The sequence below is a fragment of the Rhinoraja longicauda genome, chromosome 10 (genome assembly GCF_053455715.1).
Source record: "Rhinoraja longicauda isolate Sanriku21f chromosome 10, sRhiLon1.1, whole genome shotgun sequence".
NCBI lineage: Eukaryota > Metazoa > Chordata > Chondrichthyes > Rajiformes > Arhynchobatidae > Rhinoraja > Rhinoraja longicauda.
In genome coordinates this window covers 26,700,532-26,988,889 of record NC_135962.1, presented here as the reverse complement: position 1 = coordinate 26,988,889, position 288,358 = coordinate 26,700,532, and the positions used below count along the sequence as shown (strand labels likewise).

The 288,358-nt window shown below is 42.6% G+C and overlaps 3 protein-coding genes and 2 long non-coding RNA genes across 8 annotated transcripts in view; 3 read left to right on the top strand and 2 right to left on the bottom strand.

Moving 5' to 3' along the window:
* The window catches only part of LOC144597634 (uncharacterized), a 14,498-nt gene extending 6,347 nt beyond the window's left edge, over nt 1-8,151 (top strand). The window contains exons 2-3 of one of the 2 annotated variants that reach the window (XR_013547776.1): nt 4,719-4,824; nt 8,045-8,151. This is a non-coding gene — a long non-coding RNA (uncharacterized LOC144597634). Of the gene's footprint in view, nt 1-4,718; nt 4,825-7,142; nt 7,261-8,044 lie in introns of those variants that run through there. The other variant, XR_013547777.1, reaches the window with a different exon arrangement.
* Nucleotides 8,152-39,267: 31,116 nt separating this feature from the next.
* Nucleotides 39,268-52,328, bottom strand: LOC144597300 (transmembrane protein 179-like). 2 transcript variants are annotated; one of them, XM_078406477.1, is made up of 4 exons: nt 51,332-52,328; nt 49,339-49,476; nt 49,074-49,152; nt 39,268-41,246 (listed from the first exon to the last, which is right to left on the bottom strand). In XM_078406477.1, the coding sequence occupies exons 1-4, from the start codon at nt 51,634-51,636 to the stop codon at nt 41,076-41,078; spliced, it is 693 nt and encodes a 230-aa protein (XP_078262603.1). In that variant the 5' UTR covers nt 51,637-52,328; the 3' UTR covers nt 39,268-41,075. The 2 variants fall into 2 exon arrangements, with proteins under 2 accessions (XP_078262603.1, XP_078262604.1); XM_078406478.1 differs by lacking the exon at nt 49,339-49,476.
* Nucleotides 52,329-74,788: 22,460 nt separating this feature from the next.
* Nucleotides 74,789-237,200, bottom strand: LOC144597299 (uncharacterized). The gene is made up of 3 exons (XR_013547729.1): nt 237,130-237,200; nt 75,099-75,256; nt 74,789-74,869 (listed from the first exon to the last, which is right to left on the bottom strand). It is a non-coding gene; the product is annotated as an uncharacterized LOC144597299 (long non-coding RNA).
* LOC144597298 (inverted formin-2) lies at nt 155,993-232,139 on the top strand. Of its 2 annotated transcripts, none has more exons than XM_078406476.1 (23): nt 155,993-156,286; nt 185,135-185,548; nt 189,725-189,840; nt 195,075-195,234; nt 198,659-198,692; nt 198,972-199,113; nt 200,744-200,885; nt 204,223-205,008; nt 207,266-207,411; nt 207,549-207,610; nt 208,189-208,291; nt 208,377-208,462; nt 210,589-210,689; nt 212,136-212,206; nt 214,155-214,262; nt 214,348-214,418; nt 215,403-215,523; nt 215,827-215,991; nt 217,977-218,079; nt 223,734-223,910; nt 225,351-226,046; nt 229,391-229,450; nt 231,035-232,139. In XM_078406476.1, exons 2-22 carry the CDS (start codon nt 185,155-185,157, stop codon nt 229,444-229,446), a joined length of 3,840 nt encoding a protein of 1,279 aa, XP_078262602.1. In that variant the 5' UTR covers nt 155,993-156,286; nt 185,135-185,154; the 3' UTR covers nt 229,447-229,450; nt 231,035-232,139. The 2 variants fall into 2 exon arrangements, with proteins under 2 accessions (XP_078262602.1, XP_078262601.1); XM_078406475.1 differs by lacking the exon at nt 155,993-156,286 and adding an exon at nt 172,737-172,930.
* A 516-nt stretch (nt 237,201-237,716) lies between the features above and the next one.
* Nucleotides 237,717-274,854, top strand: adss1 (adenylosuccinate synthase 1). The gene is made up of 13 exons (XM_078406474.1): nt 237,717-237,995; nt 251,446-251,548; nt 252,689-252,751; nt 254,724-254,774; nt 254,899-254,965; nt 256,122-256,229; nt 257,371-257,452; nt 259,351-259,477; nt 263,280-263,434; nt 263,941-264,065; nt 265,239-265,336; nt 271,802-271,951; nt 273,730-274,854. Exons 1-13 carry the CDS (start codon nt 237,792-237,794, stop codon nt 273,780-273,782), a joined length of 1,386 nt encoding a protein of 461 aa, XP_078262600.1. The 5' UTR covers nt 237,717-237,791; the 3' UTR covers nt 273,783-274,854.
* The last annotated feature ends 13,504 nt before the right edge of the window (nt 274,855-288,358 follow it).

Here is a 288,358-nt window from a genome sequence, read left to right as displayed (position 1 = left end):
TAGCAAATTTGCAGATGATACTAAGCTGGGGGGTAGTGTGAATTGTGAGGAAGATGCAATAAGGCTGCAGGGTGACTTGGGCAGGTTGTGTGAGTGGGCGGATACATGGCAGATGCAGTTTAATGTAGATAAGTGTGAGGTTATTCACTTTGGAAGTAAGAATAGAAAGGCAGATTATTATCTGAATGGTGTCAAGTTAGGAAGAGGGGATGTTCAACGAGATCTGGGTGTCCTAGTGCATCAGTCACTGAAAGGAAGCATGCAGGTACAGCAGGCAGTGAAGAAAGCCAATGGAATGTTGGCCTTCGTAACAAGAGGAGTTGAGTATAGGAGCAAAGAGGTCCTTCTACAGTTGTACCGGGCCCTGGTGAGACCGCACCTGGAGTACTGTGTGCAGTTTTGGTCTCCAAATTTGAGGAAGGATATTATTGCTATTGAGGGCGTGCAGCGTAGGTTCACTAGGTTAATTCCCGGAATGGCGGGACTGTCGTATGTTGAAAGGCTGGAGCAATTAGGCTTGTATACACTGGAATTTAGAAGGATGAGGGGGGATCTTATTGAAACATATAAGATAATTAGGGGATTGGACACATTAGAGGCAGGAAACATGTTCCCAATGTTGGGGGAGTCCAGAACAAGGGGCCACAGTTTAAGAATAAAGGGTAGGCCATTTAGAACGGAGATGAGGAGGAACTTTTTCAGTCAGAGAGTGGTGAAGGTGTGGAATTCTCTGCCTCAGAAGGCAGTGGAGGCCAGTTCGTTGGATGCTTTCAAGAGAGAGCTGGATAGAGCTCTTAAGGATAGCGGAGTGAGGGGTTATGGGGAGAAGGCAGGAACGGGGTACTGATTGAGAGTGATCAGCCATGATCGCATTGAATGGCGGTGCTGGCTCGAAGGGCTGAATGGCCTACTCCTGCACCTATTGTCTATTGTCTATTGTCTATTGACCTTGGACCACCCACACACTGGTTCTAAGCTACACCCTGGGAACAATTTACAGAAGCCAATTAACCTACAAATCTGCACGTCTTTGGAGTGTGGGAGGAAACCACAGCACCCGGGGAAAACCCACGGGATCACAAGGAGAACGTATGAACTCTGTACAGACAGCATCCATAGTCTGGATCAAACCCAGGTCTCTGGCACTGTAAGGCAGCAATACTGTGCCGCCCATTCAATGCACACTCCAGGTCTCCCAGTGACTGCAGATTGCATTCGGGCAACCATTGTACACAGCTCCTCTTTGCACACCTCTCAGGTTTACTCATTCCCACATACCACACACACCTTCCATAGACTTGTGCCACATCACCACGTTCTTTGTCTGACGTTGTGGGTGAGGCTGTGAACAGAGTTAAGAGCTCAGCTGTTTATTCTAAGGGTGTGCCCAAGCGCATTCAGCAAGCTTCTACAGACAACTGCCATCACCAGAGAGCGGATAGTGGTGTGATTCTGTACTTAGGCTTAAAGTCACAGGCATGTTTTAACACCCATTACAAAATATATCATGCAGTCTTTCCTTATAAGTCCTGCCAAAATGCTTTATATTACACTCTTCTTCAATTAATCCCACCTCCTGTGTGAAGGGTCCTGACCTGAAACGTCACCTATCCATGTTCTCCAGAATGAGTCCAGAGTTTTCCGGATCGTATCTCCGGTCGCTATGCGGCCTAACATCATGGAGCTGGAGGCCTTGCTCGAGACTGACTTTGAGCCTCACCGTGGGGCGTGGACTTACCATCAGAGTGTACGATCCCTTGCCTGGGATTGACGCTCCGCCTGCGGACTTTAACATCAAGGAGCTATCAGTCTCGGGTTGAGACCGACATCGGGAAGTTCCAAAAGCCGCACAACGTTCGACTAGCCCCGACCCTGCGTCCGATCGCCCAGGGTGGGGGAGCTGAGATTCCCCCCCGATGCAGGAGCTTGATCGCCCTGACGAGGAAGGCCTGCCATCGGCTACAGGAGTAAGATCATCCCGTCAACGGAAGGTTAGAGGCCCCCGACCGCTGGAGGACAAAGAAGGGAGAGATTGAACTTTTTTTCGCCTTCCTTCACAGTGAGGAATGCGGAGAAGTCACTGTGGTGGATGTTCATGTTAAAATGGATTTTGTGTGTTCTGTTGCTTTTTATTGGTATGACTGTATGGCAAATGAAATTCCTCATATGTTGCAAAACATACTTGGCTAATAAAGTATGATTATGATTATGATTATAATTATTATGATTATCGTGATAACCACAAACACCAGCTACACAGTACCATTTCCAAACACCCTCTACATCTAAATAATTCATCTAATGTGCAATAAACGTAATCTAATCATCATTGAGACATCAGATATTCTGCCACAGGGTTAAATAGGAAACACTAGGCGTTGTATTTACTTATTTATCATGTTTTTGCTAATTGGCCTGGACCAATTTGAATCATTGATTTATATAAAATTTATAGCACAGGCGATTGCCATTCAGCCCATCAGGACTATGCCAATTACAAAACAGATCTACCCAATCTTACCATCTACCTCACTGCAGCACTTGCACTTTTCTTTTGTAACTGCATTTTCCCTGCTTTTACGTTCTGCTCTTTGTTTATTTTCAGTTTTACACTACCTGATGTACTCATGTATTTTATGACCTGCCTGGATGGTATGAAAAACAAAGCTTCTCACTGTCATTTGGCACACGTGATAATAATGAACTAATACCAGTACTAATACTACCTTCCAACACCAGGCCTGCAGGTCCCTGCTCTCGAAGTCCAATCTCCACACATGTGATAATGCTTTCTAGACTTTACCATCTTTCAGTCAGGGGTGAAAAGGGAAATGTGATCGTCAAAGGGGATATCATGGAAGCATGGAAGGACACAAAGTGCTGGAATAACTCAGTGGGTCAGGCAGCTTCTCTGGAGAAAAGGAATAGGGTCGAGACCCTTCTTCAGACTGAGAGTCAGGGGACAAGGAAGCGAGAGATATAAAAAGCATGTCTGGAGAACATGGGTAGGTGACGTCTCATTTTCTTAAGTCATAGAAGCAAAATTAGGTAATTCAGCCCACTGAGTCTATTCCGCCATTTGATCATGAATGATCATAAGGGCGGCACGGTGGCGCAGCGGTAGAGTTGCTGCCTTACAGCGAATGCAGCGCCGGAGACTCAGGTTCGATCCTGACTATGGCCGCCGTTTGTACGGAGTTTGTACGTTCTCCCCGTGACCTGCGTGGGTTTTCTCCGAGATCTTCGGTTTCCTCCCACACTCCAAAGACGTACAGGTATGTAGGTTAATTGGCTGGGCAAATGTAAAAATTGTCCCTAGTGGGTGTAGGATAGTGTTAGTGTGTGGGGATCGCTGGGCGGCACGGACCCGGTGGGCCGAAGGGCCTGTTTCTGCGCTGTATCTCTAAAAAAAAATTAATCTATGGTTCCCTCTCAACCCCATTCACCTGCCTTCTCCCCATAACCTTTGACACCCTTACTAATCAAGAAGCTGTCAACCTCCGCTTTAAAAATACCCAATGACTTGGCCTCCACCGCTGTCTGTGGCAATGAATTCCACAGATTCACTATCTTAACCTAAATTTAAACTAACTGGGCTGTAATTACTTTGTTCTCCAAGATTTTGGCACAAATCCTACAGCAATGAAGGATTGAAAAATTTGGTATGAATCTTCTCCAAATGAAATATAACTGAGCACCCAAAGAAAGTAATGTCAGCAGTTGCTTGCTAATGTTCTGGCTACATTATTTCTTTATTTCACATGTGAAATGGTTGCAACAAAGCAGGGACTGTTGCAGCCAGCGTGCAAAATGGGAAATTGAACTGTAGCTAGGACTTTCCTTGTTAAATGCGTCATCATCAGATGCTTCTCAGCTCTAGGCAGTAGCAGTTGCCTGCCCATCTATAGCCATTGCATTGATTCCTATCCAGGCCTGTGTAAAAGATAGCTGCAATCGCAGTGAAGAAGTGATCTCTGACCAGGCTGGGCTAACCCAGGGTAGGAACAATTCTCAAAGTACTCTGTAAACACTGTGCCCTCCTTGCATGTAAAACTGGCCTTGCTTCTGTTGTTTATACCCTGTGATAGAGCTCCACAATAACTTCACTATATATATTGTATATATCTGTTAAGTAAGATATTTTTCCTGAGATATGGATTTGTAACTGCAACATTTCAAAATCTAACATGGGCTTAGTGGGCAAATGGGCAAAGTTTCAGAATCTGAAATGGGTTTATAATTCCAAAGTTTTAGAATCTGTAATGGATTTGTAACTGCAGAGTTTTATAATCTGAAATGGGCTCATAAATGCAAAGTTTTATAATCTCAAATGGGTTTATGACTGCAGTTTTATAATCTGAAATGGGTTTATAACTGCATAGTTTCAGAATCTGATATAACAGTGACATTTTCTAAAATTATATTTGAACCTATTAAATAGGTCAGTTACAATGTTTCCTAAACTGCTCTCAAAACAGTTAGATGTTGAATGCTGATTGATGTATTTGAGAGTGTGGGAGGCCACTGGGATTTTGAACCAGTACTTTAATTGCCATCTGCCTGAAGGATCAGCAGGCTTTGAGTCATCTTGAAGGCCATGAATAGACCCAATGGACCCACCTGTGAAATGCTCTATCCTGGATTTCCTGATCATTGCCATCATTCAGCAAGAGTTGATATTCTTATGCCTGATGCTGTTTTGGAATTTCTCCCAGTAGGGTGTGAGTGAACATGGATTGAGAGGGACAGAAGGACACAAAGTGCTGGAGTAACTGGAGCGTGTCAGGCAGTATCTCTGGAGAACATGGATAGGTGACGTTTCAGGTAAGGACCCAGAAGGCTAAAGGGCCTGTTTCTGTGCTGTATACATCTATGACCTCTATCATGTCTCCCCTCAAACTCTTCCTGTCTCCTTCACTTTCACTGTGCCAAGTCACATGTGACAATAAGGTATTCCATTCCATTCCACCTTGGTCTTTTGATAGTCCCCTCATTCATACTACTTCCCCCCAACACCTCTGTTCCTTTTCGAAGATCGGAAGTTTATCCTTCCTTGGTCCCAAGAGACAATGAGGCAGGAGTTGGCAATATGAGGCACAAAGTCTTGGAATCAACCTCTGTGTTTCCTCTTCTCACTTAACCTCTTGCCTGGAGTGAACATGGAGTAACGTGTCTATGTTGGGAGCCTGGTGTTGGGCTTTGGAACAAAGTGGCCCTCCACGTCGTTTCTGGCTGTGTACTTCGAGCCTTGATGTTGGGGACACAAAGTGCTGGAGTAAGGTCTGGGTCTGAGTAAGTGCTGGAACACTTCTTCAGACTGGACTTGACACTGGGGATGTTGACTTGGAAGAAAAATGAGTTAACTTGGTCCGTCAGTGGATTTGGAGGACTTTGTCAGTGCCCTAAGGTGCTGATATAGGTACTCCATGTCTTTGAGGGATACAGGAGAGAGGGGGAGGGGGGGGGGGGGGGAGGGGGAGGGGGGGGGGGGTCACGGCTGCCAGTAGAAAATTAGCTCAGTGCCAGCTATGAGCTTTTGAAATTATTTTTGGTCTCATTCTATGTACCCACAATCCTCTGTGAAAAAGTCGCCCCTCGGGGAAAATCTTGCCCTTTCACCTTAAATCTATGTCCTTTGGTTGACATGACTTTAAAACAGTTGCCCCCTTTAGGACTGTGTCTTCCAAGGCTCTTCTGCAGTTTTAATGCTGTAGTTATCGGAGAAGACAGAGAGTGCTGGAGTAGCTTTGCGGGTTAGGCAGCATCTCGTGAGAAGATAAATAGGCGACTTTTCTGGTCAGGACCCTTCTTGGTTTCAACTAGCCCAGAATGCCAGGTCCACTTACCAAGCAAGCGTGCAAAATGACCCTCAAACCCAGGAAAACCCCAGTAAATATAAAATAATAACAAAAATATTCAATGTAGAAGCAAGCAAAAAAATATTGATAAAGAGCCAACTTGTTTCATAACGTGTTTGAGAAATAATTTGCTGGCCATTTATGGAAAGATTATTCGTTATAAAATCTGGTACTGGATTTGCGGAGAAAAGTATGCATATGTTTGGATTCAGAACAGATTTATAGTACAGTTATGTGATGCAACCTAACGTTAATAGCCTTGAAGCTACCTCAGCAGCTCAGTAGTATTACAGTTGTCATTTAAAGAGGATTTTCTAGGATATCATTGCAAGAGCAGAAATGTCACAGGGATTCCAGAAATCCTGAGTGCTGACAGACAATACATACACTTCAGAAAATTAATACTTTGGTAAGTCTACCTTTATAAATTAATCAGCAGGCATTATTTATAATTAATGCAAAGATGGGGACATAGATTTACGGTGAGAGGTGAAAGATTTGATAGGAACCTGAGAGGCAACATTTTCCACACATAATGTGGTGTGACTCTGTGAGGGTGAGGGGTAACCTTATAGACGTGTATAAAATTAAGTAAGGTGAATGCACAGTCCCATTTGCTTACATTAGGTCCATAGCCTTTTAAGCCATTAATGCACACTATCTTTTTTCCCAGGGAAGATAAATCAAATCCTAGAGGATATCTGGGAAAGATTTAATAAGAATTTTAGGGGTAACTTTTTCACATGAGCTGGCAGAGGAAGTAATAGTGGCAGGTACTATAACAACATTTATAAGATACTTGGAAAGGTGCATGGATAGGAAAAGTTTAAAGGGATATGGACCTAACACAGGCAAAAAAAGAGACTAGTCTAAATGGAGCATCTCTAAATCCAATCTAATTCTGATCAGAATAGAAAAGTTGGGCCAAATGGGCCTTTTTTGTGCTCTATGGCTGTATAAGTCTATATCATGAGAGGTTTTTTAATTTTTAATGAATGAATGCATGATACTTTATTGTCACATGTACCTAGGTGCAATGAAATTCTTTGCTTTGTATACGATACACAAGTATGCAACGAGTCGCCACCAAGTCAGCCATGATCGCATTGAATGGCGGTGCTGGCTCGAAGGGCTGAATGGCCTACTCCTGCACCTATTGTCTATTGTCTATTGTCTATTGTCTATAGGGCACTGACAAAGTTACCAAAGTATTCTTTATAGTTCTGATGGTCCCTCTTTGTTCTCTCACCTCAACCCCCCCCTCCCCCCCCCCCCCCACCCCAGCACCACGCCGGGCCCATCTTCCTTCTCTTGACGGCACGTCCTTGACCCACCGCTGGGACTCACGCTGCCCTGTCTACGACAAACCGCCAGGACTCACACGGTCTATGATTGTTTCCAGTTTACATCTGTCTTCAGAATGCAGGGGTGAGGTATATTTTCCATCACTTGAGAACATTTGTCAACCTCTGCTTTATAAACTAAACATAAGAGCTACACTTGTTTTACGTCCAGCAAAAAACAGTTAAGTTGGATTTGAGTGTTACTTGTTCCAGTTCATTGAAAGCTGGGAGATGGTGGCGACTGTATCAACAAGGCAGGGAATATCCTGGCTCATAGCCCAAGGCCATGGTTGTTGGATATATTTTATAGCAAGGACTCACAATGTTTAACGGTACAAGTCAAAACAAATTATTCTGACTTTGTAAAGGTTATTCATAACATATTTGGAATTTGTGTGCACTTCAGTATATAAATACAGCGTGGAAACAAGCACTTCGGCCCACCGAGTCCGTGACGTCCACCGATCACCCCGTACACTAATATTATCCCACACACTAGGGACAATTTACAAAGCCAATTAGCCTACAAACCTGTACGTCTTTGGAGGGTGGGGGGGAAACCGGAGCACCTGAAGAAAACCCACGTGGTCACAGGGAGAATGTACAAACTCTGTATAATCAACACTTATAGTCAGGATCAAACCCGGGCCTCTGTGACAAGGTGGGAGGCACAAATTACAAAGTGAGGCAGCAAGTGTACTGCCGCGCCACCATGCCACCCCTTTTTAGCATGCTGGATATATATTTATATATATACAAATCCTGAGTATTTTCAGCGTCTAATTTTCCCACAATATACTCTGTTTGAAACAACATTGTTCTGCATTGTACCACTTTGTGCAGATACATTGAGACCACGCCATTCTGAGTGTTGCTCAACCACATTACTGCTCTTCAGCTACTCGATAGAAAGCTTTACCGCAGACACTTGCAACGCCTCTAGATGCCAAGAAGCATAAAACAGATATGTTGCCAGCAAAAGTGAGCCCCAAAAAGGAGGTATGATGTCTTATCATGTGCTTGTTTATTGTGTGGGGAGCAGGGGTGACTATGCCTGTCCTTGAATTTACCGTTGTCATAGGAGAAAGAATAGTGAAGGCTAATAAGTACTAAATAGGGGTGTGGATTATACTGATGTGGTGAGAGGGAACCGTGGACAAAGCCTAAAGGAATGGAATGCAGCAGTGGCAACACCCAAGTTTCAGGAACTTCATGTTATAGCATGCACCCATCATTTTAGCAGAAAATTGGATCTATTGTCAACCAAGTTAGTGCGCAGAATCTCATGCCCAGAGTAGGTGAATCGAGGAACAGAGGACATACAGTAGGTTTAATGTGAAGGGGAAAAGATTTATTAGGAATCTGAGGGGTAACTTTCTCACACAAACGGTGGTGGGTGGCGGGAACAAGTTGCCGGAGGAGGTAGTTGAGGCAGGGACTATCCCAACATTCAAGAAGCAGTTACATAGGTACGTGGATAGGACAGGTTTGGAGGGATATGGACCAAATGCTGGCAGGTGGGACTAGTATAGCTGGGACATGTTGGCAGGTGGGGGCAAGTTGAGCCAAAGGGCCTGTTTCCACACTGTATCGCTTTATGATCTATAACTTGTTGATAGTCATTTTATTCTGTAATCAAGACCTAGTTGGTTAGCTAACTAAGTATTTCTGTAACCTCCATTCTGTGATCAAAATCTAGTTTTACTGCTAATCAAGTTTCTGTGTAATCTTGTCAGCTGAGAATGTAAAAGCTGTACCAAAGTCGTGCTCAGGAGATCAGCCTGGACTGGTCCCCTGGTGTGCACCAGTTTTAATAAATCGTCCGTTACTTCGATCACCATCTCCACGTGGCCTTTCCATTTGCTCCTACAACCATCAAGGAAGATTAATTATGAACTACAGATACCGTTAGTTGCTGTTTATATTGAAAGTCCATTAATGAAAATTCAATCCCGTCCAATACCTCTTGAACCACTTTTACACCAATCTGGCAGCGAGTCGGAGAAAACATTGATCCTTTAATCTTTCCAGATAATATGTTGGATCTTAATAGCTTCATCTTTAATTCTCATCAGGAGAATGGACAAAAGGAATTTAGTTTGCCATAATTTTTTGATATTCCAACAGAATTTTCTGCGATAGCATAGAAACATAGAAGTTAGAACAGTAAAGCTCAAGCACAGGCTCTTTGGCCCACACTGCTTGTGCTGAACATGATGCCAAGACCATCTCTTAACTACCTGCACATAATACACATCCATTCCCTGCATATCCATGTACCTATCCAAAAGCTTCTTAAAATGCCACTGTTGTATCTGCCTCAACCACCATCTCTGGCAGGCACTCACAACCCTCTGTGTAGCTGTACAAAACCTGTCAAATATCACCATGATATAGATCAAAATCTATTCCTGTTATTAAGCCTGAATCTCACCATCAATCACTTTGAATCTATGCTGCAGTTTATTTGATATCTCTGATGTAGGGATTGGAACATTTCTGTTTACCGTCTCTAGGTCCCTCATAATCTTATACAAGCTAATTAAGTATTCCCGAAGCCTCCTCTGTTCCAAAGAAACAACACCAATCTATCCAAATATTTCCTGTTCTGGCAACAACCTTGATCTGGACCTTCTCCAAGTCAATCACATCTTTCTCGTGATGTGCAAATCAGAACTGAGGCAGCACTCAAGATGCAGCTCGAGTCGTATTGTACAGAGTTGCAGCAGAGCCAACTGATCTTGTAGTCTTTTGCCTTTCCTCAGAAAGGAAAGCATTTCACAGACCTTCCTAACCTCATTGACCTGCCTTCTTCAAACACCTGCAGATGTGCACTCGAGTACACTGATACTCAATACTTGACTATCGAGTGCACTTGCCGTACATTCCCGTACATTGCTGCATTGACCCCAAATGCTGCTTTTGGTTAAATTCCATCTGTCATTTTTCTGCTGAACAGACCAGACTATCTGTATCCGTCTGGATTTGAAAGGTCACCTCTTTGTCCCAACCTCAAGCATTGGCTCAAGTTGTGTTTTATCAACAAATGTATTTTGCATGTCCTTTACATTTCCAGTTTAACTTATTAGTACATATTATAAAAAGCAAAGTGAGCATGTGCTGTGGCTTGTGGAACACCACTGGCTTCCAATCTTAAAAACACCCATCAATAATTATTTTTGCATTCTGCCATTGATCCCATTTTGGACCCAGTATTCATGAGCTGCATAAGTCGTCAGATCAAAATTAGGGCATTTGGCCCATCAAGTCTACTCCACCATTCATTTATTGGTGATCTATCTTTCCTTCTCAAAAACATTCTCCTGCCTTCTCCCCTTAACCATTGACACCCTTATTAATCAAGAACCTGTCAATATCCGCTTTAAAAATACTCAATGGCTTGGCCTCCACAGCTGCCTGTGGAAATGAATTCCTCAGATTCACCACCATCTGGCTAAAGAGATTCCTCCTCATCTCCATTCTGACAGTACGTCCTTTTATTCCGAGGCTGAACCATCTGGTTCGAGACTCTCTTATTACTGGAAACATCCAGAGAGAGATGCTTCCTCTCAGTGCCAGAGACACGGGTTCGATCCTGACTGTGGTGCTGCCTGTGTGGAGTTTGCATGGTCTACCTGTGACCATGTGGGTTCCCACTGGGTTCTCTGGTTTCCTCCCACATCCCAAAGACATGTGGGTTTGTAACTTAATCGACCTCTGTAAATTGGTCCTAGTGTGAAGGGGGTAGATGAGAAAGTGGGATAACATCGAGCTAGTTTGAACGGGTGTCTCGGTGGGGTGAAGGGCTTGTTTTCTATGCTGTATCTCTGAACTAAACTGCAATTGTTGATCATTTTAAAACCAGCAGGTGGTTACACTGAAATGGCCAACATCGATACTGAGGAAGAAGTCCAAAATGACAAGATATGAAGAATATGTTTCTCACAGAACAAGATCAGAAAGACGGGTCCGCTTTCGAGAATCAGATGAGATAATTTTTCTCAGTAGGTTTAATTTATATTTTAATTATTTCATATTTTATAAAAACTGAAGTGAATGTATTAATGCACAATTGAATTGTGCATTACTGCAACTGTAGTGAAAGGATGAAGTGCAAAGAGGTGGTGAAGCCACATGTGGAGTATTGTGTTCAGTTTTGGTCACACAGCTATCAGAAGGGAGACACAAAATGCTGGAGTAACTCAGCGGGTCAGGCAGCATCTCAGGAGAGAAGGAATGGGTGACGTTTCGGGTCAAGACCCTTCTTCAGACTGATGTCAGGGGAGGGGGCGGGACAAAGATAGGATGTAGTAGGAGACAGGAAGACAGTGGGAGAACTGTATCAGAAGGGTGTTACTAAGATGAAAAGGGAACAGAGAAGATTTCAGAGTGTGTTGCCAGGACACGAGGGCCTGAGCTACAAGGAGAATTTGGGAAAGCTAGGACTTTAGTCCTTGGAGCACAAGGGGTGATCTTATAGAAGTGTATAAAATTATGAGGGCAATAGATAGGGTAGATGCACAGAGTCTTTTACTCAGTCTTTTATGGGAAATCACGAACCAGGGGACAGATTGAAGGTGAATGGAGAAAGATTTAATAGAAACCTGAGGGGGAGCTTTCTCATGCTGAGGGTGGTGGGTTTATGGAAGGAGGTGGTTGAGGCAGGTACCATAACAACATTTAACAAGTACAAATAGAAAAGGTTGAGAGGGATCTGGGAAGAACACGGGCAGGTGGGACTAGATTAGATGGAGCATCTTGGTCGGCATGGATGAGTTGGGTTGAAGGCCCTGTTTCTGTGCTGTATGACTCTGATTCGCTAACACTACCTTTTTGTACACAAAGTTGTTTAGCTCCAATAATTTCCAGTCTGATAAGAGTTATTAGCCTGCTTCACAATAGATCATTGCCGGATGGTATGGTTTCCAATTCAATTCGTATTATAAGCACTTTCTGCATCTTTAATATTCAAATATGTGTCTTGAGCAGCTTTATTTTCTTTGTTAAAATGCGCATAATACATAATATATTAAATATACCAACATTAAAATAAAACACTGAATTTGCAAGAAATTGTATACATTCACAATCTCTTTCTTTCAAATGTTGGTTGGTATCAACTGTCTACAACATTGGCTTGTATTTCAAGCTTGTTTTACTTCAGTGCATTTAAGGTGATAGAATTGGCTATATACACAGACAATAATGGAAATTGATAAAATAATAAAATTGTACCACTACATTGACTTTAAGAATGGTAAGCCATTTTTGAAAGGGGTAACACGGTAAGTCCATAAAACACTGAGGCAGAATTTGGCCAATCGCCCCATCGAGTCTAGTCCGTCATCCGAACTTGGTTGATCTATTTTTCCCGCTCAACCCCATTCTCCTACCTTCTCCCCGTATCCTTTGACTCCCTTGATAATCAAGAACTTATCTACGTTCACTTTAAAAATACCCAATGATTTGGCCTCCACCGCCGTCTGTGGCAAAGAATTCTGCAGATTCACCACAAGTGAAGTTCATGGGTATCCTGTTAAAATATGAAACAATCCACCACACAATTCAATTAATGGCGCTGTGCCTTATAGCATCAGAGATCCACGTTTAATGCGGACCTTGAGTGCCGTTTGTACAGTTTGTACATTCTCCCTGTGACTGCCTGGGATTTTTCCAGGTGCTCTGGTTTCCTCCCACGTTCCAAAAACATGCAGGTTTTCAGGTAAATTGCCCTCTGAAATTGACCCCCTGGTGTGTAGGACATAGAACTAGTGTGAGCAGGTGATCGTTGGTCAGCGTAGACTCGGTGAGCCGAAGATCCCGTTTTCACGCTGCATCTCTAAAACTAAAAAGAAACTAAAAATATAATATCCTGCTGTCTATTGATTTTCATTTGCCGTTCGTTACTCCTTGGGATTGTTGTGCTCCATGCTAATCTATTTTGTGTTCTCAGGGGTAGTATCACTCTTTACTTAGTCAGTTTATTTCCGAGGTCTGGCTTTTTCCTTCTTTTCAAAGCCCTCTGGTGCTGCCACTTCAGACGGCAAATCTGTCTTCCTAGTGCTTGTTCAATCCAATTCTATCTGCAATTAATGTTTGGCCTTAACTGCGCTTGTGGCTCTACCTACCGTTTTTGAAAAAAAAAAGAAAACAACTTTCATTCATTATGGCAATCAGTCCAGATGGCCAAGAATCAGCATCAATCCAAGCTGTAATCTCGCAGTCCCTGCACTAAACTCAGTGTCATTATACATGCAAAATAAACTGCTGAGCATAGATTTTGCTTGTTCTGGCTTGGCTAAATTAGCAGTTTTCTTCTGCAAGTAATATTAACTGTTTAATTTCTGTAGAAGCTGATCTTTCTTTATAAAGCATTTTCTTCCTGACCCTCCATTGATTTTTTTTTAAATATCAAGAGTCCAGAGTGTTTTATTGTCATCTGTCCCAAAGTAGGACAATAAAATTCTTACTTGCAGCAGCACAACAGATATATAAACATAGTAGTCTATAGACTTTAGAGATACAGTGCGGAAACAGGCCCTTCACCTCACCAATTCCACGCCGACCAGCGATCACCCCATACACTAGCACTATCCTACACACTCAGTTCACAATTTTTTATACTGAAGCAAATTAACCTGCAAACCTGTACGTCTTTGGAGTGTGGGAGGAAACAAGAGCACCCAAAGAAAACCCACGCCGTCACAGGGAGAACGTACAAACTCTGTACAGACAGCACCCGCAGACAAATCTGGGACTCTGGCACTGTAAGGCAGCAACATCGTAATCAAAAACAAAAAAAGATCAGTATATAATATATATCCAATACAGATAACATTCTGGTAAATCTCCTCTGCACCTTCCCCAAAGCCTCCACATCGTTCCTTTAATGGATGACCAGAACTGCACGTAATACTCCTAATAATCATACTTTAGCTGAATCAGTCTTCCTGCTCAACATTGGCCACCATCAATTGGATTGTATGAAGTTTCCATAATGGACATTCTGAACATCAGTTACTTATGCAGTTGTAACTTTCTCTAACTTCAATTATACTGTAATTGTATTAAACTATTCAATGTTACTTCTCCCTGTCTTTTCTTTAAGCAGCGACTGAATGTGGCTCCCCCTTGCCGGCGATGTTTTGGAAATTATTGTTTGTCATTTTGCTGAGTCTGGTGATCATATTGCTCCATTATAACGAGAGAGCGTCAAACATGTATGAACAACTTCATTCAAAACTCATCGGTTATTACCTGGAAATGAAGCACACTACTTTCAACTGGTTGAATCGGAGTAGAACATAATAGGACATCTACAGATGCCAGCAACTTCAGACAATCTCAATTTAGCAAAAAAAAACCTCAAGCAAACGTGAAAACATTTTGCCTTAAACTTTTTTATTAAATCGAAAGTCGATGAAGAAATGAACTGAAAGAGGAAAGAGCTGTGAGAGTCTGCCTATCAACAGAAATCTTTAGAATTACTGTTATAATTTTTTGTTATGAATCATTTTATAACTCAAATAACAAATGATTTTACACCGATGTTTCAATTTAATGCAACTTGCATGAAAGAATCAACTCAATGTCTAGCATGCCTTGAGATAGATACAAAATGCTGGAGTAAATCAGCGGGTCGGGCAGCATCTCTGGAGAAAACAAGTGAGTGACGTTTCAAGTTGAGACCCTTCTTCAGACTGAGGACCCTTCTTCCATCTCAGTCTAAAGTAGGGTCTCGACCTGAAACATCACCTATTCTTTTTGTCCAGAGATGCTACCTGACTCGCTGAGTTACTTCAGCATTTTGTGTCTCTCTTCGGTGTAAACCAGCATCTGTATTTGGTTCCGGGCCCGGATTGGCCTCACCAGTCACTTCCGGACCCACAGTCACCAATCCTCCAACTGAAAGTGAAGTCATGGTCATCTTCGAACCCGAAGGACGAACAACAACATTTGCTTGCCCGTCTCCGTCCATGCCTCTCCTCCACAGCTGCAGAAACCCTCATCCACGCCTTCATCACCTCCCGTCTGGACTTCTGCAACAGCCTCCTCTATGGCGCACCCTCAAAAATCATCAGTAAACTTCAATACATTCAAAACTCCGCTGCCCGTCTACTCACCCACACCCCGATCCGTGACCATATCACCCCCGTCCTTTACAAACTCCACTGGCTCCCCATCCCCCAGAGAATCCAGTACAAAATCCTCCTCATGACCTACAAAGCCCTCCATAACCTGGCCCCATCCTACCTGACCGACCTCCTCCACAGTCACACTCCCACCTGCACCCTCCGCTCTGCTGCTGCCAATCTCCTATCCCCCCACATCCGGACCAAACTCAGATCCTGGGGGGACAGGGCTTTCTCCATCGCTGCTCCCACCCTATGGAACTCACTACCCCAAACCGTCAGAGACTCCTCCACACTCACCACATTCAAAACATCACTGAAGTCTCACCTGTTCAGTTCTGCCTTCAACCACTGAAGGTCACCTCACCTGCTGTCTCCTTTCTCTGTTCGTTTACTTATTTATCTATTTATTCACTTCCCTATGTTCTCTAAATCCCTGTAAAGCGTCTTTGAGTATATGAAAAGCGCTATATAAATGTAATGCATTATTATTATTATTATTATAGTATGCCATGGTATTGGTATGAAATAGTCTTGGCACTTCCATTCAGTACTTATGCAGATTCCCTATCCCATTCTAAATTAATCTTTTGTAGCTACAAATCTAAAAGTTATTTATATTGTCCTTTATGAAATAGAAAGGTGTCTGCAGTTTGCTGTATTGATCATGGGACTTTCTATCTATCTTAAGGATTTAGATTTTCAAGTATCCTGACAATTCCAAATTAGCTCATTGCAGAATTGTTGCATCCTGAATGTTAGTTTATTTTAGAGATACAACATGGAAACAGGCCCTTCAGCCCACCGAGCACGCCGACCATCAATCACTGTTAACACTAGTTTTATGTTATCCCACCTTCTCATCCACTCCCTGCACAATAGGGAGCAATTTACAAGCCAATTAACATTCTTGCACTAAGCTTTATTCCCTTTATCATGTATCTGTAGCTGTGGATGGCTCGGTCGTAATCGTGTGTTGTCTTTCTGACTGGATAGCACGCAACAAAAGCTTTTCACTGTACCTCAGTACACGTGATAATAAACTAAACTACACACCAGCACGTGGAAGAAAACTGGAGCACCCAGAGGAAATCCGTGTGGTCACAGGGAGAACATGCAAACTTCACACAGACAGCAGCCGAGGTCAGGATCAAACCTGGGTCTCTGGCACTTGAGGCAGCACTACTGTGCCACCCTAATGATGCCAGCTGTATCAAAACCAGCAACATAACCAACACAAAAGCGGCAAAATATTACTAATTCTGAACAACTGAATTTGAACCAACAATTATTTGAAATAATACCAGGAAAAGTGGCACCTGAAGAAAGAGCTGAGGCCCTTTTGTCAGAATTCAGTAACAGAGGAAGAGGTGAAGATAGTACAGGGGAGAGTGTGGATTTTGCTCTCTAGCCCTATGTTGAGTGGATGAGGACCATCCATACATTAATTTGAGGGACCAGATGGGGAGCGGGAGTAGCATCAAGGAGAGGAAAAGATCATCAATCGTGTTGGAAGGATCTGCAGATGCTAGTTTATACCGAAGATGGGCACAAAGTGCTGGAGTAACTCAGCCGATCAGGCATCATCTCTGGAGAAAAGGAATAGGTGATGTTTCGGGTCAGAACCCTTCTTCGGAAAAAATCATCAAGGTCTATAGAGCTGTGAAAAATCAGGTGGATTAAAAAACATTGGAAATTAAGGTGGATAGAAATAGAGTGGCACAGATCGGAGAGCTGCCGCTTCAGAGCGCTAGATACCCAGGTTAGATTCTGCAGAGTTTGTACGTTCTCCATGTGACCATGTGGGTTTACTCCGGGTGCTCCGGTTTCCTTCCACATTCCAAAGACATGCAGGTTTGTAGGCTAATTGGCCCACTGTAAAGTGCCCTTAATGTGTGGGGAGAGGATGTGAAACTGAGATAACATAGGACTAGTGTAGGAAGAAATTGCAGATGCTGGTTTAAACTGAAAATGGACACAAAATGTTGGAGTAACTCAGCAAGACAGGCAGCATCTCTGGAGAGAAGGAATGGGTGACGTTTCAGGTCGAGAAGAGGCTCGACTTGAAACGTCACCTATTTCTTCTCTCCAGAGATGCTGCCTGTCCCACTGAGTTACTCCACCATTTTGTGTCTAACGTAGAAAGAGTGTGAGCTGTTGATTGATGGACGGCATGGACTCAGTAGGCCGAAGGGCCTTGTCCCATGCTTTATCTCTGAACTAAACACAAGCTAAATAAGGGGTGGCAGTTGGACAAATAAAAGCAGCAGAAGGTATGCCCAAGGAAATAAGTACCAGTGTTAGTATTTATGAGGTGATCGTGCAATCAAATGAGGTCTTATTTCAATCAGTTGGATTAAAATTGAAACGTGTGCAGGAAAGGTGCAGAGTGCTTCAGAGGTCAGCCGTGTCAACTGCAGAAGATTGAGTTATTTTTTACTTTTCACTTCATTTCTATCTACTTACATCACGCAGAATCTGATTTTATAAAAGATATCACCAGACAAAATCCATAGCTTTGTGGTGGGGTGGGGTGGGGGGGCGGAAGGATTACTGTCATGATAAATATCAAATGTCTAAATGAAACAAATAACCAAATCACCAATTAAGCTTGGAGCAGTTTATCGTTTCTAACAAGCATTCAAAATATCGAACGGTTGCTAATTAGAAAAATATGTTGCCATAGATTTCTGCTGGAAGATATGGTTCTAAATTCTACCTACAGAAGAGCTAATTAAATTTTCAGCCATTACCTCTGCTTATATTTTGTAGATGATGTATCTTTCACTTTAATAAACAGTATTTTCTGCACTTGAGCAGTCTTGCTATTAAAAGGAAAAGGGAATTTTGAATGGAATTGGATTGAAAAATACAGCATGGAAACAGGCCCTTCGGCCCATCATGTCTATGCCACCGGCAAGCACCTAAGTGCACATGAAATATAAAAAGCATTAAAATAAAGCAGTCAGAAATAATATCATTTTATTGTGTAAAAATATTCAGAGTTTTTAAAATATTTGAATGTAATATAAGTCACGGGAAAATGTGGTTAATTTTGTTTGAATTCTTAATCCAGGTGTCATCTAAAAACAGCATTAGCACTTAACTAGTCCAATTCAATTTTTATGATTACTCCATCTGACTATTTTTCATTTAATTGTAGTTTCAAAGAGAGTGGTGCGCCAGAATTTCTACCATTGATTCTACAATAAGCTGATAATAATAAAATTATTATACAGGTCCACCATCGATTTTACGGCAACTGATTGTCCGCATCTTCTTTAATTCGGACAAAATTACGAGAGTGCACTTAAAATCCCCCCTGGAAAACTCCCGAAAATGTGGCACCTAGGCTGCGTGAGACAGCCAATCTCGACCTCTTTGGGACTTCATCGCTGATCAGTGGGTCGAATTTGCCCCCTGCGGCCGGGGCTCTGGAACTGTGACCTGGCTGGAGCTGGCAGATCCGGTCCCATTGCTGACTTCCACAGCCAACTTTGCAGACCGGAATTTCGACTCCCCCAAGGCTGTGATTTCTGTGGGTCCAGCAAAATGGATAATCCAGAAAAGCTCTGGAACCAAGGGTGCTGGAAAATTCATGGTGGACTTGTATTTATAGGACATTCTTTATTTTGCGTCACCTTGATTGGACTATCACAGTTTTTTTTATAGCCCTTGGAGATCTTTGATGTTCTGGCCCTTGCTCCAGCACTTTTAACTTCATTTGGAAGTCAGTTAAACCGTTGAACATCACTTGTTTAGATTTGGGATAAATTCAAGAATCAAGAGTCAAGATCACTAAATCAGAACAATAAAATTCTTGTAGCAGCTCCATGCCAGTTCCTCAAACTGAATTCTGACAAAAGGGCCTTGTAACAGCACAACAGGTTTGTAAACGCTGTAGTCAATAAATAATATAAACAAATATTTTTTTAAAGTTCAATAAATTAACCCAATCTGTGCAAAAAAACCTAAAAAAAGCCCAAAGCTAATGGAATGTTGGCCTTCATAACAAGGGGAGTTGAGTAGAGGAGCAAAGAGGTCCTTCTGCAGTTGTACAGGGCCCTAGTGAGACCGCACCTGGAGTATTGTGTGCAGTTTTGGTCTCCAAACTTGAGGAAGGAGATTATTGCTATTGAAGGAGTGCAGCGTAGGTTCACGAGGTTAATTCCCGGAATGGCGGGACTGATGTACTTTGAAAGACTGGAGCGACTGGGCTTGTATACTCTGGAATTTAGAAGGATGAGAGGGGATCTTATTGAAACATATTAGATTATTAAGGGATTGGACACATTAGAGGCAGGAAACATGTTCCCGATGTTGGGGGAGTCCCGAACCAGGGGCCACCGTTTAAGAATAAGGGGTAGGCCATTTAGAACGGAGATGAGGAAGAACTTTTTCAGTCAGAGAGTTGTGAATCTGTGGAATTCTATGCCACAGAAAGCAGAAGAGGCCAATTCTCTGGATGCTTTCAAGAGAGAGCTAGATAGAGCTCTTAATGATAGTGGAGTCAGGGGATATGGGGAGAAGGCGGGAACGGGGTACTGATTGTGCATGATCAGCCATGATGACGGTGAATGGCGGTGCTGGCTCGAAGGGCCGAATGGCCTACTCCTACACCTATTGTCTATTGTCCCTAGTGCAATCAAGGCAGTTCAGTTTAATTGGAGATTGTAGTTTTTCTAGTTTGTAAATTAGAGTCATAGGATCACAGAATTCATACAGCGTTGAAACAGACCTTTTAGCCCAACTTGCCTACGCCAACCAACATGCCCCAGCTGCACTAGTCCCACCTGCCTGTGCTTGGCCCATATCCCTCTAAATTTGTCCTCTCCATTTGGGGAGAAGGCAGGCACGGGTTACTGATTGTGGATGATCAGCCATGATCACAATGAATGGTGGTGCTGGCTAGAAGGGCCAAATGGCATCTTCCTGCACCTATTTTCTATGTTTCTATGTTTCATGTTCCTGTCCAAGCGCAATGTTTTTGTCACATAGTGGGTGGTGAGTGTCTGGAATGTGCTGCCAGAGTTGGTGGTTGAGGCAGATACAATAGTGGCATTTAAGAAGCTTTTGCATATTCATATGTATATGCAGGGAATGGAAGGACATGGATAATGCACAGGTAGATAAGAGATAGTCTTTACATCATGTTTGACATGGACATTGGTGGCCGAAGAGTCTGTTCTTGTGCTGCACTGTTGTATATTACAATGGAAGCCAGGAACTTCAGGCTGGGACCTGTATACGTATAGATTAGTTTAAAGGACCTGTCCCACTTAGGCGATTTTAAGGCGACTGCCGGTGACTAGGCTGTCGCCGACAGTTCGCCGGGGTGTCGCGGGCATGATCATGAGGAGTCTTCCAAGAATCGTAGTGGATCTCAGCGCGTCGCTGAGAAATCAAACGGAGTGAAATTTCTCGGCGACAGCTGGCTTGTCGCCAGGTATCGTTGCTTATTGCGGGCGCTGTCGCATGCTGTCCCCAGGTTTGCTAGTTTCTCTTAGATGCATTTAGAAGCACATTATATTAAAATAAGTAAAGTCATTTCAAGGTACCATAAAATACTTGTGTTTAACCAATTTATTTACCGTCAGGACATTTGACAGGTAGATTGGAGGCGACAGTTTGATGGTCAGGTAAGCGTGGAAATTTTCGCGATGTTTATGGCCATCAGTGATCACATTTAAAGTAGGCTCCCAACCCAGGTATGCAACCCAGAAACCAGATATGCATCGCCCGTACATTTTCAAAGAATGCCCACACACTTTTCACAAAAATCCATTTAACCACTTTTAAAATTAAATTTCTTCATACTGCCATTAGTAAACTGGAAGTCAATCCAGTTTATGCCTTGTTACCGTGAAGCTTGGTTTTCAAGTAACCCGGGCAAGATGTTATAGTTCAAAACTCTCAAGTACTTACCGACTTGTCAGTGATTTCAGCGAAAATTAGGATGCCGGAGAAGCATTGACAGCGTGGGAATTTCGCAATGTTTCCGAAGACGGTGTAATCTCGACCTGACTCGGCATTGTCGTGGTCATTGTCGTCGGGTAAAATAAAATGTTGGCGATCTGCTACGACTTTGACAGTCGCCGGCAGTCGCCTAAAAAATCGCCTAAGTGGGACAGGCCCTTAACTTGGAATCATTTTCGGCACAGACAACATGGGCCAAAGGGGCTGTTCTTGTGCTCTACTGCTCTATGTTCTATACCATGATACTTAATTTCACTGAATGGAACTAAAAATCACATTAGCTCTTATTAATTCTGAAGATATTTAACAGAAGGTAGTAGTAATTCAAACTGGTGAGGAATGCAAGCAGTTCAACTCCATTTAAATTTTTTCAAATAATAAACACGAAGTGGTTTATTACGTTTCTAACACTCCACTTGAAGTCTTTTCTGTTTATTTAATGTTAATGTTAAACTTGATGTAACCATTATGAATAGAAATTGCTATATTTAGAAAATACTATTTACTTCCTTGTGATGCAAAACGTATGCACACAATCCTTTGTACCTCTTTAAAACTTGTGCATCGCTTATTGTGTGCGGTATGTTAAATTGTAGAGATTACAACATTTTGATCTTATCTTGGATATCAATATGGTTAAGATTTGAGATTTGCAGAAATTAAAATGAAATTTGATTATAATTTTGCTCCAATTTGGCTCAGAGTAAATAGCTATATTGATAAAATATACCTGAATCTTGAAGTCCACAAATAAAATGATATCTATAAAGAAATCTACCACCATATAAGCAGCAAATATTATGTTTGTATTACGATTGACCTCTGTATATTGTTCTCATACAATGTGTTAAAATCTTTACCATGATTAATCCAATTAATTTTACACACATTCTTCATTCTGTGAAAGTATAGAGATTTCGCTAAACTTAGCTTTGGGCAACACATGGTATAGCTGCTGCCTCACAGCACCAGATAACTCCTTTTGATCCTGATCTCAGGTGCTGTCTATCTGTGCGGAGTTTGTACGTTCTCCCTGTGACCACGTGGGTATGCCCCAGATGCTCCGGTTTTCTCCCATTCTCAAAGACGTGCAGGTTTGTAGGTTAATCAGCCTTTGTAAATTGCCCCTAGTGTGTAGGGAGTGGATGAGAAAGTGGGATAACATGATGAACGGGTGATCAATGGTTGGCATGGACTCAGTGGGCCAAAGGGCCTGTTTTCGAGCTGTATTGCTAAAACTAAAAACTAAACTAATTACCTTAAAGGACACAAAGTGTTAGAGTAACTCAGTGGGTCAAGCAGCATCTCTGGAGAACATGGCCAGGTGACATTTTTAGGTCAGGACCGTTTTTCATTGTGTCCTTTTGTGTAAACTAGCATCTGCTTTTCCTTGTTTCGACAGACGAATTCTGCTACTGCAATATTAATTTACATCACAGGAATTTTAGCTTGCAAAGGGTCTTAAGAGGAAAACCTGCACAATATTAAAGTTATCGATTTTTATTTGAGGAACTGGCATGGAGCCTGTAGATCAGTGCATGTTCCTTTAACATAGTGACCTCACCACTACTAACCACTCCCCATTGTCTCTGGTATAATTGTAACTTCCCCACCTCCAGCTCGCTCTCTAGTGCCAGTGATGACCACGGACAGCTAGGGCATAATGTATGTGTAGTGTCATTAATAAACTTATATAGTAAAAGACTCTGCCTACGAGTGGCATCCTTTTACATGGTGTCAGAAGTGGGATTCGAACCCACGCCTCCAATTGGAGACCAGAGGACCTGAACCTGGCTATTAAACGCCCGCACTACCCCATGCGGACGGTGGAGGACGTCGCGGCACAGGTCGGTCCAGCCACGGTTTTCTCGGTCCTGGATGCCAAGAGCTCCTTTTGGCAGATACCGCTGGATGCACGTTCCTCCTTCCTGACCACCTTCAGCACACCGTTCGGCAGGTTCCGTTTCCTCCGCATGCCTTTTGGGATCAACTCGGCAAGCGAGGTTTTTCAGCGTACGATGGAGCAGCTGTTTGCTGGGTTGCCGTGCGCCATCATCGTGGATGACATCTTGGTGTACGGGAGGGACGTCGCTGAGCATGACCGACACCTCCGCCAGGTCCTGGACAAGGCTCGTGAGATCAACCTCAAGCTTAATCGAAGGAAGTGTCGGTTCCGCGTTGAGGAAGTCACCTACGTCGGCCACGTTTTCACGGCGGGTGGCCTGAAGCCAGACCCCGCGAAGACGGCGGCGATCACCGAAATGCCCGCTCCCACTGACGTGCCCGGCCTGCAGCGCTTCCTGGGCATGGTCAACTACTTGGGTAAGTTCATACCCGACCTCAGCGAACTGAGTGCCCCCCTGAGGGAGCTGACCAAGAAGGACAATGCCTGGGTCTGGCTCCCGCACCACCAATCGGCCTTCGTGGCCCTGAGGTCCAGACTCGCACGGACCCCGACTTTGCAGTTTTTCGACCTGAACAGGCCAATTGTCCTCACCTGCGATGCATCTCGGTTCGGCCTTGGTGCTGCCTGCCTGCAGCTCTACGACGACCGACAGCTGCCCGTCTCCTATGCCTCTCGCACAATGACCCCTGCTGAACAGCGCTACGCGCAGATTGAAAAGGAGCTCCTTGCCGTGGTGTTCGCGTGCTCCAAATTCAGAGACTACGTTCTGGGAAAAACTTTCACCATCGAAACAGACCACCAGCCGCTGGTCTCTATTTTAAACAAGCCCATCCACGCAGCCTCGTCCCGCTTGCAGCGAATGATGCTGCAGCTGCAGCGTTTTACATTCGAAATCGTGTACCGCAAAGGCAAGGAGATGTTCGTGGCAGACACTTTGTCCCGTGCCCCACTACCTTCCATTTCCCGCCATCCGTACGAATCGGCTGACCTGATGGTGTTGAACGTCAACATCGTTCCATCTTGGCAGATGCAGTCCCTGGTCACACACACTGCCGCTGATCCGAACCTTCAACAGCTTAAGGGCGTCATCCGCCGTGGCTGGCCTGAACGACGGTCTTCCCTGCCGGCTGGTGCCGTGCCCTACTTCCTGGTTCGGGATGAACTGGTGCTGCACGCGGGCGTGGTGGTGAAGGGTCACAAGGTTGTGGTGCCGGCTGCGCTGCGAGATCACTACTTCCACACTGCCCACAACGGACACCCAGGGGTGGAGGCCACGTTATCCCAGGCCCAAGCACAGTTTTACTGGCCTGGCATGGTCAAGGAGATCCGGGACAGGGTCTCCGCCTGCGCTGCCTGCAACAGCCTATTACCTCATCAGCAGCGCCAGCCTCTCCTGCAGCAGCCGGCTCCCGAGTTGCCATGGATGGCTGTTGCCGCCGATATTTTCGAGTGGCGTGGCAAACACTACCTGGTCTTGGTGGACTCCTACTCCAGCTGGTTCGAGGTGGACCTGCTGCCGTCCCTCACGTCTGCTGCCGTCATCGGGAAGCTTCGCCGCCACTTCTCTACCTTTGGTTCCCCGGCATCTCTCCAGTCCGACAACGGCAGCCAGTTTACCAGCGCCGAGTTTGCTGTTTTCGCAAATCGGTGGAACTTCCGCCACATCACCAGCAGCCCCGAGTACCCGCAAAGCAATGGACTTGCAGAGCGCGCTGTCCGCAGCGCTAAGGAACTGATGGAACGTTGCCGGCTTGACAGTTCGGACTTGTACCTTGCCCTCCTCAACCTCCGCAACATCTCCCGGGACCCCGCGCTCGGTTCCCCTGCCCATCGCCTCATGTCCCGCACCACTAGACCCCCTATCCCCGTCTCCCAGCAATCCCTGCAACCCACGGCTCGGAGCCCTGCCGCTGTCAGGGAGCGCATCACTGAAAAGCAGCTCATTCAGAAGCGCTCCTTTGACAGGTCGTCCCGTCCCCTTCCACCTTTGTTCGCTGGCCAGGTTGTCCGGATGGAGTCGACCTCCGGTCACCACCGGCTGGCCGTGGTCGTCGGCAATGCTGACTCTCCACGGTCGTACCTGGTCAACTACGAGGGCACCGTGTACCGTCGTACCCGCCAGCACCTGATGCTGGTAAACGAGCCTGCACCGCCTCCCGCGATGCCGTATTCACCTCCCGTCCAGTCCGCGGTGCCTGATGTGCCTCCTGCTCCGGTACATCCGCAGTCGCCCCAGCCACCTTCCCCTCCCTCGCCTGCGCGTGCATCGCTTCCCAGTCCTCCTCCTTCCCCTGGTTCCCCAGCCTCTGTACCCGCACCCGTTCATGCTGCTCCTTCGACCGGAGGGGATGGTGGGTTGCGCACCCGCTCTGGGAGAGTGGTCAGGCCGCCTGTCCGGTACGGTGTGTACGAGTAGTCTGCTTGTAGTTTGAGCCTAGCGCATGAGCCGTGGTCACTTTGTTTCCAAGAGGAAGGATGTAGATCAGTGCATGTTCCTTTAACATAGTGACCTCACCACTACTAACCACTCCCCATTGTCTCTGGTATAATTGTAACTTCCCCACCTCCAGCTCGCTCTCTAGTGCCAGTGATGACCACGGACAGCTAGGGCATAATGTATGTGTAGTGTCATTAATAAACTTATATAGTAAAAGACTCTGCCTACGAGTGGCATCCTTTTACAGAGCCCAAGTTCAGATCTTTGCATTCTACAGGGTTTAAAGGTTCACAGTTAAGAATTTGACACAAAATGTTGGAGTTACTCAGTGGCTCAGGCAGCATCCATAGAGAACATGAATAGGTGATTCTTCAGACTGAGAGTAGAGGGTGGGGGGGAGGGGTAGGTGAGGCAGTGGCTAGAAAGAAAGGGCCCCGACCCGAAACGTCATTGATCCTTTTTTCATCCAGAGATGCTGCCTGACCTGCTGAATTACTCCAGCATTGTGTGTCTATCTTTGGTATAAACAGTTCTTTGTTTCTACAGTTCAGAGTTGATTGTGACAAAGTAAGGGGTCACCGATCTAAGACAGAGATGAGACAAAAATAATATTCTTGGAGAGGGTTATGTATCTTCGGAGCTCAGCTTCCACCATTCTTTGAGGAGAAGAGCTTTTGATTATTTCTGAAATAAAGCGACATAAATTCTTGATAAACAAAGTGAATGACAGGTTTTCAGGATAGGTGAGTGGAGGTTGCAGTTAGATGAGACATAATCTCATTGAAATGCAGAGCAACCTCACAGGCTGAGTCGCCTACTCTTGCCCCTGAGAATTACTTGTCCTTCTAAGTCAGGACTTAATGAGTCAGTAATTCTAAGCAAGGGATTTAAATGTGTGCTGTTTGTAAAGCTGCTTTAAGTAGTTTACAAAAATAATACAAAAATAAACTGTATAAAATGTTTAGAACATGCACATTCTCTCTATGACCTCCGGTGTTCCAATTTCCTCCAACGTCTCAAAGACGTGCGAGTTTGTAGGTTAATTAGTGTCTGTAAATTGTCCGTAGAGTGCAGGGGGTGGATGAGAAAATGGTTAACATAGAACTAGTGAGAACAGGTGGTCGACGGCCGGCGTGGACTCAGTGGGCCTGTATCTCTAAACTAAACATGTAAAGACTTGTAAAAAGACACAAAGTGCTGGAGTAATTCAACAGGTCAGGCAGAACATGGATAGGTGCCTGATTTGAAACAATCTTAAGAAGGGTTCTGACCTAAACCTAATGCTCCCTGACCCACTGAGTTACTCCAGCACGTTGTGTGGTTTTTTTTTGTTGCAAACCAGCACCTGCAGTTCCTTGTTTCCACATGTAAAAACTTGTGCTTGACTATGTTGTACAATCTAAATAGAACGGGTTAGATTTTAACCAAAGTAACAGATATCTTATTTTACTCTCAACAAGTCAATAAAGATACTACTTAAATCTGAAATGTGAGATGTGTGAGTGACTTCATTGTATTAATGGATGCACAGCAAATCTCAAAACACCATTAACATGTAAAAACATTAAAAATGCTCCTATTTGCACATGAAATCCAAACAAGTTAAGCTGTTTATTTGTAGCTGAAGTTTACATTTTAAGCAGTTAAAGTGAGCTGGGTAACAATCGTTTATTTGGAATCTGTAAATGCACTGCTCCCAGCATTATGAATACTATAACATATACCATCTCTTCATCTATGGTTGTTGTCCAACAATCTGCTTATCAAGTAACCCCCTCGCCTGTGTGCACCCGTTTCCCGCTGTCCTATTTCCTACCCCTCCTCTCGCTTACCCCCCCATCATCAGTCTGAAGAAGTGTCCCAACCCAAAACACAAGCTCTCCATATTCTCCAGAGTAACTCACCTGACCTGCTGAGTTACTCCAGTACTCCATGTCCTTTTTAAAATTAATTATCATCTTCATTTCTTTGTTTCTGCGACATGCAATGATAATCCCTTACTTGGTTATAGTGGGCAATAACGGACACCATTCCTCCCTCTATGGTCTGTTCTGAGGGTTTACTGCATTGGACAGATGGCGGCCCATGATCAGGATGGCAACTGAACAAATATTACTGCCCAATTTGTCATCTAGGCAATATGCTAGTGTCTCAGGCTTGGCCACGTATGGTTATTCATGACCATAAATGTTTAAAACAACAAATAGACGTAGATTTTAGCTTCCTAACATTGCACTGCATTAATTTTTCATGCTTCAACCCAGTATCAATCATTGCATGAATTCATTTGCTAGTCCAATAAGACATGGCACTGTTAATAATGTTCCATAGCATCCAGTTTAAAAAAATCACACCAGCTGTGCAGTTTTGTTAAGATCAAGCATCGCAATTGTCTGCTATTTGTAAGGACCATGTCAGCACTGGCAATGTAGATTATTTCATAGATATTAGTTATTATTGTATAAATTTGTAACACAGGATGTGTGGAGTCATAGAAATTTAGAATAGTACAGGAGCACACATGATGCTAAGTTAAACTAATCTCCTCTATCTGCACATGATCCATACCCCTCCATTCCCTGCGTATAACATAACATAACATAACATAACAACACTTTATTGTCACTCGGCACAACACCGAGCGAAATTTCAGCAGTCACACAAAATACAGCAAAAAAGAAAAGAACACAGGACACCCGACCCCAACACAAACATCCATCACAGTGACTCCAAACACCCCCTCACTGTGATGGAGGCAACAAAACTTCCCCTCTCTTCCCCCCGCACCCACGGACAGGCAGCTCGACCCCTACCGAGGCAAACGACACGCACCCATATACCCATCTTAAAGCTTCATAAATGCCACTATTGTATCCACCTCCATCAATACTCCTGGCAACATGTTCCAGGCACTCACCACTCTCTCTGTGAAACACTTGGCCAACACATCATCTTTAAACCTTGCCCCTCTCATCTTAAAGCTATGCCCTCTAGTTTTTGCCATTTCCACCCTGGGAAAGAGTTTCTGACTGCCCTGTCTACACCACTCATAAATGTATATAGTTCCATCAGGTCTCCCCACAATCTCCAACGTTCCAAGTTTGTTCAACCTCTCCCTATAGCTAATACCCTCTAATCCAGGCAACATTCTGATAAGCCTCTTCTGCACCATCTCCAAAGCCTCCACATCCTTCCTGTAATGGCCCAACCACAACTGCACATAATACTCCAAATGTAGTCTAACCAAAGTTCTGTACGGTTGCAACATAACTTCCTGATCCTTACACTCAGTGCCCTGACTGATGAAGGCAAGCATGCCATTCACCTTCTTTACGACTCGATCTACTTGTGTTGCCACTTTCAGGGAGCTATGGACTTGGAGTCCAAGATCCCTCTGTACACCAATGCTGTTCAGGATCATGCCATTAATTATATTTGTTCCTTGCACTTGACCTTCCAAAGTGCAGCATCTCACACTTGCTCGGATTAAACTCCATCCATCACTTCTCAGTCTATTTCTACAGCTGATCCGTTTCCCACTGATTTATTTGACAGCCTTCCTCGTTGTCTGCAACTCCACCAATGTTGGTGTTGGCTTTAAAGTTATTTAACCAACCTATTTACATTTACATACATTATATCAATACATTTCTGGCTGCTCAATCCATATATTCACCACTTTGTATGAAAAAGATCCCCCCTCAGGTTCCTATTAAATCTCCCATCTCCGCCCCACCACCCTCACCTTCAACCCATATTCTCTGGTTCTTGGTTTCCCTGCTCTGGGTAAAAGGCTCTGTGCATTTATCGTATCTATTCCCTTCATGATCTTATGCACCTTCTATAAGATCACCCTTCATTCTCCTGTGCTCCAAGGAATAAAGTTCTAGCCTGTTCAACCTCTCCCTATAGTTCAGGCCCTAAAATCCTGGCAAAATCCTATAAATCTTCTTTACACCCTTTCCTCCTTAATAAATCTTTTCTATAACAGGGTGACCAAAACTGAACACAGTGCTCCAAATGTGGCCTCACCAATGTGTTGTACAGCTCTAACATAACATCCCAACTTCTCAGAGTCATGGAGCCATACAGCTTGGATATAGGCCGTTCAGCCCAACTTGCCCATACCGATCAACTACACTCATCCCACCAGCCTGTGTTTGGCCCATATCCCTCTAAACTTATCCTTCCTAGGTACCTGTCCAAATGTTTTTTTTAAATCTTGTGGTAGTCCCGATGCTTATACTCTAACTGATGAAAGCTAATCTGATGAAAGCCTTTTTGACTACACTATCAATCTGTGACACAACTTTCATGGAACTATGTACCTACACTCCTTGATCCCTCTGCTCCCCAGAGTCCTACCATTCCATCAAACGAGAAGAGCCTAAAACCTGTAACGTCCAAGTTCACGAGCAGCTACTTTCCTACAACCATCAGGCTATTAAACACTACCGTGTCCAATAGACAATAGGTGCAGGAGGAGGCCATTCGGCCCTTCGAGCCAGCACCACCATTCAATGTGATCATGGCTGATCATTCTCAATCAGTACCCCGTTCCTGCCTTCTCCCCATACCCCCTGACTCCGCTATCCTTAAGAGCTCTATCCAGCTCTCTCTTGAATGCATTAATAGGTTCTGAACTATATAGACTGCAAGTAAGAATTTCATTGTTGCGTTTCGGGACATATGACAATAAAACACTCTTGACTCTTCGCTATGTTGCTCGTGCTCTGGTTTGACTTCCCAAAATACAACACCCAGCACTTATCTGTATTCGATGAGTAAACCAGTTCTGAATCCAAATGATCAAGTCACCGTGGACCCCATGCATCTTAATTTTCTGAATCAGCTCTACCAGGAGGGGTCCTCCTTGCAGTCTTACCTGACTATCTTTATTCTTCCTGCTTACTGGAACATGCAGGCACTGAACTCTGAACAACTCGCCTTTAAGCCACTCCATGTCAGCTGTGGGCTTAGCCAGTTACAAGAGCTCGGCACACTGGTGCAGCAGTAGAGTTGCTGCATCACAGCACCAGAGACCTGGGTTTCGATCCTGACTATGGGTGCTGCCTGTATGGAGTTTCTATGTTCTCCCCGTGACCAGCGCAGGTTTTCTCTGGGGTTTCCGGTTTCCTCCCACACTCCAAAGGCATGCAGGTTTGTAGGCTAATTGGCTTGGTATAATTCTAACTTGTCCCTAGTGTGTGTAGGAAAGTGCAAGCGTACGGGGATCACTGGTCAACGCAGGCTCGGTGGGCCAAAGGACCTGTTTCCATGCTGTATCTCTAAACTAAACTAAGCTCCGAGTTTATTCCCCTGAGCTTCTGCCTAATAATGCTGTAATCTGCTTCGGCACAGTTTAGTACCTTCCCATCACTCCTTCCATCTGCAACCTTCTGGTCTGGTTCCCACCCCCCTGCCACTCACGTTTATGCCACCATGCTGACTGTCATTTAGTTCTACATGGAGGTTGAATTTTAATGCTTCGAGTTACAGAATTAGTATGTACATTTAGGCAGACTCTCATTTCATGTTGTCCATTCGAAGATTGCAGATGATTAAGCTGTCCATCAAGCCTAATGGTTACTCTTAAAGCTGGCCAGCGTGCAGTAAAACATGTTCAGAGCACCCAGCAGTGGGGAAGGATTTATGATGGAGAGACTGTGCTTAGTGGCAGCTTATGTTTCTCAAAAGGCCACAGTATTCCCAGTTTGTGGGATCTCATTTTCATTTAATCTTTAAATTGCCACCAAGAGAGAAAAAAATATAAATAATAAACTAGAATAAGTTAGCTAATCAGTTATTCTTTATCTTAGTGTTTGATTTTTTTTAAATTGCATAAATGTAATGTTTTGCCTGTGAACTGGTAATCCAAATTTAAAAATGTAAGCTAATTTATTATCAAATAATATCAATTAACCTTATAGTATTTTATACTGTGGCTTGACAAATGGCTAAATATATAACTAAACCAGTTTTCCTGCTAAGCAGATTATTTTCCTCGGATTATCTACTTTGTGGTTTTTATTAGTGTTTCCATCATCTTTGTCATTCTTACCATTTGGAAATTACATCCATGATTGAACTTTATCAAAGCACATCATCCATATTACATTGATTAGGCCACTACATATAGTCTTGGGTTTTAGTTTTAGTTTAAAGATATAGCATGGATACGGGCCCTTCAGCCCACCGAGTCCACGCCGACCATCAATCACCCATCGACACCAGCTCTATGTTATACCATTTTCTCATCCACTCCCTACAAACTAGGGGCAATTTTACGGAAAGTCAAGTGACCTACAAACCCGCACATCTTTGGGATGTGGGAAGAAACCGGAGCATCCAGAAAAAATCCACATGGTCACAGGGTCAAACTCCACACAGACAGCGTCCAAGTCAGGATCTATTTTCTAAATGGGGAGAAGATTTCAAAATCAGAGGTGCAAAGGGACTTGGGAGTGCTGGTGCAGGATTCCCAAAAGGTTAATTTGTCTGAAGAAGGTTCTCAACCTGAAACATCACTTATTCCTTTTTTCCAGAGATGCTGCGTAACCTGCTGTACTCCAGCATTTTGTGTCTATCTTGGGTTAATTTGCAAGTTGAATCGGTGGTAAGAAACGCAAAAGCAATATTAGCATCTATTTCATGAGGACTATAATATAAGAACAGGTATGTAATGCTTAGGTTTTATAAGGCATCGGTCAGACCGCATTTGGAGTATTGTGAACCAGACATCTCTCCCTGGTTAACCATAAGGCAGCCACCCATCCTTGCCTCATTCCCTGCTGTGCAAATCTCGTTAAAGAATATAAATTGTTCTCCTTTTGAACTTAAAGCAAAGATTCATCTTTTGAAAATGATGATGGGAAATATTGTGTAGAAAGGAACTACACATGTTGGTATGTACCAAAGATAGACACAAAGTGCTGAAGTAACACAGGCACTATCTCTGAAGAAAAAGGATGGGCGACCTTTCGGGTCGAGACCCTTCTTCAGACTGAAATATTATTTTGCACTCAGTTGTGAAACTTTTGGGCCTCATATCCAAGGAAGGACGTGTTGGCGTTGGAGAGGGTTCAGAGGAGGTTAATGAGAATGACCCCAGGAACCATTGGGTTATCATATAAGGAGCGTTTGATGAAACTGGGCCTGCACTCACTGGAGTTTAGAAGGATGAGGGGAGACCTCATTGAAACTTACCGGATAGTGAAAGGCCAGGATAGAGTGAATGAGGAGAGGATCTATTTTCAAAATGGTTCAATGGTGTTTCATTTATCACATGTGCAATTGCACAGTGGAATTCTTTTTGCATATTTACACATGCAGGTGCCTCCATGTTTTGGCACCATTTCCGAAGTCCAAATGGGGAGAGGATTCAGAAATCATTCTGACGGATAGGTCCGAGTCTGAAGAAAGGTTCTGACCCAAAATGTCACCATCCATGTACTCCAAGGATGCTGCCTGACCCGCTGAGTTACTTTGAGGCACTGTGTGCCTTTCTTTTTGTAAACCAGCATCTGCATCTGCAGTCTGAAGAAGGGTCTCGACCCGAAACGTCACCCATTCCTTCTCTCCCGAGATGCTGCCTGACCTGCTGAGTTACTCCAGCATTTTGTGAATAAATCGATTTGTACCAGCATCTGCAGTTATTTTCTTATATTATTCTGCAGTTCCTTGTTTCTCCATTCTTGTGAGAGAGTTTGTGTTACTCAACACCAGTGTTGGGATAGTATCTTACAACATTGATGTCTTTAAAAGCGAGGAGGGTGTGCAGAAAGTATTCAGTGCCAAAGCTTATTGTTTCATGTTCTTTATTAGGAGACATATCGTTTGAAACTCAAATGTTCCAACCCTCAGGCAGTGTCATTCCTTACCCTGACATCTCTCCCTGGTTAACCATAAGGCAGCCACCCATCCTTGCCTCATTCCCGGCTGTGCAACTCTCTTTAAAGAATATAAATTGTTCTCCTTTTGAACTTAAAGCAAAGATTGATCTTTTGAAAATGCTGATGGAAAACATTGTGGAGAAAGGAACTACACATGTTGGTATATACCGAAGATAGACACAAAGTGTTGGAATAACTCAGCAGGACAGGCACCATCTCTGAAGAAAAAGGATGGGCGACCTTTCGGGTCGAGACCCTTCTTCAGATTGAAATTTTATTTTCCACTTAGTTGTATAACTTTTGACTAGTTAGTAAAAAATAAATCTGTCTACAAACCTTAAGCGGCAGTAGCGAGTTTCTGTGTAAAAAGGAACTGCAGATGCTGGTTTACACCGAAGATAGACACAAAATGCTGGAGTAACTCAGCAAGTCAGGCAGCATCTCTGGAGAAAAGGAATAGTTGACATTCCAGGTCGGGACCCTTCTTCAGACTGAGAGTCAGGGGATAGAGAAACTAGAGCTACGAAAAAGTACAGAGGAGAATTTCTGACTGGCACAGTCATCTTAATGTGGCAAGAGGTAACACATTATAAAACTGCATACAGCCTGTTCTTTTTAACCTAAAAAGGCAAGTATTATTCCAAGCTGTAACTGACTGTTGAACCGATGCATCACTGGGGTTTTATTAGGTTTTACCACCGAATGGAGACATTGAATAATGTTGCTGCACAGGCAAAGTAAAGACAGCTCTATTTACTTCATTTCACTTAATGAACAGAATGTTAAATATATCTCTGATCTGTTGGGTTAGTAAATGTGCACTATATATAAAGGTTTTTTTACAAGCTTGCAATAAAATAGTTTTATGCACCGATATATATCAATTGTCCAAAATATGACTCTTGTAGATTGTCTCAGTGTACTATTCCTATACACTTGTACTTAACTAGGATTGTGCCTCTGTATGGTAATATTTTTACTGAACTGTATGCAAAAATGAATTTCACTGTCAAGAGAGTCAAAAGTGTTTTATTGTCAAAGGTCCTGAAATGGAGCAATGAAATTCTTACTTGCAGCAGCACAACAGATATGTAAACATATTACTTTACTTTAGACTTTAGAGATACAACGTGGAAACAGGCTCCTTGGCCCACCGAGTCCATACCAACCAGCTATCACCCCATATGCTGACACTATCCTATACACTTGGAACAATTTACAATTTTATCAAAGCCAATTAACCTGCACACCTTTGGAGTGTGGGAGGAAACGGGAGCTATGGGAACAGATCTGCCGGCTCCGGCTGGGCCGGAGTTCCAGAACCCCAGTTGCAGGGGGCAAATTCGACCCACCAATCGAAAGACCCAATGAAGTCAAGATCAGCCACCTCACCCGGCCCAGTGTGCTCTCGTAATTCTCTCTTGATTAAAGGAGGTGCCAAACCAACAGTTGCCTAAAAAATCAGTGGTGGACCTGCAGTGCCTTAAACATCCCACGTCAGTTTGGATAATTTTAATCAAAGGTTAACGCTACAGAACGAAGATCTCAGAAATGGTGACATTTCCCCCTCACCCCACTGTGTCCCATGAAATGAAACCCATTTCTCTCGCCTACTGTCTGAACACACATTCAATTACCTTGACTTAATGACCTATGTCAGATTATACACCACTCAGTTGGTCAACCAGCAATTGTTGTTTTTTTGTGGTTCTACTTTTTAATTTGGACCCTACAACTCCCCCTCCACTCCCCACATCTATTTGGCATCTGCAAGAAGCAAGGCTCCTGCCACAATAACCTCTGCACCATGCAATCTGCCTCGTGCAGTGCCCAAAGCTTAGTTTACAACTCAGAGCCACAGTTCCCTAACCTGCAATAGGGCAGCCATAAAATCCCAATGGTTTCCACCAAACTATAACTACAAACACATTATTCTGCCTGCCTTTTTATTTACCTTCTTTGTATTTACCTTTATTTCATTCTGTCATTGTTGTCATTACCTCAGTGAAAAGTTTATGCTCTGAGGACACAGTGTGTTGAAAATCAAACACGCCATACTTTCAGTCGGGTCAACAGAAATGATCCCAGCATCAGTTCTTTGGAGTCACCTGAATTTAATTAACCTGTATTAATTGTTATTTAATTTGGAGATTCAGGCTCACCAGATGTTTATCGTTGCAATTTACAAATGTTTTAAATTTCCCCTCTTAGTCAACAGTACTGCTGAAATTATTTCGTCTGATTTTAACTCCACTTCACATTCTCCCAGTTGCCAAACATTTTACCTCCCTTTCCCATTCCCACAATGACCTTTTTGTCCTGAGACTCCATCACTGTCAGAGTGAGTCTACACACAAATTGGAGGAACAGCACCTCATATTTCACTTGGGCAGCTTACAACCCAGCGGTATGTTGATTTCTCTAATTTCAAGTAACTCCTGCATGCCCTCCCCTCCCCTCCATTGAAGTACCCTCTTCTCCCCCCCCCCCTCCCCTCCCCGTCCATAATCATCCTACCAGTTCCATTGTTCGCATCCTTGTATGACCTTCCCCAGCCAACAATGGGCCATTATGGGCACTACCCTTCCTGAGGTCTTCTGTTGCCAGCCCTGATTTGTTCAGGCCTTTACCCACCAGTTTATATCACCCTCACCCCCCCAACCTCTACTTTCAGTCTCAGTCTGAAGAAGGATTCCGACCCGAAACATCACCCATGCACGTTCTCCAAGGATGCTGCCTGACCCGCTGAGTTACTCCAGCACTTTGTGTCTTCTTCTCTAATTTTTTAATCACTCCATGAAAAACAAACACTAACCCTTTTTTTTCACGCCCATGAACAGTGATCAGTGATCAGTGCCAGAATAGATATGGACAAAAATTAGCACCATCCATAGTCTCTAGCAAATAATAAAATGACCCTTTCCAGTTGTTGGAAACCACGGAACGGCGGGCGGCAGCCTGTAGAGGGAGCAGCTGAGCCCGGCCCCTGCTCGGCCACCGAGGACCGGAGAATCAGAGGGGAGGTTGGAGAGAGACGGCGGACGCAAGGACAAGGGCCGTGAGAGAGTGAACCGGGGTCTTACCTTCCACTTCCTCAAGGTCGGCTGAGGGTGGCGTCCTCAGCGCACAAATCTTTGTTTTATTAATTACATCTATTCAGTTATTTACAACAGTATTTACACAACAAACCATAACAAACCAAAATGATAAAAAATTATCAAGTATTCCTTTCTACTAAACATCAATTTACTATATTGCAATCCTGATCCAGGATACTGTCGATTCCCAGTGGTGAGGACCTCCTCCACAAAAGGCTGAAGGTGGCCGGGCGAGGAGCGGGACAACTGTTCGCTGGACGGAGGCGATGGCTGGAGGCCCTGCAGCAGCCTGGGGCTCGCCTGAATTAGGCACCGCTCCAGAACACCGAGCTCGCAGACCGGATTGCACTTTGAAAATGGCACCAAAACCTGGCGACTCTTGTATGCAGTCTCGGTGGACTATTTCCGTGCACTTTGTACTTAACCTGGGATTGTGCTTAGGCATAGTAATACTTCACTGAACTGTATGCGAAAATAAAGAACTTTACTGTATGTCTGTACATGTGATATTAATAAAGAACCATTGAACCATTGCTGTTCAATACAAGTGTAACGTTAAGCCTTTCATTGCATGGCCAAGAGAAATACAGCTTGTGTTGATGCATCAAAGCACCTCATTATGTGGAGGTTGAGAGTGGTGATCAATTATGCTGACATTGTGTGTACCATCTGGATTCTGATCGCTGTTGCACACACTGCCCTTAACTTAACAAGGCCTGAGATTTAATTTTTGTTAAGCCAATATCTTGCCTGAAGGCCAGGCGATTAACACAAGAGAAGTCAACAACGTGTGTAGGTTTAACATGTCCCAATCAGGCAAGAGGTATAGAAAGCCATGGTGGCGCAGCGGTAGAGTTGCTGCCTTGCAGCGCATGCAGCGCCAGGGTTCGATCCCAACTACAGGTGTTGTCTGTAAAGAGTTTGTACGTTCTCCCCATGACCGCATGGGTTTCCTCCCACACTCCAAAGACGTACAGGTATGTTGGTTAATTGGCTTGGTGTAGGTGTAAAATGGTCCCTAGCATGTGCAGGATAGTGTTAATGTGCGGGGATCACTGCTTGGCACGGAATCGGTGGGCCGATGGGCCTGTTTCCACGATGTATTTCTAAACTAAACTAAACAAAACTAAAATGCGAAACGCACACTTCCAGTTTCTTCCCAGCTGTTATTAGGCAACTGATAACCTACCATCCTATCACCAACTAGAGAGTGGTCCTGACCTGCCATCTACCTCATTGGAGACCCTCGGACTATCTTTAATCGGACTTTATCTTGCAGTAAATGTCACTCTATCCTCTTCACAATGCTCGATTGTAATCATGTATGGTCTTTCCGCTGACTGGATAGCACACATCAAAAATCTTTTCACTGTATCTCGGTATACATGGCAATAAACTAAACACAAAATATTAATCTGTTGCTAATATAAGCTAGAAATAGTTCTTTCCAAAAGCCAGAATGAATGTATTTCTGTGCAATATTTGAAATGTTAGCAACTAATTAATATATAGAACAGTATAGCACAGGAACAGACCCTTTGGCCGACAATGTCCATGTAATACATGATGCCAAGTTAAAATAATCTCCTGTACCTGGACATGATCCATTCCCTGCATATCCATGTGCCTATCTAAAAACCATTTAAATGCCACTATTGTATCTATCACTATCCATATCCATGTGTTAATCCAAAAGTCTCTTAAATATCACCATCCTATCTGCACCTTCCAGGCACTCACCACACTGTGTAAAATGTTTGCCACATACATCTCCTTTAAACCATGTTCCTCTCACCTTAAAATGCCCTCTAGTCTTTGGCAATTACACCCTGGGGAAAAAGGTTATGACTGTCTACCCTATCTATGCCTTTCATAATTTTACATACTTCTATCAGATCTCCCCTCAGCCTCCATAATTCCAACCACCCCCCCCCCCCCCCCCCGGTCCTCCCCTGAAAGTCCCCCCGAATATTTGGCACCCAGGCCGGGTGAGGCAGCTGATCTCTATCTCATCAGAACTTTTGCGCTGATCGGCGCGTCACATCTGCCCCCTGCGGCCGGGGCACTGGAATTCCAGCCCGGCCGGAGCCGGCAAATCCGTTCCCATAACCAACTTCCAAGGCCCTCCAAGGCTGTGATGTCTGTTGGTCCGGCAGAACGGATAATCCAGAAAGTCTCTGGAACCAAGTCTCTGGGACAGGCGGTTGTGATATATACATGCAACAATATGGTAAAGCTGCTATGTGATGTATACATGCAACAATATGGTAAAGCTGTGCCTGCGCATTTGCTAAAATACACAGAGAGTTAAAATGGCGATCTTGTGTCCAGACGTGTGTTGTTTTGGTCTCCCACTCAATGCGCGCTTTTGAGAATGATACTGAGTAGAACGTATCAGCGGTGGTGGACCTGTAGTTATATAATATACTGACATTTTGAGGAAACATGCCACGCGGCAAATGTGTGATTTCCTCCATCATAGGAAATCACAAGGAAAGGTAAAGGAGTTTGGCTGGCCACCCACCTATTGAAGGCTGCAGTTAGATAAATACTTTTTATGAAGTTGCAGCATAAATAATGATGTGCATGTGTTTCCACAAGGGAAAATAGACAACAGCACAGATGTAATCAACTGGATGAATTAATTTACTATTTTTACACATTTCTATGCACAGTACACTGTAAACATGGTAAAGAATTGACATTAGTAACAACACTTTTTTTATGAGTAACATATGGCACAATAAAGTTTGTCACTTTGTACTACTAAGCTTCAAATTGCTGTTGTTCATTTTATTAGCTATAGAGAAGATGTGGATTTAGATAGAACATTCAGTGTGGGGGGGGGGGGGGGTGTGAGATAGCAGCTGTTCCCTAAGAAACAATCACACTAATTTCCTAAACACTGCAGACATGCTTTTCAGTTTCAGGAATGAAGACAATGTGTGCTGCCACTAGCAAGAATATCCAGGTTATTCAGTTCAGATTTAAGCAACTTTGCTAAGCATGTTCAGCCTCTTTTTTGAGGAATGACACAATTTGTACATTTGTTTTCAGTAGAATATTTTACAGCACTTGTAATGTAATGGATTGTATAGGATACAATGAGCTCGAAGTTTCTTCAATGGGTTTAATGCGTTTTATGTTCATTTCTGTGACATTCAATGTATGCTGTGTAGCACGGTATTGTAAAGCAGGATATATTGTCCTGATTACTGCAGGCCCACCACAGATTTTCAGGCAACTTAAGCGTCTCCTTTAATCCGGACAAAGATCACAAGAGCGAACTTGAAATCATCCCCACCAGGAGGTCCCCTGAAAATGGGGCGCCTAGGTTAGGTGAGGCGGCCGATCTCGACCTCATCAGGATTTCTGCGGCCAATCGGTGGGTTGAATTAGCCCACTGCAGCCGGGGCTTTGGAACTCCAGCCCAGTCAGAGCCAGCTGATCCGTTCCCATAGCTGACGTCTGAAGCCGGCTGTGCGGGCCGGTCTCTTAGCCCCTCAGCCGTCTAGGCGGACCATTCCGGTACCGTTGGACTCCTCTCAGAGGCCGTGACCTCTGTTGGTCCGGCAAGATGGATAATCTGGCAAGGCTCTGTTGTTAAAGAATGTTGTCAAGCTTAAAAGGGTTCAGAGATCATTTACCAGGATGTTGCCAGGACTCGAGGGATTGAGCTACAAGGATAGAATGAGCAGGCTTGGGTTTTATTCCTTAGAGTGCAGGAGGATGAGGGGTGATCTTATAGAGGTGTACAAAATCATGAGCGAAATAGATCAATTAAATGCAGAGTCTTTTGCCCAGAATAGGGGAATCGAGATCCAGAGGACATAGGTTTAAGGTGAGGGGGAAAGATTTAATGGGAACCTGAGGGGCAACTTTATTTTTACACACAAAAGGTGGTGGGTGTATGGAACAAGCTGCAGGAGGAGGTAGTTGAGCAGATACTAACGAACGTTTAAGAAACGTTTGGATATGTACAGGGATAGGATGTGGACCACAAGCAGGCGGGAGGGATAAATGTAGATGGGGCACATTGGGCCGAAGAGCCTGTTTCCACACTGTATGACTCTTTGACTCTGGAACCAAGGGTGCTGAAACATTGGAGGTGGACCTGTACCTAATATTCTGATGCACAAGTATTATCAGTGATTTACATTTTGACTTCCCAATATAACAGTGGTTACATTTGGTACTGTGACATTTTAATAAAGCATTATCTTCAGAAACAAATGTTTACGAGGCACTGAAAAAAGCATCTACTGAAAGACACATTTGCTGTGACGTTGCCTGCCATTAAGCTGGAGGATGCTACAGAGTGAGTATCCTGCTTTACAGTAATTTGTCAGCATTTTCTTCCTTTACAAAAGACATGCAGCATTATTTTGTTTGGTTGTCTCGGCCAAAATACCACTTCCTATGACATGGTGGATTTAAATCAAGGCATTTCTCTCAACCATTGCTCTCCTGGATCTTGCCAGCAGCAGTTCCTTCTCGTGGAGCAGGCTGTCGAGGAGATCCTCCCGTCTATAGTTGTCGTACACCTGCAGGAATGCGAGGGTACTAATCGCCATCCAGGTCACCCATCCAGCCCACAGGCCAAACTGCAGATGAACAGCAAAGGCTTTAAGACAAGGTCTGCCAATGACCAATTTCAGGACTTGTAATTCTCTCGACTTTTGAATGGATGAGGCAGAATGTTTCCTTACAACATCAATAACAACAATTATACAGCGCCTTTAATGGTTAAATGCCACAAAGTCCCACTTGGGATTTCAAAATGACGCCAAATCTTTGTATACCGTCTCAATATAATACTGCTATATACTTGTACTCTATCTGAAGTGCTTATCTTAGAGTTATGTAAGTGCTTATGTATAGTGATACTCGTACTGAACTGTATACAAAAATGAATTTCATTGTACCACCTAAAGGTACACTGATGCAGCATGGTGGTGCAGCAGTTGCGTTGCTGCCGGAGACCCGGGTTCGATCCTAACTACTGGTGCTTGTCTCTACGGAGTTTGTACGTTCTCCCCATGATCTGCTTTGGTTTTCTCCAAGATCTCCGGTTTCCTCCCATATTCCAAAGACGTACAGGTTTGTAGGTTAATTTGCTTGGTATAATTGTACATTGTCCCAAGTGTGCAGGATAGTGTTGGTGTGCAGGGATCGCTGGTCAGCACGGATACGGTGGGCCAAAGGACTTGTTTCCATGCTGTATCTCTAAACTAAACTAAACAGTCCACCTCCTTCCAGAGACAGAAACAGGCCTTCGAGGTGAGACAGAGATTCACACGCACCTCTTCCAACCTCACCTTTTGCATTTGGTGCTTTCAATGCAACTTCCTCTACATCGATGAGGTCAAGTGCAGCTAGGTGACTAACTTGGCAAAGTGCTGGAGAAACTCAGCACGTCGGGCAGCAAATCTAAAGAACGTGGATAGGTGACGTATCGGGTGGGGCCCCTTCTTCAGAAAGCCAGGTGACCGTAGTGGACAGAGTGCAAAGTGCCCTAGGCTTAGTCTACACTCTGCCTCATCGATGTAGAGGAAGTTACATCGAGAGCACCAAATGCAAAAGGTGAGGTTGGAGGTGCGTGTGAATCGCTATCTCACCTGGAAGGCCTGTTTAGGTCTCTGGATGGAGGTGAGTGAAGAGGGTGCAGACTTGTGTTACCCTCCTACAGTTATAGGGGAAAGTTCCTGGGGAGGGGACGGTTGGAATGAGTGAGGTGGGGAAGCACAAAAAAGTGGTGGTGAGGGGAAGATGTGACTGGTGGTAGGATCACGTTGTAGCTTGGGGAAATGACGAATATTGATGTTCATAAGTCATAGGTGCAGAAATAGTCCATTTGGTCCATTGAGTCAACTCTGCCATTCAATCATGGCTGGTCTATCTTTTCCTCTCAACTTCATTCTCCTGCCTTCTCCCCATAACCCTTGACACCCTTATCAATCAAGTATCTGTCAATGCCCGCCTTAAAAGTACCCAATGACTTGGCCTCCACAATGAATTCCACAGATTCATCACCCACTGACCAAAGAAATCCTCATCTCCATTCTAAAGGCACATCATTTTATTCTGAGGCTGTTCCCATTGGTTCTAGACTCTGCCATTAATAGAAATATGCTCTTCACATCCACTCTATCCAGGCCTTTCACTATTGGGTAAGTTTCAATGAGATCCTCTCTCATCCAGCTCAACTCCAGGGAGTACAGGCCCAGAGCCGGATGCTGGATGTGGAGGTTGGTAGGGTGAAAGATAAGAATAGAGGGAACACTACTCTGGAAAGACACAAAGTGTTGGAGTAACTCAGCAGGTCAGGCTGCATCTCTGGAAAACATTGATAGGTGACATCTCGGGTCGAGACCCTTCTTCAGACTCTTAGTCGGGAACTGGGCCTGGAAACCAGGCGAATTGACGGCTCGGGCCTGGGGGAGGTGAGGATTGGCAGTCAAAGGTCACGGCCCGCTGGAGTGGAGGGATGGGTCAGCGGTGGTGCTGATGGTGGCAGGCACAGCTTGGAAGGGGCCGGGAAGCTGAGTTGGCTGGGAGTGGTGGCAGTAGGTCCGGCCTAGAAGGGGCATGAGGGCAGCCGGGGCTGTAAGCGGCCGGGAAGACAGCGCAAGCCGGGGGTGGCAGGGGCTGCCGTCGGTACGTCAGTCCGCTAGAACCAAAATCCGTTTTAAAGAGGTCGGTTAAAATGAAAATCTACTGTATATTTTTTTATCTCATCTACTTAATTATTTATATCCCATCATTGGTAATATGGAAATGTGAGGCTTAGGAAGAATTACTTTCATGGCAAAACTTATATGCAAACTTTATATGTGAATCTGACATTTATTAAGATATAAAGTATGACCTTGACACAGATCAGCTGTGATATATTTCCCCTCATGAAAGAAATGTTGAACCAAGCATCTGTTTGATTTTACTGCTTCACTCACTTGGAGCATAAAATCTAAATTACAGTGGTTTTGCAGTAAAAGCTCATTCATATAAATTGCGGATTGTTTTATATTAGCCATCAGTTAAGGAACAAACGTCCGTCCCACCCCAGTCCGTTTGTCTATGCAGCTGCCTGTCACATCAGCTTTTATTTTTAACGTTGTCAGGATTAAATTCCAAATTGACTTAATATTCAGGGTGGCACAGTGGCACAGCGGTACAGTTGCTGCCTCACAGCACCAGCGACCCGGGTTCAAACCTGACTATGGATGCTGTCCATGGAAGATGTAGGAGTTTGTATGTTCTACCTGTGACCAACTGGGTCTTCTCCGGGTGTCATAGTCACACAGCGTGGAAACAGGCCCTTCGGCCCAACTTGCCCTCATCGGCAAACATGTTGCATCTACACTAGTCCCGCCTGCCTGCATTTGGCCCAGATCACTTTAAACCTATCCATGTACCTATCTAAATATTTCTTAACTGTTGCGATAGTATCTGCCTTAACTATCTCCTCTGGCAACTCATTCCATACACCCACCGCCTTTGTGTAAACCAGGTGCTCTGGTTTGCTTCCCCACTCCAAAGATGTACCGATTTGTAGGTTTAATGGCTTCTGTAAATTGTAAATTGTCCCTCGTGTGTAGGATAGTGCTAATCAACGGGGTGATCGCTGCAAGGCGCTGACTCGATGGGCCGAAGGACCTGTTTCCGAACTGTAATTTCTAAAATCTAAAGTCATCAACAGAATATAAAAGTAGTGATAAATAGATTTTTTGTGTTTTCATTAAAAAGCGAGAGTTTATCCGTCAGGAATATTAAATATACTTTTGTAACAATTAACTATGTGTTCTGCAGAGAGGCAACGTATATGATGGCTAGAGAACGTTACAGTTACAGAGGACATCAAGTGCTGGAGTAACTCAGCGGGTCAGGCAGCATCTCTGGAGAGCATGGATCGGCAAAATTTCGGATCGGGGAGGGGTGAATATAAATTGGAGATGAGAAATGGCCAGAACAAATCAGGGCCGCCCTCAGTTGACTTCTGGAAGGGTGGAGCCCATAACGGCACATTGTAGGCTGGGGAAGATGTGACAATGAGAGGGATACAAGGATGCAAACAGTGGACCATGAGGGTGGGGGAGGGGTGGAGAGAATGGAAGGGAGGGAATGCAGGAGTTACATGAAACATACAGGCGATACATTTATAGGTAGATACAGATGAGGGGGTTTATTGATAGGCAGATGGTTGGACAAAGGCCAGAGATGAAAAGACAAAAGGTGTGAGATAAGAACAGAACATGTGTGAATTCTGTGGCTAGAGGAAGGAATATAGGTGGAAGGGGAGGGAGAGGGGACAAATGAGTGCAAGTCAAGGGTGACTGTAAGGGTTGATTAGTAATCAATAATAATCAAACACTTCATACACTTCACCTCCAATTTCCATCCTGCCCTTAAATATACCTGGACTATCTCTGACATCTCCCTCCCGTTTCTGGACCTCACCATCTCCATCACAGGAGACAGACTAGTGACGGACATTTACTACAAGCCCACCGACTCGCACAGCTATCTGGACTACACTTCTTCCCACCCGGTCCCTTGCAAAAAGTCTATCCCCTACTCCCAATTCCTCCGTCTACGCCGCATCTGCGCCCGGGATGAGGTGTTTCAAACTAGGGCTTCCGAGATGTCCTCGTTCTTCAGAAAACGGGGCTTCCCCTCCTCCATTATAGATGAGGCTCTCACTAGGGTCTCTTCTACATCCCGCAGCTCCGCTCTTGCTCCCCCTCCCCCCACTCGCAACAAGGACAGGAGCCCCCTCGTTCTCACCTTCCACCCCACCAGCCAGCGGATCCAACATATCATCCACCAACATTTCCGTCACCTACAACGGGACCCCACCACTGGCCATATCTTCCCATCCCCTCCCCTCTCTGCGTTCCGCAGAGACCGTTCCCTCCGTAACTCCCTGGTCCACTCGTCCCTTCCTACCCAAACCACCCTAACCCTGGGCACTTTCCCTTGCAACCGCACGAGATGCAACACCTGTCCCTTTACCTCCCCCCTCAACTCCATCAAAGGATCCAAACAGTCTTTCCAGGTGAGACAGCAGTTCACCTGCACCTCCTCCAACCTCATCTATTGCATCCGCTGCTCTAGATGTCAACTTATTTATATCGGCGAAACCAAGCGCAGGCTCGGCGATCGCTTCGCTGAACACCTGCGCTCGGTCCGCATTAACGCAACTGATCTCCCGGTGACCCAGCACTTTAACTCCCCCTCCCATTCCCAGTCTGACCTCTCTGTCATGGGCCTCCTCCAGTGCCATAGTGAGGCCCGCCGGAAATTGGAGGAGCAGCACCTCATATTTCGCCTGGGCAGTTTACAGCCCAGTGGTATGAACGTCGACTTCTCCAACTTCAGATAGCTCCTCTGTCCCTCCCTTCCCCTCCTCCTTCCCAGATCTCCCTCTATCTTCCTGTCTCCACCTATATCCTTCCTTTGTCCCACCCCCGACATCAGTCTGAAGAAGGGTCTCGACCCGAAAAGTCACCCATTCCTTCTCTCCCGAGATGCTGCCTGACCTGCTGAGTTACTCCAGCATTTTGTGAATAAATCGATTTGTACCAGCATCTGCAGTTATTTTCTTATAATCAAATACCAATTGATTAGTAAGGGTGTCAAAGGTTACACGGAGAAGGTAAGAGAATTGGGTTGAGAGGGAAAGTTAGATCAGCCATAATTGAACGGCAGAATAGACTCGATGGGCTGAATAGCCTATTTCTGCTCCAAGATGAACTTATTTCAGAAGAGATTTAATATGAACTTAACAACATGCTGGCAAACTCAGACTATTTCTCATCACAAAAACTATCTTGTGAAAATTGATGACAAAACTTTGTAAACTTAAAAAGAATTCTAGACAGTTCCAATCAACCTGTAAAGACAGTAAACCACTCCTTAATGGGGTGAGATACATCAGAATCATAATTAGATCAATGACATTTTGATGGAAGTTACAAATAAGATTTAACAGTTCTGTGAGATCATTAGCAGACATAGGATACAGTAGTGAATGGTACATTACGATCCTGACCTCCCATCCACCTAATTGCAGACACTCGGAATGTCTTAATCTGACTTTACTGGACTTTATCTCGCACTAAACATTAATCCCATTATTGACTATCTGTACACTGTGGACAGCTTGATTGTAATCATGTATAGTCTTTCCACTGACTGGATAGCACGTAACAGAAAAGCTTTTAACTGTACCTTGGTACACGTGACAATAAACAGAACTAAACTAATATCTCTATGTTATATTATCTATACTGTTTTCTATATTAGTTAAGTTCATTGTCACATGTACCGAGGTACTGTGAATAGCTTTTGTTGCCTGCTAACCAGTCAGCGGAAAGACTATACATGATTACAATCGAGCCGTCCACGGTGTACAGATACAGGATAAAGGGAATAGACGTAGCATCATTTAGTTTCAATAAACTTAAAAAAATAATTCTTGCTTTTCTGCTCTTAGGTGTGTTGGTTATTTTACCCCAGCCAGAGGGGGTTAGCGCAAGCACAGAAGAGCATGTATAAAGGAAGACTACTCCCAGTCATCACTGAGAGAGGAGTGATCTCAAAGGTATGATAAAAGGGTATTGATGGATTTAGAGTCAACATAGGTCAGTCAGCCCAGGAAGAATGGGACACTGCCTTTCAAACTGTGATCTCTTTCAATGACAGCACAGTGCAGGTGTTAGCTGAGTGACCTTACTGTGAATTGGCAATCTCCTTCGGTTCAGCATACGATCAAGAGCAAGAATCAACAATTAAAGTACTCCTGGAGGAGAGCGAAATGTTTTTGGCAACAGTTTAAGACGTGCCATCTGCTGATAAATCTGTTTCCATGTATCTGCCACACACCATCTATACAATTTGATTAGCAACCTACAACTCCTCCATTCTCCTAACTTCAATTGCTAATCGCTTTATGTAGATGGTTTGTTCTCTAGCTAGAAAGGTTGATCTGGCAATAACTGACTCAACTGCTAATTAAAATAATTCAGCAAAGCAAGAGCTGGGACTCTATTCCTTTGAGTGCAGGAGGAGGGAGTGAGGGGTGATCTTGTAGAGGTGTACAAAACCATGGAAGGAATAGATTGAGTAGACGCACAGAGTCTCTTGTCCAGAGTAGGGGAATCGAGAACCAGAGGGCATAAGGTTTAAGGTGAGAGGGGAAAAATGTAATCGGAATCCGAGGGATAACTTTTTCACACAAAAGGTGGTGGGTGTATGGAACGAGCTACCGGAGGAGGTCATCGAAGCAGGTACTATTGCAACGTTTGAAAATTTTAAATAGGTACACGGATGTATGGCACAATCTATCATTTGAAGACTTGAGGGGCCTTTACTGATAAACAAATATGATGTCTGGTGTAGATTTTGGACATAGAGTCTAATCTTTAAATGTTTCTTAAACATTGCAACAATCTCCTCTGACAATCCATTCCATATACCTACCATACATTGTGTAAAAAAAATTACCCCTCAGGTTCCTATTAAATCTTTCCCCCTCCTCAACTTAAACTCATGTCCTCCGGTTCTTGATTCCCCTACTCTGTATAAAAATATATGGTGAAGTTCATATCTCTAAATGTTTCGTTTAGTTCAGAGATACAGTAAGTACCCACCGACCATCGATCACCCGTGCATACTAGTTCTATGTTATCCCACTTTCTCATCCACTTCCTACACACAGAAGCCCATTATCCTACAAACCTGCACGTCTTTGGAATGCACTTGAAGAAAATGTGGTCACTGGGAGAACATGCAAACTCCACACAGACACCACCCGAGGTCCGGTTCAATGCCTGGTCTCTGGCGCTGGGAGGCCACGGGCTGCCCACGATGATGGCATCCAAACAAGTTACAGATTCATCCCAACTAAATTGACCATAAAATCCGAGATACATGGAGCACAAGATCCAATATCTGCAGAGGTTGCCACCATTATGGATATGGAGTCTATCATCTCTACTTTATCCTAAAAGGCAGTCTGTCATCAGAACATGCTATCAAACCTCCAAACCTTTGATGAATGTTATAAAATGGAATGAAAATCCACTAGGAGACTTGAGGTTTCCAGGTGTTGGAATGCCATGGATGCAGGCTTCAGCAGCTTACTATTAGTTTCATCAGTCATCTTTCATATTGATGTTTACTGAAATAGTTACTCCAGTGTCATTTGTTTTAAACTGCCAAAACAAGGTATTAAATCTACAAAAGTGACCTGGAGAAAGCATTAACAGAAAATCACCACCTTCAAATCCCAGCAGCGCAGAAGATGGAAGAAAATTAACAAATTAGTTTATACCAGCAGTATCACCAACATTGTTTCAGTTCAACTCGATGTAACTTGACAATTTGTGCCTTGTACTGTGTCTACACATGAAATATTTCCAAAGATTTACCTGGATAATTGAAAATTGGTTGTAGAAAGAAGAATTATCCAAATGCAGGTCCAGATCAATGTCCTGCAATTCTTTACAACTGTGGATAAAAACAGAATACACTTTAGGGAGCTCAACCAATCATGCAAACATTTACGAGTTAATTTTGAAAGTAAAATGTTTTTTCCATATTTTGTTTTCAGTAGGCAATTATATCTCGTGATTAAACGGTGGCTGTCTTTCATATTAAATTCAAAATGGGACAGAATTTGCTAAAATTGCATACCTGTTGGGCATCCTTCCATTTTCTGTGATGGCTTCACACCACAGATTGAAGCCAACAGTGACCAGAGTGCTTGCTACGAAGATAAGGAAGACCACAAAGATGTTGACCAACAGATTCAGGACCGTGGCAAAGAAAGTGCTGCGACAGGGCGGGGAACAAAAATATCAGTAAGACAGCAGAGAAGATGAATGTCCAATGAGCATTCTGTTATCAAAGGTCCCTCAAAATGTTGCACTAATTTGATATTTGGACAGGCACGTGGGTTGGAGAGGTTTAGAGGAATTTGCGGCATCTTGGTTGGCATGTGTAAATTGGGCCGAAGGGCCTGCTCCCATGCTGTATCCACACGTGACTAGTGATGAGTGCTTAATTTCTGGTCTACAATTGCAAAGGTCCAGCTGCAGAATAATTTCACATTTCAGGTACTTTACACAGCAGGGACAAAAATTTTGATATCAAAGAATAGAGATGCAATCGATATTTATCTCATCTCTGCAAAAGTGAGTGGCAAGGGTTCAGTGGTGATGGGGTGATGGCGGAATCCATGGGAGATGTGGTCCATCAAAGGTAGGGTGCAGTAGATGATGCTTTAAATGGAAATTGTTTCTCAGGACGGATGGGCAATGAGGTGCAGTGTGTGTGTGTATTGAGATTGACAAGGTGGTTGGGTTGGGTGGGAGATGAGTTTTGGCTTGACCAAAAAGGACATAATATGCTGGAATAACTCAGCAGGTCAGGCAGTATCAAAGAACATGGATATGTTCATCACCTATCCATGTTCTCCTGAGATGCTGCCTGACCCGCTGAGTTACTCCAGCACTTTGTGTCTTTGACTGTTCAGATACAGATACAGAGCCTTTATTTGTCATTCGGTACCGAGGTACCGAACAAAATTACGTTACCAGCAGTCACACAAAAAAAAGAAACACAAGACACATAACCCCAACATCGGCATTAAGTATTCCTATTCCTATTCTGGTTGAAGGCTAAATATTATCAAGAACTTTTTTTGTTGTACATCAGCAGTTCCTTAACAAGACGCAAACAGTTGGAGTAACTCAGTGGCCCAGGCAGCATTTCTGAAGAACATGGATAGTTAGGAGAACTTCTTCAAACTTGGCATATCAGGAGGAGATTTCACAGTGGAGCAGTAAAATGTAGAAACAAGGTACTGCTGGTGCTGGTACAAGCAACTGCAGGTGCTGGTTTACAAAAAAAAGACACAAATTGCTGAAGTAACAGTGGGTCAGGAAGCACCTCTGAAGAACATGGATAGATGAACCAAAAGGACTCCAATCCATGTTCTCCAGAGATGCTGTCGGACCTGCTGATTCACTCCAGCACTTTGTGCTATTTTTTGTATTAACCAGCATCAGCAGTTCCTTCTCTCTACATCTGCAGTTGTTTGCTCTACATCGAGGTATAGTGGGAAAGATCGGCACAAAGTGCTGGAGTAACTCTGCGGGTCACGCAGCATCTCTGGAGAAAAAGGATTGGGGAATATGAGTTACTCCAGCACTTTGTGTCTATCTTTGGGGTAAGCCAGTATCTGCAGTTCCTTGCTCCTAGATAATAGTGGGGGACAATAGATATAAAATGCTGGAGTAACTCAGCAGGTCAGGCAACATCGCTGGTGAACGTGTGTAGGTGACGTTCGGGGTCCAGGCCCTTCTTCAGACTGAGAGTCAGGTGAAGGCAACGAGAGATACAGAAGGTACATAGAACAAACGAATGAGAGATAATGCAAAAAATAACGATGATCAAGGAAAGGTGGACGCATAGTGGTCCACTGTTAGCAGCATCCAGACTCTGGAGAAAAAGGATGGGTGACATTTCGGGTCAAAAAGGTCCCCACCCGAAATGTCACCCATCCTTTTTCTCCAGAGACGCTGTCTGACCTGCTGAGTTACTCCAGCACTTTGTGAATAACCAGCTCTGTAGTTCCTTGTTGTTAGATGCAGGGGGGGAGGGAGGGGCGGATTGAGTGACTTACTCGCTGTGTCCCTTGCAGAGTTGTAGGAGCAGGCGGCCGGCCTGGGCTGTGGACAGGAGGAGGGCGAGGATGCCGGTGACGGCGGGGAAGCGGCAGGCGGACTCGGGCCCCCACTCGTCCACCACGAAGCGCTGCTCGTCCACCGTGATGTTCACGTCGCGCCACATGCCGCGGGCGAAGAGCAAACAGCGGCCGCCGAAGTCGCTACCGTTCTGCCACTGCGGCAGCAACGCGCTGGCGGCCAGTAGGGCCGTGGACAGGTAGAGCACACACTGGACGGACGGCCACCTGTCCACAGCACCCATGGTGGGGCCCGGCCCGGCCCGGCCCGGGGAAGGGGCGCCCGGCACTGACCCTGCACCCTGCTCACTGCACCCTGCACCCCGCACCCTGCTCACTGCACCCTGCACCCTGCTCACTGCACCCTGCACCCTGCTCACTGCACCCTGCACCCTGCTCACTGCACCCTGCACCCTGCTCACTGCACCCTGCACCCTGCTCCCTGCACCCTGCACCCTGCACCCTGCTCACTGCACCCTGCACCCCGCACCCTGCTCACTGCACCCTGCACCCTGCTCACTGCACCCTGCTCACTGCTCACTGCACACTGCACCCTGCACCCTGCACCGGCCCGGCACTGACCCCGCACCCTGCTCACTGCACCCTGCTCACTGCACCCTGCTCCCTGCACCGGCCCGGCGCTGACCCTGCACCCTGCTCTCTGCACCCCGCTCCCAGCACCCTGCACCCCGTACCCCGCTCCCAGCACCCCGCACCCTGCTCCCTGCACCGGCCCGGCGCAGTCCCTAGTCGCTGCTTTCTGCACCCCGCAGCGGCCCGGCGCTGGTGGTGATGCGGAGCTGGGAAGGAGTGGAGCAGGAGCGAAGCTGGACCGCAGCGATCCCGGAGTGGAGCCGGAGCTAGACCGCAGGAATCCCGGAGTGGAGCCGGAATCAGAGCAGGAGTCGGAGCAGAGCTGGACCACAGCAATCCCGGAGCGGAGCTGAAGCCAATCCCATAGTGGAGCTGGTCCCACACCTGGATCGAAGCTGGTTTCCAGAGTGAAACTGAACCCAGTCCTGGAGTGGAGCTGGTCCCAGCGACAGAGTGGAGTGAACCAGGGGTCATCCTCCACTGACCTCTGGTCCTCCTGAGACAAAGTGAAGACGAGTAGAAGGGTCTCAACCCGAAACTTCACCAAATCCTTTTCTCCAGAGATGCCTGCCTGCTTTCTTGTGTCTATCAACTCGACTATACAAAGAAGAACAATCTGGAACAATTTAGAATCAAACTAGCGACCATCCCATGGTGAACATGGAGCATAAATTGAAGCAGCACTGGCCACTTTAACCCTCAGTGTGGTCGTACCCGATCTGTTACCTCAGCACCACTCTCTGGCCCTTTTGCCATATTCCAGATATGTTTAATATCTAAACATCAATCGGCCTTGAAGATACCAAGACCAACACAGCAAATGAACCTCCACAACTCACATCCAATGGTTCATCACCCTCTGGGCAATAAAATGTCTTCTGAGATGAATAGCCACTTCCTTATTTTGAGAGTGATTTGTGTTTCTCAACATCCAAGCCAGGAAGGAGGGAAAAAGCGCTGCATCTGGGGTGATCAGAGGTTGGCGTGAACTTGGTGGGCCGAAGGGCCTGTTTCCACACTGTATCTCTAAAAGTTATCATGTCAAGCCCGGTAAAAATGTTGGACTTTTCAATAAGGTCTTCCCTCCTTCTGAACTCAACAGAGTATAGACCTGAGATAGACCCAAAATGCTGGAGTAACTCAGGGGGACAAGCAGCATCTCCGGAGAGAAGGAATGGGTAACGTTTTGGGTCGAGACTCTTCACCCATTCCTTCTCTCCAGAGATGCTGCCTGTCCCACTGAGTTACTCCAGCACTTTGTGTCTATCTTCGGTTTAAACCAGCATCTGCAGTTCCTTCCTACACAGAGTATAGATCTGATTGACTCATTGCCTTTTCATATGATGTCCACCAAGAATCAGCCTATAAAACATTTGTAGAGACCAAACTGGTCATTCAAGGGTCATGGCAGCGGGCAGCTGTGTACTCTACCGGGCCAACTGGCGGTCTCTCTTCTGGGCATACGTCTGTGCCCGTGTGTCCTTGGAGAGGAAGCATGCGGTGTCCACGGGCACCTTGGCTGCTTTCCATGACTGCAGGGGCTTAAGTGCTTCTTAGATGAAAGGAACGTTTTGATTTGATGCCATTATGTATAGCTTAAAATAATAATAGTATCACATAGTAACAGTATAAAAGCATTTTATCAGGATGCATTACAGCATGGTTTGGGAGCAGCTCCATCCAAGACTGCAAGGAATTGTGGCGAGTTGTGAACATACAGTAGCCCAGACAATCATGCAAACTAACCTCCCTTCCATTGACTCCATCTACACTTCATGCTGCCTCAGCAAGGCCACCAGCACAATCAAGGGTGAGTCGCACCGTGACTTCATGCTGCCTCGGCAAAACCACCAGCACAGTCAAGGGTAAATCTCACCATGGTCTCTCCCTCCTAGTTGGTGATAGGATGGTTCAGTTCCCTGATAACGGCTGGGAAGAAACTGTCTCCGAGTCTGTAGGTGTTCATTTTTCTGTACCTCTTGCCTGAAGGGAGAGGGGAGTAGAGGGAGTAACTGGGGTGAGACTAGCCCTTGATTATGCTGGTGGCCTTGCAGAGGCAGAGTGAAGTGTAGTGCGAGTTTGTAAGTTAATTGGCTTCTGTAAATTGTCCTCAGACTGTACAACAGAACTAGTGTGAACAGGTGATCGATGGTCAGTGCAGACTCGGTGGGCTGAAGGGCCTGTTTCCATGCTGTATCTCTAAAACTAAAATTAAAAAACTAAAGTCGGCAAAAAAAAATTTTTTCAATTCACGTTTATTGACGCAGATAACACTGCCTGGTGTTATAGAAGATTACAATATATTTTATAAAATATATGGAATTATACAAACTGAAATGTATGCATTGATACATTTTCTTGAACTGCTGAAATTCTCCAGGTTTGTTTTATTTCTCCTAAATTCCAGTCCTCTGTAAATGTCTTATCCATTTTTGATGCCCCTTGCTGTGAGATTTAATATTCCAATTCTCACTCTAACACTTTCTCCAGTACACTTCATTTACCTCGGCAATAGACTCCTGGTCCTCTACTTATGTTTTTTTGAAGTATTTCTGCTTGCCTTCTTTGCATGGATTCCTTTTAATCCCCTTGCTGAACTAAAAATCAAATAGGTTTTGCAGCATTTACATTTTCTAAATGGAAACCTCTATTAACTGAGCTGTGTACATCTGTAAATGCATATCACATGTTTCACTGAATATTCTAAGTTAGACACTTTTAGTTGCCCTATAAATAAATGGTGTTTGATGTATAATTGGTTCATATCCCTAAACCAAACTCTGAACCAGTATTTAACCCTGAAATCATTTGCTGTGCTTTAAAAGACACTTGGACAGGTACATGGATAGGAAAGATTTTTGAGCGATATGATCCAAATGCAGGCAATTGGGACTAGCTATTATCAAGCAACTGGATCATCCTACCACAACTAGACAGCAGTCCTCATTGGTGACCTTCGGACTATCTGTAATCAAACTTTACTGGCTTTACCTCGCACTAAATGTTATTTCCTTATCATATAGCTATACACTGTAAATGGCTCAATAGTAATTATGTATTACCTTTCCACTGACTGGATAGCATGCTTTTCACTCTACCTGGGTGCACATGACAATAAACTAGGCTTGGATGGGGCATCTTGGTCAGCATGGATGAGTTAGGCTGAAATGAATGTTACCGTGCGGTATGACAGTGATTTTATGAGTTTGGGTAAGTCTTTACATATGTACTCGTATTCCATGAGTAGAAGCATATGCAATTATTTCTGTCTGAAAAAGGGTCCCAACCCAAAACATCACTTAGCCTTGTCCTCCGGCTGCCTGTCCTGAGTCTTACCTTGGTAATCAGCATCTGCAGTTCCTTGTTTCTACGTTTATGTAACTATTTCCTGCTATTCTCGGGTTAGTTTTGAGGATGTGTGGGCTGATACAATATTCCCTTAAACAATTAAAATATATATTTTATGCAGTTTTCAAAACCGCAATACAATTTTCATATTTAATTGTGGCACTTTTATAATTCCATTATTTATTTTCCGCTGGCTGAAAATGACACCAGTGTTTAGTAGATTACAAGTCAATGAATGCATTTCAATACGTGTAAATTCAAACATTTTATGAAAATCACACAAATGCAACATTTGATGATATATTTATAGTCAATAACAAAATATCTGCACTATCTTGCTTACTCAGATTATGTAGAATCAATGTAGAATTCAGATCAATCAAAAATTCTTTTTTATAACTAGTGTCTGATTTTTGAATGTACTTAAATTTCTCTCATTTTTAAGGTAATTAAATTTATGGCAGTTTTAGTTCCACATCTCAGTCAAATGTGTTAGCAGAAAAATTGTGGATGCAGCCCAGACCATCACGCTAACCAACTTCTCTTCCACTGACTCCATCTACACTTCACGCTGCCTCGGCAAGGCCACCAGCATAATCGACGAGTCTCACTCTTCTCCCATCAAGCAAGAGGTACAGAAGTGTGAAAACACACGCCTCCAGATTCAGTGTCAGTTCCCAGCTGTTACCAGGCAATTGAACCATCCAATCACCAACTAGAGAGCGGTTCTGACCTACCATCTACCTCACTGGAGGTTCTTGGGCTATCTTTAATCAGACATTATTGGACTTTATCTTCCACTAAATGTTATACCTTTATCCTGTATCTGTACATTGTGGACAGCTTGATTGTAATCATGCATAGTCTTTCCACTAACTGAATAGCACGCAACTGAAAAGTTTTTCACCGTACATGTGACTTTAAACTTTAAAGAGACACAGTGCGGAAACAGGCCATTCAGCCCACAAGTCCGCGCTGACCAGCGATCACCACGTGTACTAACACTGTCCTACACACGAGGGACAATTTTACAATTATCGTATTACCAAAGCCAATTAACCTTTAAATCTAATATATTCCTTTATTCGTCCCACACCGGGGAAATTTACAATCTGCACATCTTTGAAGTTTGGAAGGAAGCTGGAGCATCTGGAGAAAATCCATGCGGTCACAGCAAGAACGTGCAAACTCCTTAGTCAGGATGAAACCCAGGTCTCTGGTGTTGTGAGGCAACAACTCTACTGCTGCACCACTCTGCCACTGTGGCAATAAAGTAAACTAAACTAAAGCAATTCAATTCTAATTGACACTCCAGTGAACTTGCCTACAGTGAACTTTATTTCAGAGAGAATGCAGGCAGATTGAATGCAGGCAATGTTATCAGTGCTGTAAAAAGTAAATTTTCTTGCTGCTATTCAAATTTCATTGGAAGGGCACCCTATATCCAATATCCATTTTATGGTAGCAACCATTCTAATGGAGAAAAAACGTAGTTATTTCAGCTTTCCTTTCTGACTAAATACATTACAGATTGAACCCGAATAAACAAAACATTTACAGCTCGGTTCATTTATTTTAATTTTATAGCATGTGGTGCTTGTATCAGTGTACATTATCCATGCTTATACAAAGTGTGATGGAATTAGCCTCCCTGGCGCCTGCTCCCCTATAACTGTCCAGTCTCCATTTCAGCTGATTTTGTTGCACTCAGTTTCAATGACTTATGTCCTTGTAACATGTATAAACAGTAAAAAGCAGCATGGAAAATGTCTACACCTCTGTCAACACATAACACTCAAATGCACATTATGGGAGAAAGTTCTCATTAGCAAGATTTTTTTCAGGATATAAGGCCAGTATTTATTGGCCATTTGCCTAATTCCCCTTAAGGGGTTTAGTTTTAGTTTTAAGAGTCAATAGTGTTTTATTGTCATATATCCCGAAACAGAACAATGAAATTCTTACTCGCAGCAGCACAGCAGATATATCAAAGAGTCATACAGCATGGAAACAGGCCCTTCGGCCCAACTCGCCCAAACCAACCAACATGTCCCATTTACACTAATCCCACCTGCCAGCGTTCGGCCCATATCCCTCTAAACCTATCCTATCCATGTACCTGGTTAAATATTTCTTAAACATTGCGACAGAACCTGCTTCACCTACCTCCTCTGGCAACTCATTCCATACAACCACCATCTTTGTGTAAAAAAGTTACCCTTCAGGTTCCTATTAAATCTTTCCCCCTTCACCTTAAACCTATGTCCTCTGGTTCTTGATTCCACTACTCTGTCAAAAGACTATGCATTTACCCGATCTATTCCTCTCATGATTTTGTACACCTTTATATGATCACCCCTCATCCTCCTGCACTCCAAGGAATAGAGTCCTAGGCCTGCTCAACCTCTCCCGATAGCTCAGTTGCTCGTGTCCTGGCAATATCCTCATAAATCTTCTCTGCACCCTTTCCAGCTTCACATCCTCTTTCCTATAACATGGTGCTCAAAACTGAACGCTATACTCAAGAGTCAAGAGTGTTTTATTATCATATGTCCCTGACAGAACAATGAAATTCCTACTTGCAGCAGAACAACAGAATATGTAAACATAGTACTTGGTAAACAACCTATTAAACAAGAAAAAAATAGTTATTTGCATATACACACACACACACACACACACACACTTATATATATATATAGTATATATACACACATATATATAGTATACACAAACACACACACACACATATATATATATATATATATAGTATTTACATATATATATATATATATATACAGTATATACATATACACTCTAAATATGGCCTCACCAACATCTTATATGACTGTAACATGACCTCCCAACTTTTAAACTCTGGCTGTTGAAGGGCATACAACATAGTTTAAAGATACAGCATGGAAGCAGGCCCTTTGGCCCACCAAATCCATGCCGACCATTGATCACCAGTTTACACTAGTTCTATGATGAACCACCTTCTCGACCTCTAAACGTAGCAATTATAATACAATTGACTGCTGCTGCGACTTTCCAGAGAGCAGTGAAGAGTCAACCATATTAATGAGGTTTCAGACTCACTTATTGGCTACACTCAGTAAGGATGGCAGAAATCCTTTCACAAAGGGCATGAGTAAAGCAGGTGGATTTATTCAACAATCCAGTAGTTTTATGAATACAGTGGTTTTATTATGAATACTAGTTTCCTTTAGAATTTCAGAGTGTGTATCTTAGTATAGTATATATACTATGTATACAATATATACTAGTTTTAGAATATGTATACTAGTATACAGAGTATGTATCAAGCTGTCCACTGCACAGACAAAGGAGAAAGGGTACAACATTTAGTGAAAAATTATCACATTCAAGTCTGATAAAGTCCAATTAAAGATAGTTCAAAGGTCTCCAACGAGAGTAATGTAGTGCGTCACTTGCTGAATGCGATCTATTAGCATACGTATTATGTGTCACTCTTTAAAATTCTGCTTTACAATTATATTTTACTTTTGTTGAACGTTAAAAGGGGTCAAAGACCTTCATGATTTTGTCGGAGACTTCAAGCGTTCCACTGTCGCATTAGGCAATGTCAATATAAAGCATATGCAAAGATAACTCTTCCCCTCACCAGTGGCCTGACCTGCTTCAAGCAGATCAGTCTTTCTCTCACTCCATTCAGGCTGAAGTAAAATGTCTTGAGTGCTTTTGCAAACTCAGCATCCACATTTGGAAATGGCGACCTTTGATGGGATCGATCGTCAGCGAAGTTTACCGAAACCACATCTGCAAACAGGCAAGTGTAAGGTCAAGAGTTAGTGAAATGGTGGGGGTAATTATCAGAATTCAGCAAAGCATAAGTGAGACTGATAATCATCGGTGCAACCATGTTTTGTGGAAACATTTCTGATCTTTTCTGCCTAATTTTGCGGTTTGATATTTTCATTTCTTGAGGCTCGGAGGTTTTTTTGCTTCTCGTCTCTTCATTCGCGGTTGCTGAAGTAGATTGAAGTTATGCTCTCTGTCATCCTGTATGATCACCCATCAAAGTAAGTTAAATATACAGGGTCACTGGAAATCTTTCCCTCTGTTTTAAAGAGGTTATTCTTTTATCAGATTAAAACTTCCAGAATAAATAAATATGTTAATAGCTCTTCCATTAATCAGAGCACAGGTACCCGTAGTATATGTTGGAAAATGAATGCAAGCAATCATGAATTAACTGCAATCTTAAATCTTTCTAATTCTGGATAATCTTACTAGTGGGAGAGCCAAGAACCAGAGGGCACAGCCTCAGAATAAAAGGACGTACCTTTAGAATGGAGATGAGGAGGAATTCCTTTAGGAAGAGGGTGGCAAATTTGTTGAATTCATTGCCACAGACTCCAGTGGAAGACAAGTCAGTGGGTATTTTTAAAGTGGAGACTGACAGGTTCATGGTTAGTAAGGGCATCAAAGGTTATGGGGAGATGACAGGAGAATGGGGTTGAGTGGGTGAAGTAGATCAGCCGTGATCAAATGGTGGAACAGACTCAATGGGCCGAATGACCTCATTCTGCTCCTTTATCTTATGGTCTTATAATAAACAGATTTATCGTTGCACTCAGACAGATGTCGATTGATTTCTGTAGCTGTGATCCAGCAGCACACTGCCAAGACCTGACTGTGGGATATTAGCAAGCACCCGCTTACATTTCTCGCCAATCTTCTGACAGAACATGATTTGAAATAATGTTCCATTTCTAGGCAATCGTACTTCTCCCCCGAGTTTGAGTATTCAGGTAGATCTCATTTCAATAAATAATACCAACATTGAACACTTGTCAAAAAGCGAAGCAAAGCAAAAATGCCAGTCCCGAAAGTCTGAAACAAAACACAAAGCACTGGAAAAACTCAGTCAGGTAGGTAACATCAGCAGAACTTGCAAAGGGTCATCAAATTGCAACTATTAATGTTTCTCCCTTTAGCTAATACCCTCCAATCCAGGCAGCATCCGAGTAAACCTCCTCTGCAGCCTCTCCACATCCTTCCTGTAACAGGGCGACCAGAACTGCACAACATACTCCAAATACGGCCTGATCAAAGTCCTATAAAGCTGCATCATGACTTCCAGACTCTTATACTCATTGCCCTGACCTATGACGACAACCATACCATATGCCTTCTTTACCACTCTGTCTACTTGTCTTGCCACTTTCAGGGAGTTATGAACCTGGACCCCAAGATCCCTCTGTACATCAATGCTGTTAAGGGTCATGCCATTAATCATATATTTACCCCTAAACTCCATCTGTCATTTCTCTGCCCATTTCTGTATCTGATCTATATAATGCTGTATACTTTGACAGCCTGCTTACAGTCTGCGACCCCAGCAATCTTGGTGACATCTTGGTCCCTGATGACTGGAGTAACTGCCCTTTAATTGGTCAAGCAGCATCACTGGAGAAAAAGGATGGGTAAACATGGTGAACTGGGAAAAGACATTGTTCAGTTGCTTTGTACTTCCTTGAAGTAAAACACCTTCTTATAAAAGATACTTGATAAATAGATGTTTTTCAGTGATGCCAAGGTTTTTTAGTTTAGTGTAGAGGTGCAGTGTGGAAACGGGCTCTTTGGCCCCTCAGACTCTGAAATAGGATCCCAACCCAAAACGTCACCCATCCTTTCCCTCCAGTGATGCTGCTTGACCAGCGCTTTATGTCTATCTTTGGTATAAATGAGCATTTGTAGTTTTTTGCTTCTACAAAAGGAGATAGGGGAAAGACAAACATTTACGGAAAATTAGAAATAAGGAGCTATAGATGCTGGTTTACAAAAAAAGACCAAAAAAAAGACAGCATCTCTGGAGAACATGGAGAGGTGACATTTCCTTCCCCTTTCACCAACATTCCTTTCTCTGGCTTCACAATTTGTAACTCTTTTGCCTGACACTTTCTGATTTTCCATCTCTGGCCTTTGTCCAACATCTGCCTATCTAAACCTTTCCCTCACCTGTGTCTCCATATTACCTGTCACATTGTCTTGCCCCTCCCTGCTTTCCATCCCCCCTCCCTCACCCTCAACCAATCTGAAGGAGGGACCCGACCTGAAACGTCACCTATCCATATTCTTCAAGGATGCTGACTGACCCACTGGGTTACTCCAGAGCTTTTTGTCCTTCTTTCAGGAAAAGTAAATATCTTCACAACTACAGGGCAGTCTGAAAGTACAGCAAAATATGAATGGATATAATTCACTATAAATGTAATCCATTTCTAAAGGTTAATATTGGAGAATAACTTAGTAAATAAAATAACTTGAACTAGAACATTGACTGTGGCAATTCAGAATTTCATTTTGCACAGCTTCATACTTTCCACATCACTACATGTGTCTTCAGATAACTCAGGAAATATGGGGTAATCTGTTGAATTGTAAAATGCATTGAGTAATCCAGGAGAGGATTAGTATTATTCCAGACAGACGGTGTATAAAACATTGTAGAGAAGCTGTACATCATATATCTGCAGCATACAAGGAACTATTTTTTATTTCAATGCATTTTTGATGAATGACAATGTGAAATAATACAATTCAAAACGTATACCAAATATCAATGAAATCTAATGCTAGGAGTTTGATGGTTTCATAATATTGATGTTAATTAATATTAGTATTTTCTCTAATTTTATGTAGGCGTAAGGCATGGACTTTTATTAATTCTAGTAGACAAGTTAAACAGTTTTGGAATGTGGAGAAACACTAAAGATGTTTTTAATAATTCATTCAAATATTCTTTCCAGTAGGATCAATATTTCTTCTTCATTTACTGTGCCCATAACTCAGGTTATACTTTCTTTCACTAACTCGTACTTGTACACATCTAATGCATTCATTGTAAATAAAATCAGTAAATTGCAATGCGATTAAGTTAACATAGTCGGTAGAAATATATTATTGATAATTAAAATGTCTGTGGTATTTATTCATTTAGGATATTGTAGTCATTTTATTTGGTGTTTACTAATCGAGTTTACAATGTCCATTCATGTGCAGATTTTAATATTTTCTTACACTAAAAAAGAAGGGTCTCGACCTGAAACATGACCCATCCTTTTTGTCCAGAGATGCTGCCTGACCCGCTGAGTTACTCCAGCACTTTGGGTCTCTCAGACGGAAACATTGACAGGTTTTCATCAAAGAGGGAATATCCTATCAGATATTTATATTTTTATTACTGTTTTCAGGAAGCCAATGGAAAACTTACAAAGAGGAAACATTTTGAGCTGCTTATTGGATTCAAACCTGAGGTATTTGATCTTCTCATGCATGTAGATGAAGGCTGGGATTTCTCACCCTGTTTGAACTCGTCTGTCCCTCTTTTCCTGGATCCATTTCACTCCTAAACACAGACTAATCTCCATTTGAAAGTCCGTGCTTTTTCCTAGATGATCAGAATTGACAATGGCTGATTGTTCTCCCAGTGGACTAAGCAAAAACCGCACACATCAAATTTGTTGCATTTTCTTTTGAAAAGTCAGCCTCTCTCAAGTATTCTTTTGTTAAAACATATCTCCGAAAGGAATGAATGGCGGGACAAGAAGGTTTTGTCTGTACCAATGTGTTTCCATTACAAATCCTGCTTTGGCTGCAGGAGAATTTTTATGAAGCTTATATCCTTGAAGAGAAATTAGGTTAACATTCGGGCGGCACAGTGGTGCAGCGGTAGAGCTGCTGTCTCACAGCACCAGAGACGCGGGTTCGATCCTGACTGCAAGTACTGTCTGTGTGAAGTTCATACGTTCCCCAGTGACCATGTGGGTTTTCTCTGGATGCTCCGGTTTCCTCCCACTTTCCAAAGACATGCGGCTATGTAGATTCATTGACTTCTGTAAATTGCCCCTAGTTTATAGGATTGGATAACATAGGACTAGTGTGAATTGGGTGATCGCTGGTCGGCGTGGACTCGGTGGGCCGAAGGGCCTGCTTCCATGGTGCATCTCTAAACTAAACATTTAATGTAGGGACAGATATTTACAAGTATGAATGGCAATTTTACACCCAACATAAAAGTTATTTAGAACTAGTGTTACACTAAACTACAGGAAAATAGAATTTGGGAATTACATGCAACAGAGAGCACAGAAATAAGCCTTTAGCCTGATAGATCTGTGCAGACCTTTATACGTCCACCCCTCTTATCAACATCCCCTTACTGAATTGATCATTAAATTTCTTGATGTTTTGCACTGGTTTCTTTCACCTGTAACTCCAGTGTAATGACTGAGATACATGTTTTAAGTTGCAAAGAGGAATAGGTGTGGCCCAGTGGCGCAGCAGTAGTTGTTTCCTCATGGCGCCAGAGACCCGGGTTCGATCCTATGTACAAGTGCTGCCTGTAAGAGTTTGTATATTCTCCCCGTGGTGACATGGATTTTCTCCCACACTCCAAAGACGTACAGGTTTGTAGGTTAATTGGCTTCAGTAAAGATTTTAGATAGTCCCTAATATGTAGGACAGTGCTAGTGTAAGGGTGAGTACTGGCCGGCACGGACGTGATGGGCCGAGGGGCCTGCTTCCGTGCTGTATCTCTAAACTGAACTCAATTGAACCAAACTAAAGGTGCAGAGAACAAAGTGAATGCTTATGATCGGATAGAGACCAAGAATAACTGAATGACATAAATGATGATGTACTGGTTGTGGGAAAATGGTTTGTTAATCATATATGATCTGCCTGGGGACGGACATACAGCATGGAATAGTACAGCACAGAAACAGGCCATTCAGCCCACAATGTTTGTGCCAAGTATGATGCCTAGTTAAACAGAAACGTGAGGTGCAAACTGAATGAGCTAAACACTGCAGATGATGGAAGTTTGAAATAATACCGATCATGCTGGATAAAAGCAGGAGGACAGGCTGGGTAAAGTATGCAAGTCTCTGCCATTTCTAAAGCCTTACAGATAGCCTGAACACCTCAGTATTCAAGCAAGGCACTGCTAATGTCACTGGGTCTGATATAATTTATCACCTGTATCCAATAACAAGTAGTTTGTGGTTCATTTAAAATACCAATCTAATTTCAGAACAAAGGTAAAAAATACACACTGCCAAGTCTTTCCTTTATTAGGTTATTGAGGGTAGTCATTATCCTCAAAACAGTCTATCATAGCAGATTTCTGACATTATTATTAAATAGAAATTACTAAATTAAATTCCCAAGTCATTTTTGATGAATTATTTTATAGTTCAGTATCAAAACACAATTACTGAGAGTAAGCGTGGGAGCACAAGATCAAGCAGTAAAGTTCAATAGTAAAATGAATCTTCCAGTTATAACCAAAGTGCTTGTGCACATTTGTGAAAAGTTTAATGGGCAAGGATTCTCATCAAGTGATTGGTTATTTTACTGTGAGTACAAATTTATTGCCTTAGTAGTATGACCATGTTATTCATTATTCCTGGATTGGTACAGTAATAAACATGTATTAATGTAGGTCTTATCTAATTCCATTCTCCAGCTAATTTTGAAATGTCAGACACTGAGGGCTGTCAGGACTGACAAAATTCAGGTTCATATATTTAGTTTAGTTTAACTTAAAGGTGCAGCATGGAAACAGATCCCTCAGCCCACCGAATCCATGCCGACCAGCGATCACCCCATACATTTGTTCTCTCCTACATACTAGGAACAATTTACAAAAGCCATTTAACCTGCAAACCCACAGGTCTTTGGGGTGTGGGAGGAAACGGGAATACCTGGAGAAAACCCAAGCGGTCAGAGGGAGAACGTACAAAGTCCAATCAGACAGCACCTGTACCGAACCCGGGTCTCTGGCGCTGTAAGGTAGCGACTCTACCATTACACCACTGTGCCGCCCATTCTGGCAATTATGTCCCAACTAACATCATAGATATGGCAGCACAGTAGTGTAGCAGGGTGGCACAGTGGTAGACTTGTTGCCTTACAGTGGTAGAGACCCAGATTCAATATTGACTACGGGTGCTGTCTATGGAATTTATACGTTCTCCCTGTGACCGTGTGTATTTTCCCCGGGTGCTTCAGTTTCCTCCAAAGGCATGCAGGTGTGTGGGTCAATGCATCCTGAAGAGGGTGGCCTGAAACGTCGCCCATCCTTTTTTCTCCAGAGATGCTGCCTAACCCGCTGGGTTACTCCAGCCATTTGTGTTTATCTTTGACCAACATTAACACATGCTAGTTAGTTAGTTTAGTTTATTGTCACTTGTACCGAGCGAGGTACAGTGAAAAGCTTTTGTTGCATGCCAACCTGTCGGTGGAAAGCCAACACATGATTACAATCAAGCTATCTACAGTGTACAGACACGATGAAAGGAATAACGTTTAGTGCAAGATAAAGTCCAGTAAAGTCTGATTAAATATAGTCTGAGGGTCTCCAATAAGATAGATAGCAACTCAGGAGTGCTCTCTGGTTGTTGATAGAATGGTTCAAATGCCTGATAACAGCTGGGAAGAAACTGCCCCTGAATCTGGAGGTATGTATTTTCACACTCTGTACCTCTTGACCGATGGGAGAAGGGAGAAGAGGGAGAGAAACATGGCTTTCTCTTTACAATTCTCTGCAATTTTTCACGGTTGGAGCTGTTCCCAAACCATGCTGTGATGCATCCCAATAAAATGCTTTCTATGGTGCATCTGTAGAAGTTGGCGAGGGTTGTTGGGGACATGCCAACCTTCCTAGGCCTTCTAAGGAAGTAGAGAGGTTAGTGTGCTTTCTTGGCCATTGCTTCGATATGGCTGGTCCAAGATAAGTTGCTGGTGATAGTTACACCTAGGAATTTGAAGCTTTCAACCATCTCTACTTTGGCGCCATCAATGCATTCCAAGGTATGTGCACCACTTCGCTTCCTGAAGTCGATCACTATCTGCTGGAATACATGTGGTATGTCTGAAAACATGCAAGCTGCCTTAAACCTTCCACGTGGGAGGCACTCTAAGACCTGGGCTTCAAAATGGTGGCTCCCTCTTCGCAAGTGGACCAGGCAACTAGTCTATGCACTCTTAACATCTGAGTCTCTCTAATCTTCTAAACTGTTCCAAGCCTTAAGTGTTGTGTTATCCACTGGGTGGCGCCATCAGCGATGGCAGCCTCGCCAACAGTCTGTGTGTCTTTTCGTCTTTTTTGCTATTTTTAGTGTGTTTTAAAAGTATATGTTAATGTTCTCTGGTTTGTTTATGTGGGGGGTGGGGGAGAGGAACATTTTCTTCAATCTCTTATCTTGCCGGAGATGCGATTGTTTTCCGGATCGTATCTCCGGTTGCTCTCCAGCCTAACATCATGGAGCTGGCGGCCTTGTTCGAGACTGACTTTGACCCCCACCGTAGGGCCGTGGACTTACCATTGGAGCTTGCGATCCCTTGCCTGGGATTGACGCTCTAACCAACGGATTTCAACATCGAGGAGCTCGCCGTCTCGGGCAGAGACTGATTTCGGGAAGCTCCAAGTCACAGAAGGTTTGACTAGCCCTGACCTGGAGTTCGATCGCCCGGCACGGGGGAAGATGAGATCCCCCCCGATGCAGGAGCTTGATCGCCCCGATGCGGAGGGCTCGACCACTGGCTGCGGGAGCCAAGATCGCCCCGACAATGGAAGGTTCCAGTGCCCCGACCGCGGGAGAACAAAGAAGGGAAGAAGTATGAACTTCCATCACAAGTGAGGAATGCGGGGAAGTCGCAGTGGTGGATGTTCATGTTAAACATTTATTTAGGTGTTTTGTTGCTCTTTATTGGTATGACTGTATGGCAAATCAAATTCCCCGTATGGTGCAAAACATACTAGGCTAATAAAGTACTATTATGATTATGATAAAGACAATCGAACAGTGGAAGATAATTCAATTCATACTTTCCAACTACCCAAGTCCTTTTAAAACAACGTCAGGCTCCAAACAGGAGGTTCGCAAACTTTCTCGGCCCACTGCCCCTTGTCTTCATAATCTTACCCCCAGTGCACCCCATCCCCATCCTCTGAAAAGCATCATTCAGAGTAGTGGTTTGCATGACCCTTGAAGGATGTTAATAACACAATAAATTTGAAAACAGCAACAACTGATTGCGCATTTATTCAAAACCCAATTGCAAGTTTATAGTTTAATTAATTTAACAAAATTGATGTACTTGATCCAGCGATACCAGCTTTTAAAATCTGATGGTAATTTAGCAAGAGTCTCAATGCGATAGCTTGGCATGATGAAGTGAGAAAAAGGAACTGTAGATGCTGGTTTATACCAAAGATAGACACAAATTGCTGGAGTAACTCAGCAGGTCAGCCAGCATCTCTGGGGCGAGTCAAAAGGGTTCCGACCCAAAACGTCACCCATCCTTTTTCTCCAGAGATGCTGCTTGAGCCGCTGAGTTACTCTAGTATCTTTGTGTCTATCTCTGGAGAGCATAGATAGGTGGTTTCAAGAAGGGTTCCAACCCGAAACGTCACCTCTCCATGGTCTCCAGAGATGGTGGAAAGACTTTGTGTCTATCTTCGATGAAGTGATACCAGTTTCCCAACTTTGAAAAGTTCAAAAGAAATACTATTTAGCGAAACAGTGCTAGACACAAGACAGAGCAACTGGCCATCAAGCATGTCATGTGCGTACTAATACCCCTCTTGCCCAATACCCTCTCATCTCGGCACCCACCCTCCCCCCGCCACCCCCTTCCCTCTAAGTAATCCCATAACACCCTTAGTAGCAGCACTGCCCACTTTGGGAACCACTGCCCCAAACCAACAATGTGCCCAATAGCAGAGTCATGGAGTGATCCAGTGTGGAAACAGGCCCTTCGGCCCAACTCGCCCGCACCGGCCAACATGTCCCAGCTCCACTAGTCCCACCTTCCCACGTTTGGTCCATATCCCTCCAAACCTGTCCTATCCATGTACCTGTCTAACTGTTTCTTAAGTGTCGGGATGTTCAATAAGATCACCCCTCATCCTCCTGCGCTCCAACGAAAGAGTCCCAGCCAATTCAACCTCTCCCTATAGCTTAGACCCTCTAGCCCAGGCAACATCCTTGTAAACCTTCTTGTAAATCAGAGGTGCCTGAAATGTTAAAATAAATGTCCGGCTTCAATGTTCTGTAGTTTTAATTATAGAACATTAACTCATTCTGGATTTCTGTTTAACACACAGCAAGAAGTCATCTTATCCTTTTCCACATAAGAGTCAGGGTTTATTCAGTGATGTTTGCCACAGGGAATACATACAGAATTCCCTCTGAATACTAAGTACTGTTTCAGGTTTAAATGAATGCAATTTTGTTCTCCCTGCTTTAACTCTTTCAGGTGTTTGAACATTGTTAAATACTTCAGTGGTCAAATGAAACAGATTGGGTCCTTTCAAACTGTAACAAGCTTGATTTACTGCCACAGCAACAATTCAATATAAATGCATAAGATTAAAAGGCTTGAAAACTGATTAGTGTTACTCTTGCGCCATTAGTTTTACATAATCGAGTCTTTCTCAAAGCTTCACCTACCATGATGAATAATGTGCTGACCCAACCCAGATAATTGGGGATCTTCATTTATGTTTAACAAACAGGGATCCTTTAAAAGACATTTGGACAGGTACATGGATAAAAAAACATTTGGAGGGACATGGGCCAAATGCGGGCAGGTGCGACTATGTTGGTCAGCATTGGCATGTTGGGCTGATGGGCCAGGTTCCACACTGTATGACTCAATGACTATAATTCTATAACTGCAGTTAACAACCTCCAGTAAATGGGTTCAACTCTTAACAAACACAGAGTGCAATAGGTATATGAAATGAGCTGCCAGAGGAGGTAGTTGAGGCAGGTAGTAACGCTTAAGAAACATTTGGACAGGTGCAGTGCCCACCATAATGTTTGGGACAAAGACCCATTATTTATTTACTTGCCTCTGTACTCCACAATTTGAGATTTGTAATAGAAAAAAAAATCACATGTGGTTAAAGTGCTCATGAAGTGTAGATGGAGTCATTTGTTAAGCTGTGCAACTTCTTGCATTCTTTGATAGAGCTGTTCCCAAACCAGGCTGTGATGCATCCTGATCATATCATATATATACAGCCGGAAACAGGCCCAGCGATCCCCGTACATTAACACTATCCTACACCCACTAGGGACAATTTTTACATTTACCTGCCAATTAACCTACATACCTGTACGTCTTTGGAGTGTGGGAGGAAACCGAAGATCTCGGAGAAAACCCACGCAGGTCACGGGGAGAACATACAAACTCCTTACAGTGCAGCACCCATAGTCAGGATCGAACCTGAGTCTCCGGCGCTGCATTCGCTGTAAAGCAGCAACTCTACCGCTGCGCTACCGTGCCGCATAAAATGCTTTCTAAGCTCATCTGTTGAAGTTGGTGAAGGTTGTTGGGGACATGCAGAACTTCCGAAGCTGTCAGCGTTTGTGTGCTTTCTCAGCCATGGCTCTGACGTGGCTAGTTCAGGACAAATTGTTGGTGATATTTATTCCTAAGAATCATCTCTACTTCGGTGCCATCAATGTATACCAGGGTATGTGTACCGCTTCACTTCCTAAAGTCAATCGCAATCTCCTTTGTCTTGCTGACATTGAGGAAGCCATCAATTCCCAAAGATTCGATCACACTATGGGCAATTTACTGTATTGAATGTCTTTGAGACACAAGAAGAAAGTAGAACACCCAGACGAAACCAATGCAGAACTTGCAAACTACACACAAATAGCACCAGTGATCAGGACTGAACTTGGGTCACTGGACCTGTGAGGCAGCAGCTCTTTCCAACGTGTCACTCTACTGTGCTGCCCCTTTCACATTTAACTTACACAGTGGGAGGCACAGTAGCGCAGTGGTAGAACTGCTATCTCACAGCGCCTGAGACCCGGGTTCGATCCTGACCTCGGGTGCTGTTGGCGTGTGGAGTGGGTTTCCACTTTTCCTCCCACTTTCCAAAGACGTGCAGATTTGCTATGGAAAGTTGATTTGGGAACAGTCTGGTTTGGGAACAGCTCTGCCCAGGACAGGATGGCCCTGCAGAAAGTAGTGCGTTCGGTAGAACGCACCATGGGAACTACACTCGTCCCCCTGCAGGACCTATACAACAGGAGGTGCAGATCCAGAGCAAGTAAGATTATGAGGAACCCCTGCCACCCCAGCAACGGACTGTTCCAGCTGCTACGATCAGGCAAACGCCTCCGCTGTCACGCTGTGAAAACAGAGAGGATGAGACGGAGTTTCTTCCCACAGGCCATCAGGACTGTCAACTTTTATAACTCCAGAGACTAAATTTGTCTACACTATAGTAACATATTAACTTTATTTATATGCTGTAACTGTAATTCTTTTTTGTGCACAATCCACAGGCATTGCCACTTTCATTTCACTGCACATCGTGTATGTGTATGTGACAAATAGACTTGACTTGATTGGCTTCTGTAAATTGCCCCTAACGTATAGGATAGAACTAGTGTACGGGGTGATCACTGGTCAGCGTGGACACGGTGGGCCAGAGTGCGTGCTTCCATGCTGTATCTCTAAACCAGACTACTATAAATATGGAATAAAAATGAACTGTAGATGCTAGTTTATACCAAAGATAGACACAAAATACTGAAGTAACTCAGCGGTTCAGGCAGCATCTGGATGAAAATGGATAGGTGAAGTTTCAGGTTCGGGACTCTTCTCCAGTCTGAAGAAGGATCACGACCCGAAATGTCACCTATCCAATATCACCAGAGATGCTGCCTGACCCACTGAGTTACTCCTACATTTTGTGTCTATCTTTACTATACATATGGCACTTCATTGGTAGAGATTGCAGTCTTAATGAATCTAAGATGGTCAAATAAATGCAGTATTGGGTGAGATAGATGGTCTGTCATCTACTTCAGCAAAATCCTCCTCACAAATATTTCAGCACAGGCACATCCAGATTGAAATGGCTGTCCCACAGAATGATCAAGTAACAACCTGACAGCGAAATAAAAACTGAAAATGCTGGAAACACTCAGCAGAAAGGAAAATCCATTAATATTTCAAGCCCAAGGCCATTTGTCAAAGCTGAGAATGAGATAAAATGTTAATTTTCAGTCACAAAGAAAGCGGTGGGACTAGTGGATGGGACAAAGGAATATCTATGAAAAGATGAGATTGGCTCAAGTGGATTAATAGGCGGTTATGGTCTGACCATGTTTCTTTCTCTCTGTTATGTTCAGATTCTCTTAGCACTTTGTGTCTATCGTTAGTTTAAAGCACCATCTGCAGTTCCTTCCAACTCAGGAGCCAAAGACCAGAGGTTGCCCTCAGGACTGCAGGCTGTTGCCAACAACGTTAGACAAGTGAGGAAGTGAGGAAAGTTTATGCCAGCCTCTTTTCATGAAAACAGTAAATATTTAAAGGATACTAAAACAGAAACCAATTGCACCATTACAAACCGGAATAAGATCAGCTTTATGAAATGGTATCCTATTTAATATCATAGTCCTTGAAATTACACAGCATATATAATGCACAGTTGAAAGTCTTTTACTCCTATTGTTAATCCATTTATTATACAAGGTTATAGCCCATGGTGAAACTATTATAAAAGAAATTTGAAATGAAAGCACTAAATGTTCACATCTATTAATCTATGTTACAATCTCAGGGCCATAATTTTTTGAAAGTATAAATTCAGCCCATTGACATTTACGTGCAGATTGGCTACGCTTCTTCCATCCCATAATTAATAGCTAGCCATTTCAGTTATTTAAACATTTGCAGAAATATGCTGGAAGCGTTCCGTTTGTGACGGTCTTGCACTTTGAGATGTTTTCCTCCTTTCCTGTGATTAATCACCCATCCTGTGGTACAGTTCTCAGATACCACTGGTCCTCTGACCACTACCACATGTGGCATTTGTAATACGCATAACTGCACAGCCAGAGCTGAGAATAAACCCTGCTGGAGTTCTCCTGGATAGCCACTTCTTCTTCTTCTTCTTGTGTTTGAGGCAGCAGAAGTTATGAAGCTGCTTCTGCTTCTGCTTCTGCTGTCTCTGTTTGTTGTCGTTCGCCTGACTGAGGTCAGTTGACAGGGAGGGAGGTCGACAACGTTAGCCCCGATAGCCACAAAGTGCTGGAGTAACTCATTGGGTCAAGCAGCATCTCTGGAGAAAATAGATAGGTGACGTTTCTGGTCGGGACGCTTCTTCAGATGTCTGAGTAATGACTGCAAAGAGTCTGAAGGGTTCCAACTCAAAATGTCACCTATCCATGTTCTCCAGAGATGCTGCCTGACCCGCTGAGGTACTCCAACACTTTGTGTCTATATTTGGTATAAACCAGCATTTGCAGTTCCTCGTTATTAGTTTTCCTGTTGTTTGGTAACTGGCAATCTCTGTAAGGCTTTGAGATAAATGTTCATTATGTCTTTATGTCTTTCAACTGATTTCCCCCAGCAATGTTTGGGGAATTCCTGCAGAAATTCAGGACCAGAATGTCCAAAACTCGTTGGATATTAACAGCAAGCACGTCAGGGTGAGTGTTCTTGCCAATACCCAAACCCACATATATGCCGGCATCAAGTTTAGTTTCATTTAGTTCAGTTTATTATGTCACGTACTGAGCTATAGTGAAAAGCTTTTGTTTGCATGTTGTTTAGTCAAGGAAAAGACTATACTTGAATACAATCAAGCCATCCACAGTGCATGCATAAAGAAAATAATGTTTGATGCAAGTTAAGTCCGGTAAAATCTACTTAAAGAAAGGGTAGAACGACATTTAGTACAAGATGTGGCATTGAAGTAACGGCTGCCTCGCCAACAGTCTGTCTTATCCTTTTCTTCCTTTGTTGTTTTTAGTATGTGTCAAATATATGTTTTAGTGTTCTTTAGCTTTGTTTTATGTGGGGGGTGGGGGAGACTTCTTTTAATCTCTTACCTCAATGGAGATGCGATTTGTTTCCGTATCGTATCTCCGTCTGCACTGCGGCCTAACATCGAGGAGCTAGCAGCCTCTTGCTGGGGATCGACCTCGGACAACTGTGGTTAGGGACCAACGTCGGAAGCTCCAGGCCGTAGGAACTTCGACCGCCCCCATCGCAGGAGCTTCGACCTCCCCGATGTGGGGGCTTCGACTGCCGGCTGTGGGAACTTCGATGGTTCGACTGCCCCGACCACCCGAGAATAAAGAGGGAAGTAGGTTAGACTTTATTGCCTTCCATCACAATGAGGAATGTGGGGAATCTGCTGTGGTGGATGCTTATGTTAACTTTTATGTAGTTGTGTGTCTTGTTGCTTTTTTTAATATCACTATGGTAAATCGAGTTTCACTGTACATTAATTGGTACATGTGACAATAAAATATATTTGAACCTTTGAATAAGGTCTCCAAACAGGTAGATGGGAGATCAGGACCACTCTCTAGTTGGTGAGAGGATGGTTCAGTTGCCTGATAACAGCTGGGAAGAAACTGCCCCCGAATCTGGAGGTGTGCATTTTCATTTCTGTACCTCTTGCCTGATGGGAGAGGGAAAAAGAAGGAGTGACTGGGGTGAGACTGGTCCTTGACTGTGCTGGTGGCCTTGCCAAGGCAGCATGAAGTGTAGATGGAGTCAATGGAAGGAAGGTTGGTTTGCTTGATGGACTGGGCTGCATCCACAATTCTTCTGCTAACACATTTGACGTTGAGATGTGATTCTTAAGTAGTTAATATTGGCCATGAGGTCTTCTTCAATTGCTAGCTCACTGCTCCTCAGATAGTTTCTGAATGAACTAAAGACTTGGGCATGGAGCGCAAGAAGAGGCAGTAAATGAGATACACTCAAAGAAGAAGCGTAGAAACAAGGAACGTTTACTAAAGAAGACACAAAGTGCTGGAGTAACTCAGCGGGTCAAGCAACCTCACAGGAGAGAATGGATAGATGATGTTTGGGGTCGGGACCCTTCTTCATACATAGTTCTTTATTAATGAGTAAATTAGGAACTCCTTGTTAGAAGTTCCTTGTTATCACTAATGGCTCCCTCAGTTGCGAAAAGTTAATAGACCTTTAGACTTTAGAGATACAGGCCCTGCGGCCCAAGCCAGTCCGCGCCGACCAGCGATCACCCCATAGGCTAGCACTGTCCTACATACTGGGGTCATTTACAATTTACAGAAGCCAGTTAACCTACAAACCTGCACGTCTTTGGAATGTGGAGGAAACGGGAGCACCCAGAGAAACCCAACTCCTTCACAGTGAGAAGATACAAACTCTGTGCAGACAGCACCAGTAGTCAGAATCAAACCCAGGTCTCTGGCACTGTGAGGAAGCAACTCTCCCGCTGCGCCACAGCGCCGTTCTGATTAATAGTTCTTTAATAATTAATAATTTAGCAACTGCCGTTCCTTGTTATCTTATTTCTGACTTTCTCAGTTGCGAAAAGTTAATAGATACTTCTAAATACCAGAGAAAACTCACCATAAATGTTCCCTCCGTGGATTTAGCTGAGTAATCTGGTAAGCGGTGAGTTCCACCAGGGAATGTACTGCACTCACTTGCCCAGAGCCATGGCTGATGAGAGAATTGTACAATGTGCAATGAATAGTTTGCAGTTTCTCATTTTAACAGCAGGTACATAAAGACATCAAGGCTCGGTCATACCGATTTTGTTTACTGTGCACAGTATAAAGAATTGCCAGTACGGGGATTAGACATAAATATTAAAACTGCAAGCTGGACTCCAGATGCAATATTGGTTTCATTTACTTTTTGAAGAAAGGTCAGGTTGGGTTAAGCTCACCTAATAACATTTCCAAGAATTGTTAGACTGAGATTGATTGCTCGTGCTTCATTGAATCTGTCAGAAGTGACTCCTGCACTTCGCTGCCTTCCATTGCCAGACAAACCCGCCAGGTCAATCTCCGACTGCCTCACACCATGTTGGTCTGCAAACACCTGCTGTGAATATGAAGCAGTTATTTATTTACTCATCAAACTATGATCAGAGTACCTGCCTAACTGAGTGAAATGCAACAATCAGCTTTAGATTAGTTTAGAGATTACAGCATGGAAACAGGCGTGGGGATGTGGATGTGGAGTGAGAACGAAGGGGGACCCAGTGGAGGGGAGACTGCTGCCATGTCTGGCGGCAGGCAGTGGATAGACTGTTCGGTGAACTTTTGTAACTTTGTCAGGGCCAGACGTGGCAACAATTGTGTACTGCCTAGGTGAGATCAGCTCCATGATTTTACTGGGATGTATGCAAAACACAGCATTTCACTGTATCTCAGTACATGTAACAATAAAGTATCATCATCATCATCAACGTGCTGGAGTAACTCAGCGGGTCAGTCAGCATCTCTGGAGAAAAGGAGTAGGAAACTTTCTGACCCAAAACGTCACCAATCCCTTTTCTCCAGAGTTGCTGCCTGACCTGCTGAGTTACTCCAACATTTCGTGCATATCTTTGGTATAGACCAACATCTACAGCTCTTACACATGGAAACAGGCCCTTTGGCCCAGTGATCGATCACCGGTTCTATACTATCCCACTTTCAGATCCTGCGCACTAAAGACAATTTACAGAAGGCAATTAACCTCTAAAACCCACAGGTCTTTGGAGTGTGGGAGGAAACGGAAGCACCCATGGTGCCAATAGTCAGAATCGAACGTGGGTCTCTGGCGCTGTGAGGCTGCAGCTCTACCGTTGAACAACTGTGTTAATAACTGAGCAGACATAAACGCTGAAAAATGAAATGCTAAACATAAAACATGAAAACCTGACGACGCTGAGCAACTGGTCGCAACTATCAGTTTGCCCTCAAAAGCAGAGAACATTGGGCTCATTAGTTAAAGAAAAAGGTTTATACAAATATTTTAGTGGTCGACATGCACTCAGTGGGTTGAAGGGTCTGTTTCCGTATTGATTGATTCTCTGACCAAGCAATCCCTCAACAAGCAAAGAGATACAGACTGGCTGCCAATTCAATTTCTTTCATGTCGATTATTTTGCAGAATTTTAAAAGACTGAGGGAATTAGAACAGGCAAAAAGCAGTGCATTCACTTGTAACATCACAGCTGTGTTAATGGCACTGGGCTTCTGTGATTCATTGATCCCTGACAATATATTACTTTTCAATAATGCCCAAGCATTGAATGACATGGCTCTAATTGAATGCACATATGGAATAAATTATGAACAGGAAAAATCCTTGCCGTTGACAGTCAATAGACAATAGACAATAGGTGCAGGAGTAGGCCATTCAGCCCTTCGAGCCAGCACCACCATTCAATGTGATCATGGCAAATCATTCTCAATCGGTACCCCGTTCCTGCCTTCTCCCCATACCCCCTGACTCCGCTATCCTTAAGAGCTCTATCTAGCTCTCTCTTGAATGCATTCAGAGAATTGACCTCCACTGCCTTCTGAGGCAGAGAATTCCACAGATTCACAACTCTGACTGAAAAAGCTTTTCCTCATCTCTGTTCTAAATGGCCTACCCCTTATTCTTAAACTGTGGTCCCTGGTTCTGGACTCCCCCAACATTGGGAACATGTTTCCTGCCTCTAACGTGTCCAATCCCTTAATAATCTTATATGTTTCGATAAGATCCCCTCTCATCCTTCTAAATTCCAGTGTATACAAGCCTAGCCGCTCCAGTCTTTCAACATATGACAGTCCCGCCATTCCGGGAATTAATCTAGTAAACCTACGCTGCACGCCCTCAATAGCAAGAATATCCTTCCTCAAATTTGGAGACCAAAACTGCACACAGTACTCCAGGTGCGGTCTCACTAGGGCCCTGTACTACTGCAGAAGGACCTCTTTGCTCCTATACTCAACTCCTCTTGTTATGAAGGCCAACATTCCATTGGCTTTCTTCACTGCCTGCTGTACCTGCATGCTCCCTTTCAGTGACTGATGCACTAGGACACCCAGATCTCATTGTACGTCCCCTTTTCCTAACTTGACACCATTCAGATAATAATCGGCCTTCCTATTCTTACCACCAAAGTGGATAACCTCACACTTATCCACATTTAACTGCATCTGCCATGCATCCGCCCACTCACACAACCAGTCCAAGTCACCCTGCAACCTCATAGCATCTTCCTCACAGTTCACACTGCCACCCAGCTTTGTATCATCTGCAAATTTACTAATGGTACTTTAAATCCCTTCATCCAAGTCATTAATGTATATTGTAAATAGCTGCAGTCCCAGCACCGAGCCTTGCGGTACCCCACTAGTCACTGCCTGCCATTCTGAAAGGGACCCATTTATCCCCACTCTTTGCTTTCTGTCTGCCAACCAATTTTCTATCCATGTCAGTGTAAATAATGGAGTCAATAGTGGACAATTCATTTGCTTTGTGGCACAGGACAATAATGTCTTAGCGCTAGACAGCTAAGGCCACTAACCTGATGGACAACCAAGACACAAGTATAAATCAGTGCTATTATGCCACATTTTCAAGACCACAAGATCATAAGACATAGGAGCAGAATTCCACCATTCGGCCCTTCGAGTCTACTCTGCCATGCGATCATGGCTGATCTATTTTTCATACTGAACCCCATTTTCCTGCCTTTTTCCCATAACCTTTGACGCCCTCACGAATCAAGAGTCTGAAGAAGGGTCTCAACCCAAAATGTCACCTATCCATGTTCTCCGGAGACGTTGCCTGACCCGTTGGTTACTCCAGCACTTTGTGTCCTTTTGTGCAAGAACTTATCGATCTCTGCTTTGAAAATACCCAATGACTTTGGCAATGAATTCCACAGATTCACCACCCTGTGGCTAAAGAAATTCCTCCTCACCTCCATTCTCGCACAGACCAAGAAGAGATGCAATCAAGTTCCACAGTTAAGACCCAGATCATCAGGCAAACCAACCTTCCTTCCATTGACTCCATTTACACTTCAGGCTGCCTCAGCAAGGCCAGCATAACCAAGGACCAGTCTCACACCAGTCCCCCTCTCTTCCCCCCTCTCAATGGTTCTTGATTAATAAGGGCATCAATGGTTACAGTGAGAATGCCGGGGAATGGGGTGAGAGGAAAAAATAGATCAGCCATGATTGAATGGCGGAGCAGCCTCGATGGGCCAAATGGCCTCATTCTACTCCTATGCCTAAGGTCTTATGGATCAAGAAATTGGTTATCAAACAGAAAGCAAAGAATGGAAATAAACAACCCTAGGATTAGCAGGTTATAACCAATGGCTACCAGGTATTAGTGCTTGGGACTCAACTATTTACAATCTATATCAGCAATTTGCTGAGGATACCAAATGCTATATTGTCATGTTTTCGGATGTAACTATACTAGATGAGATTATTTAATTGTGAAGAGGATGTGAAGAGGCTTCAACTGGAAATAAGCAAATTGAAGGAGTGGTCAAGAACATAAGCCATGGAATTTGATGTGAAAAAATGTGGTGATCCACTTTCAACAAGAAAGGTGAACTGTTTTTTCTAACATGCTGAGAGATGGAATAATGTTGATGTACAACATGATTTACATGCCCTTGGACATGTAGCTGAAGGATAAATACAAGTGAAGCAAGTGATTAGGGAAGTAAATGGTTTGTTGGTATTTAGTCAAGTGAGCAAGAGTGTTTCATTATCATATGTCGTGAACCGGAACAATGACATTCTTACTTGCAATAACATCACAAAAGATCTGTAAACACAGTAATCTATCGATTATATAATAAACAAACAAAAAACAAGAAGTTTAATAAATTTTAAGAAAACAATGTAATGCAAAATTAAACAAAGCGCAAAGTCCCCAGTGCAACTCTGGCAGTTTGGAGTTTAGTTGGAGTTCGTAGTGTTCAATAGCCTGATGGTTATAGGGAAGAAGCTTCCCGTGAACCTGGGCGCTACTGTTTTCAGACACCTATACCTTCTTCCGGATGGCAGAAGGGAAAAGAGAGCGTGGCCAGGTTGGTGTAGGTCTTTGATATTAGCTACCTTTTTGAAACAGCAACTCTTAAAGATCACTTCGATAGTAAGGAGGACAGGGGTATGTCATTAGGGTGGCACAGTGGTGCATTGGTAGAGTTGCTACCGGTGCCAGAGACCCGGGTTTGATCCTGACTATGGGTGCTGTTGGTACAGAGTTTGTATGTTCTCCCTTAGTTCGCCCTTGGGTTTTCTCCCAGTGCTCCAGTTTCCTCCCACATTCCAAAGACGTGTAGGTTTGTAGGCTAATTGGCTTCTGTAAATTGTCCCTAGTGTATAGGATAGAATTAGTGTACAGATGATCATTGGTCAGCGCTGATTCAGTGGGCCAAAGGGCCCGCTTCCACACTTTGTCTCTAAACTAAACTAAATTAAAGGAAGCCAAAGCCTGTGTTAGAATAACATCATAGAATTTCTCCCTCTCGTTGACCAGCTTTAATTCCATGTGACGAATGTGGACTTTGCGAAAGATGTAAAAAGGCAATTCACAGAGATTAACATTTGGAATTTCAAGCAGTTCAAGGATTAAAATGATATTTGTAAAATATTCGCAACTTTAATATTTCCAGTATAAATAATTTAAACCCAAGAATTTTGTTATCAAAAAACTGTTATCCCCATATCATGCACTTCTTACCAACTCTGATTAAAATAATGTTATATGCATTGCTGAACTGGTAGCAATTAATTATCCTTAAATTAAAACCTCACATATACTTACTCAAGAGATGCTATTTAATAGAAAATCCAATAAATAATATGAACATCCAATAAAGATTTTCACCTGTTGTCAAATAAATATAAAACACTGATACGTTCTACTCAGTATCATTCTCAAAAGCACGCATTAAGTGGGAGACCAAAACAACACAAGATCGCCATTTTAGCGCTGTGTATTTTTGCAATGCACAGGTGCAGCATTACCATATTGTTGCATATATACATCACATGTATCCCCCCTTAGAATTGTGATACTTTTCTTCCATCTAAAGCATACTAATACGTATAAAACAATCCAATATCAAAATGGTCTTTATATCCATTATGTTTCCAAAGTATTTTTCTATAACAAAACCCAATTTAAATAAGTCCAAAAATATGCATCATTTTGTATCCAATTACAATCCAAATCAAAGTTTACATATCCAATTCTTATTTTGAATGTGAGTATCATCTTCAATGTAATGTCGAAAGAGTATTCATGCTACAATCCTTTCCATTAATAATAACCACATTTTCGTGGCGTTTACATTATCCATTTAACAGAGTCAGCATAGTCAAGTCCGTTGTCAACATCCGTAGTAATCCGGTCGCTTTCTATTTTGCTTTGGGTCCTGCATTCTTCGTTGAACTCTGATGTCGCGTCCTCGACGGTGTCATCGTGGTTGCTTTCGTCGAAGTTTTCATGTGCAACACTTCTTTCTTTGACATCTTCATCGAACACTGTGGGCGTACCCATGTCAAAATCTATCGAATCTCCCGTTTCGTTGGTTGTGGGAGAGTCGATTTCGCGTTTCAGAATCTGGTCTGCGTGACGTTTCCAGATTTCTACACCGTTGACGTGAACCTCGACCTGGTACGAGACAGGACCTAGTTTCTTTGCCATACGTCCTGGTACCCATTTCTTCCCTCTCGCATAGTTGCGCACTAGCACACTCTCTCCCTCCTCAAATTCTCGAGCTGGGCGTGAATCGTGGTGCAACTTTTGCGAGAATTGTTTGTCACCAATGGTCGCATTTTTATCTGGCACCGCGATGTTGAAACGCGTGCGAATTTTCCTTTTCATCAGCATTTCAGCCGGCGTTTGCGTTGTAGAAGTTTGCGGCATTGAACGATACAAAATGAGGAATCGAGCGACACGCGTTTGCAGCGGTCCCAACATCTTGCGCAGCGCTGTCTTCACCATCGGCACAGTGCTCTCTGCGAGACCATTGGTTGCTGGATGGTATGGCACACTTTTGACATGACGAATGCCATTCGCTTTCATGAAGTTTGCGAACTTTTCGCTAGTGAAACATGGGCCGTTGTCAGAAACCAGTGTATGCGGAAGGCCATGTGTCGCGAACAAGAAGCGAAGCTTGTCGATAGTGACGTCACTGGTTGATTCACTTGTGATATGCATTTCAATCCACTTTGAATATGCATCGATGAGAACAAGCAACATCTTTCACTGTACCGGGCCGGCATATTCGGCATGAGCCCGCGACCACGGTAGACTAGGATGCGCCCATGAATACAATGGTGCTTTGGGCGGATCCCACTAATGCATTTGGCATTCTGAACACGCTCGGACTTTGTGCTCTAAGTCCTTATCGATTCCAGGCCACCACACACAACTGCTAGTGATCGCTTTCATCTTCACAATACCCGGATGGGCATCATGCACTTCCTCGATCATTTGCGAGTGACATTGGGGTGGTAGTACAACATGACTACCCCAGTGAAGACAACCCTCGTGAATGCTCAGCTCCACTTTGCGACTGAAGTAGGGCTTGAAATCATTATTTGGTGGTTTGTCTGGCCACCCGTTCATGATGTATTCGCGAACACGAGACAGAATCGGATCCCTCTGTGTCATGGTGCGAACACGCGATGGAGTGATGAGCGATTTCTCCAACTCGCTCATCAGAAGGACGATTTCTCCTGGTATTGGCGCTTGCGATACCGTCGCTCGTTGTGGGAGTCAGCTAAGCGCATCCACGTTGGCGTTGGCTAAGCCCGGTTTGTACGTGATGTCGTACTCGTACACTGCCAGTGTTAGCGACCAGCGAATCACTCACGGCGAAGCCATTAGCAGAATGGCCTTGTCGTTACTGAACAACCCAAGAAGCGGCTTGTGGTCGGTGTTGATTACGAATCGTCATCCGTACAAGTATGCGTGGAACTTCTTGACGCCGAAGACTATGGCTAGACCCTCCTTATCCAGCTGCAAGTAGTTGCGTTCGGCGTTATTCATACTGCGTGAAGCATAGCCTATTGGCATTTCCGTGCCATCTTCCATGACATGTGACAGCACTGCTCCTACTCCGTAAGGGCTGGCATCGCAGGAGAGAACGAGCGGCTTGTTGCTGTCGTAGTGCATCAGAACTTTGGACGATTTCAGGCTTTGCTTAGCTTGTGCGAACGCATTCCGTTGAGCTGGTCTCCAGTGCCATCAAACTGTTTTGCACAGCAGTTGATGAAGCGGTTCGAGCATGGTTGAGAGATTAGGCAGAAATTTGCCGTAATAGTTCAGCATCCCAAGGAACGCCTTCAGTTCTCTGACGTTCTTCGGTTCAGCCAGCTCATCGATGGCTTTGACTCGTTCATCCACTGGCTGCAGCCCTTCAGTGCTCACCTTATGGCCCAGGTATTGGACTTCATTGACAAGAAAGGAGCATTTTTCTCGTTTCAGTCGTAGGCCTGCATCTTGGAGGACTTGTTCGAGGTTGTTGAGGTGTTCTTCCTCGGAACTACCTGTGACGAGCAGATCGTCCAGATAAACAGCAACTCCAGAAATCACCGCCAGAAGATTGTCCATCGTACGCTGAAATACAGCCGGTGCTGTTGAAATGCCAAATGGCATTCTGGTGTATTGGAATAACCCGCAATGGGTATTTATCGTCACCAGTTCACGGGATCCTGACGACAAAACCAACTGCTGGTAAGCGTGTGACAGGTCAAGTTTGGTGAACTGCTTCCTCTTCACCAGCTTCGTAAACAACTCATCAAGCCGAGGTATCGGATATGTATCAGATCGAGCTGCTGTATTCACCATTAACCTGTAGTCTCCGCAGATTCTCACACTACCGTCTGCCTTGTCAATGGAGACAATCGGTGCCGCCCATTTCGAGTGTTGAACGGGTTCTATGATTTTCTCTTCCTGTAAAATCGCCATTTTAACTCTGTGTATTTTTGCAATGCATAGGTGCAGCATTATCATATTGTTGCATGTATACATCACACACTCAGAAATGTATTCACAATTGCCTTCACCGAATGTGGATGTCTAGAAGTTTATCCTCAGATGGAAAGCGCTAAATGGGGCAACAGTGAGTTCCACACTACTTTAAAAAATTGGAACGAAGTAGAACATGCAACTATAGTTCCACCACTGATTTTCCTTGCTGGATTATCTGTTTTGTCAGACCCACAGAGGTCACAGCCTCTGAGCAGAGTCTAACGGTACTGGAATGGTCCGCCTAGGCCGCCCATGGGTTGAGATACCGGGCCACAAAGTCGGCCTCGGAAGTCGGCTATGGGAATGGATTCAAAGTCTCCGGCCAGGCCACAGTTCCAGAGCCCCGGCCGCAGGGGGCAAATCAAACCCACCGATCAGAAGTCCAGCCACGGAAGTCCCAACGAGGTCGAGATCAGCCGCCTTACCCGGCGTAGGCGTCACATTTTTGGGGGGACTTCTTGTGGGGTGGGGGGGGGGGGGGGGGGGTGGATTTCACGTGCGCTCTCGTAATTTTGTCCCGATTAAAGGAAATGCCGGACCACCAGTTGCTGGAAAATTGAATGTGGAGCGACTACCTTGCAGCATATTTAGTGCTACCAACCACAAATGCATTTCCAAATTCAACTTTGAAGCAGTTTAATAGTCTACAAATAAAATATAATAAATTGTGTAGAGTGCTAGAAGACCAACATTGCCCGGGAAACTGTATCCTGGAAGGGATTATTCATAAAACATAAAACAATATAGCACAGAAATGGGCCCTTCGGCCCACAATGTTTGTGCCAAACATGATGGCAAGTCAAACTGATTTCAACTCCCTGTAATGGGCCATATCTATTCCCTGCATTTCCACGTGCCTATCCAAAACCTCTTCACCTATCGTGTCTGCCTCAACCCTGGCAGTGCGTTCCACGTCCCCACCATCTCTTTGTAAAAAGTTGCCCCACACAACTCTATTAAACCTTTCCCCTCTCACCTTAAAGATATGCCCTTTAGTGTTGGACATTTCCACCCTGGGATAAAAAGGTTCTGACTGTTCACCCTATCTATGCACTTCATCATTTTATATACTTCTATCAAGTATCCCCTTCAGGGAATAGGGTGGAAATGTGGTAGATATCTCTTGATATTAACCTATTCACAGATATAGAGGCTGGGAATGTTGAAATACAACGATACATTCCCAATGTGTAGGAAGGGTCTCCTCCACTGTCAAACTCTACTGTCAAACTCCACTGTCAAACTCCACTGCCAAACTCCACTGCCAAACTCCACTGCCAAACTCCACTGCCAAACTCCACTGCCAAACTCCACTGTCAAACTCCACTGCTAAACTCCACTGCCAAACTCCACTGCCAAACTCCACTGCCAAACTCCACTGTCAAACTCCACTGCCAAACTCCACTGCCAAACTCCACTGTCAAACTCCACTGTCAAACTCCACTGTCAAACTCCACTGTCAAACTCCACTGTCAAACTCCACTGCCAACCTCCACTGCCAAACTCCACTGCCAAACTCAATTTGGAGGAACAGCATCTCATATTTCGCTTGGGCAGCTGACAACCCAGTGGTATGATTTCTCTAACTTCAAGTAACCCTTCCAACCCTCTCTCCGTCCCTCCCCCACCCTAGTCATCATGCTAGTTTCATTGTCATCCTGCTAAGTTTCACTGTTCGTATCACTTGTTATCACCTTCTCCACAGCCACCAATGAACCATTGGGGGCTCCAGCTTTCCTTGATCATCGTTGCTGGCTTTGATTTGTCCTTTTGCATTCCTTTCATCCACTTGTTCTATGTTCCTTTTCATATCTCTCGTTTCCCTGTCCCCTGTCTCTCAGTCTGAAGAAGGGTCTTGACCTACAACATCACCTATTCCTTTTTTCCAGACATGCTGCTTGACTCGCTGAGTTACTCCAGCATTTTGTGCCTATACATTCCTAATGATGCGATAGAAGTTCAAATCATCCTTTTGATGAAAAATATTACTTTCGAGTTGAAGGAGTTGAAACTAAGCTTATCGTACCTCTGGCTTACTGACAGCACTACAGATTGTGTTTCTCATGTTCCATAAAGGTCATCCACATTCAATGACCCGCATTGTACTTCAGAAAAACAGTTTTAAAGTATAATAACATATAATAAATACAGAAGGGTTCAAAATACTAGAGGTTTGAGCCACATCTATCATGTGCTTTGTCGAGAAGGGAACTGATAATTCTTTCCAACTATTTTATTAGTTTAGTTTAGTTTAGAAACAAAGCGGAAACAGGCCCTTCAGCCCAGGCCGACCAGTGATGACCCCATACACTAGCATTATCCTACACACACAGGAGGGTTCTTCTGGCCGTTCTTTGTTTCTACATTTTACACTTTGTTTTGGTGCCTGTACAAGTGCTTGTGCTCATCAAGCTCAATGTTCTGTTCTGCTTTGAAATTTCAAATTATATCGTACAAATAAAGCATTTGAACTCTACCTGCCTTTCATTAGAATCTCTATAGATCCTAGTTGTGGATAATATCGAGGTAATATTTTACACTGTGAACAGAGAGATACAATTTCAATAAAATGCTCATGATGTATTTGTCTACGGCATCTATTATATCTCTTTTCAACCTCTTGCTGAGCCCACAGATATTAGGAATCAATTTTTACCTCTGTGGGGTACCTCAGCAATTGGCAACTCTCATCAAATAACGGAGTGCACGGCACACATTTTTTGCCATTAGTTCTGATGTCGAATGGAGTGGAAGTTCCCCCAGACAGGGTTCCCTGCAGGAGGCATGAGATTGGAAAATGACCTCTGTGGATGAAATATCAGATTGGATCAACAACCTCCATTTAAGAGAATGACTGGCTATTCACCTCACTGTTGATATGTGCAAAAGCACTACTAAATTTGTTTCTGTATCAAGATTCACCAATTTCAAAACCATCCAGTGTACTAAAAGTTCTTTGAGATATTTTTGAAAGGCCTGATTAGCTATCGCACAAGTGCAAAGTACTTAGTTTAGTTTAAAGATACAGCGTGGAAACAGCCCCTTCGGCCCACCGATTTCGTGCCGACCAGCGATCCCCACACACTAGCATTATCTTACACACAATAGGGACAATCTACAATTTTCCGTAGACAATTAGCCTACAACCCTGTACGTCTTTGAAATGTGGGAGGAAACCGGGGCACCGGTAGAAAACCCAGGCTGTCAGAGCGAGAACGTACAAACTCCATACCAACAGCATCCATAGTCAGGATCAAACCCGGGTCTCTGGCGCTGTGAGGCAGCAGCTCTACACTACTGCTGCTCCACTATGCCGCCCCTAATGGCAATATTTGGCAATTGATATCCTGTACACATCAAGGAAAAGATTCACCTCTATCTTGTCCAGAAACTCAATTAGATTTTTTTCTCGCAACACATTGCAAGACTAAACAAAGTCCGTCTCTCCACGATTCAATTAGATCGATTCAATTAGATCCAATAAATGTTCGTGGATAAAGTTTTTCTGGGCTGGAACAAACTTAGTTTAATTTGTTGTCATGTGTATTGAGGTACAGTGAAAAGATTTCTGTTGCTTGCTATCTAGTCAGCGGACAGATTGTACATGATTACAATCGAACCGTGCACAGTGTACAGACACAAAGTAATGGGAATAACGTTTAGTGCAAGATAAAATCCGATTAACTGTAAAGTCCGATTAAAGATGATGTACCAAGCTTTACAAGGAATTGTCACTGGGCGTGCAAGCTTTATTTTTTTTACTACTTTAAGGATAAACTCAAAGTTGAAGCAAGAAGCCTTCAGGAGGAAGGGGCAATGCTGTAATAGCAAAGTAGTCATATAATCCCTCATACAAGTATGACCTCCTACCAATATTTTAACAATAAAATAATATTTGACATCTAGGAAATCAGCTTACAAAACGAATTGCTTCAGATACTCTGTTTAACTGAAAGATTCATGTTTGACCTTGCTTCTCATCAAGATTATAAAAAGGATATTTGTCTTGCTTCAAATAGTCTTGGCTGTAACACTTCTCATACTGTGAAATGATTTTTAAAAACTTGTACAGTGCAATACTTGTTATTCTTAAGGATTTTTTTCTTTTTAAACAATATTTTGGACAGCACTGTGTCCTAATGCCTTCTCTCCGCTGCCTACCACATGGTAACAAACCTATGAACTATGAAGCTACAGTAGAAACACGTGTCCCCTTTCAAATCCTGTAACATGTCACGTGTTATTCTTTTTAAATATCCGGCCTAATTAATCACAACCTCTGTTCAGTGGTTGAGCCTCTCACTACTGGCAGTGATTTAATGGCCATAATAGATGCTATTAATTTAAATGACAGATGAAAAATTGTCAGATTTAATAATACTTTATTCATTTTTGTATTCTATTAAAATAAAACACATAGATATTTAGGCCAGCCGGGTCAACTATTTTGCACTGCTTATTGTGTCACATACATTAATCAAAGCCTACCGTTAAATGAACACGTTTTGCCATTGATCATAATTTTTCACCGTGGAGCATATGCAAGAGTACCAAAACACTAAGTAGTAGGTAAACCGTATATGCCCAATTGCAACCACACATTTTCTTTGAATAGTGTTGCTTTAATTTAGCATCAGCCATTTAAAGTATTGTGCTTTGCACCAATGCACTTTATGCTGTCTACAGCGCCAACTTGTGGTGACGGGCTCAACTGGCATGGAAAGATTACTCATCTGGGTTGACAGGAGCATGCATATTTTACAGTGTGCATCATATGTGCAATTGAATATAAATCTATTTAAGAGCTTGTTGTTTTAAGCAGTGAGGGATCATTGGCACCCCATTTTACTCTGGTTGAAGTGTTCTATGTTCTCCCTTATTTAGTTTCATTTAGTTTAGAGATACAAGGATGGGAAGGGTGCAATTTAAGCTGGAAAGGGTGCAGAAAAGATTTATGTTTGTAACTGGGACTAGAGGACATCAGTTTTAAGGAGAAGCTGGAGAGGCTGGGATTTTTTTTCCTAGCACGTCGGAAGTGAAAGGTTGGCTTGTAGAGCTTATAAAATGTTGAAGGGCGTGGATAAGGTGGATACCCACCATGTTTTCCCACAACTAGAGTCGACAACTAGAGGACTTAGATCTAAGGTGAGAGGTGAAAGTTACCTGAAATTTAATTTCATACCAAGAACGGTAAGTATATGGAATGAGCTGCTTGATGAAGCTGCCAGGGCAGATACAATTACAATGTTCAATTACAAGACTATTGGACAGGTATATGAATAGAAAAGGTTTAGAGGGATATGGGCCAAATCCAGGAAAATGCAACTTGCTTGACATCTTGGTTGGCATGGATGAGTTGGGTGAAAGAGCCTGTTCTGTGCTTTTTGACTCTGTTTTCTGTCTTGCCGTCATTTCACCAGTCCCTAACCAGGTCAGTTAATTGTCTTCACTGAAAGGAGCTTTAATTTTAGTTAAGTCTCCACATAGATCTCTGCTGAATGCCTTCCTGAACTCCATTTAATTACATTCCCCATCGACAAGTTCAATTACTTCCTCAAATAATTCAATTCCATTCATTAGGCACGATCTATCCTTTATGATTCCATGTTGGCTCTCTCTAATCAACTCAAATTTCTTTAAACATTAAGCGACTCTGTCCTTAATTATAGATTCTAATAACTTCCCCAAAACAGATGTTAGACTAAATGGTTTATAATTTCTTGTTTTTTCCTTCTTCCACACCTTCTTTATGAAGTAGTATTTTATGTGCAATTTACCATGGAGTCGACAACTCCTGAGTGGAAAAACGTTTGCATAGTAATTCAAGATGTCCATTTTTTTCTCTTGCTTCCTTTTAAAACCCTGTCTGGAAACTAACAGGTCTTTAAGGTGCTTTTTTTTGGTATATTTTCCTATCACTGTTTTCTGGTTTAAATTTACTTCAATGAGTTATAGTCCCAATTCAGTGGGAAGTTAGGTTGACCAGAAGGCAGAGTGCGATTTGCCAGCCTTCCACTGGGTGTGAGGTTTTCTGTGCACAGAGACGAACCAAAGACAATAGGTTTCATTCATTTTGTAGAAATACAAAGTTATTTGAAAGTCTTATTAAGTGTTGCTTAATTAGATTAGGTTTGACAACAATCAGATTAACAACCAAGGTAAATCACAGTGGAATGCAGTGCAGCAAAGTGTGGAGTCGTGCATTCTGGTAGTAGGAATGAAGGCATAGATTATTTTCTAAATAGGGAGAGGGTTCAGAAATCAGAGGTGCAAAGGGACTTGGGTGTCCTGGTGCAGGATTCCCATAAGGTTAATTTGCAATTGAATTGACAGTAAGGAAGGCAAATGCAATGTTAGCATTTATTTTGAGACAACTGGAGTTTAGAAGGATGAGGGGAAACCTCATTGAAAGTTACCAAATAGTGAAAGGCCTGGTTAGAGTGGATGTGGAGAGGATGTTTCCACTAGTGGGAGAGTCTAGGACCAGAGGGCATAACCTCAGAATAAGAGGACGTACCTTTAGAAAGGAGATGAGGCGGAATTTCTTTAGTCAGGGGATAGTAAATCTATGGAATTCATTGCCACAGAAGGTTGTGGAAGCCAAGCCACTTGATATTTTTAAGGTGGATATTGACAAATTGTTGATTAGTAAGGATGTTAAGGGTTATGGGGAGAAGGCAGAAGAATGGAGTTGAGAGGGAAAGATAGATCTGCCATTATCGAATGGTGGAGTAAACTCGATGGGCTGAATGGTCTAATTCTGTTCCTATGATTTATGAACTTATTGCTGCATATAAGCTACATTCAATCCCCATTTTCTTTTAGGGACATTCAAATTGAAAATGCCTTTATTGTATTAAACTGAAGCTTAACATTTCATCAATAATTTAAGGTTATCCATTGCAATCTTTCATTTCGCACATCAACATGCTCTGAAAATTTTAATTAAAAGAAATGGAACAATTTCTATTGTAAACCTAGTCAATCTGTTCACTCATGGGAGAGGCGGACATTAAGGAACATGTAAGAAAGATATAGATTTACTCTTATAATTATATCATGGTCGGTCAAAATAGCATTAAATAAGGCACACAATTCATACTGATCTTGTAAGGATATTAAACTTTTAAATACATGTGTAACCTATCTGTCTATCTCCTGTACCTGATCAAAATAGATTATTTCTGAACTGCATTGTGTTATTTTCTGATGTAAATTATGGCCTTTAAGTGGAGTAGTTTATTTGCATCACTGGGCTACACATTGCCCACAACTGTAAAAAAGATCCACATTGCATGTTTTGAATGTAAAAAGCAAAACAATTTATAAAGCCAGGAATCAGTGGAAATATCTTACAGAATGGACAGCATTTATTTTGTCAATCAACCATAAACATGTTAATCGGCAGCAGATGTGCCTAATTATTAGTCAATTATCTGACTGACTTCCTACATGGCGTGAAGCAGATAGAATGTGTTTTCAGGCTTTCTGTTACTCCTCTGTCATTAATCGTCACTGGTAGGGGGTTTTGATTCTGATAAGAAAGCAGACCCTGCTAATGACTGTGAGTAATTTCCATGAATATGGAGAGGATGGTGTGTCCTTCCCATTGATTCTGCAGTTCTTGCCTACCACAAAAGATACATTTTGGGTATCCACTAAATAGCAACAATAATCATGTGTAACACAGCAAATATTTAACGCTTTCAGTATGATTAATTTCACTCATAGTCATAGTCAAAGAGTCGTACAGCGTGGAAACAGGCCCAACTTGCCAATACCGACCAACATGCCCAATCTACACTGGACACACCTGCCTGTATTTGGCCCATATCTCTCGAAACCTATCCTATCTATGTCCCTGCCTCAACTACCTCCTCTGGCAGCTCATTCCATATACCCACAACCCTTTTAAAATCTTTCCCCCCTCACCTTAAATCTTTGTCCTCTGGTTCTCCATTCCCCTACTCTCGACAAAAGGCTGTGCATTTACCTGATCTATTCCTCTCATGATTTTGTACTCCTCTATAAGATCACCCCTCATTAACATCATTGGAATCAATGTGATCAAGAATCATTAAAATGAGTATGATTCTTTGGAGAATCTTTGGTACTAACAGAGATCTTAATTTTATTCTGCTGCTATGTCCAGTTGCTATTTTAATTCAAAACTCATTTTTCAGAAAAGGACACAAAGTGCTGGAGTAACTCAGCGGGTCAGGCAGCATCTCTGGAGAACATCGATAGGTGACATTTCAGGACAAGACCGTTCTTCAATCACATTTTCATAAGGCATAGGCAATTTTTTATTTTCATAAGGCAGAATTAGGCAATTCGGCCCATCGAGTCTACTCTACTATTCAACCTTGGCTGATCTATCTTTCCCACTCAACACAATTCTCCTGCCTTCACTCCATAACCTTTGACACCCTTACAAATAAAGAACCTATCAATCTCCACTTTAAAAATACCCAATGACTTGGCCTCCACGGCCATCTGTGGCAATGAATTCCACAGATTTACCACCCTCAAGAAATTCCTCCTCATCTTCTTTCTAAAGGTACATCCTTTTATTCTGAGGCTATGTCCTCTGGTCCTATACTCTCCCACTAATGGAAACATCATTCCACATCTATTCTATTCAGGCCTTTCTCTATTTGGTAAGTTTCAATGAGGTCTCATCCTTCAAAACACCAGTGAATACAGGCCCAGAGCCGTCAAACGAACATCATACCTTCCATTGCTCTGCTTATGAAAGTGGACCATTTGGCGATAATTACCCAGATTATATTTTTCATAGAGAGCACACATCTGGCTAATTGTGCAATTTTAACAGATAGAGACATAGATTAGAGTTTAAGAAAAAGCATAGGGCCATGTTGGAACAGCTGATAGAGCTGCTGCCTCACAACGCCAGAGACCTTGGTTCGATCCTGACCTCAGTTGCTCTCTGTGTGGAGTTTGCATGTTCTCCCTGTGACTGCGTGGGTTTCCGCTGGGTGCTCCGGTTTCCTTCAACATCCAAAAGACGTGCAGGGTTTGTAGGTTATTTGACCTCTGTAAATTGCCACGTGTGTAGGGAGTGGGTGTGAAAGTGAGATAACATAGAACTAGTGTGAGGAACGGGTTATTGATGGTTGGTGTGGACTCAGAGGCCTGACGGGCCTGTTTCCATGCTGCATTTCTAAAACTGAAACGGAAACATATTCACGCCCTGATTTTGTCTAAACCGATGGCAGAAAAATAAACTCCACCTCTTCTGAATGATCCAGAATTATTAACAGCGGCTCACTCTAATCCTAAGGGGTCAATTAGCTGGATATTTGATTTACTATGAAATGTTATGGTGTACACACAATGTTTTGGTTTGCAAGCCAGAAGGTGCCAATTGGCCAGTGTATGAGTTTGGCCGAATTGTTAAATGAGATGTGGTCATTAATGGATGTAATGTGACATATGTCACAGACTTTACATAGTGTGTAAATATGTGGTGCCCAATGAGTTACTTTCCAAATAAATATATTTTCTCCGTGTGCGAGAAGCATTACGAAAATATATGTAAAGGTTGACTTCATTCAGATACTTTTTACTAGTATCATATCCAGCTGCTGCGATAATCCAGGCAGACAGGCTCTCTGGACTCATAAAGCAGGGAGGGCCCACGTTTGTTGTGAGATTTGATGGTTCCTGATAAATGTAATTTTCCCCTCCAGCTGGGTCACTGCACAAGCACCTGGTGATGTAAGGCCTTGCATGTGGCTCACATTAGACACATCCAGCTGTGTTACTCCAGCAACTGCACTGACCTTCCTACTTCTAAGTTATTCACAAAGCAGTTCAAACGTTATATCCAAGAACCCTCATTCAGTATTGACTAGAACAACATCTTTCAAAAAGAGACGCACAGAATTTATCTTTGTTTACTAATTGTAAATTATACATTAAATGTTCATTTTACTAAAGCTGGCGTCAAAACCAGGCGACTCTTTGTGTGCTGATCCCAGAAGTGGATCTACAATCATTCATTACAATCGCTCCACTCTTTTAAACATCTACTTCAGACTTTTAATCAGTAAGGGTGTCAGGGGTTATGGGGAGAAATCAGGAGAATGAGGTCGAAAGGAAAAGATGGATCAGCCATGATTGAATGTTTGAGTGGATTTGATGGGCCGAATGGCCTAATTCTGTTCCTAGAACTTATGAACTTACTCCAACAGCAGCATTTCATACTCCAACGATACATAGAAAACATAGAAACATAGAAAATAGGTGCAGGAGTAGGCAATTCGGACCTTCGAGCCTGCACCGCCATTCAATATGATCATGGCTGATCATCCAGCTCAGTAACCTGTACCTGCCTTCTCTCCATACCCCCTGATCCCTTTAGCCACAGGGCCACATCTAACTCCCTCTTAAATATAGCCAATGAACTGGCCTCAACTACCTTCTGTGGCAGAGAATTCCACAGACTCACCACTCTCTGTGTGAAGAAATGTTTTCTCATCTCGGTCCTAAAAGACTTCCCCTTATCCTTAAGCTGTGACCCCTGGTTCTGGACTTCAATAGACAATAGACAATAGGTGCAGGAGTAGGCCATTCAGCCCTTCGAGCCAGCACCGCCATTCAATGTGATCATGGCTGATCACTCTCAATCAGTACCCCGTTCCTGCCTTCTCCCCATACCCCCTCACTCCGCTATCCTTAAGAGCTCTATCCAGCTCTCTCTTGAAAGCATCCAACGAACTGGCCTCCACTGCCTTCTGAGGCAGAGAATTCCACACCTTCACCACTCTCTGACTGAAAAAGTTCTTCCTCATCTCCGTTCTTCCCCAACATCGGGAACAATCTTCCCGCATCTAACCTCTCCAACCCCTTAAGAATGTGATATGTTTCTATAAGATCCCCCCTCAGTCTTCTAAATTCCAGCGAGTTTAAACTGCGATAATTCCAGCGATACTCCCTTTTATCCTGTATCTTTACACTGTGGACGGCTTGATTGTAACCATGTATAGTCTTTTCGCTGACTGGTTAGCATGCAATGAAAAAAGCTTTTCACTGTACCTCGGTACATGTGACAATAACAAACAATAATAATTTTAAAAATCAAATAGAGTTTATTCATAATTTTTAATGTGGAAAAAAGTTTGGAGAAAATAGCTTTCCGATTGAAAGAATCAAATTATTTGTTTATCATTACAAAAGGCTTAATATATGCCAATTCAGGGAGAGCGTTTGAGATATAAAAGCACCTTTCTAAATCTGGAAATGCATTCATTTCTGCAACACTATATACCAGTAGCAGCAATGCACACAGCACTACATGGACAGCGGCAGCGTCTTCGCCCGCCCCGAATCGCGGGGCTTGGGTCGGCCCGCCGCGGACCTTTCACCGTCCGGCGCGGCCTGGAATAGGCCGCGGGATTTTTCTCCGCCCGGTGGGGGCTTCAATGTCAGGAGCCCCGACCGCCCCGACGTGGCAACTCCAACAGCCTGATCGCTGGGGAAAACAGCAGGGAAGAGAAAAGACATTCTGGCCTTCCATCACAGTGAGGAGGGACTGGAGGAGACTCACTGTAATGGATGTTTCTTTTTGTTTGGTGTTAGTTTATGATTGTATGTGTTATTGCATTTTTATTGATTATTCTTATTGGCCTTATTGTTGAACTGCGGGTAATGTTTCATTTCACTACACATTTATGTGTATGTGACAAATAAACGACTATTGATTGACTATTGACTTCATAACTTCTCGGAGCAGAGTTATGCCATTTGGCTCATCAAGTCAACTCTGCCATTCAATCATGGCTAATCTATCTTTTCTTCTCAACCGCATTCTCCTGCCTTCCTTCCATAACCCCAGACACACTAACTAATTCAGAATCTGTCAATCACCACCTTAAAAATATCCGTTGGCTTAGCCTCCACAGACGTCTGTGGCAATGAATTCCAGATTCACCACCCTCTTTCTAAAGAAATTACTCCTCATCTCCTTTCTAAAGGTACATCCTTTTATTCTGAGGCTAGGGCCTCTTGTCCTGGACTCCCCCTCTCCACATTCACTCTATCCAGGCCTTTCACGATTCAAATTAAATTCAGAAAACACAGTATTAAATTCCAAAATGTAGATGTGCAGCCATTATATTATGTGCATGAAGTTAGTAACAGGAATTGCATTTTTAGTCACTAATCTCTTGTGAAACCTGGCTTTTAGCCCACATTTTGCAACTCATGATGAGTTAATTGCACCGACCTCACACAAAAACAGACTTTGCAAAGACCAAGTGACTTCAATGGTGTGAAATTCATAAATCCCAACTTTAATTTCACTCGGGGGATTTCATGCAGTCAGCATGTAAAATCATCGATTCAGCAGTCAATCGTCTTCATGAATTCCTACACTAGCAAACAAGGAAACAAGAAGCAAATTTTATATATAAGTAAATGTACTTGACTGATGTGAAAACTAAGAGCAAAGAAGCTGAAAAATATATATAAATATATATAAATTTAGTTGTGTAAATTGTGTAATGCCATGGAGGACAGCAGAAATTGTTCAGCAATAGTTATGACTTGATTTAGACTTTTGATATACAGCGCTGAAACAGGCCCTTCGGCTCGCCGAGTCAACGCCGCCCAGTGCTCAACCTGTACACTAACACCATCCTACATACTAGAATATGTAATGGATTAAAGAACAGAAAATGCAAGAAACATCCAGTATCCATGGAAATAAAAACCTGTCACAACTCGACAAATAATCTCTGACCTGAAGTATAAGAAAATAACTGCAGATGCTGGTACAAATCGATTTATGCACAAAATGCTGGAGTAACTCAGCAGGTCAGGCAGCATCTCGGGAGAGAAGGAATGGGTGACGTTTCGGGTCGAGACCCTTCTTCAGACTGAGTGAGGGGGTATGGGGAGAAGGCAGGAACGGGGTACTGATTGATAGTGATCAGCCATGATCGCATTGAATGGCGGTGCTGGCTCGAAGGGCTGAATGGCCTACTCCTGCACCTATTGTCTATTGTCTATTGTCTATTGTGTTCATTTCATCCATTGGCCTCGTGATCTTGGACACCTCAATAAGGGTCACGACTCAGTCTCCAACTTTCCAAAGAAAAAATTCACTGCGATTACTACAGTATTTGAATTTATTGGTAAAATCTTACATTTGTTTGAACAAATGAAAAGGATCCCACAGGTGCATTTAAAAGTTTATGAATAATATCAGAAAATTATTGTCTGGAACCAGAATTTCCATTCCAGGCTGTTTATTCCAGCAAATACTCAATTGCTAAATGAAACATGCTGGAAATCTGAAAGAAAAATTACTAAAACGTTCAGCGGGCCAAGCCTGCGTGGCCTTCAGCAGGCCAAGTAGACACTTCAGGTCAGAGATTTATTCACAAAATGCTGGAGTAACTCAGCAGGTCAGGCAGCATCTCGGGAGAGAAGGAATGGGTGACGTTTCGGGTCGAGACCCTTCTTCAGTCTGAAGAAGGGTCTCGACCCGAAACGTCACCCATTCCTTCTCTCCCGAGATGCTGCCTGACCTGCTGAGTTACTCCAGCATTTTGTGAATAAATCTCTGACCTGAAGTGTCTACTTGGCCTGCTGAAGGCCACGCAGGCTTGGCCCGCTGAACGTTTTAGTAATTTTTCTTTCAGATTTCCAGCATGTTTCATTTAGCAATTGAGTATTTGCTGGAATAAACAGCCTGGAATGGAAATTCTGGTTCCAGACAATAATTTTCTGATATTATTCATAAACTTTTAAATGCACCTGTGGGATCCTTTTCATTTGTTCAAACAAATGTAAGATTTTACCAATAAATTCAAATACTGTAGTAATCGCAGTGAATTTTTTCTTTGGAAAGTTGGAGACTGAGTCGTGACCCTTATTGAGGTGTCCAAGATCACGAGGCCAATGGATGAAATGAACACAATAGACAATAGACAATAGACAATAGGTGCAGGAGTAGGCCATTCAGCCCTTCGAGCCAGCACCGCCATTCAATGCGATCATGGCTGATCACTATCAATCAGTACCCCGTTCCTGCCTTCTCCCCATACCCCCTCACTCCGCTATCCTTAAGAGCTCTATCCAGCTCTCTCTTGAAAGCATCCAACGAACTGGCCTCCACTGCCTTCTGAGGCAGAGAATTCCACACCTTCACCACCCTCTGACTGAAAAAGTTCTTCCTCATCTCCGTTCTAAATGGCCTACCCCTTATTCTCAAACTGTGGCCCCTTGTTCTGGACTCCCCCAACATTGGGAACATGTTATCTGCCTCTAATGTGTCCAATCCCCTAATTATCTTATATGTTTCAATAAGATCCCCCCTCATCCTTCTAAATTCCAGTGTATACAAGCCCAATCGCTCCAGCCTTTCAACATACGACAGTCCCGCCATTCCGGGAATTAATCTAGTGAACCTACGCTGCACGCCCTCCATAGCAAGAATATCCTTCCTCAAATTTGGAGACCAAAACTGCACACAGTACTCCAGGTGCGGTCTCACCAGGGCCCGGTACAACTGTAGAAGGACCTCTTTGCTCCTATACTCAACTCCTCTTGTTACGAAGGCCAACATTCCATTGGCTTTCTTCACTGCCTGCTGAACCTGCATGCTTCCTTTCATTGACTGATGCACTAGGACACCCAGATCTCGTTGAACTCCCCCTCCTCCTAACTTGACACCATTCAGATAATAATCTGCCTTTCTATTCTTACTTCCAAAGTGAATAACCTCACACTTATCTACATTAAACTGCATCTGCCATGTATCCGCCCACTCACACAACCTGTCCAGGTCACCCTGCAGCCTTATTGCATCTTCCTCACAATTCACACTACCCCCCAACTTAGTATCATCTGCAAATTTGCTAATGGTACTTTTAATCCCTTCGTCTAAGTCATTAATGTATATCGTAAATAGCTGGGGTCCCAGCACCGAACCTTGCGGTACCCCACTGGTCACTGCCTGCCATTCCGAAAGGGACCCATTTATCCCCACTCTTTGCTTTCTGTCTGTTAACCAATTTTCTATCCATGTCAGTACCCTACCCCCAATACCATGTGCCCTAATTTTGCCCACTAATCTCCTATGTGGGACCTTGTCGAAGGCTTTCTGAAAGTCGAGGTACACCACATCCACTGACTCTCCCTTGTCAATTTTCCTAGTTACATCCTCAAAAAATTCCAGTAGATTTGTCAAGCATGATTTCCCCTTCGTAAATCCATGCTGACTCGGAACGATCCCGTTACTGCTATCCAAATGCTCAGCAATTTCGTCTTTTATAATTGACTCCAGCATTTTCCCCACCACTGATGTCAGACTAACTGGTCTATAATTACCCGTTTTCTCTCTCCCTCCTTTCTTAAAAAGTGGGATAACATTTGCTATTCTCCAATCCACAGGAACTGATCCTGAATCTATAGAACATTGAAAAATGATCTCCAATGCTTCCACTATTTCTAGAGCCACCTCCTTAAGTACTCTGGGATGCAGACCATCAGGCCCTGGGGATTTATCAGCCTTCAGTCCCATCAGTCTACCCAAAACCATTTCCTGCCTAATGTGGATTTCCTTCAGTTCCTCCATCACCCTAGGTTCTCCAGCCCCTAGAACATTTGGGAGATTGTGTGTATCTTCCTCAGTGAAGACAGATCCAAAGTAACGGTTTAACTCGTCTGCCATTTCTTTGTTCCCCATAATAAATTCCCCTGCTTCTGTCTTCAAGGGACCCACATTTGCCTTGACTATTTTTTTCCTCTTCACGTACCTAAAAAAACTTTTGCTATCCTCCTTTATATTATTGGCTAGTTTACCCTCGTACCTCATCTTTTCTCCTCGTATTGCCTTTTTAGTTAACTTTTGTTGCTCTTTAAAAGAGTCCCAATCCTCTGTCTTCCCACTCTTCTTTGCTATGTTATACTTCCTCTCCTTAATTTTTATGCTGTCCCTGACTTCCCTTGTCAGCCACAGGTGTCTCTTACTCCCCTTAGAGTCTTTCCACCTCTTTGGAATAAATTGATCCTGCAACCTCTGCATTATTCCCAGGAATACCTGCCATTGCTGTTCTACCGTCTTCCCTGCTAGGGCCTCCTTCCAATCAATTTTGGCCAGCTCCCGCCTCATGCCTCTGTAATCCCCTTTGCTATACTGTAATACCGACACTTCCGATTTTCCCTTCTGCCTTTCCATTTGCAGAGTAAAACTTATCATGTTGTGATCACTGCCTCCTAATGGCTCTTTTACCTCTAGTCCCCTTATCAGATCAGGATCATTACACAACACTAAATCCAGAATTGCCTTCTCCCTGGTAGGCTCCAGTACAAGCTGTTCTAAGAATCCATCTCGAAGGCACTCTACAAACTCTCTTTCCTGGGGTCCATTTCCAACCTGATTTTCCCAGTCTACCTGCATGTTGAAATCTCCCATAACCACCGTAGCATTACATTTTTGACACGCCAATTTTATCTCCTGATTTAACTTGCACCCTAAGTCGAGGCTACTGTTTGGGGGCCTATAGATAACTCCCATTAGGGTCTTTTTACCCTTACAATTTCTCATTTCTATCCATACTGATTCAACATCTCCTGATTCTATGTCACCCCTTGCAAGGGAATGAATATCATTCCTTACCATCAGAGCAACCCCACCCCCTCTGCCCACCTGTCTGTCTTTTCTATACGTTGTGTACCCCTGAATATTCAGTTCCCAGCCCTGGTCCTCTTGTAGCCATGTCTCAGTGATCCCTACAACATCATACTTGCCCATGACTAACTGAGCCTCAAGCTCATCCACTCACAAACCTTTTCCCCAGCTGGAGGATTCTAAAGTGAGAGGTCATGAGTTTAATTTGAGTGGGGAGAGAATTAAGAGGTACTTCAAGGACAACTTTTTAACTCAGAGGGTCGTCCATATCTAGAATGCGTTGCCAGAGAAATCAACGGAAGCAGATACAAATACAAAAGATATATAGAGAGGAAGGTTTTAGTGGCTACAGGCCAAATGCAGGCAAATGTGACCAACCCAGTATTCCATATTGGTCAGCATGAACATGGTGGCCTGAATGGTCTGTTTCTGTGCTGTACAGCTCAATGCCTCTCTGATCCTACATTAGCATTTGTTTTAGTAGATGGATTTGATGCACTTCTGATTATTTTTTGTAAACTTTCAACTTGTACAAAAAAAATTACAGTCAGTAGAAATAACTTTCTGATGCAATTATAAATATTCAATATGAAAAGTGAGACATTAAAAATGAATTTAAGATGTTTGCACTATTAGATTTTTCAATTAATTTATTTGTAACTAATCCATATATAAAGCTATAATCTTCAATTTCTTTTAAACTCACTGCCTTTAAAATTGTTGAAATATTATTTTGCAAAACTAACCTTCATATTTAGTTTAGTTTGGAGATATAGAGCGAAGACAGGCCCTTCGGCCCACTGAGTCTATGCCAACCATCAACTACCCGTACACTAGTTTCATGTCATCCCACTTTTACATCTTACACACCAGGGGTAATTTAAGAAGCCAATTAACCTGCATGTCTTGCAAATATGAGAGGAAACTGGAGTGCCCAGAGAAAATCCACACTGTCACAGGGAGAAGGTGCAAACTCTGCACAAACAGCACCCGAGGTCAGGATCAAACCTAGGTATCTGACGCTGTGAGACATCAGCTCAACCACTGTCCCCCGGTACTGCCCATCTCTCAGTTACTTTATGGTTCTTGGCTGGTATTCAACAGAACATTATAATAACATTATCCGTCGGTACATTTCCTGTAACTAAATATTCTTAAATGAATTTTGTACATGTTAATGCAAATGTTATGAAATAGAATCAATGAAACAATCTTTCTGGAATTTGATTTTAATCTAGTTAAACAGGATGTAAATCCCATTTATAAACTTAGGCCTGTAAACAGAGCCTGGATGATTCAATTTAAGCCACTTCCCTGCTCTCAATAAAGACATGCTTTACAGAGCAGGTTCAAATTGAAGCGCTGGCAATGTAAGTATTTGTTGCAGTAGCACTATCAAGCTGGTGTTTTAAGGGCATGCCTATGTTTGGACATGGGTTACACAGAGGAGCAGACCGTGCACTTTAGCGGGGTTTAACTTGATAAAAGTTTATTGGCTTATTTACATTCACTTCTCATTCTACAAGACATTGGTGAGGCCACACCTGGAGTATTGTGTTCAGTGTTTGTCACCCTGTTATGGAAAGATGTTGTCATGCTGGAAACGAGGCAGAAAAGGTTTATGAGGATGTTGCCAGGACTCGAGGGCCTGAGCTACAGGGAGGTTGGGCAGGCTAGGACTATATTCCTTGCAGCACAAGAGGATGAGGAGTGATCTTATGGATATGTACAAGATCATGAGAGGAATAGATTGGGTAAATGTACAGAGAAAAAGATCAGGTGAATTTACAAAGTATTTTACCCAGAGTAGGCAAATCAAGAACCAGAGGACAAAGGTGTAAAGTCAGGGAGAAAGATTTAATAGGAACTCTGAGGAGCAGCTTTTTTTTAATACAAAGGGTGGTAAGTGTTTGCAAAGAGCTGCCAGAGGAGGTATTTGAGGCAGGTGTTATCACAATGTTTATGAAACATTTCGTCAAGTACATGGCTAGGATAGGTTCAGAGGGATATGGGCCAAACACAGGATTGTGAGACTAGTGTGGATGGGACATGTTGGTCGATGTGGGAAAGTTGGGCTGAAGGGCCTGTTTTCATGCTGTATAACTCTGTCAACAAGCGTACTATTTGTAAATTTGTGAATTCATTAAATACAGGCATATTACGGTAATACGTTACGTTCCATGAACCCTTACGTAAGTCAGATTCTATGTAAATTGGAATCACCATCCATCCCCTGCCCCAAATAACTTACTGAGAGCATTAACTGTCTCAGTGGCGTCCGGGGCAATTTCTGCGGCACACAGCCTTCTGGGTAAGCTCCTCTGCTGCCATTGCCGGCTTGAGTTCCGTCTCACCGTTGGGGCACTTTCTGCAGGGTGTGGCCTTCTGGTAAGCACCAGCATCATTGCCGGCATGTTTCTGGTGTAAACCTGAGAGATCGTACAGTGTTCTGGAAATCACAAAATGCCTTGATTGCACGAGGGACTGAGTGCAGAATTGTTTATGTAAGTGCGAGTTTACACAAGTCACCTATTATGTAAGTCAGGGAGTGTCTGTATATGTTTAAAATGGTTGGATTGGTTACGCGAGCACAAGAGTTCTGCACATTGAGCTAGAAATGCAAAAGAAAAAGCTGACTACTGTGTTTGTTAACAGTACTTGCATCTGTGCCGAAAACACAAAGTCAGCAGAGTCACAGTCACTCGTAAAAAAATATCAACATTTACTGTTTTTTAAAGGCTTTTTATGGCGAATGGCCTACTCCTGCACCTATTGTCTATTGTCTATTAAAATCTCCATATGGAATGTTAGGTGCATTGAACAAGGAACAACACACTTTATTTCACATTGGAGACTTTTACGGATTCTCTTATTCAATTATTTTTTGAAGCTGTGTTCAAATGCTTGAAGCAATTGCTGAGTTGTGCCTCGGCTCCTGTGATGGGACGAGTAGTCTTGAGGTGGAGCAAACAGTTACTTTCATGCTGGTGCTTCAAGCAGCACCCGCCCTCATCAGTGGCCATTAGTCGATGCTCATCTCACTGGCCAGCTCTGTCACCACTGCACAGAGTTCTAAACACCCCGAGTTCCCTTATCCTTTTGACCTTCCCCTTTAACTTTGAGAGGAGCTGCCAATGGTTTGCAAGCATTGAACATTATTTTCCCTCTTTCTCCGCCAAAGATTGCTAAAAATGGGGAACACTGCCCAGTCCATCATGAGTACTGACCTCCTCACCATTGAAGGGATCTGCAGGAGTCAATGCCTCAAAAAGGCAGCCGGCATCATTAGGAACCCACACCAACTTGGCCACGCTCGCATTTCACGCCTGCCATCGGGAAGAAGGTCTGAAAACTGTAATGTCCAGGAGCAGCTTCTTCCCTACAACCATCAAGCTATTACACACTACAGCCTCTAAATAAACTCCAAACCACATAGACTTGGGAGCATCATTTTTGTCTTAGCACTACAATGGTTTATATCTTTCTATCCATCCATCCATTAATCCATCTATTGTCAAGAATCAAAAGTGTTTTATTCTCATGTCTCAAACAGAACAATGAAATTCTCACTTGCAGCAGCACAACAGAATATGTAAACATAGCACTCTGTAAACATTACGACAACCAAAAAATGTTTATACCACCATACCATACACACTATGCATTGCATTCAGAAAGTATTCAGATCTCTTCACTTTTTTCACAGTTTGTTATGTTACAACCTTATTTTAAAATGGATTAAAACATTTTTTTTATCATCGATCTACACACAATACCCCAGAATGAAGAAGCAAAAAAAAAACCAGGTGGTTAGAAATTTTTGCAAAGTAATTAAAAGGCAATAACTGAAATATCACATTCACATAAGTATTCAGACCATTTGCTATGATACTCAAAATTGGGCTTAGGTTCATCCTGTTTCCATTAATTATCCTTGAGATGTTTCTACAACTTGATTGGAATCCACCAGTGGTAAATTAAATTGATTGGACATGATTTGGAAAGGCACACACCTGTCGATATAAGGTCCCACAGTTGACAGTGCATGTCAGAGCAAAAACCAAGTCATGAAGAAGGAGGAATTGTCGGTAGACCTCCGAGACAGGATTGTGTTAAGACACAGATCTAGGGAAGGGTATAAAACAATTTCTGCAGCATTGCAGGTCCAGAAGAGCACAGTGGCCTTCGTCATTCTTAAATGGAAGAACTTTGGAACCACCAGGACTCTTCATAGAGCTGGCCGCCTGGCCAAACTGAGCAATCGGGGGAGAAAGGCCTTGGTTAGGGATGTGACCAAGAACCCGATGATCACTCTGACAAAGCTCCAGAGTTCCTCAGTGAAGGTGGGAGAAACTTCCAGAAGGACAACTATATCTGCAGCACTCCACCAATCAGTTCTTTATGGTAGAATGGCCAGACAGAAGCCACTCTTCAGTAAAAGGCACATGACAGCCAGCTTGAAGTTTGCCAAAAGGCACCTAAAGGACTCTCCGACCATGAGAAACAAGATTTTCTGGTCTGATGAAACTAAGATTGAACTCTTTGGCCTGAATGCCAAGCGTCACGTCTGGAGGAAACCAGGCACCGCTCATCACCTGGCCAATACCATACCTACGGTGAAGCATGGTGGTGGCAGCATCATGCTGTGGGGATGTTTTTCAGTGGCAAGAACTGGGATCGAGGAAAAGATGAACGGAGCAAAGTGCAGAGAGATCCTTGATGAAAACCTGCTGCAGAGCGTTCTGGACCTCAGACTGGGGTGGAGGTTCACCTTCCAACAGGACAGCGATCCTAAGCACACAGCCAAGACAATGCAGGAGTGGCTTCGTGACACGTCTGTGAATGTCCTTGAGTGGCCCAGCCTGAGCCCGGACTTGAACACAACCGAACATCTCTGGAGGGACCTGAAAATTGCTGTGCATCGATGCTCCCCATCCAACCTGACAGAGCTTGAGAGAATCTGCAGAGAAGAATGGGAGAAATTACCCAAATACAGGTGTGCCAAGCTTGTAGTGTCATACCCAAGAAGACCCGAGGCTGTAATCGCTGCCAAAGGCGCCTCAACAAAGGCGCCTGAGTAAAGGGTCTGAAAATACTTATGTAAATGTGATATTTCAGTTATTTCTTTTTAATTGCTTTGCAAAAATTTCTAGACACCTGTTTTCCCTTTTTTATTATGGGGTATTGTGTGGAGATTGATGAAAAAAAAAGAATTTAATCCATTTTAAAATAAGGCTGTAACGTAACAATGTGGAAAAAGTGAAGGGGTCTGAATACTTTCCAAATGCTCTGTACATACCATTATACACCATAACTACCAACTCTCAGCCCATCTCTTTAATGTATATTTATTTAAGCCGGTCCTATTCTCACCTTTATCCCCTCAGCTCCCTGCAACATGCTATTTATGGGGCTCATGGAATACACAGCCTGCCAACAGTTACAGGGCGGCACAGTGGCGCAGCGGTAGAGTTGCTTCCTTTCAGCGCCAGAGACCCTGGTTCGATCCTGACTACGGGTGCTGTCTGTACGGAGTTTGTATGTTCTCCCTGTCTCTGCCTGGGTTTTCTCTGGATGTTCCAGTTTCTTCCCACATTCAAAGAAGTACAGGTTTGTAGGTTAATTGGCTTCAGTAAAAATTGTAAATTGTCCCTCGTGCATAGCATAGTGCTCGTGTACAGAGTGATTGCTGGGCAATGCGGACTCGGTGGTCGAAGGGTCTGTTTCTGCGCTGTATCTCTAAAGTCCAAAGAAAAGAATGACGCAGTTTAATGTGAGCAGAGCAAAGCTCATTCACTGCTTAATTAAGGAGCTGACAGAATCAGACAGCTGGCCAGAATGTTTACTGTGACCATTGCCAGAGGCATAGCCCTTTTAAAATTTTAATGGACCTTGGGCAAGCTGCACTGGTGGGTTTACAGAGTATTCACACATTACACATTTTGCATGAAGATCTTTAACATTCCGCTCCCTGAACCTTATTTGCAAGATTAAATAATTTAGTTGATCTAAGGAGATTAGGAACAAATAAATAAGCCTGTTGTGGTAGCATGATTTGTAACACCCCAATCGCCTTGAAGGCTTAATTTCCAGATGTTGTGTATACTAGATGAATATATTTGGTGTATAGTGTTGTGCTAATACTCCTGGCTCTTGAACAAGTTCGCAGACAACATTTGGTATTCACTGTAATTGGGAAAAGTGATTTTGATTACTTACTGCTATGTAAGTAATTAAAAGTAATCATCAAAAATCAACATAATTTTATGTTACTTTGCACAAAATATTCACAATTAAAACTGCATTTTTTTCCACTGGGTCCACTTCTAGAAATCAGCATTGATATTTAAATGATGCCTGCCCTCTGATGTGAATGCTTTCTTACAATGAATGAACACTACAAGAAGAGTGAGCATTATGAGAAGATGGGTGTGGTGTTTCAAGGAATTGTAGGATAGGAGAAGGTTGTTGGTCCACTTTGTCCACGCAAGCACTTTGCTGGACCAATCCAAGCCCAATCTCATTCTCCGTATGTTTTACAATTTACTTTTTCACAATCTGGGCATCTCAGGCAACATCAGCTTTATTGCCCAATAACGCTACTTCGGCAAGACCATAATCAAGGACCAGTCTCACCCCGGTCACTCCCTCGTCCCCCCCTCTCCCATCAAGCAAGAGGTACAGAAGTTTGAAAACACATACCTCCAGATTCAGGGACAGTTTCTTCCCAGCTGTTATCAGGCAACTGAATCGTCCAACCGACGACTGGTGAGTGGCACTGACTATCTACCTCATTGGAGACCTTCAAACTATCTTTAATTGGACTTTATCTTGCATTAAACCTTTTATCCCTTATCTGTACACTATGGACGGCTTGATTGTAATCATGTATAGTTTATCCGCTGACTGGATAGTATGCAACAAAAACCTCTCACTGTCCATGGTAATAATAAACTGAACTAAACTAAACAGCCCTCATTGTCATCAATTGTGGTGGTGAGTCACCACTTAAACCATGACTCATTCTGGTGAAGGTCCTATTCATTAACACTGTGAGAGCGAGTTCCAGGTTTTAGAGCCAGCAATGATAAAGGACTGGTAGATAACATAGTTCCAAGATAAGATGGCGTGCAATTTGGAGAGGGATATTCCAGTGGTGGTTCCTTGGCACCGGCTGCATTTTTCCTCCTTGGATGGGATACCAGGAAATAGAGTCATAGAATCATACAGCATGGCATGTCTTCCTGACTCTAATACTCAATGCCTTGACCAATGAAGGCATGCATATATATGCCATTAACATTCTTTATCACGCTATCTACTTGTGTTGCCACTTTCAGGGAGCTATGGCCTTGAAACTCAAGATCACTCTGTACATCAATGCTGTTAAGGGTCTTGCCATTATCTGTATACTTCCCCCTTACATTCGACCTCCTAAAGTGCAATACCGCACATTTGCTCACATAAAACTCCGTCTACTATTTCTCTGCCCATTTCTGTAGCTGATCTAGATTCCAGTTCTCAAACATAGTTCTTTGACAGGATTATAATCCTGTAACTATATTTCTTAGAATGTACAATAAGTATAGAGCCACATTTGCAAGTATATACTCACACTTAGGACCCAAGGAGCCTGTGTTAATAGTTTTGATTTAACAGTCTACTAATTTTACATTTAATTTCTTAATAATATTAATTTAAGGTGGCACAGTGGTAAAGTTGTTGCCTAGCAGCGCCAGAGACCCAGGTTCGATCCTGACAACAGGTGCTGTCTGTATGGAGCTTGTACGTTCTCCCCGTGACCACATACTGTATGTTTTCTCGAGGTGCTCCGGTTTCCTCCCACACTCCAAAGACATATAGGTTTGTAGGTTAAATGGCTTCAATAAGTTCTAAAGTTGTCCCTAGTGTATAGGATAGTGTTAGTGTACGGGTGATCTTTGGTCAGCATGGATTCAGTGGAACGAAGGGCCTGTTTCCGCGCTTGTATCTCCAAAGTCTAAATATAATCTTATATCACGCTTTTGCAACAATCAAAATTGATTAAAATAGTATGTTGAATTAAATTTGTGATTCATAATATTTCTACAATAGCACAGAAAGTTCACAAATTCATCATAAAAGTATCCAATATACCCTTCCAAAATTAGCTTTTTTGCCTTTAGGAATTATGAATTCCTACATTATTATATTTCACATAAACATAAACTCTTTTTAGGGTAAAACAAATTGAACTCTCGGGCTTCTAGGCTTTTTGCAGGAAAGCACTGAAGCTCCACAAGTTTGAATTAATTAACAGCTAGGGACACTATGCAAATAACACCAAATGGGTCAGAGAGGCAGCAGAACAGGAGAAGAGAGAGATATCAGCTCGTGCCATGTTTAGTTTAGAGGTTATGCATGGAAACAGGCCCTTCCACCCACCAAGTCAACCAACAATCTCCCGTACACATTAAGGACAATATTTTACAGAAGCTAAATCAACCTACAAACGTGTACGTCTTTGGAATGTGGGAGGAACACCTGGAGAATGTACAAACTCCATATAAAAAGCACCAGTAGTCAGGATCAAACCCGGAGCTCTGGCACTGTAAGGCAACAACTCTACCACAGCGCATGGTGCTGCCTCTGCAGAAGTGAAACTGAAACAGGATATGTATCCAGAAGAAGCTTAGAAATGGAAATTTCTGATCGCCTGGCTTTCCTATAGAAAATACAAACATTGTTATATTCCCATGGATCGTGGGGGGAGGGTGGGGGGCAAATCCCAGTAGCCTAGATCATTTTAACTGCATTCAAAACTGTTCACAAACATTTGGCTCAATTACCTAGAAACCATGTGAGCATGAGAAAACTCCATGCTAAAAGTCTTGTCTTTTGTCAATATGACCATTCCTTTATCTTTGATGGATGTAACTCAATGGTCCAATGGTGCTTTATTTGTCACATATGCAACTGCATAGTGAAATTCTTTTTGTATATATTACACATGCAGGCACCATCATTTTTGACACCATTATTCAAAGTCCAGATGGCCTGCACGCTCGGGATATTGGAGCTATTCCCATGAATCGAAGTCCCTCTCCTCTCCTCACCCGGCCATCTTTGTGCCCCTCTTTACCTAATGACACTGTTGGAGTACTTTTGTCAGCAACCCAAGTGGATACCTATTCATTCTTTAGAGCTGTTAGCTATTAACAAATAAAATCCATCCTTGCCATTTGACATCCACATGCAAATATAAAAAAAGACCCAATTTAAGACTTGCAGATTTCTTAATAGATAAATAAAGTTTCTTTCTGGCATTGACCTTCTGATTTATTACTTCAATCTTTCCAGAGCTAAATCTTTTTTATAATTCAACAGAAGAATTGTTATAATATGGAAAGATTTAGAGTGAAATATGATCAACTTTCATTCCACAGTTACCTACTAATCTGCAAATATTTGGAAAAAATGTGCATATTACTAAGCAGCTATCGGTACCAGAGAAATATAATTTCCAATAAAAAATGTATTTATATTTCAGCGGTCTTTAATCAGTTTGACTGAAAGTATTGATATAGGTGACAAACCAATGATTGGAAACTAATCTTCCTTGCCTATGAAAGTTTTCAGCTATTTAATCTTATTTCACTTTTATTGGGTGCCAAGGTTCAGGTCATGAAAGCTTTACGTACAGCTGGACATTTGCAAGGTGCCCAATCTCTCCACATTGGTTAAGTATTCTGTACTTAATAATATTGAACTGGGGACCTCATTACTTTCAGATTGCTGAAAGAGCTGTGCGGCAAATTGCCGGTGGAGAGAGTCAATTACTTCAAATTCCTGGGGTGCATATATTTGAAGATCTGTCCTTGACCCAGCACGTTGATGCAATCATAAAGAAATCATAAAATCATTTAATAATCATCAACACCTCTACTTCCTTAGTAGATTGAGGAGATTTGGTATGTCAACAAACACTCTTGAACTTCCACAAGTATACAATAGAGAGCATTTAGACAGGTTGCATCACAGCCTGATGACTGCCCAGAAATGAAGGGGATTACAAAAAGTGGTGAACACAGCCCAGTCGAAGGGATCCAAAAGAGTCATTGCCCCAAAAAGGCAGCCAGCATCTTTGGAGATCCACACCACACTCTTACTTCACTCCTGCCCCGAAGGGATATGAGCCCCAAAACTGTAACATCCAGTTTCAGGAGCAGCTTCTTTCCTTCAACTATCAGGCTATTAGACACTAAAACCACCAAATAGACTCCGAACTATATGGTCTTGAAAACATAATCATAATTTTTGACTTTGCACACACACAAATATATATGTGTGTGTGTGTGTGTGTGTGTGTGTGTGTGTGTGTGTGTGTGTGTGTGTGTGTGTGTGTGTGTGTGTGTGTGTGTGTGTCGCATCTCACGCTTCGTTCAATTGTATCCATTTTTTGTTACGATCCAGTCTAACACATTCACAAAAATTCAGTACTACTTGAGACTTCTCAAAACAAGTTTTGTTTTAAACACTGAACTCACTACAAATGTGTCATTCGCAGTCATTTCCATTTTCTTCCCTCTCCCATCGGGCAGAAGATACAAAAACTTGAAAGTACCTTCCACCAGGTTACAGATGTTCCTTGCTGTTATCAGACTATTGAACACATCTCCCATAAGTTAGGATGTAGTCCCAATTTTTCACCTTTGACTTTTTCCTCTAACTATGGTGCTATAATGCAGTAACACTACATTCTGCACTCTACTTTTCTCATCACACCACCTGATGTGTTTGTGCATATCTTGATTGTACTCATAATATAATTTGATTTGACTGGATTTGACATTGGAGACCCTCACAGTTCATTGGAGACTCTCGAACTATCTTTAATCGGACTTTACCTTGCACTAAACGTTATTCCCTTTATCCTGTGTCTGTACATTGTGGATGGCTCAATTGTAATCATGTATAGTCTTTCCGCTGACTGGATAGCCCACGACAAAAAGCTTTTCACTGTACTTCAGTACATGTGACAATAAACAATAGGTAAACAACAATCTGCCTTTTAATTGCTCTTACTGAGTTAAATGACCTTGCACTTTCCCACATTAAACTCCACTCACACTTGCCCAAGATAAGTACTTTCTTTTGTGATGGTACAGGCCTCTAAAATGTTTTTAAAAAACAGGTTGATGTGCAGCAGCTAATAGCAACAAATGAACTGTTGACCAGCAACTTACCCTGGACTAGTCATATCGATGCAACGGCCAAGAAAGCACACCAACGCCTTGACCACCTAAGGAGGCTTAGGAAGTTTGGCATGTCTCTAACCACTCGCACCAACTTCTACAGATATGTAGAAAGCATTTTATCGGGATGCATCATAGCTTGGTTTGAGAACAGCTACATCCAAGACTGCAAGACATTGCAGAGAATTGTGGACACAGCCCAGACCATTGCACAAATCAACTTCCCTTCTATTGACTCCATCCACACTCCACGCAGCAACCAAATATTAGGAGACTGTACTAAAACTGTTCTCATGCTTAATTTAAGTTGGTTCTTTTCCACAATACAATGCACACACCTAAACAGCATTATTTCAGAATGACCATGAAAGAGATGGCCCAGTAAAATATTGCCACTTGCAAGGAAGGAAATCTCTAACCTCGTAACTGAGCCTCCATAGTCCAGTAATTGGAAGGCTGTGTTGAGGTTTCCACTTAACATGCAATAGGGCAAAGCTAGAGCAGTGTTTCTGAGAACAAGAGTAACTATAGGCATCGGAGACAGTCTCCACCAAACATTTACGTGGTCCATAGCTTTTTTTATTGTTTATTCCTTTCAATATTTGCCCATTATCTCAATATTGTATCAAACTATCCAGTTACTACATTTATACCTGTAAAATGTTTCAATCACAATAAAATCAAATCTTTAATTTTTCAACTGCAGTAAAAGAGGGATAACCTATGTTTGCCCTTGGCAATAAATGCCTCTTCTGCTTTGATTAAACACTTCATCCTGGATATCAAATCAACACAGGAGCTAAGTATTGCATTGTAAACATCTGATAAGTGAAAATTATGGATTAAATCCCCAAAGTAATTAATTTGGTTTATGTTCCACTTAACACTTTCCAAAATGTATTTCCTTCACAGTGTGATGATTGTCTCCCAATCTGTAGCCATGATACAATGGCTGCAGTGCGTGCCGTCTACAAAGTGCACTCCAGTTACTTGCCAAGGGGACCCTGACGGCATCTTCTCAGCCTGCAACCCTTTAGAGATATAAAGGGTAAGGGCTGCAAAGTTAGACACAGAGTCTTGGAGTAACTCAGCGGGCCAGGCAGCATCTCTGGAGAAAATGGATAGGTGACATTTGTCCAGACCACCACTTGCAGATTCCCCTCTCGGTCACTACCCCCCTGACTGGTTACGTGTGACCAGCTTTCCAGTCTTTAGCCTTTGGACTTTAGAGATGTAACATGGAAATATGCCCTTCGGCCCGCCGAGTGCATGGCAACCAGTGATTGCCACACACATTAACACTATCCTACACCAGGGACAATTCACAATTTTTTACAGAAGCCAATTAAACAAAACACCCGTGCGTCTTTGGAGTGCGCAAGAAAATGGGTGCACCCAGAGAAAATCCAAGCGGTCACAGGGAGAACGTACAAACTCCATACAGTCAGCACCTGTGGACAGGATCGGACCCAGGTAACTGGCGCTGTATGGCAGCAACTCAACCGCTGAGCCACTTTGCTGCCCCTAATCTTCACCATGAATTGAGGTGGGCAGAGGGAAAGGTAGGTGGTGAGTGTCATGAGCACAGAAGAACACAAGAAAATACCAGGACTAAGCCATAGAGTCATGACTTGCCCACGTCAACCGTGCTGACCCATCTACATTTGTCCCACTTGCCCACGTTTGGCTCATATCCCTCCAAGCCTTTCCTGTTAATGTACCTGTCCAAATGTCTTTTAAATGTTGTGACAGTATCCGCCTCAACTACCTCCTCCGGGAACTCATTCCATTTTCCCTCCACCCTCTGTGAAAAAGTTACCTCTCAGATTCCTATTAAATTTTTCTCCCCTCATCTTAAATTAATGTCCTCTCGTTCTTGATTACCCTACGCTGGGTAAAAGACTGTGCATTTTTCTTATCTATTCCCTATCATTATGCTACTGTTGCACACAGCAATTGGGAAGGGAATCGGCAAAGAAGGATTAACTCCAACAAATTGTGCTGTAACTAGCTCGGCAGAGCATTGATCTCCAATTCCCAATTCACTGGCTCAAACCCAGTGCAATTGGCCATCACATTAATTTGTGTTTGTACAACAAATAATATTTAACTGCGCCACAAGATATATTATTGCAGACTGAGTCAGGGATAGGTCAGAAGGAGCATTGTAAAAAGAAAAAAAAAGAGAAGGAATGGTATGGAGTCCACAAATAGCCCCACACCACCCTCCCCACCCCGCTGGGTAAGGTGATAAAATAAGAAAGTGGGCATGAATAGATTGGTACAGTGGCGCAGCAGCAGAGTTGCTGTCTTCCCTCTGCAGTTTGCATACTTGCATCCACCAATAGATCAGTGGATGATGCAGACAACCTAGGCCTGCACTTCATCCTCCAGCACCTAGAACACAAGGGAACCTATGCCAGGATTTTGTTTGTGGACTTTAGCTCTGCATTTAACACCATTCTGCCGGAGCAGCTACACTCCAAACACTCCCAGTTGACTGTGCCTGAACCCCTCTGTCAGTGGATCATCAACTTCCTGACAGACAGGAAGCAGCATGTGACCCTGGGAAAGCACATCTCGGACCCTCAGACCCTCAGCACCGCAAGGCTGCGTACTCTCCCCTCTCCTTTACTCTCTCTACACCAATGACTGCACCTCCACAGACTCCTCTGTAAAGCTTCTCAAGGTTGCAGATGACACAACCCTGATTGGACTGATCCAGGATGGGGACGAATCTGCCTACAGACAGGAAGTGACCCAGCTGGCATCCTGGTGCCATCGCAAAAACCTGGAGCTCAATGCTCTTAAAACAGTGGAACTGATTATAGACTTTAGGAGAGCTCCCCTTCCCCTCCTCCCACTCACCATCAACAACACCACAGTCACATCTGTGGAGTCATTTAAGTTCCTTGGAACCATCATCTCCAAGGACCTTAAATGGGAGGCGACCATCGACTCCACAGTCAAAAAGGCCCAACAGAGGATGTACTTCCTGCGGCAGCTGAGGAAACACAATCTGCCACAGACAATGAGGGTCCAATTCTATACTGCCATCGTTGAGTCTGTCCTCACCTTCTCCATCATGGTCTGGTTTGGCTCAGCCACCAAGCACGACATCTGGAAGCTGCAATGTATCGTTCGATCAGCTGAGAGGTTGTTGGCTGTAACCTTCCCCCCATTGAAGAACTGTACACTGCAAGGGCCAGGAAGCGAGCGGGCAAGATCATCTCTGACCACTCTCACCCTGGCCACAAACTCTTTGAAGCACTTCCCTCTGGAAGGCGACTCCAGACTGTAAAAGCAGCCACAGCCAGACATAAAAACAGCCTTTTTTCCATGAGTAGTAGCTCTACTCAATAACCAAAAGTCTGTAGTCTCTTTTTGCTGTGGTTTATTTCACTCACATGTTTAAACCGTAATGGTGTATTCTTAATGTCTTAATGATTTATGCTTATTCTTAATTGTTTACTGTGTGTCCGTGTTGTTACTTGCGAGCGGAGCACCAAGGTACATTCCTTGTATGTGTACATATTTGGCCAATAAACCTATTCATTCATTACAGGACCAGAGACCTGGGTTCAATCCTGACCTCAGATGTTGCCAGTGTGGAGTTTGCATGTCCTCCCTGTGACAATGTGGGTTTCCTCCCACATCCCAAAGACAAACGGGTTTGTAGGTTAATTGGCCTTGGTAAATTGTCCCTAGTGTGTAGGATAAAACAAGTGTACGGATAATCGTTGGTCAGTATGGATTCAGTAGGCTGAAGGGCCTGTTTCCACACTATATCTCTAAACTAAACTAAGAGGCCAGAGTTCATAAGTTATAGGAGCAGAATTAGGCCATTTGGCCCATCAATTCTACTCCACCATTCAATCATGGCTGATCTATTTTCCCTCTCAACTCCATTCTCCTACCTTTTCCTCATAACCCTTGACATTCTTACTAATCAAGAAAGCAGAGACAAAAAAGCAGAGGTCCCGTGGCTCATAGCACTGAAAGAATGCAGGGGGGGGTTGTAGGATGGCATTGGGGGAAAAGGCCTTGCAAGAATGTAAAAATAAGTATGCAAATTTTATGTCAAGGCTTTGTAGTACAATATTTTGATACTTTCTGCATTGGGGCCATTTCCTTGTGTATTTCTAACAGTCAGCTTTCCCAGACCCGATTATGATTATGATTCACAATAGCTATTATGAAAGGCACAACTACTCTGAATTCTCTATGCATGCATTCCTGTACAGATCTGCAATATTATTTCATATCAAAGAGCTTTGCCTGTGAAGCTTAATTTACAATTCAATTATGTCTGCAGGGAATAGTGATGCATTTTATATCTTATTTTAAATGGCTTGTATAAGGTGGTCTTGTTTGCTTCAAAAAAGAATTAAATTCAAATTTTAGCTATAGAATGTTTCAAGGTGTTAAGATATTATTGAAACAGCAATATCATTCTTAATGTTATTCTTTACGTTGATTTGAGAATTGCACAGAAGCAGTTGCCAATTTACCTATTTCATCCCCAGCTAATCTCAAATCCGACCAAATTTATTGTGCTCTGATGTATACTTGAAAACTAATTTCTTTTAGTGCTTTGAGTCAAACAAGTGGTATATTTTATCAGTGGGCTATCAGCTGCTCAGCCGTATTCAGTCAGCATATGAGCAGATTTGAAGTGTAAATCATGAACAGTTACTGCACTTTCCTGAAAGCCACCTTCACTGTGATGAAAATTTCCAAAAACCTTGTCTCACAAAAAGAGAATGGTCTGAAAACATACAACCTTCATATCATATCATATATATACAGCCGGAAACAGGCCTTTTCGGCCCACCAAGTCCGTGCCGCCCAGCGATCCCCGCACATTAACACTATCCTACACCCACTAGGGACAATTTTTACATTTACCCAGCCAATTAACCTACATACCTGTACGTCTTTGGAGTGTGGGAGGAAACCGAAGATCTCGGAGAAAACCCACGCAGGTCACGGGGAGAACGTACAAACTCCTTACAGTGCAGCACCCGTAGTCATTATTCTGGATCTTCAGAGATGAGGAAAATTCATTTCTGATTAGTCCCATTCAAAAACACAATACTGTTAGAGCCCCTCCTATCAACAACTAGAGAGTGGTCCTGAGCTACCATCTACCTCATTGGAGATCCTCGGAATATCTTTAATCCGACTTTACTGGACTTTATCTTGCACTAAACATTATTCCCTTTATCATGTACCTGTACATTGTGAACGGTTCGATTGTAATAATGTATAGCCTTTCTGCTGACTGGTTAGCACACAATTAAAAAAAGCTTTTCACTAGACATGCATGAGGAACTTAGAGATTAGTTTTGCACAAGGTTATTCGTAGAGTTAATGTGTAAGAAGCTAACTGCAGGTGCTGGTTTTACAACAAAGATAGACATAAAATGCTGAAGGAATAGAGGCAAAAAGCAGAGGTAAAAAAGCAGAGGTCCCGTGGCTCATAGCACTGATATAATTCAGGAGGGAGGGGGGTGTAGGATGGCACTGGGGGAAAAGGCCTTGCAAGAATATAAAAATAAGTATGCAAATTTTATGTCAAGGCTTTGTGGTACAATATTTTGATACTTTCTGCATAGGGGCCATTTCTTTCTGTATTTGTAACAGTCAGCTTTCCCATACCCGATTATGATTATGATTCACAATAACTATTGTGAAAGGCACAACTATAGAACCTATTCCTTGTCTCCTGAGATGCTGCCTGACCTGCTGAATTACTCCAGCATTTTGTGTCTATCTTGTTCATAGAATTAGTTCATCGTCTTTGCGAGAGCATACCTTGAGAATTATTTCAGCATCACAATATTTTGTACCTATATTTTTGATGCAATTGGTTTGGTGGTCCTTTTGAATATATTTTTTCCATGAATCCATTATAATGGTCTAGAAAAAGAGTAGACATCAGTAATGTCATAAAAAATTATTGCATTACAATTGCAGCATAGGTCATTTTTAAACATTCACAATGAATTGAACTCCATATTCATAACTAATGTTACACAGCCTCTATTATGTAGACAGATCTCAAGGTATAAATAGAATAAGGTAAGAGTTGTTGTTTGTACATTGGAAGCAGACTACCCTAATTTAAAAGCCAGGTGATCTGCCTTTATGTGGATAAAGGCCTAAATCTTATTTAAGAGCTCCTTTGAGAAATTAGTCACTAATGAGTTTTTAAAATAACCTGCATCAAAACGTTCAACTGGCAGACTCGGTGATTTACTTTCATTTTGTAATGAAGGAATAATTTTTTAAATGAATACGCTTCAGTTATCCTAGGGCTTTGTCAAACATAGTGAGTTAGTTAATGAATCTTCAAACACAATACCTGTTTACCTACCCTGAAGGACAAATTTGTCAGTTCTTTCAATATTCCCAGCTCCATTGCTTTCAAAGAAATATTGAATTATCTCATCATAATAGTCGTCATGCCCTCATCTCCCAGGTAAATAACGAGCATCTGCAATGGCCCTAAAGCAATTTAACAAACTTCATTCATTGGTGATAATGAATATGAATTTTATATTATGGTGTAGATTCATAGTGTGCTACAAGGACATTGTCACAATGCTGTTAATCAGGCATCAAAAATACTTGTTAGATGTTTCAAGCAACTAGCTCATTGTTCCGCGTATTCACTGTTGGTGACATATTGTGAATAATGTGTTACACCTTTTTCCCTTTTGGTTTCATCTTAAATTATTGTAATTGTAATTGTTATTAATTTATTAGCCAAGTATGTAAAAATATACAAAGAATTAGTTAGTGAGATCAAAGACTAAATAAACATGTTTTTCTTAAAAGTCTTTTCACATTTATTGATGAGAGATAACAAGAGTTGAACATGTCCAATTGAGTTAAAATAAATGTATTTTTTAATGATCAAATTTATGGTGAATGTAACATGTACATTGTGTAAGTTGTCTCGTCATTCTCAGTGCTTGCAGTGTTTAGTTTAGTTTAGAGATACAGCACGGAAACAGGCCCTTTGGCCCACCGAGTCTGCACCGACCAGTGATCCCCATACACTAGCACTATCCTACACACTAGGGACGATTTACAATTTTTATTTACGACAGCCAATTAACATACAAACCTGTACATCTTTGGAATGTGGGAGGAAACTGGAGCTACTGGAGGAAACCCACACGGTCATGGAGAGAACGTACAAACTCCATATAGACAGCACCCATAGTCAGGATTAAGCCCTGGTCTCCATCATTATAAGGCGGCAACTCTACCGCTGCACTTCCGAGCCTCCCCATAATAAAGTAGTTTTGCCAATATTAACAGACAGCCATTACATCAGCAGCATATCAGAACATATTTGAGGACAAGTTGCATCACCTTTAGATCATTGCTTCTGGGAAGCATTAGTATCTTTGTACTGTCCAAGATACTGACACTTTCTCACTTACTGGCAGCGTGTATTTGATGAAATAATACCATAGGACCATACGACATAGGAGCAGAATTAGGCCATTCAGCCCATTGACTCTACTCCATCATTCTATCATAGCTGATATATTTTTCCTTCTGAACCCCTTCTCCTGCCTTCTCCCCGTACCCTTTGATGCCCTCACTAATCAAGAACCTACCATTCTCCTCTTTTAAAGTAACCAATGCCTTGTTAGTCATGCAGAAAACTGCTGAAAGTAACTTGTTTTTAGCATAAATATTAATTATCTCACATAACTCACACAGATCGGGATTTCGGAGAGTTAACTTATCAGCTTTGGGCTCAATGTGAACTTGTATGCTTCCTCTGCAATTCAATTCCCAACTTCAGATGAAAAGCTGGCTGGCCGGAAATATGTTGGGCCATAGATAGACACAAAGTGCTGGAGTAACTAAGCAGGTCAGGCAGCATCTCTGGAGAAAACAAATATGTGACGTTTCGGGTTGGAAATTCTTCAGACTGAAAATAGAGGTGGAAGAGGGGGGGGGGAAATAAACCCTATTATCCCCCCCCCCCCTCCACTTTAGTTACTAGTTTAATACCCCCCCACCTACCCCGCCTCTACTATCAGTCTAAAGAAGGGTTCCGACCAAAAACGTTACCTATTCTTATTCTCCAGAGATACTCCAGCATTTTGTGTCCATCTTCAGTATAAACCAGCATCTGCAGTTCCTTCCTACACAATATGTTGGATCATGTTCTGCTGAAAAATAAAACAGTGAACTACAGCATTATTAATGTGCCAATTTGCTAGAAGCCCATGCCAATGGTGAGATGTTGTAGTTACAAATCACCATATGTAGTTGAACAATTGCTATGCTTCTTCCCGAGGAACATAAAATAAATATAGTTGCTGCATTTGCACATTATGTGCCCATTAAATGTACATTAATGGCATCATGAATAACTGCCAATCAACCTCTCAAAATGTGTGGAGTCTCATCCCATCAAAGCAATCATTGTTTTTAAAAAATCACAACTTTGCAAACTTTTTCTTGCTTTGTTGTTTTTTTACTATCCATCTTTCATTGTTTCTGTTTCGGTGTCTAATTTGATGTCTAGAGCTGATGTAGGATCTAACATGACAGGAAGGAGGTAGACCATTCAATCCATCAGGAACTATAGGGAGAGGTTGGGCAGGCTAGGACTTTATTCCTTGAAGCGCAGGAAGATGAGGGGTGATCTTATAGAGGTGTACAAAATCATGAGAGGACTAGAAAGGGTAAATGCACAGAGTCTTTTAGCCAGAATAGGGGAAACAAGAACCAAAAGGACATAGGTTTAAGATGAGAGGGGAAAGACATAAAGTGCCACAGACGGCTGTGGAGACCATTGGGTATTTTTAAGGTAGAGATTACCAGATACTTGATTATGGGGAGAAGGCAGGAGAATAGGTTTGAGAGGGATAGATCAGCCATGATTGAATGGTGGAGTTGGCGCGATGGGTAGAATGGCCTACCTCTGCTCATATAACTGATGAATTTAATAGGATCCCAAGAGGCAACTTTTTCACACAGAGGGTGATGAGTATATGGAACGAGCAGCCAGAGGATGTAATTGAGGTAGGTAATATCACAACATTTAAACGACGTCTGGACAGGTACATGGATCGGAACGGTTTAGAGGGATATGGGCCAAGCCCATGTTTCAATGCTGTATGACTCTATAAAACATATCCAGTGCACGCAGCAATTCCTGGAAGTAACCATATGGAACTTAAAATGGTCTTTAATATGAAATACAACAGGTAGCTCTGCAAAAGAAAGTTGAAACATACCATTCCAGAAATCTAGATGAAATGGTAGACGTCTGATAAATGAATATAAATCACACCACAGGTAAACAGACAAAAGCGTAATCAGAATAGAAACTACCATGTGTGACCATTTTTCTAATAAAGCGGAGTTGTTAGGAGCATTTTTCACACCTAATTTGTTCCCTCCAAAAATAGGTTCTTAAATGCACCAAAAATAATGCCTTTTATAGAAAATAATCAAGACGGACATTCTCATTCCATTGCTTAAATGATTTAATGGATTTTGCTCTTGAAATAGCATTGAAGCCGAGAGTGCTCACTTTTATTGAAGACTAAGTCGGACAACTCCTGCTGACTGAACACAGTTAAATGTGGAAACCAAGAAGTTGCAGTGGTGACTGCACTCCTCCTTCAGATGCGGTGCTGGATCAATAACCCTCCCAAATGCCTGACACTGAAAACTGCTGAGTGTTGCAAAACCGGTCGCCCAGAAAGAGTACGTGGAGAGACACATTGATTTGGTGGTGTGCGGCTGGCTGACAAACCTTTACTTGAAGTCTTGTCCCTGGAAAGGGTACGAGGCCTGAGCCACGAGCCCTTACTGTATATACCACAGGACAGGCTATGTATGTCGTGCACTTAAAAGATTTCCCAACTCTATCTCCATCGATGGGAAAAGCACAAAGAGAGACAGCTAGGTCACACATCCAGGACTCAAGGGATGATGATTGCAGGACACCTACCGTGGGCGGCACAGTAATGCAGCGGTAGAGTTGCTGCCTCACAACGCCAGAGACCTAGCTTCGATCCTGACTACAGGGGCTATCTGTACGGAGTTTGTATGTTTTTCTTGTGACCGTGTGGGTTTTCTCCTGGTGCTCTGGTTTCCTCCCACATTCCAAAGACGTGCGTGTTTCGTAGGTTAATTGGCTTCTGTAAATTGCCCCTAGTGTATACAATAGAACTAGTGTACAGGTGATCGCTGGTCAGTTCGGACTCGGTGGGCCGAAGGGCCAGTTTCCACGCTGTATCTCTAAACTAAACTAAGACATTGAGATATGGCTATCGGAGAGAAAATACAAAGAAAGTGCCTTAAGATTCGTGACACAAAGTGCTATAGTAACTCAGTGGGTCAGGCACCATCTCTGGAGAACAGGTGTCGTTTCAGGTAGGGACCCTTCTTCAGATATCGGGGCTGGTCGGAGGAGGGGTGGGGTCCTAATGAAGTGCTGAAGAGGTTGTTCTGTTAATCAGTTAACTGGGGTGGAGGGAAGGGGGTGTGGTGGCAGGAGTAGTCAGGCAAATTAATGACCTATGAATGGGATGCATTTGGAGTCATAGAGTCGTACAGCGTGGAAACAGGCCCTTCGGCCCATCTTGCCCGCACCCAACATGCCCCATCTACACTAGTCCCATCTGCCCTCAACTACCTTCTCTGGAAACTTGTTCCAAACACCCACCACCCTTTGTATAAAGATGTTGCCCGTCGGGATGTTATGAAATCTTTTCCCCCCTCACAATCCATGTCCTCTGATTCTTGATTCCCCTACTCTGAATTAAAGACTCTGCACATTTACCCTATGTATTCCTCTCATGATCTTATAAACCTCTATAAGATCACCCCACATTCTCCTGCGCTCCAAGGAATAAAATCCTAGCCTGCTCAACCTCTTCCCATAGCTCAGGCCCATGATTCCTGGCAGCATCCTCGTAAATCCTCCGTATCTTTCCAGCTTAATAACATTTTCCTATAACACGATGAACAAAACTGAACACAGTACTCCGAATGTGGCTTCACCGATGTCTTGTACAACTGTAACATGACATTCCAACTTCTTTACTGAATAGATATACACAGAGTGTTGGAGTAACTCAATGGGTCAGGCAGCATTTCTGGAGAAAAAGGATGGGTGACATTTCCGGTCAAAAGGGTCTCGACCCGAAACGTCACACATTTCTTCTTTCCAGAGATGCTGCCTGTCCCGCTGAGTTACTCCAGCATTTTGAGTCGATCTTCAGTTTAAACCAGCATCTGCAATTCCTTCCTACACCCATAATTTTTCTCCAGATATGCTGCCTGATCCGCTGAGTTACTCCAGCGCTTTGTGTCTTTCTTTGGTATAAACCAGCATTTGCAGTACTTTGTTTCTATACTCAATACTTTGACTGATGAAGCCCTATGTACCGAAAGCCATCTTGACTACTCTAATTACCTACGCCACCACTATCAAGGAACTATGTACGGGCACCCCCAGATCCCTCTAGTCTACAACACTCCCCAGAGCCCCGCGATTCACTGTGAAGGTCCTGCCCTGTATATTTGATCAAAAGAAAATGCAAGCTTTAATATTTGTAATTTCAAAGAAACTTAAAGCCACTACAGAAACTCACATCAAATATACATGGGAATCATTCCAGTATATGAAAGGTCAGCCTCATTTCTTCTCCACAGAAAGTTCCTTCAAAGACGACATCTATGTTTCTACATTCTACTCAAAACATGAGCTCAAATGGCAAAATGGAAAAAGTTTGATATGCATGGTGGAAACAATTGAAACTATCTTATATTGTATTCATTGCCATCACATATGATATTAGTCTAATCCACCACAAAACTCATGTAATAAATTTAAATTGATTTCCATTTTTTGAAAGTTAGCATTTTGATCAACAAGAAAGCCATTCACAAAAAAATTATACATTGCTTCTGATATTAATGAAAACACGATAATCAGCACACAGTTTGCTCGTTAAGAAGTTTGTTCCGTTGTAGCTTTGTTTACTAATCCTTTTTATAGAATCCCAGGTCAGGACATAAAACCTTCCCCATTGATTTACAATTGCAATGCTGAATATTGTCAGACCAACACATGTCAGGCAGCTTTATTACACTCTCAATACCTTGTAAAAGATTATAATTTGCATTAATTATATTTGATTTATTTGTAGCAGGAGTAAGTAATCTGTGGAATCCCTGATCCAAGCAGAAATTGTCAGGCATGTTGGTTCTGTATTTCTTAGAGTTGAGATATGGATATAACTGTTAGACAATAGACAATAGACAATAGGTGCAGGAGTAGGCCATTCAGCCCTTCGAGCCAGCACCGCCATTCAATGCGATCATGGCTGATCACTCTCAATCAGTACCCCGTTCCTGCCTTCTCCCCATACCCCCTCACTCTGCTATCCTTAAGAGCTCTATCCAGCTCTCTCTTGAAAGCATCCAATGAACTGGCCTCCACTGCCTTCTGAGGCAGAGAATTCCACACCTTCACCACTCTCTGACTGAAAAAGTTCTTCCTCATCTCAGTTCTAAATGGCCTACCCCTCATTCTTAAACTGTGGCCCCTTGTTCTGGACTCCCCCAACATTGGGAACATGTTTCCTGCCTCTAAGGTGTCCAATCCCCTAATTATCTTATATGTTTCAATAAGATCCCCCCTCATCCTTCTAAATTCCAGTGTATACAAGCCCAATCGCTCCAGCCTTTCAACATACGACAGTCCCGCCATTCCGGGAATTAACCTAGTGAACCTACGCTGCACGCCCTCCATAGCAAGAATATCCTTCCTCAAATTTGGAGACCAAAACTGCACACAGTACTCCAGGTGCGGTCTCACCAGGGCCCGGTACAACTGTAGAAGGACCTCTTTGCTCCTATACTCAACTCCTCTTGTTACGAAGGCCAACATTCCATTGGCTTTCTTCACTGCCTGCTGTACCTGCATGCTTCCTTTCATTGACTGATGCACTAGGACACCCAGATCTCGTTGAACTCCCCCTCCTCCTAACTTGACACCATTCAGATAATAATCTGCCTTTCTATTCTTACTTCCAAAGTGAATAACCTCACACTTATCTACATTAAACTGCATCTGCCATGTATCCGCCCACTCACACAACCTGTCCAAGTCACCCTGCAGCCTTATTGCATCTTCCTCACAATTCACACTACCCCCCAGCTTAGTATCATCTGCAAATTTGCTAATGGTACTTTTAATCCCTTCGTCTAAGTCATTAATGTATATTGTAAATAGCTGGGGTCCCAGCACCGAACCTTGCGGTACCCCACTGGTCACTGCCTGCCATTCCGAAAGGGCCCCATTTATCCCCACTCTTTGCTTTCTGTCTGTCAACCAATTTTCTATCCATGTCAGTACCCTACCCCCAATACCATGTGCCCTAATTTTGCCCACTAATCTCCTATGTGGGACCTTGTCGAAGGCTTTCTGAAAGTCGAGGTACACCACATCCACTGACTCTCCCCTGTCAATTTTCCTAGTTACATCCTCAAAAAATTCCAGTAGATTTGTCAAGCATGATTTCCCCTTCGTAAATCCATGCTGACTGGGAATGATCCCGTTACTGCTATCCAAATGCTCAGCAATTTCGTCTTTTATAATTGACTCGTCTGTTACCCCTACATCTGGAATTTACCCCCTTCATCTGGAATTTACCATCTGGGGTGGCACAGTGGTGCAACGGCCGAGCTGCTGCCATACAGCGCCAGAGGCCCGGGTTCGATCCTGACATCAGGAGCTTTCTGTGTGGAATTTGCAATTGATTCTTAATTTGAGTCTTGATTGGTACGAGTGTCAAGGGTTATGTGGAGAAGGCAGGAGAATGGGGTAGCGAGGGAAAGATAGATCAGCCACGATTGAATGGCAGAGTAGGCACAATGGGCCGAATGGCCTAATTCTGCTCCTATAACATGACCATTCTCCCTGTGACCTCATGGGTTTTTATCGGTTTCCTCCCCCATCCCAAAGACGTGCAAGTTTGTTGGTTAATTGGCCTCTTGTGTGTAGGTGGTGGATGCAAAATGGGATAACATAGAACTAGTGTGACTCGGTAATAGATGGTTGGCATTGACTTGATAGGCTGGAGGGCCTGCTTCCAGTTAGACTTTAGAGATACAGGCCGGAAACAGGCCCTTTGCCTCATCGAGTCCGTGCCATTTTGTGATCACACCGTACATTAGCTCAATACTACACAATAGGGACAATTTACAACTTTACCGTAACCAATTAATGCACAAATCTGCATGTCTTTGAAATGTGGGAAGAAACCAAAGCACCCGGAGAAAATCCAAGTGGTCACATTGAGAATGCACAAACTCTGTACAGACAGCACCCATAGTCAGGATTGAACCCGGGTCTCTGGCACTGTGAGGCAGCAACTCTACCACTGCGCCGCACATGCTGTATCTCGAACCCAACACAAGCTAAGATCTGCGTCAGAGGGCTTCTTGTCTCTGTTATTGATGCATCTCCACAATGGGGTCTTGGGCGCATAGTAACATCCGCATTTTCACTCGTAGAAATGGGCAACAAAGGCTCGGATGTTGGTGGGGTTGGATTCTCAGAGTCTTAAACTACCAGCTAACAATGAGCAGTGAGATATAATCTTCCAGTTTGCCTGTCAGATTCCAATAAGGCTTGAACACAGCACAAGGAAGCATGGCCCAAAATCCAATAAAAGCTCCAACGAAGAATTGGGGCCATAACTAAAAGTCATTATTGAAACCCTAAGGGTTAGTCATTACAGCTCTGCTGATATAATTCACATCTTCAATAAATCATCAAAGCCATTTACTCAACGATATCATCAACTTTCAAATAAATTTACTGAAGATCAACATATATAATAAATGGCCTTACATAATTTTTCAGAAGGGCTTTAGTAATTAAGTTGGGACTGCTGTAAAAACACAATGATCTCATATTTAATTAAAATCACTGTATGCATTTAACTTCAGAGTTAATTCAAGATATATGCATGTGCACAGAAACTGGGAACGGATTCATTTCAAAGGAGCTGCTGCAAACATTGATCTGTAAAGCGTAGAAGTTTTGTAAGTTTGAGCCAGTGGATAAAATACATTCTGATTGGCATTATTCTGACACATTGCCCAAAATCGAAATAGTTTATCAATAGAACATAGAAGAATACTGGAACAGGCCCACAATGCGAGTTGAGTTTAGTTTATTATTGTCATGTGTACTGAGGTACAGTGAGAAGCTTTTTTGTTGCTTGCTGTCTAGTCAGTGAAAAGAATACACACGAGTACAATCAAGCTGTCCACAGTGTACAGACACGGGATAAAGAGCATAACATTTCGTGCAAGAGAAAGTTCAATAAAGTCCGATTAAAGATAGTCCGAGGGTCTCCAATGAGATAGATGAGAGGTCAAAACCGCTCTCTAATTGGTGAAAGGATGGTTCAGTTGCCTGATGAGGCCCAAATATGATGCCAACTCAAAATGATCTTATCTGCCTGTACTTGATCTAAATCCCCTCTCGTCCCTGCATTTCCATGTGCCTATGTAAAACCCCTTTAAAACGGCACTATCATATCTGCCTCCAACACAACCTCTGCCAATGATTATTCGTTTTGGCTAGATAATGGAATTCATTAAAATAACTCAGTATGTTGAATTCAAACATAGGTTACAAGTAACTTCGAGACATACAGCATCATTATAAAAAAAGACAGAACATTGCTTGAAAAATATAACCGTGCTATGGATTTTCAGTGTCAAGTCTACGAAATGTCGAATCTTTCTTCATGCTGTCTAATCATGATTTTGTGAGGCATTAGAAGAACGGTGTATAACTGCACAAGAATTATGCACATAATGAAATGCATTAAGGGAAGTTTTAAAATTTGAATGTCATTCATTACAGCACAGTCCAACTCATAACTTACAAGCAATTTAATCCATTTATCAAGCAAAGTACCCAAAACGCAAGTGATGAAATGAGAATGTTCCTAATCCATTAGGAAATTGGAGATCACTGTTGGACGCAGAATTATACAGGCAATATTATGCAGATTAGAAGTCACCATCATTCTTGGTGTCCTCTTACAGAAATAATGGTTACACACAGTAGAATAATGTGGGACTATTAAAACTTCATCTAAAAGACAGGTAATAAAGCAAAAAACTCTGCATATGACTGCACTTATTCAAAGGACACCATAAAATATCCATTGGAGAACATTTATTTATTAATAACTGCTTTTCAGACAAGACCTTCCATGATAATTAAACTGGCAAGAAACCTGAAGATAACATGTCATTGGTTTCATAACAGTAGGCCAGGAGATACTTTAGCTTCATAACAAATAGCTTTTCATATCTTTTCTGGAGAGCTGTTAGCGACTTTATTAAAATCATTGTGAAAACAAAAGCAATCTGTGCTGCGATTTACTTGATAAACAATATCAGAAAAAAGTCTTGCTGTTGAAAGCCAAGCTGGGGGAAACTGAACCACAAAATTAAAAATGATTCATTTGAAATATTTAGTTGCAGAGGAAACCACAATCGTTATATTATATCAGTTATATTTCAATTTTGGTTTAATTTTTGGGTCATTAGACTTTAAATATTAGGGATACAGCAACAGAAACAGGCCTTCAGTCCACGGAGTCCATGCCGACTAGCGATCACTGCATACACTACCACTGTCCTACACACTAGGTACAATTTACAGAGGAAAATCACTCTACAAATCTGTACGTCTTTGGAGTGTGGGAGGAAACCGAAGCACCCGGAGAAAACCCCGTCACGGGGAGAATGTACAAACTCCCTATGAACAGTACCCATAGTCAGGATCGAACCCTGGTCTCTGGCGCGGTAACTCTACCGTTGTGCCACTGTACTGCTCTAAATTAGTACGTGATTTATACACTTTTGCAGTACTGTACAGCCGGATATCTTTGGCACACAGAAATGCTTCATCACAAATTGCCAATTCTGCTACTTAGAAAAGAATCAAAATATTTTACTCAACAAGAAGAAGACATACATCAAACAAACAAAAAATTATGTATAGTATAAAGGAGGAAGCCCCTTAACAACTGACATAAGCATAGACAAATTTGTCTCAGCTGTAATCTTATATAAGATCCATTGATATCCCAAAGCAGGCAAAGGCAGTAGATTTCCATCATATAATAGTTAATTAGTATCAGAATACACCTTAATCTAAGAAACAAGTGACGGTGATATTAGCAGACCAACTACCTTCTCACAACCTTTCATCAGCATCCACTTTAGAATCAGCTAAACATCAGAACTTTTCATCTTGTGGCAGGCACCATAATTTTAACAGAAACATAAGTGAAAGGGAATAAGACATATTGCGATGAAACATGAAGTGTGGAGATGGATTTGGGCATCAGATGCATATTCAACGCATCCACTCCTCCTCTCACCTGATCTACAGACAAACCAAAGCTCAGTGCATTTGGTAGAAGAGCAACACAGATCACACTGTCCAGAGTCATAGGGCACTCTCCCAGCTATTTTTTAATGATTTTTCATATTATTTGTCTCATATGTGTAATTAAATTGAGCACTGGTGAGACAGCACCAGGATTAGAGTCATAGAGACTAACAGTCATACAGCATGGATCTTCAGCCCAACTTGCCCATGCCAACCAAAATGCCTCACCTACACTAGTCCCACCTACCCACATTTGTTGCGTGTCATCCAGTCAGTGAAAAGACTATACATGATCAAAATCAAGCCGTCCACAGATTCAGGATAAAGGGAATAGCATTTAGTGCAAAATAAAGTCCGGTAAAGTCCGTTCAGGATAGTACGAGGGTCTCCAATGAGGTAGATGGTAGGTCAGTAACGCTCTGTAGTTGGTGAGAGGATGGGTCAGATGCCGGATGACTGCTGAAACACAATTCTAACCCGCTGAACTAAGAATATTTCCACTTCTCGCAGCATGTTCACCACCTGTACTCTCCTGTGAGGAAGAACCACCCTTGACAATGAAGTATTTGCAGGTGGTCTGCTGCTGGGAAAGATGTTGATGTGTCAAGTGTATCTCATACATCGTAACCCCACTGTATTTAATGAGACTTCATGTATTTTCACTGTATAAAAGAGGGGACAAAATGGCAGCGCGTGCAGACGCAGCGGCCCCACGCTCTCCCGATTTTTCGAGTGTTTTTAATGTTTTTTCAAGTTTTTTCAGTATAGTCGTGAGTTCTTGCTGGACAAGAAAACAACATCATCAACACTGGACGCTACGCTTGCAGAGGAACTTAGCGGCCTCAGAATACTCTGCCTGGCCTCGACCTCGGCCTCGAGTGCTGCCCCCCGGCTGGAAAGGAGACGCCGCAGGCGGTGTGAGAGGAAGCAGAAGAGGGGTAAGCGCGGAGGCATCCGGGCTAGGCTAGCGGCTAGCCCACACAGACCGGCTATTCCGAGCATGCTAATGGCTAATGTACGCTCACTGGACAATAAAATGGACACTATAAGACTTCTCCGGTCGACCCAGCGTGAGGTGAGGGAATGCTGTGTTTACGTTTTTACGGAAACATGGCTTAATGACAACATCCCGGACTCCGCTGTTCAGCTCGACCGGCTAACATGCTACCGATCGGACAGAGCTACGGTTAGCGGGGGGAAGACTCGCGGCGGCGGTGTGATTGTTTACATCAGTGATGCTTGGTGTCGGGACGCTGTGTTGGTCTACAAACACTGTTCACCGCTGGCGGAGTTTATGGTTGTGAAGTGCCGACCTTTCTACCTCCCGAGGGAGCTAACAGCTATCCTGTTAGTCGCTGTTTACATCCCTCCCAGTTCCAACAACAAGGACAGAGAGGAGGCACTCTGCGAACTGTACCGGGCCATCTCTGAGCAGCAGACAGCACACCCAGATGGCTTTCTCATCGTAGCTGGGGACTTCAACCATGCTAACCTAAAAACTGTCATGCCCAAAGTATACCAGCATGTTGATTTCCCAACACGAGAAAACAACACCTTGGACCTTGTCTACACGACCATCAAAGGAGCATACAAGGCTTCCCCCCTCCCCCACATCGGCCTCTCTGATCACCTCACCGTTCTGCTGAAACCGGCATACAGACCCCGGGTGAAAGTCACCAAACCGGTTTCAAAAGAGGTACGTGTGTGGTCAGAGGACAGCACAGCTGCACTCCAAAACTGCTTTGAGACTACAGACTGGGACATGTTCAAGCAGGCAGCAACATACAACAACACAACCAACATTCAGGAATACACAGAGACAGTTACAGGCTACATCACCAAATGAATTGACGATGTGACCCACACCAGAGCCATCACCATCCGGGCTAACCAGAAGCCATGGCTGACAGGGGAGGTCCATGGGCTGCTGAGGGTCCGCAACGCTGCCTTCAGAGAGGGCAATCCAGCCGGTCTCAGAGCAGCCAGGGCCAACCTTTCCAGTGGCATCAGGAAAGCCAAACAACACTACAACCGGTGCATCACAGCCCACTTCAGTGACAGCAGAGACACACGGAGCCTGTGGAAGGGTATTAGGACTATCACGGACTACAAACCCTTACCACAGACCTGTGACAGTGACACCTCTCTCTTGAACGACCTCAACGGCTTCTTCGCACGCTTTGAAGCACAGAGCAACACACCTGTGCAGAAAACAACTCCCCCCCCCAACGACCAGGCTATTTGTCTGTCTCCAGGCAGTGTGAGGAGCACACTGTTAAGGATTAACACCCGGAAAGCTTCTGGAGCTGACAACATTCCTGGTCGTGTGCTAAAAGACTGCGCAGCTGAGCTCACAGATGTCCTCACAGACATCTTCAACATCTCCCTGAGCCAGGCTGTTGTTCCCTTGTGCTTCAAAGAAACCACCATCATACCTGTGCCCAAGAAGTCTTCTCCATCCTGCTTCAACGACTACCGCCCTGTAGCGCTGACTTCAACCATCATGAAGTGCTTCGAGAGGCTGGTCATGAAGCAGATCAGATCCAACCTCCCCCCCTCCCTGGACCCGTTTCAGTTTGCATATCGAGCTAAGCGGTCCACTGAGGATGCCATCTCCTCTGCTCTACACCCAGCCCTCACCCACTTGGACACTAAAAACTCATATGTTAGGATGCTGTTCATAGACTTTAGCTCAGCATTCAACACCATCATCCCCCAGCAGCTGGTTTGTAAACTAACAAATCTGGGCCTCAGCCCCCTTCTCTGCAACTGGCTGCTGGACTTCCTCACTGCCAGACCCCAGTCCGTACGGGTCGGCAGCAACACATCGGACACCATCACGCTGAGTACGGGTGCCCTACAAGGATGTGTGCTAAGCCCCCTGCTCTTCACCTTGCTGACCCACGACTGCACACCCACCTACAGCTCCAACCACTTCGTCAAGTTTGCGGATGACACAACAGTGGTGGGTCTCATCAGCAACAACGACGAGACCCACTACAGGAAGGAGGTGGACCAGCTGGCCGCGTGGTGCACAGACAACAATCTCTTCCTGAATGTGGAGAAAACAAAGGAGATTGTTGTCGACTTCAGGAGAACGCACACCCAACACCCCCACCCACTGACCATCAATGGTGCTGCTGTGGAGCAGGTGAGCAGCACCAAATTCCTGGGGGTGAACATCACCGAGGATCTCTCCTGGAGCAACAACATCACGTCCATCGCCAAGAAAGCCCAGCAGCGCCTCTACTTCCTCCGCAAACTGAAGAGAGCGGGAGCCCCCACACCCATCATGTACACTTTTTACCGAGGCGCCATCGAGAGCATCCTCAGCAGCTGCATCACTGTGTGGTTCGGCAGCTGCACAGCCTCCAGCCGCAAGACCCTGCAGCGCATAGTGAACACTGCTGAGAGGATCACTGGCGCCTCACTCCCAACACTCCTGGTCCTTTACACCACCCGCCTCACCCGCAAAGCATTGAGCATTGTGGGTGACCCCTCCCACCCCTCCAACAGCCTCTTCACCCTCCTGCCTTCAGGGAGAAGGTTTCGCAGCCTGAGGTCAAGCACCACCCGACTAAAGAACAGCTTTTTCCACCAGGCTGTCAGGATGCTGAACTCTCTCCCCTCCCTTCCTCCTCTCTCCCCTGCCCCTATTGGACCTGGACTTTAACACCCCACACACACGCACATCCAGCACCAGACACTTTTTAAAAAATTTTTTAACGCATTTGAAGTGACTATATTTTATATTTTATGTTGATTGTTGTTTGCTGTGCCTTTTTAATTTTAACTTAGTTTTATGCACTTTGTTCCTCGGGATTGTGGGAAACGGTATTTCGATTTTCTGTCTGTGTAAACTGGCTGAGGATTGACAATAAAATTGACTTTGACTTTGACTTTGACTTTGAATTCAGATCTCTGCAACGTTTTGCAACAATGGTCTGGAAATATTCTTTGAAATCTCTTGTTCAATGTTATGTGCTTACTGTAACCTTATAATGAAAGGTGTGGAGACCTGAAGTACTCTCGGAAAAAGATAGGCTGCATAAAGGGCTTGGATTTGATTGAGCTTTCAAGTTTGACACATTATTGCAAGAAATAGAAAGGCACTTTTTTTCCCCACTCAAAGGTGAAGCAGAAATGAGGAATTCCATCCCGTAAACAATTATGAATGCCAAGTGAATTAACATTTTCAGGACAGAGATGGATAGGTTTTTCAAGTCTGAGATGCATAGGTTTTTATTAGGGTGTCAAAGGATATGGAGCAAATGTTTGTGTGGCATTGATGTACATATCAGCCGTGAACTAATTGAATCGCAGAACAGGCTCAAGGGGACGGACAGCCCACTTTTGTTCCTGTCTAACCAACTGCATTTCACAGCAGGCTCCAATGGGTCTTGCTGAGGTTGTGTTCAATGATTCAATGGTTCCTTTATTATCACATGTACCACAGTACAGTGAAATACCCTTTTGCAAACAGCTCAGCCAGACTATTACCATACATAGCACAATCTCTTGGTTAGTACAGAATGTACAGAACAGCCCACTGAATTCAATTGCAAGAGGCGCCATTTTCATTTTACAATCCCAGCTGCTGCTGGCCACAAAGGCCCATTGCAGCCGTCGCCTCCATTCTGGTCGCCCCGCGAACCATCGTCCCTCTCCTTGCACGGCCCTCTTCAGCCCCTGTTCCCCCTTGTTTCTCTCTTGAAAAAATCCAGTGAATTGGCCTCCACTGTTTTCTGTGGCAGAGAATTCCACAGACTCACAACTCTCTGGGTGAAAAAGGCTTTTCCTCATCTCAGTCCTATATGGCCGACCCCTTATTCTTAAACTGTGACCCCTGATTCTGGACTCCCCCAACATCGGGACCATTTTTCCTGCATCTAGCCTGTCCAATCCTTTAAGAATTGTAAATGTTTCTATAAGATCCCTCTCATCCTTTAAATTCCAGTGAATACATGCCCAGTCAACCCATTCTTTCATCATATGCCAGTCCCGCCATCCCTGGAATTAACCTGGTGAACCTCTACTGTACTTCTTCACTGCCTGCTGTACCTGCATGCTTACTTTCAGTGACTGATGTACAAGTACAACCAGGTCTCGTTGCACCCCCCCCTTTACCTAATCTTACACCACTCAGATAATAATCTGCCTTCCTGTTCTGGCCACCAAGAGCTCCATCAGCTATGGCAGCACAGTGGTGCAGCAGTAGAGTTGCTGCCTTACGGCGCTAGAGTCCCGGGTTCGATCCTAACTTCAGGTGCTATCTGTACGGAGTTTGTACATTTTCCCTTGACTGCATGGGTTACTTCAGGGTGCTGCGGTTCCTCTCCCACATTCGAAAAATATGTGGGTTTGTAGATTAATTGGCTTTTGTTAATTGTCCCTGATCTGTGGATAGAATTAGTGTATGGGGATCACTGGTCGGCTCAGACTCAGTGGGTTGCAGGGCCTGGTTTTGCACTATTTCTCCAAACTAAACTAGTGAATGGAATTCTTCAAAATGTTATGTAGGAAGGAACTGGTTAGATGCTGGTTTCCACCAAAGATAGACACAAAATTCTGGACTAACAGTGGGACAGGCAGCATTTCTGGAGAGAAGGAATGGGTAACGTTTCGGGTCGACACCCTTCTTCAGACTGAGAGTCAGTGGAGAGGGAGACAGAGATATGCAAGGGTGTGTGAAAACGACAGATAGACAATAGACAACAGACAATAGGTGCAGGAGGAGGCCATTCGGCCCTTCGAGCCAGCACCACCATTCAATGTGATCGTGGCTGATCATTCTCAATCAGTACCCCGTTCCTGCCTTCTCCCCATACCCCCTGACTCCGCTATCCTTAAGAGCTCTATCTAGCTCTCTCTTGAATGCATTCAGAGAATTGGCCTCCACTGCCTTCTGAGGCAGAGAATTCCACAGATTTACAACTCTGACTGAAAAAGTTTTTCCTCATCTCAGTTCTAAATGACCTACCCCTTATTCTTAAACTGTGGCCCCTTGTTCTGGACTCCCCCAACATTGAGAACATGTTTCCTGCCTCTAACGTGTCCAACCCCTTAATAATCTTATACGTTTCGATAAGATCTCTCATCCTTCTAAATTCCAGTGTATACAAGCCTAATCGATCCAGTCTTTCAACATACGACAGTCCCGCCCTCAATAGCAAGAATATCCTTCCTCAAATTTGGAGACCAAAACTGCACACAGTACTCCAGGTGTGGTCTCACTAGGGCCCTGTACAACTGCAGAAGGACCTCTTTGCTCCTATACTCAACTCCTCTTGTTATGAAGGCCAACATTCCATTGGCTTTCTTCACTGCCTGCTGTACCTGCATGCTTCCTTTCAGTGACTGATACATTAGGACACCCAGATCTCGTTGTACGTCCCCTGTTCCTAACTTGACACCATTCAGATAATACTCTGCCTTCCTATTCTTACCACCAAAGTGGATAACCTCACACTTATCCACATTAAACTGCATCTGCCATGCATCCGCCCACTCACACAACCTGTCCAAATCACCCTGCAACCTCATAGCATCTTCCTCACAGTTCACACTACCACCCAGCTTTTTATCATCTGCAAATTTGCTAATGGTACTTTTAATCCCTTCATCCAAGTCATTAATGTATATTGTAAATAGCTGCGGTCCCAGCACCGAGCCTTGCGGTACCGCACTAGTTACTGCCTGCCATTCTGAAAGGGACCCATTTATCCCCACTCTTTGCTTTCTGTCTGTCAACCAATTTTCTATCCATGTCAGTACCCTACCCCCAATACCATGTGCTCTAATTTTGCCCACTAATCTCCTATGTGGAACCTTGTCGAAGGCTTTCTGAAAGTCAAGGTACACCACATCCACCAGATCAAAGGGGACTATGGTCAAAACGTATAATGGTTCATTGTTAGCTGAGGTGAAGGTGACAATGAGGCATGTCATTGTTAGCTGTTCATTGTCACCCTCCCCTCAGCTAACAATGAACCATTCACTAGTCCCACCTGCCTTCATTCAGCCCATATCCTCTAAACCTACCTTATCCATGTTCCTTTCTGAATGTTTCTTAAATATTGCAATAGTACCTGGTCACTAGTGACTCTAATTAGCAGTGCCCTCAAACAAGATTGGTTAATTCTGCACAAATGTCGTTCTAACTCAGAGACCCATAGGTTTAATTTCAGCGCTAAATCATTGAGAAAACAAGTTTTAATAGTGCAACTGAAGCCATTAGCTGTAGTTTCAAAATATTCTCACATTGTCCTATCAGCCTTAATTCTTTGCATAGCCAGCAAGCATTAAAGTTATAAAATCCCAAACGCAGAAGACAAGCGGTCCTTAAAGATACGTAGCACCAGAGACAAAGCTTTTGTTATATGTCTGCTAAAAGTTAATCAAGAAGATAACACATTTAAAATCTTTTTCTACCAAGAGCTTAGACATTAAGTGCAAATGTGGCCACAAAACATAATCCCTAAAAGTCACCAACTGCAAAACAAGTGAGCAGGTTACTCAGCCCTGACATTTGTTGAAGGATTAGGGTGAATGTGATTTATCTCTCCCACATTCAACATTCCACGTATTGTAAGAACATGATTATCAAGCAGTGGAGTAAAAGGCACAACATTTGCAATGGCTGCAGGATCTTTAACTCAGTCACAATAAAATAATTGATATTCCCCTTCAATCAGCAGGCAAACTGACACTGCTCACAGTAACCCAAGGCTCTATTTTCCTTTCATTTCATTTTGAAATTTATACTGACTTTAAGCAAACACAATTGTTAAACAGCAGAATTTGCAAGGTTATAAATGTTTGCAAAAGGTTAGAGCAAATCAGCGCGAAAATCTCAACACATTTTGCTGGGACAGCAACTGGGACCTCAACGCCCGTCATCTTGTCACCCTTTCTCCCGTCATTCAGCGACCCTCTGTGGCTCCAGTTTCAACATACGAGGAGCATGGAGAACCAGCTAGGAACAGACATCGTGACCTCCTCAATTCACTGTTACACTGTTACACCAAACACCACAGCCCCACCCGGCTTGGACATGCCCCGCAAAGAGTGGGTCGCCCTGAACCAGTTCCGCACAGGGGTCGGCCGGTTCGATGCCAACATGCATCGTTGGGGGTTGTGTCCATCAGCAGCCTGCAGACCAGCAAACAGCGCAGCACGTCATTTTCAACTGCACTGTCCTCCGTCCCCCTGGTGGAGTGGTAGACATCACGGCCCTCGACAACAGCACATTGCATTGTCTACAGCACCTGGAGGGCGTTACATAATTTCTGCTGCCTCAAACGCAAGAAGAAGAAGTATGGCAGTGGTTGTGTTTTTCGATTTATATTTCTCATAAGAATCTTGGAAGTTACTGCAGCGCTCACAACTCATGGTCGCATTTGTAGTACCATGTTCAGTTTTGGTCACCCCACTATAGGAAGGACGTTTTGAGATACAGCATGAAAACAGGCCTTGTGACCCATCAAGTCCATGCTGACCATCAATCACCCATTCAAACTAGCTCTATGTTAGAACCACCTTCGTATGCTACCCATCTGGAGCAAATTACTAAAGCCAATTAACCTACAAACCCGCATGTCTGGAATGTGGGAGGAAATTCGAGCACCCGGAGAAAACCCATACGGTCACAGGGAAAACGTACAAACTCCACACACAGACAGCACCCGAGGAAGGATCGAACCCAGGTCTCTGACGCTATAAGGCAGCTGCTCTATCGCTGCGCCACCAAGCCTCACTGAAGGGATCAATCAATGTTTTTTTTGGAGGCAAACAGCAGGAAAATTACATGTTGCACGATCTCTTAAATAATAATTAAACAAACAATTGATTCATTTGTTTCAATGGTGTTGACTCAGGTCACAGAGCTACAGAGAAGTGGAAGAACAGGGCGGGCTTTGGGATGTTTTACCTGGCATCAAGACATTGCCTGCTTCCCTTCTGATAGAGTTGATTCGTCTCTGATGGATGACTGTTAACCAAAACACAGGCACAACTTCCCAACCGAGAAGATTCAACAAAATTCACATGCGGTACAACTCCTTTTATAAAAAATGTAATTTTTATCTGAAGGCGATTTTAAAATATTGCAAGTGACTAAAGTATTATTAGCACGAGTTAATAAAGACATTCTCTCATATTAAAGTTATGCCAGTCTGAATAACAACGTTTTCCATCTTCTTGGCTGTTCTAATGTCATGAGAATAAAGTTGCATTTTTGACATTTGCAATTTAAAGTCCTTTTTAAACATATTGAGAATAACCTCAGAGGTGCATTAATTTCCATGCATTAAACTCCACTTCAAGCAGCAGATTACAGTCAGTACAAATTTATTGTTATTCACCCATATAGTCTTAAACCCAGATTGAATCATGTTCGACTTGGGCTGTGGCAGACTTTACTTGATGTTAATGAGTAAATAGCATTAACAAAATTATATTAGCAGAATTTGCCAAGGTTTTGCCCTTATTCCATAATCAAATCTGACTCACTTTCAATTCTCAACTAATATGACAGACAATGATGTAGTAATGTAATTTTCCAAAAGGAGAGTTAATCTTTCATTTTGATGGGCTTTAGGGATGGAGTGATGTTTAATATATTGTTACATATGTTAATTAAAAACTTGCAGGCTTTGAGGATAGACTTAATTCTAAGCAGTAAAGCACATTATATCATAAAGCCATCAATGTTCACGCCAAGAATTATGTTTAGTATTCTGCACCAGTTAGAAATGACTGCTGTGTCATTATTATCTTCCTGTTGAACAAATTCTGCTTTTAACAACATTTCTTTTGCTTACATTTTTTTAAATCTAATGTTCATGAGGTGACAAAATATTGATGATGATATGTATCATTTTAAATCAGAGGGTAAAGATGTTATCTTACACGACTTTTCTGAATGAAATAACTAGGTTAAATAGTTATCAGTCATCACATTGAGATGTTACTGGTACAAGAGTGGCACTTAAAATGTCACAAGGTGACAATTCCCTGAAGAAATCATCTATCTGTCAGCAAATCTTCTCACCCTGCTCTATACATGACTGCCCTCTACTGGCCATCAATATTAGCATGAAGTCAGCATGTGGCTGTTCAATGATATTTTATTGTCACATGTACCTAGATTCAGTGAAATGCTTTGTGTAGGAAGGAAATGCAGATGCTGGTTTAAATCGAAGATAGACACAAAATGTTGGAGTATCTCAGCCAGCCAAGCAGCATCTCTGGAAAGAAAGAATGTGTGACATTGAGTCGGGACCCATCTTCAGGCTACAGTGAAATGCTTTGCCTTGCATACAACCTGGTAAAATCATGCAGCACACCTCACCTAAGCAGTACACAAGAGTCACCACGTTTCTGGCACCAACAAAGTTACCTAAAGTTCACCAAACGGACTGATCTTCTGCTTGCAAGGGCCTACCAGGTCAGTCGCTGCACGTGGCAGCAAGCGGCCCCCCGCTGGGTCCCCCCTTCGATCTCGGCGGCCCTCCTCGCTCTTGGCGACGCAGGTCCTCCTACACTCTCGACAGTCCACCTCACCCTCGAGTGGGCTAAAGTGACTAAAAGGCAACAAAAAGGAATAGTTCAATGGCACTTTATTGTCAGATGTTCCCAAGAACAGTGAAATTCCTTTTTTTTTGCCTACAGTTCAGTAATAACCTTCATTCTTAAGTATAAAAGTGCAAGATAGTAGATTACACTGAGGCAGTATACAATAGTCACCGGCAACTCTGTAGGATAAAGTAAAGATAGCAATATTACATATGGTAAGATACACCTATCAGCCAAAACATTATGACCTGATGAGCAAAAACATTATGACCACCTGCCTGATATGCTGTTGGTCCTCCTTGTGCAGCCCCATATGCAGCAGGGTGCGATGCACTGTGTATTGTGACACATTCCTCCTGTGACCACCATTAAAATTTTCTGTGACGTACCACAGTAGACCTTCTGTCAGTTCAGACCAGACGGGATAGCCTTCGTTGCCCTATCGCATCAATGAGCCTTGGGCGTCCAACACCCTGTCACCAGTTTGTGGTTTGTCCCTCTTCGGACCACTGTCAGTAGGTACTTACCACTGCTGACTGGGAGCACCCCACAAGCCTTGCCATTTCAGAGATGCTCTGACCCAGCCGTCTGGCCATGACTATTTGGCCCTTGTCATAGTCGTTCAGGTCTTTACTCCTACCCATTTGTCCTGCATCCAACACATCAACTTCAAGAACTGACTGTTCACTTGCTGCCTAATATATCCCACCCCTTGACAGGTGCCATTGTAACAAGATAATCAATGTTATTCACTTTACCTGTCAGTGGTCATAATGTTTTGGCTGATCGGGGTATACACAAAATGCTGGAGTAACTCAGCGAATCAGACAGCATCTCCAGAGAAAAGGAATAGGTGACGTTTCGGGTGATGTCACATTTGGTAAAACAGGAACCAAATCACATCAGCAAATTGGCCACAGCAGACGGCAGAGATGATAAATATAAACTCAGAGGAAAACATATTCTTAAACCTTTAAAGTTGCACAAATTTCTCTGTACCATAACCAACTTTATCCTTATTTCATTTTAGCTGCACTTAAACCAGAAGTTGCTGACTCTTAATGATCAAAGTTTGTTTTAACAACTGTAATTAGCTGTTTGCCAGATACTAATAAAAATTGAAAAACAACCCTAAACTGAACTAAAAATATAATTCAAAAGTTCAAGATCTATTTTGTCAATGCAGCAGCTGCATGCTGTAATCTGCTTCCAAAATTTGGTTATATTGAAGTCAATTTCAGAAATGGATTAAGACAGCCAGTCTCTATGGGCACTTCAAGTGTCTGGAGATATTTCTACTTCAGATTTTTTTAGTGATGTTAATCAGCAATGATCCAGATAAGGGCAAGAATAATTGGAACAATTTTTTGTCAGGCCCATGATTTATTCAGCTTGGGATATTGTGGATGAAGTCAAGCCTCTGCTACAGACTGACCATTCAGAATCAGAGAGAGGGAAGATCAGGACTGGACTGTGGGAACAGGGCATGGAACTGAAGGGACAGGCAGAGTCAGAGGAAAGTGAAGGAGGTAAAGAACACCAAGTAAGATGATAATTCATTTTCCAACAGGCTCAAAATTCATTTCGGTGGATGATCACCAGGAATAGGACAAGGCTAAGCTCTTCTTACTTCTGTGGATCCCTCTCTTTCAACTTTAGAGGTACAGCATGGAAACAGTCCCTTCGGCCCACCGAGTCCGCACCAACCAACAATCACACTAGCACTATCCTACACACTAGGGACAATATACAATTTACAGGTCAATTAACCTACAATTCTGTACGTCTTTGGAATGTAGGAGAAAACCGGACAAAACACACACGGTCACAGGGAGAATGTACAAACTCCATACAGACAGTAACCGTAGTCAGGATCGAACTAGGATCTCTGGCTCTGTGAGGTAGCAAGGCCACAGCTGCGCCACTGTGTTTCCCCCCTCATAACTCCTGGCGTTGGCATCCTCCACATTGAAGAATCAGACACTCTCCATTGTGTAGAATACTGCCATTGCTGTAGAAACAAGGAACTGCAGATGCTAGTTTGCAAAGAAGGACACAATGTGCTGGAGTAACTCAGTGGATCAGGCAACATCCCTTCCCAAATCTTATGTTTTTGGTTAAAAAATAAATAAATATATATATATCACCAATACTTTAAAACTGAATTCAAACCCCCATGTTCCCCAGATTTATTCTAGTTCCCCATAACCTTCAAATCCATTAGCATATCCAGCAGCTCATTTCTATTGAAAGATACAAAGAGCGGGAGTAACTCAGCGGGTCAGGCAGCATCTCGGGAGAACATGGATAGGTGACATTTCAGATCAGGTCCATTCTTCAGACTGTCTCCAGCCCATTTCTATTTGTCATTGTTGTTAGCACTGGGTGGTATTGCAATGCCAAAAATCAGCTAGTTTGGAATACTAAGTGGAATACAAGTAATTAATATTGCATAAGTGAATCTAATAACATGCAAAAATCAAGAGGACTGTCTTTTAATAGTAATACAGATAATCAGATTTATTGCTATGTAGGTGATCAAAATAGAATGAAGGGAGGGAGGATCAATCTCAGTCAAGCTTCAAATTTGTGCAAGAATAATCCTTTTTATCAAAAACAGTAAATTACGAAGAGGATGTTTTTTGGAAAAGAACTAGCTTGATGAGATAATTATCATGCAACTTCTTTTCCTGAAACATGTAGTTCGGAGAAATAATTGTAACCACGGGAATGATGATTTAAAATACAAGTGGATGAAAAATGAATTCTGAACTTCATTCTTCATCCTAAGTCATGAGGCTTGCATGTTGACAAATAAACAGTGCCACTACTAAATGCTTCTCTAATCCACTATATAAACCAGCACTTACAATAAACTACAAACCCCTCAGGTGAACCAATAAAAATTACACTGCTTTTTATTGGTTATAAATAAATAATGCAATTTTATACCCAGATCTTTATAGTTCCAAATCTCGCACAAACAAAAGAAAACTGTAAACATTGCAGAAACAAGGAACTATAGATGCTAGTTTACAAAGAAAGACACAAAATGCGGGTCAGGCAGCATCTCTGGAGAACATGGATCGGTGATATTTTGGGTTGGGACCCTTCTTCAGACTCAAAAATATGAACATTGTTGTTTTTAAATCTTCAGTGAAGTTCACCCAGTCACATTTTAATACACCAAAGGTGAATTAAGACTTAGATAAACAACAAGCAAAATAAAACCAAACTGACCGTAATGCCTTGGAATTAAATAATATTCAGTAAGTGCAAACTTCCACATGACACATTCTGTTACAGGGACAATTTCCTGCATATCTACCCAGCTTTGCTAAATCGACAATGGAATGACATGCAAGAGATTCTACTTAAAAACCATAAAATTCAGATCCTGCTAACAAAACTGCAAATGAGCTATAAAGTATTAATATTTTTTTTAAATCAAACTGCCAAAATAAGGTTTAATTTGGAAGAAAATTGCACAATGATCAATCCAGTCACATCTCCTCAGCAAATGATCCAGTCCATGCCTGCCCTGCATGCAACAAGAGTGAGACAACATTCAGGTGTGGGTGGTTAAGTGGCAAGTAACATTTGTACCACAAGCAAGTGGGAGTTAACACATGAACCAAAGAACTGCTGAGAAATGGCTTGTAACCAGAGACTTTAGACTTTACAGGTACAATGTGGAAACAGGCCCTTTGGCCCACTGAGTTCAAGCCGACCAGCTCTCACACTGATCACCAGCAATATCCTACACACTAGAGCCAATTTACAATTTACCAAAGCCAATGAACATGCAAACCTGTGCGTCTTTGGAGTGTGAGAAGAAATCAGAGGACCTAGAGAAAAGCCATGCATTTACAAGGAGAACATACACCTCCATCCAGACAGCACCCTGGGTCAAACCTGGGTCTCAGCCATGATGAGGCAGTAACTCTATTGCTGCGCCCCTAAGAGAATCCTCTAAGAGAATCTAACCACCTACACGTGACTTTCATTGACATTATCGTCAGGTCTCCCACCAGGAATATCACCGTTAACCAGAAATCGCCAATCCAGTCTCATAACTATTGCCACAACTAGAGCAAGTCAGAGGCTGGTATCTTGTAGTGAGTGACTCACATCCAGACACCCCAACGCCTTTCCGATATCTGTAAGACACAAAGTCAGGAATGTGATGGAATACTCCCCAATTGCAGCTCCGACAACTTAGAGTTAGAAATTAATCACGCACGGAAACATGCCCTTCAGCCCAATTTGTCCATGAGAACCAACGTACTCCATCTCAGTTAATCCCATTTGCCCATGTATGGCCCATATCCCTAAGCCTTTCCAACCCATGTACCTGTCCAACTGTGTTTTATATGCTGTTATACCTGGATTACTGCTGCTTATCTAGGCTTCAACAAAATCACCATCAAACCCAAGGTCTCTACCACCAAGAAGAAACAGAGCAGCATTTGCAGGGGAACACTATCACACACAAATCACACATCATCCGGATTTAGAAATATATCACCAGTCCGTTGTTCCTGGGTTTAAATGCTGAAACTCCCTACTCAACAGTGCTGCAGGAGTACCTTCACCAAAGGATGGTTGTACAACCAGAATAATCAAGGAGCAGTCTCACCATGGCCATTCCCTCATCTCTTTTCTCCCATCAGACAAGAGGTACTGAAGTTTAAAGATGCACACCTCCAGATTCAATGACAGTTTCTTGCTATTATCAGGCAATTGAAACGTCCTATCACCCACTAGAAAGTGGTCCTGACCTCCCATCTACCCCATTGGAGACCTCTGAATTATCTTTAATCAGACTTAATCTTGCACTAAACATTATTCCCTTTCTCCTGTATCTGTACACCAAGGGCAGCTTTATTGTAATCAAGTATAGTCTTTTCGCTAACTGTATAGCACCCAACAAAAGGTTTTCGGTGTACCTCTGTACACATGACAATAATAAAAAAAACTAACTCTAGTGCAAAAAAGAACTACAGCCAAGTACATTTAAGGATGGACGATAATCACTGACCTTGTCAGAATTCCAGAAAATGTTTTTTTTTTTAAATGCCACCAATTTATTCTTTTTTGTATTTCTAAAATAGAAATGTTAGTCTGGGATATACTGTTAATGTGATACCTTTCGAAAGGAAAATGAATTTCTCCATCAAACATGTTTTCTGCAATTTGCTGCATATTTACGGGTTCTCTAGAAGCTGCTTGACACCATCTTGGGACTCAGTGGGGCACTAATGGATAAAAGAGTGCTCGTCGTTCTCCAGCTGAACCCAAGTCTCCATTCTGATTTCAGCATGAAATCTCATTTGAAACAAACTATTGAAAATCAATGACAAGTCGACAATTCAAATCATTACTAAGATAGCACCTTGAACAATTCTAATGTGTACAAAATATACATGACCTCCTCACACTTGGACATAATGTGACATAAATTGGCAATCACAAATAAGGTCATACTTTGCATCAATTTATAAGCTACTATTTTTTACTATGAAGCATTTCAATTATGAAGCATTTTCTTATCCAAATCATCTGCAATGTGCATTGAGTATAAAGCACATTGACTCAAATCACCAAGGCAATTGCATGCTTACTCCATTTTATTTTGAGCCAATTTGTATTGTAGCTGATACACATCTAACGTTAGAATGAGCTCAAAATGCATAATGCTCCCAGGGTGAACACAAGGAGAAAGAGCTGGGAAATGTATAATTTATTTATTCATGGGGTTCCCATTTTCAACTTAGCCATTCAGCTATTTATCACTTTCTGAATAAGAATTCCCTATATTAAAAATAAGCGAGTGCTCATTTGAATGGTGCATTATCTTAGCCCAGATGTGAATGAAGATTATTAATAACCTTGTTTACAATTCCTGTATGTTCTTTGTGTTTTGCAGGCTTTGTGATAAATCACACTTGCATTAAACTCAGAACATCAGCATCACAGTGGATTAAGTGCTTCACATTTAATGGAGTACCCCATTCATTAACAGATTCATTGTGAACTATGCATCTTCTTACCATATACTTCCTGTCTACTAATTGAAATATTATTGATATTCACTTTTTCGGCATTGATCATTGTCTTAGATATTAGAGATATAGAGTTTAAACAAGCCATTCAGCCCACTGAGACCATGCCGAACATCGGCCAACCGATCCTACACTTTAGAGGCAATTTACAGAGGGCCAATTAACCTGCAATCTGAACATCTTTGGAATGTGGGAGGAAATCGGACCAGCCGGAGAAAACCCATGTGGTCACAAGAAGAACGTGCAAGCTCCGCACAGACAGCACCCACAGTCAGGATTAAACCCAGATGTGTGGTGAGGCAACAGATCATTTTGGGTCGAGACCTTTTTACAGAGACTGAAGAATGGTCCCGAACCGAGATGTCACTGGTCCATTGGTCTGTAGTGGAGTCCCAACCGGAAATGTCAACTATGCATGTTCTCCAGTGATGTTGCCTGACCCGCTGAGTTACACCAGCACTTTGTGTCTTGTTTTGCTATCTTTATTGTTATATCATAGTCGTACAGTGTGGAAACAGGTCATTCGGCCCAACTTGCCCACGCTAATCAACAGGTCCCATCTACACTAGTCCCACCTGCCTGCATTTGGGCCATATATGTGACCCATGCCTTTGAACCTTTTCATATCATTTACGTGGTTCCCTCCTATGCCTTCCCCAATCATAAGTATCATCCTCTTGCAACATGTCCTGCATCTCAACACCTACCTGCTGCCTGTACCCTTGACCACTCTCGTGCCCACCAGTCTGGTGCACAGGTGCAACCACCCTTAGCTTGTCCCACGGCATTCTGCTCCTCACTGTCTCTGCCCTGCACAAGACGAGCTCACTTTCCTTGCTTCTTTGTTGCTCTGGTTACCTCCCACATCCCAAAGACATGTGGGATTGTAGGTTAATTGGGCTCGGTAAATTGCCACTACTGTGTAGGGAGTGGATGGGAAAATCGGATTACATAGAAGTCATGTGAACGGGTGATCGATGGCATACGTGGACTCGGTGAGGCAAAGGGCCTGTTTCAACGCTGTATCTCTAAACTAAATGGAACTAAACTAAACTAAATAGTGACCTCGCTCCTCGTGGACTAAGTCGCAAGTCGCAACCTCTCAGGGACCTGGTCTACTCACTCAGTTTCCACCTTGTTGACCACCTTCCTTCATCCAGGGTCCAAATCCATAACAAGCATGCAGGATCGCAGATTGAAATCATTTCCTTCATGCACCTAGTGTGATGGCCTGCACCATCGAAGCTGCAAAGCAATTCTGCAGCCATGGACCCAAAAAGCTTCAGATTCCTGCCAGACTCTCAAACAAGGCATTCATTGGCCCACTACGTTCTGACACATTAACACATCAAGTCAATCTCCCCCACCACACACTCTACACTGACAAACTGCATCACTGAAATAAAATCTTGGCTTCAATCAAACTTCCTCAAACTCAATTGCAACAAATCTGAAATCATCATCATTGGTCCAAAAACGCTCACCAAATCCACCCAAAACTTCATCCTCAACATTGATGGTCTCCCAGTATCCACCTCACCTCACATCCGGAATCTTGGAATCATCCTTGATCAAACCCTCTCCTTCGACAAACACATCAAACACATCACAAAGACAGCCTTTTTCCACCTCAAAAACATTGCCCATCTCCGTCCATCCCTCTCCTCCACAGCTGCAGAAACCCTCATCCACGCCTTCATCACCTCCCGTCTGGACTACTGCAACAGCCTCCTCTATGGCGCACCCTCAAAAATCATCAATAAACTTCAATACATTCAAAACTCCGCTGCCCGTCTACTCACACACACCTCGATCCGTGACCATATCACCCCCGTCCTTTATAAACTCCACTGGCTCCCCATCCCCCAGAGAATCCAGTACAAAATCCTCCTCATAACATACAAAGCCCTCCATAACCTGGCCCCATCCTACCTGACCGACCTCCTCCACAGGCACACTCCCACCTGCACCCTCCGCTCTGCCGCTGCCAATCTCCTATCCCCCCACATCCGGACCAAACTCAGATCCTGGGGGGACAGGGCTTTCTCCATCGCTGCTCCCACCCTATGGAACTCGCTACCCCAAACCGTTAGAGACTCCTCCACACTCACCACATTCAAAACATCACTGAAGTCTCACCTGTTCAGTACTGCCTTCAACCACTGAAGGTCACCTCACCTTCTGTCTCCTTTCTCTGTTCATTTATTTATTTACTTATTTATCTATTTATTAATTTCCCTATGTTCTCAAAATCTCTGTAAAGCATCTTTGAGTATATGAAAAGCGCTATATAAATAAAATGCATTATTATTATTATTATTAAACAAGCAACGTTCATTTACTGAATGGCTTCTGTTTTGTTTTACAAACCTGCAGTTTTTGTCATTTATTTGAATTGCCAAAATTAAGTATGGTACAATTTTACAAACTTTCAATAACCTCAACGGAATTTCTACATTCCATGTTCTCTGGAGGTTGAGAGGAGACTTGATATGAGAGGCATAGATTGGGTAGACAGACACAACCTTTTTCCCAGGGTGGAAATGTCCAACACTAGAGGGCATGGCTATATGTGAGAGGGGGAAAGTTTAATGGAGATGTGTGGGCAAGGTTTCACACAGAGGGTGGTGGGGGCCTGGAACGCATTGCCAGGGGTAGTGGTGGAGACTGATACAATAATGGTGTTTAAGTGTCTTTTAGATAGGCACATTGAAGTGTGGGGAATAGAGAGATATGAGTCATGTGCAGGCAGATGAGTTCAGATTAGTTTAACGTGGCATCGAGTTCAGCATAAACATTGTTGGCCGAAGGGCCCGTGCCCGTGCTGATGTGTTCTATGTTCTACGAGCAGGTGTAAATAATTTGTGGGTGAATACAGGATGTTTGAATGGCAAGGTGATATTTTATTTAATTTATGGGTGTTTTCTAAATATTATACATCATACGTTACATTGATAGCTGAAATCTTAAGATTTTCATCTCCAATACATTCTATTAGCATGTTCCCCAAGTAAATATGTTCAGCCAGACCAACAAAGCAAATTATATCTTACAGGCAGCACAAACATTTGTATTATCATTGATATTCTACTTGCATTTGTAATGTTTGCAGTAGTAAACATGAAAAGGAAATTAAATAAATGGAGAATAAGTAGAATACAACATCTCAATTCACACAAGAGAAGTTCCTTCTTTCACTAACTAGAATAAAAATGATTAAAAACCTTGTTGCAAAAATGATCCATCCCACCTGGGATATATGAAGAGCCAGAAATCTGGAATCCATAATCATAAATCTAGTGTACAAGTCAACATAAAATGTCTACTTTTAGTGTACATCACAATATTTTCCGTTTGGGTTTTCAGGAGCAAGGACACAGATTGGAGATCAAATTTAATGTTATTCATAACTCAGAATGATAACATAACTAAAATTGTACTTCATGGCAATTCAGGAAGCCTTTACCATTTAAAATATTGTTGATTAATATTATATAACTTCTCTGAAGAAACAAACAGGGGGAACAATAAGGATATATTTTCACTTAATGGCAAAATGTGTAGTAAAAGGTAGCTCTCAATTCTGTTATTAAAGTTTCCTATCCACAAAATTTGCACAGTATAATTACATATAATTTATAAATTTTTGCATTCCTTGGTTTAAATCGTTTGACTTAGACAACAGGATTTCTAATAGGAATCCACATTCTTCTTTTCACCGTGACTCCAAGATTACTTAAACCAAATGTTTAAGACTTTATGTGTAGAAAGGAACTGCAGATGATGGTTTACACTGAAGATGGACACAAAATGCTGGAGTAACTCAGCAGATCAGGCAGCATCTCTGGAGAGAAGAAATGGGTGTTGTTTCGTGTCAAGAACCTTCTTCAGACTTTACTTTAGAGATACAGGATCGAATTAGGGTCTCTGGCACTGTAGGCCAGCAACTCTACCGCTGCGTCACTGTGCCGCAAAACTCCATTGGCATCTGATCCCTAATTTAAAGGCCACTGTGGGGGTCCTTGGTAGATCGGGGCAAAAAAAGTGCTTCCTTTGAAGAGCTTTCAGCCCTTGGCTTCTTTTACTTTCTCTTTCTTCCATTTTCCCTTCTCCTGAGCTAATCAGTTACAGAATTGTCTTGTAGAATTCACTGAAATCGTGTATATCAGAATAAACTTGACATAGAGTCACAGAGTTATAGAGCTATACAACACAAAACAGGCCCAAGTTGATATACTGGGATAGACCCTTTTGCCTGCATGTGGTGCACATCCCTTTAAATGCTTCCTATCCATATATCTGTCCAAATGCCTTTATAACTTCCTCTGGTAGCACATTCCAGATACGAATTACCTTCAGAAAGAAAAAGTTGCCTCCAAGTTGCCTCTTAAATCTCTCCTCTCTCACTTTAAATCTCTCCCCTCCAGTTTTCGATTCCTGTACCCTGGGAAAAATACTTTATCTATGCCCTTCATGATCTTGTACACCTCAATAAATCAACCCACAGCCTCCTACACTCCAAAGACAAAAGTCCGAGCTCATCCAACTTCTCCTGATGAACTCAAGTCCACAAGCCCAAGGAACATCCTGAAGAATCTTGTCTGCATCCTGTTCATCGATCCTATAACTTGATGAACAAAACTGCACACTGTGCCCAGGGCGATAGAGCTGCTGCCTCACAGCGCCAGAGTCCCAAGTTCAACCTTGATCTCGGGTGCTGTCTGTATTGAGTTTCATGTTCTCCCTGTGACCTTGAGGGTTTTCTCCAGGTGCTTCAGTTTCCTCCCACACTAGGGTGATTGCTGGTCTGCGTGGACTCGGTGGCCTGAAGGGCCTGTTTCCGCATTGAATTTCTACAGTAAAGTCTAAAGTGCGGCCTCGTCAACGATTTGTATAGCTACATCAGACATTTGCTGAAATAACACTGGGAATTTTGCTATTAAAAATGACAATAATCCAACTTATTCCTTTTCACCAGAGATGCTGTCTGACGCGCTTGAGTCACTGGCAGAGAGCAGCTGAAGCTGGGATGAAATGTGCTGTGTAAAGCTGCCTGAGGGTGTGGGGAAAGGGGTTCCAGGAAGGTATTGCAGGGAAAGAACTCAACAGAGATCATGCATAGTTCATTTAGAGGACCTGCGGGAACACCTCATTGAAGAGAACATTTGGAGATGCCTAAAAAGAGCTGGTTTCTTCAGAGAACAACTGTGGCCCTCTCAGCACACCCAGTCTTTGATGAGCCTGAATTGATGTGAATAAAGGTAGGTACAGGGGCTTAGACTATTTTTTGTGAGTCAATCAGCTGTGTTTGTGAAAGAAATGATGCTACCTGGGAGAGGTTATACATCAGGTTGGATGGTCCAGATGCTATCAGGAAACGGAATGGTCCTCTTACCAGCGAGAGAGCAGTCCTGACCTCCCATCAGTCTGAAGAAGGGTCTTGACCCAAAACGTCACCCATTCCTTCTCTCCAGAGATGCTGCCTGTCCTGCTGAGTTACTCCAGCTTTTTGTGTCTATCTTCAGTTTAAATCAGCATCTGCAGTTCCTTCCTACACACCTAACATCTACCTCATTGGAGAACCTCAAACTAAATTTAATTGGACTTTACCATACTTTTTCTTGCACTAAACGTTATACCCTAAACCCTGTATCTGTACACTGTCAACGGCCTGATTGTAATCATGTATAGTCTTTCTGCTGATTGGATAGCACGCAACAAAAATAGCTTTTCACTGTATCCTCGGTACACATGACACTAATAAACTAAAATGACTTAAAATAACTAAACTAAAGATGCATGGTCCAGTTGGGTGGCAATGAGTCCCATGCAGCTATAAGGATGGTCTGGAATCTGTTGCCATTTCCATTTTACCGTCAGCATTTATCATTCCGGCATCCACATCAACATTTCGGATAATTACTTGTGGTTATCAGGCACGCCCAGCAAGGGTTCTGCTCACTTAGTGATTCATACAGGAACCATGAAACTTGCCATGTAGTAGTCATGTGTAAAAGGATATGGGCAAGCCGAATGCATAATTATTTTCAAAAAAAGCCACAGCGTGCTTGTTACAGCAGGCACTCACTATCTATCTTGATCTATCCATACAATCCATAGGGTGGCAAGGTAGCGCAGCGGTAGAGTTGCTGCTTTACAGCGAATGCAGCGCCGGAGACTCAGGTTCGATCCTGACTACGGGTGCTGCACTGTAAGGAGTTTGTACGTTCTCCCCGTGACCTGCGTGGGTTTTCTCCGAGATCTTCGGTTTCCTCCCACACTCCAAAGACGTACAGGTATGTAGGTTAATTGGCTGGGTAAATGTAAAAAAAAAAAAAAAATTGTCCCTAGTGGGTGTAGGATAGTGTTAATGTACGGGGATCACTGGGCGGCACGGACTTGGAGGGCCGAAAAGGCCTGTTTCCAGCTGTATATATATGATATGATATGATATGATAATTCAACATTCTAAATTACTGCTATTAATTACGGCAATGGCACTAAACGTTGTGGCCTTTATCCAGTATCTGTGCACTGTGGACGGCTTGATTGTAATCATGTGTAGTCTTTTCGCTGACTGGACAGTACAAAACAAATGCTTTTCACTGTACCTCAGTAAACGTGACAATAATAAACTAAACTAAACTGTTAATCCAGCGCGCTCGAGCTTTAGTGATGCTGGACTAACAGATTTTTCAGTCTCTCAGATATTATTCCAACCGATATTAGTTGAGTTGAGTTTAGTTTAGTTTAGAAATACAGCATGGAAACCCTTACACTAGTTCTATCCTACACACCAGGGACAATTTACAGAAGTCAATTAATCTACACACCTGTACATCATTGGAGTGTGGGAGGAAACTGGAGCACCCGGAGAAAACCCACTCGGTCACAGCACCAGTAATCGGGATTGAACCCGGGTCTCTGGCATTGTGAGGCAGCAGCTCTACCAGCTGAGCCACCGTGCCACACTGCTGTGCCACTGTGCCACCCATAAATAAACCTACTTTTTATTCACTTTTAAAAAAAAGGTTATATAGGCAAATAAATAAATATTCAAATGGAGCATGTTAGTTTAAAGGACAGGGTGAATCAGAAGCAGGTGAATTTCAGGGGACACACAGAAACCTGGTTGTGGTGTGGACAAGATAGAGTAGGAACTAGGGTCCTCGTGCATTAAAGAAAGTCTTGGAACCAAGGCATGGTCTATTAAAGGGAGCGTAGGAACCAGTACATGTTGAGCCAGATGCCACAACGTTGGGTGATGCTACACCAAATTATCAGAAGGTGGATTATCAACATTTTTCTGTATAACACATTTTGAAATATTGTTGATAACCGGCAGTTGAATTTATGAGGTTTCCTTAGAATGCCAGGTATCCAAGCAGGCCAGATACTTAGCTCTCCTACAAAGGGGAGTTAAGTATCAGCTCTGCTTGGATACCTGGGTTTCCAAAGAAGCCTTGTAAATTCAAGGTTCCCAGGCTTCTTTATATTAAATATATATATATTTTTTTAATGAATTAAGAGTGGGATTGTGTACTAGTGGGAATAACATCTAATAGTCAGCAAAATCTGTTAGTCCAGCATCACTAAAGCCTCGTTTATGAACCCATTGGGAAGAGGGGAGGGGGGCAAAACTAGTTAAGGCTCACAAACTAGTGCAACTCACAGTTTTTTGTTGTTGTTTATTACATTTACAAATCTATTACTCACACACCAGCACAAGTATAACAATGCACGGCTCTTTTTTTTACTTCAGATAAAAACCCCTTTAACTCTGCTTGATTTTGAACAACGCATGGCTGGTGATCGTTTGGGGATGTATCTGCCCATGTGCACAGGAGATCATCAGTTTGATCCAATTTCCTTGCAAGTTGTTCTAGTTTGCCCTGAACACTCCTTGATAATACCGTAACCTGTGACAATTTGATTCATGCAACTCTTTTCATTGTACATTATACTTCAGAGATATAGCATGGATACAGGCACTTCAGCCCCTCAAGTGTAAGCCGACCATCAATCACCCCTTCACACACTAGTTCTATGTTATCCCATTTTCTCATCCACGCCCTGCACACCAGGGGCAATTTGCAGTAGCCAATTAACCTACAAACCAGCATGTCTTTGGGATGTGGGAGGAATCCGGTTCACACTGAGGAAACCCAAGTGGTCACAGGGAGAACGTACAAACTCCACACAGGCAGCACCCGAGTTCAGGATCGAACCTGGGTCTCTGGCACTGTGAGACAGCAGCTCTACCAGCAGCAAAAGCCACTGTGCTTCCCCTTTGTTTTAAGTCCATTAATTGTTTGATGTAGTGAAGTAGTCTATTTTCATCAAGGAAATATCATGCAGTTTGACGTTCAACCAAGATCGCAACAATAGGTGTCTTGAAGCTTCAAATTTATCATCATTCTGAAAGCTTCCCTCCGATCCACCTCCTCCCCACTCCACATCTGTACTGTTCACTTCTCCTCTATTCTTCCAGCCCATGTGAAGGGCATTGATCTGAAACCGACTGCCCATTTCCCTCCACAGGTGCTGCCCTATCTACCAGCTCCCTCCAACTGCTCTCCTTTTTTTCTCTTGCAGGAAAGGAGAAGTAAATAAATACATCCGACATGTCGCAACATTGAAATTTAAAATATTGGCAAAAGCATTCTTAAATTCCAGAGATCAGCATTATTCTGTTCATACAGGTCCATGGCTGTTCACAAGAGTGATCAGTCTATTGGATGATGTCACGTTGTTTAATCATTAAACTACACATTATTAAAGATGTTCATAATAAAGTAAGATGGATGAAGAAAATTAAACATATTCCATGTGTTAAACAAGAGTCAAGAGTGTAGGAAGGAACTGCAGATGCTGGTTTAAATCGAAGATAGACACAGAATGCTGGAGTAACTCAGCAGGACAGGCAGCATCTCTGGAAAGAAGAACGTCTTATTGTCATATGTCCTGAAACGGAACAATAAAATTCTTACTTGTTATAGCATAACAGATATGTAAATGTAGCACTCTGTAAAACCCATTATAAACAAAAAAAAAGTGTGTGCATGTGTGTGTGTATAAAACAAATAATAATAGTGCAAAGATAAAGTTAATGCCCCCAAGTCTATGTACTTCGGATCTTATTTGGAGGCTGTCTCAGAGTAATCTACTATTTCTGGACACTTGTAAGACCATATGACATGTAGAATTAGGCTATTCGACCCATCGAGTCTGCTCTGCCATTGATGCTCTTACTAATCAAGAACATATTAATCTCCGCTTTAAAAATACCCAATGACTTGGCATCCACAGCCGCCTGTGGCAATGAATTCCACAGATTCACTAGCCTCTGACTAAAGAAATTCCACCTCATCTCCATTCTAATGGTGTGTCCTTTAGAGGCTGTGCCCTCTGATCCTAGACTCTCTCACTACGGACACATCCTCTCCACATCCACTGTACCCAGGCCTTTCATTATTTGGTTGTTTTCATGAGCTCCCCTCCTCATCCTTCTAAACTCTAGTGAGTACAGGCCCACAGCCTTCAGATGCTCCTCATACATTAATCCAATCATTCTCGTAAAGATCCACAATATCTCCCTTCTAAAGGTACATCCTTTTAATTTGAGACTATGCCCTCTCTACTTGGGTATGGTTGACCGCGGGAGAAGACGGCAGGGGAAGAGAAAAGACATTCTGGCCTTCCATCACAGTGAGGAGGTGACTGGAGGAGAGTCACTGTGATGGATGTTTCTTTTTGTTTGGTGTAGGTTTATGATTGTGTGTTATTGCATATTTTTATTGCTTATTTTTATTGGTCTTATTGTTAGACTGTGGATAATCTTTCATTTCACTGCACATTTATGTGTATGTGACAAATAAATTGACTATGCTATTGAAATGTATGCAAAAAAAGCATTCCACTGTACCAAGGTACATATGACAATGAAGTCCCATTGAGCCACTGTAGCAATATGCTGAAAGCACTTTCTAAAAGTGTCAGCTGGGACATGGGTTTTAATTTGGTTTAAAATATTCCTAAATATACACAAAAATTGTTTGAATTCTAAACCAAACAAATAGAATTAGAAATAACACGAGGCACAGTGGTGCAGTAGAGTTGCAGCCATACAGCGTCAGAGGCCCGGGTTTGATCCCGATTACTGGTGCTGTCTATATGGAGTGTACATTCTCCTTGTGACCACGTGGGTTTTCTATGGGTCCTCCAATTTCTTCCCACATACCAAAGACGTATAAGTTTGTCGGTTAATTGGCCCTCTATAAATTGTCCCTAGTGTGTAGGGTAGAACGAGTATATGGATGATCGCTGGTCGGCGTGGACTCGGTGGACAGAAGGGCCTGTTTCCATGCTCTATCTCCAATCTAAACTAAACTAATTTAAATTAAAGCAGCGGAAATTTCTCTGTACTGAACAAATATTTTACGCAGCCACCAAAATGTTAAAGTTGCCTGAATGATTCTTGACATGCAGCAAATAAATGCAACGCGTCACATCTGACTGCACTCACATTTTTTTTTTTTAAATCAGGCTATTAAATGGGATTTTTCATTCCCAAGCCATTAATTGTAATAGTCATTAAAATGACTTTGCTTTATTCTGGACATTTCTGAAGTTGTAGTAGATTTCCACAAACTTTGAACAGAGGGGCCAGGTTATTATTGCGAAAAGAATGTCACATGACGAAAGCATGGAATGTGTGTTTCTCCCAGTCGTGAAACACGCCTCCGCAGCCTTGTTTCAGACAAGTTTTGGAGGAATTCAAAGCAGCATATACAGCAGACTTTCAGCAGTGGGGGAAAACTGTGCTAATGAATGTTCTGAGCACAGTGTGGAGAGGAGGAGTCCAGTGACTACACCCCTGATGATCAATGCTGATTGGGAAAGACTGGGGCTGTGGCCACGTTTGCTGCTCAGATTGTACATCAAGGCTGAAAAAGTAACAGACACACAGCTGATGGAAGAAAGCCACGTGAACCTTGGCTTTAACGACTGCTTAAAGAAGACCAAAAGCCACATCTGGACAACTGGAAGTTACTGGAAGTAAGTGGAAAACATTCAAATTCAGATGCAAAAATATTTTTTTAAGTAGTTTAATTAAGATTCTGATTTGAACCTCATCTATATTTAAATGAATCTGTTTAGATTTAGCAAACACTTTAAATAGTTCCACAGAATATCACAAATAAACTTTCCTTTGCGAAATCTTCCAATGTTTAAATCAATACTTTTTGTTGTTTGCAGAAGGGTCTTAATAGTTCACTGATTCAATACATATCAAACTCAGTAAATGACTTTACAAAGTGTAGACATTTCTGTTTGCTGGTCAAATACAGCATCCAGTTTGCAAACAACGCTGTCTACAGATGAACATTCAATTACAATAACAGTATTTTAATTGAAATAATTAATTTGCTGCTGTGTACTGTAAATAAAAGGTAGACATATTGGTCGAGGTATCAAAACTAGCTGTTCTTCTTTCAAATGTACCATTGCACAAACTAAGTTCGGAGCTGACAGGTTTAACATTCCAGATCTAAGCTGTCACACTCAATGGTGTACCACACCCTTGGTAACTATTAATGTGCTGAACTAGCATGTGTTTCAATTTTATGAATTAGAATTAAAAATGCTACAGAAACTAACCAAATTTACTCTGAATCATTTAAGTTGCTATGTAATAAAAAGGAACTGCAGATGCTGGTTTATATCAATAATGGACCACAAAATGCTGGAATAACTCAGTGGGTCAGGCAGCATCTGTGGAGAAAATGGAGTCTGAAGAATGGTCCCGACCCAAAACGTCACCTATCCATGTTCTCCAGAGATGTTGCTTGACCCACTGAGTTACCCCAGCATTTTGTGTCTATCTTTCATTTAAGTTTATTTTTCAAATTGCAGAAAAAGAACCAGAGTAAACTTGTGGGGTTAAGAATAAAACATTAAAAAGCTCAACACATAATGTAATGAACATTGTGGAGGTTATTATGTCTCCAGTCCAGACCAAGGAATGTTTAAGTGTTAAAGTTACCGTAGATCTGATGTAATTAAGTGGTGGCACAATTTCAGACTGCTTAACTGAGTGGAGGGAGACTCGTGTGATCCAAATTTCAGTTCAACATTGTTAATTGCTGACAATTTAGAATGACATTTATTTGTGTGGAGTCATTTCCTAGATTTGACAGGAAAGCCCTTACAGACTTAGTTATGAATAGATTTATATGCTTAATAATAACTAAGATCTTCTGAAGTAGCTTTCACATGACTTGCTAATCCTAAAGGAAGTATGGTTGTGAAACAAGATCTCTAACATACAATAACTTGTTGAGAGACCACAGGACAGTTTGAACAACCCTGACAGCAACAAAATGAATTTAGTTTTGTTTCATAATTTAGTTGAGAGATACAGCATGGAAACTGACCCTTCAGGCCTACTGAGTCCACGCCAACCATCGATCACTAGTTCTATAATAACCCAGCTTTGTATCCTACACCCTAGGGGCAATTTACAGAAAACAATTAACCTACAAACCTGCATGGCTTTGGAATGTGGGAGAAAACCCACCAATTGATGTTACAGTGTCGTTTGTCAAAATTCACAATGACATAGAAGGGAGTCATTTGACCCTTCGGGTCTGTGCTGGCTCACAGACTAATCCCATTCTCCCACTTATTTCCCTATAAGCCATGAGGCTGAGTGAACTACAAAGTTGGTAAGAAGGGAATGTTCTCCTGTGTACTCTAGTGGTCCATTGGTTTCATAAAGGATATCATGTTGGCAAGAGTTAAATTACTGAATACTTAATTTAGGTGCTCGGACTAATAAGAAGTTTTTTAAAAGATCTTTCACTGGGCAGCACAGTGACACAGCTGGTAGAGCCATTGCTTCACATTTCCAGTGCCCCAGGTTCAATCCTTGCCTCTGGTGCTATGTGTGAGAGGTTTGTACCATCTTTGTACGTTCTCCCTTTGTGACCACGTGGGTTTTCTCTGGGTGCTCCTGTTTACTCCCACATTCCAAAGTCGTCCAGGTTGGTGGTGCAATAACATAGAACTATTGTAAAGGTGATCGATGTTCGGCACGGATGTACTAACTCTACACAGACAGCACCCGTAGTCAGGATCAAACCAAGGTCTCTGGGACTGTGAGGCTCAGCTCCACGACTGTGCCACCAATCCACACTGACTGACTGAGGTCAGCTGATAAGAAAGTCAAGGATCCAATTTCACAGAGGCCCAGGTCTCGGAGTTCGGTGATGAGTTTGGATGAGAGTGTTGAAGACCAAGCTTCAGGTGATGAACAGCTTGTGTGTGCCTGCTATCCTGACAGTTATTAAAAGTGCACTCATACTTGTTATGTACTACAACCAATGTATTTGTTTACTGCATGAGTAACTCAGCTTGTTTGTTGACTTAGAACTTAGCCCAAAAATGGGAGTGTCCATCAGCAACAAAGTCTCTGCAGAATTGGATGAATTTCAGACATTTACTCTGTATTCTGGCACATGACCTTAATAAGTTGAGATCTGAAACTCACAACTCCTAGTTCAAAAAGCTCAAAGCTACAATTTTGTAGATGTTCTCAATAGCTGCTTCTGTAACACACATGCATTTTTAAAAATCTGCCTCTTCTTTTAAGACTTGCATCTGAATTAACAATACAATCAGAAAACCAACAATAATATAAACTTTGCATCGGAAAAGGTCTTAGCGTTGTTAAGACTCAAAATGAGCTGTTTAGTGGGCAAGTTTCCAAACACCTGGACTATTCAACTGAAGGCCTTAGTTACATTCCCACCATAGCAAATCGGGAATTTAATTTCAAGTAACGTGGAACTAAAAGCCAGCAGGAGTGAAACATAGGGATTGTTGCCAAAAACCAAACTCGGTCAGTGTTGTCCTTCAGGGAATAAAATCAACCATTGGGGAAGGTGTCATTTTCTTCATTTATTGTAGTTTAATCTTTCATAGTTTACATGGATTGGCCTGCAAAACCCACAGGATCACACAGCTCCCCAATATTCGCTATTATTTTATTTGTCTGCAGAAATTATGTGTTTTTAGATTTTTAGTTTTAGGTTTAGAGATACAACGTGGAAACAGGCCCTTCGGCCCACCGAGTCCGTGCCGAACGATCACCAGTTCTTGAGGCAGTTTAGAAAACCATCGTTGATAGGATTTGTCAATGTGAATCAGAGACTACCAGAGCAGCTTTTATACAACATTGCCGTTCCTGTCTGGCAAACAACAAAAATACCCCAAAGGCTGGCACAGTGGCACAGCAGTAAAGCTGCTGCCACACAGAGCCAGAGACCTGGGTTCAACCCTGAGCTTGGGTGCTATCTGTATGGAGTTCGTACTGTAACCACATGGGATTTCTCCGAGTGCTCCGGATTCCTCCCACACTCCAAAGACTTGTAGGTTTGTAGTTCAATTGGCTTCTGTAAATTGCCCCTAGTGTGTAGGATGCAAAAGTCGAATAACATAGAACTAGTATACAGGTGATCAATGGTCGGCACAGACTCAGTGGGCCGATGGCCTGTTTCCACTCAGTGTCTCTAAATTAAACTAAACTAAACCAGGCCATGGAAACATTGTTTCACAGTTCCTCATGCTTCCAGACAGCCAAATGAAAAGGAACATTCTGAAATAAATTTTCCAATTTGCAAGCAGCTGTTTGATCTAAATGGAGCAGAAAACTTTCTTTGAAGTCATGGAAAAAAAAAGTTCAATTTAAAATCCTTGTATGGAAAATCCCTGAAGCTGTTTTACATTTTTAGTTCATGGTGTATGATAAATTGGTTCAGCTATGGGGATTATTACTCAATGTAGCATTTCATAACTGGGTAGTAACAAATCTCAACGGCATAACTGATGCAGCCTTTGTCATTAGCAGCCTCTTCAATAAATTTGGACTTTATCATATCATATCATATCATATATATACAGCCGGAAACAGGCCTTTTCGGCCCACCAAGTCCGTGCCGCCCAGCGATCCCCGTACATCAACACTATCCTACACCCACTAGGGACAATTTTTACATTTTACCCAGCCAATTAACCTACATACCTGTACGTCTTTGGAGTGTGGGAGGAAACCGAAGATCTCGGAGAAAACCCACGCAGGTCACGGGGAGAACGTACAAACTCCTTACAGTGCAGCACCCGTAGTCAGGATCGAACCTGAGTCTCCGGCGCTGCATTCGCTGTAAAGCAGCAACTCTACCGCTGCGCTACCGTGCCGCCCAACTTTAGATAGAGGTACAGTGTTTAAACAGGCTCTTTGGCCCACTAAGTCCACGGAAACCAGCGATCACCACACTAGCACTATCCTACACACTAGAGACAATTTACAATTTTTACTTAAGCCAAATAACCTACAAACCTGCATGTCTTTGGAGCGTGGGAGGAAAGCGGAGCACCCGGTCACAAGGAGAAGCTCAGTACAGACAGCACCCATAGTCAGGATCAAACCAGAGTCCTTGGCAGCAATTCTACTGCTGCGCCACTGTACCACCCTATGGGCTGAATATTGATGGATCAAATGGCCTAATTCTGCCCTATCTCTTATGGCCTTTGATAATGTAATCTACATAAATGATCTGGATGTCAACGTACAGGGCATGATCAGCAAGTTTGCAGATGACACAAAGGTAGGGGGGGTGGTGAATAGCGAAGAAAGGATCTGCAAGCTGCAGGAAGATATAGATGAGATGGTCAGACGGGCGGAGCAGTGGCAGATGGAATTTAATCCTGAAAAGTGCGAGGTGATGCACTTTGGCAGAAATAACTTGGAGAGGGAGTACACCATGAATGGAAGGACCCTAGGGAAGACAGGGGTACAGAGGGACCTTGGAGTACAGGTACACAAGTCCTTGAAGGCAGCAGGACAGGTGGATAGGGTGGTTAAAAAGGCATATGGGTTACTGGCCTTCATTAGCCGGGGCATCGAATATAAAAGTAGGGGGGTAATAATGGAAATGTACAGAACACTGGTGAGGCCACAGCTGGAGTATTGTGTACAGTTCTGGTCACTACATTATAGAAAGGATGTGATAGCTTTGGAGAGGGTGCAGAGGAGATTCACCAGGATGCTGCCAGGGATGAAGGGCCTTGGCTATGAGGAGAGACTGGGCAGACTGGGGTTGTTTTCCCTGGAGCAGAAAAGGCTGAGAGGGGACATGATCGAGGTGTACAAGATCATGAGGGGCATGGATAAGGTAGATGGCGGGGAACTTCTTCCACTGGTGGAAGGTTCAACAACGAGGGGACATAGATACAGGGTAAGGGGAGGGAGGTTTCGGGGGGATGTGAGAAAGAACTTTTTCACCCAGAGGGTGGTTGGAGTCTGGAACTCACTGCCTGGGGTGGTGGTGGAGGCGGGAACACTCACAACGTTTAAGAGGCATTTGGATGGGCACTTGAAATGCTACAACATTCAGGGCTACGGTCCAAATGCGGGAAAATGGGATTAAAATTAGACTGTGTTTGGTAACGGGCGGCGCGGACACGATGGGCCGAAGGGCCTCTTTCTGTGCTGTAGGACTCTATGACTCTCTATGAATGCTCATACAGAGACACAGGGTCATACAGCGTGGAAACAGGCTCTTCAGCCCAACTTGCCCACACCGACCAACGTGCCCCATCTACACTAGTCCCACCTGCCTACTTTTGGCCCATATCCCTCTAAACCTATCCGATCCATGTACCTGTCTGAACGTTTTTTGAACATTGAGATAGTACCTGCCTCAACAACCTCCTCTGGCAGCTCGTTCCACACACCCACCACCCTTTGTGTAAAAAAGTGACCCCTCAGGTTCCTATTAAATCTTTTCCCCCTCCCACCTTAAAAGTACATTATCACTTTTATGATTTCACACTGATACTGACATTTAATCTTCACTGGATCACATATCGTTTTCAATAACCTGAAAACTACATTGCGAATTCAGGCAAAATGATCTTAATATATCTCCAATTTCCGGCAAATGTAGGAACAAGTAACTGCAGATACTGGTTTACAAAAAAAGACACAAAGTGCTGGAGTTACCTGAAGAAGGGTCCCAACCTGAAATGTCACCTATCCATGTTCTCCATAGATGCTGCCTGCCCTGCTGAGCTACTCCAGCACTTTGTGTTTTTATGTTTAAAATGCAGGCTGCGGGAAGTAAGCCCAAAGGCAGTATATTTTGGTTCAGCATATTACATTCACGCTAATGTCAACCAGCACTTTTTTGTAGGCACAAAACAGCAAAAAGCCTTTTATAAATCTAAACACGACCGCCTGGCAATTACTTTCAATGACAATTGATACCTTGTTCAATTAAACTGCTAAGGCTACAGTATTCAAGACCATGGCTGTTAAATCTCACCACTGTTTGCTAAAAATATAGTGAAAACTTGATAGGATTATTCAATCTGAATTCTGAAAGAGTTGTACCTGCGCACTACAAGACATATAATGCTGATTGGGGGGATAAAACAGCTGGATAATTTGGCATCTCCAACACAATCATGATACAATCACTGCACATCTTGTATATGTATGTGACAAATAAAGTGGACTTGACTTGACTTTCTTAGCCCAAGGTTGCACATTTTTATCTGCACTTCTCTGTAGCTGCAGCATTATATTCTGTAGTTACCATGATCTGCAGATGCTGGTTTACAAAAAAAATCACAAAGTTCTGGAGTAACACAGCGGGTCACACAGCATCTCCAGCATCTTTGTGTCTTTTTTTACATTATAATCTGTTTCAATCTATGGTATAATTGCACTCGGGTAGGGTATGATTTGCCTTCAAAGCATGAAAAATTAAAGTTTTTCACTGTATCTCAGTACCCATCACAATGACAAACCTATACTATACCTATACCTATATACCTATACCTATACTATACCTATACCGTCTACTCACCCACACCCCGATCCGTGACCATATCACCCCCGTCCTTTACAAACTCCACTGGCTCCCCATCCCCCAGAGAATCCAGTACAAAATCCTCCTCATGATCTACAAAGCCCTCCATAACTTGGTCCCATCCTACCTGACCGACCTCCTCCACAGGCACACTCCCACCTGCACCCTCCGATCTGCTGCTGCCAATCTCCTATCCACCCACATCCGGACCAAACTCAGATCCTGGGGGGACAGGGCTTTCTCCATCGCTGCTCCCACCCTATGGAACTCACTACCCCAAACCGTCAGAGACTCCTCCTCACTCACCACATTCAAAACATCACTGAAGTCTCACCTGTTCAGTACTGCCTTCAACCACTGAAGGTCACCTCACCTTCTGTCTCCTTTCTCTGTTCGTTTACTTATTTATCTATTTATTCACTTCCCTATGTTCTTTAAATCCCTGTAAAGCGTCTTTGAGTATATGAAAAGCGCTATATAAATGTAATGCATTATTATTATTATTATTATTATACCTTTTACATCATCTCCCTATAGCTCAGGCCCTCCAGTCCTGGCAACATCCTTGTAAATCTTCTCTGCACCATTTTTAGCTTAACAATATCTTTCCTATAACAGGGTGACCCAAACTAAACACAATACTCTAAATGTGGCATCACTGATGCCTTGTACAACTGGAACATAACCTCCCAACTTTTATACTCAATATTCTTGCCAATGAAGGCCAAAGTGCCAAAAGCCTTCTTAACTACCCTATTTACCTGTAACACAACTTTCAAGGTAAAACACATTCCTTGTTCTTATTTCGTATCATCCCGAACATAATATCCTGCCTCCGGATCTGACTGGAGAATTATTTTCTCTCAGGTTCTAACTTCAGCATAAATCATTGTAGCTCCTTCAAACTTGCAGCCAGTTCTCCCAAAGCCTTAATCGAGAACATAAACCAGTTTTTACATTTGGGCAGCATCATCGGAGACCCACGCCACTCTGGCCATGCTCTCATTCCACTCCTGCCATCGGGAAGAAGGTATAGGAGCCTGAAAACTGTAACATCCAGGTTCAGGAACAGCTTCTCCTTACAATCATCAGGCTATTAAACACTACAAACTCCACCTAAACTATGTACTATGAACTGCACTTGGGACCATGCTTTGCATTTGTTTTTGCACTATATTGTGTTTGGTGTTTTTTTTTAACTCCTTTTTGTTATATATTATGGTATCTACTGAGTACTATGTTTACATATCTGTTGTGTTGCTGCAAATAAGAATGTCATTGTTCCATTTAGGGCAGCACAGTGGCGCAGTAACGCAGAGACCCAGATTCGATTCTGACTATGGGTACTGTCTATAAGGAGTTTGTATGTTCTCTCTGCGACCGCATGGGCTTTTTCCGGGTGCTCCGGTTTCCTCCCACATCCCAAAGACGTGCAGGTTTGCAGGTTAATTGGTTTCTGTAAATTGTCCCTAGTGTGCAGGATAGAACTAATGTACAGGTGATCATTGGTCAGCGCGGACTCAGTGGGCCGAAGGGCCTGTTTCCACACTGAACCTAGTGTAATCAAGGCAGTTCGTAGTTCAATAGCCTGGTATTGCCGTTGGGAAGAAACTAAAACTAAAAACTATTTGACAATAAAACATTGTTGACTTGACAACTCGTATATCATGTGCCTGCATCTCAAAGGAGAATAGAAATTTAGGCTGGCCTGGATCTTGTGATCCTTGGAAATAAAGTGACAGTCCTCGCCACAGACCTCAAATAAAGCTGACCATAAAGATTGAGCAAGCTGCATGGAGTGGGCTTCCTGTTGCTGGTATCTTTTACTGTCAGGCATCCGCTCTCAAAGGTCATTGACATTTAGCTACAGGGATAGCATCAAGCAGGTTAGGCAGCCAGTCACAATAAAGCATTCCCGACAAATAGAAAGCCAGAAAATAAAATACAATTTTGTTAGATATGTATATGACAAAATGTCTGTGGTCTGATAAGTTGGCTGATGACACGGTTAATTGGCAGAGTGGTAGATAGCAAAGAAGGTTACGAAAGGATACAATAAGTCATAGATCAGATGGAAAGATGGGTGGAGAAGTGGCAGATGGAATTTAATCCAGACAAGTGTTTAGCAATGCACCTTGCATTGTGTAATACTGTCAAAACATGTACATTAAGTGGCAGGTACTTTGCAGCCCAAGAATCCTCTCTATAAAGTTGATATACAGAAGTACCATTGGGCGCAAGTTCAGGGTAAGGAATTTAAGAAATCGAGGACAGGGGTGTAAAACGATAGGAACAACATTTAATAGGAACCTGATGGGCAATGTTTTCACACAAAGGGAGGTGGGTATATGGAATGAGCTGCAATAGTAGGTAATAGAGGCAGGTACTATTACAGCACTTGAAAGGCACTTGGACAGGTACATGGAGAGGAATGATTTAGGGGATATGGGCCAAATGTGGGCTAGTGGGACTAATGAGCTTAGATGAGGCATCTTGGATGGCATGGGTGAGATGTTGTATGACTTTATGACTCTAAAACTGCTGAAATGAAAATATCAGAAACACTTCTTAACATCGATAAAAATAATTGAAATACTTTGAGCTGTAAATAATTTATCTGATGGAAGAACTGCCTGCACATGTAAAACGAGTTGATTAACACCACATTGGTTATTAAACAGTAATTGTGCAAAAAAATTATTTACACCTAATGTTGCATAACAATGTACTCAGGTTACTTTACAGCATGAGCAGGTCACAAATATATCAAGTTGTCCACAGATCAATGACTTGTGGATAAGAATGTGAAAGGGGATACTACGAGGAAGATGGGCAATTGTTGATCACATTTTCAGGATTTCCGTGTTTAAATATGCAGGTGGGAATTCCAGAAGTTGTAAAAGCGGCAACTGCTGACAGTGTCACCGTCAATAACAACTGCAAAATCCATGCCTTGGCCACACGCAATGAGATTACACACATCAGCAGAAACCTCACAGGTTACCAAGAAGACCTAATATCTGTGCCATTGATGAAACATCTGGGTGGACATAATAGGGTAGCATAGTGGAGCAGTGGTAGAGCTGCAATCTCACAGCGTCAGAGACCCGGGTTCAATCTTGACTGCGGGAGCTATTTGTGCCGAGTTTGTACGTTCTCCTTGTGACTGCGTGTGATTTCTCCGGGTGCTCCGGTTTCCTCCCACGTTACAAAGACGTGCAGTTTTGTAGGTTAATTGGCTCTGTAAATTGTCTCTAGGGTGTAAGATAGAACTAGTATATGGGTGATCATTGGTCAGCCTGGTCTTGGTGGGCTGAATGACCTGTTTCCACCGTGACTCTAAACTAAACTCAGCAGGGTTCCTGTGACAAACTCCACACTAAAGGAGAGAGGAGAATGGTCAGTTGAGCGTTTGGACAGCTGCAACAGAGATTGTGAGGGCCAAACACAGCCTTGCAAATGCAGAGAACAAGTTCTCAGTCAGGTATTGAAATTAGTTAGCTAGTTAGTTAATTTAATTTATTGTCATGTGAACCGAGGTACAGTGAAAAGCTTTATGTTGCGTGCTCTTCAGTCAGCTGAAAGATTATACATGATTACAATCAAGCTATCCACAGTGTACAGATATACATATTGACTCAACAAACAAAATGTTGAAGGTCATAGGATGGGTCATTTGCTGTTTTCTTGCCTTCCTGCCCACTGTTATAATGCTGGATGCCAGTTACATACTGATTACTCCTGACATCCTGTGTTACCATATCGATTTAATGAAAACAGTGCCAGATCATGTAATTGCCCAAATTGACTACAATGCCTAAAAAGGCTAGTGACACATGGTCAGTGGAACAGATTGATTTCCCACCACTGCCTGACTCACTGCCTGACCCACATGCCTGACCCACATGCACATGCCGGGGAGGGAGGGAATTGCATATTCAGAATAGAAAATGTTCTTGAGCCTTTAGTTTCAAATGGTATCCCAGTGATTATAAACCATTAGTAGGGTGATGGTGTCAGTTAGCACAGGAACAGACCCTTTGGCCCACCCTGCCCATGCCATCAAGACTCCATCTATACTGATCCCATTTATCAGCGCTTGGCCTGTATCATTGCCTTGGTGATTCAAGTGCTCATCAAAACACTTCTTAGATGTTGTGAGTGTCTCTGCCTTCAACACCAGCTCACTCAGTGTGCTCCAAAATACAGACATAGCTCCCTGCAAATTCCGCTCCAAAAATACCATTGAATATATTTTGGCTGTAAAAAGATTTTTTTTTAACGGATCTGACATGAACTTGTCTCCCTTCTTTTCCATTAATTTCCCTGCCTTTAATCAATTCCCTCAGATTTTGTCCTCTTTTTAAACTGGGAGAAAACACCACTGAAGGACAGAAGAGCAACGAACTAACATTATAACATAACTAGACCAAGTGGACCCGTTGAGTCCAAACCTCTCCTGCATTGGTGCAGCACCCTCTCCTCCCCTCTTCTCCCCCTCCCCTCCCCTCCTCCCTTTCTCCTCCCCCTCCCTCCCCCTCCCTCCCCCCCTTTCCCCTCCCCCTCCCTCCCACTCCCCTCCCCCTCCCCTCCCTCTCCCCTCCCCCTCCCTCCCATCCCCTCCCCCTCCCCTCCCTTTCACCCCCCCATTTCCCCTCCCCTCCCCTCCCCCTCCCCTCCCCCCCTCCCTCCCTCCCCCACCCCATCCCCTCCCCTTCACCTCCCCCCCATTCCCCTCCCCTCCCCCTTTCCCCTCCCCCTTTCCCCTCCCCCCCTCCCTTTATCTGTACACTGTGGACGGCTTGATTGTAATCATGTATAGCTCTTTTTTGACTTGATAACATGCAAACAAAGGTTTTTCACTGTACTTCACTGTACGTGACAATAATAAACTGAACTCCTGGAGTGTCCAAACATATGTCTTCATTAGGAGCACAGACATTGAAACATTTATTAAATGCCCTGGAGTGGTCCTCATCCTTGATAGTATTTGTGCTCATGGTTAGCACAGACAAGGTTTAGAGAGATAGACACAAAGTGCTAGAGTACCTCAGCAGGTCAGGCAGCATCCCTGGAGAAAATGGTGGTGAAAAATGCTGGGGCTGTTGTGGAAACCCTGTGGTAAGCAGTTCCAGGTATACTGTTGCCCTTTAAAAGTAAAGGCAAACTTCGTACTGGTCCTCCCGCCGCAGCGGAATGGACCAAAACCCATTTGAAATATCCAGCACCGTGAACGTGGTCGCGGATGCTGGGATACTTCCTATGAGGTCGGCAACTGCTGCCACCATGGGTGCGCAGGCGGGGATATTACTGTTGAGGACCCGGTAGTCCACCGTGGCCCTCCATGAGTTATCCGGTTTCCTAACCGGCCACAATGGAGAGTTTACGTGTGTGGCTATCAGCCTCAGCACACCCTGCTGCACCAGTGAAGATATGGCTATCTCCAAATCGGGTTCTGCCTCCTTGGGGAAATTGTACTGCCTTTGGGGTCTGGTCATGGGGTCCCCGTCTATGCTGACCTCGAACCCCACTACCCTACCACAATCGTGTTTGTGGGTCGCCAACGCGTTCAGGTTGCTCCCCACACACTCTTGTAGTTCGGCCGGGACCTCCGCCACCATGCACTCGAGGTCGTAACCCTCGGGCGGCTTCATGGTGCATAGAGTCCCTTTCCCCTCCTTTCCCCCTAATCACCATTATCTCACCCTTACCGCCCTTGTCCACCCAAAGGCAGTGGTTCCGTAAGTCCATAAGGATCCCATGGCTTACCAAAAAATCGGATCCAATGATCCCCTTTCCACCCCCTTCTGTCCACTTCATCAGGATACACTCCCATGTGGTATGGAATGCCCCCAAATGAACGGACAGCGGGATGGAACGCGCGCCAGCCTGTTCCTTCCCTGTGAACCCCGCCAGTGTGAAAGGGACCCCAGTGGACAGGGGAGAGTCAAAGGGTTCCTCTGTGTGGACCACGGTGCATGAAGCCCCCGTGTCCAACAGATAATTGCCCCTTTGCCTCTCCACTACCATCTCCACAAGCGGCCTCTTCCACGCATCGTAGCGGAGAGGACACAGATAGGCAGGCTGCGTGGGCTGATGTCATTGGGGAATGTCCAGTGCCCCCCCCCCCGCACCCGGGGAGCTGGTAGCGACTGCCACCTTCCCCTGTGCGGCCATGAGGGACCGCATCACCTCGATCATCGTTTCGATAATCTCGGGCTTAACTGGGACATCGGCGCGCAGGGTGGTGCCAACCCTATCTTCCTTGGTGTGGACCCTGCAATCCTTCCGCCAGTGCCCCACCTTACCGCACCTGAAACACTTGGACTGCGCGGTAGGGTTACCCTCCTGTCGCCACCACTTTTGGGCCAGTGCAGTAGCCTCCGCTACGTACACCTTCCCTTTTACTAGTCGGGTAGACGTACTCCGGGTGTTACTATACCTTACCGTGAGACGGTCCAAAACCGCCTCCTCTGTACTATTTGTGGGATCAAACCAGGCTTTCGCCTGCTCCCTGACGGCTGCCAGGCTGTTTGACACCAAACATCGGAGCCACTGGGCTCTCCCATTCCCGACCCGGACATCCCACGCGGGGACGTGCGAGCAGCTGCTCTGATACACTGTCCACAGTCGCGCCGCAAAAACCCTTGGGGGTTCTCCCTCCATCTGGAGGGTCTTCCCTAATCGGGCAAATGGACCCTCATCGCCCATCCCCAAGACTTCCAGGACCTCGTCCCGCAGGAGATCGTAGGTCCTGGTCCCTCTTTTACTCTCATCTGAGAGGCATTGGAGGATCGAGCTGTCCAGGGAGAACAGCAACAATTTTGCCCGTTCTCCCTCGTCGCAACCGTTGATTGCGGCAGTTTGCTCTATCTCCCTGAAATGCAATGAAGGGTCCCCTGATTCGGACAATTTTGCTACATGCCCGATCATGGCTCTTAACTGCTGGGAGCTGTGGGGCACCACGATCTCACTCTGAATAGGTCCGGCGTCCCCATTCTGCATGGTGGGTCCCCGTCTGGTTTCCAGGACCGGGCACATGGACGCCGGTGCCGAGTCCTCAACCGGGAGCTCCTCTCTCTCTCTCTCTCTCTCCCCTACACTACCCCTTTTCCAGGATGCCTCGTAGCTAGGAGGATCGCGGAGTCTGGGGGCTGAAGCCACCATGGTCTTTCTAGGGACCGGAACCGGGACCTTCGCACCCGCTAGTGACTGGCCCGCGGGGGGGTTCATCAAACAGACCAGCCCGCTTGCTTTATTTAAAGCACCCCGCAGACCCTCTATCTCCTGCAGGCAGGCCCCGTGGTCGGCCCCTTCCGACCTGTCCTCCAAAACCATCTTATAGGCTGCCCTAACTCCCTTAAGGTTCTCTTCCTGGGTCTCCAGCTGGTGGCTCAGGGAAGCGCACTGCTCCCGGAGCCTGCCCTCACTGAGCATAGCCTCAGTGATCTGACACTCCATCAGCTCTACCCTGGCTTCGTGGCGGTTGGTCACGACCCGGCGCTCCTTGTTTAAAGAGTCCAGCGCCTCAATCAATTGGTTCCCACCCGCAGCCTTCTCCTCTACCTCCTCCTGAAGGTCCCTGAACTGGGCTGCCTGTGCCACAATCACGCGGTCCAAAAGCCGGACCTGCTTTTTATAGCAGGTCAGCCAGACCGCCTTTTCTACAGCTTTCTTGTGGGCTTTACTGGCCGTCCACCAGATCGCTGCATCCAGTGGGCGCTTGTCCTCTAACAAACCACACATCCATTGTTTGGTGATATTCACCTTGCTAAAAACATAGTCCGCAATGCGCTCGTCCATTACATCCCTAGTTTTAAAATCTTTTTCTGGTACACTATCGTCCTGCTGCCAGTGTCCCATCTGGGTCGCCATTATCTGTAAGGGGTTTTCTGCGCCGAGCTTTCGCCCGACCTAAGGTCCCCGTGCCTTGCTCTGATCCCTTGACCAGGCCGCGCACACTGGTTCCCCGTGAGTGGTTCGACCCACTCACCCCCTACGGTTCTAGACACTGGACTTAGATGCAGGAGCGTTTATAGTGCAGAAAAATTCAACCAGACCAGATTTGAAGACCAGGGTTTAAATGGAAAAGGCTTTTATTGAGCGCTTGGGACTATTGTCCATGAATACTTATACAGTTCTATAAGACATATCTATAAGACACATACCGAATTACATGAATACTTTTGACTATGAATCATAAAACGCACAGTTCTACAAGACATATACATGAATACCTTTTACTCTGAATTCTAAAACGCACAGTTCTACAAGACATATACACGACTGTAAGATGGGGAACGTACGACACATCGCAAAATTGACCAACACATATTCCTTTACACACCCACGTTTATTCAAACCACCCTCCCCTCTACACTAAACTATGTCCAGTATATGCAGGATCGGGGTACATGCTCACCATGGGGCTATTACTGGGGTTACTGGCTGTTCGTGCTGCTTCTCCGCTGCTTTCCGTGAGGGTCGTGCTTGTCCCCTGAGTTTCTTCCTTCCGTTTCTTGCGTTCCTTGCAGGTTTTCTTGCAGTATTTCTTCTCGAGTTGCGTGCCGGTTCCTCTCTCTTGCACTTCGCTTCTTCTTGCCTGTCTTTTCGGCAGTGATCAAGACCCAAAGTGCTGGTGGAACTCAACGGGTCAGGCAGCAAAATCATGTGATGTTGACTTTACTGATTAATGTTGTTCGTTCCATTGACCCCCATTAAGAATGAAAGCTTTTCTGTTCAGCAATGCTTTTAATGCTTTTCTGCTCCTACAAGGCCTGCCTTTCTTGTGATTAGAATTAGATCCCATTTTGATTTTTTGACTAACCCGCTTCAAGCATAAGTGTCTGAATAAAGAAATTCCCCAAAAATTCAGATACACTGACACATATTACACATATCATGTACACGCACACACACACACGCACAAATATGGAGGAAGATTAATTGCTTAGATAAGTTTACCACAAAGTTTAAAAACTAAGTTTGCACCGAAATAAGATGTTGACTTGTATTTCATGTGATTACAAGTTCTATCATGATCTGTCACATCAGTTGAAGTGTGTGGGAAAGAACTGCAGATGCTGGTTTAAATCGAAGGTCTGAAGAAGTGTCTCGACCCGAAACGTCACCCATTCCTTCTCTCCAGAGATGCTGCCTGACCCTCTGAGTTATTCCAGCATTTTGTGTCTACATCAGTTGAAGTACCTGAATTACTTTGCCTGAACTTTTTAAGCAAAATGCTTAGGATTAATAAAATAAAAAGTTAGCACCTGTGACAAACTTGAAAAGTTTGTCTTTACATTGTCCAAGGCAATTGTAAATTCACTGCAAAATGATTGCCACGTTTTGCGTTATTTTATTATTTTCATTTGTCCCACTGTGTACACCATTCAACCAGCTTTCGAAAAGAACAACAGTCTATACATTAGTATAATAGAATCACTTGTGGGTTTTTGGCTGAAACTCCGTGACAGCAGAAAGGAATTAGTCATTGATGTTGGCAGCCACTGTGCTGTGATTTGCAATAAAATCTCTGAAATCTGCTTGCAGAGGCAGAGTGCAAGGGTTTTCAGTGCGTTAGTCACAATGGCTTAGTACAGATGCCTGTGTAGCTAATACACGCCATCTTTATGAAGAATTTCACTTTAGAGGCACAGGCAAGCAGGATACCTTTAAAAAGTTTGGTGCCATCAAGGGGATTCATTGTAAAAGCCGAGGATATTTGAAGAGAAGACAACAACAATTCTGCATATGCAACTCCTGGGTAAGATCTTTCATACTGCATTAGTATTCAACAATAAGGAACAGTTTGAATTGTGATGAAGTATGCTTGCTTGATGCTGTATTTCCTCCGTCAATTCAAAACAAGTGTGTAGAGCATTAATTTAATGAAATGTGTGTTTATTTCATGGTTTTGAACAAACATAACAATATTAAGAATTTCATCACGTTAAATTGATCAATATATTTTTGATATAGATTGCTCTTTGGCCAGTCACATGACTGAACAGTTGTGGCATGGTTAATACTAGTAAATGGATGCTGCTTGATGATCTTTAAAATCTTCTACCTCTCGAATTTCTTGCCAAGATATCTCCCTTGCTTTGTTTTCCCAATCTCTGCAATTTCTGACTGTCAGTGATTTCAACCTCTGCCTTAAATCACCTGGCTTTCCCGCCTCTGAATTCTTTCCTGTTCGCCCTCAATCCCAGCACTCCAAATAAATTATCCTGCTTTTTCTGACAGCCACCCTCTTGACTTCACTATATCACGCTCTTATAACTCTCATGGTGAAAGTGACTGTTTTTTGAATACTTCCATGTATTACCCTCCATGCATTTCTGTTCTTCTCAACATTATAACCTTCTGAGTCCACCTCCTCCCAGAAGCCATAGACATTGTCTATATGGATTTCAACAAGGCCTTTGATAAGGTTCAGCATGGTGGGTTAGATTAAATGATGTGGAAGGTTAGATCACATGGGATCCAATGAGAGCTAGCCAACTAGGTAAAGAATTGGCTTCAAGAAAGGAAGCAGAGGGTGATGGTGGAAGGTTGTTTTAAGAAAGTGGTTTTACGAAGTTAATGGTGGGAGGATGAATGCTTCTGGACGTCCTCAGGACTTTATCCTTGCATCAACCCCCACCTTATTTCTGATTCTCATGCTCTTCCTGTGACATTATTACCACCATTAACCAACTCTACTTCATTACCATTTCTCTCAACCCCTCCTTCATCGCAAACTAGTCAGACAACTTGACAGATATCCAATATTCATGTCCTAGCCACCAACTTCTCTCCCTGGCAACTTCCTAAATTGTTCTGCCTAATTGTTCCCCTCTCTTCCTTTGAGACACATCTTTAAAACCTTTCTAACCCACATTTTCATTGGTTGTCTGACATAACGTCAAACATTGTTTGATAACACTAACAATAACTTTGCTACTCTACTCAATAGATCTATCCCTTGCTAAATTGACTAATTGAGGTGAGTTTTATCTCAAAATCAGTTGTTTTGGGTTGGGTGGGATGTTAAAAAGAATTGAACCCCATCTCCCCCACCAGCACTCCCACTTCCAGTTCTAATGGCGGTGGGATTTTGAATAGCTCACCAATACACTAGGTAGGTTGGTTATTTAAATGATATTGTGAGGCGCCAGTACACAGGAAGAATGATAACTTAAGAACAAAACAGTACAAGAACATGAGGAATAGCAAGCAGGAATAATCCAATCAGCTCTCTGTAGCCTGCTCCATCATTCATAAAATTCTGATCCATTTTCTCTGATACACATAGAGGCCAATCATCTCTTAGTCTCAGCCATGAATATACTCAGAGTCTGAGAATCTACAAAGTAGAATTAAATCTGCCTGAACAGGATTTGGATTAGTTTCGAGATATAGCATGGAAATACAGGCTGGTCCTTCGATCCACCGAGTCCGCGCCGACCAACGATCACCCATAGATTAGTTCTATCCTAAATACTAGGGGCTATTTGCAGAATCTAATTAACCTACAAACCTGCATATATTTGGAATGTGGGAGAACCCAGAGAAAACCCACGCAGTCACAGGAAGAATGTGCAAACGCCTTACAAATGCCACCCACAGTCAGGTTGGAACCTGGGGCGCTGCATTGTAAGGCTGTAACTCTACCTCTGTGCCACTGTGCTATCCCAATTTCACACAGCTGTTGAAGTTTGTAGCTGTTGCTGAGGACAGGATGTGACCATTGAACCACAAACCTGTAACCATTCTCCTTACCAGCTGGGGATAGTTTACCTGCTTCACACACTCTCTCCACACCCCACCCTCAGTGTCCTGATCCCAGCCTCCAATCTCCCCTCTCCATATGACAACCTCTTCTTGATCCAGCTTTTAATCTCCCCTCTGTTTGGTTTCCATGTTTTGGCCTGATTGTAGTTTATACTCTTGCAGTGCTTTGAACGTTGATCTCCGATTTCCACATTTCTGTGTGATCCCATATCTCTTGTTTTTACAAGCTAAAAAAATGTTTGGTTGCTTACCTGAACATCGTCAACTTTTGTGATAAAATACTCTGAAGATTCATAATGCAGTGTGAAGATTTTTCTACATATCCCAGTCCAAACCAAAAACCCTTTATATTGATATTATACTGCCTGGTGCTTGGCAGGGAAAGAGAAAGAATACATAAAGATAGCTGCAGTGTCAATTGAAGGCTGCCAGCATTTGAAGTGTACACATTCTGTGGCTAGACATAGAGTCATACAGCGTGGAAACAGGCCCTTCAACCCAACTTGCCCACACCGACCAACATGCCCCATCTACACTAGTCCCACCTGCCTGCGTTTGGCCTATATCCCTCTAAACCTGCCTTTTCCATGTACCTGTCTAAATATTTCTTAAATGTTGCGATAGTACCTGCCTCAACTACTTCCTCCGGCAGCTTGTTCCAGACACCCACCACTCTTTGTGTAAAAAAAGTTACCCCTCGGGTTCCCACTAAATAGAAATTCTTAAGGGGTTGGAGAGGCTAGATGCGGGAAGATTGTTCCCGATGTTGGGGGAGTCCAGAACCAGGGGTCACAGCTTAAGGATAAGGGGGAAGTCTTTTAGGACCGAGATGAGAAAACATTTCCTCACACAGAGTGGTGTGTCTGTGGAATTCTCTGCCACAGAAGGTAGTTGAGGCCAGTTCATTGGCTATATTTAAGAGGGAGTTAGATGTGGCCCTTTTTGCTAAAGGGATCAGGGGGTATGGAGAGAAGGCAGGTACAGGCTACTGAGCTGAATGATCAGCCATGATCATATTGAATGGCGGTGCAGGCTCGAAGGGCCGAATGGCCTACTCCTGCACCTATTTTCTATGTTTCTATGTTTCTAAATCTTTCTCCCCTCACCTTAAACCTATGTTGTCTGGATTTCGATTCCCCTACTCTGGGCAAAAGACTGCATTTACCTGATCTATTCCTCTCATGATTTTGTACACTTATGTGCACATGTGTCAGCTGATGTGATTCTTCATTGAGAAAACTTTAAGTTTGATTAATTATATTAAAAAAGACACCCAGTGAAGGAGTAACTCATGTTCTCTAGAGATACTGCCTGACCCACTGATTTACTCCAGCACTTTGTGTCTTTCTTTTTGTAAATCAGCATCTGCAGTTCCTTGTTTCTTAAATTATATCATGCAGTTTTATCTAGATAATTGTCAAATACATGTGTTTTTGTCTACAATTTTGCGGCAAATTATATTGCTGCCGCCAGTTATTGTTGATCACCACTAAGCAAATTATGCATGTATATATTGGAAAATTAGATAGGAAAGTTAATGAAGACCCAATTTGTTCCTTCTATCTCGTACCAAATAACTCAAATAAAATATTCATCAGTTGAAATGGGAGGAGAATGGTTTGTTAATTACTTTTGCTGTTATCCAAGGAAGATAACATTGACAATATTATACCAACACAGATAACACTATTACTTGCTGATACATGTCCTGCTTCATCGACAAGTAAAAGGTGGGAGTGGTTCTAGACGTTTCTACATCTGCTCAGTGCTACCATCAGGTAGGCAAGCCACGCCTATGATTTCAGACCTCTGCTATATAGTTATGCCAACAAATATCAACATCCTGGTGACATATAACAAACCAGAGGATACTGTAAGAAACATTCATTTTTTATTCAATTGTACATCTTTGCTACTTTGGATTAAATCCCTCAGGGTAATTTTATTTCAACACACCTTGCACACAATTGTATTTGTATACAAGACATTTATTCTGATGTCCAATCCTAATGTCATAAATTCTCATTCTTGCCCATTAACAGACGCATAAATACATTCAAAGACATAAGAGCTCAAAGTAGTGGAAGGCACCATGTAAGATCACGGGTAAGAAGTTACCTCAGTTCCCCTTTCCCCAACAAATGCTATATCCATTGGTTTCTTGAAGTACACCAACACCTCTACTTCCTTAGAAGGCTTAGGAAGTTCGGCATGTCCGCAACAACTCTCACCAACTTCTACTGATGCACTGTAGAAAACATTCTATCGGGATGCATCACAGCATGGTTTGAGAACAGCTTCATCCAAGACTGAAAGAAATTGCGGAGAATTGTGGATGCAGCCCAGACCATCACGCAAACCTGCTTCCCTTTAATTGACTCCATCTACACTTTATGCTGCCTCGGCAAGACCACCAGCATTATCAAGGATGAGTCTCACCCCGGTCACTCCCTCTTCTCCCCTCACCCATCAGGCAAGAGGTACAGGAATGTGAAAATGCATAACTCCAGATTCAGAGACACATTTCTTCCCAGCTGTTATCAAGCAACTGAACCATCCTACCAACAACCAGAAAGCAGTCCTGAGCTACTATCTACCTCATTGAAGACCGTCGGACTGTCATTAACTAGACTTTACCGGGCTTTATCTTGCACTAAATGTTATTCTCTTTATCATGTATCTGTACACTGTGAACAGCTCTATTGTAATCATGTATAGTCTATTCGCTGACTGGTTAGCAAACAACAAAAGCTTTTCACTGTAACTCGGTATACGTGACAATAAACTAAATTAAACTAAACTAATATCCAAAACTTCATTCATCTCCATCTCAGATTAAATATCTGAGCCTTCACTGCTCTTAAGGAGTGAATTCCAAAGATTAATAACCTTCAAGGTTCAAGGTCAGTTTATTGTCACATGTGCCAATTAAGGTACAGTGAAATTCGAATTACCATACAGCCATACTAAAAAACAGCAACAAGACACACAACTACATCAAAGTTAACATAAACACCCACCATAGTGGATTCCCCATATTCCTCACTGTGATGGAAGCCAATAAAGTCTAATCCCCTTCCTCTTTATTCTCCCGCGGTCGGGGCAGTCGAACCATCCGCAGTCGGGGCGATCACAGCACCCGCAGCCGGCGGTTGAAGCTCCCGCGTTGGGACGATCGAAGCTCCCACGTCAGGGCGATCGAAACTCCAGCGGCTTAGAGTCCCCAATGTCGGTCTCTAACCAGAGACCACAGGCTCCGCGATGTTATAGTCCCGCAGGCTCCCACAGTTGGAACTCCAAAGACGACCCCCGACAGGGATCGCGAACTCTGTGATGTTAACGTCCGCAGGCTCCCGCGATGGAGCTCCCGGTCGATCTCCAGCAAAGGCCACCAACTCCACGATGTTAGGCCGCAGTGCGGACAAAGATACGATACGGAAAAAAATCGCATCTCCATCGAGGTAAGAGATGAGAAAAAGGTTTCCCCCAACTCCCCCCCCCTCCCCATAAAACAAGCCAAAGAACACTAAAAACATACATTTAACACATTCAAAACAGACACAATGAAGGAATGGACAGACAGACTGTTGGCGAGGCAGCCATTGCTTCTGGGTGAAGATAGTTATTCTTGTCTCCATCCTGAATGTCATTCAGTTATTTTGAGGTTATGCCCCTCAAGTCTAGAGTCCCCAGCCAGGGGAAACATCATCCTGCATTTAGTCTGTAAAACTCCATGAGAATGTTGCAGTGAGATCACTTTTCATTCGTCTGCACTCTGAAAATTACAGGCCCAATCAGCCTCACCCTCCTAATTGGAAACACTGACAGCCAAGCAATTAATTTGATGACTAGAGCCAGGATTTTGCCATAAGTGCCATAAGTGCATTTTCATGCCTTTTTTGGTGATTTATGCAAGATAATGCCTTTTTCACGATCGAGTGCCTAAATTGGCCTTTTTTTGCCATGTTAACGTAACTTACAGAAAGTTTCCACCACCGGGGCGAAACTGGGGGCGCCACCATCGGTCGTTCATTCGTGGGTAGTGGACGAGGCCCCAGTCTTTTGTAGTCAGGCTGTAAGTGGGTGTTAAGTGGTGATTGGAGTGGGGAAGGGTCCAGTCTTTTCAAACTGGAGTCAGGCTGTGAGTAGGTGTGAAGTGTTAGAGGGAGAGGGGGTACCAGGGTTAAGTTTTTGTTTATTGAACCTGCAGTAGAACTCATTCAGGTCGTTGGTCAGCTGATGATTGTCCAAGGAGCAGGGGGGTTTCCTCTTGTCGCTTGTGATTTCTTGCAAGCCCTTCCAAACTGAAGAAGAGTCATTAGCTGAGAACTTGCTCCTCAACTTCTCAGAGTACCTTTCCTTGGCAGCTCTGATTCCTCTTCTCAGCTTGTACTTGGCCTGTCTGTAGAGGTCTGCATCCCCGCTCCTGTAGGATCTACCCCTGCAAGTGTCAAAATGCCTAAAGTCAAGCCAACGCCTTATAAAAAACAGAACGATTTGGTGAGAGTATACGGGAGTGATATATTCACTACAGACAACTGTGTGCTGTTTTGCAAAGCATGTGAGAAAGCAGTGAATCATGAGAAGAAATATTTCGTCTCCCAGCATGTACAGACAGCCAAACACAAGTCGGCGGCAGAGAAACTGAAGGCGGGAAATATGCAAGCTTGTCTCCTCACTACATTTACTGCTGGCTCCAGTCACAACTTTGAGTTTTTGAGTGATCTGTGCAAGGCATTCATTGATGCTGGAATTCCACTGTGGAAATTGGAAAACAAATCTCTGAGGTGTTTTAGAGAAATACACACAAAGGAACATATACCGAGCAAGTTATCATTATGGAAAAATTATGTTGACAGCAACTTCAACATTATTGTGCAGAAAATTAGAGATGAAGTTGCATGCAACAAAATATGGATCTCAATAGATGAGACAACCGATGCTGTGGGGAGACATGTTGCCAATGTGGTCATTGGTACACTGGAGGCAGGTTAACCATCAAAGGAGTACTTGTTGACATCGGAAGTATTGGAGAAGTCAAACAGCTCAACTATTGCTCAGTTGTTTACATCTTCACTTGCTGTACTTTGGCCAAGAAGGTATAAAACACGAGAATGTTCTTCTGTTTGTGACTGATGCAGCTCCGTACATGAAAAAAGCTGCTCGTGCTCTTAAAATGTTCATGAAAATGTACATGAAAAGAGCTGCTTGTGCTTTTAAAATTCCCCAAAATGTTCCATTTGACATGCTTAGCTCACGGACTCTATAGAATTGCCGAGCACATACTTAACTTGTTTCCAAATGTTGATCGCCTAGTTTCCAATGTCAAGAAAATCTTCCTCAAAGCAGTTGTTCAAGGAAATGACACACAAGATTCCTCTACCTCCTCAGCCCGTTTGGATGAGGTGGGGTACATGGCTCTCTGTGGTACTCTACTATGCTGCAAATTTTGAAAAGATAAAATAAATCGTCAATTGTTTTGAAGAAGAATCTGCTGCAGTCAGGATCGTCAGTGAAATCATGCAGAAAAAGTCCCTCCATTGAGATCTTGTGTTTATTGCTTCCAATTTTGCAAACTTCCCACAAGCATCACTTCACTTGAGAAACGTGGCAAAACATTAGTGAATAACTTACAGGTTTTCAACAAAGTTACTGACGATATTTGTAAAGATCCTGGCGATGTACGTAAAGACGTACAAGGAAAATGGGAGAGAGTGATTTTAGGTAACAAAGATCTTGAAGAAATACAAAACATAGCTAAAGTTCTCAAAGGTAGTTGTTATGCACAAGATATCGACATGAATATAGAGTCTGTAGTTTGTTTCGGGTATGCACCAGTGACCTCAGCTGGGGTAAAAAGAGGTTTTTCATAACTGAAGCATATTCTGTCTGACGGACGGCATAGTTTAACACCAGATAATTTGAAAAAATTGCTAGTAATTATGTGCAGCCAGCCAACTTTAGTCATTTAATGTAGGATACCTTTATATTATCATTTTTAACCATATTTCGATGGTGGAAATACATGCCTTTTTATGCCTTTTTTTGTCAATAAATGCCTTTTTCATGCCTTTTTTGTAATTTTATTAGTCCTATTTGCCTGCCTATTTCAGAGATTTTTCGCACCTAAACATCCTGGCTTTATTGATGACCTTTTGTTGCACTCTCCCAAGTATATTCCTCTTTAAGTAGAGAGATGACACTTAATTGCCGGTGCTGTCTCACCAGAGCTCTATTTAGTTACAAATACCATCTGCCTTATTGGAGACCTTTGAACAATCTTTAATCGGACTTTCCTGGACATTGTCTTCCTGGATGTTATTCCCTTCATCCTGTATCTCTACACTGTTGACAGCTTGATCGTAATCATATATAGTCTATTTTCTGACTGGATAGCACGCAACAAAACAGTTTTTCACTGTACCTCGGTACACGTGACAATGAACTAAACTAAACTAAATATGAGAAATAAAATGAAAATTCATTAAAAATAGCCGGAAGAGATATATGACACGAAGAGTTTCTGCATATGTATGGTAATATTGCTTGTAGAAACAAAGAATTGTGGATGTTAGTTTATACCATGGACACAAAGTGCTGGAGTAACTTGGGGTATCAGGCAGCATCTCTGGAGGGAACCGATGGGTGACGTTTCAGTTCGGGACCCTTTATACTCCAAGTTACTCCAGCACTTTGTGTCTATCTTTGGTAATATTGATTGTTACGTTGTAAATCCATGCACACTTGGTCCTTGATGCTTGCTGAAATGCTTAAAGCTAAAGAACCCAGCTAGGATTTACATTTGAGCATTGACCACTTCCTGACCACGAGAAAAAGGGACATAAAATAATGGAAATGATTGACAAAGCAAACAGTGTCTTTGCAGAGAGAAACAAGGTATTGTGAACAAATAGACAACCAAGCAATGGGAAGGAGACAATTAGTTAGTCAAGGGTCACAACCAGGGTTCCTTGGAGAGCGGCCCAAATTTGTGTGTTTGGAGAAGGTGAGGAATGTGAGCTTCCAATTTTTGGGTGTGAGAGAAAAAATTGATTGATTTGAAAACGAAAAGGCAGCTTCCCCTTTTCCGGGTCAGGAAAGAAACTCCTAAGGATCTTGATTGAAAAAGACCATAAATATAACTGACATTTTTATGTTGTCACACACATTTCTGTTTGTCAAGTCTTAGCTTCTACACACTTAATGTAAGTGACTGGATTTCATAAGAGCCTGTTAGGTATTAATTACATATTATGCAGCAACTGTTTACAATAACCCAAGTATTTAAAGTTCACTCGTGCTGACTTCATGGAACATAAAACATAGATCAATATACCACAGAACAGGCCTGTACACCCACAATGTTTGGGTCAAACATGATGCCTATCTAAACTGAACTGCCTGCACATGATCCATATCCCTCCATTCCTTGCATATCCATGTGTCTATAATAAAAGGCTCTTAAATGCCACTATCATACCTGCCTCCACCACCACCCCTGGCAGCAGGTTCCAGGCACTTACCACATTCTTGGTAAAAACTTTCCCTGCACATCCCCTTTTGAACTTCGACCCTCTCGCCTTAAAGCTATGCCTACCAGTCTTTGACATTTCCACTCTGAGAAAAAGGTTCTGGCTGTCTACCCTATCTAGGCCTCTCATAATTTTATATACTTGTATCTGTTCTCCCCGCAACCTCTGGCACTCCAGAGAAAACAATCCAAGTCTGTTCAACCTCTCTTTGTAGCTAAATACCGCTTTATCCAGGCAGCACCTTTCTCCACCCAACCCTCTGCACCATTCCTTCACCACATCTAGACTCATTCTAAACAAAAGAGACTATTCAAAAATTCAAGTGGTAATATAATGTATTAACAGTTAATAAGGGAATGTCACAAATATACAATTCTTTATGAATGATTTAAACTAATATTGCCTGCAGTGACTGTTAGAATTATGTCATGTCATAAATGTTTTGCTTTTTAAAAATTGATTTTGCACTCCATCATGGAGTAGACTTAATACTGGATTAAATTTCACAATCTATTAGTCCCACGAGGTTCCTGTATGCTCAGGGGAATTGTCAGCATTTTCCAATGCTGTATTTCTGCCCTGTACTCCCTTTAACAACCAAACGGGAGCAAGGACATACCAAATTTAACACCCAGTCCCTGAAATTAGCTCCCTCACCCCACTCTTCTGCAGAGCCATGAATTTATGAAATATCTTGGTTGTCAAGAAATAGTGAAATCTGGCTTTGACAGAAATACTCTCACTTGTGCAGGAATGAAAAATATAAATCAGACCTCAGTCTTGTGGCTTGATATCCATTTAAACCTGTCAAGCAGCTGTCAGCAACTTATTCCAAGTCTGAAGAGCAGGAAGCTGGAAAAATAAATTAGTAAGCACCAACATCCTGATTCATTGACATGACCATTTCCTCAATATGAGAAGCTGATTTAAAGTTCATTTGGATTATTATCAAATAATAGACACAAAGTGCTGGTGTAACTCAACGAGTCAGGTAGCATCTCTGGAGAAATAGGATGAGTGACATTTTGGGTCGGGACCCTTCTTTAGACTTCTGGTGAAGAGTCCCGACCCGAAACATCACCCAACCTTCCTAATGAGGGAAAATTAAACAAAACTTCATGACGAAAATCCCAAAGTTCACTGCAGATTCATTCAAAATGTTCCTGAGTCATAGCAAGATATTCAAAGCACTTGTCAGCAGAGGAAGAACAGACTGTTGTTCATTGGTGGAAATTAACCAAAGTAACAACAGCAGCATATTCAACATCGAACCATAAACTACTGTGTTACAGAAGTTGACTTTCCTCCTGGTTGTCTGTCTTCACTTCAGTTGTCTGAAGAGGGTTGTCGACCCAAAACGTGACCTATCCATGTCCTTCAGAGGTGCTGCCTGACCTGCTGAGTTACTCCAGCATTTTGTGTCCATTTTCACTTCAGTACGACTACAGGCTTTGAGTTTATTTACCAGAGGTCAACAAACAGTAACAGATTTATCAAGGAAACATAGTCAGTGAGACAACAGAGCAATGACCCTTGGACCCACCAATCCTCGCCGACCATCAGGCACCATTTACACTAATCCTACATTAATCCCATTGTTTTCAATTATCCCTGGTTTTTCATCAATTTGCCCTAGATTCTATCACTCACCCGCAAGCTAGAGGCAATTTACAGTGACCAATTGGCCTTTGAAGCTGCAAGATGCTGGGATGTGGGAGGAACAGGAGCACATGAAGAACACCAATGTGGTCATAGGGAGAACATGCAAACTACATGTCGGCAGCACCTGAGGCCAGAATTGAATCCAAGTCTCTCACACTGTAAGGCAGCAGTTCTACCAGGTGCACCACTGTGCTACCCAGTTCAACAGTTTCATTCTCTCTGTGTGGGAATACTTAGAATCCCAAATAAAACATTTCTCTTGTTTCTCATTTTCCTTTTCCGTTTTTATGCAGAATATTATCACCGCTATGATTCCGCTGTCAAAATTAGCTGGAAGATGTTTGAGTTTTTTAATCTGATTTGGGGCGATTTCTGGCAATATTCTGCAAGGGAGCCCGGTTGAAATGACAAACTGATTGTGTTAGAACAAAATAAGATTTGTGTAGATCTATTGTAAATGGATAATTAGCAGTCAGCACAGACATGGTGAGCTAAGAGAACTGTCTGCAGCTGCATGACTTTGACTCTAAAATATTACAATAGAATAAGACTAGAAGTCATCAGAACAAATTTGGGAGTTAGGTTTTTCTGGAGAAAAGTTAGGAACACTACTATGTGAAAAAGGCGATGGGGGTTTGAAATTATCTTCCAGAATTGTTTTGAATCTGATACTGAACGACTTTGTTTTGAAGAATGGGAGAAGGACAGATATCTAGGATTAGATTACATATCACTCAATGAAGAGGATTATTGGGAATAAATTGCTTACCTGTGCTGCATTCGGGTAATGTTGTTTTCGTCTAAAATTGCATGTTACAGCATGAAAAAATCGGGTCATTTCAAAAATGAAAACCTACAGCTGGAATATTCTTCTGCTGCTGGTGCAGACTTGCACTTAGGTGCAGTCATACCAGTGCTGCTGCAAGCAGATAATATATTTGATTACCTTTCAAAATCCAAGACTCTTTCTAACAAGCTCTTCACATTCTATTTCACAGGCGAACCAAGAATACGTATCATGGCTGCAAAGCAGGAGAACAGATCGAAGAAATGGGCCCTGGTGAAGGAGAAGGTCACTATCCCAGACACGGACAATACCGAGGCCAACCTGGAAAATGCTGAGCCCGAACTCTGTATACGCTGGCTGCAGATCCCGACTGTCGTGAACTACTCAGGCCTGAGGAAGCGACTAGAAAATAGCAGCAATGATTGGATGGTACAGTTCCTGGAACTTGGTGGGCTTGATTTACTACTAGAGGCCCTGGACAGATTGTCCGGGAGAGGGGTGGCAAAGATCACCGATGCACTCCTGCAGCTCACCTGTGTGAAATGTGTGCGGGCTGTGATGAACTCTTCAAAGGGCATCGACTACATCATAAATAACCAGGGCTACATTCGGAAACTTTCACAAGGTATGAAATAAACATGTCTCGTGGACAAAATGTGTAGGAAGGAATTGCAGAAGCTGGTTTATACTGAGGATAGACGCAAAGTGCTGGAGTAACTGCGGATCAGGCAGAATTTATAGAAAAAAAGAATAGGTGACGTTTCAGGTCGGAGCCCTTCTTCAGACGGGAAGATAGAAAAAGCCAGAACAAAAGAGGGCTGCCTCAGGAAGGGTGGTCTCCATAATGGCCCATTGTTGACAGGGGAAGATGTGCTAATGACAGAAGATACAAGGATGCGTACAGTGGAACTAGTAGAACAATTAGGGTGGGGGAGGAGGGGAAGGAATGCAGGAGTTACTTGAATTTAGAGAAATCTATTTTCATACCACTGGGCTGTAAGCTGCACAAGCAAAGTATGAGGTACTGTTCCTCCAACGTGTGCGGGGCCTCACTCTGACAGTGGAGGAGGCCCAGGACAGAAAGGTCAGCATGGGAATGGGAAAGGGAAAGGGAAAGAGGGTGAAAATGTTTGGCATGTTTCCTTTTCACCAGAGATGCTGTCTGACCCGCTGAGTTACTCCAGCATTTTGTGTCTATCTGTCAAAGTCTCTGTGGAGCTTTAATGCACTGTTCCACTGTTAATAATGTTTCCATTATTTTTAAGCCAGGTCTATCCTCAGTGCACCAACAGATTTCACAGGACACAAAGTGCTGGAGTAACTCAGCGAGTCACGCAGCACAGTGGCGCAGCGGTGGAATTGCTGCCTTAGGTTAATTCCCGGAATGGCGGGACTATCATATGTTGAAAGACTGGAGCGACTAGGCTTGTATGCACTGGAATTTAGAAGGATGAGAGGAGATCTTATCGAAACGTATAAGATTATTAAGGGGTTGGACACGTTAGAGGCAGGAAACATGTTCCCAATGTTGGGGGAGTCCAGAACAAGGGGCCACAGTTTAAGAATAAGGGGTAGGCCATTTAGAACTGAGATGAGGAAAAACTTTTTCTGTCAGAGAGTTGTGAATCTGTGGAATTCTCTGCCTCAGAAGGCAGTGGAGGCCAATTCTCTAAATGCATTCAAGAGAGAGCTGGATAGAGCTCTTAAGGATAGCGGAGTCAGGGGGTATGGGGAGAAGGCAGGAACGGGGTACTGATTGAGAATGATGAACCATGATCACATTAAATGGCGGTGCTGGCTCGAAGGGCCGAATGGCCTCCTCCTGCACCTATTGTCTTTTGTCTATTGTCTATTAGAGCAGCAATGACCCGTGTTCGATCCTGACTAATGGTACTGTCTGTTCGGACTAAGCACGTTCTCCCTGTGACCACGTGGGTTTCCTTCGGGTGCTCCGGTCTCCTCCCACATTCCAAAGACGTGCATGTTTGTAGGTTAATTGGCCTCTGTAAATTGTCCCTAGTGTGCAGGATAGAACTAGTGCACGGGTGATTGCTGGTTGGGACGGACTCGGTGGACCGGAGGTCCTATTTCTACCCCGTATCTTTAAACTAAACTAACCTATCTCTGGAGAACATGGTTAGGTGATATTTCGGGATGACTGTCACAACTTTCTTCTTCTCTTATGGCATATGTTTCATTTGCAAATGCTCACCCCGACCAGTCATTAGTCATCGTTTAGAATACATTAATGTGGAAAACTTCAAAAAGGACGTACCTTTAGAATGGAGATGTGGAGGAATTTCTTTAGGCAGAGGGTAGACAATCTGTGGAATTCATTGCCACAGATGGCAGTGGAGTCATTGAAGTATTTTTAAAGCGGAGATTGATAGGTTCTTAATTAGTAAGAACACTAAAGGTTATGGGGAGAAGGCAGGAGAATGGGGTTGAGAGAGAGAAATAGATCAGCCATGATCGAATGGCGCAGCAGACTCAATGGGTCGAATGGCCTAATTCTGTTCCAAAATCTTATGATCTTATGGTCTTATATAATTAGTTGATTAGCCAGATGCTAACAATCACTGCGCCTAAAGAACAGAGATGTCAACATCTGCCTAAACAGTCGATTACATTAAAGTATTCTAAGTCACCACACACCAGAATCAGAAGACACAAGCCACAAGTTAAGTAACAAGAAGGCACAAATTAATTTTATAAACATGATACAAATTAAAGATTGGAACGCATGCTTGATTACAGAAAAAGCTGAAACATCATACACTTCTTCAAATAAAGAGCACTAAAATCTTTTACTTCTTTAAATATTCATGCGTGGAAATTACAATACACATAAAAAAAGATTGGTCTCTTTGACAGGAAGAGCTTTGCTAAGTCCAGGCAATATTGAACCAATCTTTTAATAGTTCAGCAAAGATAAATTTTTCCGATGATCAAATCAAGTGATTAGCTGAAACACTCATTAATGTAATCCAGGATTTGCATCGTGTTCCACTGGTCTAAAATGATTAATTTTTAGTTTAGTTTAGTTTATACAGGCCCACCAAGTTCATGCCAACCATCAATCAACTGTTCACACTTGTTCCATGTTTTCCCACTTTTTCATCCACTCCCTACGCACCAGAGCGACATGGTGGCGCAATGGAACGTTGCTGCCTTCCCTGTTGCTGCAACGCCAGACACCCGGGTTCAATCCTGACTATGGGTACCTGTCTGTACAGAGTTTGTTGGTTCTCCTGTTTCTTCCCAAACTCCAAAGACGTTTGTAGGTTAATTGGCTTGGTAAAACTGTAAATTGTCCCTCGTGTTTAGGATAGTGTTAATGTGCAGGAATCGCTGGTCGGCCTGGACTCAGTGGGCCGAAGGGCCTGTTTCCATGCTGTATTTCTAAAATAAATTAAACTAAAATCTAAGGACAATTTACAGAGGCCCAATTAACCTACAAACCCACACTACTTTGGGATTGCGATGGAAACACGCGGTTACAGGGAAAACTTGCAAACTCCACACACAGACAGCAGCCAAGGTCAGGATCTGGGTCTCCGGTGCTGTGAGGCAGCAGCTCTACCAGCTACGCCACTGTGCAGCCAACTACCTCATTCACCTTTTATTTTTTGGAGGCCCCATGTCAGCATCATTCGAGAAAAAAAAAACACTGGGAGGACTGGTAGAATGGCAGTCTTTTCTGTTTAAAATAATGACAAAAATTGCTTTGAAAGAGAAAAATTAGGTTGCAAGGTTGAAAGACAATGCTTCCTTTATCAGTGAACATATCCTTTTATTTTAGTTTCAGAGATACAGAATGGAAACAGGCCTTTCAACCCACCGAGTCTTTGTCTGTCCAGAAGAGTATAAATAGAAAGAGCTAAACAAAGTCCATTAGAGAGCAAAAAACAATATGTTGGAACTGTCAGTTGGAGAACTCAGCAGTCGCCACAAATCTGGAATAAAAGGAAATATTCTGAAGTAGAATTCAGTAAAACCCTTGCTCTGATGGACCATAGTGGAGAGGGCATGGTGTCTGTTATTGCCAATTGTCCACTATAACCGAGTGAGGGGAGCAAAGTTTAACCCAAGGCCGGGAGAGAACAAAGGCGATTAAACCTGGGGGAGTTCACAGGCCGGGGAGCCACAGGGCCACTGGCCCCATACACGGGGCGCTGGGGATGGGCCCAGTACTCACGCTGCCTTCATGCTGCTCGCTCTCTCCGATCCTACAACCGGAAGCTCCCGCCATGTGGTGCCAGCTCGTGGGTAACTGGCAGAAGTGGGGGCAGTGCAATGAGGGCTTTGGCCCGCTATGACCAAAATTCACTGTATAGAGGTCCGTTACTGCGAGCATTTGCTGTACATCATATTTTTAGAATCCATGAAAAAAATTCAGCCACATCTTTTGCGAGAAGGCCAGTATTTACAGTGAGAATAGTTAGCATAAAGTTGCAGTCCTCACCAATTCACTCACTTCCCTCTGCAAGACTTCATTGGCTCACTGTGTTGCTGAAAAAGTTAACAGTGAGTTGCAATGTCAGGATTTCTGCATTTAATTTTGCACACAGATGTCTCTATCATTTTTATGGTGCCGCAATGGTAAAGGACTGACAGTTTTGCCATCATCTGGACTAATAAGTTTGGGTCAAATTTAGTTTAGTGAAAAGAAGTGAGATATGTACTTAAGCTGTTACAGAAAGTGGTAAGAACAAGCATATTTCTAACTATAAGGTTTTGTTGCCTCGGGTAGAATTTTGCTTTCGTCCAAGATAACAGTATTGAAAATTTTGATTTGCAGCATTGGATACAGCTAACATCACTGTAAAGAAACAAGTCTTTGAGTTATTAGCCGCACTATGTATTTACTCCCTGGAGGGTCATGATCTGGCTTTGGACGCGCTGGAAAACTACAAGGCAAGTACAAAGCTGCTCTTCAAATCATCCTGGCAATATGTGCTTGTTAGAAATGCAGGGATCAGTAAGTGATATCACCCTCCTGGTACATTACTGGGAGGAAAGCAGTACCCTTGTATTTCTATCAATGACAACCTGCTTAAAGGATCACTGAGAACAGTAAAACTTCAGTCACATTTAAAATGCAGAAATCCTGCATGGTTTTCTGCTTAAATGAAAACACCATCTGTGTTCTTATTCAGCTGTGCAGAATGATGCAGCGTGTAAGAATACACAATTAAAACAAATAATGCTGAAGGAATTCTACAGATCCAGCAGCAACTGTGTGGTAAGAAACACAGTTAATGTTTAAGGTCAATAATCTTCATAGGGCGGTACGGTGGCACAGCGGTAGTGTTGCTGCCTCACAGCGCCAGAGGCCTGAGTTCAATACTGACCACAAGTGCTGTCTGTGTGGTTTGTACATTCTCCCTGTGACCTACAGGACACACCTAACAAAGTTAGCCAGACATATTCTCCCTTTATAATTCTACCTTTTGAAATGTAGCTTCCTGTGTTTTCATTAGCTGTTTTTTTTTCATTCCATAACATATAACAACATATAACAACTACAGCATGGAAACAGGCCTGTCCGGCCCTACCAGTCCACACCAACCATTCTCCCTGACCTAGTCTCATCTACCTGCACTCAGACCATAACCCTCCAATCCCCTCCTATCCATATACCTATCCAATTTACTCTTAAATAATAAAATCGAGCCAGCCTCCACCACTTCCACCGGAAGCCCATTCCATACAGCCACAACCCTCTGAGTAAAGAAGTTCCCCCTCATATTACCCCTAAACCTTTGTCCCTCAATTCTGAAGCTATGTCCCCTTGTTGGAATCTTCCCCACTCTCAAAGGGAAAAGCCTACCCACGTCAACTCTGTCCGTCCCTCTCAAAATTTTAAAAACCTCTATCAAGTCCCCCCTCAACCTTCTACGCTCCAAAGAATAAAGACCCAACCTGTTCAACCTCTCTCTGTAGCCTAAGTGCTGAAACCCAGGCAACATTCTAGTAAATCTCCTCTGTACCCTCTCCATTTTGTCGACATCCTTCCTATAATTTGGCGACCAGAACTGCACACCATACTCCAGATTCGGCCTCACCAATGCCCTGTACAATTTCAACATTACATCCCAACTTCTATACTCAATGCTCTGATTTATAAAGGCAAGCATACCAAACGCCTTCTTCACCACCCTATCCACATGAGATTCCACCTTCAGGGAACAATGCACAGTTATTCCCAGATCCCTCTGTTCCACTGCATTCCTCAATTCCCTACCATTTACCCTGTACGTCCTATTTTGATTTGTCCTACCAAAATGCAGCACCTCACACTTATCAGCATTAAACTCCATCTGCCATCTTTCAGCCCACCCTTCCAAAAGGCCCAAGTCTCTCTGTAGACTTTGAAAATCTACCTCACTATCAACTACTCCACCTATCTTAGTATCATCTGCATATTTACTAATCCAATTTGCCACACCATCATCCAGATCATTAATGTAAATGACAAACAACAGTGGACCCAACACAGATCCTTGGGGCACTCCACTAGACACTGGCCTCCAACCTGACATACAATTGTCAACCATTACCCTCTGGTATCTCCCATTCAGCCATTGTTGAATCCATCTTGCAACCTCACTATTAATACCCAACGATTTAACCTTCTTAATCAACCTTCCATGTGGAACCTTGTCAAATGCCTTACTGAAGTCCATATAGACAACATCCACAGCCTTGCCCTTATCAATTTCCCTGGTAACCTCTTCAAAAAATTCAAGAAGATTAGTCAAACATGACCTTCCAGGCACAAATCCATGTTGACTGTTTCTAATCAGGCCTTGATTATCCAAATAATTATATATATTGTCCCTAAGTATCTTTTCCATTAATTTTCCCACCACAGACGTCAAACTAATAGGTCTATAATTGCTAGGTTTACTTTTAGAACCTTTTTTAAACAAAGGCACAACATGCGCAATGCGCCAATCTTCCGGCACCATCCCTGTTTCTAATGACGTTTGAAATATTTCCGTCATAGCCCCTGCTATTTCTGCACTAACTTCCCTCAATGTCCTAGGGAATATCCTATCAGGACCTGGAGACTTATCCACTTTTATATTCTTCAAAAGTGTCCGTACCTCCTCTTCTTTAATCCTCCTAATTTCCATCACTACTCTACTTGTTTCGCTTACCTCACATAATTCAATATCCTTCTCCTCGGTAAATACCGAAGAAAAGAAATTGTTTAATATCTCCCCCATTTCTTCCGGCTCAGCACATAGCTGTCCACTCTGACTCTCTAATGGACCAATTTTATCCCTCACTATCCTTTTGCTATTGACATATCTGTAGAACCCCTTGGGGTTTACTTTTACATTACTTGCCAAAGCAGCCTCATATCTTTTTTTCACTTTTCTAATTTCCTTTTTTTTTAAGATTCCTTTTACATTCTTTATATTCCTCAAAAACCTCCATAATATAAATCTTTACCTTAATCCATTCCCAGTTATAGCAGTTGTACAATATAATGCTGCTGTACATCCATAATGAATAAGGAAAATTAGAAGAGATGATTTCAAACTGTGTTGACACCAATGTTTTAAATATGGTGAAACTAAAGTATTTTTCTGCACATCCATTATATTTTTATAATTCAATCAAATTGATCTGATAAACTATTACCATTTTACCTATAGGACCACAAACTCTCTTCTGCTTTAATCCATCTCCCCCTCATTGACATTGCCCGAGACAGATGAACTATGACCAACAAGTCCACACCTCCCTTTCCCAGCTGACTCTCCACCACTTGTCTCATTCATTATCTCCTGGTCACCTTTAAGTCCAGGCTCAAAACCTATTTCTACTCCCTAGCGTTTGAGGCTCATTGAGGAGGCGCTGTGAACTGTTTGACAATAGACAATAGACAATAGACAATAGGTGCAGGAGTAGGCCATTCAGCCCTTCGAGCCAGCACCGCCATTCAATGCGATCATGGCTGATCACTCTCAATCAGTACCCCGTTCCTGCCTTCTCCCCATACCCCCTCACTCCGCTATCCTTAAGAGCTCTATCCAGCTCTCTCTTGAAAGCATCCAACGAACTGGCCTCCACTGCCTTCTGAGGCAGAGAATTCCACACCTTCACCACCCTCTGACTGAAAAAGTTCTTCCTCATCTCCGTTCTAAATGGCCTACCCCTTATTCTTAAACTGTGGCCCCTTGTTCTGGACTCTCCCAACATTGGGAACATGTTATCTGCCTCTAATGTGTCCAATCCCCTAATTATCTTATATGTTTCAATAAGATCCCCCCGCATCCTTCTAAATTCCAGTGTATACAAGCCCAATCGCTCCAGCCTTTCAACATACGACAGTCCCGCCATTCCGGGAATTAACCTAGTGAACCTACGCTGCACGCCCTCAATAGCAAGAATATCCTTCCTCAAATTTGGAGACCAAAACTGCACACAGTACTCCAGGTGCGGTCTCACCAGGGCCCGGTACAACTGTAGAAGGACCTCTTTGCTCCTATACTCAACTCCTCTTGTTACGAAGGCCAACATTCCATTGGCTTTCTTCACTGCCTGCTGTACCTGCATGCTTCCTTTCATTGACTGATGCACTAGGACACCCAGATCTCGTTTGCGTGCTACTGTATGTTTCATTTTTTTTTCCCATTGGAACCTAATCAGATGTACAGCACTTTGGTCAACATGGATTGTTTTTAAATGTGCTATACAAATAAAATTGACTTGACTTGACTTGACCTCATATCAGAGATTCCTTTTGTTCTACAGCTTATCTGATTTCTAATATTTCTCAGTTCGGATGAAAGATCATCAGTCTGATACATATATTCTATTTTTGTCCTTTGGACTTAAGACTATAGACATTAGACTTTAGAGATACGGCATGGAAACAGGCCCTTCAGCCCACCATGTCCGCGCCTACCAGCGATCACCCCATACTCTAGCACTACCCTGCACACTAGCGACAAGTTACAATTTACAGAAGAAATTAACCTATAAACGTGTACGTCATTAGAGTGTGGGAGGAAACTAGAGAACCATGAGCAAACCCACACTGTCACAGTGAACATGCAAACACTGTCCAAACAGCACCCATAGTCAGTATCGACCCCATGTCTCTGATGCTGTAAGACAGCAAATCTACCGCTGCACCACTGTGCTGCCGCCTATCTTCACAGATTCTGCCTGATCTCCAGCATTTTCAGCAGTTTCTGTTTTTATTTCATAATGCAGTATTACACTAAATACTAAAAAGGTATCTTTCCCAAAATGAGTACTTGTTTATTCAATGAAATTTCATAATTCACATTTGTAAACCTCATGAGTGTCCTGGTCCAAGTGAATTGACTTGTAGATAATAAATTCAACACATAAATAATTCCCTGGATTTATTTCAAAACTCAGAATTGCTACCAAGGGCTGTCCTAAGATCATCCGCACACAAGTTCTATGTTATCCCATCCGATACATGAGGGCCAATTTACAGAAGCCAATTAACCCGCAAACCTCATATCTTTGGAGTGTGGGTGAAAACTGGAGCATCTGGAGAAAACCCATGCAGGCACAGGGAGAACGTACCAACTCTGTACAGACAGCGTTCATTGTCAGGATTGAACCCGGGTCTCTTGCTCTGGAAGACAGCAACTCTACCGCTGGGGCACTGTGTTGCCCTTTCCTTGGGAAAAAGTAGATATTGATTCATGTACCAATTTCAGTGGTAATTCTCCTTAAAGATAACAACTAAGATTTATTTCCAGGAACAATTGTTTCCTTCTCCCCTCCACACTTTGACAACATAAGGGCCTCTTATTGTTTAATTTTGATGGAACTCCATTGTCTCCATTGCTTCCCTCTATCCTGTCAAACTTCCCTTCCAGCCCACAGTCCTGTAATCCACATCTTTCTTTCTTCTCTCATGCTCAACTGAGGAACCTTTGACCAATCCCCAGCATACTGGACACCATTTTCACTAAATCATTAGAAAATCATTTTCATTAGACATAGGAGCCGAATTAGGCCATTCGGCCCATCTACTCCACCATTCAATCATGGCTGATCCATCCCACTCATGACCTACTGCCCTTTACATCCTCAAGAATTAATAACAACTTCTAAATGTTGATTTTTCTTGTCTTTTTTCTTGGCAGACTGTGAAAAGGCAACAATATCGATTTAGTGTAATCATGAATGAACTCCAGGCCACAGATAATGTTCCATATATGACTATGTTGCTGAGTGTCATCAACGCTATCATTTTGGGAAGTGAGGAACTGATACCTCGTACTCATCTGCGGAATGAATTCATAGGTAACTATTCCTTGTATAATTCAGCTGCTTACCATCCAGCCCATCCGTAGTAATTTACGTATAGAGTATTTTCCTTACATGAAAAGCACAACATAGCTGCTTCCAGATCCAAATAGAAAATCTTTCCCGAAACATACAGAGAAATATCAATTCAATATCCTGCCATTGTAAAGGATTCCCTCTTTTGATTCAAAAGGTTTTCAGTAATTCCAGACGCCACTGCTGCGACCTATTAACTGCCTTAGTAACTGCTGAAAAAGTGTCAGATTATTGGAACAGGTCATTAATAAAATTGGAATCCCAGGAATGCCATGAGTAATTTTCTCAATGTCTATTTAGTTTGGTTTTGAGGTACAGCATGGTAACAGGCCCTATGGTCCACCGCGTCTGTGCTGAGCAATGATCACCCGTTCACCAGTTCTGCGTTATCCCAGTTTCACATCCTACACTCTAGGCGCAATTTACAGAAGCCAATTAACCTATTAACCTGCATGTCTTTGGGATGTGGGAGGAAATCAGAGCACCCGGAGAAAACCCATGTGGTCACAGGAAGAACGTACAAACTCCATAGACAGCACCCATAGCCAGGATTGAACCCAGGTCTTTGGCTCTGTAAGGCAGTGAAGGGCCTGTCCTACTTAGGCGATTTTAAGGCGACTGCCGGCGACTAGGCTGTCACCGACAGTTCGCCGGGGTGTCGCGGACATGATCGTGAGGAGGCTTCCAAAAATCGTAGTGGATCTCGGCGCGTCGCTGAGAAATCATCCGGTTTGAAATTTCTCGGCGACAGCTGGCTTGTCGGCAGGTATCGTTGCTTATTGTGGGTGCTGTCGCATGCTGTCCCCAGGTTTGCAAGGTTGTCGCCTGTACTTTATCATGAAATCTCATTCAAAGATTCTAGTCGCATTCATTTTGACCGTTAAAATCAAACGCTGACACACGCACCTTTTACTTTTCATTCATTTATTTAGATCAATGAGGCAAGCACATCCACAGGCATTTCACTACGTTTATTAAAGGCCAAAGCTCACACATAGACAGACACTACTAACACAAAGATAAACTGAGTTTTACTGCTATGCTGTTTGTAGGGGGTATGCACACCTGACCATAAAGGACAGTGACGTGTGAAATGGCCTGGCCGGACCTTGCTGTCCTTATGGTCAGGTGTGCCATGCCCCCTACAAACAGCATAGCATTGATCTAAATAAATGAATGAAAAGTGTTCTCATCGCGCAGCGCGTGTGTCAGCGTTTGATTTTAATGGTCAAAACGAATGCGACTAGAATCTTTGAATGAGATGTCATAATAAGGTACTTAGAAATTCAATAAATTCCGACACCTATTTTTTTTAAATCGCCTAAATCAACTTTATTCAAAAACACTATATTACAATGAAAGATGGAAAACTGCATGCATCGCGGACTCCACCCACAATCCACACCTGGCTGTTGCAGCTGCTTTTCAGTTGACAGTTTAGACCACAGGTGTCATGCTCGGAGGCGCCCTTAACGTGTGAAATGGTGTGGCCGGACCTTGCTGTTCTTATGGTCAGGTGTGCATACCCCTTACAAACAGCATAGCAGCAAAACTCAGTTTATCTTTGTAGTAGTAGTGTCTGTCTGTGTGTGAGCTTTGGCCCTTAATAAATGTAGTGAAATGCCTGTGGATGTGCTTGCCTCATTGATCTAAATAAATGAATGAAAAGTGTTCTCATAGCGCAGCGTGTGTGTCAGCGTTTGATTTTAGTGGTCAAAATGAATGCGACTAGAATCTTTGAATGAGATGTCATGATAAAGTACTTAGAAATTCAATAAATTCCGACACCTATTTCTTTAAAAATCACGAAAATCAACTTTATTCAAAAACAATATATTCCTATGAAAGATGGATAACTGCATGCCAAAATCTTTTTTTTTAAACGGACACTTCACACGAATGCAAAATATACCTAGAACTTTCACTGGACCTTGCTGTCGGTTTGTTCACGTGTGAGTTGTGCTTGTGACACCTCCACATAAGTGCAGGTTTTCGTTGGTTGTCTTGCTTGCCGTGGTCCCTGTCGTAGTGGACGTCCTAGGTAGCGAAGACTGAGTCGCCGGTTGTGGTCAGCTTGCCGTCGTCTATGTGGTAGGTTGTCTTAGCTTGTCGCGGGCATTGTCGTGGTCATTGGGTTAATTTAGGGTTAATTTTTTCAGCGATCTGCTACGACTTTGACAGTCGCCGGCAGTCACCTAAAAAATCGCCTAAGTGGGACAGGCCTTAACTCTACCACTGTAGCACTGTCACGCCCATTCATTTGGAAAAAATGGACATTTCAATGTTTTACCAACTTGAACTTAATTCAATTAGTTATATAGAGTCACACAGTGTGGAAACAGGCCCTTTGGCCCAACTTGCCCAAGCCAACCAACATGCCCCATTTACACCTGCCTGCATTTGGCCAATATCCCTCTAAACCTATCCTATCCATGTACCTGTCCAAATATTTCTGAAATGTTGCGATAGTACCTGCCTCAACTATCTCCTTCAGCAACTCATTTCCATACCCCTACCACCTTTTGTATAAAAAAGGTTATCACTCAGGTTCCTATTTTATATGTACAAATGGCTATGAGATATCTGAGAGAATACTGTTCTTCCCTACACTTATAATTCTTAACATATTTCCTTACCAATATAATTTTAGAAAGCATAGGACCAACGAAAAGAACACAAAACATTTCCTTTATGGTTGTCATTTAATACGAACATCCATCCTAGATTATGCTATTCTGCCCGAAACTGTTTTCGTTATGATTCTTATAAAGTTGTTTGAGATTCTAAGCAATTACAGACTTGATTCATGCACTTTCATTGGTAATTCTCCTTAAAGGGGCACATTTTTAGTTCATTAAAGTTACCTTTCAAAACTACAAAATGCAAGTCAAAACAATCCCTTCACATTTTGCTTGGAAAATAATGAATAAAGAAAATGCAGTATTGCACTAATTTCATTATGGTTGCCTCAAAAACCATTAATATAAGACAAGAGAAAATAATGCCACTTTAAATTTAAAAAGACAAACATTTGATGAAATGAATGTCACCTGCTAAGTTTCACCTGCCTTGTTCTGAAAGGCTTTGAGTTGGAGCTATATTTGTGCACAAGGTAATCTTGTTTACTTCAAAAATAAAGCATAAATTGAATATTTGATGCATTCAAAATCTCTTTTTTTTCTACTTCAATAGTTAAGTCTAGTTTTTTTTTAAAGAGGCTCCCTTTTAGGTAATTATTTCATTTGCTTTTAACAACAAGTAACTTCAGGCTAAGTCTATTTTTACACCTGCATTATATAGAATAATGGTCTTTAAAACTACAGACTATATTATGTGTGATACCATTTGTTGAAGCCAAATAACATTATTAAATTATTGATTTTAGGTCTCCATCTATTGGATATACTGCCATCATTAAGGTATGGTTTATTCATGTAGATTACCCAGTTTAAATAGATTTAACATAATGTTTCCTAAATTTATGCTCAGATTTCTTGATTGTTATGTACTTTTTGAAGAATATTGTAGATTATGGTTTTTATTTTGGTGAAAAATCTAAATGTGTTAATTTTACTCTTGCATTGCTTAAGTCTTAAGAGACATTACTTAAGAGAAAGGAATTACCTGATTGAGTTATACTGGCATTTTGTTCAAGGGAAATGCCCAAACGTAATCTGTATCATGATGTATTCCTTAAGGGAAAAAGATGATGAAGATTTATTAGTCCAATGTTTAACCTTTGAGGACACTAAAGGAGATGATGATGAAGAGTTAATGAAACTCTATGATGGCATTGATATGAATAGCCATCAAGAGGTCTTTACAGCATTGTTTAACAAAGTAAGTGCATGGTTTGTGTTGGTACTATTTCAGAATTTTAAATGTTTCATTAGTCCAATTTTAGAGTGAGCCATTGAGACAAGTGTCCGATGTTCTGCTACGAATGGCACAGAGTAATATTCATGTTTTTCAGTAAAATGACTCAAGCATAACTGTCCTTGTGTTCTGAGAACCTTTTTAAAGTTAAACCTATTGATCTAAACATAGCACAAAAAGTAAGGAAATTTGTGCTTGGTAGATTATTTCTTTGTTGTAACAATGCTTCTTGGCAATAAATCTTATACCGTTGGAAAGCCTGTTTATTTCCCTTTTAAATGGTGCCACATTTGTAAGGAACATGCATTTGTCGGATGAGCAGCAGAGCTGAGTATATGGGTTGCGCCCATGAAAAATTTGCCAAATCTTCTCTGCCAATGCCAAACAGCTTATTCTGCCATTGACTCTTGTTCGGTGTTGTTTGGTGGATTGGATGATTGAAGTCTGAAGAAACAAGACATATTGGCAATTTAACAATTTATTCATTTAATAAACAGGAGCCACAGTATCGTGTGGAAGAACCATACACAGCCATAACAGCCTGGCACCTCCTCCTCATGCTGGTCACCAGCCTGGTCACACACTGTTGTGGGATGGCATCCCATTCTTGTCAGCACCTGGGAGTACCAGAAGCTCAAAACAAGAGTCAATAGCAACAGCAGAATAAGCTGTTTGGCATTGGCAGAGAAGATTTGGCAAAATTTTCATGGGCGCAGCCCATATACTCAGCTCTGCTGCTCATCCCACAAATGCATGTTCCTTACAAATGTGGCACCATTTAAAAGGGAAATAAACAGGCTTTCCAACGGTATAAGATTTATTGCCAAGAAGCATTGTTACAACAAAGAAATAATCTACCAAACACAAATTTCCTTACTTTTTGTGCTATGTTTATTTATGGTCCAGCAAAATTTAATCAAGGTCAAAATTTATCAAAGGTTATGAAAGAGTAAAATATAAGGGATTATCTCCAGTGGGGTGTCTGTTTGAAAGATGTTCATGATTAAACAAAAAGCTACTGTAAAATGTAGACCAAGTTATTCAAAATATTTAAGATAGGAAATTATATTGAAGTATTGGAAATTTTATCAGAGGAGGTGTGACAGAGAAAAAGATAAAAACACAAGGAATCTTGAGTAAAACAAAATGTTGGAGTAACTCAGTGGGTCAGGCAGAATCTCTGGAGGAAGTGAATAAGTGACAGTTTGGGTCAGGACCCTTCTTCAGACTGATTGTTGTAAGGGAGAGAAAGCTGGAAAAGAGGTGGGGGGCAGAACAAAGCCTGGCAAGTGATGGGTGGGAAGACACAAAGTGGAGTAACTCAGCAGGTCAGGCAGAATACCAGGAGTACATGGATAGGTGACGTTTTCAGTTGGAACCGATCTTCAGCCTAACTGTAGTAAGAGTTAGAAAGATGGAAATGATGTGAGGGTGGGACAAAGCCTGGTAATTGATAAGTGGATTCAGGTGAGGGTGGATTCTGATTAGAAAAGGGTAGCTTTGATGTGGCGTAGTGTTTTGAAATGATGGTCTTCTGCATTTAACTTTCTTTGATTCCAGTTGCCAGTACATTTCCCTTTGTCTCCAACTCTAGGTGAGCAGTTTGCCAGTCTCCACTCATCTGCTGTCCATTCTCCAAGGTCTCCTGCAGCTGGACCCATCCAACAGCAGTAGTCCCCTGATCTGGGGGGCACTGGAGGTTTTGGTGAATAGAGCTGTCCTAGTTGCTGATGACGGTAAGGGATTATTTTCCGCCCAAGTATACTGGGACATATTTTATTGTTGGACATCTGTATATCCCAGGATGGCAGATCAAAACTGAACAAAACCTTACTGTTATTGCTGCTATTTGCGACAGTTAATCATGCCGGTCCAAATGTGGCAAGGAAATAGGGGCAAGGACTTCCAAAACCACAAACAGTTTCCTGTGGAAATCCTGCAATTGAACTTAACTGTAGAAACAAGGATTAAAATTGAGTTTAACTGATGTCAACTACTGTCTGACTTTGAAATTCCCCTAGAGTCCAGTGTGAGAGTAGAAAGTGCTTTTGTTGCATTTTTAATGTTTAAATTTGCAATAGAATTAATAGTTTTAGTATGAGTAGGTGACGTTTTGGGTCAAGATCCTTCTTGGGTTGAGACAGAGTCTGAAGAAGGGTCTCGACCCGAAACATCACCTATCCACGTTCTCCAGTGATGCTGCCTGACCCGAGTTCCTCTAGTATTTTGATTCTTTCCTTGGTAAACTAGCATTTGCAGTTCCTTGTTTCTACTTTCTGAATACGTTTAGTAGTTAGTTGAATGTTTCTGATGATCAGAAACAAGGTTGTTCATAGCTTTGACAGCTAAGTCAACCACGGTTTTGACGTTCAGCTACCCCAGTTATTTAATTTTCATTTGTCTCTCTCTCCCTCCTCTTAACTCCGCCTGACCTCACCCCATCCCATGCATTGCTTTTACATTTTGGAAGACCTATCATGCAGGAGCTTGTTTTGGGGAGATGCAACTAACTGCCACCAATTCCTTCCCAACCCAATTTATCGCAAACCTCACCCCTTCAGTCCCAGGTTCTCTGCAGGTTTGGGTTGGGAAATAGCAATAGGTGAGCGTGAACCTTTTCTAGAGGTCAGCAAATGGAGAGGGTGGCTAATGTATTGACATCATAGTAGTAGAACACAAAGCGCTGGAATAACTCAGTGAGTCAGGCAGCAGCTCTGGAGAACATGGATAGGTGATGTTTCAGGTCAGGACTCTTATTTAGACTGAAGAAGGGTCTTGACATGAAATGTCACCTGTTCATGTTCTCCAGAGAAGCTGCCTGAATCGCTGAGTTACTCAAGCACTTTGTGTCCTTTTTTGTAAACCAGCATCTGCAGTTCCTTATTTCTACATTTTTACTTCATAATAGGTTGGATCATTTAGATTTGGTCAGCTTGTCACCCCTCTCCCTCCCACACCTGCGCTGGATACAGATAGCCTACCTCGCTACCTACCCAGCACTCCCTTGGTTGTCTGGATGGAAACTAGACTACTGGTGTCACCAGGAATGCCCCTGATAATATTTGCCAGATAACAAAACTGGGGAAAATTCACTATTGTGTAAACATTATGAAAACTAAAGTGAATAATTTAAAGGGACTGAGCAAGACTGTGTCTGTTGCTGTGGTAATAGGCAGTGAAACAAGCAGACAGGTTCAGCTCCTGAGTCAGGCAGTAAGTCTAAGTCTAGAATTCCTGCATTTCATGGCACACTTGCTTTAATCACAGACTGACATATTAACTCCACCCCTCAAGAACGGTGAGAAATAAAAAGCAGAAAATTATTGACCATTCAGTCTAACCCCTGCTGTTGGGAAAATGCTGGAATCCAATGTGAAGTTAATAGGGCATTTTGAAAATCATAGTTAAGTGAGAGAGCAAGAAGTTTGCAGATGAAGTATAGTGCAGGAAAATAAGAGGTTAACCACTTTAAGGAGAAAAAAAGAATGAGGAAGCAGATCATTTAAACATACTAAGATGACTATGTTGTGGTACCTGGAGTTTACATCTGGAGTGAAATGCATAAAGTTTGCATTCAGGTACGTATTTAGATGTAAAGGCTAATGTAATGTAGGCTTTGATTACAAAGAGTATGGAGTGTAAAAGTAGGGAAAGTTTGATGCAAATTTACAGAACACGAGAGAAACCAAACCAGGAGCACTCCAGATGGCTTTAAGTTCCATTATTAAGGAATAGTAAGCATTCACAATGGCGGAGGGAGGTTTCATTTAAATCAACCATTTCATCCCAGGAGTAAATTGCGAATAAGGTTTGAGAAGATTGGGTCTATGCACTTTGGAGTTTGGGTGAAAGAGAGGTGATCTTATTGAAGCATTCTGATTGCAAGATTTTGAGGATGTTCTCTCGAGTGGCAGTATCGAGATGTAGGGGGGGGATAGTTTCCGGATGGTTGGTCATCCATTTAACATGGAGATGGTGAGGAAGTTCTTCCCTTAAAAAGTCGTGAATCTGTGGAATTCTATACTGCAGAGAGATGTGAAGGTGGGTCATTCAGGTTATCCACTTTGGTGGTAAGAATAGGAAGGCAGAGTATTATCTGAATGATGTCAAGTTAGGAACAGGGGACGTACAACGGGATCTGGGTGTCCTAGTGCATCAGTCACTGAAAGGAAGCATGCAGGTACAGCAGGCAGTGAAGAAAACCAATGGAATGTTGGCCTTCATAACAAGAGGAGTTGAGTATAGGAGCAAAGAGGTCCTTCTGCAGTTGTACAGAGAGAGCTAGATAGAGCTCTTAAGGATAGCTGAGTCGGGGGGTATGGGGAGAAGGCAGGGACGGGGTACTGATTGAGAATGATCAGCCATGATCATATTGAATGGCGGTGCTGGCTCAAAGGGCTGAATGGCCTCCTCCTGCACCTATTGTCTATTGTCTATTGACTATTCAATGCTGTCAAGACTGGGATTCAGATGCATTTGAAGCACAAACAAATTGAAGGGGATGTGGGGAGAGAATGTGATTGTGGTGTTGGGTCGGCCATGATCTCAATGAATGGTGTAGCAGGCCTGATGACCAATTGGCCTACCCCTCATGACTGGGGAGGCTAAATGTGATGCCTGATATGTGCATCCAGGAAGGTTATTGCCATTGATTCTTGGTGAACCTATTTCATGGGTCTACATCAGAAGTAGGAATAGAAGCTAAACAATTATCCTCATCCAGAAAGGTCGGCATTGGAAGAGTTGGGATGAAGACCCTCTTTCTGTGCTGTGCAATTCTATCACTCCAAAGGGATAAACCTTCCTGGAATCTTCTCTCGTTGTTCTCCACATCCATCTTTTGGCCTACACTTGTTTGGACAGTTGCCCCAAAATTCATGCCCATTGACATTCAGTGTTCAAGTAGTATAAGCTAATAGCTACGATATATGGAAACATGGGAAGGTGGGGGAAGACTTGCAAAATAATAAGCTGTCATCTAACGTAACTGAAGTTATTGACTTGTTGCAAAAAGATTTAGCAACATAATTGTAAGGAGGTAAACGTTGATCAATGGAAAACTTTTCTTCACAGCAAATGAAGATGAAGACATTGGTCCAGTCATGGAAAGGCTTGTATTAGTTAATAAGTTTAAAAAAGAGCAGCCAGTGAAGAAAAATGCAAGTAAAAGGACTGTTGATATAGCTGTACAAACAGAATTATCAATGCCTATCACAGCAGCTGACATAAAGCAGAAGTCTGGCTCGTTGAGGCCACTGTCAGCTGGTGAGGTGCTGCCGCTTGCATCTGCTCAACTTCCAATCCCAAATGTTGCTGATGCCACAATGGCATCTCCACCCAGTATTCTGCCCAGTACCAGTGTGCCACCTCCCCCTCCTCTCCACGGGGCTGGTGGAATTCCCCCTTCACCCCCTTCTCTACCTAGTGGAGTGCCCCCGCCTCCGCCTCCGCCTCCTCTACCTGGGACTACTGGAATGCCACCTCCTCCCCCTCCTCTCCCCGGTTGTGTGCCTCCTCCTGCCCCTCCTCTCCCCGGTTGTACACCACCTCCTCCCCCTCCTCTCCCCGGTTGTACACCACCTCCTCCCCCTCCTCTCCCCGGTTGTACACCTCCTCCTCCCCCTCCTCTCCCCGGTTGTATGCCCCCGCATCCCCCTCCACCACCTCCTCTCCCTGGTAGTATCCCACCACCACCACCACCACTACCCTCGGGGCTTTTCAACAATGAGGCACCCATTGTGGCTTCGCGAACTGCTAATCAACTGCATTCCTACGCTCCACATCACCGACGTATTCATCAACCGAAATTGCAGATGAAGAAATTGAACTGGCAGAAAATCCCTTCACGAATGACCCCAGGTATGTTCGAGTGTGAGTATTCTCAAAATGACTTGCTGTGCAATCTTGAAGGGCAGTGGATATCGTTTTGTAGAATTTAATGTGAAATGGGTAGGAAAGCAATGGAGAGAGTACATTATTGCTTCAGCTAACTGGTGATGGTAGGCAAGTAGATTTTGTGTTTAATCGGTAGCAATTTCGACAGTGGCGTAGAAAATTAATATTCACCTTTCAATCAAAAGCATTGAATGGCTGTCCTGTTCATCTGCATTACAAGAGCCAGCTGCACTTTAAATCAAGGGCAACACAGTGGCGCAGTCTGTACGGAGTTTGTACATTTTCCACGTGACCACGTGGATTTTCTCCGGGTGCTCCCGTTTCCTCCCACACTGCAAAGATGTGCGTTTGTAGATTCATTGGCTTAAGTAAAAATTGTAAATTGTCCGTAGTGTATCGTGTACTGCTAGCGTGGACTCGGTGGGCCAAAGGGCCTGTTCCCGGGCTGCATCTCTAAAACTAATCTATCATGGAATGGAGGGATATAGATCATGTGTAGACAGTGATTAGTTTATCTTCTATACTTTGGTGAATCAAGTGCTTGTTCAGAATCTTGGCATCCTGTTCAGTGCAGACATTGTGGGCAAAGGGCTTGTTCCTGGGCTGCAGTGTTCTAAGATTTGAGTCCCCTGTGTGACAACACCCTAAAGAGCTGCTGATCACAATTTGAGCTCTCGTATTGTGCCATCACTGTGTTCTTGAGTTCGACACAAAATGCTGGAATAACTAGGTTGGTCAGGCAGCCTCCCTGGCCTGCTGAGTTACTCCAGCACTTTATGTCATTTTTTTTGTAAACCAGCATCTGCAGCTCCTGGTTTCAAAAAAGATTTGTTAGAATACCAGGAATTTTGAGTACAATGATAAACTAAAGAATCCATGGTGTGCTTTGAAACAGGCAAGTTGGAAAATAAATTTGATGGTGTATAAAATATCATGACTGGTTTAAAGTGGATAAACAACAAAAAAAAGCTCCCATTAAAAGATGTTGTAAGGACATTTAAAGTGATTGGCAAAAGGTCTAGGGATGGCTGGAGAAAGTGTGGTGGATACAGGTTCAATTGCGATTATCTGAAGGGGATTAACATTAATGGTTAAAGAATGTAAAAGCTGCAATGAAAGAGCTAAGAAATTGAATGGGCCACATGCCTCTCCAATGTGCTGTTACATAGTTAACTGATTAAAAGGCTTACTTTGCTGAAGCATGCCCATGGTTCCAAAAGACCCCCACATGTTGATCAACTTTGTGCAACTGGCGGAGTTTCAAAATCATGAGAGGTATTTTACCTCTGGGAGGAAGGCAAACTTCTTGATTAGTAAGGGTGTCAAAGGGTATGGGTTGAAGGCAGGAACTGGCGTGGAGAGGGAAAGATAGATCAGCCATGATTGAATGGAGGAGTAGACTCCATGGGCTGAATAACTTGGATGAAGGGATTAAAAGTACCATTAGCAAATTTGCAGATGATACAAAGCTGGGTGGTAGTGCGAGTTGTGTGGAAGATGCTATGAGTTTGCAGGGTGACTTGGACAGGCTGTATGAGTGGGCGGATGCATGGCAGATGCAGTTTAATGTGGATAAGTGTGAGGTTATCCACTTTGGTGGTAAGAATAAGAAGGCAGATTATTATCTGAATGGTGTCAAGTTATGAAAAGGGGACGTACAACGTGATCTGGGTGTCTTAGTGCATCAGTCACTGAAAGGAAGCATGCAGGTACAGCAGGCAGTGAAGAAAGCCAATGGAATGTTGGCCTTCATAACAAGAGGAGTTGAGTATAGGAGCAAAGAGGTCCTTCTGCAGTTGTATAGGGCCCTAGTGAGACCGCACCTGGAGTACTGTGTGCAAATTTGAGGAAGGATAAGGAATGGCCTACTCCTGCAGCTATTGTCTCTTGAATGGCCTAAATCTGCTCTTATGACTTATGAAGATGAAATGGGAAGGGTGGTACCACAGTGGGATGGGTGTGGTGGAGATGATGGGTTGGTGGTGGTGGGCAAGTTGTCCATGAATTTATTTGGCAGTAGTTTCAATACTGTTTCGGGAGATTAGTAGAAAAGTTGCTTGCCATTTTGTTTAGTGAATTTTATGGGAGATATATTTTTTATAAGATAAAGTAACTAGCATTAAGAGAACATGCATTATTTTCTCAATCTTTCAATTCTGCCCAGTGGGAATAGGAAAATCTTGATTTTCTTCTCCTTTTTTTACTCTATTTTCTTACTCAGAGACTAATTCTTTATGGTCATCCATCCACCAAACTGCTGACCCATCTTTGAATCCTAATTATACCAGTATTGAACAACTCTTCTGCTTTCCTGTGGCAGACCCAAAGAAGAAAGAGGAGAAAGTTAGAAAAAATGAACCTAAGGAGGTAAATAAAATGTTCAAAATCAATTTTAAAAAAAGGATGTTAGAAGTGGCCTCAAGAAGGTGACGTAAATTTACTGAACTTGTTGCGGGAACAAAGGAAGAATCAAGATAATGATTTAAGGATGTTATTTCTGACAGATCACATTCCTAGACTCGAGGAAAAGCCTTAATCTGAACATATTCTTAAAGCAATTCAGATGGTGAGTTAAGTTAAAAGTAACTGTTACTAATATGTAGTTAATTGTATACTGTCTCTGTACTACTATACACGTACAGTATAAGTATCTAAGATGCTTATCTAACATGTATCTAAGTGCTTATGAAAAGTGTACTGGACTATACACAATGAATTTCACTGTTTCCTTGGTTCATGTGACAATAAAGTTACATTGAACCATTAATTGTGCCGATAATGTTTCCAATATTAAGTAATTTTTAGTTGGCTTAGGGTCTTGTTATGGTCATACAGCACAGAAGTAGACCGTTCAGTCCAACTTGCCCATGCTGACCAAGGTATCCCCTCTACACTTGTCCCACCTGCCCACATTTGGGTCATATCCCTCTAAGCCTTTCCTATCCATGTACCTGTCCAAATGTCTTTTAAATGTTTGTCTATTTACTGTAGACCAGCTGAGTGCTTGTGGTTCCCTACGGAAATGTTGGCCAAAGCCAGCAGCTCAGTTCAGCCTCTTAAGTGCTCGCTAAAAGTTTGATGCTTGGAACTATTTCCTTTCTCAGTTTTAATGTAATAATGGTTCCATTTGCAATGTTCTGCTAGTTCTCATGAAGAAGTGGGTGGCATGATCAAAACTGGGGACCGATCCAAATTTGATGTGGAGTCTTTGAAGCAACTCCAGAAACTACTGCCAGAGAATCATGAGGCAAGTATGGAAGATGGTAAATACCAGCTTTTAGTGAGTCCATTTTCATAATTCATAACAATTTTATTTATTTGTTGATCTCCAGATAGAAAATATAAAGGCCTATAAAGGAGAAAAGGAAAAATTAGCGAGTGCTGATCATTTCTACCTTGTGCTCCTCGGTATTCCATGGTATGTGTCATGATGTCACCTGTGTGTACGGTTTCATGCTTCTGTAAATTTCTGTTATGTAGCTTGGATATACATGATATACATTTGTTAATTATTCATCTAACTTTACTTATCTAGAAGTGTCATGCAACTCAATATTGCCATTAGAAACTGGTCATCAATCATGGGAAATTATTTAAAAAGCACTCCGAATCTTAAAAATGTGATGCCACCAGTCAATGGAACTACACAGGAAAGGGAATTTCATGAAATTATCAAGAAAAAGAGAAAAGGGCAGGAGGGAAGAACCTGTGTAGGAATGACCTGCAGATGCTGGTTTATACCTAAGATAGACATGCATTGCTGGAGCAAACTCAGCGGGTCAGGCAGCTTCTCTGGAGAAAAGGAATAGGTGACGTTTCGGGTCAGAACCCACAAAATGCTAGAGTAACCACCGGGTGGTGCCAGCCTGCCTCACCAACAGTCTGTCGGTCCATTCCTCCTTTGTTGTTTGACAGTTTGTGTTAAATGTATGTTTTAGTGTTCTTTAGCTTATTTTATGTGGAGGGGGTGGTTGGCAGAGACTTTTTATAATCTCTTGCCTCGACGGAGGTGCATTTTTTGGGGGGGGGGGTCCGTATTGTGTCTTCGTCCGCACTGGGGCCTAACATCGTGGAGTTGGCGGCCTTTGCAGGAGACTGACTTCGAGAGCTCCAACCGCTGGAGCCTGCGGACAACATCGTGGAGCTCGCGATCCCTGTCAGGGATCGACCTTGTAGCCCCAACTGCGGGAGCCTGCGGACTTTAACATCGTGGTTGGATACCGGTTTCGGGAGCTCCAAGCCGCGAGAGTTTCGATCACCCCAACTATGGATGGTTCGACTGCCCCGACCGCGGGAGAATAAAGAGGAAGGAGATTGGACTTTATTGCCTTCCATCACAGTGAAGAATGTGGGAAATCCGCTGTGGTGAATGTTTATGTTAACTTTTATGTAATTGTGTGTCTTGTTGCGTTTTTTTAGTATGGCTGTATGGTAAGTGAAATGTCACTGTACCTTAATTGGTACATGTGACAATAAACTGACCTTGACCTTAGGTCAGGCAGACAGGGTTCCGACCTGAAACGTCACCTATTGTTTTTCTTCAGAGATGCTGCCTGACCCACTGAGTTACTCTAGCATTTTGTGTCTATCTTCGAGAGACTAAGCTAATGTGCATAAACAACTAACTGTGGAAAAAGTAACAACGTTGCAATTTGTTTAAACTTTATCTCTAAATCTATATTAAAGTCCCTGCTCAAATCTCTACCATGTTCCAATTCTTACTGAATTTAGGGCAAATTTTAACTTTTGTTATTTATAGTGAAACTCTATTCATGAATATAAAGAATAGCTTTACCCACACCTTTTTAATTACTAAAAGCTAAATGAAAATGTACTTCATAAGTATTTCTTGTACTTTTGTTATGCTTGATGTATGGCATGCTGAAAATATCAACAGAAAAGCAACACGTAAATAGCCCCAATGTTAGGCGGCCCGATACCACTAGATATTAGCTGGAAGTTCCATTAAAAGTTAGTCTTATTATCATATTATTCCATATGGATCAGAGATTTTATTTTCACAAATGTCAGGTCATTTTGAATTGTATTATTTCTTTAAAATGCAATAAATATTTATAAAGTGAAATTAATGACATATTGATTGGTCTCTATAACAATATGGTTTGCACATCTCAGTTTATAATTTTGGCACCTGTTCAATCCATTTTACTAATGAATTAGCCAAATAGAGCAAAATCAAAATATTGTATTTCATTGTTCACATACGCATCAATTATGTTGATTGTAGTAATGTTTCCTTCATTCAACCAGATCTGAAATAATGTGTTCCTGACATTTTCTACATGCTTTGTTTTAATTTTTAGTTCCTTACCAAACAGCTTTACTTTTAAATGTCAACCTAACCAAAAAGAGTTAATGTAGTTATAACTCTTTCATTGCTATCCAGTATTGTCTTGGTTTTTTTTCTGTCATTGTTCTTGGTAGCTTTCAATAGTTTCTAATGCTACATTTTCTTGAGTCTTTGACAAATTCTGTTCAATTTAACACTCAAAGCCCCATTCTCTATTGATTGCTCCACCACAGCTACCAGCTCAGGATTAACTGCATGTTTCTATGTGAAGAGGCCACTGTTACCCTGCAAATGCTCTGTCCGAGAGCAGAATTAATTAAAACTGCTTGTCAAGGTAAATCAAATGGAGTATGTCAATAAATATGGCTCTGCTTGGATTGTTGTATGCAACTGCAGAATTGTTTATAGAGGTGTATAAGATCATGAGAGGACTAGATAGGGTAAATGCACATAGCCTTTTACCCAGAGCAGTGGAATCCAGGATCAGAGGGCATGGGTTTAAGGTGAGGAGGGAAAGATTTAATAGGAACTTGAGGGACAACTTTTCCCTCAGAGGGTTGTGGGTATATGAAATGAGCTGTCAGAGGAGGTAGTTCAGGCCAGTAATATCGCAACTTTTAAAAAACATTTGGACAACTACGTGGGTTTAGAGGGATATACCTGTATGCCTCAAGCAGGCAGGTGGGACTAGTGCAGATAGGGCTTGTTGGTCATTGTGGGCAAATTGAGCCGAAGGGCCTGTTTCTAGGATGTAATGACTCTTAATCTATGACTAAGCAACAAACAGTTGAGCAACATTGTGACTCATCAGAGATTAGAAAACTAATCATCATTCAGATGATTTTCAATGCAGTTTAATCTCGCAAGTTGTGTTGACCTGTTAAGGCATTTCTATAATCGTATGCTGCTCATTCTTTATAACAATCCTTGTTTTGAGGTCTCCAATAATGGGTCTTTTATGCCTGGTAATGCTGAGGTTCTTGCAATGTGCCTCAAATAATGCTCCATTCATCAAGTTTGCTTAAAAGTAATATTATCTCTGTTATCTCTGCTAAATTGTTTTTCTTTCACATAACTAATATTATACCTTGTATTTATTTAAATATAACTAGAATTATATTTTCAGTCAGCTGCTAATTATATTGATTTTTCAAAATGGGTTTTCTTTGGGTGCTCCAGATTCTTCCCACATCCCAAAGACATGCAAGTTTGTAGGTTAATTGGCCTCTGTAAATTGCCATGAGTGCATCGGATGCAAAATTGGGATAACGTAGAACTAGTGTGAACAGGTGCTCAATGGACTCGGTGGGGCAGAAGGACCTGTTTCCTCGCTGTATCTCTGACACTCAAAATAAAACTAATGATAAAACTAATGCTGGTCAACTCACTTTAAAAGCAGATGCGAATATTTATAAAAAATCATTGCATTTGTAGCTTAATTGATGGTGTTGTGACCATCATCATGAATATATGACTGCACTGCAGTAAAACAGTAATCACACCTGCAGAACAAAAGCTGACTGAACACTGCAAGAAGATGTTGATAGAGGTAATTAAAACCATGACTTGGTTTTTAAAATGCAACTGAAAGGAGGAGGGGTATAATACACAAGCATCACATGATTGGAGGGACAAGGGACATGCTTGTGTATTATATGAACATCACTAAAACAGAAATCGTATAACCGTTCACAAACAGACTATGCTGGAGAGGGAAACAGTCAATGTTTTGGGTCAATGCTGCTTCATCACAACATAACTGTTTCTTCCTTTTGTATAGATACACTTTCTGCTCCAAGACTGCCCCTCTTCTGTGAACTGATTCTTAAAGTTGGAAACTTTCTTAACTATGTATGTATTCTGCAAACTACAAAATATATTCTTGATATACTGCAGTAATTGTTCAACATTTTAAATTTTGGAATATATGGGTGGATAAATCCCCAGGGCCAAATGAAAACTATCGCTGAATGCCATGGTATCTCGGGAGAGATTTGTTGGGGGCCTGACAAAGAATTTTGCATCTTCATTGGCTGCAGGCTAAGTATCAGCAGACTGGAGGATAGTTAATGGTGTTCCTTTATTCAACAAGGTATCATGAATAAGCCAGGTAACTACTAAAGAGATTGAATAGACTTGGACTATTTTCTCTGGAGTGAAGAAGACTAAGGATTATCTTAATGATTGAGAAAACCACATGGCATTGATAGATTAGATAGTCTTCATCCTTTTTCCCAGGGTAGGGGAGTCTTAAAATTTGAGGGCATAGGTTTAAAGAGAGAGGAGGAAGATTTAAGAGAAACACGAACTGTAAGTGCTGTTTCTTAAAAGAAACACTGTGCTGGAGTAACTCAGTGGGTCAGGCAGCCTCCCTAACCTGTGTCTACCTATCACTTGCCAAGCTTTGTCCTGCCTTTATTCCAGCTCTCAACCCCTGCCCCCAAACAGTATGAAGAAGGATCCCAACCTAAAACATTTCTTATCCATGTTTTCTAGAGATGCTGCCTGACCCAATGAATTCCTCCAACACTTTGTGTCGAGGTTTAAAGATTTTCATATAGAATACAGTAGATACATGGAACAAGCTGCCAGAGTTGATTGATAGAGACCGATAGTTACGTTTGAAAGACATTTACACAAATGCATGGATAAGAGAGTTTTAGAGTGAAAACACACAGATAGGATTCCCTGAGAACAGCAAGAACAATCCCAGCCTATTCAATCTCTCCATGTATCTAAAACTCTCCATTCCAGACAACATCTTTGTGATTTTCTTCTGCACTCTTTCTAATGCTACCACATCTTTGTATGGAGTCATACAGTAATACAGCATGGAAACATGCTCTCAGCCCGACTAGAATGGTGATCAGAACTGGTTGATAACCGGAACATGCTGCCAGAGGAGCTGATTGAACCAGATACAATTACAGCTTTTGAAAGGTAGTTAAACAGATGGTTAAATTGACATAGCATGAAAGGATATAATCCCAATGCAGCTAAATGGCATTCATGTATTTGAGCAAACAAATCACCATGCATATGATTGGCCAAAGGGTGAGTTTCCGTGCTATATCCCCACTGCATCTATGGTCATTGAATTTCCTCAAATGTACTGAAGAAGGCTGCAAGCAGTGCATCTAGTGAGGGAGAAATCACTATCTCTGGGGTCAGCACAGTAGTGGAACGGTGGAGTTACTGCCTTGCAATGCCAGAGACCCGGTTTCAATCCTGACTATGGGTGCTGTCTGTACGGAGTTTGTATGCTCTCCCTGTGACCACGTGAATTTTCTCCGGTTTCTTCCTACATCCCAAAGTCTTGCAGGTTAATTAGCTTCCATAATTTTTTTCTTAGCATGTAGGGTAGAGCTAGTGTATGGGTGAACACTGGTCAGCGCGAACTCAGTGGGCCAAAGGGCCTGTTTCCATGCTGTATCTCTAATTTAAACTAAACTATCAGTAAGTTCTGTATTTCTCAGTCTCACCGCGAGTGCTCAGTCCACAAGCTTTATTGGTCTCACTATGCAATGACATAACATTCTAGCACTTTTGCTGTTACAAGTAGACCATTGTGTGGGGAAAACAAAAATTCTCCATCTAATATGGCTGTATTACCAAATATTGTTTGTTTTTCTATTTTTCCCTAACACATGAAATTTGTGTTGAAAATATGATTGAAACATGGTTTAACCCTGAATGGGTGTAATATTATGAAAAGAATAATGCAATCTATGCTTAATATTATTGCAGGCATTGCTCATTGCATTAATTTTTATGTTTCCTGTTTCTCATTCTCTGCCAGGGCAGTCACATGGGCGATGCCATGGGTTTCAAAATAAATACCCTACTCAAACTTACTGAGACAAAAGCCAACCAATCGCGTGTCACATTGTTGCATCACATGATAGAGGTAATATCTTCCAGTTGTTGCATTTTATCGTGTTGTTACTTTCATTTGTTTTAATATCTAATTATTTATATTTTAAATGGGAAAGGAAGTTGAAAAGTTCCACCCAGATCTTCTGAATCTTCCAGATGACTTGGAAAGTATTTCAAAAGCAGGAGGGTAAGCAGACCATTTGAATTTTTTTTTCTTTCTACCTTGTAGTAGCAATGCTGATTTTTGCAAAATAACGAGAACTATTTCTACTGAATGAAAACTGAAAAGTACTGGCCAATAAGGCACATAATAGACAAATGCCCAATGTTATCAAATCAACATATTTTTTAAATCAGGGCGCCACAGTGGCACAGCCAGAAGATCTGCTGTCTTACAGCGCCAGGGACTCAGGTTTGATCCTGACCCCAGGTGCTGTCTGTGTGGAGTTTACACGTTCTCCCTGTGACTGCAAAGGTTTCCTCTGAGTTTCCTCTTGCATCCCAAAGATGTGCGCATGTGTAGGTTAATTGGCCTTCGTAAAATTGCCCAGAGAGTGTTGGGAGTAGATGAAAAAGTGGGATAGTATAGAACTAGTATGAAAGGATTGATCGCTAGTTGATGTGGACTTGGTAGACTGAAGGGCCTGTTGCCACAACTTGCTGTTGGTTCCTCAGCACATCTGAAAGGAATATTTATAAGAAAAAATACAGATTTAACAACAGTAGTGTTCAGGGAATAGCACAATGTATTCCCTATCTAAATCCTAAATCTTGTTTAAAAGTGCAACATCTGGTGATCGGTAAGAAAGACAAATTGCAAAGCCACTTGTAGCATGCCTGAAAGCTACTTACACTTGTAACATGCCTGAAAGGGAAAGGAAGCTTGCCAGGATCCTCTGGCTGATTTACAGGATAATGGAATTCAAAAGTTTTAATTTCTCCAGAGAACAATTTCAATTGTTCTCTGAACAAATAGTTACTGATGTGTATAGAGTCAGCCTAATGGAAGCTGATCTGAATTCAATCAGTTACCAAGTTATGCTGTTATGATATATGCCCCACCTCTCCTTTCTCCTTCGTTCCCTACTTCCTCATCCCACAATAACCCAACCTTGCTGCATTTGAGTCATTCTCAAATATCTTTCCTCTCTTTATAATTATTTACTGACAGCTTTAGCGTGGACTCTCTTCAGGCTGATACAATTAATCTTTTGGAACGTCTCAAGAAGACTGGTGATATCATCAAATCATCGACGGACGATGTAAAATTGCTGTTTGACAAGCCCATTCAAGTGAGCAAAATAAAAACTCCAAATAATTACTATTTAACTGTCTATTATAAAACACTTTTAAACAAATGTATATCATTGGAATCTCTTGGACTACCTTTAATCCTTTGGAGATCTTCGGACTATCCTTAATCGGACTTTACTGGACTTTATCTTGCACTAAACGTTATTCCCTTTATCTTGTATCTGTACACTGATTGTAATCCAGTATAGTCTTTCTGCTACCTGGATAGCACGCAACAAAAAAGCAATTTGCTGTACTTTGATACACGTGGCAATAAACTTAACTATAACCTATTGTATCAGGAAAGTCTATCTGCAACAACTGAACTTAAGCAACTTTTGGAAGAGATTGAGACCGAGAGAGTGAAACTGGCGAAGTACTTCTGTGATGACTCTGGAAAATTTTCACTGGAAGAGCTTTTCCTAACCATCAAAACCTTCAGAGATTGTTTCCTGAAAGCAATGAAGGTAATTCCATGGCTTTATTGAATGGACCTTAGTTTGGCACACATCATAAAGGTTTTGAGTATGTTTCTAAAGAACTTCATTTAAGACTGCACATATTGAATTGTGATAAGCTCCACTATTGACATGGAATATTGAATGATTCTTGCCACAGATAAAACCAGCAGCAAAACATAGCAGATGTTTATGACATTAGCCCAGTACAGTGTTGTGCAAATATGCTGAAAAATGTGGCTGGTTATTGAGCTGTAATGTACTGATTGTTAACCAGAGAGGCCTTGGGGGATTCAATTATAGTTTGTCACATGTACCTAGGTACAGTGAAATTCTTTGTTTTTGAATACAATCCAGTAAAATCATACAGCCGACCTCACCTAGGCAATACACAGTCGCCACATTTCTAGCGCTGACAAAGTTACAAAAAGTTTATCAAACAGTTTATATTTCCCAGCAGGGGTGAACCATGCTGGTCACTGCGCGAGGTAACAGGAGGCCCCCCAGCCGGGTCCCCCCAACAGGTTAACTGAAAAGCACAGGACAACCTCGCAACATGGAACTCAGAAACCAGCTGGAGATCAGAGGCCAAAATCTCAATCTCCTCCTTTATTGATTGACTCAGTAATAAGTCCAGAGCACTACAACAAAATTCTAAGATATTAGGCTTGTGCAATTAGCAGCTCCGGGTCCCTTGGTTTTCTCCAGGAATGGTTCACCTGTGCAGCACAATGTCTGGAGATAGAGTTAGCAACAGGTAGAGGATGATTTGAGGTCCTGGCATGCAATGTCCTGAGTTTGAAAGGAAGAGGAAAAGACAAATCAAAGCTTGATCTTGGAGGAAGATCATGAAGTAACTGGATGAAAAGTATTGTAGCTATCCCCCCCCCCCCCCCCCCCCCTCCCCCAAATGAAGGGGTTTGGTCCAAGTCACCTTCCAATGGTAAAAGTGAATAACCAAGATGCATAGTCTGAAGTAAAACAGGAAATGCTGGAAAAACTCGGCATGGCAGGCTGTGTCTATGGAAAGAGAAACAGTCAATGTTTTGGACCTGTGACTCTGTCAGAATTGGGAAAGAGAATGACACAACACAAGCTTGAGGAGCAGGAGCAGATATCCCAAGAGGATAGCTTGCTCCTCAATAGGAGTGGGGCCAACATCCTTGCTGGGTAGTTCACTAAAGCGGTTGGGAAGAGTTTCAATGAATTTTACAAGTGGTGAGCACGAACAAATAGATTTATGAAAGAGGAACAAGATTTGTGGAGGAACAAGATTTGTGTTGAATAGAAATGGAGAAGAAAGGAACATCATATTTAGTTGAAGTAAACTAGCAAGGAGTGCAGGGAATCCAAAGGCAGGCGTTACAATATTTCCTGTTTTCCTTTTTCTAAACCCAGGACAGATAAATTGTTTGGTTTATCAATGCATGGGACCAGAATGGGTATCTTCCTGTTCTGCGCAGTCCATTTGCTCAATGGACAAACTCATTAAGGTTTTGGGAAATACTGAAAGCTCAGTTTTCTTAGATTTGGTTTGCAATGGAAGTATTTTTACTTGGGTTCTCTTTCATTTTTAATTGAAGCATTTGAAGGCAGCATGATATATCAGTGAGATCAAGATAGTAGTTTGCCCTGCAAGTGTCTTTTAGCTTGAGACGCTACTAAAGAGTTGATTACAGAGCATACTCTTGCTTCAGGCGTACCCAGACATCAATGTAGATGATTGCTATACAGGTAATTAAGCAAGCGGGCAGTTGTACCCACTCCTGCAAACACTTGCATCCTGAATTGTGGGTAATAGTTTTAGCTGGGTGGTCTTATTTGCATGTAGAAACAAAGAACTGCAGATGCTGGTTTACACCAAAGAGAGACAATATTTTTGAGTAACTCAGCTGGTCAGGCAGCGTCTCTGGAGAACATGGATGGGTATTGTGTTGTGTCGGGATCCTTCACACGTTGGTACCCAGAAAATAACTTTTTTTCTCTTATTGAAGGAAAATAAGCTTAGAAAAGAACAGATTGCAAAAGCAGAGAAGCGGAAACAAAAGCTTCAGGAAGAGGAAGCTAAAAGGCAAAAGGGAGAAAATGGACAAGTTGGTAAGCAATGGATTGAGTGATAATTTCTGAATTTTTCTGCTCGCAGCAACCCTCTGCATTACAATTTGAAATCGTGTTTTGTCACGATATTGTTAAATTACCTGTGTTTACAAGTCTGTTTAAAGGCAACAGATGAGTCATAAACTTGCTCATCAGTTCACTGTTAATGCAAAATATTATTTAAAAATTGCTTGCTTCTGAAGGGCTTACTGTAAAATCCCTGCCTCGTGTCAAAATTCACAATTTTCTTTTGAATGAGTAATGCTATGTTTCAGAGTTAATAATATAATTTCTTAACTGAGAAGAAAGAAAGTGCTGGAGTAACTGAGCGACCAGTCAACATCTCTGGAGAACATGGATAGGTGGTGTTTTGGGTTGGAAGTCTTCAGACTGATTATGGGGAAGGTGGGGGAAGAGAGCTGGGTTAGTACAAATCATAAACGTAATCATATTTTATTAGCCAAGTATGTTTTGCAACATACGAGGAATTTGATTTGCCATACAGTCATACCAATAAAAAGCAACAAAACACAAAAATACATTTTAACATAAACATCCACCACAGTGACTCCTCCACATTCCTCACTGTGATGGAAGGCGAAGTTCAATCTCTTCCCTTTGTTCTCCCACGGTCGGGGGTCTCGAGCCTTCTGAAGATCCTGGCTCCCTTAAACGGTGGTCGGGCCCTCTGCTTCAGGGCGATCAAGCTTGTGCATCAGGGCGATCTCAGCTCCCCCTTGCCGAGCGGTCGGTCCCCAGGTCGGGGCTAGTCGAACCTCTTGCTTCCCAACATCAGTCTCTGCCCGAGACTGCGAGCTCCTCGATGGTGAAATCCGCAGGCCGCGGTTGGAGGGTCAATCCCAGGCAAGGGATCGCAGGCTCCGATGGTAAGTCCAGGGCCCCACGGCGGGGCTCAAAGTCAGTCTCGAGCAAGGCCGCCAGCTCCATGATGTTAGGCCGCTGAGCGACCCGAGATACTATCCAGAAAACAATCGGATCTCTGGCAAAGTAAGAGATTGAAAAAGGTTTCTCCTGACCCCTCCCACCCCACCCCCACATAAACAAACCAGAGAACATTAACACATACTTTTTAAAACGCACTAAAAATAACAAAGACGAAAAGACAGACAGACCTTTGGCGAGGTTGCCATCGCTGACGGCGCCACCCGTTGGAAAGCTCGGTAGGTAATAGGTTGAGAAAGGTCTCGACCCGAAACATCCCCTATTCCTTATCTCCAGAGATGCTGTCTGACCTGCTGAGTTACTCCAGCTTTTTGTGAATATTTTAGATAGTAGGTTGATGCAGGCGAGAAGGGTTTTTTGATAGGCAGATAATTGGATAAAAGCCAAAGATGACAAGACAGAAGGTGTGAGACAAAAGGATTGAAAAGATGCAAATCATGAAGCTAGAGAAAGGAGTGTAGGTGGAGGGAGATTGGGGGAATTGGTGCGAGTCCAGGTGGGACAAAGGGAGAGGGGAGGAGGGGGGGTTCATCGGCGGCACTCGAAGCGAGTATGACTGTCCTCTCCAGAGGGTCGTCTACTTGTGGGTCTGCAGATGTCTGTAGAGGCCGATCTGCGATCCACACACCTTGGTGCAACGTGGGCAGGGGAGACTGGCGGCGGTTGGTAATGGTTGAGCCCCCTTCTCTCTCTTTGCGGTGCTGTCGCTTTGTCTCTGCGGCACGGCGTGGTTCAGTTTCACGACGTGCAACTCCTTCCTTCACGGATTTTCTCCAGGACCACCTGTCCAGTGCAATGTGCTCCCAGTTGCTCGATGCGATGTGGAATTTCTTCACTGTTCTTGAAGGCGTTTCTTTCCTTCAGTTGCGAGTACAGGATCTGTTTAGGGAGATGTGTGTTGGACATGCGGATGACATGGTTTGTCCATCGGAGTTGGTGCTGCGTTATTGTGGTGGTGATGCTGGTCACGTTGGCTTCCTCCAGAACGCTGATGTTGGTGCGTTTGTCCTCCCAGCTGATCCTCAGAATCTTTTGTAAGGATCTTTGATGGTGTTGTTCCAGGGCTCTCAGATGCCTGCTGTAGGTGGTCCATGACTCGGCTCCATACAACAGGGTGGGGAGGACAACGGCTCTGTGGACCAGCAGTTGTGTTTGAGCCTTTAGGTCTCGGTCTTCAAAGACTCTTTTCCTGAGTCTGGCGTAGGTTCCACTGGCACAATTCAGGCGATGGTTGACCTCAGAGCCGATGTCAGCTTTTGAGGAAGGAATGCTGCCAAGGTAGGGGAAGTGGTCAACGTTTCCAAGAGTGTTGTCGTCCACTTTTATAGTGGGCTGGGTAGACGGCTGGTTGGGTGGAGGTTGATGTAGGACCTGGGTCTTCTTGGTGTTTAAGGCTAGGCCGATGGCTCTGTACGCCTTGGCAAAGGCATTCAGGATGCTCTGGAGGTCTTCTGCAGAGTGTGCTGCGATGGCGCAGTCGTCCGCCTACTGAAGCTCCATGATGGCGATGTTGCTGACTTTGCTCTTGGCCTTTAACCTATCAAGGTTGAAGAGCCCACCGTCAGTTCTGTAGAGGATCGGCAGCCTCTGTGGCAGCTCTTCACCCATGAGGTGGAGTATGGCAGCAATGAAGACGGCAAACAGGGTGAATTGAATTGAATAAGTTTATTGGCCAAGTATGTACACATACAAGGAATGTGCCTTGGTGCTCCACTCGCAAGTAACAACACGAACATACGGTAAACAATTAAGAATAAAGCATAAAACATTGAAACATTAAGAATCAAACATTGTAGCTTAAACATGTGAATGAAATAAACCAGAGCAAAAAGAGGCTACAGACTTTTGGTTATTGAGTAGAGCTACCATTTGCGGAAAATAACTGTTTTTATGTCTGGCTGTGGCAGCTTTGACAGTGATGCATCCCTGTTTGACCCCCATTTCCACAGTGAAGGGCTCAGACTCAGAGCCGCTGTTGCTGAGCACTGTGACTGACATGCCATCATGTAGATCCCTCAATATTCTGATGTACATGTTGTGGCAGCTGTACCTTGATAGTATGCTCCAAAGAGCCTGGCGGTCTACCGTGTCAAAGCCCTTTGTCAGGTCTATGAAGGCCATGCACAAAGTCTGCCTTTGTTCACGGCATTTTTCCTGGAGTTGGCATGCTGTGAATATCATGTCTGCTGTACCTCTGGATGGGCGGAAGCCACACTGATTCTGGGAGTACTTCTGGGAGTCGGTTGGAGAGGACACGAGCAAGGACTTTGCCTGTTGTTTACTCGAGCGAGATGCCCCTGTAGTTTCCACATTCAACCTTGTCCCCATCTTGAAAATGGTCACTATTAGAGGGAAGTTCTTCTTTCTCCCCAGACCTTGAGGAGTAGGGTGTGGATGTGGTACAGGAGCTCTGGTCCACCTAACTTTAAGATCTCAGCTGGGATCCCATTTGGAATGGTGGCCTTGTTGTTCTTAAGGCTATTGATGGCATCTTGAACCTCTGTCATAGTGGGAGGTTCCTCCATGTCTTCTCTGATGGGACTCTGGGGGATGTGGCTGGTAATGCCTGGTTCAGTTGTGCTGTCACGGTTGAGGAGTTCCTGGAAGTGCTCCTTCCATCGGGCGTTAATGGATGCATTGTCCTTCAGCAGTCCCTGACCGTCCTTTGAGCGCAGGGGGTTTAAGCCGCGGTATCTTGGACCAGAGACGGCCTTCGTAGAGCTGAAAAAGCCTCTGGTGTCACCTGAGTCTGCCAGTCTCTGGATTTCCAGAGCCTTTTCTGTCCACCAAGAGTTCTTAAGCTCCCTCGCCCGGCTCTGGACGTCCGCCTTGGCTCTGGAGTGGCTCTTTTGGCCTTGCAGGTTACATCATTTTGCCAGGCACGAAAGGCTTTCCTTTTCTTGGAGATGAGCTGTTCTATCTCTGTGTCGTTCTCGTCAAACCAGTCCTGATGTTTTCTGGACGTACCCAAGGATGGTTTTGCAGGTATCAAGGATGGTGGATTTGAGCAGGCTCCAATGCTCTTCAATGTCATCAGGATATTCCTGATGGAGGCTTTCCCCAAGAGAGGCCCGAAGTCGCTGCTGGGTGGCAGTTTCATCCAGGCTTTCAAGGTTCAGTCTTGGCCGAATCTGCTTCTTTTGAATCCTCCTCTTCCTCTCGAGTGTGATGGACATTGTGGAGCGGATGAGGCGATGACCTGTCCAGCAGTCATCTGCATCGATCATGGCCCTTGTGATCATGTCACGGCATTCCCTGCCTCGTACAATGACATAGTCAATGAGATGCCACTGTTTGGAGTGGGGGTGTCTCCAAGATGCCTTAAGTTTGTTTTTCTGGCGAAAGAGGGTGTTAGTGATGGAGAGGTCGTGCTGAGCACATTTGCTGAGAAGCAGAACTCCATTGGAATTGATGTTCCCGACGCCTTCCTTTCTGCTGGTGGTTTTCCAGAGGTCCAATCCTGGCGTTGAAGTCTCTTAGGAGAATAATGTTATCCTCCCTGGGGATTCTAGACAGTGTCTCATCCAGGTAGGCGTAGAAGGTCAATTTTACTTCCTCTTCAGAGTCTAAAGTAGGGACATAGGCTCACATCTGTTGCCATCTGGTTGTTGGCAAGCACCAGACGGATGGTCATGAGATGCACACTGATTCCACAGGAAGTTCAGAGGGGTGGCTGATGAGCTGGTTCCCGATGGCAAACCCAACACCATGGATCCTGGGCTCATCAGCAACTTTTCCTTTCCAGAAGAAAGTGTAGCCACCCTTCTCCTCCTTCAGTTATCCTTTGACTGCCTGGCAGGTTTCAGAAAGGGCAGCTATGTCAATTTGGCATCTCCTCAGTTCTCTAGCAATGATCGTGGTTCTCCTCTCCGGTCTGTTGCTGGTTGCACTATCCATCAATGTGTGCATATTCCAGGCTCCAAAGTTCATATTTCTGTGTTTCTGAAGCTGTGTGGTGATCCCTCTGGACACGGTAATCCAGTCGGTAGGTCTGAGGCAGGCATCTTTTCTAGCCCTTTCCCCAGGTGTGGTGAGCAGTGTGGATCCTAAAGAGGGCAGCTCAGTCATGGGTGCAGCTACCAAAGGGCTCCCGCCTTGTTCCAAGAGCCCAGTCTAGCACCCACCATTTGGTGTGCCAGCTCATGTCTAGGGGCTTCCAGATCTCACAATCCTGCCCCCATCGCCACTTCTTGGTCGGCGTAGGACTTAATCGGGGGTGTTAGGGTGAATTCCCTTTATGGAGGACACCTGTGAATGACTTTGTTTAACGTGGGGAGACTATTGCACAGACAGCCACCACATAGTCCTTGACAGATCTGGGACAGGATACAGTGGCATGGAATCCAAGACAACTGGGGACCCTTTTCTGCTGCAGCCTTCATCCGCCTTCCCAGCCATTGTGACGCTCCACTAAAGTCAGCCATCATCCTCTGCATGTTCCACCGTTGAGGTCTTGGTTGGATTGCCCTTTGTCGGGGACCTCCCCCTCGACCTTACCGCCATGGGTGACCCTACCAGGAGCATAGCTCCAGACGGCATCGCTCTCAGGATCTCAGGACCACACAAGTTTCTCCACCACAACAAGGTGACAATCAACAGAGAAGGGAGGGGGGGGGGGGGGGTGACATAGGGCAAGAAGGGAAGGAGAAATCGGACAACTTCAATTACATTGTATCTGTTTTGCTTTACAGTTCATAAGTCACCCATAAAGCAAGAAGAAGAATGTATTATTGATATTCTTCTGTCCGACATAAGGAAAGGTTTTAAATTGAAGAAAACGACAAGGAACCAACATGAAAACCTGTCTGCTCCGAAACATTCTCCTAAAGAAGTTACTACTGAAAAATGTTGGAGAACTATATCACTGGGTAAGAACAAATCACTGCATGCATCTTTCTTCAAACTGTAAGCTTTACTTGTTTTATATGTAATGCATAATTCCCATTCAGAAAGAATGTGACTAGATTTGTATTTTACTGGCATCTTTAGGTAGCAGCTATGTAATGCATATTGCACATACCTGCTATTTTTAATTCTTTCAATAGGCAAAGACAATGAAACCATGCATCAACATAAAAGAGTTTTAAAGGTTAATTCAACACTGCTTGATGCTTAATTTGCAACAGTGCGCATACTTTAAAATTGTTTGCTGCAATAGGTGGGTGTGTGCATATATATTAAAGGCTTTGCGGAAATATCAATTTGCATATCTTTACAGATCCAGCCTATCTTTTTTAAATATTATAATTTAAATCTTGAATACATGTGCTTTATTACAGCCTCTTTTGATTTAAAACAGTGGAATTGTGTTATTTATTTTTCATTTATTTAAAACATGTGTCCAATGGAGAATACATTTGTTTTGTTTTGAACCAGACAAAATATGTTGTTTTCTACCATTTTGATGCCTGCTTTATTTCAGAATTGAGAATATTTTTAAATTTTGCATTCCTTATTCATTAATGCATTAATGAAAAAAGGTTTGGGAATGCAAACCCCAGGATAAGCAGCAAAAACTGATTGCCAACTAGCTTCAAGACCAAAAGCAGAGAGTGAGTGGGTTTTGCATTAGGTAGAAATGTTTTATGAGAATTTGGGTTGGGATTATTTTTGTTCACAATTCATAAAAATGGATTGAATCAAAATTATTTTTTGAATTTATGAATGACGATGGCTCCCCATGCATTCCCATCAATCCCATTCCCGCACTTGTTTCCTTCAACCTATATTCTCTCGTGTCCATTAACTGCACTCCACCCATGATTCTCCTATCACCACCGACACCGGGAGCCAATCAGCCTTGCAACCAGCATGTTTTTGAGATGAGGGAGAAAACAGGAGTCCTTTGGGGGTGAAATCCACATGGAAAGTCATGGAAAGAATGTGCCAATTCCAAACAGATGGCACCAGAGGTCAGCATCGAATCAGGATTGCTGTCGGTACAAATCAGCAAATGTGCACGTTGGCACTGAAATTGCATACAAAATTATCTCCAACTACCACCACCTGCTATTTTGATCTTCCATTATGTGCCATAACATGCAGATTATGGTTTCCAACCTAACTAAAAATAAATTGTCAAAAACCTTTCTGAAATACTTCTGAATAGCTCTTGAAGCACTCTCTTTTTGAGAAACTATAATACTTCTGTAAACTGTGATGCATGGTGGTGGTTAGTGCATTTATTTTAAATTGAGTGAAATAGGGTATAGGAAAAGATCAGATTTTGAGTATCTAAACGATCTCTAATTACGGGGCCGGCTTTAATTTTCATAAATGCACCACGACTTGTTCATGTGTGTTTACAGACACTTCTCCAGAAGACGAAGAAAGCATGACAGTTTCTCAATGCACAGCTACATCAGAAATTGCAGATGACACTTCTATTCCCATGATGACGTCAGCCACCGAACAGCCACCTGCGGAGCAGAAACTTGCTCGAGACGAAACGGTGATGAACACTGCGTTCCAGGCAGCAGCTAACCACCAACCTAACCCTGAAATAAATGCATCAGAAACTAACTCTGGATGTGAGGAAGTGAATGACAAGAAACCCGACCCACTCGCAACCGATGAAAATAAAGAAAATGTTTGCCAAGATGACCCAAAATTTAACGGTGAATTTTTATTTGCAAATGAATGTGAGCAGTTAACACAATGTAATGATGAAGCCTTTGTGGACACTCTGGACAAAGAGAAAGAAATACTCTCTCTTTGCAGTAATACAGATGGGAATTTAATGCAAGTTGATAATGAAATAAATTCCCAAAATAAACTTAGCTCTGAGCACATTAACCCTATATGTGAACTGCCTGACTCAAAAGCAAATATGGTCACTGAAATTAAAATATCACAAAGAGTGGAACAGACAATTCCTGACACAAATGTCACATGCCCTAATGAAAGGCATAGTCAACCTGGCAATGTGTCACCTACAAGAAGCACATCTTCCTTCAAACTTTCTGGGTGGAAATCAAAAGACGGGAAAAGTAAGAAAACCAAAGGTAATTATTTTTAGTTTCTTCAAAGTATACCAGAAAACATCAGAAAATACCTGATTTTAAAGAGTGTGATATCTGCTAGAACTGAACTGCAATTAAAACAATTCTCATTTATTTGTGAATTTTTGAAATAATATTTCTAAACCAACAAAACGTTGTCAATTGCCAAACTCGAACAATTCCTTGCAGAAGCCAGGAACTGCAGATGCTGGTTTACCCAAAAAAGAGACAAAGTGATGCAGTGACTCTGGGTCAAGCCCCATCTCTGGAGAATACGAATAGGTGATATTTCGGATCAGAATTCTTCTTCTGAAGAAAGGTCCTAACCTGAAACATCACCTATCTATGTTCTCCAGAGGTGCTGCCTGACCCGTTGAATTACTCCAACAATTTGTCTTATTTTTGAACAATTCCTTGCTCTACTGCAAAGTGTATGTAAAATTGTTCTTTACAAGGTGTCTCGATGATTGATAGTATGTCATCTGGTTTTCACTCCATCACCAATCTTTCCTGGTTATTGTTGAATCAATACACCATAGGTGTGCTGTCCCACTGCCAGGGGATAACCATTCCACGATTCTTTAATTGTGGTGTGGATCAGCACACATTCTCAATCAGCTTTCCCACAAGATAGTAACTACACAGCGGTGAGTCAAGATTTATCCAATTTTCGAGCAATAGGATAAAATGAATGATGGATTAACAGTGGATGAACGTTCAATAAAAAACATTGCATATTCAAATAGAATACACAATGACCTTTGTGACTATAGAAAGAGGGATAACCTTTCATTCATTTTACACCTGTTACACTGTCGGCCCACAAAGCCTGTCAATTATTCCTGGAGATTAGTTGTTGTTACTTTATGGGAAAATGCAGTACACAATTAGTATACATCAAGATACCAATGAAAATAACAGAGTATTCATCTGGGGGGGGGGGGGGGGGGGCATTGGCCAGGGAGATGACTTGTTGCAGATGCTCTTTAAATATTTGCCAGGATGTGATTCTCATTCAATATCAACAAACAATCTGAGAATTTCTTTGGACAAGCAACATAGCCATCATTCTTTCTTTTTCTTTTCTCTCTCTGGCTCTCTGACTCTCTTTGTTTGTGTCTCTCTTTCTCTCTCTCTCTCTCTTTCTCTTGTGTGTCACTTTCTCTATTTGTGTGTGTGTGTGTGTGTGTGTGTGTGTGTGTGTCTCTCTCTCTCTCTCTCTCTCTCTCTCTCTCTCTCTCTCTCTCTCTCTCTCTCTCTCTCTCTCTCTCTCTCTCTCTCTCTCTCTCTCTCTCTCTCTCTCTCCCTCTCTCTCTCTCCCTCTCCTCTCTCTCTCACTCTCTGTGTGCGCATCTCTCGCATTTCAAAGCTGGACAGCAATAAAGTAAAATTTGATGAAGCTTGAACATTTAAAATCATTTAAACCAAAGAATGAAAACCTTGTGTCTTAATAGGTGTCCATTAAGTTAACTAAATGAAAACCTTGTGTCTTAATAGGTGTCCATTAAGTTAACTAATGAATGCCACTGGAATATTGTATGAAACCAAGATATTTTCTATCAGAATGTACCTTGAGTGTTGTGGCTTGGCAATCAGACTGAACACAAACTATGTATTTAAGTCACTGTGTCCATACAGAGTAGCCAGTGGGTTCATGTCAAGCATCAGACATGAAATTATAAAGAAACATTAAGGCTTCGAAAGAAGATGATAAAATTAAACCTAGTAAGGAATTATTAAATGGCACATGAGAAAGCAGAACATAAAATACTATTTCAGAGTTAAGTTCATAGAGTCAGTGGCCAAAACTAAATTTGAAAAGTTGAAATCTTGGCATTATCAAAAATAACTTGTTCATAGGCGGCACAGTGGCACAGCAGCAGAGTTGTTCCTTTACAGCGCCTGATCCTGGGTTCGATCCTGACCTTCTGTACGGAGTTTCTACATTCTCCCTGTGACTGCAGGGTTTTCTCTGGGTGCTCCAGTTTCCTCCGACACTCCAGAGACGTGTGGCTTTGTAGGTTAATTGGCTTCTGTAAATTGTCCCTAGTGTGCAGGGTAGTGCTAGTATAGGGTGATCACTGGTCATTGTGGACTCGGTGGGCCGAAGGGCATATTTCCATGCTGAATCTCTAAAGTTTAAAGTCTAAATAAGAGGTCAAATTCAGAAAAGAAACACTAAATGTTGGAAACAGGTGACAGCAAGTGGCCATAAAACCTGAGTCAATGTTTTGGATCAATGACTATCTGGAACGCTCTTCTCTTCAGGCTTGTGGTGACACAAACTATTTGTTTATGAACCCATTAAATATCAAGGATTCAATATATTTTTCACATAGGTTAAAATATTTCTGAATTAAATAACAAAAAACATGCAGTGTGATATTAAAGCACCATGGCATTTAATTGTTTCACTAAACCCTGAGCTATTTTGTTACTATCTTTCATAAGTGGAGAAGTTAATAAAACAAACTGCTTTTGATTCTCTATTGGTGCCATCGGAGTGCAAGTGAATTTCCGACATGTGTGCTAACTTTCTAGATATCTTTCATGTCCCTTTCCCTGAGGGACACTTGATTAGACCACACCTGCAGTACTGTGACCGATCCTGATAATGTGTATTAGGAAGAATATATTGACTCTGGTCGGAGCATTGTACAGGTTAACCTCTGTACACGTTACAATAAACTAAAAACTAATCTGTGGACGCTGGAAATGCTCATTGGCAGACAGCATCTGAGAGTTCATGATGTTTCAGGTTGATAACTTTTAGTCAGAAGATGCTGCATCAACTGCAGTGTATTTCAGCATTTTCTGTCATTATTACCACAATGGTACCTGGGTTTTAAAGATTAAATCGCAAAGACAGATTTCAATAACTGGGATTTCAGTGTGCCTGGACGTAGAATGTTATGGGATGATTCGAGGATGTTACTGACTAGGATGAAGAGAGGGAAATTATTTTCCAATACTTGTATTAGGCCTTGGTGTGAAATTAGGAAACACTTCTACAGGCAGAGAGTGCTAAAGATTTAGAACAAAGATTTGGGGGGGTTTTGGCATGAAAGACAAAATCAAGTAAAGATGATGGATCACAAATTAGATAAGGCCTCTGAATGGTAACACCTGTTCCAGAGACAAACAGACCACCTTTAATGTTCTTTCCATTTGGAGCGTTCATCATTGAGTTTAATTGTACAAAACAGGTGAGGCTTGAATAAGCCATTAGCAAACAAGTAATCTAGATTATTTAGGCATATATGTTTGATTAAAAGTCGATATTTTTACTCTGAACCAAACTATTTTTCCAAATACTCACTTATTTGTTACTTTTTGTTTAAAAACAGATGGCGGCTCCAAAAATACAATCAATAAGCCCAAACAAAAATGTTCATTGAACTAAGAAGGTATGTCTGAGTCTCATGCACACAACATTCTTAAACCACAGGATGTTTAATTATTTTCTGCTGGAACACTTAATTGATTGAAAAATAATTTTCTGCAGGTAAACATGACCATAGAGTCAGTGAACACCATTGCTAAACTCTCTAGCTTCACAATTTGCAACTCTCTAGTCCTTTTGTCTCACACCATATGTATGTTCATCTCTGGCTTTTGTCCAACCATCTGCCTATCAAAAACGTCGCCATGTACCCCCCTCCTCCCGTCACTTGTGTTCACCTATGACATGCCACGTTTTGTCCTTTCCCCTCCTCTCGTCCAGCCTACTTTCACCAAACCCCTGCAATCAGTCTGAAGACCCAAAACGTCACCTATCCATGTTTTCCCGGAATGCTGCTTGACCCACTGAATTACTCCAACATTTTATATGTCTTTCCTTGGTAAACCAGCATCTGCAATTCCTTGTTTCTACCATTGCTCAACCTCTAATTTGCTTTGAGAGACTGCTCATGATAAATGTTCCCAGTTTGTGTCTGTGTGGTGAAGTGAACTTAGGTAGAGCTCCGATATGTGTGATATTGCATCAGCTACCCATTAGTCACAGCACCATTATTCAATGCCTTTGACTTTGAAGTGCGAGGCAAGTTTTTTTTTACACAGAAGGTGATGGGCTCCTGGAACACACTGCCAGAGGTGGTGGTGGAGGCGGATACTACAGTGGTGTTTGAGGCTTTTGGATAGGCACGTGGCTCTGCAGGGAATGGAGGGGTATGGATCATATGCAGGCAGATGAGATTAGTTTATTTTGGCATCTTGTTTGGCACATACATTGTGGTCCGAAAAGACTATTCCTGTGCTGTCCTGTTCTATCTCCCAATACTGTGTGTAAGAAATTCACTTTATGGAGTTTGCAACATCAAATCTCTTTCTATGAACATTCATGATACATACTTTTGAATTTATACCACAGAAAGTGAACTACACCATATCTGTTCATTTGATCTATGGCCATTAAAGAAGTCTTTAGATCACAATCACCCTTCATTTAGAGCGACTGATTAAAATACTGGTCAATCACTCCTGTGTTTAAAATAAGCAGAGCATGCTATGTCACAAAGTTACACATCAGGAAAAGACACAAAGTGCTGGAATAATTCAGCATCTCTGGAGAACATGGATAGGTGACATTTTGGACCGGGACCCTTCTTCAGACTGATAGACCAATACTTAATCTTGAACGCTAATAATAATATATTCCTTTATTTGTCCCACACCGGGGAAATTTGCCAGATTTCTGTAAATTCTGCAGCAGTTATTCTTGCAAGAGATATGTGGCAGGTAGAAAGGAGAACGGGTTTAGCAGGAATGTGTTCCACAGTTAACCTCCTGCTACTTGCTGCTAAGGTAGACGCATCGTGGAAGCTAATGAAAATAAACCCCAATGAGAAAAACAAAGTATTAAGAAAAGCATGCATGAGAGAAAGAGGGAAGCAATTATTCCTTTTACTTCAACGCCAAGACACCAAAAGTCATTTGGCTTGTTTTTGATTATCCGAAAAATAAAACTCTGTGTTTGGTATTTATTTCAGAAGAGTGGAAGAAGATATAAAAAGAATACGTTGGAAGCATCCAAATCAAGAGTGGTCACTAACTCTAAAAAGTGTTTTCTTGAACAAAAATAATGGCTGAACTATTCTACGTCTTCCAAGATTCTTGCAAATATGTAATATTGTCGAATGTGCATTATATTTAACAGAATGCATGGCTGAGTTATCAAATATTTTTTGCAAAAAATGAAACTTTTAAATATTTGAGTGGAGAAAATGTCATGCATAAGGTCTATCTGCTTAATTTGCTCATACTGCCATTTCAAACTCTATTAGTATCAAGGAATCAAACATTATGTAATCAAATTACAACACTTCATTGTGGGTACTTGAATGATAGTGACAGTCATCTCTTCCCCTTGCTTAATACTGCAAGATCTGGAATTGTGGTCTAACCTAACACTGGATCTAAGAGTATGAGGTTCACTGGAAGCAGGCTCTCCCTAGTTTCATTGCATAGGCCTTGATGAGCGACTTGAATTCTTGAAATGTAGCATTAGTGTCAAGTCAAATGCTGTTCATTCTAGGTTATTGATTGTGACATGAAAACAGCATGAAAGAGAAAGATGTAAGTAATTTTTGGCTTTTTGCAATCTTTCACATAACATATGGTACAAGAATATTACCAGGAATTTTCAGTGCCATGTTAAATCATGATATGTGTTTTAATATCCTCAATGTTTCTTACTTTATAAAGTGATCATTTACATAAATAATGCCAATCTGCTCATCATCTAGCTTGACTAGGTAAAATATGGCTGCAGGTCTTAATTTGGAACTTTTGAATGAAAAAATTGTATAACCAAATGTTTTATTATCAATCCTCTTTTCAGTATATTTGTGTTGCGTTGTTAAATCAAATTTGGATTTTTCTTTATCTTTTGAACAATAACTTTTATATTGTACTTTATTTTAATGGTATATTTTTGTCAGAGGTTTTCCAATATGCCTCAAATACAGCAGTCCTGCTTAGCCTCATAGCAATAAACTGTTACAGGGCACTACACTCAGTTTGACACTGTGCAACCTGTAACACCGTAGCTGGCTGCAGATTGGATCGTTTCAAGAGAAAGCTAAATAATAAAGAAAATTTTCTTAAATGTTTATCTATTGTCTCCCATATCTCTCTAAACCTTCCCTGTCCATGTACCTGTCCAAATGTCTTTTAAATGCTGTTATTATACCTGCCTCAACTACCTCCTCTGGCAGCTCATTCCATATGCCGCCTACTACCTGAGTGAAAAGATTATCCCTCGTGTCCCTCTCACCTAAAATATATCTTGTTTTTGATTCCCCTACTCTGGGTAAAAGACTCTGTGCATTCGCCCTATCTATTCCCCGCAAGATTTTACACATATCTATAAGATTACCCCTCAGCCACCTGCACTCCAAGGAATGAAATCCTATTCGGCCCAACCCCTCAAGTCCTGGCAACGTCCTCATGAAACTTCTCTGCTCACACTTTCCAGCTTAATGACATCCTTCCTATGGTGGGGTGACCAGGACTTGATTCGTACGGGTGTCAGGGGTTAAGGGGAGAAGGCATGAGAATAGGGTTAGGAGGGATAGATAGATCAGCCACGATTGAATGGGGTAGCAGACTTGATGGGCCAAATGGCCTAATTCTGCTCCTCACACATATGAAAACTGAACGCAGTACCCCAAGTGTGGCCTCACCAGTTTTGTACAATTGTAACATCACATCGAAACTTCCATACTCATTACCGACTGATGAAGGCCAATGGACCAAAACCTTCTTGACCACCCTATCTACCAGTGAATCCATGTTCGGGGATCTATGAACATTCCCCTGGCCCTTATCATTCACTATGAAGGTCCTGCTCTGGTTTGTCTTTCCAGATGCAACACCTCGCACTTATTAGCCATTTGTCAGCCCACTTCCCCAGCTGATCAAGAGCTGGTGTTATTTTTGGTAACCATTTGCACTATCTACAATACCACCCACTTTAGTGACATCTGCAAACTTACTAATCATGCCTTGTACATTTTCATCCAAATCGTTGATATAAACCCCAAACTGCAATGGGCCCAGTACTGATCCCTGCGGCACACCACTCATCACAGGCCTGCAGTCTGAAAAATGCTCTTCCACCACCACCCTCTGCTTCCTTCCATGAAGCCAATTCTGCATCCAGTTTGCCAGCTATCTTTGGATCCCATGATAGCTTTCCAGAGCTGCCTACCATGCCGAATCAAATCAAAGGCTTTGCTGGTCCATATACACGATGTCTACCCTCATCAATCTTTTTTGTCACCTTTTCAAAAAAATTGAAACAAATTCCTAAGTCATGATCTCCCACATACAAAGCCATGCTGACTATCTCTAATCAGCCCAATGATCCAAATACATATATACCTCATTCCTCAGAATCTTCTCCACTAACTTACCTACCACAGATGTCTATAGTTTCTAGGCTTTGCCTTGCAGCTTTCCAAAGTTTCCTCAAGGTATATTTAAATCACTTCTCAATGGAATGCACGACAGACTGAGTAAAACACATCACCATCTCCCTATGCTCCAGATCCTAATTAATATTATTCTCAAAGACAATCAGTGATAGAAACATGTGCTCAGATTGGTGTCAATGGCTCCTTTTAACTTATCTGGTAGACTGCTCTCTTTTACCCCTTACCCTGCATCTGCTAGTAGCATACAGTAACACAGAAACATAGAAAATAGGTGCAGAGTAAGCCATTCGACCCTGCGAGCCAAAACCGCAATTCAATATGATCATGGCTGATCATCCGAAATCAGAAACCGGTTCCTGCTTTTTCCCCATATCCCTTGATTCCGTTAGCCCTTAGAGCTATATCCAACTCTCTCTTGAATACATCCAGTGAATTGGCCTCCACTGCCTTCTGAGGCAGAGAATTCCACAACTCTCTGGGTGAAAAGGTTTTTCCTCATCTCAGACCTAAATGGCTTACCCCTTATTCTTAAACTATAACCCCTGGCTTGGTATAATCGTAAATTGTCCCTAGTGCGGGATTCGCTGGACAGCATTGACTAGGTGGGCCAAGGGGTCCGTTTCCGCGCTTTATCTCTAAACTAAAAAAAAACCTAACTAAACTAGATAGCAAGGCTAGTCACTGAGGCTGACTTTAATGTATAACTAGACCAAGTGGACCCGTTCGGCCCAAACTTCTCCTGCATTGGTGCAGCACCCTCCCCTTCCCCCCTCCCTCCTCCCCTCCCCCCTCCCCTCTCTCCTCCCCTCCTTCCCTCCCTATCCCCCCCCCCCCACTCCATCCCCCTTATCCTTCCTCCTCCCCCTCCCTCCCCAGGAGATAGATTTAAACTTTAAAATGTGACTAACTTAAAAAATATAAGACCAATTTCAATAAAACTACCATTTTTACCATTAAAGTGACAATGGTGAGTAAGGTGGGCCTAAAATTGTCGCGCTATCGTGTACCGTTTTGGCTGAAGTTCAGTCACAAACAAGATAACAAACGAGAGTTTTAATATATAGATAATACGCCCACAACTGGTTATTGCAGCGCGCAATGAAAGCTTTTCATTGTACCTTGGTACACGTGACAATAAACTAAACTGAACAGTACTGTCCTATACCCTCCACATCTGCCCCTCCTGTTCCCCTGCTACAGGGGAAATGGGCGGAACAGCCACTGCCCCATTGCCCACTTCATTAAGTTTTGCTTTAGGCCAGTACTTGGTTTGGAAACAGAGAGCCCGTGCCAAATGAAGAGGGTAACTCTGGCTGTAAAGCAATGTTATTAACTTTATCTCGGAGACTGTAAGCACCTGTTGATATTTTACAGGCTGTAGGACTGATTTAAATGATGAATCTTTGGCTGCTTCCCTTGGTAACAGTGGCCTGAAGCCAAATCCTGATATTGGGGCAAGAGAAGGGTTGGCATTCAGAGGGTGGAGTGGTAAAGTAGCTACCAATTGGGATACGGCAGACTTGAAAGGATACTCTTATTCTTAGCTTTAAAAAAAATTACTTCTCATACATATGTTGGAAGCCTTAGAACAACCCTCCCTGCATTAGCCAACATTCGGAGCATAATTTAATAAAGGTTATGCTTGTACGTGCACTTTTCGCAAGTGTCTCATTTGCTTCATATCAAGTCTATTTTTGCCATACTTCTGATGTGCTCTTTCCATCAAGCACTTCTCGTTATTTTTTATCCCAGAACAAATCATGCCTATTCATTTTATTTGCAAATCTTGTTGCTATCTCCCTAGTGCCCCTTACAATCAGTCTGAAGAAGGGTCCCGACTCAAAACATCACCTATCCATTTTCTCCATTGATTAGTTAAAAACCCTTGACAGCCTCTAAAATGACCAATGCTGCCTGACGTGGTATAGAAGCATGAATCCAATTCAAATAGACAAAGCTGTGGAATAAATTACCGGGTCAGGCATAAAATATTAAAATATTAAGAATACAATATTTGATGGTGTTGTGATGTTTATAGTTTGACCAAGTCTGGGCACGCGCCTCTAAACTCGTAGATCTATTACAAAATACTTCAAAGCAACCTATAATCACTGCCACACGCTTTTCAAATATCCGCCGAAATTGCATGGGCTTGGTCGTCCACAGAACCTCTCTTTCGGGCCAAGCAATTAACTTGGATATGCCGTAAAGTGCATCAATCCCGGTATTGAATACGTGCAATATTGTGGATTCACTAACAAGGAATCGATACGCAAGATCTTCATGAGGGACTGCAAGTCTGAGCTTCATCAAGATGATCAGCAACTGTTGAAAATGTGTTAATGAATGTCTAGTGGGGAGCTTGTCCTTAACATATTTGAAGGCCACCATCAAAACGGCAAACGTTGGTAAATCCGTGTGGAACTTAACCTTTTTGTCATTCTTGGAAAAGCTTTCTTCAGTCAGCTTAATTTAGGCTGCTTCTTGTCTTGCTTTAGCGAGCTCTTTATTGTTGTTGTCTGCGTGTGCTTCCAGTACTGTTATGTCTGCTGCACACATTTCTGTTTGTGTTGATAATATAATAATATAATAATATATTCCTTTATTCGTCCCACACCGGGGAAATTTAGTGTTACAGCAGCAAAGTGGAGAGCAAGAGATCATTCATTATAAATAGAAGATACATAAATTGTCGTCAGTTTTCCGTGTGTTCTTAGGTTATTGTTGACTCGTCTGCTGGGAGCAGTGCTGGTTGTGCAGTCTCACAGCAACGGGAAGGAAGTACATCCTATATCTCTCCTTCACGCACTTGGGGTGAAGGAGTCTGTCACAGAAGGAGCTAAGTGCAGTGACAGTGTCCTGCATGGGGTGGGAGTCGTTGTCCAGCAGCGATGTTAGCTTTGCCATCATCATCCTCCTCTCCCACCACCTGCACTGAGTCGAGGGTGCAACCCAGGACAGAGCCGGCCTTCCTGACCAGCTTGTCGAGCCTCTTCCCTTCCGCCGCTGATGTGTCCATTGTCTCCTTGACTGGTGTTTGTATTTCCATGTGTTCATGGTGTACTTGCAGCTGTGGTTCAAAGTTTTCTTCATAATTAACCTGTTCAGCATCATCTTGCGAAGCAAGTTCAGCATCATCTCAGTTACTCCTACTTCCACAATTTTTTGCAGCACAAAAATTGACCATTATAGAGGTTTTTTCAAGGTAAGAATGTACGTGTTGTATGTGTTACAAGTGTATGCCGGAAGCTGCTATGTCCTCCAGATGGCTTGAGCGACTCACGCACTTTGACCTTACAACCTTACGTGCAAGCCCCATATATATATGCATATACATAACCCATAAAGGTCGAATCACCGTTATGGTTTATGTATGTATAATATGGTAAATTTGTGCAGAGTGTGTGTTTGAGCAAAACAAGGGAAACTGCACAAGAGGGGGATGGGAGGGAAATGGGCAGAAACTAAGAAATAATAAAAATCAGAGAAATTAAGCAGGGGGAAAACATTAAAAAATAAAAATAACAAAAAAATGTGAGTTGATAAATGAGATATTTTCTGCATTTTAATGGTATCATCACACATACTGTTCCCCCACAACACTGATTACACTGCGAGAGACATAGCGAACGGCGGGTTTTGCTTACTAAAATGGCGGACGTTCCGCTCCGTTGCGTACGACACTTCAGTATACGCGATTTATTCACAAAATGCTGGAGTAACTCAGCAGGTCAGGCAGCATCTCGGGAGAGAAGGAATGGGTGACGTTTCGGGTCGAGACCTTTCTTCAGAATACGCGACGGAGTGGTCCATCAGAAGGGTCTCGACCCGAAACGTCACCCATTCCTTCTCTCCCGAGATGCTGCCTGACCTGCTGAGTTACTCCAGCATTTTGTGAATAAATCGATTTGTACCAGCATCTGCAGTTATTTTCGTTTACTCCTCTAGTTGGTTGTGTCTATATTCGGTTTAATCCAGCATCTGCAATTCCTTCCTAACCTCGATAACCACGTGCGTGGCGTGACGTCAGCACGAGGGGGCCGGGAGAGGGTGCCCGCGTGCTGGGCGTTGACCGCGTGCTGGACGTTGGCAGCGCGCGGAGAGAGGGAGGGTGAGCGAGGCGCGGCCACGTGCTGGGCGTTGACGTCGACATAAGGAGGGGGCGGGCGCTAGTGACTACGTGCCCCGCGTTGACGTCAACGGTCGGGAAATGGAGGCGGTGACGCGCGTCGCGTGCCCGCGCACGGACTGTCAGCGGCGGGAGAGCGCGGGCAGTGAGCGGTTCACTTCGTTTCTCACCGGTAGCACCATGAGCGAGTGCGGCCGCCGCAGCGGCGGCGGCGACCACCACCGGAGCGGCGGCGACCACCACCGGAGCTACTCCGGCTGCAAGCGCGCCCGCAATGGGGACACCAAAGTGACGGTGGTTCTCGGCGCGCAGTGGGGCGACGAGGGGAAGGGCAAGGTGGTCGACCTGTTGGCCACCGACGCCGATATGGTGTGCCGCTGTCAGGTAAGCGCTGCTGGCGCGGGTAACACCTCGGCTGCCCCAGCCCAGTAAACCCGGGTAACTGACCAGCGAGGGGCTGAAGAAAGTGCGTCCTTACCAACAACATACCCTACAAATAATCTGTCCACAAAACATTTATTTGTGTACATAAGGTCGTGTAGTGGGCAGCCTTGGTCCCTCATGGACAGTGTGTGCGAGTGTTTCCCCCACCGTAATTCAGGTTGGGACACCGCTCTGACTTGAGTCTAGGTCATACATCGCACTCCACGGATTTCAGGCAGTCGCTCCTACCTCGCACATCACTAAATATAGCAGGACTATTTTGTTTGGTTCAAGAGTGTCCTGTGATTCAAGCAAGGTCGTTCTCCCTCTGATGTAGTGGTCGGTAACTGATATTTCAGGCAGGAGTTTCGAACAGATCCCTGAGCAGACTTGTGTTATTCTGCAGTAAATGATGGACCGCAATAAATAATCAGGCCAGGTTTAAATGCATTGTTTTAATGCTGCGATAATCATATTTTGTGGTGCGGTGCACGTAAACCTGACTAGTAAGTTGTGAGCAAAGTGTGTTTCACTCCGATAATGCAGTTAAAGCAAGAGTTTTTAACAGCTCCGTGAGGTAACATGTCGTTCTGCAATAAATGATCACAATTAAATAATCAGTGTGTCAAAAATACAATTTAATCGTCATTCAACTGTTGATATTTAAATATAATTCTGATAACTTGCCAATGAAATGTTTCATTGGAATAAATACCAACAAATGTATTATCTGAAATGTGGAAAGATAAATTTGTCATAAAAAAAGTAATTTGTTCCAAATCAATTAAATTAATGCGGGGAGATACTTAACTATCGCGTACTGAAATGCAGGCAATAACTTTACTTTTCCTGGAAGTGCATTACAGGCATCAAACGTTGCGTGAAGTACTTCCAAAATCACCATAAATTTTCATTTAATGGCATTTAAGGAGGTTTTGGTTAAGCATATGGCTATGTAGAGAATGGATTGTGCACAGGTGGGTTAGAGATGGTCGTGGTATCATGTTTGGCACAGATATTGTGGGCCAAAATGCCTTCTCGTACTGCAGTTATAATTGCCATAAATATTTTATAATATTCTCTTGTTTCAGTAAAAGAGAACCATTGAAATATTTGGGGGAGAGTAAAACATTTTTTCATTTTTTACCATGATTCATTCAAAATGTTGCTTATAACTGTGCTGCAATGAACTCACCCAGTTGGGATGAGTACTCAGTAAAAAATGGAGTTAATTTGTTTCCATTCATGTATACAACATGGGAGCTGTATCGAAAAAAAACACAATAGTTTATTGCATCCTCCAAGCAGCATCAGGAAGATAAATATACTGGACTTGCTTGTTTTCTCAGTTGTAGTTTGGATGTGTGGATTAGAAATGTCATGGCTTTCATATTCCAGCTTGCATTTTCTTGGGTTGAGGCCCAAATGTCTCAAAGACCAACATTGTTGAATAGTTAAATGTTGATCAGAGTAATTGCTTCGCAATTTCAGTGCCTTGTCAATTTTGGTGCCTTGTCAATTTCGGTGCCTTGTCAATTTCGGTGCCTTGTCAATTTCGGTGCCTTGTCAATTTAGGTGCCTTGTCAATTTCGGTGCCTTGTCAATTTCGGCGCCTTGTCAATTTCAGTCCTTTGTCAATTTCAACAGCCTCCAACAATGTAACTGGAAGTCTGTGTTCTTAAAGAGAGTCTGCTAAAAATCAGTAAGATGGGGCTTACTGTATGAAACAATATTCTCTGACAGACTTTTCATTGGATAAAGATAGGTTCAGAAAATAGATATGTTTTTACATCTTTATTAGCCTGCACCCTCAATAGTGTGGAGACACAAAAGACTGCAGATGCTGGAATCTGGAGCAAAAAACAAATTGCTGGTGCAACTCCCTCCCCAGTCTGGAGAAAGGGTCTCAATTTGAAATGTAAACTGTTCATGTATTTTCACCAATGCTGCCTGACTAGTTGAGTTCCAACAGCAGTTTATTTTTACTCGCAGTACTCTGTACCCTGCCAATCTTAATTTATTACTTTATCTTTATCAACATCTAATTGATTCATTTTGAAGGGGAACTCTATGGAAATTATTATCTGTGATCAAATTATAATCGCTGACCATAAGTCAACGACATTGAACAGACACTTGCAGGGAGATTTTCACTTGGAAAATATTATGCATAAAGACTGGGCTAACAGTCCACTGTTGAGCAGCTGAAGTTAAGGTAAATACGAGACCTCCTTAGACACTGACCGAATTAGGAAAATAATTATATTTTTAATACATCTCACATATGTTCACTTCTAATCGTTACAGTGTAAACAAACTGCTCACCATTACCTGGAAAACAATATCACAGAAACTGATGCTGGTTTATACTGAAGATGGACGCAAAATGCTAGAGTAACTCAGCGGTTCAGGCAGCATCTCTGGAGAAAAGGAATAGATGGCATTTTGGGTCAGAATCCTTCTTCAGACTGCACGATGCAATTAGACTGCTCTCTCTCAGACTGCTCTTACAGAAACAGTTGCTTTACTTAAAGATGTGGCTTAAACTCCATTTGCAATCTTGAGTCATCATGGGAGCAACTTATAATATGTGGATCTGCCCGAATGAACTGGTGGTTTAGTTAAGCAATAGACACAAAAAAGAGTTCATATATGGCAGCAAGATTAGAAGTTGACTGTGTGGGCATTGATTGGTGACACTGCCACCCACCCACGGACCTAGTCCAGCAAGTCAGTGTCAGTCGTCTGTTTCCCATCACAGCTCCCTGTCAAATTCAGATGTTACTTGGCCAAATTGAGCAGTTGGCCTTTACCCTTGGACAGTTGGCCACACATGTCAGTCTCAAACCTTGTGACAAGCATGAGGCAGAGAAGATTCTGTCTCCCAGATTTAGTTGGTTCACGTGCACAGAACAGGCCCATTATCTGCTGTAAATATTAGCAACCTAAACTAACTACAGCAGGCATTTCAATGTCTCAATATGTCTGTTAACATTAAAACATAGTAATAGGTTAGGCCTATTGATTTTACTTTGATCATGTAACCACTGTGTTTCCCTTGAAGAAAGATCCCGACCCGATACGTCACCCATCCAGATTCTCCAGAGATGCAACCTGACCCGCTGAGTTACTCCATCACTTTGTATTTTTTTGTAAACCAGCATCTGCAGTTCCTTGATTCCTCATGTTCCTTTAGTTGCTTTTCTAAAAACCTTGAAACTCATTTATTGTTTTTTTTAGGGGGTTTTTCCCACATCTTGACCCAGTAATTAGCTCTGAATGTACGTATTTCATTATTGCTCCTCACAGAGTAGTGTCCTTTGATGCCTGGCGAGTCTGTTCATATCCTGCACCGTTAGACACATCCATGCATTGCTGATGCTCTGGATCTAAGACGATTCTTTGCTGTTTATCACAATGCTTGATCCAAGACACTACTTGATCTGTAGAGAGACACAAAAAGCTGGAGTAACTCAGCGGGACAGGCAGCATCTCTGGAGAGAAGAATGGGTGACATTTCGGGTCGAGGCCCTTCTTCAGCCGATCTGTAAGCAGACTTGCTCGTTCTGCAACCAGGGTGATATTTTAGACATTCTTTACAATATAATAATATGTTCCACATTTTTACCAACGTCCTCCTTAGATTATTTTGCTGTCTTTAATTTAAATTTGACGACATCTTTTACAAGAGTTCTGACGTTATTATTCCAGTAATGCTTATTTGGATGTCTGTATCAGTTTATTAAGAATCGCATAGTGGTGCAGCTGGTGGAGCTGCTGCCTCACAGCACCAGAGAACCAGGTTCGATCCTGACCTCAGGAGCTGTCTGTGCAGAGTCTGTACGTTCTCTCTGTGATCGCATGGGTTTCCTCCAGGTGCTCCGGTTTCCTCCCACATCCCAAAGACGTGCGGGTTCAAAGGCTAATTGGCCTTTGTAAATTGTCCCTAATGAGCAGCAAGTGGATGAGAAAGTGGGATAGCATAGAACTAGTGTGAATGAGTGATCTAAGGCCAGTGTGGACTCATTGGACTGAAGGGCCTGTTTCCATGCTGTATCTCTAAACTAAACTGAAGGATAATTTATCAATTTATCATGATGCAAATGATTTGCATTTGGTAGATAATTTGCTTAGATGCCTTTGATAACGAGTCCCTTGGATGCCTGGTGAGTCTGATCATCTTGTCCACATTGCCGATATTCAGAATGTAAGATGATTCTTTGCTCCTCTAATGCTGAGCATTACAACCATGCCACTTTAGTAAAGGTCGGGAGAGCAGCAGCAGCAGCAGCAAGGAAGACTGTTGGCTGAAAGTAAGTAAGTGTAAATTGCAGGTGAAAGTCTGTTTTAAAAAAGCGCCAAAGGGACGCTAGCAGTCATTCAGTAAAGGTCAGCAAGGAAGATCGTTGGCTGAACATTCAGGAAGGTAAATCATTCAGCAAGGAAGATCATTCAGCAAGGAAGACCGTTGGCTGAAAGTAAGTAAGTGTGAATTGCAGGTAAAAGTCCGTTTAAAAAAGAGCGCCAAAGGGACGCTAGCAGTCAGTCAGCGAAGTGCATACCTCCCAGCTAGTCAAAGGAAGGCAGAATAGGAGTGAGTGCGGGGATTGGCTGATCAATTAAATTAGAAGTCTGGTAAATTGGTCAATTAGTCAATTTAGTGACTGATTTAAACAAGGCATGCACAAGGGGTGCGGCCCTGTCGAGGGAAGTGCCCTGTGAGAAAAGTGCAGGTCTTTGGCTGCGAGTCTTCGGCGAGGTGAGGAGGATACACTTGTTTTTGGGCCTGATTTGTTTTTTGACACTAAAGTAATGGCGGACAAGTTGGTGCAGTGTGTTTCCTGCAGGATGTGGGATGGTAGGGACTCAGCTGGAGCTTCTGGGAGCTACACCTGCAAGAACTGTGTCCAGGTGCAGCTCCTGAATGGACGTGTGGTGGAGTTGGAGAAGCAGCTGGATGACCTCGGGGCCATCAGGGAATGCGAGAGTTTCCTGGACAGGACCTACTGTGAGGCTGTCACGCCAAGGGTCCAGGTTGAGCGAAGGTGGGAGACCGTTTCAAATGGGAGTGAACGTGGACTACAGGAGACCCCGGTGGCTGTGCCTATTCATTGCAAATAGGTACACCCTCTTTGGAGCTGTTGGGGCAGAAGACGCTTCCAGTCTGAGCGGCGGACAGGTTGGTGGCTCTAATCCAGGCAAGGAGACTCGACCGGGGAGACCGAAGTCAGGAAGACCGGATTCAGAACATCCTAGCGAGGGAAGACGATCAACCGGAAGTAGTTGTGCACGTGGGCACGAACGACATCGGGAGGAAGAGGTAGTAGATACTGCAATGTGAGTTTAGAGAGTTAGGAAGAAGACTGAGAAGTAGGACGTTGAGGGTGGTTATCTCTGGATTGTTACCTGTACCTCGTGCTGGTGAGGGCAGGAACAGAGAGATCGGGGATATGAATGTATGGCTGAGGGGCTGGTGCAGAGAGCAGGGATTTAGTTTTCTGGACCATTGGGATCTCTTCTGGGGTAGGGGTGACCTGTACAAAAGGGATGGGTTACACCTTAACAGCAGGGGGACCAACATTCTGGCAGGCAGGTTTGCTAGTGCTACATGTGTGGGTTTAAACTAAGTAGAGGGGGGAGGGGTTGACAAATTGGGAATATGAAGATGGAGTTAAAGGGAAAGTGAATACAGGAGAAATTGCAAAGGACTCTCGAATAAATGGGAAGGAAAGTTTTAGATGGGATAAGAGAGTAAGGTCAGGGCCAATGGAGAAGGGCGGGAATACCAAAGTTAAAGTGTTGTATTTAAATGCGCGAAGTATAAAAAATAAAGTGGATGAATTTGAGGCTCAGTTAGACATTGGCAAGTATGATGTTGTGGGAATTACAGAGACATGGCTACAAGAGGACCAGGACTGAGAACTGAATATTACACAATGTATAGAAAAGACAGACAGGTGGGCAGAGGGGGTGGGGTCGCTCTGTTGGTGAGGAATGATATTCACTCCCTAGCAAGGGGTGACATAGAATCAGGAGATGTAGAATCAGTATGGATAGAAATGAGGAATTGTAAGGGTAAAAAGACCCTAATGGGAGTTATCTACAGGCCCCCAAACAGTAGCCTCGACATAGAGTTGAATCAAGAGCTAAAATTGGCATGTCGCAAATGTAATGCTACGGTGGTTATGGGAGATTTCAACATGCAGGTAGACTGGGAAAATCAGGTTGGTACTGGACCCCAGGAAAGGGAGTTTATGGAGTGCCTCCGAGATGGATTCTTAGAACAGCTTGTACTGGAGCCTACTAGGGAGAAGGCAATTCTGGATTTAGTGTTGTGTAATGAACCTGATCTGATAATGGGAACTCAAGGTAAAAGAACCATTAGGAGGCAGTGATCACAATATGATAAGTTTTACTCTACAAATTGAGAGGGAGAAGGGAAAATCGGAAGTGTCAGTATTACAGTATAGCAAAGGGGATTACAGAGGCATGAGGCAGGAGCTGGCCAGATTTGACTGGAAGGAGGCCCTAGCAGGGAAGATGGTGGAACAGCAATGGCAGGTATTCCTGGGAATAATGCGGAAGTTGCAGGATCAATTTATCCCAAAATGGAGGAAAGATTCTAAGGGGAGTAAGAGGCACCCGTGGCTGACGAGGGAAGTCAAGGACAGCATAAAAATAAAAGAGAAGTATAACATAGCAAAGAAGAGTGGGAAGCCAGAGGATTGGGACTCTTTTAAAGAGCAACAGAAGATAACTAAAAAGGCAATAAGGGGAGAAAAGATGAGGTACGAGGGTACACTAGCCAATAATATAAAGGAGGATAGTAAAAGCTTTTTGTGAAGTGGAAAAAAATAGTCAAGGCAAATGTGGGCCCCTTGAAGACAGAAGCAGGGGAATTTATTGTGGGGAACAAGGAAATGGCAGACGAGTTGAACCGGTACTTTGGATCTGTATTCACTAAGGAAGATACAAACAATCTCCCAGATGTTCTAGTGGCCAGAGATCCTAGGGTGACGGAGGAAATGAAGGAAATTCACATTAGGCAGGAAATGGTGTTGGGTAGACTGATGGGACTGAAGGCTGATAAATCCCCAGGGCCTGATGGTCTGCATCCCAGGGTACTTAAGGAGGTGGCTCTAGAAATCATGGACACATTGATGATCATTTTCCAATGTTCTATAGATTCAGGATCAGTTCCTGTGGATTGGAGGGTAGCTAATGTTATCCCACTTTTTAAGAAAGGAGGGAGAGAGAAAACGGGAAATTATAGACCAGTTAGTCTGACATCAGTGGTGGGGAAGTTGCTGGAGTTAATTATAAAATACGAAATTGCAGAGCATTTGGATAGCAGTAACAGGATTGTTCCGAGTCAGCATGGATTTACGAAGCGGAAATCATGCTTGACTAATCTTCTGGATTTTTTTGAGGATGTAACTAGGAAAATTGACAGGGGAGAGCCGGTGGATGTCATGTACCTTGACTTTCAGAAAGCCTTTGACAAGGTCCCACATAGGAGATTAGCGGGCAAAATTAGAGCACATGGTATTGGGGGTAGGGTACTGACATGGATAGAAAATTGGTTGGCAGACAGAAAGCAAAGAGTGGGGATAAATGGGTCCCTTTCGGAATGGCAGGCAGTGACTAGTGGGGTACCGCAAGGCTCGGTGCTGGGACCGCAGCTATTTACAATCTACATTAATGACTTGGATGAAGGGATTAAAAGTACCATTAGCAAATTTGCAGATGATACAAAGCTGGGTGCCAATGTGATCATGCCTGATCATTCTCAATCAGTACCCCGTTCCTGCCTTCTCTCCATACCCCCTGACTCTGCTATTTTTAAGAGCTCTACCTAGCTCTCTCTTGAAAGCATCCAGAGATTTGGCCTCCACTGCCTTCTGAGGCAGAGAATTCCACACAACTCTCTGACTGAAAAAGTTTATCCTCATCTCCGTTCTAAATGGCCTACCCCATATTCTTAAACTGTGGCCCCTGGTTCTGGATTCCCCAATATTGGGAACATGTTTCCTGCCTCTAACGTGTCCAATCCCTTAATAATCTTATGTTTCAATAAGATCCCCTCTCATCCTTCTAAATTCCAGGGTATACAAGCCTAGTCGCTGCAGTCTTTCAACATATGATAGTCCCGCCATTCCGGGAATTAACCTAGTAAACCTACGCTGCACGCCCTCAATAGCAAGAATATCCTTCCTCAAATTTGGAGACCAAAACTGCACACAGTACTCCAGGTGCGGTCTCACTAGCGCCCTGTACAACTGCAGAAGGGCCTCTGCTCCTATACTCAACTCCTCTTGTTATGAAGGCCAACATTCCATTGGCTTTCTTAACTGCCTGCTGTACCTGCATGCTTCCTTTCAGTGACTGATGCACTGGGACACCCAGATCTCGTTGTACGTCCCTAACTTGACACCATTCAGATAATAATCTGCCTTCCTATTCTTACCACCAAAGTGGAGACCCTCACATTTATCCACATCAAACGGCATCTGCCATGCATCTGCCCACTCGCACAACCTGTCCAAGTCACCCTGCAACCTCATAGCATCTTCCTCACAATTCACACTGCCACCCAGCTTTGTGTCATCTGCAAATTTGCTAATGTTACTTTTAATCCCTTCATCCAAGTCATTAATGTATACTGTAAATAGCTGCGGTCCCAGCACTGAGCCTTACGGTACCCCACTAGTCACTGCCTGCCATTCTGAAAGGGACCCATTTATCCCCACTCTTTGCTTTCTGTCTGCCAACCAATTTTCTATCCATGTCAGTACCCTACCCCCAATACCATATGCTCTAATTTTGCCCACTAATCTCCTATGTGGGACCTTGTCAAAGGCTTTTTGAAAGTCAAGGTACACCACATCCACCGGCGCTCCCCTGTCCATTTTCCTAGTTACGTCCTCAAAAAATTCCAGAAGATCAGTCAAGCATGATTTCCCCTTCATAAATCCATGCTTAAGACTCAAAAGAATGGATTGTTGGTAAGTCCATTGCATAAAAAAAAGGTACGTTAGTTGAGAGGGGACGGGATTTTTATCGTCACTGAGTACATGAATGTGTAATTCGCATTAATTTAGGTGGGAAATGCCTAAATTAACTGGAAACAAGGTGTCCTTTTCTTCCAGGCTTCCTACATTGTCCACCATTCCACTCCTCTTATCCCAACATCTAAAAGTTGATGTTTTTGACATCTAACCTGCTGCTAGTCCTCCTTCAAAATGCCCAAACCCTAATGACAAACCAAGCTATATATCTACGTTGTCCTACATTCCAGGACAGATTGTCCACATTTGCAAATTGCACTGTTTTTGAAAATTGGTCACCACAACCAGAAATGGGCTTAAAAACTTATAACAGGCTTAAAATAACCAGACACAGGTGTCCCTGAATGCAGTTTAGGCTCTTTCTAAATAAACGTTGATTTCACAACTGTTGCTCTGATGAATCTACATGATTTTGGAATGATTGATGGTAACTTACACTGTTCACTTTTCTGGTATGTTCAAGAATCCCAATTTATATTTATTATTTGGTCTCCACTGCCTTCAAATGCCTGAGATGTGCTTCACTATGGTGTCCTGAATAATTTGGTGTACTTCGATCACATGTTTATGCTGAAGAAATAGCAGCTGTAAGTTGGATTTCGATCCCGATTTTTTAATTTATCTCTCAAAATTCAAATTGACATGTGCATTCCTTATTTTATTCATTGTTAGTCTCTTTCACAATCCAATGTGAAAATATAAGTAGCTTATTTAATGTCCAAAAAACTCAAGCGCCTTTACCTACCTGTTTATTAGGCCAAAATATCTGGTCCACTTTTCCCTTATGGAATACTAAAGGTCAGATTGGAGTGCTAAGTAAGAACATGAGAAGGTCAGTTAAATGTTTGTTGTTGGCAACAGCACAAGATCTGGAGCTATGTCATCAGTCACCCCAGACACATCAAGGTCTCATTGCATGGTTAGAGGTTATTATAAATTCATTCAGAAACTCAATTGCAATTGTTGCCTTGTAATAAAGAAGTGAAGAAAAAGCTTCACAATGCCACCTGAATATTTTGCAAAATATTGCCAGATTACAACCATTTTTTAACGGATTGCCATTAGTGAAGCTATGATTGTATGTTATATGGTAGTCCCTGAAATAAATGAATAACATTCACAGGATCGATCAAACCCGGGTCTCTGGTGCTGCAAGGCAGCAACTCTACTAGTGCATCACTGTGCTGCTGCCCAGTGGCAGGTAGATGGGGTATGTTGGTCGACCTGGGCAAGTTGCACCAAAGGGCCTGTTGCCGCACTGTATAACTCTGACTCTATGTGCAGGATGGGAATTGGATTCAGGAAGTCTCACATTATTGACTCATAGTCATACAGCATGGAAACAGGCCCTTCAGCCCAACCTGCCCATGCTGACCAAGATACCCCATCGACATCAGTCTGAAGAAGGATGTCGACCTGAAACGTCATCCTTTCCTTTTCTCCAGAGATGCTGCCTGTCCAGTGAGTTACTCCAGCATTTTGTGTCTGTACCCCATTCTACACGTCCCACCTGCCTGCATTTGGTCCATATCTCTCGAACCCTTTCCTATCCATATACCTGTCCAATAGCTTGTGTTCCTCTGTCACATAGATGGAAGCCTTCCTCAGCCAGACAGCTGTTATTTATGCATCCCTGCCATGTTTAATAGAGGCGTATATGCTGTTCCATTACAATGAATGATACAAGGATACAAATAAATCATTTATTGCCTGATCAACGGCACAGTGGGTAGCAAAACTGAAGAGCTATTCCATTATTCCTGAATTGGATCTTGTTCACGATGTCTTGCATGTGAGGCTTTGAGTAACGCACCAATGGTTCCATTGGGAACTGCCTCCCATTCGCCCTCTTCAGCACATGTTTGGCTGTGACATGGAAGAGAGAAACGCACTGAAGGTGTCAATGCAATGGATTTCCCACTCTCCCCACTGGATTCAACACAAGTCTAGCAACATCTCTAAACCATTCTGAGCTGACAGGCAAATGCACTTTGCTTCTGACCTTTCACCTGTATTCCAAACATGACCAGCATACAAACAATAACACTGTTCATATTGGACGTGGCAGTCATATTGACCTGTTATGTGCGGCGACAGGCAGCAGATGGGAATGTTCAGTGAACTTTGACGGCACCAGACATGTGGCGGCTCAAGTGTACTTGCGGTCAGCCAAGGTGAGGTCAGCTGTATGATTTTACTGGGGTGTATGCAAAACAAAGCATTTAATTGTATCTAGGTGCATATGACAATAAAATATCATTGAATTATTGATTTGTCTTGCACTATAAATTATTCCTTTCATCCTGTATCTGTACACTGTGGACGGCTTGATTGTATTCATGTATTGTCTTTCCACTGACTGGATAACACTCAACCAAAAAGCTGTTCACTGTTCCTCGTTACATGTGATAATAACCTAAACTAAAATGCCGGCGTTGGGGCAGCGCAGTGGTAGAGCTGAAGCCTTACAATGCCGGGTAGCCAGGATTCTCCCTGTGAACCCGTAGGATTTCTCTGGGTGCTCCAGTTTCCTCCCACATTTTGAAGACGTGCAGGTTTGTAGGTTAATTGGCCTCGTTAAAGATTGGAAATGGTCCCTAGTGTGTAGAATAGTGCTAGTGTACGGGGATTCGGTTGGTTGAAGGGCCTGTTTCCACGCTGTATCACTAAACTAAATTAAGAATAGGTGCTAGCAGGAATAAGGCTGTGACATAATTTTAATGCTGCAAGGAATAAGCAAGACCTAGGAAGCTGAATTCCTTGACCAGCCCAGAGAATCATTCTTCCTTTAGGCCCACAAGAATTCCAGAAAGCTGTTGCATTTTGGAACTTACCCAAGTTTCTTTTTCCTGCTCTGCCTGTGGTTTGGATTTAGGATTTTGCACAAACAGGCTCCCAATCAAAATTCCACAGCAATCCTAATGATGTCAGTAGAAGATAAATATGCAATATAGAGTCCCTACCTGCCAGGGTAAATAGTCATTCCGTGCTTGGTGTGAGATAAGATGTCAGGGAACTTTTCCTTGCACATTCTGTAACACCTGAAGGACTGTGCAATTGCAGATCAATAGCCTGTGACCTTCAATTACAAAGATTCACAGCAGAGAGTTCCTGTTTGTGCAACTATCATTCTTATGCCACAAGTCCATCAACATACCATTTCTTTATTTTCACATTATCTATTTGTATACTTCTACTTCAATGTTACATACTTTGGGAGGGGTTATGGGGAGAAGGTAGGAGAATGAGGTTGAGAGGGAAACATAGATCAGGCATGATTGAATAGCGGAGTAGACTTGATGGGCTGAATGGCCTAATTCTGCTCTTGTAACTTATGAACCTATAAAACCCAGACCCTTAACAGCTTTGAACAGCGAGATCTTGTGGTCCGTTTATAACTCCCTGAAAGAGGCAAGATAAGTAGACAGAGTGGTAAAGAAGGCATATGGTACGCTTGGCTTCATTGATCGAAGCTTTGAGTTATGAGAGTCAGGAAGTCATGATGCAACTTTATAGGACTTTGGTTAGGCTGCATTTGGAGTAATGCAGCCAGTTCTGGTTGCTCCAGTACAGGACAGATATGCAGCCTTTGGAAATTTACCAGAATGATGCCTGGATGAAGGGGTGTTAGCTACAGGGAGAGTTTGAAGGACCTTGGATTGTTTTCTCTGGAATGCCAGAGGCTAAGAAGAGATCTGATAAATGTATATAACATTATGAGGCATAGTAGAGTAGATGGTCAGACTCTTTAACCCAGGATGGAAGTATGAAACACTAAAGGACATAACTTTAAGCTGTGAGGGACAAAGTTTAACGGAGAGATGCGGGGCAAGATTTTTTCCCACAGAGGGTGGCAGCGCCTGGAACACACTGCCAAGGATGGTGGTGGAAGCGGATACGATTGTGGCATTTAAGAGACATTTGTACGGGTACGTGGATATGTTGGGAATGGAGGGATTTGGATCATGTGCAGGCAAATAAAGCAGGCAAATGTCTTCATATCATATCATATACATACAGCCGGAAACAGGCCTTTTCGGCCCACCAAGTCCGTGCCGCCCAGCGATCCCCGCACATTAACACTATCCTACACCCACTAGGGACAATTTTTACATTTACCCAGCCAATTAACCTACATACCTGTACGTCTTTGGAGTGTGGGAGGAAACCGAAGATCTCGGAGGAAACCCACGCACACGTTCAACACAGATTCAATGGGCTGAGCGTGCTGTTCCTGTGCTGTACTGTTGTATGGTCTAAATGTGCAATATTTTTTAATCAATACAATTTTATCGTTAATTATTTGCTTCAATCACTAATTTACATTTTTACCTGTGTTGTAGGGTGGAAACAATGCAGGCCACACTGTTGTGGTGGATGGAACTGAATACAAGTTTCACCTTTTCCCAAGTGGCATTATTAATCAAAAAGCTACCTCTTTTTTAGGTAAGTGAATTGACTTGGTGAATGTAAAATAAAATTTTGAGTTGAGTGGACAAATATCACTATTGGCTCAATAAGATATATATTTGTTCTATATCATTAGGAAGGTCTGTTGAAAAGATCTGAATAGTACAGTTCACTTCAGCATCCTTGGATTAGGTGGAGAAAAATTGTCTCGTGCATCAGTTCTGGTGATAATTTAGTGACTGAAGAGTCTTGGGGATGTTTCAGAGGGAATGAAGTCAGACATCTACAATTTCATCAGTCGTGAAATGGGCACAGATTTTGCCACTGAGGCAAGAAACGTAAAGGAATCTTTGATCAGTGATAAGCTTGAGCTCATGCAATTGAGTATTAGAGATAAGAGATCAATGGGGAGTTTATGTTCAATGGTCATAGGAGCAGAATTAGGCCATTCAGCCCATCAAGTCTACTCTGCCATTCAATCATGGCTGATCTATCATTTCCCCTTCAATCCCATTCTCCTGTCTTCTCACAACCCTTGACACCCTTACTAATCAAGAATCTGTCAATCTCCACCTTAAAAATACCCAATGGCTTGGCCTCCATAGCTGTCCGTGGCAACAAATTCCACAGATTTTTGGGAAAAACAAAATGGAAAGGACAGATAAATTCTGTAATCTTGCATTATAAACATGAGACTTAGCACTAGGGTTTTTGCTTAAGGGTCATTTGTTATTCAGTTAACAGCATCTTAACTCAATATTTTGTACCCAAGAGTGTCCAAAAACAGTAATGCAGTTCATTATTTGCAGTGAAATTTCAATACCAATTAGTAGAACCAGCAGGAAGATGAGAAAATTATTTGAGCACAGTTGATGGGCAGAGAAGCCTGACCAAATTGTTAAAATGCTATTCTATTTGCAGAAATCAATCAAAATTGAAGGAAACTCCAAAGGTGTTGCATGTCATAGTGGGAGAAAGTCAAAATTCCCAAATTTCACAGAAAATTAATGCTAGGGGCTTTTTATTCTGCTGGAAAAGTTAAAGCCTCAGCAGGGAAGCGTTTTTAGGCTGTTGACTCCAAGCGGAAATGTGAGGACACTTTTGGCGTTAGATGAACCTGTAATCTATTACAGTACCTACATGTACCAATGTGTCTCACTATTTTTACTACTTTAGGCAATGGTGTTGTAATACATCTGCCTGGATTGTTTGAAGAAGCTGAGAAAAATGAAAAAAAAGGTATTTTAGTTCAAATGTTGGCTTACAGTTCCTTTCTAATGTGCAGTAAAATACTTCCGATGTTGACAATGTTTTTATATTTTTCTTCAGACATTCAGAAAGCACTAATTTGAATGCCTTTTGTTTAACCAGTCACCTTCTTGGAAGACTTTCTTTTAAAAAAAAAATTGTTCAACCTTCCAATATCTGATTTTAAAGTAAATGGACTAAGCACATTTTACCTCACTCTGATATGATCTGCTACAATTAAATATTTTCATGCTTAAATGCCTTTTGTCCTTCTCCATGATTAAAATAAAGTTTTATTTTAACACCTTTTAATAATTTCTCACTCTCTTTATTCCTGTACATTGGGAGAATTGAAGAGCTGTATTATCTTAGTGACTGCATCTCTTTATAACATGATGGCAAATCTTTTGCCTCTACCTCTGTCCTACTATGGTTTGCACCTTTTAAAGTTTTTTAGAGAAACACCGTGTGGCGCAATGCCTTCACTATTCCTCCATTTAACTAAATATATTCTGTCCTTGAAGTTATTAATGACATGATTGCTTTCCACTTCCACAAAGCTATGAGCAACCTAGCATTCTTTAATATCAAAGCCAAAAATATTAAGTCCCTAATCCTTCTTTCAACCAGTCTCGATTATTGTCACCATATTTAGTTTCACAAGGATAACCAATAGTTTAGTTCACCAGAATTTTTAAAAATCAATTTTGATGACACATCCAGCACCAGCATTGCTAATTTACAGTACGTTTATACAGTACATGTGCAATCAAAACCCCCTGACTGGTTTCCTGCTTTTGATCATTTCTTTAATCAAAACCTCAAAAAATCTTGTGCTCTGTCTACCCCGATTCTCCTTTTCCTTGTCAAATACAGTTACACAGTTAAACCCACCAGTGTTAATGGGTGGGAATGGTGAGAATCAAAATGCCATACACAGTTTGGGTGAGTGCCTTGTGCAACATCTCCAGTCTGCAAGGCTGATTCCAAATTTCCAGTTGCAATTTCCATCTTGCTTCGTTCTAACATTGTTCTTTGGTCTCCGATGCTGTTCTAAAAAGGCCCAAAGCAAGCTCAGAGACTGATACCTTCTCTTACCAGGCACATTACTGTCTCCCAGGTTCAACATTGAATTCAATAGTCAAATAATCAGCATTTCCGACTTTATATTTCACATTTTCAGCATTCACTATTTTTCTTGAATCAAGAGCTTTTAATTGTCAAATGACAACAGAACAGTGAAATTCTTAACGCAATAACACACTAATATATATATATACAACAATCAATAACACAAGGTTAATAATCAGCAATACAAGGTAACCATAATAGTGCAAAAAACAAATAGTACAACCAAACATTACAGTCTATAGAAGATAGTTGCTGGGGTTAGTGATATAAGGGTCTAAGAGCCTGATAGTTGCTGAGAAAACGCTATTCTTGAACCTAGTTGTCAAGGTTTTTGGGCTCCTGTACCACCTTCCCCTTGGTAGTACTGATATGAGAGCTTACCCAGGGAGGTGTGGGTTAATTATGATTTTGGCTGCATTTCTGAGGAAGCGCCTCCTATCCCTCCCTTCAGTAGTAGGGAGGTCAGTATCCATGATGGAGCAGGAAGTGTCGACCCCTCTCTATCGTCTTCTTCGCTACTGGGCGTTTGAGTTGCTAAACCAGGCTGTGATGCAGCCAGTAAGTATGCTCTCTATCGTACACCTGTCAAAGGTCGATAGAGTATTCGTCGACATATTGAATCTCCATGGTCTTCCAAGGAGGTAGAGGTGCTGATGACCTTTCTTTGGGATTGCACTGATGTAGTGGGCCAGGACAGATCTTCAGAGATGTGTCCTTTGCCAATATGCCAGCTTTACTTGGGACAAGCAGGAACTCTTTATTGATTGGTATGTTACGAATGCTTTAATCTCTGCATTGATCTCCTATTCTCAAGTGCAATTCTTTTTGTTAGGCTTAAAAGATTGGGAGAAGAGGCTGATTATTTCAGACAGAGCGCATCTAGGTAAGTGGTCTTAAAGCGGTTCACTCAAATGTTTTCTCTCAAATTAAATTTATGAAAGCAGAATATGTGGCTGTGGAGACAGTTTCTTTTGAACTCAACATTATTTTTCTATTTAATTTGACAGTGTTTGATTTTCATCAAGCAGTTGATGGCCTCCAAGAGACCCAACGACAAGAGCAAGAGGGGAAAAAGTAAAAAGTGCCTCAGTGTTAAACTCGTGTGCTGCAACAGAACATTAGAATTTAGAACAAGTTCATGATTAGGGCATTTTGTACTGTGAAACTTCGCTTACTTTGTAGAACTGCTTTTGATTTAAAAACGAACCACTATAGAAACCTGGTAATTTTAATAATGCTAACACTGTTGAAATATGAAGAATCTCTTTGGAAGTGGGTTTTTCCTACTTATAGCTGACTATTAAGTATTTTACAAATATAAATAGTAGCCACGAATGGTGTTTGTCCAATTTTAGGTCAGAAGTTGATCGAAAGTTAGTCAGGATTTGCAACATTTGACCTGACAAATTTGAAAACATACACAGGCACCTCACGTTTTACGCATGTTTGATTTATATGTTTTTGAAATATTGCGCTTGTTTAATTAATACCAAAACCTAATTTAAACACTGTATTTTTGAAATAATGCACTCAAATTTATGTGTGTTTAAATGTATTGTTTTGTTTATTATCACGTGTTCTGAGGTACGGTGAAAAGTTGTTTGTTACGTGCTAACCAGTCAGCGGAAAGACTATATATGATTACAATCAATCCGTCCACAGTGTGCAGATACAGGAATCAGGGAATAACGTTTAGTGCAAGATAAAGTCCAGTAAAGTATGATTAAAGATAATACAAGGGTTTCCAATGAGGTAAATGGGAGGTCAGGACCATGCTCCAGCTGGTGCGAGGATGGTTCAGTTGCCTGATAACAACTGAGAAGAAACCCTCTCTGAATCTGGAGGTCACATTTCTGTACCTCTTGCCTGATGGAAGAGGGCAGAACAGAGAATGACCAGGATGAGACTCGTCCTTGATTATTACATGCTGCTTTTCAGGAACGTAACCCCTGCATAAACCGCAAGGTGTCTGTACTTAAGTTAACTGCAAAAGTTAAATATGGTGCCTGGGTAACAACTTTAATCAGCAATGGAGCTGGGCTACATTGCACAATAGCTAACAACATGTTTTATTCACGTCAATCAGAAGAAAAAAAAATCTATTTATCTTTGCAGTTTTCTTGAACAACTTTTCATCGACAAGCTATTTTTAAACTAACATGGGTAGATGACTGTTGCTGCACTTTTGCATAAGATGATAAATATAAAGGAGTACATGTTGTCTTTCTAGTATTGGCACAACAAAAAAAGGCATAGGACCAACATATTCTTCCAAAGCAGCACGCACTGGTCTCCGTGTCTGTGACCTTTTGGCTGACTTCAGTGACTTCAGTGTCAGGTAACAACAGAGAAATTGCACGAAACTTCAGAATTGAAATGGAATAACCTGCTGTAACAATTCAGCAGGGCAGTCAATAATGCCCATCATTATTGGGGCTGTAGATAAGGGGAGTAAGAAGCTTCTCCTCCTAGCCGAGGTGTCTAAAACTAGAGGGCATGGGTTTAATGTGAGCAGCAGTAAGTTCGGAGGGGATCTAGTTTAGTTTAAAGATACAGCATGGAAACAGGCCCTATGGTCCTCCAAGTCCTTGCCGACAATCGATCACCTCTTCACACTTGTTCTTTATTCCACTTTTGCGTCCCTTCCGAAGACGCTAGGTGCAATTTACTGAAGCCAAGTAACCTACAAACTGCACATCTTTGGGATGTGGGAGGAAACCAGAGAAAACCCGCACGGTCACAGGGAGAATGTGCAAATTCCGCACCCAAGATCAGGATCGAACCCGGGTCTGATGATTTAATTAAGGAACTGGCACCTCTTTAATTGGTGGGATGGGAACTTTGTCCAATTGCCAGGCAATTATGCGTTGACTGGGAGCACGTCAAGTGAAACTGCTGCAAAATTGCAAATGATACAAATCTATTGTTTTAAAATTAGTAGACTTTTAGTCGATTTCTGAGATTGGAGATTACTTTCTTTTATGTAATCTCGCAGTTTATCATGGCTGCCAGTTTTGCCTTGGATAGAACAAAATCTTCAACAACCAGGACAAGCAGAGGGGTTAGGATTAATTACTTTAGACTTCAGAGATGCAGTGTGGAAACAGGCCATTTGGCTCACGAGTCCACACTGACCAGTGATCACCCCGTACACTAGCACTATCCTACACACTAGGAATAATTTACAATTTTTATCAAAGCCAATTAACCTACAAGCCTGTACGTCTTTAGAGTGTGGAGGGAAACGGGAGCCCACACAGTCATAGGGAGAACATACAAACTGTACAGACCGCATCCGTTGTCAGGATTGAATCCGATTTTCTGGCGCTGTGTGTTGCCCCAAATGTTGGACTGCTTTGGCTCAGAGTCAGTAAATACTGAATGGGCATCTCCTCTGCTGCAAACATGTGTGGTTCTTTATTTGATTAGGAAGAAAAGCAAGCTGATAATGTTTTATATAATTCTCGAATCTTTGACAGATTTAAACTTCTGGCTCAACAATATCAGTCCATGTTCCCAAGCCTGAAAATCGACATTGAAGGACAGCTAAAAAAATTAAAGGTAAAATGATGAAGGGAATGTTCTAAGTAAACATGTTCATCATTCACTAACATAGCGATAAATGTGAGAGTACATTGATATTGGGTCATTGCATTATGAACTTCTCGTAACAGAGTTTATAACCTTTATTAATCTCCTGTTATAATGATTTGAAATTATTCTTTCCATAAGATTATATGACATCTGTCCACACTAATCCATCATTTTCCTATTCATTTCTATAATATGATGGGGACAAAAATAAGATAAAAGAAGGCATACACCCAGAATTAACAATTGTATAGTTCCAAGTCTAATTGGTGATTTAAGTATGAGTATGCTTTACTATAAATTCTAATTGTGCAGATTGACATTGCATTTTAGGGTACTGGGTACACAATTCTATAGAGCGAGAATTTGTGTGGACAAACCTCTAGCTGTATTTGCATAACTTAAGCAGATGGTACGATGAAGAAAAAGCAGATTTATTGGATAGATTTTTATATTCTACTGTAATGAAGTAGTATTTCATATAAAAAAAGACACAAAGTGCTGGAGTAACTCAGCGGGTCAGGCAGCATCTCTGGACAACAAGGATAAGTGACATCTTCGGTTGGGACTCTTCAGGCTGATTGTGGGGGTGGGGAAGGAGCAGGAACAGAGGAGGATCAGGACAAAGCATGGCAGGTAATGGGTGGACATGGGAGAGGGGTAGATTTGATAGGTGTATGGTTGGAACAAAGGCCAGAGAAAAAGGAGGAGGTGTGAGCAGACGGCTTGAAGTGTTGCAAATTGTGCGAGAATAGAAATAGGTGCGAGTCCAGTTGTGACACAGGGAGGGGGTGGGTGGGGGTAGGGGAGAGAGAAAGGAAGGGTGAGGGGGAGAAAGGGAAACTGGCTAATTTGAGTTTAACTTCTGACTAAATGTACTGATAAGCACAAATATAAGTAGTCCTGTGTTTTACATGAGATGAGAGTATTGAACTACATACAGTGTCATGTGGGTATAACATTGGAGCCAAACGTAATGTGATAAACAAGCAAGTGGAACCTGCTGTCCATTAGAATTGACCTTGTGTATGTAATCGCAGTGACCTTGCGCACAAGGCTTTGAGGCCTGAGCAAATGGGGCAAGGCATAACATTTTCGTTCCTCAAGTAATTAGACTGAAGTCTTGATAAAACAGGCAGATTCGGGACCAAGGAATACCAGTTGAAATAGAAAGCCCCAGATTAAATCAGGTACAGATATAAAATGTGGGGAAAGAAAGGTTAGATTGAAACAGGGAATTAGTGGTAGAGAGAGAATTTAAAAGAGCCCTAAGAAAAGTAGGTATTACAGTCTGAGAAAATGGAACTGCACAATAATCAGTCTAACTTGGCATCATGATTTACACAAACAATTTGGACTGAAGTGCCCATTCCTGTGCTGCAGCGTTCTATGTTCAATTTAAACAGGTGTGCAGAATTTATGAGACTGCAAGTGGGACATAATTGAGAAATAAATATGATTTATTATTCAGACACTCAAACTTTTGCATGAGATCTAAGTGTGAAAACAAATTAGCAAGGTCAGTATATTGCATGTTTTTACTGTCATTCCTAGTCCATTTGCTCTTCATGTTGTCAGCGCTGTTTAAACCTGTTTTTTTTAATATTGTGGATGGCTGGAACTATGCAGTCCAACATTTGAAACCATTCACATTTACCTGTCAGGCACTTTAAATAGAAAGCGAGGTTTTCTTTGGAAATCAAACATACAGCTCAATTATAATTCTGTAATTTAGAAATGAATGGGAAAATATCTGATGGACTACAGATTTAATATTCATTAAAGATTACCTTTCATCAGAGTACCCTGCACTTAAACCTCTGTGTTCTTCAGCGAAAACAACCTGTAATATTCAACTCCTACTTTAGGAATACGCTGAACGTATCAGGCCGATGGTACGAGACGGTGTTTACTTTATGTACGAAGCTATTCATGGTCCAGCTAAAAAGATTCTTGTGGAAGGTGCCAACGCAGCATTACTAGATATCGATTTTGGTAGGTTATCAAAATCACATGTTTCACTTGTTAAATAAGAATGTGCACATTGTATCAAAAAACTACATCTCATCTGTTTAGTTTATGTCACATGTACAGTGAAAAGCGCTTTTGTTGCGTGTTATCCAGTCAACGGAAAGACTATACATTACGATCAAGCCATCAACAGTGTACAGGATAAAGGGAATAGATCTGAACATTCAACAAATTCTCATTAATAGGTGTCAAGAATGTTTGCTATTTGTACCGATAATGGAACAATTAAATTCTTACTTGTAGCAGCATAATAGGCCAATAAACACAATAACTATAGATAACAGAATAAACAATAATCGAATAAATTAATAACCCTTAGTGCAAAAAGAGTCTGAAGTCCTTAGTGCAACAAAAAGCAATCTATAGTCCATAGTTTAGTGTTGTGCAGTATTCAAGGCTCTGATGGTTGTTGGGAAGAAGCTCTTGTTGAACCTGGTGGTCAGATTCGGACTCCTACACCTTCCTCCTGATGGTAGGAGTGAAATAAGTATGTGGCCAGGATGGCGTGGGTCTATGACGTCTAAGAAGAGGAAGGTGACATGCCTCAATGACTACCGGCTGGTGGCACTAACATCCGTAGTGATGAAGTACTTTGAGAGTTGTTTATGATGCATATCAGCAACTACCTTCGCAAGAACCTGAAGGCACGACAATTTGCCTCCTGTCACTGTAGACCAACGGAGGTTGCCCAATCAAAATAATCGCAGCTTAGATTTAAATGCAATAGTTTAATGGCAATTCTCATTCATCGGAGATTTATTTACTTCACATTATTGCATCACCAATGAGTTCAAATTGGTTGATATAGAAAATTATTCCACGCGCTCATTTCACTCCTGCTATCAGGAAGAAGGTATAGGAGCCTGAAAACTCTAATGTCGAGGTTTGGGAGCAGCTTCTTCCCTGCAGCCCTCAAGCTATTGAACATTACAACCTCCAAAGAGGCTCTGAACTATATAGACTTGGGGACATTATTTTTGCACTATTATTGCCTATTTATTTGTCTGTTTGTGTGTGTATATATACTTTTTATTTATTCTGGGTTTTGCAGAGTACTGTTTATATATCCGTTGTGCTAATGCAAGTAGGAATTTCATTGTTCCATTTCGGGACAGATGACAATAAAACACTCTTGACTCTTAAATACATGGTCCCTTTTGTTGCTGTAATATTAAAGCAAGAAAGACAATCCTTGCCCCCGTGTAGCATTGCTGTACCTTCCAGGCTAGCGGCATGTTTTGGGGATGGAGACTGCCAATAGCCAATGGGCACTGCTCAGGGGCAAGAGAATCTGGACCAGATTCTGTGGGAAATGTTTAGTTTAGAGATAGACGGAAACAGGCCCTTCGGCCCATCGGGTCCCCGCTGACCATTAACACTATCCTACACCCACTGTGGACAATTTTTACATTTACCAAGCCAATTAACCTACAAACCTGTGCGTCCTTGGAGTGTGGGGGAGAAACCGAAGATCTCGGAGAAAACCCACGCAGGTCACGGGGAGAATGTACAAACTCCGTACAGACAGCACCCATAGTCATGATCAAACCCGGGTGTCCGTTGCTGCATGCGCTGTAAGTCAGCAACTCTACCGCTGCGCCACCGTGACCGCCTCATGATAGCATAAGAATCACTCGGGCAAATTTAACAGGCGATGTGTTTTGATATGTTGTTTGGATGTGATGGAACATGGAACTTGCTACCTGCAGGCTAATTCTTGGTTAGAATGGTCAGAGCTGCTGCTTAGCTAAACAAAACAAATGTATGGGCAAGATCTGTTCTTCTGCTGTACTGTTCTATGTTTCAAAATTTGAGCAAAATATTTCCAGTCCCTCTTAACAATTCAATTTTAGTTTTGGTTTATTATTGTCACGTACTAAAATACAGTGAAAAGCTTTGTGTGCAATCCAGTCATATTATACCATATGAGTACAATCAGGTTTTGCACAAGTACAACAGGTAGTGCAAAGAGAAAAATAACAGTGAAAATATAGTGTTACAGCATTACAGTGTTACAGAGAAATTAATTCATTCAAAAAGTCCAAAGTCCCCAATGAAGTAGGTTGGCAGATCAGGGCTACTCTTATTGGGAGGACCATTCACTAGTCCAATAACAGTGGAGAAGTTGTTGTTCTGGAATATGATGCTACATGCTCTAAAGTCTTTGTATCTTCTGCCCAATGGAAGAGGGGTGAAGAGGGAAGTGACCAGAATGAGAAAGATCCTTGATTATGTTGGCTGCTTACCTGAGGCAGAGTTGAAGTACAGATGGCATTTTGTACAGCAGAATGAAAGTTACTGAGTAACTCTTAATGAATCGAAGGCAGTTATTTATTTTTTGCCAGCAGTTTGAACGTGATAGCCAATTTCTGGCCGTTCATTTATCTTCACTTTATAATCATGGGTATACGCGAGGATGACAATACTCAGTAATATGAGCCTATTCTTGGTGTGGGATTTCACCACCAGGTGGCATAGTTAGCCAGGAGCCCATCACACAAGTCTGTCAAGAAAGACACAATGTACTGAAGTACTGAAGAACGGATAGGTGATGTTTCGGACCGGGACCCTTCTTCGGGATTCCCCCTAAAGTCTGGAGAAGGGTCCCGACCCGAACCCAATGCTGCCTGACCCATTGAGTTACTCCAGCAATTTGTGTCTTTCTTTATAAACCGGCGGCATATTGCAGTTCCTTGTTTCTACACGAGCCTGCCGGTTTAATTACTCCATCTAGGCTGAAATTGGACCGCATAGCCCCATTTCTTGGGTATTAATTAAGCAGAATTCAATTTTATTTGGAATAGATCAATCATTTCCAGATGAAAATGCACCATTTGCAAAATTGGGAAAGGTACTTTTTTTTGTCTGATCCTAATTTTTACCAAAGTCAGCCCAAAGCTGATACATTTCACATGATATTCATTTCTGCCCATGCTGGTGTAAATTGTAACATAAAGCTCCACACTAAGTCCACTGTGGAATAACCCCCATAAAACTGGGTGCACATTAATTGCCTTCCTATTTGCTTGTCTACTGCACATTAGTTTTCAATTGAGTCCAAACCAGTCATGTTTTTGAAGTAATTCAATCTTTCAGATGGTTTTCTGTGGAGGTTTTTCTATTAATCAAGAAGGGGAGAAAACCACCCATTCTTGATAAAGGTTCGTGAAAATATTGCTTGTAACCTTTATTAGAACACTTGTTACCCAAAAAATGTTATTACTTTGAAGACTTGTATCCTGTCCACCTTCTACGTGCCTACTTGTAATCAATAGTTAAATGTGTTTTCATTAACATACTCATTAAAGTGAATCATGCAATTGTGAGTTTAGTTTAGAGATACAGTGTGGAAACTGGCCCTTCGGCCCACCGAGTATACGCCAACCAGCAATCCCTGCACACCAACACTATCCTACACACGCTAAGGACAATTTACAATTTTACCAAGCCAATTTTTGTCTTTGGACTGTGGGAGGAAACCAGGGCACACAGAGAAAACCCATGCAGGTTACGGGGAGAATGTACAAACTTCGTACAGACAGATACATAGTCAGGATCGAACCCAAGTCTCTGACGCTGTAAGGCAGCAACTCTACTGCTGTGCCACTGTGCTGCACCTTGATCAAAAGAAAAATTATTACGTTATGACTAGATAATATTTATTTTGTTCCTTAACAATTTTATAATCAAGATCTAGGAAAAAATTGTCAAGCTGTGTTTGAAGATATTTCCAGCAACTGCATTTTGCTTTGCTTTTCTAATAAAGGAACGTATCCGTTTGTGACATCCTCCAATTGCACTGCTGGAGGTGTTTGTACAGGACTGGGAATCCCTCCATCATACATTGGAGCTGTGTATGGGGTCTTCAAAGCCTACACCACTAGAGTTGGGATTGGAGCATTCCCAACTGAACAAATAAACGTAAGTTTGCATTGTTCACCCTAATAGGTTCGAAAAATAATATCTGAAGCGCATTGAAAATTGTAAAGACAGTAGTCAGGATCAAACCTGGGTCTCTGGTGCTGTAAGGCAGCAAATCTGCCACTGTGTTGCCCTTATCTGTGATTGTGTCAAGAATGGCGAGTTGAACATAACATTTGTGCTTATTTAGTTACTGCTTCACATGAATTCTGGAGGTGCAATGAATCCAACTCTACCAAAGGTGTAAATAAGATAGTGAAAGGAGTTCAGAATCCACAGCATCAGTAGTAAAGTCCTCTAAAAAAGTCATTGCTCTAATTGCCTGGACTTAGTTATGATCCTCAATCTGTTGTTGAATACAAGGCAAACATCATGCTGCGACAATTGGATAATCCAGAATTTAAATATATTTATGTACAAATTAAACAAATATAACTTATTTATATGCGCATTATTTCTAAATAAAGTTGGGTTACAAATGTGAATATTTTATGCTTATGTTTCAGGAAATCGGTGAAATGCTACAATCACGAGGCAATGAAGTGGGTGTAACGACAGGAAGGAAGAGGCGTTGTGGCTGGTTAGATCTAGTCATGCTGAAATATGCTAATATGATCAATGGATTCACTGCGTAAGTACATTGGTACAGATTGCATTTAATGTACTGCTTTATCAGTGGAGGAAGTTCCTACATTTACTCAGCACCACTTGCATCTCCAAACATTCCAAGAGATTTCATAGCCAAATAACTCTTATCCCATTTTGTTTTGGAGATGCAGCATGGAACACGCCCGACAGCCCACCGAGTCCACACCAACCAACGATCACCCGTTCAGTATTTCTATGTTATCTCACTTTTGCATCCACTCCCTACACGCTAGGGATAATTTACAGAGGCCAATTAACCTACAAACCCGCACAATTCCGGAATGTGGGAGGAAACCGGGGCACCCGGAAGAAACCCACGCAGTCACAAGGAAAACGTACAAACCCAACACATCGACAGCGCCTGTAGTCAGGATCAAACCCAGTTCTTGGGCGCTGTGCGGCAGCAGCTCCATCAGCTGCGCCAATGTGCTGCCCTTTATGTGAAACTATTTCTCCAAATGTGTGACTGGAATTCTAAAGTTACAACAAAAGTGTTCAAAAGTGGCTCATACAATTTAAAAAGATATATATATATAAATTTTAAAGAACCTTTGTGACAAACCAAGACACAGTGATTCAATGATATTAAAGATCAGAGATAAACACAATGCTGGAGTAACAGTGGGAGAGGCACCATCTCTGGAGAGAGGGAATGGGTGATGTTTTGGGCCAAGACCCTTCAGACTGAGAGTCAGGAGGGAGGGAAACTGAAAATATGGACGGGTTAGGTGTGAAAACAACAAATCAAAGCAGACAATGAAGGAAATGTAGAATAGTTCATTGTTAACTGTGGGGCAGGAGACAATGAGGCATACAATCAGTAAAATTAATCAGGAGGATAATGAAACTAGTCGGAGAACTAGGGTGGGGGAGGGACGGAGAGAGAGGGAAAGCAAGGGTTACTTGAAGTTAGAGAAATCAATATTCATACTGCTGGGTTGTAAGCTGCCAAGCATGCTGTTCCTCCAATTTGCGTTGGGCCTCACTCTGACAGTAGAAGAGGGCCAGGACAGAAAGGTCATCACAGGAATGGGGGGGGGGGTTAAAGTGTTTGGCAACTAGGAGATCGCGTAGGCCTAGAGGTTGTGGGATTGTATACACTAATAAAATTGAATGAGAAGTTCAAATTGTAATGACATCATTTCTAAATCCATAGCTTGGCACTAATGAAGCTGGATATTCTGGAGACCTTTGATGAGATTAAAATCGGTTTAGCATACAAACTGAATGGAAAGAGAATTCCGTATTTTCCAGGTACTGTATGAAAGCAAATGTTTTGGGTTAATGATTAATAACCTTCAGTCATTCTCCAGCCCAGTGTTCCTAAAATGGCGTAATGGCACCAAAATCTGGCAACTATTGCATACTCAGTGGGCTGTTTCCATGCATGGGGTACTTCAAAGGTTTCAAAGGTCTTTTATTGTCACATGTACCAATTAAAGTACAGTGATATGCGAATTACCATAAAGCCATACAAAAAAAAACAACGACACACAACTACATAAAAGTTAACATAAACATCCATCACAGAGGATTCCTCACTGTGATGGAAGGCAAAAAAGTCCAATCCTCTTCCTCTTTATTCTCCCTCGGTCGGGCAGTCGAAACTCCTGCGGCTTGGAGTTCCTGAAGTCGGTCTCTGACCAGAGACCGCGAGCTCCGTGATGTTAATTCCGCAACCACCCATGGTTGGGCTCCGAGGTCGATCACGGGCTCCACGATGTTAGTCCCAGGCTCCCGTAGGTGGAGCTCTCAAAAGTCGGCAAAGGCCGGCAACTCCTCGATGTTAGGCCGTAGTGCAGACGGAGAATCGGTACGGGAAAAAATCGCATCTCCGTCGTGGTAAAAGATTAGAAAAAGTTTTTAAGTATGGCAAAAATCTCACTGATCCATATGCAAAAAATGTATATCACTGTACATTGGTACATGTGACAATAAAAGAACCGTTAAACCTTCAAAGCAGCAAAAAAATGCATTTTCACTAAGAAAATATGCATAGCTTAAAATATCCATAGCCTCTTGATGTGGAATTGCTGAGATCAAGCATTTTCACAATAACGAATTGCCTTCAAAGCAATAATGGTTATCAAAATATAAATCTCAGAAACTGTTCTATTCAGAACATATGCTTGTTTTCTATCAAGACCTATCAAATATGCACACATTATTTTAATTACGTGCGTAGCAACAGTTGCTTAAATTATTTAGTAGTGTATTTCATCATAGTATCTCTGTTTCTGTAACATCTCATGAAAGGGGTTTGTTTTGTCCAGCAAACCTGCTTAAAGTGGATACGGCATCTTCAGTACCCTCTATGTTATCTCAGAGTTAAGACCATTTTTGGGTTCATATTACCGGTGGATATAATCAATGAATTTGGCATTATCCATGCTAGTTATTGCCAGTTCATCTACGGAGGGTGTGAATGTAGGTATACTGTCACCTTTTTAAAGAAGAGCATTTTATCTATGCTTGAGACAAAAAAAAAAAGAAAATACAAGTCTAAATTCTAGATGTTAGAATGACTGCAGATGCTGGAATCTGGAGCAATCTGGACTTGCACCTAATTCTCACCTTTTGCCTACATTTCTTCCTCTAGCTTCATAATTTGCAACTCATCAATCTTTTTGTCTCACGTCTTTTCATAAAAGATAAAGTGATGGGTTTCCACTTGTTTCTACTTCTGCTTTTTCACCTCTATTCCAACCACCTAACTGTCAAAAAACCCTTGTCTGTATTCATCGATCACCTAAGATAGACTAAATGCTGGAGTAACTCAGCGGGACTGGCAGCATTTCTGGATAGAAGGAATGGGTGATGTTTTGGGTGAAGACCCTTCAGACCACCTCCATCTATCACCTGCCATGCTTTGACCTGCCCACCTCATATACAGCTTTCTTCCCCATCCCCATGTGCAATGTCTGAAGGGACTCGACCCGAAACATCGCCTATCCAAATTCTCCAGAGATGCTGCCTGACCTGCTAGGTTATACCAGCACTTTGTCATTTTTTATAAACCAGCATCTGCAGTTTCTACATTCAACTATTTTCCTTGTTGCTCAAGGTGTTGATCGATGCAGAAACCTGCCCAGAAGTATGCTAGTTATTCCTCTTCTCAATGACCTGTATCCTCGCACTCTCTGTAGTATACTTGCTGCTGGTGTGAGGTGTCATTTACATGTTTCCAGCTGCCCTGCTGACTGGCCCGGTTACTCTTTATTTTTCTGGACCCAGTAAGAAGTGGAGGACCCAGCACGTTGATAATTCACTCAATAACTCTTCACTGCCACTCGGTGTTAATCTTTCAAGCATCAGCTTTGAATTCCTTGGGTCTGCATTGGGAGATTCACCAGGGATCCAAGGAGAGATAGCTGATTAGATAGAAAGTTGGCAACATGGAAGCAGAAGATGATGGTGGAAAGTTGCTCTTCTGATCTGGTTTGACCCCTTGCTGCATGTCATCTGCATCAATAATTTGGACGAGAAGGCATGATTAGCACATCCGCAGATGTTATTGAAGTGGGTGATAGTGAAAATGGTTGTCAAAAATTGCAGCAAGATCTTGATCAGGTGGGCTGAGAAATGGTTGATGAATGTAATACAGAGAAGTATGAGTTGTTGCATTTTGGGTAGTTCAACAAGGGCAGGACCTAAACAGTGAATGGCAAGGCTATGGGGAGTGTTGTAGACCAGAGAGATCTACAGTATGCAGGTAGATAGTTCCTTGAAAGTGACATTAGGGTGGTCAAGAAGGTTTTCAGCACATTGGTCTTCACCGGTCAGAGAATTGAGTTTAGAAGTTAGGAGGTCATGTCACAGTTGTAAAAGATGTTGGTGAGACCACATTTAGAGTATTGTGTTCAGTTTTGGTCACCATGTTTTCGGAGGTTGTCAAGCTGGAAAGGGTGCAGAGAAGATTTACGAGGATGTTGCCAGGACCAGAGGGCCTGAGCTATAGGAGAGGTTGAGCAGACTAGGACTTTTATTTCCTTGGAGTTCAGGAGGATTAGGGGTAATCTTGTAGAGGTGTACAAGACCTTGAGAGGAATCGATAGGGTAAATACACAGACCTATGCTCTCCAGAATAGGGGAATCAGGAACAAGAGGACATAGGTTTAAGGTGAGGGGGTAAATTATGTTACACAGAGGGTGGTGGGTATATTCAACGAGCTGCAGAGGAAGTAGTTGAGGCAGGTACTATCACAGCGTTTAAGTGACATTGGGTTGTAGGAAGGAACTGCAGATGCTGGTTTAAACCAAAGATGGATACAAAAAGCTGGAGTAAGTCAGCGGGTCAGACAGCATTTCTGGAGACAAGGAATAGGTGACATTTCGGGTCAAGACCCTTCTTCCGACTGAGAGTCAGGGTCTGAAGAAGGGTCTCAACCCAAAACGTCACCTATTTTTCTCCAGAAATGCTGCCTGACCCTCTGAGTTACTCCAGCTTTTTGTGTCTATCTAAGTGACATTTGGACAGGTACACGGAGAGGATAAGTTGAGAGGGCAATGGGCCAAATGCAGGCAGGTGGGAATAGTGAAAATGGGACATGTTTGTCCTCGGGGGTAAGTTGGGTCTAAGGGCCTGTTTCCATACTGTATGATTCTATGACACTGGTGTATGTTAATAATGGCTGTAGCTTATCGCAAGAATAATGTTTAGAGACGTTCATCTGTGAGAGGGTCTGCCTGTCAAGGATAGGCCTCGTCAGCCACAACAGGAAATGCAACCACAGATTAAACATTCCCCTCACCAAACAGGCCAACGTCAAAGCCACACCATCTCTCGCAGATATGCTAACAAACTATCACACAAAAAAAAACATGTTTTAGTCAAGCAGCAAAGACTGCAGACAAAGGTTTTCCAAGCCCAGTTTGAAAAAGACTGATGGCTACACAGCACCACTTGTTCAATGCCTGCTTGGTAATCTGAGAACATTGTTACCTACTGTGAAGGAGTTTATTTTCAAATTGTGAGAAGCCATTTCACGATTAATCGAATCAGTTGAATCAGAGGTGAAGCATATGGTTGCTTACATGCACAGCGTTAGAATGGCCATCCGTTATAGAGCCTGCGGTGTTGACTCCGACAGGTTTGATAGATGTTCAGACAGCTGTGTTTGAGGCTCTGGTTACCTCCAGCTCTGGGCTAAATATGAATAAAAGCATGGATAGCGTGCCAGATTCAGTGTTGCCGGAGTGCTGAGACATAATCCCAAGTGAGAGGCGATGGCACCATTGGAGGTGCATGCTGTTCCCTCTCAGGCCGACAGCACACCTGCTCCCCACCAGCTGACCAGCTCGTGCCCATGTTGGTGTGAGGAGGACAGCTGGGCCGGGCTGGCTTCTGCCACAACCCCGCAGTCTGCGGCTGCACTCTTCTAAGCCACGATCTTGTGGTTGCCCATGGCCATCTCCAGCACTTTCCGTGAATGAACTGCAGCTGTCCTGCTGTGCTGCAGCTGTTCAGAGAGTGTCAATATGAGCAAAGGTTTAACACACAAGTTATCGGTTGCGACCACACTTTAAAACTGCTGCATTTGTTGTGGAGCACTTTGGAATACTCAGAATCTATGAAAGATGTTATCAAAATGAGAAAGTAGAAAGAAGGAACTACAGTTGCTCGTTTACACAAAAGGACGCTAAGTGCTAGAATAAGTCAGCGGGTCAGGCTGCGTGTCAGGAGAGCATAGAGTCTGAAGAAGGGTCACCTCTCCGAGAGACGTCGCTTATCCATATTCTCCAGAGGTACCGCCTGACCCACTTAGTTACTCCAGCACATTGTCTTTTTTATCAAAAGGAGAATCTGTTTTTTCTTCTACTGTTTTAATACACTATTTTCAGTGCTCACACTGCTTTTTCTTCTGCATTTTAGAGACCAGGTGGGAAATGTTTTCTTATTGAAGACCAGTATTCAATCGACAAGTCTGACCTTAAGCATCTTGTTTCTCATTCCCACTCTGTCTCTATTCCAACAGGAGAGTGACAAATAGAACCAGCTCTCAACGATCACCTTTACATAACCTCTGGACCAGTAATTTCAGATAATATTGACTGCTCCCCATTTTTGTTGAACAGCAGCTGCTGGTAATGGTTCCCTTGTTGCCATTCTTCAGATTCAGCTTCTCTTTCTTCACTTGCCCATTTTAATCATCTTCATTTCAAGTCAACGTTAGACACAGGAGTAAAATAGGCCATTCTGCTCATTGAGTGTGCTCCGCCATTCCATCATGGCTGATCTATCTTTCCCTCTCAACCCCATTCTCCTGCCTTCTCCCCGTACCCTTTAACACCCTTACTAATGAAGAACCTAATAATCTCCTCTTTAAAAATACCCAATAACTTGGCCTCCAAGTCCAGTTTATTGTCATATGCACGTAAGGAGAGGTACGGGTATGATGAAAATCTTGCTTGCAGCATCATCACAGGCACATAGACTGCAGAAATTTACACATTCTGTAAGACAGTTTTTAAAAAAAAGACAATACATTAAAAAACAAATCCATGATAGTGCAAGAGGTCTATAGTTTTCCATTATCAATGTAAAATTGAGGTTGTGCAGGATGGTTCAAAAACCTGATAGTTGTATGAAAATAGCTGTTCCTGAACCTGGTGATGTGGGACCTCGGGCTTCTCTGTCTATGTGCTTTCCGATGATAGCATTGAGAAAAGGGCATGGCCCAGGTGGTGGGGATCTTTGATAGTTGCCACTGTTTTGAGGCAGCACCTTGGGTAGATGCTTTCGGTGGAGGGGAGGTTTGTGCATATGATAGACCGGGCTGAGTCCACCACTCTGCAGCCTCCTGTATGACAATTTGAATGAACAGGGATACATGTACAGAAGCCAATTAACCTACAGACCTGCATGTTATTGTGATGTGGGAGAAAACCGGAGCACCCGGAGGAAATCCATGTGGTCCCAGGGAGGATGTGCAAACTCCACATAGGCAGCACCCAGGGTCAGGATCAAATCCGGGTCTCTGGCGCTGTGAAGCAGCTCTCTACTAGCTGCGCCACTGCTCTGCCCTCAGCATAACTGCTAATTCTTTGGGGATCACTGTCTAAGAAGGTAGAATGAAAAGTGTGCGTATAAATCACCTTTTAAAAGTGAACATTATAAGTCTCGACCCGAAAAGTCACCCATTCCTTCTCTCGAGAGTGTCTATCTTCGGTTTAAACCAGCATCTGCAGTTCTCTCTTACACATTATTAGTTGCTATCTTGGACTTTTTGTCATCCAAGGTTACCCCTGTAATTGCACCTGTTTACTTCTGTCAAGTTTCAGACTGTACAGTTTCTGTTCGAGTCATTTGCCAAGATGTTATTGCACTAAATGTGCTCTCTCCAAAATCCAACATCCAATGGAAACAGAAGAATGAATTTCAGAGATGGACTACATACAATGACACTGCCATGTTACACAATTAATGGGAATAGTAGGCAATGAACTTCTTGGAAAAACATTTAGGTTTTTCTACTTTATGCTCTGAGATCTTACTTGGATCGGGGGCGCTACAAGACTTCCAACACGTTGACTGGACTTTGGACTTTGGTCTGTTTTTTTCCCTTTTTTTTAAATGGTGCCAAAAGTGTGGCAACAGTGCATTTGTAGTTGTGCAAAAGAATTTCATTGTGCTGCGCATACATGACAATAAAGAACCATTGAAAGAATAATATATTAGAGTGTTATTCTTCTTTACTCGTGATGTATCTATTCTTTCAGCAAACCAGGAGATTCTGAATCAGGTGGAGGTTGAATATGAAACACTTCCGGGCTGGAAGAGCAGCATCACCGCTGCACGAACATGGGACGATCTTCCTCCAAAGGCTCAAAACTACATCAGATTCATTGAAAACCGCGTGGCAGTCCCAAGTGAGTGTTCTGAAAAAGCACTGCTACTAACATTGCATAGCAATTAAATGGCATCTTCACGTTTAATGATAGAGTGGATGGTGGATCTGGTTCCAGGGACGAGGAGGGGCAGGTATTAATGGGAGAAATGATGAAAGAAACATAAGGATTCTTTAATAATGGGAAAGACAAGTAGCAATCTAAAGTGGAACTTAACTGCTAAATTAGATAAGGTGAGAAAGAATTTTAGAGATGGAGTTAGAACACTGAAACAGGCCCATTGTAAAGCAGCAACTCTACCGCTGCGCCATTGTGCCGTTCTATTTTTCTTTTTATTAAATAAAATGTTCCTTACAAACAAGATTGTGTCCTGCACATGTATTAAATGGATCTGACACCTTTAAACTACCAGTACTATTGTCCATAAACAGTGTACGTCTTATATCATATATATATCATATCATATACAGCCGGAAACAGGCCTTTTCGGCCCTCCAAGTCCGTGCCGCCCAGCGATCCCCGTACATTAACACTATCCTACACCCACTAGGGACAATTTTTTTTTTTACATTTACCCAGCCAATTAACCTACATACCTGTACGTCTTTGGAGACGTATGTTACCATAGTTCCAGGAAATACAATAAACCACTGAAACATTTTGAACAAAACAAAGTCCAGAATCCAATCCACATTGGGGAAAATCTGCCCACTGCATCATGACCATTGTAATGACTGGAAGTTCATGGTGAAAGCTAGACAGTAGTGTTTCCCAGTAGTGGAATAAAGGGTGACCTTTAAAGAACAAATGTTTTAGGTAAAGGCCTTGTGTTCCCACAAACTGGGGAATGGAGATGATGGAACCAAAGATAGAGCTACCTGATTGACAAAGAAGATAGAGAAGATGATCTTAATGATGAACTTCTTAACTGCTAAATTAGATAAGGTGAGAAAGAATTTTAGAGATCGAGATACAGCTCAATAAAAGGAAATGTATGACAATTGTCAATTGAGAAAATCCAAGTGAGAGCCAGGCTTAATGTCGTAAACTGCGACTAGAAATGAAAATCAAAAAAGGATAGACAAAAGAGGGAATGAAAAGAAAATGAGACTTAGAAGTGGGTGGCACGAGGAGGGGATAGGAAACACTAGGAATAAACTAGATGAACTATGCATTTAGGCAGAGGAGCAGCTGGAAAGCTAAATGAGAATATGTTTCATCTTCATGGAGGAGGACAATGCTTCCAGAATTCCAACAGAAAGGCAATAGTGGAGATAAAAGATAAGGCAAAAATCGATAAGAAGGAGGAGGTGCCAGAAAGGCAGGCTGTGTTTGATTTCCTTTTGCAGTAGATGTTGATTTTCGAGAAGGCAATGAATAAAAGTGCAACACTCCCAGGAACCATTAACAGCATGGATAGGAAAGTGGCTTAAGGGGGACAGCAGATAATAGTGATAAGTGGGACTAGTGTAGCACGAACATGTTGGCCGGTGTGGGCGTTGGGCCGAAGGGCCTGTTTCAATGCTGTATCACTCTATGACTCTATGACACTATGACGATAATAGGCAATGGGAAAGAATGAAAGAATGGGTCTGACAGTAAGGAGCCAGAACAGTCGTAAAGAATCAAAGACCTATGCCATTAATTATTCTACGATTCTAGAATATCTGATTTCACTGTATCATTATAAATATTTACCAAAATGTCTTTAATTATAAGACAAGTCTTTTAATTAATAGGCAAGGTTCAATCCCCCCATTTTATTATATTCCAAATGAAATTTCTCTACTTTCTTTCAGTTAAATGGATTGGAGTTGGAAAATCAAGGGAGTTTATGATCAAACTTTTCTAAGAAAATAACAGGACAAGACTGGATAATTTGAACAAACAACCATTTTCTTTAAGGGTATATTTTATTTGAGACTGCTTTCCTATCTCAATTCAAAACTGATTGTTTTATAGTTGAACTGTTCCCGATATAGTGTAAAGTATAATTATTTCACAAAATCAGTTGTGTATATAAACAGTAATGTATTTTTAACTGAAGGAAGAGATACTTGAAATACCTTTCTTACTGTTCATGTTCATATTGAAACAAAGTATGGCATCAAACCCGATTGCAATTTCCTTTAAATGTTGAATGAAAGACATGTAATACTCATGATCAATTACACCTGGAGTAATATCATTAAAACCACTCCATAATATATGCCTTTAATAGTTTCTAATTAAATCATACATTTGCATCTACATTTTAATTTAATGAACTAACATGGTATAAAAATGCATGATTTGCAGTGTTGTGTTGTTTGCAATGATTTGTACAGAAAATCAGTCGGCTCACTCGCGTGACAAATTCTACACCACAGCTTCTTAGTTTTTAAAAAATATGCCAATAGAATGGTTTTTTTTAAGTATACCATAATGAAAGAAATGTTTAAATATATTTAATGATACCTTCAAAATTACTTGGCAATAGGTGAACAATATTCAATTCAAAATGTAAAATATTTGCTGAAAAATTGCAGTCTATAGACTGAAGTTGATTTATTTATTAAACACAAACTAGACAAACACCTTATTTGATATTTGTCTTTACCAAAATACCTTCGAGCTGGTGATCTTTTTGAAAATCAGAAATGGTGCTCCTATTTCCAAGTGCCCTGTAAGATATATTAAATAACATAAGTAATGCATGACTTGAGATTATGTAACCACTCAAATGAATCAAGTTTCACTCGTCTGTTAGTTCTAACTTACATCAGGGTTAATGTTGAATGATGAATCATATTCTGTCTTCCATCGATAGGTATCAGGTTCCCCATATACATCTTTTGGGATTCTTTTTGGTGTCACACTTGATAGTTGTAAATTACTGTAAGGACTGACTTCACAATTTAATTCTTCAATTCTTCTTGCATAATCTGCACTGTTTTGTTTATTAAACAATCAGTTGTTAATGAACACATCTTGTCCTTGTAATTGTTCATTTAAAAATATTATTACATTGGTTTGCTGAATAATTAATATACCTGATAATTATTTCAAACCTTCAGGATTTAATCATTTTAAACCTGCATGTTATACCAAACAGAGCCATCCAGCTTTGAATACATGTATTGAAGGAACTGAAGGAACAACTGAAGAAGGGTCTTGACCCAAAACATCACCCATTCCTTCTCTCCAGAGATGCTGCTTGTCCCACTGAGTTACTCCAGCATTTTGTGTCTATCTGCAAGCTTTGAATACAAGTCACATGGTATGATTTTTTATCTCCTCCAAATGAAAACAACCATAGTATATTTTTAGACCCATCTGGTAGTTTCAGTGGTAACTAGACCAAGTGGACCCGTTGGGTCCATTCCACGTAGAGGGGGAAAAGGGAAGGGGAGAGGGTGTGACTGAGTGAGCCGTGGACCCAAAGCCTCTCCTGTATTGGTGTAGCACCCTCAATCCCCCCCCCCCACTCAATCCCCCTTATCCCCCCTCCACTAATCCACTCCATCCCCCCTACCCCCCCTCCCCCAACTGACCCACTCCATCCCCCTCTACCTCACCCCCACTTGCCCCTCCCCTGCTCCCTCCCCCATATCCCCCCTCCTCCCCTCACTGTCCCACTCCATCCCCCCTACCCCACCCCCACTTGCCCCTCCCCTGCCCCCACTCTGCCAGCCCTGCCTCCACCCCATTCCCCCCTCCCTACCCCTATTCCCCCCTCAACCCCACTCGCCCCCATCCCCAGGCTCCCCACCCCCACTCTCTCCTGCCCCCCACTGTTCCCCTTCCCCCCACCCATAGATAGATGGATGGGTGGATGCAGAGATGCAAAGATGGATGGAGGGATGGATGGATGGATGCTCTCAGATATTTCCAAGTTGTGTGGATCAGTCTTTGAGATCAGTGCTGACACTTCTGCAGTATAATTATGAAGGGCCAATTTCAAGGCGATACCATTGTTTAGATGAAATATAAAACTGAGCCAAAATCCCCCTTATTCGGACATGGAAGATCCTGTCACAAGATTTGAGAAAGGTTAGGGAGTACATCTAATTTATATTCAAACATATATCAGACCCATTTGCATTACATACAATATATAATACAACCTCAAACCACACATAAAGTAGTGGCTTCAATCGAGTTAGTTAGTTTATTAAGATGATAAAGCCATATCCAGTCCAGCGTACTTTGAAAATCCGTTGTCATAAACATCTGGATCTGTGTCTGAATTGAGAGACCTAAACATAGTCCTAAATGTTCCAATTATATCCATGGTTATTTCCTGCCTCACCGGCAGTTCAGAGCTCCAAAAGGAGGTGGTGCTACAGTATACAACCAAAGGAAACAATGAGAGAATTTAATGTTGATTCTAAACCCTACAAAGATTGGTACTATCAGGTCTCATGCAAACAAGGAACTTTCTCAAGGTACTTTCTCAAAATATGCCTACTTTGAATAAATTCTCTGTTGTAGAAACAAAGAACTGCAGATGCTGGTTTATACCAAAGATCGACACAAAGTGTTGGACTAACTCATTGGGTCAATCAGTCTGAAGGGTCTCGACACAAAACGTCACAAAACATCTTTTCTCCAGAGATGCTGCCTGACCCGCTGAGTTACTCCAGCACTTTGTGTATATCTTCTCCGCTACTCCTTGTTTCTACAAGGAAACATATCCGTTAGTCGACTGCCCTCATTTGGCTGCGGAATCAGTGTTGCACCATGTTGAATGTAGATACCAAAGGCACAGAATGTACTTTGGATCAGGGACTTGGGTTATTGTTTGACAATAAACAAATTCATCTGGGATTAACGTGTCATGAGTGTTTGATGGCATTGGGCCTGTACTCGCTGGAGTTTAGGATGAGAGGAGGGACCTCATTTAAACTTTCCAAATAGTGAAAGACATGGAAAGAGTAGATGCAGAGAGGATGTTTCCACTAGTGCAAGTCTAGGTCTCAGAATAAAAGGATTACCTTTAGAAAAGAGATGAGGAGGAATTGCTTTAGTCAGAGGGTGGTGAATCTAAGAAATTCATTGCCACAGATGGGTGTGGAGGCCAAGTCATTGGGTATTTTTAAAGCTGAAATTGACTAATTCTGAATTAGTAAGAGTGTCAAAGATTACTGGAAGAAGGCATGAGAAAGGGGTTGAGAGGGAAAGATAGATCAGCCATGATTGAATGGCGGAGTAGACTTCATGGGCCGAATGGCCTAATTCTGCTCCAATAATTAATGAACTTATGAAAATCTATATACTAAAACTTTTGTTTGTTTGTTCCTGAACTACAGCCAAAATGGCACATGATAGCGCAACAATTTTAGGCCCACCTTACTCACCGCCCTCCCTTTGGTGCTAATGGAAGAAGTTTCATTGAAATCGGTGTTATATTTTTTGTTATTCACATTTTAAAGTTTAAATCTATCTTCGGGGGAGGAGGGAGGATATAAGGGGGTTTGAGGGGGATGGAGTGGGAGGGAGGGGGAGGAAAGGGTGCTGCACCAATGCAAGAGAGGTTTGGGCCCAACGGATCCACTTGGACTATATATTTTTTAATCCATTCCTTGAATGTGAGTGGCATTTGGAAAATAAGTTTAATACCTTGTCTATCCAAGTTTCATACCTGCTCCTGATGCCCATAAGACACTGAACTAGAGAGGCCACATAAATAATTTTAAAAATACGTTTCCCTTCCCTTCTGTCTTTTTGCCAAAACTTCCCCCACCACATGTTCCCCTCCCTACCACCAACTCTTTCCCCACAAAATGTACTTTTCCAGTAGGAAGGAACTGCAGATGCTGGTTTACACTGAAGAGGTGTCTGAAGAAGGGTCTCGACCTGAAACGTCACCTATTCCTTTTCTCCAGAAATGCTGCCTGACCCACTGAGTACTCCAGCATTTTGTGTTGATCTTATGTGTACTTTTCCAGCAGTTTTTTAGAGAGTTCCTTTGGAACCCTGGTGGTGTCTCTCCAGTTAAGATATCGTTCCCTCCCATCAGTCAACTGTTGCTTCCTATCAGGTTTGATTCCAAGACTGTTAGATTTCCCAGAAGGTCGGATAGTTTATCCATTTCACCGCTTGCCAAGAGGAGTTAATTATAGCTTCAAACTAAATTCTACAAAAAGTAAAATCCATTCATCTTACCTGCCAGTAATTCTGCCTTTACAAAGTCTGATAGTCCCTAAAGGCGGCACAATAGAAGTCTGGAGAAAGAAAATAGGTTTTCAACAAAAAATAATTTTATGCCTTCTCTTGAAATAATATCCAAATCATTCACTCTACTGTACTTCTGAAACACATCTTCATATCTATACATTTACATGGATAGAGTTGCCCTGGACCTCATCTTTCACCCCAGCAGTCTCCACATCCAACACATCATCGTCCAACACTTCCATCACCACCAATATGATCCCACCAGCATTCATATCTTCCCATCCCCACCCCTTTCCACATTCTGAAGAGACCGCTCCCTCCACAACTCCTTAGATTACTTATCCGCTCCCACCGAAACCACCCCTACGCGTTCGCCCTAAAACGACGTGAGATGTAACATCTGTCCCTGTACCATCTCCCAGGTGAAGCAGAGGTTCACCTGCACCCCTTCCAATCTCATCCACTGCATCCGGTGTTCCCGATGTGGCCTCCATCGGCAATAGCAAATGTAGACCAGGCAACCATTTTTCCAAACACTTGCACTCGGTCCATCAAGGTCTACTGGATTTCCCAGTTGCTATCCACGTTAATCCCTCTTCCCATTGTTAAGGCACATGCAAACTGCAGGAAACTGGTGCTGAAGTAACAAGTCACCTATGATCTTATGGAATAATGGAGGAGACACAGTGGCCAGATGGCAACTCCTTTTCCTTACGTTATACTTTTGAGATCCTATGTAGGCAAGCATGGAAATTCATCCAAATATGAAGCTTTTGTTTAGCAGGCAATAATACGTGCTCAATATTTTCTAATTTCTCAAATAACTTATAAGTGTTCTTATTGTTATTGCACGTTGAACACATCAATCTTCTACTTACATTTGGACCATGTTGGCACCCAATACACCCTGCCTTTTCCTGTTTTCGTTCTTCTTCTGTTTTCCAATTAAAGGTTATTCCCTGAAATATACATTTAAAAAATATTAACCCCAGAGTTGGTAATATATGGAATTAGTAATTCCTGCTCTTGCCTTTACATATGATCAGTGTCACCAATGGAGGGGGGAGGGAGGGGGGATTAAAATTAAACAACTGTAATATGGTGCAATTGGAATTTAAAGCATATTTAAGGTAGACTATTGTTTAAGTTAGCTATGTTACTGTAGGAAGTTCTATTTAGAATAGAAAGAAAAATTATGATCAATTGACTATGCATTATTCAACAAATCAGCCTGTTTCTTTCTACCCATCTGACCATCAACTCCAACTGACTGTCAACATGGAGGGGGTTTCCTCCAGGTGCTCCAGTTTCCTTCCACATCCCAAAGATGTGCGGGTTTGTTTGTAGGTTAATTGGCCTCTGTAAATTGCCCCTGGTGTCTAAGGAGTGGATGAGAAAGTGGGATAACAGAACTAGTGTGAACAGGTAATTGATAGTTGGTGTGGACTTGGTGGGCAGAAGGGCGTGTCTCCATGATGTATCTCTAAACTAAACTAAAATAAGCAACAAATGTATTTTCATTCACATAACGGCTGAGAAAAGCTGTTGACACACCTTGGGTGCTGAGAATAGTTTAATGCATTCATTATGTAGGAAAATAACTGCAGATGCTGGTACAAATCGAAGGTATCACAAAATGCTAGAGTAACTCAGCGGATCATAGAAAAATAACTGCAGATGCTGGTACAAATCGAAGGTTAGAAATATAACTGCAGACCCGCTGAGTTACTCCAGCATTTTGTGATACCTTCAATGCATTCATTATGCTCACTTAAAAAGCTGATTTGAACTTACATCCCTTGGATCATGATATGTGTTGTAGGCCTGATGATAAGTGGTGGTCCAGCGATTGATATCAGGTCTCCCGTACACATCCAATGGAACCAGTTTTTGAGGTCCAGCTGATGTTGGGACACAACATAAACTGGATGGAATATTTGAGTGAACTTGGAAGTTATTTGCTTGTTCCGCAGTTCCCACATATTGCCCTCTGTAAATGATCATTAACATGTCACATTTCATTGTTATATATTATATATTATAAGTTCATAAGAGCAGAAATAGTCGATTTGGCCCATCGTCTACTCCACCATTCCATCATGGCTGATTACTTTCCCCTTTCAACCCCATTCTTCTGCCTTCTGCCCCTGAAGAGTCTAATGAAGGGTTTCGACCCAAAACGGCTCCTATTCCTTTTCTCCAGAAATGCTGCCTGACCCGCTGAGTTACACCAGCATTTTGTGTCTTTCTTTGGTGTAAACCAACATCTGCAGTTCCTTCCCAGACCTAGATATTTCCATTTGTCAGGTAAGCATATATCATTTTTGGAATTTTGCAAGTCTTGAAATAACATAAATTTCTTGGTACTTACCCGGGAGCACACAGATCTGCAATCGAGGGGCAGAAATAATCCATCTCTTCTATTGTCACATTAACAGACTGTGGGAAATTAGAAAATTGTTTTTACTGCAGTGTGACTGGACGGAACAGTTATTGTATCTGTCACAACTGATATTTAATTGTGTTTTTAAGAGATAGTGCGTGGAAACTGACCCTTCATCCCACTGAGTCCACGCCGACCAACAACACCCCATACACTGGTATCCTACACACTAGGGATAAGTTACAGAAGCCAATGAACCTACAAACATGCACGTATTTGGATTGTGGGAGGAAACCCACACATTTCTTTAAATTGATTTGTTGTTAGTTAATCATGAGAAATCAATAGATCAAAGATGGGGAATGATATGGCAAAGAATAAACACGTAAAAAGGTGAATACATATAACCAGCATTAATCAAAAGTAGACACAAAATGCTGGAGTAACTCAGCGGGACAAGCAGCATCTCTGGAGAGAAGGAATGGGTGACGTTTTGGGTCAAGACCCTTCTTCAGAATAATCAACTGATCAATATTACACTACTGAACTACCTGCCTTTTATTCTTCACTTTCATTTTGTACGGTCCTCACATCTATTTTCATAGTTTGCAACAACAATATATGTAATGGCAGTTTCTATACCTTCTCAAAGTCCAACGTCGATAGCCATTACTGCTCGGGGATGGAATGGAAGTATAGCTTATGCACACACCGCACTCTGAGATAACAAAAACGAATCTTCTTCAAACAATACAGTACAAATCATGTAGTCATCACCGTGTAGTTCTTGTGAGTGTGGATGGCGCGGGTGTGGTAAAAAAACTATTCTCTCCATCCTCCAAGACTAAACTGACCCACAATCTCTGTCACTACGCTAGCCTCCTCCAATGTAGACACTCCCCATTACGTATCAAATCACACCCACAAGCATGCAAAGAAGACAGAAACTAGAAATATTAAACATAACCATAATACAATAACAGTAACTAAATTAAGCGTAAATGGCTCCTACACACCGGCCCCTAATTGTTCTGCGTATATGACGAAGTAATTACCAATAGATATTAAAAGGAGCTATAAAAGCTTAATATTTATCAAAAACAAGTAATATGCATTATATGTGGGCATTCAAACTTCTTTAGCGATTCTTCAATCTTCTCCTTCACCTTCTAGAAGCAGACATATCTTGGTTATTGGTCTTACCAAGATGTTGCCCTTAGTCTGAAGTCGTACAGTACGCACAAAACCTTTAACGTCTGGCATGATCTCCAGTATCTTTTTACGAAGTTTCGACAACATGTGATTTCTTCCTCCATGTCCGATCTGTTCATGAATATGTCGTAACAGCAATGTTGAAATATGAAAGTCCTTCGAGAGAATAATAGGATGCTTAGCGTCTTCAGGCATTGCTAGTTTATTTAGGTGACCACCTACTCTCAGAGGTTCTTTATCCAGTATCGGGTCAAGCCTGTATAAACAACTACTTCTTTTAACACCATGTTCACCAGCTTGTAATGCTGATAGCTCTTCCAAGCAAAGGCCTTTTTCATGTATGCGTTAGCAATCTTCTGTTTGTTACCAAAATGCTCTTCAAACAACTCTCTTGCCATTTGATAGCCCTCATCCACAGGCAAATGTCGACAACTTTTAACAAGCTGCTTTGAATATCCGCTTGTGTATTGCTCCAGAAATCGTAAGCGATCTCTGTGACTTGTAGTTTTCATTTCCACTCCTTCTTCAAACGCTATGAAAGTTTCATATTGTAAAGGATCACCATCATATTTAGGAATTTCCATTGGGGGTAAGGTAATTCCTTACCAATTCATAGAATTAATTTTGATATCCCTGGCTTTGTGCAGATCGATCCGGATAAACTTTGTCACGAGCCCCATAATCAGTTGTTTGTCTCTGGCTGGGTGCAGGTAGCTGATGAACAGGCCTCTGAGAAGAGTACTGGGTTGGCTCATTTCGAGCCATAACAGACATCCAAAAGGTAGGTTGCTTCGGTCTAGCACCCGGTTGCTTTGGTGAAGTTTTGTCGGCCATCCACTTACTCAGTGCCAGTTTGGCGTCACAAGACCAGACTGGCTCTGGCTGTGGGTTGACTTTAGCTGTTGTTTCCAGCTTAGTAGCCCCTTCTTGAATTAAGGAACTCTTCTTATGAGATACTCTCGACCTGCATTTTGATCTTTGGCCTTCCAGTATGTCCCTCCTTGCCCCAGCAGCTGCCAGCTTCGTGGCTATTTCCAAACGTTCCTTCTCTCTCTTCAGTTGTTCTGCTTGTCTTTTCAACTGTTCTTCTTGCCCATCAGCCTCTCTCTTCAGCTGTTCTTCTTGTCTTTTCAGCTGTTTTGCTTGTCTTTTCAGTTCTTGTCTCTCAGCCTCTCTCTTCAGCTGTTCTTCTTGTCTTTTCAGCTGTTCTGCTTGTCTCTCAGCCTCTCTTCATCTGTTCTTCTTGTTCCTCAATCTCATATTTTTTCTCTAAGGCAGCAGCTTCAACTTCCATTTGAGCAGACACCCTCGTAGTTCAACTGGCTACAGAACCAGATTTACATCTGGATCTTCGCGTTGAAACGTTCAAGACACTATCCTGAGGTGTAATTTCTTCTCCCACTTAAACGCCTTGTTGCATCACACCTTCTATTGTAGAATGCTATGTTTGAGCTATGGTTTCAGACAACCACTTCTCCGCGTCAGTCATAAAACCATCAAAAAATTCCACCCTCTCTTGGAACCACTGAGTGTGCCATTCGAGTTGCTCCTTTGGTAGTTGTAAACACAGTATTGAGTGTTGTTTTTCTCAAACCTCACGGCAAAGGTTAAGTAGTTGATCTAGATTAGATTGTACAATGTTCGCATTCTCATCTGATTCCATTAGTTCCTGATATTCAATTAATTTGATGACCTGGTTCCACAACTTGTCTCTCTCCTTCTGGCATCTTTCCAGATAGGCTGCCTCTCCCTTTTCCGAAAGTTTAATATCTCTTTTCTCATATCTTCTTGATTTTTGATCCGCATCTCCCTCTTGTGGCGGTTCTTCATACTTACCTGATGGAAGATCCATTATGAATTGGTGCTTATCGCTATGTTCCGGAAACACCAGAAGAATTCAAAACAGAATTAGTATTTTTTCAAAACGCATCATTAATTCCAAGGCTGAAAGTCTTCGGCCAGTCCCTATGGTAAACAATTGCTAGCTGAGCACCTTATCTTGCAGAAGTTCACAACATCGTTAATTTTCAAGGTCGTGCTCTGCGAGTTTGGTTTTCTTATCTCCTCGTAGCATAAACAAGCTTCTTGTATCAAATAGTACTTCTGCAGAATTTTTTCACAGGCTTTTAAGTTTTTTAAACTTCTTAACTTAAAATTACGACTAAACAGTCGTCTACTCACGGTATCCGGTCAATTAAGTCTTCAATGTTCTAATGATCCAGGTGTAGACCGTGTCAATTTGCCTTCGACCGGCAGATCCTTTGTTCCTTTTTGCTTCAGCTCTAATCCCTGGCAGAGATTCAGCTTCTTCTTCAATTCCACTGTTGAATCGGATTTTGCATGTAGAACAAGTCTTTCTTAGATTCTTCCGTCAGAATAGCCTTTTTTTAGTCTAGTCCATTCAGAGAAGTTTTTTACTCAAATGTAATGGCAGTTTCTATACCTTCTCAAAGTCCAACTTGGATAGCCATTACTGCTCGGGGATGGAATGGAGGTATAGCTTACGCACACACCGCACTCTGAGATACCAAAAATGAATTCCACACGCTGTTTCTCGATTAATTGGTCTTTATTGAAGTAGCACAAATCAAACGAGTAATTCTTTTTTTTTAGACAATAGGTGCAGGAGGAGGCCATTCGGCCCTTCGAGCCAGCATCGCCATTCAATGTGATCGTGGCTGATCATTCTCAATCAGTACCCCGTTCCTGCTTTCTCCCCATACCCCCTGACTCCGCTATCCTTAAGAGCTCTATCTAGCTCTCTCTTGAATGCATTCAGAGAATTGGCCTCCACTGCCTTCTGAGGCAGAGAATTCCACAGATTCACAACTCTCTGACTGAAAAGGTTTTCCTCATCTCAGTTCGAAATGGCCTACCCCTTATTCTTAAACTGTGGCCCCTTGTTCTGGACTCCCCCAACATTGGGAACATGTTTCCTGCCTCTAACGTGTCCAACCCCTTAATAATCTTATATGTTTCGATAAGATCTCCTCTCATCCTTCTAAATTCCAGTGTATACAAGCCTAGTTGCTCCAGTCTTTCAACATATGATAGTCCCGCCATTCCGAGAATTAACCTAGTAAACCTACGCTGTACGCCCTCAATAGCAAGAATATCCTTCCTCAAATTTGGAGACCAAAACTGCACACAGTACTCCAGGTGCGGTCTCACTAGGGCACTGTGCAACTGCAGAAGGACCTCTTTGCTCCTATACTCAACTCCTCTTGTTAAGAAGGCCAACATTCCATTGGCTTTCTTCACTGCCTGCTGTACCTGCATGCTTCCTTTCAGTGACTGATGCACTAGGACACCCAGATCTCGTTGTACGTCCCCTGTTCCTAACTTGACACCATTCAGATAATACTCTGCCTTCCTATTCTTACCACCAAAGTGGATAACCTCACACTTATCCACATTAAACTGCATCTGCCATGCATCCGCCCACTCACACAACCTGTCCAAGTCACCCTGCAACCTCATAGCATCTTCCTCACAGTTCACACTACCACCCAGCTTTGTATCATCTGCAAATTTGCTAATGATACTTTTAATCTCTTCATCCAAGTCATTAATGTATATTGTAAATAGCTGCGGTCCCAGCACCGAGCCTTGCGGTACCCCACTAGTTACTGCCTGCCATTTTGAAAGGGACACATTTATCCCTACTCTGCTTTCTGTCTGTCAGCCAATTTTCTATCCATGTCAGTAACTTACCTCCAATACCATGTGCTCTAATTTTGCCCACTAATCTCCTATGTGGAACCTTGTCAAAGGCTTTCTGAAAGTCAAGGTACACCACATCCACCGGCTCTCCCCTGTCAATTTTCCTAGTTACATCCTCAAAGAATTCCAGAAGATTAGTCACGCATGATTTCCCCTTCGTAAATCCATGCTGGCTCGGATCAATCCTGTTACTACTGTCCAAATGCTCCGCAATTTCATCTTTTATAATTGACTCCAGCATCTTCCCCACCACTGATGTCAGACTAATTGGTCTATAATTTCCTGTTTTCTCTCTCCCTCCTTTCTTAAAAAGTGGGACAACATTAGCTACCCTCCAATCCACAGGAACTGATCCTGAATCTATAGAACATTGGAAAATGATCACCAATGCGTCCACAATTTCTAGCGCCACCTCCTTAAGTACTCTGGGATGCAGACCATCAGGCCCTGGGGATTTATCAGCCTTCAGTCCCATCAGTCTACCCAACAACATTTCCTGCCTAATGTGGATTTCCTTCAGTTCCTCCGTCACCCTAGGATCTCTGGCCACTAGAACATCTGGGAGATTGCTTGTATCTTCCTTAGTGAAGACAGATCTAAAGTACCGGTTCAACTCGTCTGCCATTTCCTTGTTCCCCATAATAAATTCCCCCGCTTCTGTCTTCAAGGGACCCACATTTGCCTTGACTATTTTTCCTCTTTACATACCTTTTACTATCCTCCTTTATATTATTGGCTAGTTTACCCTCGTACCTCATCCTTTCTCCCCGTATTGCCTTCTTAGTCATCTTCTGTTGACTTCATATTCATAACTGTTTTGACTGTCAAATTCATAACTTTTCGTTCTTATCAACTGTTTCTTCTTCAAACAATACAGTAAAAATCATATAGTCGTTACCATGTAGTCCTTGTGAGTATGGCTGGTGCGAGTGTGGTAAAAAACTGTATTCTCTCCATCCTCCAAGACTAAACTGACCCACAATCTCTGTCACTACGCTAGCCTCCTCCAATGTAGACACTCCCCATTACATATCAAATCACACCCACAAGCATGCAAAAAAGACAGAAACTAGTAATATTAAACATAGCCATAATACAATGACAGTAACTAAATTAAGCGTAAATGGCTCCTACAATATAGTTTCTCAACCTGCAAAATAACAAAATAAAATCAGACTAGGAATGTGCAAATGAGGAAGTGGTCCACACAGTTATAGCCAAAGATGAAATAATAAATTCAAGAAAAATATGTACATAGATGAATTATATTCATTGGAAAATATGATCTGAAACAGTACAGTACAGGAACAGGCCCACAATATGTAGGCCAAACATGATGGACAAGATAAACTAATCTCATCTGTCTGCATGATCCATATCCCTCCATATCTACGTGCCTATTTAAAAGCCACTTAAACACTCATATCTGCTTCCATCACCAGCCCTGGCAGTGCATTCCCAGCACCCACCACCCTCTGTGTAAAAAACTTGCCCCACACATCTCCATTAAATCTTATCCCTCTGACTGAGTCAATTAAGTATTGTATTTACAATGAGACATCATAAGATAAATGGAGAAACATGGAACTGCAGATGTTGGTCAAAAGACAGAAAGAGCTGGAGGAACTCAATGGGCCAGGCAGTTTTTTCCAGAGAACATGGACAGGTGATGTTTCAGGTCAAGAACTTACATCAGGTCCTGACCTGAAATGTCACCCATCCTTTTTCTCTAGAGATGCTGCCTGACCCACTGAGTTACTCCAGCACTTTGTGTCTCAAATGAATAGTTATAAAATATCTTACCTTAACAAAATTATAAAATCAGCCTGTTCAATTTTCTACCAAGGCTAATTTAGCATGGCCGGGTGATATAACAATGCTATTGTGATGTCAGTTGTGCATAAAAAATAAGTGGTGGCTGGAGTGGGAGATTTTTTTAAATGTATTTAGCAAACTTTACTTTATGAAATATAAAATACTTGAAGTCAAAACAAATTTAATGAAATGCTTGTTTTTAAGAAAATAAGCTAATCAATACATAAACAAGCAACTACAGATGCTGGTTTACAAAAAAAGATGCAAAGGCTTAGAGTAGTAACTCATCAAGTCAGGAAGCATATCTGGAGAACATGGATATGTAGCACTTCAGGTCGGGACCCTTCTTCAGACTGATGGTGGTGGGGGGTGTAGAAAGCTGGAAGAGAGGATAGATAGATAGATAGATAGATAGATAGATAGATAGATAGATAGATAGATAGACAGACAGACAGACAGACAGACAGACAGACAGACAGAGCGGAGCAGAATATTTCAGATTCATATTCTTACATCCTTTTGATTATCCATTCAGGTGTGAGAAAAATCCGAGTCATACTTATTTTTATTTACTCTTGTCTTTAGATCGTGTTGCACCAACCTGGTACGGTTTTACCCATGATCTGTACCATTCATCAAACCCCTGGGACTTTGGGCTTTGTTTTGTTTCATTTTTTAATATTTATTGAACTTTTAAAGTTTGTTAATTATATTATTCATTGAGTACTGTGTTTACAGGCCTGCTGTGTTGCTGCAAATCAGAATTGCATTGTTCTGTTTCATTACATGACAAAAAGCACTCGCGATTCTCGACTTATCTACCCTACCTCATTCTGATTATGTAACACCACATTTATTTAGTTCCTGGTTTCCTGATGCGTGTTACTCCAATTATCCATAAATGCATTTGCTGAAGCAATAATCTATCTTTTTACAAGATTTACCGCATTGTGCCTTTGACTCGGTTGCTTCAGGTCAATTTGCAACAATTGGCATGGAAACATTGCCGGGGGCGGGGCCGGTGAGTAGCCCCGCCCTCTGCTCTGCCAACCACGTGATCCATCACGCTGGAGAATCTCCGCCCCGCGCAAGGAAGCACGTGATCTACAGGCCCCGCCCCGCGCGCTGAAATGAGC

Bases quoted from the DNA above. Each gene is read 5' to 3' on its own strand.
- LOC144597298 (XM_078406475.1), top strand. The intron at 185,549-189,724 runs GTATGAAATAAA...TTTGATTTGCAG, and splicing joins CATTCGGAAACTTTCACAAG to CATTGGATACAGCTAACATC. The intron at 200,886-204,222 runs GTAAGGGATTAT...TTTTCTTCACAG, and splicing joins TGTCCTAGTTGCTGATGACG to CAAATGAAGATGAAGACATT.
- LOC144597300 (XM_078406477.1), bottom strand. From the start codon at position 51,636: ATGGGTGCTGTGGACAGGTGGCCGTCCGTCCAGTGTGTGCTCTACCTG. The intron at 49,477-51,331 runs GTAAGTCACTCA...GCCCTGTCGCAG, and splicing joins CTCTGCAAGGGACACAGCGA to CACTTTCTTTGCCACGGTCC. The intron at 49,153-49,338 runs GTATGCAATTTT...TTTTATCCACAG, and splicing joins AATGGAAGGATGCCCAACAG to TTGTAAAGAATTGCAGGACA.
- adss1 (XM_078406474.1), top strand. From the start codon at position 237,792: ATGAGCGAGTGCGGCCGCCGCAGCGGCGGCGGCGACCACCACCGGAGC. The intron at 259,478-263,279 runs GTAGGTTATCAA...TTTCTAATAAAG, and splicing joins ATTACTAGATATCGATTTTG to GAACGTATCCGTTTGTGACA. The intron at 264,066-265,238 runs GTAAGTACATTG...CTAAATCCATAG, and splicing joins ATGATCAATGGATTCACTGC to CTTGGCACTAATGAAGCTGG.